This window comes from Genypterus blacodes, unplaced genomic scaffold (genome assembly GCF_046128005.1).
Source record: "Genypterus blacodes isolate CSIRO-AG114 ecotype Tasmania unplaced genomic scaffold, CSIRO-AGI_Gbla_v1 ptg000076l_1, whole genome shotgun sequence".
Taxonomy (NCBI): Eukaryota; Metazoa; Chordata; class Actinopteri; order Ophidiiformes; family Ophidiidae; genus Genypterus; species Genypterus blacodes.
Genome location: NW_027466885.1, coordinates 1,137,590 through 1,381,830, shown reverse-complemented (window position 1 = coordinate 1,381,830; position 244,241 = coordinate 1,137,590). Strand labels below are relative to the sequence as shown.

Sequence of the window (244,241 nt, the reverse complement as noted above, 5' to 3'; positions counted from 1 at the left end):
CAACACCAAGAAAACCAAGGAGATCATCGTGGACTTCAGGCGGGCCGGGAGCCATGCACACACCCCCATCTCCATCAACGGAGCTGTAGTGGAGCCTGTGCCCAGCTTCAAGTTCCTTGGCATCCACATCTCCGATGATCTCACCTGGTCCATAAACTCCTCCACCCTGGTTAAAAAGGCGCAACAGCGCCTCTACTTTCTTTGGAGCCATAAGAAAGCTCACCTTTGTCCCAGGATCCTGGTGAACTTCTACCGCTGTACCATTGAGAGCATTCTCACTAACTGTATCACAGTATGGTATGGCAACTGCTCCCGCATCAGACCTGAAAGCACTCCAACGGGTGGTGAAAACCGCCCAAAGGATCACCGGTACACAACTGGACAGCATTGAACAGATCTACCGTCGACGCTGTCTGGTGCAAAACCAGGAACATTATAAAAGACTCATCCCACCCCAACAATAAACTTTTCACCCTCCTCCCATCCGGCAGGCGTTACAGAAGCCTCCGCTCTCGCACCAGCAGGCTCAGGAAGAGTTTCTTCTACGAGGCGGTGACCCTGCTGAACTCTACTCCATTCCCCCACTCAACTCCATCCTCCCTCTAGCATCATCTTGCACTCCACTGCAATTTGCACAACTTTCTGTTTGCACTGATCATTTCCATTTCACTTCCGTTTTGCACTAAGACTCCTTGCACTATTTATTTACATATTTATTAATTTATATTTATAGTTAGTATATATAATGTATATAGTTTATTCTGTATATATTCTGTATATATTCTGTATTCTGTATATATAATAGTACACTTTTGCACTTTCTGGTTGGATGCTACTGCATTTCATTGGCTTGTACCTGTACTTGCTCACTGACAATAAAGTTGAATCTTATCTAATCTAATCTAATAAGCACGCAAAACAGTCAGCCCTCTCGTTCCCCGGGGTAAACTCCAACACCGCGGTGCCTTGCCTTGACTTTACTGAGGTTGTAAAGAGAAGATCACAGATGAAGACACAAATCTACTTTTAGACAGTTTTTATCAATTTATTTCTTGTTTAATTATCACATCACTAATTAACAAGTCATCACAATGAACACTTTTTTCAAACCAAAAAATCAGGTTAAAATGAACATAAAACAAACAAAATCAACAATTGAAGAGGATGTGCAATGGGAATAATAAATCTCACACATGCCACTGTTGTTCGTCAGCATGCTCTGCAGGTACAGCAGGTGTTTGTTAACTAGCGTTACTCTGGCATGTCAGGTATGTTTGCATTAGTGATAGATGAAGCTCTACAATGCTCCAGGGACATACACAAGACAAACTGTACAGCCACAGTCTTCTGGATGTTACATGCAGATGTGTGAGGCTCTTGATGCCCCGTCAGTGCTCAAGGCAGTTATGAATTTATTGCGTTTGTTTCAGTCATGGTCTTGCATGATATTACAATATGAACCAGCAGAGTTCACTGAATCCTCAAATGTTTAGAATGAGACATTTTCAATGTACATCACATTATTTTCACTCTTAAGACTGGGGTTTTAGAGCATCCTTTAACATGAGTATTGCTGTGTGTACTACAATTTGAAAAAAAAAAATCGTGAATTAATTAAGTCATCTTAGTCGGCATTGCCTGTTCAGTGCCTCTAAATAAACTTTGCTGCACATGAAAACACAAACTCCAGGACTCATTTTGTCCAACTGGTTGAATGGCACTAACTGCTTCGAATATAAAAAGTCAAAGTCAAAGTTTTCCATACCAGATAGCAAAATCAGCACAAGGCTTCAGGAACACAAAGATAAATACATATACAGAAATGTTGCTTCTTTAGTACAATACGTATCAAAACACACATTCTTTCACTTCAGTGGCCTCTTTCTCATGAAAAAGTCAGACCTGTTCAACCATAATAACTTCATAATACTAATTATCAGAATAATAGTCATAATCAAATGTATTCTCCCCTTAAACTCTTAAAACATACATGGACATAAAAGCTGCTTTTTGAACCCTGCCAACCCTTCACACTGTTGTTGCTGTTGTAATTTATGTTTTCTTGTTTATATGGAGGCAAAGAGAGCATCATCAACAAAATATCATCATACATCCACATGCAATCTCTTCCGGGTGCTAGTGAGAAGGAGAAAAAAAGGGTAAAAGCAAAGTTAAAACAGGCACAAGGTACATATCGTTCAGGCCTCAGCTATGGGACAAGCAAAGCAAATCCACTATTTAGCGATACAAACCTGCAAGGACATGAACCACATCTGCATATCAAACATTTGAATACATTATTTGACCTGCTATTGTTATTTCTGCTCTACTGGTTAATCGGCACATTTAAAGGGGTATCACTCTAGTATAAAATCAAATTGATTGGTCTTGGATGCTTCAAACGTATCACTCTCATTCCGGTGATTGCTCTGTTCACACTGATTTACAGTAAAAAAACATTTGGGAGCGCTGGTTGTTTGAGGGGAATTTCATTTGGTTATTTACCAAAGCACCAACTTCATCACCCTTCTTCTCTTCTTTGTTTGACGATTTAAAACAACAATATGTAAGTTTTGTGCCAAAGCCTCTACATTAACAATCAAAACCAAAGGAACCATTTGAAAAGAAGAACATTTATAATGTCATGCCATCTGTATCGGGCTGTGATTAAATAAAGTCTAATTCATATTTTATTACTCTGATAAGGAACTTTGGAATCAGATCACGCATGACGCAACTGAATCAAAGCTTTTATTTAGAATATCATCCCGTGAACAGTTAATCTCAGTAAAGGCTCCTGCGGACTGTGCCTTTTTCAGCTGTGTGAAGTATGAGAAACAGTGGATTTGGTGCTCTTGTGCCCATAGAGACTGCAATAAGATTCTGACAGTTTGATGTATTCAGGTCAAAAATCTCAGTGTGACTTCTGCTAAGAATGCCAATATACCAACCAATAGGTATACAACATACAAATACAGAATATGTTGCTTATGTAAAAATATTGTCATATGTCTGACTCTCCATGTGTGTGTGTGTGTGTGTGTGGTTTGGAGGTGGGGGTGTTGAGTGACACCTAGAAAGAGAAAATAGAGTGCAAACTGGAAACATTCAGTTTCATAGCCTCCTGCCCACATGCTTTTTTCATTCGTGACATGGCGCTATCGTTCATCAGACGTTCCTCTCACAGTCTAACTTGATATTGTACAGTCTGACACACACAGCTATCTAGCACTGAACTTATAAGCCTACTGTAATCACAGTCTGTAGGAGCCTTTGGTTTGAGTTACTTGACATATAGTTTTGACTCTAGCTTTGCAAAATTAAATTGTGATGTGAAAACCACCACAATGCAGAAAACATTAAAGTTCAGATCATTTGAGCAACAGGGAATATACTGTATTATCTGCCCATGTATTATAAAGGTAATTAGAGGCTATAGCTGAATACATTGCTACAGGACAAGAGGGTAAGCCACATTGTGCTTTACTTTTCATAACAAGAAAAGTAATGCATTATCATAAGTGTCTTTATACTTAGCTAAAGATTGTGTTTGTCAACGGCTAAAGAACACGCTGCCATAACCCTCCACACACACCCGAAACAGGACAACAATATGAAAGAAAACTTGCAGACAGTTCCTTACAACAGCACTGCCCAGTTTCTTCTACTGTTTTCCCCCTATTTTGTGAACCTTCGCCCAGTCTCGTTCACAGAAACTCTGCCGTGTTGTGTTTATACTCCACAGTAACTCCACATAGCCGTATGCAAGATGGCTGCCACACAGTGTGTGTTCTGTGTGTGTTTTCCAAAACATTTCCACACCTGGAAAACACATTTTAACCTATACTGAATCTGCATCAACCAAGTTTCTGTAGTTGTCAGGTAAGAACAACATTAGGCCCATACAACACACACTTCAACCTAAGACACGTTTTCATCCATACGGTTTAGGAATACTTCACGTCACCCTCAGTAAAAGCTTCTCTACATGACAGAACTGCTTTTCTGTGACATCTCAAACATGTTGGATATAGGACAGGATATAACACGTCTTACGCTCATTAAGGTACAACATTTTATTTCGTCCATCGTCCTCCTCACTCACATTCTTCATCCTTCATCACATCCTTTCTCTCTCTTCACTGTGTGCCTCCAGTTAGATAAAACAGTGTTTCTAAGTGCTATCAGGAAAACAAATATCTGCTATGTTGCTTATAAAGGAATGAACCTACAATAAATAAATAAAACCTTCTTCATTAACACAAATGGGCTAGAGAAAGTTGAGAGAAAAACAAAATGAAACCAGAGTCGAACACCAAAGCTCATTTTTCACTATGTTCACGCAGACACATCACCACAAACACAGAAATAAGTTGCGTTAAAGAGCCTTAAACAGCCAACAAACACTCAAGCTTTTTTTTTATGGTAACTGATTACGATAGATACTGAAGAGAGATGAAACTGCAATTCCAGGCAATCAGGAAGTAAATGGGGTGAATAACGAACACCTACAGTTTGTGAAGCAAATAGTCAATGGCTACTTAGGACCAACAATGCCGTCACCATTGAAAGAGAAGCTACACATTGATTTGACTTATATAGAAGGCAGTGGTGAGTCTAAGATGGTTTCCCAGAACACAGGGAAGGTCAGCTGTTGACGGTGTGGAGGAGAGATGACACAGGGTCCAACTGAAAACAACAATTCCAGGTCAAGTGGTTTGGAGAAGATTCCCACTCAAGCCCAAGTTCTGTCCATGTAAATTTGGGTCAGCCCAATACCAAAGGTGTAGGTGTAGGTAATGGAGGTAATGCATGCTGATGAAGTGAAGAAGTTAGATATTGGGATCATTGTGAAAGAGTGGGTGCCACAAATTTGACAGATGATGGTATGACTTGTTAAGATTTCATTAAAGAGCTACTGATGTCCCCCTGGTGGAGGGAAATGGCAGAGGGGGATGACACTGCCTGCAGCGGCCATGTATTCATTCAGGGAGACACTGCGAGAAGCTGCTAGATGATAGTTGTGAGGGCGCATAGAGGAACGATGAAGATGGGTTCTGTCATCCTGGAGGGCTGGCCTGGTGATGATGTCGGTGCCGTGGTCCGTGCGAGAGCGAGTGTTCTCACAGAAACTGAGCTTGCAAGACTCAATCTGCAGCAGAAATGTTGGAGAAAAAAAGAGAAGAGGGGAGAAGAGGAGGGGGCATGGGTGAAAGGCAGAAAAACAGGAAGACGAGGGGCACAAAGTTGGGTAAGGGAGAAAATGATGGGGTGAGATGAGGGGATAGAGGGATAGCAGAATTAGATGCCTGAAAAATAAGAAGTCAAAAGGTGATGGTTTTATCAGCACAGACAGATTTACACCATGCAGTCGCAGTCAAGATTCAATTCAATCATTCAATGACTTCACAAGACGCACCAGCATGGCAAAAATATCATGTGCCTAAAATACCCATCCTTTTTCAAAAGAAGGATCACATGATCACATTCTCCATGAAATGAAAAGGGGAACAGATACTCTGCCGTCCAGCTTCAGCTTTGTTATGTCACTCTCAAACTTACTTGTTTCAGGGATGCTTGAGTCCAGACCCTGGGGCTCTCGGGGCCCCTCACTATCACATGGAGTCCCTTCCTTCAGCTCATGGGCAGGGCTCCCTGCCTGCTCTGGCTCGCAGCCTAGGGTTGGGGCCAGGGTGCCATTCAGAGGAGTCCCACTCCCGTCTGTTGTCTCCTGGGCCACCTCAGCCTAGAAACACATAGTAGGGTGTGTTAGTCAGTGAAGATGAGGATGAAACATGCCACACCTACAGCGAGTCGCTTTGGTGAGGGACCTAGTATAGTTGATGATTCCTTGCAATCATACAATATCTGCAAAAAGCAAGCATTATGCAGAAATTAAGGTTTTGAAGATGATGAAGTAATTTTATCTTGAAGGCGTGAAATAAGAAAATAACCACAAAACAGTTTAACTTTAATTTTTGGTGCAATATTCCTGAACGACAGTGTAACCGTGGACCAAATTGCTTGTTTTTGTAAAAAGGCCATATCTTGGTGAACTTAAAAGCTAGAGCTCTAAAATTTCAAACATAGTATCTACATGAGATAAGTATCATATTTAGTAAGTTTGGGGCAAATTAAATATTTGGCTTAATTTCCTAAAACAACAGTGTATACATAGACCAAATTGATGTTTTTCTAAATCGCCCATATCTTGGGGAATTTAAGATTAATTGCTCTAAAATTTAAGAAGACAGCATCTACAGGACACGAGGATCATTTTCTGTAAGTTTGGGGCAAATTAAATCTTTGGTCCAATTTCCCAAAACGACAGTGTATACATAGACCAAATTGTTTGTTTTTCTAAAAAGCCCACATCTTGGGGAATTTAAGATTTAGAGCTCTAAAATTTAAAAAGACAGCATCTACAGGACACCAGGATTATTTTCTGTAAGTTTGGGGCAAATTAAATTTTTGGTCCAATTTCCCAAAACGACAGTGTATACATGGACCAAATTGCTTGTTTTTCTAAAAAGCCCATATCTTGGGGAATTTAAGATTTAGAGCTCTAAAACTTAAAAAAAACAGCATCTACAGGACACGAGGATCATTTTCTGTAAGTTTGGGGCAAATTAAATTGTTGGTCCAATTTCCCAAAACGACAGTGTATACATGGACCAAATTGCTTGTTTTTCTAAGAAGCCCATATCTTGGGGAAGTTAAGATTTAGAGCTCTAAAATTTAAAAAGACAGCATCTACAGGACACGAGGATCATTTTCTATAACTTTGGGGCAAATTAAATTGTTGGTCCAATTTCCCAAGAAGACAGTGTATACATGGATCAAATTGTTTTCTTTTGTGAGTAGAACTTTATTTATTCAGAGGGCGATTGTAAGGAATATGTCCTTTGAGGTGGAGTTGAACCGGTGACCTAAGGATACCTGTTTTTTTGCCACTACAGTCCCCTGCTCTACCAACTGAGCCATCATGGCACAAATTTTCCACACATGGCAGTGTAAACATGAACCAAATTGTTCATTTTGTGAAAAGCCTATATCTTGGTCAACTTTAAGAGCTGGAGCCTTAGAATTTCAAACACAGCATCTATATGGCACTGTGATCTACTGGGGAAGAATTGGGGCAAATTAAATTTTTGGTCCAATTTCCCAAAACGACAGTGTATACATGGACCAAATTGTTTGTTTTTCAAAAAAGCCCACATCTTGGGGAATTTAAGATTTAGAGCTCTAAAATTTAATAAGACAGCATCTACAGGACACGAGGATCATTTTCTGTGAGTTTGGGGCAAATTAAATTTTTGGTCCAATTTCCCAAAACGACAGTGTATACATAACCCAAATTGTTTGTTTTTCTAAAAAGCCCACATCTTGGGGAATTTAAGATTTAGAGCTCTAAAATTTAAAAAGACAGCATCTACAGGACACGAGGATCATTTTCTGTAAGTTTGGGGCAAATTAAATTTTTGGTCCAATTTCCCAGAACGACAGTGTATACATAACCCAAATTGTTTGTTTTTCTAAAAAGCCCACATCTTGGGGAATTTAAGATTTAGAGCTCCAAAATTTAAAAAGACAGCATCTACAGGACACGAGGATCATTTTCTGTAAGTTTGGGGCAAATTAAATTTTTGGTCCAATTTCCCAAAACGACAGTGTATACATGGACCAAATTGTTTGTTTTCTCTAAAAAGCCCATATCTTGGGGAAGTTAAGATTTAGAGCTCTAAAATTTAAAAAGACAGCATCTACAGGACACGAGGATCATTTTCTATAACTGTCGGGCAAATTTAATTTTTGGTCCAATTTCCCAAAACGACAGTGTATACATGGACCAAATTGTTTGTTTTTCTAAAAAGCCCACATCTTGGGGAATTTAAGATTTAGCGCTCTAAAATTTAAAAAGACAGCATCTACAGGACACGAGGATCATTTTCTGTGAGTTTGGGGCAAATTAAATTTTTGGTCCAATTTCCCAAAACGACAGTGTATACATAACCCAAATTGTTTGTTTTTCTAAAAAGCCCACATCTTGGGGAATTTAAGATTTAGAGCTCTAAAATTTAAAAAGACAGCATCTACAGGACACGAGGATCATTTTCTGTAAGTTTGGGGCAAATTAAATTTTTGGTCCAATTTCCCAGAACGACAGTGTATACATAACCCAAATTGTTTGTTTTTCTAAAAAGCCCACATCTTGGGGAATTTAAGATTTAGAGCTCCAAAATTTAAAAAGACAGCATCTACAGGACACGAGGATCATTTTCTGTAAGTTTGGGGCAAATTAAATTTTTGGTCCAATTTCCCAAAACGACAGTGTATACATGGACCAAATTGTTTGTTTTCTCTAAAAAGCCCATATCTTGGGGAAGTTAAGATTTAGAGCTCTAAAATTTAAAAAGACAGCATCTACAGGACACGAGGATCATTTTCTATAACTGTCGGGCAAATTTAATTTTTGGTCCAATTTCCCAAAACGACAGTGTATACATGGACCAAATTGTTTGTTTTTCTAAAAAGCCCACATCTTGGGGAATTTAAGATTTAGCGCTCTAAAATTTAAAAAGACAGCATCTACAGGACACGAGGATCATTTTCTGTAAGTTTGGGGCAAATAAAATTTTTGGTCCAATTTCCAACAACGACAGTGTATACATGGACCAAATTGTTTGTTTTTCGAAATAGCCCACATCTTGGGGAATTTAAGATTTAGAGCTCCAAAATTTAAAAAGACAGCATCTACAGGACACGAGGATCATTTTCTGTAAGTTTGGGGCAAATTAAATTTTTGGTCCAATTTCCCAAAACGACAGTGTATACATAACCCAAATTGTTTGTTTTTCTAAAAAGCCCATATCTTGGGGAATTTAAGATTTAGAGCTCTAAAATTTAAAACCACAGCATCTACAGGACACGAGGATCATTTTCTATAACTGTCGGGCAAATTTAATTTTTGGTCCAATTTCCCAAAACGACAGTGTATACATGGACCAAATTGTTTGTTTTTCTAAAAAGCCCACATCTTGGGGAATTTAAGATTTAGCGCTCTAAAATTTAAAAAGACAGCATCTACAGGACACGAGGATCATTTTCTGTAAGTTTGGGGCAAATTACATTTTTGGTCCAATTTCCAACAACGACAGTGTATACATGGACCAAATTGTTTGTTTTTCTAAAAAGCCCACATCTTGGGGAATTTAAGATTTGGCGCTCTAAAATTTAAAAAGACAGCATCTACAGGACACGAGGGTCATTTTCTATAACTTTGGGGCAAATTAAATTTTTGGTCCAATTTCCCAAAACGACAGTGTATACATGGACCAAATTGTTTGTTTTTCGAAATAGCCCACATCTTGGGGAATTTAAGATTTAGAGCTCTAAAATTTAAAAAGACAGCATCTACAGGACACGAGGATCATTTTCTGTAAGTTTGGGGCAAATTAAATTTTTGGTCCAATTTCCCAAAACGACAGTGTATACATGGACCAAATTGTTTGTTTTTCTAAAAAGCCCACATCTTGGGGAATTGAAGATTTAGAGCTCTAAAATTTAAAAAGACAGCATCTACAGGACACCAGGATAATTTTCTGTAAGTTTGGGGCAAATTAAATTTTTGGTCCAATTTCCCAAAACGACAGTGTATACATGGACCAAATTGCTTGTTTTTCTAAAAAGCCCATATCTTGGGGAATTTAAGATTTGGAGCTCTAAAATTAAAAAAAAACAGCATCTACAGGACACGAGGATAATTTTCTATAACTTTGGGGCAAATTAAATTGTTGGTCCAATTTCCCAAAAAGACAGTGTATACATGGATCAAATTGTTTTCTTTTGTGAGTAGAACTTTATTTATTCAGAGGGCAATTGTAAGGAATATGTCCTTTGAGGTAGAGTTGAACCGCTGACCTAAGGATACCTGTTTTTTTGCCACTACAGTCCCCTGCTCTACCAACTGAGCCATCATGGCTCAAATTTTCCACATATGGCAGTGTAAACATGAACCAAATTGTTCATTTTGTGAAAAGCCTATATCTTGGTCAACTTTAAGAGCTAGAGCCTTAGAATTTCAAACACAGCATCTATATGGCACTGTGATCTATTGGGGAAGAATTGGGGCAAATTAAATTTTTGGTCCAATTTCCCAAAACGACAGTGTATACATGGACCAAATTGTTTGTTTTTCTAAAAAGCCCATATCTTGGGGAATTTAAGATTTAGAGCTCTAAAATTTAAAAAGACAGCATCTACAGGATTATTTTCTGTAAGTTTGGGGCAAATTAAATTTTTGGTCCAATTTCCCAAAACGACAGTGTATACATGGACCAAATTGTTTGTTTTTCTAAAAAGCCCATATCTTGGGGAATTTAAGATTTAGAGCTCTAAAATTTAAAAAGACAGCATCTACAGGACACGAGGATCATTTTCTATAACTGTCGGGCAAGTTTAATTTTTGGTCCAATTTCCCAAAACGACAGTGTATACATGGACCAAATTGTTTGTTTTTCTAAAAAGCCCACATCTTGGGGAATTTAAGATTTAGCGCTCTAAAATTTAAAAAGACAGCATCTACAGGACACGAGGATCATTTTCTGTAAGTTTGGGGCAAATTACATTTTTGGTCCAATTTCCAACAACGACAGTGTATACATGGACCAAATTGTTTGTTTTTCTAAAAAGCCCCTATCTTGGGGAATTTAAGATTTAGAGCTCTAAAATTTAAAAAGACAGCATCTACAGGACACGAGGATCATTTTCTGTAAGTTTGGGGCAAATTAAATTTTTGGTCCAATTTCCCAAAACGACAGTGTATACATGGACCAAATTGTTTGTTTTTCGAAATAGCCCACATCTTGGGGAATTTAAGATTTAGAGCTCCAAAATTTAAAAAGACAGCATCTACAGGACACGAGGATCATTTTCTGTAAGTTTGGGGCAAATTAAATTTTTGGTCCAATTTCCCAAAACGACAGTGTATACATAACCCAAATTGTTTGTTTTTCTAAAAAGCCCATATCTTGGGGAATTTAAGATTTAGAGCTCTCAAATTTAAAACCACAGCATCTACAGGACACGAGGATCATTTTCTATAACTGTCGGGCAAATTTAATTTTTGGTCCAATTTCCCAAAACGACAGTGTATACATGGACCAAATTGTTTGTTTTTCTAAAAAGCCCACATCTTGGGGAATTTAAGATTTAGCGCTCTAAAATTTAAAAAGACAGCATCTACAGGACACGAGGATCATTTTCTGTAAGTTTGGGGCAAATTACATTTTTGGTCCAATTTCCAACAACGACAGTGTATACATGGACCAAATTGTTTGTTTTTCTAAAAAGCCCACATCTTGGGGAATTTAAGATTTGGCGCTCTAAAATTTAAAAAGACAGCATCTACAGGACACGAGGGTCATTTTCTATAACTTTGGGGCAAATTAAATTTTTGGTCCAATTTCCCAAAACGACAGTGTATACATGGACCAAATTGTTTGTTTTTCGAAATAGCCCACATCTTGGGGAATTTAAGATTTAGAGCTCTAAAATTTAAAAAGACAGCATCTACAGGACACCAGGATAATTTTCTGTAAGTTTGGGGCAAATTAAATTTTTGGTCCAATTTCCCAAAACGACAGTGTATACATGGACCAAATTGCTTGTTTTTCTAAAAAGCCCATATCTTGGGGAATTTAAGATTTGGAGCTCTAAAATTAAAAAAAAACAGCATCTACAGGACACGAGGATAATTTTCTATAACTTTGGGGCAAATTAAATTGTTGGTCCAATTTCCCAAAAAGACAGTGTATACATGGATCAAATTGTTTTCTTTTGTGAGTAGAACTTTATTTATTCAGAGGGCAATTGTAAGGAATATGTCCTTTGAGGTAGAGTTGAACCGCTGACCTAAGGATACCTGTTTTTTTGCCACTACAGTCCCCTGCTCTACCAACTGAGCCATCATGGCTCAAATTTTCCACATATGGCAGTGTAAACATGAACCAAATTGTTCATTTTGTGAAAAGCCTATATCTTGGTCAACTTTAAGAGCTAGAGCCTTAGAATTTCAAACACAGCATCTATATGGCACTGTGATCTATTGGGGAAGAATTGGGGCAAATTAAATTTTTGGTCCAATTTCCCAAAACGACAGTGTATACATGGACCACATTGTGTGTTTTTCCAAAAAGCCCATATCTTGGGGAATTTAAGATTTAGAGCTCTAAAATTTAAAAAGACAGCATCTACAGGATTATTTTCTGTGAGTTTGGGGCAAATACAATTTTTGGTCCAATTTCCCAAAACAACAGTGTATACATTGACCAAATTGTTTGATTTTCTTGAAAGGCCATATCTTGGCGAATTTCAGATTTAGAGCTCTAAAATTTAAAAAGACAGCATCTACAGGACACCAGGATTATTTTCTGTAAATTTGTGGCAAATTTAATATTTGGTACAACTTTCCAGAACGACAGTGTAACCATGGACCAAATCGTTGTTTTTTAAAAAGCCCATATCTTGGTCAATTTAAGAGCTAGAGCTCTAAAATTTTCAAAGGCAGCTTCTACAGGACACAATGACACAAAACACAAAACTCAACTTTTTATGACCGCTCTTTGAACTTATTCAAATGTGGAAAGTGGGGTAGATCATCAGACTTTAGTATGACTTGACTTGTCCATTAGATTTTAAATTTGTTGTCCAATTTCCCAAAATGACAGTGTATCCATGGACCAAATAGTTCATTTGTGTGAAAAGCCCATATCTTCTCAGTTAATATCAGTGTGAGAAATGCCTACATATCAGCTCAAATAGCTCAGTTGGGAGATTGTAGACTGAAGATCTAAAGGCCCCTGGTTCAACCCTGAGTTAGGCAGAAGTCACGACTGTAACAACAATATTGCCCTAACCATGCACCAAATCATTTGTTTTATAAAAAGCCCATATCTTGGTCAATTTAAGAGTTAAAGCTCTTAAATTCTCAAACGCAGCATCTTCAGGACAAGAGGATCAGTTTCTGTAAGCTTGGGGCAACTTTAATTTTTGGTCCAATTTTCCTGAATGACAGTGTAACCATGGACCAAAATCGTTTTGTTTTTTTAAAAAGCCCATATCTTGGTCAATTTTAGAGCTAGAGCTCTAAAATTTTCAAAGGCAGCTTCTACAGGACACGATGACACAAAACTCAACTTTTTATGACCGCTCTTTGAACTTATTCAAATGTGGAAACTGGGGTACATCATCAGACTTTAGTATGACTTGACTTGTGACATACTTGACTTATGGCAGGGACTGACTTGACCTACTTGAGACTTGAAGGTAAACACCCGAGTTCACCTTATCTCTTCAAAAAAAGACAGGAAGTCATAAGTAATCACCCAACCTTGTTGTTTCCTCCACCAGGTGTTTGGCCCACATTTTCCATGGAGTCCACTTTGGATTGAGCCTTTTCCTTAACGCTCATTTTGCGGGACTCAATCTTCACATCACCACCACCTGTGGTACAGACATGGAAACAGTCTAATGATGAAACAAATGCACATAGACATAGACACTGGCCCATTCTATAAATATAAATATAAAAATATTTAAAAAACGTGAAGAAAGAAAGGAAAATGTGAAGGAGTTGCAGGGCTACACGTTATTTTATTCTTTTCTTTAAACTGTTTTCCTCATGCCAAATTATGGCACTGATTATTTTTACAAAGTATGAATTGTAAAGCAGCATTATAGGATAAAAACAATGGTCATCACAAAGTACAACATAAACAATATGTGAGGTAATAGAGTAGGGTCAGAACAATTCCCAGCTCACCAGGCTTGTGCTTAATGTTGTCCTTGGAGCCACACTTTGAGGTCACCTTACTCAAATCCACCTTCTTGTTGAGAATCTGCACCTGCCAGATGTTATACAAACCTAATTCATCATCAGTGTTAAAGAAGCAACAATGAAAAAGTGCATTTCCATGTCTATTCCATGGTATCATACGACAACTAAAATGTTTTTGTAGTGTGGACTGAACTGTAAGTGTGAACGTGCTACATGAAGAATCACAAAATGAGAGGATCAATACACGTCCTGTGTCTTTTTCTTATAGCCATATTTAAGCTGAGAACCAGGTACTATTAAAACAACATTTGCATGGCATTTTGACAATGGCTTGAGCGAGTCACTGCCAACCAGCTGCAGTACAGAATCAGGAGAAAATGCATAGCAACCATTACTGGCGGGTTTCCTGAGATGATACGAGAGCAGATTTCCAGCTAAGAAATATCTTCACTGTCATCGCTTCTAAAGATTGAGGACATTATTACAAATTCTCATGACTTTGCCAAATTTGATCTTTTCCCATATTTTTCATTGTTATGTTAACCGAGCGCTATTATCATCCAGTTAAATTGTGTTATTAAGAAAACTGTCTTATGTACCAAATGGTAAAGACAAACAATATGAAGTCAAATTGAGACTTCAGAGCTTGTGCTTCTTCCATTACAGGTCAACAGAGCATTCTGGTGGTGTTTTGATGTGTCATAGCAAAGGTGAAATTAATTAACTTCCTGATGATACCTGAGTTGACTCCAACCAATATAGTACACAAGTTGGAATGTCCACGATAAGAAAGATCGATTGGCATTGAGAGTTTAGATATGTTGCTTCCAGCTTTCCACTTCGGAGCAAATGGTCTTAAAATGCAGATAAATAGAATGCAATAAGATGCACACTAAATCCTAAATCCTAGACAGGAACATAAATACTATAAATGTGCAGTGAAGATGAGAGGGCAACCCTGAGAAAAAAATGTGACAGACCCAAAGAGGTAGCTTGTAGGAGGACAGTGTCATTTCAGGAGAAATGAATTTCTAATTTTACTTTATTGAGATTATAACTTTCTGTGATAGAACGCGTGAAATCAGAATATATCATGGCAATTCCTTTTCCAGTATTAAACAGGCCTTTCAATCATGGGCTAAATTATGTTAAAGACACAACAGATGAGATCCCCGCACAATCGATTTTACATTTTCATTACTTTGCTTGAATTTTGTTTGGTATGTCATTTCAATAAGAATATGAAGACTTTTTCTATCTACTGAAAGTAAATTGAACTATAGACAAGCTTTCCGATTTAACATTTACTCTAGTTCTAACTCTTTGTCTCATCCTCAAAGAACCAGAATGCTGCTGTGGGGATAGAGCCAATAGTGCTTCACTGATTGACATATTTTTAGTAAGTTAGTAACAGAGCAGGGTGACACAGGAAAAGATAATGGAAGCAGGGACTCTGAAGCAGGTCCTGAGGAAGGGCTGGGAATGTCAAGCTTGCAGGCATGCGGTCAAACTGAGGACTGAGGATACACATTGATCATAGTGTTTGATCAGAGGACAGACAATGTTTCATCTCTATACCACCTGAGGTGATACAAATGTCACCACGCTCTACGGCCTAAGTACTTGTCATTGCAGTGGAGTTGAGATGTACAACTGAGAGGTTATTTCCAGCAAAAAAGACTGAAGGGACTGTGATGGTGTTTTTCTGTCTATTCTGTCACTGCTCATTTCACATTTTCACCTGATCATCCTGTTAGTGATCAAATTAATGGATTGCTATAGCTTTCCACAACCCCACATTGGATTTTGGGGGCTGTGTGGAGTGTGTCTGCCCAGCAGACAACAAAATGTAGAATACATATACATATAACTGATCAGTGTCCATGGTCTGTGGACAGGAGGAGAGGATATAAGCTTGAGCTAGCCTTGATAGCAAGATAGCATTACATTTAAAATCAAAATTTTCTTTCCCATCAATCTAATGAATACATGCTTACTGTAGATTTGTATCGAAGGGTGTTGCATTATCAACCACTACCTACCACTATGCTTCAGCTGTGTTCGGATCTCAGTCAAGTTGCAACTTCTGACAAATTTGTCAGTGCATAAGTGCTCCGGTCGTGGACCAGGCTGTACTTACATTCCCTCCACCAGGAGCATGCTTCATATTGTCCTTGGAGCCCAAGCGTGAGGTGACATGGCTGAAGTCCAGCTTTTTGGAGACTATCTGAACCTACATGGATACAGCATAGCAGCAAAAGGGGGGATGGAAGACAAAGGAGGGAAGAGGAAGGGTGAGGCGACCAAGTGGCAAGAGAAGAAATGAAAAGAGAGATTGCAGAACCAGAAGACCAAAGAGGAGAAGAGAGAAGAAGAAGAAGAAAGGAGAGAATAGGAGTCACCACCACAATTTGGGTTAGAGAGGAAGGGACAGCGGGGTGAAAGCAAGGTTCTATCGCCCAGGTAAACCCAAGTATGGCTCAGTATTTTAGATGATAGATTTTATGACTTCAGTTGCTTGTGTTGCCATTTGAGTAGACAGAACAAGCCTCAGGTAAAGGAGAGAAATTATTACCAAGTTAGTAACTCTATGTTTCACTGCTCTTCATGCTTTATTGTACCTTTGTTTTATCCCACTGGAAGTTCCTATTGCACACACTTCGCCTCTCCTGAGGTTTCTTCCTTTTTTGCTTTACATTAAGTATTTTCTCGTACTCCTAGAGAGCCTGGGGCGGGGTCGGGGAATTTTCCTGATGTTGTGGGCCTGTGAAGCCCTTTCAGACATTGTATGGGAGATTGGACTATCTCAAGTTGACTTGACTTCCTATGTTTCAAAGAAATTGTACTTGTATTGTCTTCAAAACATTTCACCACTCAAGTGAGCCTGTTTTGTCCTATTTTAGCTTTTTCAATATATCACGTTACAATAGACAGGGTATGATTGTCTTCCCCTGTATTACAATGGCTTTCTCTTATCAGGATTATTTCATAGCAAAAGCATATAATACATTACAATTAAATACCTATCAACCCATCAATACATTCAGCATGACAGCTTGTTTAAATCAACATCATCTTTGAAATTGGTAAGCAGGAAGAATTGAGTATAATTCATGTATATAAACCTCCAGAGGCAAGTGTGAATTTCTATTTGGAGCCAGACAAAGTACAGTATCATGGGTGTGAGAGAGGCAGGGTGGCACCTGCATCCTCAGAGCGATGGACTGGTCAAATCAAATCAAATGATGTGTATTATGTATAGCCCAATATCACATACAATGTCGCGAAGGGCATTAGAGGCTCACAACAGCACACAGTTCCTGGCATAGCCCAGAGATCTCTAGGAAGACAAGTCCCGAAAATGAAATCTGTGGTCATAGTCTTCAGCCCGAGCTCTTGCTTTTGACAATTCAATGCATGAATAAAATGAAAAAACATGAGGCAATAAAAAGGATATAGCAAAAAAATCAGAGCGTGAGAGTGTAGTAGTGTAGTGGTAAAACAGTGTGAAGGTGTTGTTGGGGTAGATAGAGGGGGGACTCACTTTGCTCTGGCTTGTTTCTTTGGATGCAATACCCCTGTTCTGTGAAGTAGAAGAAACCTGGGAAGACAAAGCCCTTTCTGGGTCAGCAACACAACTCAATAAAACAAAGGCTAAAGGAGAAACAACTTTTCAAGAGGGTCGGGGGTCAGTTTGAAAAGACGTGATCGGGAATAAGAGAAAAGGGCAGAAGAAAAGAAGGAGGTAAAGGAGACAGACGAACAGGAGGTGGAGTCAATAACCTACTAAGAAAGATAGGAAGTATTGTACTAGAAGACTGAAAGGGGTAGAAGAGACAAATGCCGAAACCGAGGAACAACTTGATGGAAGAGAGAAGGAGCAGTGGGAAAAAAATCTTCCTATGCATTTTCCCCCACAGGTTTGCTTCTACTAAATATTAGCATCCAATGCAGTCAAAAGTCATTTCTAGTTGAGTCAGAAAGCTGCAAATGTATAGTTTGATGGCGCTAAACCAGGAGAAAGGGACAAATGGTAGTGAATGAGGAGGATTGTGGAATGAGAGCTAATGGTCATTTAATGCTAAACGACCGTAATGTAATGTAATGTAATGAGAGGTTTGCAAGAAAAGTTGAAATGGCTAACAGATTGAAACTAGAACTTAAAACCGAGCAAAAACAGCAATGACAGAATCTTTCAATCTGGTACAATCTTGTACTTGTACAATAACAAAGCCTTTCTTTCTATTCTATTAGATGCCGGAATGTATCATGTATATTCTAATGTAGCTGGTTAGATATGCTTTAATTACATTTTCGCTGACAGCTGAGTATAAAGTGTATAAAGTTTATTCAACATAATACCTCAAGAAAAGAGGTGAAGAAGAAGTAAACCAAGGGAACATGTGTCATATGCAGGGCTGCACATGAGCAGTACAAATGGAAACTGCGTGACTGTTTGTTTCTATTAACTCATAATTGCATACCAAGGAGCAGTGAGAGAGGAAAGAAATGGGTCAGATGGTCTATTTCTCTCTTCATTTTCTCTCTTTGTCACTCTCACCTGTGTTCAATTCTGATCAAATCAATTGAATTTGTTGTCAAATTGAATGGGTATTGAGCACATTTACCCGTCCTGTGTACATCAACCTGAGCAAGAGACAACTGAATCTAGAATATATTTAACTACAGCCCCGTTATCTGGATAATTAGATGACATGTTAATGCAAGGTATAAAGGCGCCTCCATTAACATGCATTAATCTAACTGTCTTTCTAAACTGGATATAGATACTTACATATATATATATATATATATACATTTTAATACAGTGTGAATGACGCTACACGCATTAGTTTGAAGCCTTTAATACACGGTATGGCCTACCTTCCCTCCTCCAGGCTGGTGCTTCATGTTGTCTGTAGAGCCAATCTTAGAGCGGGCATTGCGGACGTCGGGGCCCGGTGCTGTGCTGGGGCGAGATGTGGTCCTTAAGCTGGTGGTCCTTGAGCTGGTGGTCAGGGTGGTAGCTGTTGTGGAGGAAGTGGCTCGCGGGGCACGGGACAGCAGGGGCTTCTTTTCTGGCGCGATACCGGTGGTGCAGGGTAGAGTGGTGCCAGGTTTGGTCAGTGCAGATCGAGGGCGAGAAGCAGCAGTGGTGCCAGTCAACGCAGAGCTGCGGCTAGTGCTGGTCTTGGGTTTCATAGAGTCTGCTGGAGACAGAAGAGTATACATGTAGTAGTTTTAAAGCATAACTACCCACCTGAATACTTAAACCACCTGAGTCCACTTGTTGAGTATTCTTTTAAACATGGATCTAAGTATAAATCATTGCTATAAACGAACAGACATAACCTGAAGGGGACTTCCAGATTCCCTTTCACTTTCAGTCTCAGTTATTACCTGATAAACCAAGATTTACTAAATAATCTTCACTGTGAGTATTCAAGATTTATTACTGTGGGTCTCCTGAAAAAAAAAGGATGTATAACATGCGATGCTAACTGTCAGAATGAGCTTGGTTTGCACAAAATAAGTATCCTTTCCTTTCAACTGGATAAACCCATCAATTCACGTGTCAGCTCTTTCTTTAGATACTGACACATCCTAACATCAACCCTCCCTGAAAGATTCACAGACTGCACATCTCCAGTCCATTAAGACTCGTTTAATTGAGAATATCCTCTTATTGCCTCCATCATTTAAAGAATGATTTTACTTGGCATAGCAGCCCTGGCAAAAGCTGAGGCTGTATCCACAGGAGTTGCAGGCTCATATGCGAGTGGTGAGAGGACAGTAATCCAAGGCCTTCGCCCTGTCAGCATTAAAGCCTCTCTGAGCCGATCAGCGCTGCAATGGTTGGACAATGTGACTTTGCAGGTCGCAGTCATGCTAAAGAGCTCTGCTGCTGACAAAAAGTCATCTAATCTCCTGACGGGAGGAACGCAACTCAAACTGTGGTAGGGGAAAAGGAGAAAAAGGCAAACCAGAGGATTAAAGACAAGACAGGAGAAGAGGAAAGCTATACACAGAGAACAAAAACACAGAGGGAATGGAGCGGAATGGAGAATTTATAACTGTTCTTACTTTGCTTTGGTCTCAATCCAAGAGGAAATTGTTACAGCATTCATTTCACACAGGAAAAATCCAAGAAACCCAAAGTATATTGCAAAAAATGATATGATAAACACATTTTCATATTCAACAATTTTCCCAAGATCTGTCATGACTATAGAAAGCCTCCACATTATATTGGATTTGGCTTGGTTTCTAACCGACAGTCTAGTTGAAGGAAAATCTCTGTGGTACCTGCTGTCGTCTTCAGAGTGCTGCTCTTCTTCTCCTCTCCTGGTTTACTGTCTGGCTTAGAGGCTGAAACCGATTGTAAGAGTGCTAGATTTGGTAAAACGTGTGAAGTAATTCACAAGTGACCAGACAAAAATGTTGCCGTCAAGTGTATTTCAATGAACTTAATACAAAATAAATGTTAATAAAAGTCTTCTACCTGGTTTGTGTGTGCTTGTTGTACCCAAGGGCTTTTTTGCAGTAGCAGTAGTCGCGGTCAAGGAGCGGGTAGATGCCGCTGTGCGTACCGGTGTAGTGGTTCTACTGGTTGCCGTGGTAGCAGTTCCATTTTTGGTGATGACGGAGCTTGTTTTATCTGAGGTGGCAGTGCTGGCCTTTGGCACAAGGGGGCGTTTCTCTATGGTTGTCTGTGAAGAGACATCAAGAAGATCGAGAAATGTCAGATTAACATAGAAACTAAGGACATAATGAGCTAATGTGAAGGCACACAGCATTAGCAAACAAAAATATAAAACAATTTACAACATGGACTGTTGTATTAACAGCATTAAAACAAAGCCTGGGAGTCATGAGTTGTCATCAGAACACAATTTGTGTACTGCTTGGTTGGTGTTCAGCACAGTAAAATGATCATTCATGTCCTGTCTATGTCTATTGACAAAATTGGACATTTCAAGTCCGGTGGCCCTGCACTTACCCTGGGTTTGATGTCACGTGTGGTGGTGGTGGTGGTGGTGGTGGTTGTGGAGGAAGGCCGGTTAGTGAGGGGCCTCTTAGGACCAACAGTGGAGGTGGATGGAGCCTTGGTTATGGGTGTTTTTTTGCTGTCTGAGGTGAAGGTGGTAGAGGTTGTGGGGCGTTTAGTGGGGGCCATGGTTAAAGCACCACTGGCAGTGGTGGAACTTGGCCGCGTTTTGGCAGCAGCACTTAATTTGGTCACCCCGGCAGCAGGCTACGATGTGAGCAACAGATATACAGGATGGATGAAGGGGCAAATTTAGGAAAGCAAAGGAGAAAAAAAAAAGAAAAACATGAAAAAAAAGTATGATAACGGCAGCAGAGCAGGCAGAATAATAATAATCCATCATACAATCAAAACAAAGCAAAAGGTGCAAAATAATAATAACAATGAGCAATGGGTCTGTTTGAAATAAAACAGTGTGAGCTGTAACCTATGATTGTTTTATAATCAAAATATTACTTTCATACTACTTTCCATTAATAACTGTAAAGTGATTATTACTATGGAGATGTGACAAAAGACTACATTTCTTTACATTATTCTTGTTATGAAAACTCATAATGGGGCTGGTGCTGGAGAACAAATTGAGAACCACTGAGTGTTTCCACCACAACATCATTAGGGGGGACGGGGGCCTGAAACAATGGTTCTCATCCTGCCTTTCTGGGCAGTAATAACATCCCGGTTTGGCAAAAGGAACTTTTACACTTAACTTACATTAACCACCATTATGCAGCAACCACCAGTGACGAGCGACAGAACAAGGTTGTGATTATTATATGACTTTTCCAAAGCATCCGAGATACTCCATCGTTTTCCAAAACATTGCCAGGCCTCAAGTACTCAAGGATGAGAATATGTGCTGTTTTTAGTATTTCAATATTCAGCCATCTTAACTGTTTCTGCTGTTTGAAATAAATGATCTAAGATGTTTATAGTAACAATGTGTTTGTTGATGTTAAAGAGGCTTGTGTAGTATAGTTCATCTATATTAACCAATACATTAACTGATGCTAAATGTATTACTTCTACATGCTTCTAGGTTCATTACAGTACATAATAGTACTTTGTCCAAACTATATGGTGCTGTTGTTTCTGAGCTCTGTTTGTGTTCAAATCTCTACAATGATCCATAAGTTTGTTGGTGTGACAGGTGACACCTACTGTCTTTCCTACCTTGGTCTTCTTGTCTGCACTTGGCAGGTCTTTGCTCACAGAAGCTTTTTTGGCTTTTTCTCCAGCTCCGTCCGTCTTTGCAGTCTTGTCCTTCTTGTCATCCTTTTTCTCCAAGAGCTTTTTTGGGCTATTCTTCCCCTGTGTTTTCTTCTCAGGTGGTTTCTCCAATTTGTCATCCTCAGTCTTTCTGTCTGCGGCAGCTTTTTCATTTTCCTTTGTTTCTTCAATATCAGCTTTGTGTTTTGTTTCCGAGTCAGCCTTCTTCTCAGGCTTGTCCAAAGCAGTGTCGAGCATGACAGATGTGGGCTCTTTCTCTGGCGCTGTTTCCACTGTGTTGAGGTTCTGCTCTTTACTATCTCTCATCTCTGTTTCGTCATGCTTTTCAACTGTTTTATTCTCTTCTATCTTGCCTGCTTTGGGACTTTCATTTTTATCCATCTTTCCCACTGTTCCCATCGTCTGGGCTGTGTGCTCTCCTTGTATCTGTTCCATCCTGTCTGCTGATACCTCCACCTTCTTCAGGGTATCTTCTTTTTCTGGCTTCTGCACTGATTCCACGTTCTCTGTCACCTTCACTTTTCCCTCTTCTTTTTCTGTCCCTTTCTCCTTTTCTTTCTCTTTTGGGTTCTCTTCCTCCACCATGTTCTCCATCTTGGCTGGAGTGTCACTACCTATGTTTTCCATCTTCTCAACCTTCTTCTCATCTTTATCCAAAGGGGCGAACAGGTCCTCCTTCTTAATGCTGTCTTCCTTCTTCCCCTCCTGCTTCTCTGTTTCATCAATTATGTCGGATTTTACTGGAAAGAAAGAAAGAGATTGAACCTGTTAAACACACCATCACACCATAACATCACAGAAGTCTGATTTTACTATAGACAGAAGAATGTAAATGGAAAGGCTTTAACGACAGTATATTCAAGGAAATTAAAAAGGAGTAAAGGGGGGTGTCATTTGTATTTCACAGCTCTGTGGAAATGCATTTCTTGTGTTCTTACATGACTCAGTTCAGCACTACATGTCCTCCTTGGGAGAAAGAAAATGTAAGTGTGCAAACTCATTTCTGTGACTTAAGAACCAGTAGAGATGCAAGATTGAACTACATTTTTTTGGACTTAAAGGGAAACACAGGGACAAACTGGAGTTCACCAACATACTGTAGTATCTCCCCCAAGACCCATCAACCCTCTAGCCTTTACCAGCAAGTCCAAGACTCCACATCAACTTAGAACAAAAACAAGATGGGAAAGAGAAATTCAAAGGGAACCTGGCTTACTGCCCCTTTCCTGTCACTGCTGAGACTTCAGATGGCAGAAAATAAACAGCAGTTATGCACATGCAGTAGACTGCAGAGAGTGAAAACGAGAGACAAAGCCACGTATCCATTGCAGATTAGCATTGGGTTGCACTTTGCAGTCGTAATCCTATTCAGCTGGAAGGTAGTCATCATTGAAAGTCCCCGAGAACCACTTTGGTTGTGACTGCATGAATAAGCACAGCATTCACTCAAAATGAGATACAAGAGGTAGACGTGGAAAAAAGAAAAAAGGAAGACTAAAAATAAATAAAACAAGCCTGTTTCTTTTGGTCTCAGTGATAATGAGCTGTGTGTGGTGACCCGAATGTCCACATGTCTGCAGAGCCAGACACTGTCCAACATGCTGCAAGATAGTCGCACTGCATCGCATATTTACAGGCACATGAACACACAGGCTCCACTGCACACAAAAATCCACATGACACACTAAACCATTCCATTTACACACACACACACACCACACATATTTAATTACATTAATAACAATCAACCAACTAATCAACTTTCCCTTTTCTCCTATATTCCTTTGTCTCCTCCTCACCTCCTGACACGCCCCCTTTCTGACTACCCCTTCAGCCATTACCTCGACAAGACAATTGCATGACAAACCTGAAAACAACATCTGGTTTAGAACTGACAGGAGTCAATTACTGAGATGTTAAAACTAGACAAATGAACTGAACACACCCCCACTCGCTGCACCCCACACTGACCTAAAACCTCTCTGTTTACATGTGAAGCATTTCGCTTTGACAGCTTTGAAAGCAAGTACTGTATAAGAAGAAGGCTGCACACATGTGGCTGCACCACCTACCATTGACTGTGATGAAAGGGTTAGTGCTGGAGTTCAAGGCAAGCTTGACGTCGTCAGCAATGGCAAGGTTAGCATCAAGACCGCCTTGCAACATTGATTTGAAATCAGGTCCAAAGTCAACAACTCCACCGGTTTTGAGTTTTGTATCACCTTCATTGCCGTCAATTTCGGCATCCTTAGTCAGGTCAGATTTGGTGGGAGCTTCTGGGGGGGGCACTGTAACCACGATGCCACCTGGCTCCGTCCCTGCCCTGAGACCTTCCACAATGTGGTGGAGAGGAGAGCTGTTTTCGAGGTTGACTGGGGGTTCAGGTAGGTCGCGTCGCAGGTCAATATGTGTGGCACCTGCAGCTGACCGCGAGGGTAACGGGGTGGGTGGCTGATCCACGGCGACGGTCAGTGATCGCTGCATCACAGGGTGGGGTGAGCGACGTGAACCACCTACAGGGGATTCCAAATGATCAAATCCTTCTTTCTCTCCACTTGGATATTTATCAGGCAGTTCTAGACTGGTGGGTACAGACAGATGGGAACACTCAGACATTGCGCGGCGCATGGCCTTCCTCTGCTGTTGCGCGTGCCCCATTAAACATGGCTCCAAGTGCTCTGCTTCTTCTCCGGTCTCTTCTTCCTCACTGTCATCTGCCGAGGAGCCCTCGGCTACTTGTCTCAGTCCAAGATTTGCCCTGGCCCTTGCCACAACCTCATGATCCCTGTCCGTGTGATTGTCGCCGACCCCTGTGATGCAGTAGTTAGGGGCCACCTGGGGCATTGCGACTTTTGGGCTGGATTCAACCAAACTGGAGCTGTTCAATGCTTCAGATGAAGAGTATCCTTCTTTTGGAGATGCCCCAAGTAAGGAGAATCCCATGGAAGAATATGGTGGTGTTGGACTTGTGAGTGATGACAGCTCAGCTTGCTTGGCAGGGAATCCAAGAACAGGAGAAGGGGAGAAAGTGCTGGTGCCCTCACATCTCAAGGCAGAGGGCAGTCTGCCTGGTGAAGCTGGTGAGGGGAAGGGGGATGAAGACGGAGGACTGTTTGGGCTCTCCCCTGCACTGCCCAGGGAGACATTACCCAGCAAGTAGCTTCCAGAGATGCCCACGACCCTGCCGGGCATCTTCAGGTCTGCATCTGCACTGCCCCCACCTGGTTGCTCGCAGAAGCATAACTTATCCTCATCTGTGAGTCCAGTCGCTTCCAAAGGCCCACCATCTACCACCAGTCCCCTTGTGGTGCCCAAGTCCATGCCCGAGGTATGTTCCCAATCCCAGCTCTGAGTTGGCACGCTGGGTGACACTACCTTGCACAGCTCACTGTACTCAGAAAAAGGAGAGCCAGGCCGATGATTGGAGAGAGACGACATGCTGTCTCCCTTTTCTCACTTTCTTTGATTTGTCCGTCTTTGTCTTACTCTTAGTTGTCTCTGGGCTATCCTCACCACTTATCTTCCCTTCTCTCCTTCTTTCCTTTTTGTTGTGTTGCTGCTTGTTTTCCTTTAGTGACTCAGGTGTGCTCTGTGTTAGTATGGGTGGATTCTGTGGTGGTGTGCCTCTCTGCTCAAAGAAATTCTGAGGGTGAACAGGCTGTGTCTGTCCCTAATTCCCTCCCTCCTTCTCTCTCTCCTTCCCTCACTGATCACTGAAGTTGTCACGTGACTCTGCTTTGACTGTTTAATGGCTGCTGCTGCTTCCCTGATCCCGCCCTCAGTGGTGGAGTGAGTAAGCCCCCACCCCTCTAGATTTCTCTTTCACTCCACGTTTTTCTTCCTTCCTCTTCCTTTTTCTCGCCAAGGAAAGTAACAGCATGTATATTTGTATACCTCTGTCTTAACCTGGGACATACAAGGAAGTGCAAATGTGGATGCTTTGTTGGAAGCTGGTCCTGAATTCCAGAGCTTTCCAACTGTACACACACAGTTATACATAATACAGTGAATTCTCAAAGCGAAGCATTTCATCACAAAGTGCCCAATACAGGAGGAGGAGACATTTCTAGAAGCAAAGAAGCAAAGCTTCCAGTAAAGAGGACTTCCTGTCTGTCAGGCTTAATCTCATCACAATATATTATCCCTCACTTTCCTCCACAAACACACACACACAGTCATGACCAAAGCCATACATTGTAAATCCCCAAAATGTTCTTTGCAAGCAATTATTTAACAATTTTTCAATGTTTCCTGTTGACAAAACAACTCAACGTTCAATCAATAGGTTTTAATTTGGTCAACATCAAGGTAAACACCAGAAAGGAAGGTAAGGGCAAAGACGTGTGAGTGTTAAGGATAAAAGATGACTGGAACAATGAATATTTGGTCCCGGCAAATGTCATCTGACAGTGTCACAGAACAGGACAGGATGAGAAACAAGGCTCCTGCTTCCATTCAGTGTTGCTTTTGGGCTAGACGAATGAAAAGTTTTTTGTCTGCCTCATTTGCATGCTTGGGGCTGTGGAGCACTTGTAGTGAATATAAATTAAGTACTTCAAGTGGTAGACAGATGTACACCTATACAAAACCACGCTGATGTATGCTGCAGGTTCACAACTCAAACTGGTTAATCTTAAGGACATGTCAGCAAGAATGTGATCATTTCTGTGCTTAATTGTCCCCTCACCTTGTCACCTTGTGGCTTTTACGAAAACAAACACAGAAAGTCACATGACAACTCCATTTAATGTTTCTATTTTGTTACATACTTGTTTCTCCTCTGAAACTACTACGATATTAGTGCAATTTCTCAGCCTGAATCAGTACAAAATGTACAACAAGGCCAATGTGTGAAATTAGCAGGTTAATCGTGTGGTGTGGGACTGCCAGGCAGCTTTAACACTTTGGGCAAAGCAGCAGAAAGAAATCTGAAATTGAGCAATTCTTGAGTTATGGTCTGAATACAGAGGAGGCTTATCTGTATGCTAATTTACCTCTGACAAACAAGGATAGAAAGAAGTGATGATCACAGGTGTGGAAGGAGAAGGATGATCTCAGCAGGGGACTTTAGAAACATGGATGGATGGGGAGGGAGACAGACAATCTTCGGTGACATCTATTTATAGCTCAATCACATCCCTCACTGCCCGCCACAACACACTCATCCGCACTAAACTTCTATTGTTTCCTTGGTAGCCTGTCTTTTAATAAGTCGACAAAGCAACTGGCTCCTGTTGCTATGGCAACTGGCTTCCTGAGTCGGCAGCAGCCATGTGGGGGGTTGGAGAATGATTTGGATGTTTTGACACTGGTGGAGGTGGTGAGGGTGGTGGGGTGGGGGCCATCTGGTGATTTGTGATATATATAAATAATACTGTGTATATACTGTGTACACATGTATACTGAAAAGTTGGTAGTTTGAAGCTTTAATATTAGGATTTTTTAAATACAGAAAATTAATTTATGCATAGACCAAAAAAGGAGAGCTGGTGTGAAGTGATGGCTTCTTAATTGCTTAAAATTCTGATTATTTGTCTCGAATGCAATACAAGCAAAAATGCAAGTAACACACACACACACACACACACACACACACACACAGAAAGCACTGCAGTAATATGATTCAATAGTTCATTGATGAAGCGATGAATGTACATAATGTACAGGATTAAAATTGCACATCTACATCTGCATCTACTGTATGTTTGTCATTCAGGGTGATTTCAGCAAATGCCAGCTGCATGATAATGTATACCATATATTTATTGTATATTTATTGCCTTAATTGCAGTATAATCAAAGTTTTAGCATGCAAGAAAAGTAAGTAGTGGTCAGAGCAGCCTAGATGTTCCTACACGTCTGAACAGATTTGGAAGATATCACCCCCGTAAAGCAGTGGTTCCGGAACTTTTTTCTGCATGGCCCCCTATTTGTAGATAAGAAAATCTTTGCGACCAGCGTTTAATGGAATTAGGGTTTCTGAAGTGGAGTGGATGTCTGCATGTCTGCCTGCACAGTATAATCTTACAATCGATTTTCTTATCGTATTTACTCTCGGCCTGTCTCTGCATCCATCACTTTGTTTATCTGTTGACCTCTTTGTGTCAGGGGTTTTTTTTCCAGACAGCTCTCACCTCAAATCTGTTTCATGTTCATCCATCTGTCCCTTCTTTTAAATGTGTGTTCTGGACAGGCTGTCATAAGTTTGTCTGTTTGCTTTTGTCCAAACATCTATTTATATTTTCTTATATAGATGTAGTTGAGACCTAAGTGCACAGCTTGTTGTATGACATCTGAGGGTCTGAATGATTCTGAGGAGCAGCCTCAAAGTACCAGTAGTCCACATTTCTTCATTTTCAATAGATTTATGGACTGCACTGTTACATACACACGCAGAAACATGACAGTTTACTTCATATACAACAGTTTACGTCATATACAACAGTATATCAGCTCGACTGCAGCTTCCAGACAACTGCCTATATGTATGTTCATCCTTAGTGCTGACTGAGAGGAGCTCCCTTATTTCTGCATCGGCCGAATTTGAACAATTTGTAGACATACTTGAAAAAAAAAAAATAACAACAGCAACAACTCCAAACAACAACATCTCCACATCTTGTGCCAAATTGAGGCGAACGATCACCGGCACACTTGCTCCGCTCATTCACAACAGACCCATGCCAGGATAATCCCGGCATTATGCTGGCATATAGTGCATGTGTGGACATGTTGTTCTGAACAATTTCCCTTGAAAGCTATCATTATACAACATAAACTTAACTGGCTGACTAGTGTGGCGCCAAATTATTGACATGTAGGCGCTGTATGAAGTTTCAGCACCACGGATAGAGGTCAATTGGACAACACACCTGTTCAGCACTATGGACAGCTCCATTATGCTCTGCTGCAAACTGAGTGCCCTTAGTCCGATGATTACATCCTAATGTTCATTTAAGCTGGTTGATGTACACACACACACACACACACACACACGTCAGATCTTACAGTCAAAATATCACGATTGGTGACAAATCCTCCCCTGCCCTTGATTATACATTGGAAAGGCTTAGCTGTCTCTTGCTCTTGCTCTCATATGTACGGACACATACACAGACGTTCAGTATACACACACACACACACACACACAAAAATGCAGCCCAAATAATTTAGTGACACCCTATTTCATCCGTACAGCTCTAATGTTTATAACTTGGGGTTTGCAGACACATTAATTCAAGCCTTTCTCTCCTTGTGGCAGGATGGGGGGCATTGATCAAACCCACCTAATTGCTGGGTTCACCACTCCACAGTTCTTCTGCTGAGCTGAAGGCTGGCTAAGCTCTCGTTATAGCCTCCAATTGGAGGCAGAGACAGGAAGTGTTAAACAGTAAGATGAGGCAAAGAATCCTCTGGAGCTCTGCATCTCCATAAAACGCAGCGACAAACAAACTGGCCAAACAACAAAAGTAGCAGAGCTGGATAGACATCTTTCAAATACAATCAAGAGTGAACAAACATGTCCACAAGCAATGAATATGCCTCACATACTTGCATGTATACTTAAATGATACATGTCCATATGCAAAGACACACGCCTCTGTCAAATGTTCCCTTTCCATTAAAACAAGAGAACACCTGCAAGCCTGCACAATTAATCTACAATCTCACAAAACCCACAGCATTTGAAGCACCAGACTTCCTCACAACTTACTGTAGTTACTCCAATACACTGTGGGCACGCAACCACTCCCATCATTTGGAGAGCTCCTCACAATACAATATCCAACACATTGCAACATTGCAGCTTCTTATGATTTGGTAATTGCATGTGGCCAAAATAATGATTTCAATGTGAATTTGATCAATTGACAGACTTTTGTAATGCTCAAAAAATGCAATGTCAATGTTGGTTTCCAAGGCATCACGTGCAGAACACAAAGGAATGACAAAAGGACTTACCTATGTTTAAAAGCAGCGGAGGCAGTAGTCATCACAGAACATGTAAAAGTAAAAGAAGACATCATTACCATTTGACATTTTGTGGAAACATATCTTCTTATGAGAGTTAAGTTTACTGCACATCGGTTGTGAGATTACATGACTCCAAGATCTTCCTTCAACATATTTCTCTGGCAGAAATGTGAAAGAAACAGCTAGTGAGAAAAACAATATTAATTGGACGGAGAAGAGGAAACACAGAGTTACCCTTCGCCCCTGGATGCAAGGGGAAATAAGCATGACAACAGAGTGTTTATACATAAGGAAGGAAATTTGGTGAGGGTGACATAGCTTCACGGTGCTAAGGAGAAAGACTGTGAGAGGTTAGTAGCACAGTCTTTAACGCAACTGGAATGAATTATAAGGGACGAAGAAGATTAAAGTCAGACCAATCCACAACCCAAAGTGATCAACACGTTGGGTTCAGCCCAGGTGTTAGTCATTCACAAACAGTCCAAATCAGACAAGCCAGTAAGCCCCAGTCAAGTCTTTAAACAAATGTGTCATGGAAGACACAGAACCAAATGGATGAGATGTCCCATGTTGCCCCAAATGGCTCGAACTCACCCAAGCAATTAGTCCAAAACAATTGCATTCCAAAGCAGTTTGAAATATTGTATCTACTCAAGCAGCACTTTGATAGAACCATCATGCACAGCAAAAGCTCGAAAACTCCTGACATTACAGAACATTCTACATCTATTTTGTCCAGGGCTGACTGCAACCAACCTTCAATAACAGGGGCCGATGTAGAGACCGCAGCTGGTTCATCGGGGGAATCAGCAAAGCTGGGAAAGAAGGGCTTAGCAGAAGGGTTAAGACCAGAGCCTGGAACTCCCAGAGGGTTGGAGGATGGAGGGGAAGAGGGGCTGACGTCTTCGGATGCCTGTGGAGGGCTCTTAACAGAGTCAGACGCTGAAGATGGCGAATGCATCTTCTTGGCTTGTTTCTGGGCTGATTTGCTATTTTTGGGCTCTTTGGACTGGAATTCTTGTGCTGTGGTTTTAGGGGAGCGGAGGGGGGCTGGACTAGGGGTGTCAAAATCAAGACCTAAAGGCAGGCAATGACCCGGAGTGCTGAAGTCAAATGGCTCGCTGTTGCTGCTCAAGTGGGAGTTGTTTTGGAGCCATGAGGCATCTGAAGGTGATAGGGGTGGGGCTGAGGCTACTACCTCACCCTGACTGCCTTTTGTGGATACACCAGGGCTTGGCTGAGAGGCAGGGCTGAACTCTGAGGTGTTTTCATTGTGAACACTTAGCAGACCAGACTCCGAGAGGGAATCCTTGTGTTCTGACACCCCGCTGTCATCATTGCCACCCACATTCCTCAAAGAGAATGATGGAGTAAAAGCCTCAGTAGTGTTGCCCAGATTGGCATTTTCACTGTCCATCAGAAGGTCTTGGCAACTGGTGGCAAATGGATCATCAGGGCAAGGAGCCATGGGGAAGGAGCCAAGCATTGTGTTGTTTGTGGGGGAGGGCATGGTAAATGGAGTTGCAGTGGCTTTCAGATCACTGTTCAGGACCAGTGGGCTGACGTTGGCAGCTGTAGCCGAGAACAAGTCCTGGGAGAGTGGAAGTGGGATCAGGCTTTCTTCTGAGTAACACTCCTTGCTCCAAGGGCTGATATCAATGCCAGCAAAGGAGGTGTCCATGTGGGCTTGAGATGAGGTCCCCAGCTCTACCATGACCTCCTCTTGGATTTGAGTGGTTGGTGTGGAGGAGGGGATGAATGGATCCCCCATCACTCCCCATTCCTCTGGAAGCTTCTTCCTGCTCTTTCCCCTCTTTCCCCGACCCCCACTCTTCCCAAGCTGCTCCTCCCAGCCTCCCTCTCCTCCTTGATCCCGCCGTGGGCCAATCCTGTGGAAAAACTCCTCAGTGGGAGGGGTGTCCTTGCCCTGGTCTTGAAAATTAGGGTGCTCATAAGTTCCTTCATCTTTTTGTCTCCTTTTCTTCTTCTTCTTCTGTTTCCGCTCTGATCCATCTCCTTCCCTCTCATCACTGCCAGCATAGGCAACGCTTTCTCGGTTATGCCAACTGTCAGGCGGGTCATCGGGGCTGATTGCCAGATCGCCGGCATGGCGACTGATCACCGTGGAGACACTTGGAGTGAAAGGCAGATCTGTTGTCAGGCAGCCAGTCTGCGCTGGCCAGCAGTCACCTAAAGGACCTTGTTGTGGGTGGAGAGGGTAGAATTAAGAGATGGGGGACATGAGTATGTGTGAATGTTTGAGGCATCGACAATTAAAGAATGAAAAGTAAATTAACAAAATAATAATAATGAATAATCCCATGGAAAGTCCAATCAACTATGGAACTATGAAACATGAGGAAGAAGAAGGCTAACTAAAAGCCACTGAGACAGGGCCAGTGTATGACTTTGGCCCAGTTTACATACACACACACAACGGACGCATGCACGCTGACAACATAAGTGGAGCAGCTGTCAGGCCCCATATAGCAGCGCGGCTCTCTGCAATACCTCAAATGAACAACAACATGGCAGCACTCTGCTCCGTATGTCTGAGTTAATTGGGAAAGACAAAGAAACTGCATCAGACAAATGGATCGCAATGATTCACATGTTGTGTCATACAACTTCACCTGGCAAAAATTCCAATGTGGAGCAGCCATGACAGTTTGGTCGGACTTTAGAGTAGGACTTTTGCTCACTTATTGCACTGGTGTTTTCTATGATAGATTGCTATGTAGAAAACTTGTTCTTAGAAAATATTCTTGTACACAATTGCTTTAATTTTTCCCTGCTCTTATTCTGTATAGTCACATAGGATTTCTGTGCTCTGCAGGATCACGGGTACATTCAACTTGACATGAGACCCCATGTAGTTAGTGTGGGAAACATTGAAACCTTCTCCAAATACATACACACAGTTGGACGCTGACACAAAAGCACTGAACAATTGTTGTTCATGACATATGTGCATGCTGAGTCACTGACCTGGCTAATTGGCACAGCTATATAGAGTGGATCATTATTAACGTTATTAGTATCAGTTACACATGTGTGTCCATCATGCATTGAGCTTACTGAGCTAATGTGTCAATGGAATTCCTGCATGGAACAAATGAAGCAGCACAGGACAGTGTTGTTTACATGAGACATTGCATTACGCAACACACATTCTACACAGGAAACAAGGCACACACATGACAATTAAAAACGTTTGTGGTTGATATAAATAATGATGCACCATTACATAATGGTGTAAGATTTTGGGTCATATTATGTTGAGTACCTGTTAGGATTATATATAAAAAGGGTTTGACAATTACTACTTTGAACATACACACACTTTTACTCAAGATTTTTCTGGTGGGGTGAAACAAAAGTTGTGTTTTAGGAATGAAACATTTTAGGAATGAAGCATTGTTGCACTCTCCATGTAAAGAACTTAAGAGGAGAGAAAGTCTGTTCAAGATTGAAATTTGGGTAAAAGTGTAATTATTTTCAGTTATTAGTATAAAAATCAGTCTATGAAGACAAAGCAAGACATAATCTGTTTCAGATTGTGATTGCAATACTCATTTTAACGAGATGCGCCTTTCGGTGTGTGCATTGACCTGCATGTTTCTCACCTGCAGGTAGGTCCAGTGGGCTGCGTGGGGCCTGAGGTTCAGGCAGCATGGGGCTTTGCTCTTTAGGGGCGTCTGAGCCCAGCATGGCTGTGGGCTGCTGGGGCTCTGCTATACTTGAAGGTCTCTCTCCTGGAAGCGGTGCCGCGCCCACCTCTACATTCCCCCCTATATCCCCAGGCTGGGAGAAGTCTAAGACAGAAAATATATAACAACTGGGTAAAATGTGAGGGTGGATTCACTTCTCATTGTTGCCACTGTTGTTAAAATTGATTGAACTAATTTAAGAATTGGGTTTCTCCCAAATTAATCAATCAGATACCACCACTTGTCCAGGCACAGGCTATGGAGGCAACATGCTAAGCAAAGCAGCCAAGATGTTACTCTACATGGCCATCCTCCAGCTCTTCGCATGGTATCCCAAGACAAGACCAGATGCAACATGTAAACCCTTCAGCATATTCTGGGTATGCCAAGTGGCCTCTTTTGCATTGGATATGCCTGGAATACCATCTCTCATGAACCCAGGTCAAAGTTGGAAACCAGATTGAAATGTAAGTGTGTTTACAATACATCACAGTAGCTGTTGCACTGCTCTGCTTATCAACTCCATCCTACCTTCAGTCATGAACAACACCTGTACATCTGCATAGCATCTTACCTGTTATGTCTACCAAAAAAGCTCCCGCTAAGCCAGAGTCCATCACTTGTGCAGGGCCCATCCTGGAGCCCAGAGGATCACAATGATCTGCCATGGAAGCTGGAAGGAGAGGTAAGGATTTGTATTTGAAACATTATTTAAATCTTATCTAAGGGTAGACAAAGGTAGAGCCAGAGTGACAGTTTTGTTCCCTGCACGTATGAGTTCAAAATACAGCATTAACAACCATCAACCATGTGGTGGATCAAGGACTACAGTTTCGTTCATTTTTGAAAGATGGTTGAACAATGTAATTATTATCATTATAACAGGAATAATTAAGGGGACTACCAAGACTGTCCACTGAGATAGTTACTGTAATTACCCAAATGAAGTCTGTACCTGCGGGCATGAGAGCCATAACGGCCTGGCTGTGGTTGCTCAATAAGGTCTTTACTGGAGATAGAGCTTCACAGCTCACATGAGCAGAGAGGAAGTACAGTACACAAAAATGGAGGTCTGGTCTACTCTAAAAAATGTTTGTGACAAACAGTGATTGTGTGTAAAAAATATTGTACATCTCCTGTTTACATTTAGAGGTTCTTAATATGGCTCATTACCTAAAACAACAACATAACGAGCTGCACAGTCATGCAAGTATTTAAAAAAAAATCTTTTCAGTTTGGACTTCACTTTCATACCTGATAAGAAATCTGCAGCCAAGGCCTGCTGGTCAGCTGAGAAAGGCCGAACCTCTCCCTGTGGCTCTGGACGCGTTGCTGATGTCTGGCCTCCTGCAATCAGCTTACCACCTGTGGTTATGACAACACAGAAGACTGAACATCGATCTCACCTCACGCAACACTTTGGAAATCACACACACACACACACATCGACACAAATGCAGAGATGCACACACTTACACACCCGTTCTCACCTGCCAGAGTTTAGGGTAAAAGCAGATATCCCAGACCCAAACAACTCAACATTCAGTGCTCTTTGCTATGTGCTGCTGTCTCTTTCTGTCCCCAGTGCAGCCTCAGCTGCCTCTGAGCTGCTGTGAACTCCCAGTATGACACACAGACACGCACGCGCATTCACGTACAAGCACACAAAGATGGACACACACATAGACAGACGTACAAAATAACACAATCCCAGTTGGGGAGTCTGGGTTGCTGTGACGTTTCACTGCCTGTCTGGTTCAGGTCCCAGGCCCTCCCCTTCTTGCCCTCTGCCTCTCTCTTTACTTCTATCGTCACCCTTTGACCCATGATCTATCCTTAAAACACAGGTCCTGACTAGACTGTAAACACCAGACCCATGACAATCTCATTTACTGAGGCTGTTGGGATTAGACTGCGTCGGAGGGAGGGAGGACAGATGAAGTGAAGAAACAGAGAACGGTAAATCGGAAGAAAGTCCGAAAGTAGACTGTGATTGTAAGAGGATGTTTAAGAATACATTTAAAAGTTTATAGAATGATTAAAGGAATTTACAGAAATATGGAGGATAACATTGGGAGTATAAGAGAAAAACAGATAAATAGGTGGGAGGAGAGACAGCAGGAATGGAGGATGGAAGAGAAGCAAAAGAGGGGGGGAGCAACCAGAGAAGCCTTCTCCCAGCAGCATCTACAGAGGGTGACAGTAAGGAGAGTAGACAGAATGCCACCCAAAGTCAACGGCTCTCTCGTTCTCTCTCTCCCTCTCTTTGCTATTGCAAGTTTTCTGAAACAAGGGGGAGACAAACAAGACAAAGGTGGCCAAAAAGCACCCACATGCATTCAGTGTTTTGTGTTATTTTTTGTCGATTTGTACAGGTAACACATCAGAAATATTGTGTTTAATATCATTTGGCCAGATGAAAATTGTGTCACTCTATTTTGGCCATTCTACCTAATGCATCCTGCAAACTGTACACAGTCCATGGCCGATATGAGTCAGTCATGTGTTCGAAAACAGAGACAGAATATGGTGGTTTATTGTGTATCAACAAAGTATTAGTGTTAAATTGTCAAGCTGCTACGAGCTCCTGCAACTGCTTGGGGGTCGTCTTCCTGAGTATGAGGACAACATACAGTGAGACAGACACAGTTTGACATTAAAATTTGTTGTCTCAGCACCATGTGAGGACAGACACAGCTACTCTGCTGGGGGTGCACTAATGTGGATGGACTCAGAGAAACCAGCAGGCAAGCACACATGTACACACTAGTGCATGTATCCAAACATACTTAAGAGAACACATACTGAGGGAATCACACTCTCACACACACACACACACACACACAATTAACTGACAAAATGATGGCAGACATCCAGGCAAAGAAGCAACCCACCCACCCACACCCATTTGGTGGACATTTGGCTGACTTGCTATGATAAAATGGATGAATATAACCACATTCATGCACACAGACACAAACACAGGCAAGACATCCAATTTTGCAAGTCAGATCTTGTTCACCTAGCCCTTAGTTTTTATGTGTAACTCTAAAAATTAAATGAACATAATCTGTGTTTGTGTATGTCCTGCATTTTTCCTTCTGCTGAATGGCTAACATAAATATGTGTAACCTGTAGCCTCAGTGGATGATCTGTCACTCATCCACATCCTGTCAAACCTAGTGCTGATGAGTCAGCACAGTACTGAGTAGAAGTGCACATACAGCATACTCAGATTTTTCTACTCCACAATAGTGTACATCCCAGTCATCTGAAGCCGGAACAGGAACAGATGTTGTTGCAAATCCACACTCTAACACTAACACAGTGTTTAAGGAGCTGCTGTGATCTATTGTTCAGCCAGTTCGAGTGACCCTGTGCCAGGCCGAGGCTAGGACAATGGGCTCATCAACACAATAAACACATCAGACGATCACAGTGAAGCAAAAAGATTCAGTAGAGAAAACAACGGTTAAGAATAAGACTAGACTAACAATATCAATCAAGATGTAATGGAGGGAATGAATGGCATTGACACAAATTCAACCCCTCGAGCAGATTAATTTAATGTCAGTCATTCCTCTACACTCTGTCAGTTGCCTCCATTTCTGGACTCTGGTATGTCTGTGGCTGCATGCTGTATATTAATCTGATCACGGTTCAGCAGAAGGGCCGTATCTGCAGGGTAGTCCAGCTGTGAGAGATGGAATAGACTGGCTGGGTCAGGGCCGCCACGTGCCCAGGAGAAAACAAGGTTCACCAAAAGGACACGTTGGTAGTTCGCTGGCAAACAAGTGCAGTAAAGCTAATAAGATTGGACATTGTTGTTTTAACCATACAGCAAGACCAACACACAGACCAAGAGCCAAAAAATACAATCTCACTTTAGGCAGTCCAGCGGCTACGGATAAGTTCTGTTTATTATCAATACTAATTACAGTAATAAAAATAATAACTACTGATTATGATTATGATTGTGTCATAGTTATAGTGGATCTTGATCAAATTGCACCTGCTGATCATGTGATGAATGTACTTTTATTCGTTGATATTGCTGTATTACTCGACAACAAAGAAAGAACAAAAAAGCCCAGAGGATTCAAGATCCCTGCCAATTCATTTTGGCAATTGATGGGTCTGGGTTTTACAGGCATCCGTGACTTTGTTCACCAAAACTGTCTAATCTGAATAATCTGGCAGAGTGCACCGAGCCCTGCAGCTGTCCTCCAGACGACCTTAGCCTCTGCCTCTGCCTCAGTCTCCGCTCCTCCAGCTGGGACAGACACAGTGCACAGCCGGGTCAGGGCCACAGGCTCTCCAAAAGGCCAGTGTTACTCTGCGGTGAGTGTGAACATCCAGGAGGAGATCAAAGCGCAGGGGAAGAACAGGCTAACACAGTGACAGTTCTAATGCATAGAAGTTTGAGGAGCTTTTCCCCCCCATGTTCTTGGATGTGTTTACTAGCCTGTTCTTTCATTGTTCAATCTTGTCTCGTGAACTCCCACCAAAAGGGTGAAGCAAGAAATCTGCACCTTCAGTCAAACAAAAATACGCACACCTGATACACAGGGACACGTGCGCATCCAAAACACATGCATACACACATGAAATGAATGTGAATGCAGATGAAAAGCTTTCTGCTGACAGAGAAGACATCAACCAAAGGGGAATTATGCTTATTTTTCTCCAACCAGCTCAGGGATTAAACTTGCACCATGAATATAAAATATGCTTTATGCAACATTTCTACCATGGCAGGACAATGATGTTCTAAAAAAAGGTACGGTTAAGATATTTTAATCAAATCCTTACAGAGCTGAAAGTTTGATTCACAGTGGTTTGGATTTTCTTCCTTCAACACCGCTTTCACACCTTTATACATTTATAAAATATAAAACATACTGCAGGCTTGGCAGGAGTACAAGGTTGCCAGACTGTTCTTTACTGTATATAGGTGGAGGTACAGCACATATAAATGTAGGGTTATGCATCATGATGTACTTTGTCTTGGGTCAAATGATAATGTGGGGTAGCTGTTTGGGCTGAGGGTCTTTGGGGTTGGGATGTGTGTATATCTGTGCCGCACAGTCAGAAAGGTACAGGATGTGCTGTCCCTCTGTTTTCCCTGCAAAATAAAATCTGCTAAGTCTGCACCTACCTCATTCACTCACTCCAAAACTCTAAGTCTAAGTAGGACAGGCTGCCCCGAATCCTCGGTCTCTCTCTTTCTCTCTCCCTCTCATGGTGTAACAATAACTGCAGATAGAGCTTAATGGAATAAATGATCAAAAAACAAGTAACTGACAAATCAAAAACTAAGCTTCCAACCAAACATTTTGTCAATGCTCAACACAAACTCCTATCTTAAAATAACAAAAAGTAGAATGTTTCCTTAAATGCATGTTAGAATCAAACATAAGCAAGTGAGTCAATCTGAATGAAATTATTGAAATAGATTGTTATGTTCTCTTTTCCATAAAAGTTTTACAAAATGGTAAATAAAGTACTGATTCACTTTCTAAAAACTTTAGGGCAATGAGGAAAATGTTTTGTAACAAAAGAGCACATCCTTCAGAAACATAAAAAGTCCTTTTCCTGTCACACACACTAATCCATAAGCTTTAGGCTGCACTGAACCCAGCGCCTTCAAAGGCAGGATGACTGTGTCTCTATCTGTTAGAAAGAATTCATGCTGTGAGAGACAGAAATAGAAAACATCTTCAAGAAGAAAAAAGAAGAAGCCATTGCACATCAGACAAGAGGTTTAGTTTAGATGAAGTAGAAAAAGAAGGAAAAACCCCAAGCCAGGTGAGTGTGTGTCATATTTATTTGTTTATTAACACACAGTGCACACAGAAGCCAGTCTATAAAAAAAATAAAGAAAAATACAATTTGGAACAATCAGACAAAGGAGGCTAGATTTAACCCTTTGTGGCACATATCTGATCTTTTCATGAGAAAATCCACAATAGGGGAGAACAACAAAGCAGGCCTAAAGAGATCAGATGTTACCACAGAAGAGTTCAAGTTAATGAGAACACAACACAACACAATCCTATTAGATATTAGATTGTCATTCTTTATGGTTAATGACTTGTTAGACTGTGAAAGAGAAATGTTTTTTTTGGCATCAACTCACAAGGCCTTATTCACCGAACAATTCTTAAATTATTATTATGTTCAGCTGCTTAAATGTATACCTCACCTGACCTTATCTGGTGATCAGGTGAGGAAGTGAATTCATTTGACCGAAACCTGTAGTGTACATACTTGCAACACACAGAGATGTGGAGTGCATCAAGGCACAAATTCATGGAAGAAAGTGCGAAAAAAAAAAAAAAAAACGAAATTTGTTTTGAATTGATAAAAGTCTTGTTTTGTAAATGAGGCCCTGCAATAGTGGTTTTAACACCAGTGTAGTTGTTCCACGTGACCTTTGTGAATCCTAAACAGAAACTTTCAGTGACTTGGAATGATTGAATTTATTGGATATGCAATGGCAAGACACACCAGGCAAACAAACACACTGCAGTGATGACAGGGGACAGCCTTTTCACACATTCAATTCAGTTCCTGGTATTAGGGAGCTCTATTCAGCAGGTGGCTTTTGTAACTGAAAAGGATGATCTCAATCTAAAAAAAAAAAAGATAAGTACAAATGTGGAAAAAACATTCACACGGTGAATAAAGCTCCCTCTGAATACTAAACTGAATTTTATTGTGTGAAATCCCTGATAACATAGATATCAATCCATAAAGACACAGGCAAAGTTAAACTGAAGTGTTGAGAGACATCTATAGAAGCATTTGTTGTGCATAGAAGGTTTCTACAGCAGTTAGTGCCCTCTTCCTTTGATTAGTGAAGAAACATTTCACAGACACATTGGTTTGAAGATTTTAAGCTGAATGTAATATGTGAAAATGAATGAATATGTGTGAGTTTGTGTGTGTGTGTATGTGCGTGTGTACTGGCAGCTGGGTGTTGAAGGATCAGGCTGGCATTGCTGGCAACTTAGTTTGAACAGTTTGCAGACAGGCCAGACAATGACAACGGGACACAGGCAGGCTGTTGTATTATTATCATTATCACTATTATTATTATTGGGCACTGTGGGAATATATTGCTAAATCCTAAATTCCATGAAACAATGAAAAATAAGTTCTACGTAATAATGTGGCAGACAAAAATCACCTGAGGCAAAGAATCAAATGAGACGTCTGTCATTTTTCAATCGTGAGTAATTCCTCCCTTTCAGCTGTGTTGCATTATGGGAAAATAGTGTCCATCATGACCGTCAAACACTCAAAAACAGACTGAATATAAGGAAACTACATAGTGCAATAGACTACCACGCAATATAGCATTTGGTAAAAAGTGTATGAATTTTGTGCTGGGCATCTGAAGTCTGTATGCCCCGGCTGTGTGTGTGTGTGTGTGTGTGTGTGTGTGTGTGTGTGTGTGTGTGTGTGTGTGTGTTTGTGTGATTGCCTGTGTGTGCATTGTGCATAGAGAGGGAACAGGTGCACAGAAGCAGAAGCACAGCTGATTGACAGTCGGCAGGCGATGGAGGCGGGTTCTAATCCTCTGAAGCGTGGAGATTGGGGAAGGAAAGGAGGTGGAGAAAGAAATATGGAGAAGCAAGGAGAAGAACGGAGGGTGATGTAGAGAAAAATAATGATGATGAGCGCGGTTGAAAATAAGAGGTTGAGATAGGAGAAACAAATGTCAAAGAGGGTCAAAAAATCAAAAGATGGAGAAAAAATAGGAGATGGTGTGGTAACATTTGTCAAACAGAGAAAAAGTCAAAGGAGAAAAAGAAAGGTGAGTGTAGAATCGTAGGGTCAGAAAGGATCAACAGGGTGGGAAGAGGGGATAAGGGAAGAAAAGGAAGAGAGCAGTTTAGTCAAGCTGTTTTAAAACCACTGCAACCCACGCATCATACTCAAACACCTGACCGACACCAGCAGCTCTCCATGTGTCCCACCGTGCAGGACATTAAATCGTGTAGGTGCACGGTGAGACAGAACAGGCACAGCTTGGTCTGGTCAAATATTTAGGGCATTATCATCTTATATTATACTTTGGGGAAATAGTAAATGCTTAACATGCCATGCAGTAGCATCACACATTGGAGGTGTTGAGTAATTCTTCAACACACGCACACACACACACACACACACACATGCACACACACACACACAGTATTTGTTGTTTCAGTATTCAGCTTACGCTCTCAATTCTCTGACCCAGTTACTACTTATACCTCCTGTGTCCTCTCCCAGGGGTCCACTGGGACACAATGATGAATGGATCCAACACACCTAGACGAGGCCAAATGCTCCATACTTAAAAGCAGATCCACTCCTCACAAAAGTATTTATCAGAGCAACATACTTTGTGTAATTTAGTGGTTTGAAGACTAAGTGCTCCTGATGTGCAGGTTGGCACCTTGCATGGTGTGAACCTGCCATCAGTGTATGAATGTTTCAATGTGGCCTCATTGTAAAGTGATTTGGAAAAAAAATTGCCCATGAAGAAGTCAGTCGCTCCAAAATGCAGTGAAGAAGATCGCGAAGAAGATCGTGAAGAAGATCGTGAAGAAGATTGTGAAGAAGATCGCGAAGAAGACCGCGAAGAAGATTGTGACGAAAATCGTGAAGTCACATGCCTGCCAAACGTACGCCGGTAGAGTTTGTTGTACATTAGATCTATCTGGTCCTTTAGATCACTGTTGTAATGTTTTCATCTTAGCTCAGCCAAGCTGGTACAAGCAACATTTAACAACATTGTATAGGTTGGTTTCGTCAGTTTGGTAATCCATCATCACAGTTAAGGACCATAATGAAAGGGCAGTCCTGAACATACGTGACCTATATTTTTGTATGAAAATCTACATATATACATTTAGAAATAGTTAAATAAGCAATATGAGTTGCAATGATCCCAAATCCTCCTAGTAAAACACACACACACACACACACACACACACACACACACACACACACACACACACACACACACACACACACACACACACACACACACACACACACACACACACACACACACACACACACACACACACACACACACACACACACACACACACACACACACACACACAGCTGTGTAGCTATGGTAACGAGCTAATCATGCCATGCAAACAGCCGGACAGCGGCACAGTGAGCATACCAATGCAGGCGACTGATTTCCACCCTGTGCAGACCTCCCACTGTTCCCCACAATCCAACAGGGCTTCCTATCATCCCAGACACTGTACTGCACAAAAAGATGGCAGCCAGCAGATTTGATCACAACGTCCCCTCCACAATGCAGATGCCAGTTCCATTACTTAGTTAGTAGTGAATATTACCAGAACAACTCCCTGTAACATAGCAGAAGTTGACATTTGTGATGTCATGAGGGTTAAAAGGTAGTGGCAGTGAATCCATGGATAGAGAGTAGTTTTCAGGCTTCTGCATAGTGTGTATATCAGCATTTAGCTGGGCCTGTACATATAAGTTCTACTTTCAAATCTGTCCTGTTGCCATTCTCTGAGTTGTCATTTGATGACATTCAAACCTGCTGTGCAGACACTGTCATGGTAACACAATCAGCCTTCAGCCTTTGCATGCACATATGTCAGCAGTTGGTAATTTCATTCTAAAGGCGTCATACTTGGCTGATATGTAAAGCTGGGAGTTGTGTGTTGTCAGTGGAGTGCAGTGTCTTTGCACACTAATGACTCACTCCATGCAAAGTCTTCTCATGGCTATGACATGCACAGTATCCAAGCTTTGCATGGAAAAAGGTGAACAAACAGAAAAGTAAACCGAGAAACTGGAGAACCATGTGAAAAGATACAGATGAATGAATGAATGAAAAAATGTACCAGAACCACCCCTCACACACACACACACAGACAGAACTGTCACCCCTGGATTGTATAATAATAATGGACCCTGAGCAGACGTAGACTCATGTTTCATTGCCCCCTATATTATTATGTGTAGAGTATTTATTACATATTCTAAAGTCTACAGGTATGAATGTGTATGTATATATTCATCTTATTTTTCTGTGTGATGACAATGAAAATCCATCTATCAGAAGAACTGAAATGTTAAGTGGACCACACACACAATAATATAATGGAGGTACCTCAACTATACAGAGCTGCATCTCTTCTCCGCAAACAATTAACTCCACTATGATGAAACATTAGCACACTGGGACAAAATCAAAAGAGGAAGAGTTTTGCTCCATTCTCCCCCGTGACTCAGGAGCCTTGCACCATAATAAGATGTTTGAGAACAATAAGAACAAGGTACGCAAACACGCACATGCTCACAATCAAACAAATAAACAGAACTGAGGTTGAGGACATCGAGTAAGTAAAGAAGTCTGAAACACTCAATGTAAAAATAAAAGCAAAGACAATGATTGACAGATGAAAATGACCAGCAGATGATGGCTACACAGACAGCAGAGGGAGTAATGGGGAATTTCTTACCAGGCTTTTGCACCCCTTTAACTTCCTGATCTCCATTCTCCAATGCAGTACTCTCGTCTGTGCACACACACACACACACACACACACACACACAAACACACACACACAAACATAACATTATAATACATGAATGCCTTGGTGGGATAGAATAATTGGTTTGTGAATAGCAGCGAATACAAGAATTCCTGAAATAAAATGGAATTCATTGACCCAGTATTTGTGAGTGTGTGTGGGTGTGTGTGTGTGTGTTGGTGCAAGTGTTTATGTGCACTCTGTATTATTCTGCTCCATTCCAGTTTATTGACGAGGAACGCCGCGATCAAAGTAACACAAACACACAGACAGACATACACATATTACTCCTATATTATACACACACACACACACACACACACACACACACACACACACACACGATATGCATCACAACACACATACATATCTCAATAAAAGTTCTTCCCAGTACACTGTGTATTGGCTTGTCAGTGGTGTTCAGCACTCAGTCGGCATGGCTACAGCGTGCCACAACTGATCACTGGCAACACCACTCACAGCCCATCCTGCAGCCAGAAAGCCCACACACAGTCCCACTGTCTGGCCAAAGTGTCTGGCTTCCAAAAATGGCTGAGGGCTGAGTCATTTGCGGTTAGCTGTCACTTCAGTCTATCGACTTCTTCATGCAGCTGTTCATCTTCCGTGTGTCCGTCAGTCTTATCTTATATCAGCTTATCTCTGGGCTGAATCCAGTGAAAATACAGCGTTCCCAAATGGATTAGAGAGAGAGCGCATGTATGGATATCAGAGCTGAGGATTAGCTAGCATCTCATATACCATTAGTCCATCGAAAGTTACTGTCATGGTGAATTTCCCATGATCCTCTAGGGGCCCCGAGAGATTCTCACCTGCCCTGGGGTCGTCGTTGTCCAGTAGGGGGGTGTAGTCTGTCTTGCCCACTGTCTCCCCAATCTGGTCGTCGAAGGACTCGGACTCCAGCTGAGCCACAAAGTCCCTCTCCACCAGGCTTTCAGGGCCCGTCTGGGGAATGGCGTCCGTCAGTGCATCGCTCAGACTCAGGTCTAAGTCTGCCATGGCTGTAAACACACACACACACATGCACACACACAAGAAGAATAAGAGACCAGTTGTTTATTAACACAAAAATATAATAATAGTGTAATATTTCTGCTGATTGCTTTCATTTGATAAATGATATGCAATGCCACTTTATACCACAGGGAGGTAGAGCTTCACTTGTTATCCAGTTCTTTCACATCATGTTCTTTCTCACACACACACACACACACACACACACACACACACTCACACACACACACACACACACACACACACACACACACACACACACACACACACACACACACACACACACACACACGGTCATTCACGCGTCTCTGAATTTATCTGACCAATGGCCATCAGGGAAACTTGCAGAGTCATATTGTGTCGTCATACAAGTGTAATAGCAGATTGTGTTGAGGGGGGAGCAGCAAGTGTTTCTGCTGCGTACACACTGTATGTCACAGCTCATGGAAAATAAGATGTGACATATAAAATATAAGATAAATCTCCCTTTCCTTTCCTTAGTGAAACCTGTTTGTTTGATGCTCTTATCCAGACCGCTTCACTCAGAAAGCAAAGAAAAGGAGAGAAATCATTGATGATTGATTCCAGGAATTGTGAAGATGACAAGGAATGCAGGATCTCACTCAAAGATGACTGAAGAGAAAATACTGTTCATGTTTAACTTTCTACCAGCCAACCACATTTAGCTCAATAGCCCCACCTGTTGGCTTACACTTGTTATGATCAGGTTGAATGGTACAGCACGTAGGTTGAAATGAGTCCTCTCAACCATCTAGCCAGTTAACAAACTGAACAGCATCCCAGCATTTTTGTAATAATAAAATGTTTGATTGTAGATTATGAAAAACCTAATTCTGAACCAGACAAGCGAGTTGCGACTGACTTCCTCCACTCTGACCTGACTCTACATGAGACTGCTTCAGCCAATCCAAAAGCAGATATCCTATTGGACTGTAAGTCACCTGACCAGGCAGCCACACAGTCGGTCAATCAGACAGTAAGTCACTTAGACATTCACACAGTCGGCAAATCAAGCACATTGTGAGCAACGGTGTAACTTCCGTGAACGTTGTGAAGTATCAAACACACTTACATGGCCTTTGACTTACATAAACTGGAAGAAGGCTCTCCGGGGGTTTCTACACTTTTAAGTCATTTGCCAAGAAAATTCCAAAACATTCCCATGACTATTCCGCGGTGTAAAAAGTACGGCAACCTTGGCGACTAGTGTTACGCAAGTGTAGGTAAGCGCTGTGCGTGAAGTCCAACCTGAAGAATCATAAAGATCAAAAAACACCCGGCATGTCCACTGTCACATTTTTAGCCATCATTAATAGGTGCTTTGAAAACAACCGCCCTTTCACTGTTACCATGACTCCTGCCACTCAATCATGTCCTTCACTGTATTGGAACTTACCGCCGTTCATACATTATTTTGTACCCCAAACTGTTAATGTTATTTGCCCTATATTCCCTATTCTCTATAATGGTGACCCTGGAGATGTATGATTAAGCAACATTGTGAAGCTCATGTTGATATTTATGTAGCCATGCCGTTTTGGTAGGTCAGCATTAGGTTACTTCTCAGCTATTCTCAACTCATTGCTCCTCTGACCTGACTTATGTATCTGTTCATGAGCGTGAGAAACAGAAACAGAACAACAGCCAGACATGCTCAACCGCCACTGTCGGCTTGTGCGACAGCCCCAGCGTGAATTATGTGACTAGGTGACCTCAAAACAATGAGCCAGCACCTACACATGTATCCACCCTGGAGAGAGCATTTAAAAACGGCTTAAGCGTAGAAGGAAGACCTAAGCTAATCTAGGTTTCAGATAAACCCTGGCGTTTTGTAAAGTATGCACGGTAGCTATCAAATCTGGAAGCATGAACAATCTATTCCACCTCCTCGAACGGGAGCCATGTGGTACAGAGAATGCGTGGAACCGTGTCAGTTATCATCGGTTAACATGGAAATATATATTGAATATTGCCAAGGGATTGGAAAAACACTGTGGTGAGTGTTTTCTGCCCGTATGGCTCAGCCGTGTAGAGGCTGTGCACAATGGCAACAAAGCTGAAGCTATTCTAATCTAATCGAGTCATCGCAAGCGAGCTCCAGTCAAGCAAATTTTGGAGGAAAATCAGTAATCCGCTCAAATAGGGAATTATAAAACAATGTCTCACAGCATCCTTCACTAAGTACTGTCCTTAAAACCATGTAAGTAGATTTTCCAGCTATTTCCATTTTCCATTAAATATGTTCTGTAACATTTCCAGGCTTCTAAAACACATATTAATGACTTTTTCAGGATTTTCAGGTCTGCAGGAATCCCGTCTTTGTCACTCCACGCCTAACTGCCAGCCTATGGCAAATATAGATTGCACTGCAGTATGAATAAGACCCCGGTCTAGAGAGCAGAGGGTGTGTCCCGGGTAGACGACGGGCCTACTGCCTCTACCACACAAGCCATGATGGTCAGACACTGCCCTACTCTCCGTGTGTGTGTGCGTGTGTGTGTGTGTGTGTGTGTGCTGGATGACATCTGGGCCAACTGCAGCTTTAGAAAAGCTTGATGCCAGAGTTTACCAGCTGGGTTTCATCTCACACAGGTCAAGTCATGGAACACCTATCACACTTGAACATTTGAAGAGATAGTTTTTACTACAGTTAGATCTTTTCTCTACAGTTGGTACCCACATGACCACAAAAGTAGCCGCACCTTTTCATTAGCTCCTATATTGGGATGGATTTTATTCTATTTGGGTCCTGGGTGAAGTCATATGTCAAGGTTTCTGCTGCCCTGATCAGAGCTCGACTTCTGTTATTTGCAGCTCTACTATGGCGACTGGGGAGCAACCTTGATTCAACAATGGAAGGAAACCGATGGAAAAGGCTGCTGCTATTGTGTGTTCAGTGTTTAGCTTAGTGAAGGGTTCAATAGGCATGTGTGCGGGCGATATGTGTCGATGTGTGCAGTTAGGGGATTGTGACAAAAAAAAAAGGTGCGGTGAGGGTTAAGCCTGCTTCCACACGCCGCTATTGTATGTAAACAACAATGTACCATGACGTGCGCGCACACGGATGATGAGGCACCAAAAAGCTCAGACTAACAAGATCCAAATCCCAGGAAAAACTGTTCTGATCAGGGACGAAAGGACTGAGAACAAACTGCACTGCTTCAGACTACAGGAAGGTTTTTTTTTCATGGCCTTCACCCGGAAACAATGACTCATAAGTGAAATATCTCGTACACCTTGTTTAGTTTTTTTCAAACTGTCAGCTATTAAACAATCAAAGCTGATAGAAAGTTAACTTTAGAATGATTGGGAAAGTTATTTCTCCTCACTGGACAGATGAATTTATGATTGCAGTGTAATATGTATCAAAGCTGATGTCCTGTCAAAATGACCTGGAGAGACCTGGGCGGTTGACCTGCATGGGAAGCTGACGGTCATGACGCCGTGTGTGAGAGAGAGAGAGAGAGAGAGAGAGAGAGAGAGAGAGAGAGAGAGAGACGTAGTGATCTCTGACATGCTGCTGTTGAATCATCTTACTGGTGTTCTACATACTGAGACGGCTTATGAGATTTTTTGGTGTGTAATGAAGGTGCAGCTCAATAATGTCTTTGAGTCAGACTGAAAGAACTCGATGAAGAAGCCCAGCTTTGTCCTGACCTGCCCTTCGGACTCTGTGGAGGCGGAGCGGGACAGGGGGATGAGGGCCAAGCTGTCATCTTTGTTGGACAACTTGCCCGATCCCTTACAGGAGTTTCTAACAGCCCTGTGCAGCTCGTTCAGCGACAGGCTGCTTCCCCCGCGGTGTCTCACAGAGAGATACCGCAGGTCTTTCCTTCCTGGAGCAGTCTCTTCAATCAGCACCGCTCCCAGTAAACTGAGAGATCACACGGTGCAATATTCCTGATGTGCAATACGTAACTTATTCATCAATTGGCAATTTTTATACTTGGTTGTATTGTTGTACTTTTGTTAGGCTCTTATTTTATTGTAATGCCCTTTATTGTTTTGCACTTTCCACTTTGATGCTGTAACAATGTGAATTTCCCTGTAGTGGGACGAATAAAGGATTATCTCATCTTATCTTATCTTAAACTCAATCTGTTGCTGGCTTCACACACTGGGGAATTTGAGAGCCACCATGCCTGCAAGCTACATCTAGTCGATCAACAACACATGATCCAGCTGCATAAACAGCTTTAAATATGATACATCTCTCTTTAATTAGATTATAGATTTTTCAATTGTGCAACCAATCTTATCTCATTAATCTAGATTCGTTTCAGAATCATACACTGGTGACAGGGGTACACCATGGCAACAGCCAACCGGGTGCATCAGGAGCAGTTAGGGGTTCAGTGTCTTGCTCAACAACACTCTGACAGGCTGCCTAGGAGAAGCCCGGGATCAGATCAGGTCCCCTTCCAGTCCCTAGATCCCATGCCATGTAACTCATTTGGTTGTCATTCATCTTCACAGTTCAACCTACCTTAAAATAATACACTATGTTATGATGCAGAGTCTAATTCTAAATCTGACCAGCTGGTTGGTGATGGGAGGGGTTGGGGGGGTAGCTTGGCAAATGACACTCTCACTTTCTGAAGGTTTAGTGACTCACACAGTTCAGTGGCTGTCATTTTGCTGGGGACTTCCTGGCTTCCTCTTATGTACCACGGCTGGGTAGCGCTGGTCTAATATGTCCCAGAATAGCTCTGAGTAGCTTAGCATAACGCAGCAGAACCACCTCACTTATCGTTGTTTAGCCAATCTTAGAATAGCGCGGCATGGATTTCTCTGCTGGTTTCAGTTACAGAGCGCCGCCTCACGCCCTGACTCACTAATCAATATATAAAAACCCTGGATCTACTTCAGAAGGATTGTGTGTGCGTGTGTACCTTCACATGCTTTCCAAACACACACACACACACACACACACACACACACACACACACACACACACACACACACACACACACACACACACACACACACACACACACACACACACACACACACACACACACACACACACACACACACACACACACACACACACCCTAAACCTCGCTCCGTCAGCCTGCAGGAGAACAGGGGTGTGTTTAATCATAATTAATCAGTGTGATGATCAATAACATACCGGTTGTAATACATGTAAGGGTGAGTGTGAGTGTGTGTGTGTGTGTGTGTGTGTGTGTGTGTGCAAAACTGGCTACTGAAACAGCTGTGACTCTCAAACACAAAGCAAACATGTTAGTGATCACACACTTTCATATCACTCTAACACTGCCGCTCACTTGTCTCTGCAGTAACACTGACATGTTGGAAACAGGACACGATTGGATGGAATCCCGAGGTGATTGATATGTGTGCCAGCCTATCACAGGCCAGAGTTCATTAGCCCTCTGGGTCTGAATCACTAAGTGTAACCCTCCAACACACCATGGAAAAGGCTTAGCATACCGAAAAACTGAATTTTTATCAGTCTGTAAGTTTTATGTGATCACTCGTCTGGAAAACCAGTAAAGCACTATCAATAGAAGTTGCAAAATTCCACGTGATTCTTAAAATAGAAACGTAATATTTCCTTAAGCATTCCTCCTCTTCTGTCCCTCTGTGCTGTGCTGTCACACTTGAGCAAATACCAAAGTCACAGCTCCTTCTTACATATTTCACTCTTTACAAAAGCCAAAATACCTGCAAGAACAAATGCGTGCTGCTTTCAACATGCCAGACACATGACAAACAGTTTCACCACGTCAAAACCTCATCCAAACTGTGACACACACTCCTGTATTCATATAAGAATGTGTAGCACGCAAGTACACAACTGTATTTATAGAATGACTGACTGGAAAACGCGTAAATTCATTGACACACTCACTCAATCATAGTGTGGTGCCTACAGACAGACAGACAGACACTATGGATAGACAGAATTATCCCGTGTGAATCATCATCATCATCATCAAAGCTCACAATGCCGGTACAGGCTCCCTTTTCTGATGTCACCACTCAACTTTTTGTCTGTCAACACAGGTAATCGCAAATACCACAAACTCACTCTTACACAGTAGCTGGTGGCATGTCCACCGTCAGGCTCAGCGACTACAGTACAAGCTCTGACTGATTCAGCGCTGATAACCAGTCAGACAAAGAGACAAGCACAAAGCCCAGAAGGCTTTTTGTTTGTTATTCTGAGCAAAGAAGAACTCTAAGGAATACAGAGGGAGTTGTCTCAGGCCTAAAAGAGGTGTGTGTGTGTGTGTGTCTGAGCTGAGTAATCCTCCCCCACTCAAGGACAAGTCACTGCTGTTAATGTTCAACAGAGCTGATAATCTAAAATAATGTGTCTGTCTCTCAACCTTTACAGCAGAGAAGCCCTGAGTGACAGCTTCACCTCCGGGCCTCGTGGTGTGATGGCACCTAGCTATTGATTTCATAGACAAAGAGTGTGACGTGCAAACGAAAGCCAATTATTTGCTTTACGTATTTTCTAGTGTTCATAGCAGCGTTGCGAGCAAAGATGACACTCAGGCTCCTTCCTACAACATCTCACCGACTTCATCTCGTTGGTTACATCACAAAGACTGTATTTTAACAAGATTTAAATCCGACCCCGGCCCAAATTGGACGGCTTGTACACAAACTCAACTGCCACAGTGCATGCATTCATGAACTGACGGGGCAAACATAGAGCCCATAAACCTGAGCAGGATCGCCTTCAACCGAAAAGGAATGTTTGTCCATCGTTTGTCCAGTGCGGCTTCAGTAAAGGCAACGCCAAACAAAAAGAAGTCAAATGTAAACACTGCAGAGAAACGATTTCGCTGAACCAAAGTAACACCGCAAATTTGTTGGAAAAAAAGGCTTATTGTGTAAATAATTGTTTCATTCATTGAAATCGAGGTAAACATTTGAAATAATGGTGAAATTGATTTGAACATCATCAGCCCACTACACACTAACTCTACTGCAGTAGACTACAGAATGCTGAGGCAAACAATGAGGGTTTTCTGTGTAAGAGGCAAACGCACTGGCCATGCTTATCTGCAAGAGGAGAAGATGAAAGAAATGCCAAAGATGGGGTCTATTAGTCCTTTGACGGGGAAAGAAGAGAGAATGTGAGGGAGCAGAGAGGGATGTTCAGCAATTTCCTGCGGGATTATAAAGTTTAGTCTTATCTTTTCTCAATGAATGATGCCATCATGTCAAGAAGATCAAGATCCACAGACAACATCACAAAGAGAGAAAGAGGAGTATAGATTCACTTCTCCTCTGCTGCCACTGCTCACTGTGACGAGTGAGCTGCTATCCCAGCCTGAATGTGGGACTGTGAGTGTGAGTGTGTGTGTACATGTGTGCGTGGTAGAGAAGATGATCATGTATGATGAGAAAACCGAAATAGAACGGCTACAACATGCCTGTTTAGTTCAACAACATGTTTAATTCCATTCACAAAAGCATCACTTTAGATAATCTTCAGAAGTGTGTGTATGTGTGTCACGTTAGCACAGTGTCTTGACAGAACTCAGAGCGGGCCTGTGTGGGGACTGAGTGAAAGGGCTAGTGCGTGAGTGTGTGCGGTCTTGTTGACCTGCGTCCCGCCCTAGTAGAATTACAGAGGGCATGACTGTATAATTCATCCCTTACTGCGGCCCATTAGGCTGAGATGAGAAACAGCCAGGGGGAAGGAGGGAGGGAGGGAGGGAGGGAGAGCTAGACAGAAAAACAGACTAGACAGACAGGTACTGACCTCCACACAATTTCTCCCCCCTCCTTACAGAGAGGACAGCAACCTACCAACCGACCGGCAACCTAATGACTTGGACTTTGGTCTTACCTACACAGTTATGACAATTTAAAACAATTTCTAACCTTCAGCTGAAGCATCTTATCAATCAGTAATCGATTCACCATTACTACCACTAGGAGGCAACAGTCACGATTTTTTAGCGATAGGCTAAAGTAAACACAAATGCATTAGTTTTCCTTTACTGAAAACTTAATTGTTGTGACACAACATGGTTAAGGTGATACTCAGTGGCCAGTCTTACTTCTGCTTAAGCACTAATATTATAGTTGGTATATAGTTTACCAAATCAAGCAGCTCTATCCTGGGACCTTTGCTCCCAGGATAGAGCTGCTTGATTTGGTAAACTATATACCTATATATATATATATATATATATATATATATAGAAATATATCAAATACTTTACCCGCCAAGTATTTTGGCATTGACGGTTCAACACAAAGCTGTAATTACAACTTTTGGGTTCTCTATGCAGCTTTCTGTGAGTCTAAGCTGCCCCGCCCCCCTTGCTCTGCTGCTCATACATACTTGAGAAAACACCTCAAACAGCTTAATACAGATGAGATACATGTGAGAAAACATGCCTCAGTTTAATTCAAATGTACTTCAACCAATCCAAGGCAAAATCTGCCAACTAAGCAAGTTGGCAGCTCACTTCCCTTGTGTCAGCCCTGGGAGTGTCTGCTGGGAGACGAGCTGGAGACACAGACGGTGTGGAAAATAACTATTTCTAACTAAATAATTTCTAACTATTAATGTAATTCTAACTAAGAATTACATTACATCTCTCGTAACAGTTCAATTCTTAACAGTAAATAAGATAACTAGTTAAATCGTCCACACTGCACATACATGTACACACACACACACACACACTTTGTTTGGGAACTGTGCCCTATTGTTGCAGAGCAAGGCTGAACACATCACATAGGAATGCAAAGCAGCACAGACGTGCACACACACACTGAGAGAGAGATGGAGAAAGGTCAAATTCTAATCCTAAAACAAACGTCACACAGGCACTGGACACTGGCTGTGTGACGTGTCAGAGTATTCACTGGTGATATGGTCAGATGCCGTAATACAAAAGTAGTTCAGAGATACTTCCGTTCTATCATCTTTTACCCAAAGCATGCACTGCTACAAGCATCTCTGTTATGTGTAGGGGAAGTGAATCCAATAGAAGTTCTTACACTACATGCCATCACTTTTTACATCAAAACCAGGAAAGCAGGAAGCAGGGCCAGTGCCAAAGCTGGAAACACTGCAAGTCTGAGAACAGAGAGGCCAGATCATTGGTTCCAGGTCTGTGACTTCCTGGCCTCTCTATCCCCCCCATCCTTTTCATTCATTCAATGTCTGATTGAGATCATTGAGAGGAGAAACAAGCATGTCTAATTTGGAGGTAGAGCAGATAATCAATGATTATAGCAGCTGTTCCGTCCCAACACCACAGACTGAACACCAGCATACCTGCAAAGCAACCAGTCCAAACAAGGTACTACACACTACCAGTCGATGAGGCTGGAGTTTTGTTGAGGACTTTGTATCTGTGTGCATACAGTCAGATTACACTCTGTCCTTTTCAAGCCTTGCCTACAGACAGATTTGCCTCACACACACAGCTTAGTTCAGCAAGCAGAACCTTCTTAGTTTTGTTTGACTACTATATTTGTCTTCATGCGTGCTTTCATTTGATTAGACACACTTTTTCATAATGAGAAAAAAAGGAAAAAGCAGAAAATGAATCAGAATGATGAACAAGTGTTACGACTTGCAAAGTCTTCCTTAGGCCAAACCCTACCCCTGAGCCCATGACCCCTGTGACCCCATTTTAGCCAGATGAAGAACTTGCTGGTCATACTAGCTCGATAAATAATCTGGGAGAAACCAACTCAAAGTTACCACTTTCAATCGCAGTACAAAGCAGCAAAATGTCACCGCATGTCTCAACACATCCCACATGACGTCTCCGATCTCTCAGACATCTGTGATGCATTAGCACATTTCTCAGATTGCACCTTTCGACAGCAGACGGTACAGCATGTCGGATGAAGGAGTGCCGGGTGAATACAAGGGATACCACAACCAAATTTTCATTCATCTGTGCTGGTTTAGAGACACGTCTCATTTGGTCCCTTTCAGCAGGTTCCTTGCTCCCATTGACCATTGAATTTTCTTGGATGATAAGGACTAATGAGAAATACAGCCTTGCCTCTGTGGTTGAGCCTCTGAGTGTTTCGCAAAGACCTCAGATTCACCCGTTCATACACTGATGGCAGAAGCAAACCATGGAAGGAGCCAACCTGCACATCCGGAGCAGTTAGAGATTCAGTGTCTTCCTCAACGATAGCCCGGAATCAAACCAGGAACCTTCCAATTGCTAGGTGACTACCATACCATCCCACACTCCATACACCCCCCCAAATACTACCAACGTGTCCTTAAGCAAGGGAGGTGAAACTCAAATGTTCCAGTAAAGCAGATCTTCTGCTATTCACTGTGGGTATGCAGGGATCCTTAGGAAATGTTTCCCTTTAAAAAGTAATCTATGGTTTGCCAGTATCTGACACAGTGTGTGTTCTCATACAGCCGTGGTCGCACTGTATGCTGGGAGCAGAAAGCCTTTTTGGCAACAACCAGGGAAATGGGTGATGGATTCTCGCTGCTTCCTGGTTCCTAGACAGGCGTTGCGATGAAGCAGCCTGTTAACCTTGAAATGAAAATATGTGCTCCTCTCCAGTAAGACTAATGTAGACTGAAGCTGGAAATAAGATCTTCTACTTTTAAACATAAATTAGAAGTCAAGACTGATTGTTATACGTAATAAAAAGTATCTCCAAACCAGCAGATCAAACCACAACACTTGAATGGCGTGTTCATAAGTAGTCCAGTTATGATCCTGTTTACATTCAGCCCCTGACATGCTCATATAGCTCCATATGTTTTCTTCACATTTCATCTAAATATTTCATGGTTTCTTCCAAGATCTCTGAGGTTTCCTCCTCCGTACCAAAGTGCAGCATCTTTGATTTGACTCATGACCAAGACGTTAGGCTGCTGCTACAGCTTTGGCAAACTGCTAGCTACTACATATCATATATAAATGTATGGAAGCAGAAAGTGCCATACATAAATACAACACACACAAACGCAGCAATTGTGAGTAATAGTGCAATTTTATACATTGAGTAGCCCAATAGCCTAACATCAACCTGGACCTCCTGTTTCATTCAGACTAAGATCTTCAGACAATGTTTACCTGATCATATCTTCACTGGAATAACAGTTTTAGTCAAATTAATAATGGACCAATGCTGTGCATTTAAGCTAACACTTTCATTGTTACAAAGTGTTGCTATGGTCATACTCAAATTGTACTTACAGCGATCCTAACTAAAGCATGCAATCAGTAACTCTGGAAATCTAAATATGTTGGGTAGTTCAGGCCTTCAGTCCACACACACACACACACACACACAGTGGAAATGAATGGACAGACGGTGGAACTTGCTTGCATAACTTGTCTACTGCTTTGCTGTGCAACTTCACCGTGTGCACAAATGCGGCATTAACTGCTCTAGGAAATATCGGAATTGCCCATGATCATTGCCCTTGAACGACGCAACACTGTAGCAAATATGGTCAAATGTACTAAGTGTTGAGAAAATGTGATTGACAGTCAGCTGTGGCCATGTGACATACAGCGGGAGTCGGGCAAGTAGCAATACTTGGAATTGACTTAAAAGTGGAAAAGAATACCATGCTATTAATTATTCAGATGGTAATATTAATACCGCGCGATGGGTGCCAGTATAGCAAAGCCAGTTACTTAGTTCACCGTGGGCACTGGAACAAATGCCCAACTATGTGTTATGAATGTTAACTTTCAAATACGAATCTACGAGGAGTACTTGAACGCAGCCTTCTCCCACAGCAGTACACCGTCGCTGTGCTGCACTCATCCCAAATCACCGTCACTTCACTGCTGCACGGTATCCAGCAGCCCGCCCGAGAACACTGCGTTCACTGCGGGCAGCCTGCATCTCCACACAGCGCGGAACAAACACAGCGTCCATATTTCAAGCTGACTCACCGCTAGTTGTCTGTTTTTTGACACTTTTGTCCGGAGTCTCCCAGCGTCACTGTCACCACTATGATCCGCCCTCCCGACAGCGCACTGCAGGCCACAGACTAACCTGCTCCTCCCCTCAGGACCTTTGCTCCAATTGCGGCTCAATGGTAGCCGGGCCCGCTCGGTTTGTCCAATGGAAACGACTCTTTACTCTGAGTGACAAGGTTCTTATCCAACCATAGCCTTCAAATGCTACGACGACCTTTCGTCGTCAAATTCACATTTGACAGACACCTGGTCCATACAATGGAGAAGTTTGACTCCTTTTACGGGACGGTGCCAGTCCAATCGCCGGGGGGAACGGGCGCTAGATGCGGCCACGGCCCAGCAACACTCCCCTCCACCACCCAAAGCACTGGAATGTCAGTGTGAGTGTTGAAAACACAAGGCCGCTACGAGAAAAATACAAAACATAAAGTAAATACACGTTGGTTAGAAAGTATACATTAGTTTTACATCCTCATAGTTTTCATAATTTAACTGAATGTTGTTATTCTTTGCACAAACATTACAAGGCATATCCAAATTCACTTCATGTCAAATGAGAATGAGAGAATAAAATATATCAAAATGATAAATAATCTTAAACCTTACAGCAGACACGTTGAGATTGAGAGGCTTTTGGACTGCTATATTAAACACACTCCTCTGACAAATTCCCCTGCTATATCTGGGGGAGGAAGAGGGCCTCCTTGTGTTAGTGACCATTTAAATGTGGATGCAGGTAGATGTCAGTGACTAGAAACTGAATCTAAACATGAAGGGTGTTTAAGAAGTTGTAACCACTCAGTATTACATCCTGTTACTGGACAGACCACTTCTCTGACCTATGGGCTCCACACCCTTCACTGCGGGGTCCACAGGTCAGCTATTTTCCAGCTCTGTGGCTCCTGAACTATATCAACGGTAGACAGCTTCTCACCCAGCGGGGAACCGGGTGTGTCCACCTTCACCGCTCTGTCCATCCCTCTGCAATCTGCTTCCCTACCTCACATTCACATTCACCAAATTCCACCAGTGTACAAGTACTTTGTGTGAAGTATTCAAAATTAATATACACAACATATGTTTTAGATAAGTGTTAATGTGGAAGAGTTTTTGAATTAACTGAAGAGCCATACACTTTTTTGAGAAATATCTAAACGTAAACTAACGAGGTTTCATAGAGGAAGGATTATTGTGGATCAGTGGAGTTTGCTGCCCTGTAGTGACCCCTAGTGGCCGTGGTATAAACCATAGAAAAATCTTGTATGGATTTTACTTTTTTTCTTTGTGGCAGTTTTTTAGTGATTAATATCTTTATCAACTCAATGGATATTTTCAATAACTGCAGATTTCTCATGAATGGATGAAAATGAATGGATGATCATGATCAGTTGATGACACTGATCATGAAGAATGGATGATAAATCCCTGATATTAAAACTTAGTATCTAGATGTGTGATTATCAAAGAAAACTTCATCATAAATCACCTCATAATGTAAAATCTGTTTGACATCCAGAGTATCCATTACTGTCAGTCTGTAATGTTAAATATGCGTGAAGTAAACACATGACTCATGCAGACGACATCATAATCCGCTCCAAAAATCTTTCTCCACCCTCACTGACTCAGTGGGTTTCTCCCAACATGTCCAGGAGTCAACTCACAGAGGCGGTCACACACTTGACTTAGTAATGGTGCGCGTCTAGGCGTGACCAGTGTGAAAATATTTCCGCACTGATCTTAGGACCAAAGAAGCAGAGATTGAAACTCCTATGCAAGCTATGTAGAATTGGACTGAAAAGATTTCCAGTGCTTCAGAAGTATAAATATGTCTTTCACATTGTTATCCACTTACAATGAAGCTTTAGGCCTTCGCTTGAGTCCATTTGCCTCTGCTGTAACATGTGAGCCGTGTCCACTTCAGTATGTTCTATGACCTCTCTCTTCCGTCTCTTGCCAGCCCAGATGGTCATGTCAGCTGTGGTGGGAACATTTCTCCAACATACCTCTCTGGGGTTCAACCTGACAAACTCCTTCTTTGTGAAACAACTTCAGAAAAAACTCTGAACTGGGTCCCTGTTCTACAATCTCAGGAGGAGCAGCGATGGTGGTTGGCCTGAGGATTAGGAGGGTGAGCAGTCAAGCCATCTAATGAGGAGAATGAGGTAATGCCACAATGTAGTCCTGAAGTTTGAAATGCCATCAAATAAGTACACTCATCTCTGTACAAGAATCAGACCAGACATGATTTTGCTTTCAAAGAGATTTATTGAAAGAAACATTTTGAAATTTTATAAAGTTCAATCATTATTAATGCTATCACACAATCAGAACCCAGAGTGTCACCATTACCCTTCCAATATGAATAATGTCTCAACTGGCCAGTCCAGAAGCCTATCATAGTTCTATAGTTACCTCAATATTCAAGATTCTGTGCCTTCTCCCTGTTGGGACTGAATATTTATATACTATTATCAACACACTGCTGAGTGTATTTTCTCACTGAAACACATCACTTGTGTTCCAAAACTACACTCATGATCTGACAATAGTATTGATTCATTTTTGGACAATGTAGCCCAACAATGGAAAAGAAAGATCTGTCATATTCCAGGTGTTCTTGAATTAACCTCCCAGGAAAACAAAAGATCCGGCAGAGAATTCATTGCCCTGATCGGCTAAATCAAAGTTTTCCTGTCCCAAACTGCCACACATGTATATATATCTCTGTTACAATGGTTTGTAACCAGACATGTAAATATACACTATCATCTAGGATCTCTATATTTGCAGCTATTCAATATCCCCCTCACTTCCATGACCTGGAAGTAGTATGTATATATACTGTAGATATATATATTTATATATTTATGAATTAATAAATATGACTCTCCCGTAACCCGGAAGAATTCAGTGTTTCACTCTACACACAGTTTGCAAGCATACAGCAAAAATCAGCTGCTTTGCTCATCAAACCCACTCATTGCCGGATGATTTTCAGTGCAGCATGCAAGTAAAAATGTGCACAATATTAAAAGTCTTTTGCTTCAATCATCATCATAATCATCTGTCTCCTCACTAAGTCCATAAGTTCGAATGGACAATTGTATCGACATCTTTTTTTTTCTCCATTAATGTGATTATTTAAGAAATTAGAGCAGACTTTATATATTTCATATGATTTCCTCTACTGTATTCTGCATTTCAAAGCATGCCAAAGAAATGTTTCAGTTTCTGCATAGTGCTGGCTATATGAGTGCCAAAGAGTTTGATCCCTTTACTAGTAGAAGGTGGTATGTACAGGCAAGGAGTGACAGAGCAGATCCAGTGTTGTGTAAACGGTACCAAACCTCCCAAGTGCTTAAAATATCTACAAATATGGAACAAACACCAGCCGTAGCTCACCGACAGTTAAATGCAGCTGAAAAAAGCTCAGCAGTATGGAAGAACCATTTAGAGTTGTGTATATAGGCGCGTGTGTGTGGGCCTGTTTGTGTGTGTGTGTGTGTGTGTGTGTGTGTGTGTGTGTGTGTGTGTGTGTGTGTGTGTGTGTCCAAAAGGGACAAAACTTCAGTCTAACTTTTTTAAGCATCCCCATCCACTCACACACACACTCGCTCCTAACCCAGAGACAGATCCCAATGGATACAAATCCATTTTTGTTCACACTCCTCTGTTCTAATATGCAGTATGCATTACACATATGTATAAATGTATCTAGCGTTGAATATTACACTAAGAACTACAATCACATACAAGGTCAAAGATTAGGTGTCAACAAGCACATTCTAGATTTGAGGTCATAGTTCTGAATGTGAAGATAGAGTTCAGGCCACTAGGTGACGGTTGAACATTTACAAAACACTCGCTACAGTACATTGGATGGCGAGCAGAGCCCACTCCTGAAATTCCAAACATCAGAGGGCTGCAGTGAGCACTGACTGGTGTTAACTGGACGTTTGAACTTGAGAGAAGAGAGTTCGGAGTAATTTCTCACACAGCACAGCTTCGTTATTTAGTATAGGAAACAACCAAAAATGCTTTATACTGGTTTGCCGTGAGGGATCTGTGGACTAAGGTCAGGCTGCCAGGGGTGAGTGCCTGGTGAACTACAGGCAGGGGCTGCTGGTGGAAACAACTGATGGATATTTCAACACAAGCGGACATGAGCATCAACCAAACAAAGCACATCAAGAAGCATAAATGTTTCAGTCAGTAGTAAGAAAACTAGTAGATTTGCTCCATATCAGCTTAACATCCACAGCTTATCACTTCATGTGGTCATACACAATTAATTCACTCATATTCACAACAAAAACAATGGTGAAAAAAGTGATTCTAGCAATAGTGTTTCTTAGTGTAAATTTATTTGTGAATAACTTTCTTCAGTGATGGAATTAGCTATTAATTTGAACCACAGTTTGAGAACCACTGTTCTATTTACTATACAAACACAGCATTTAAAGTGGTAGAGGATATTTATTATTCAGAGCTGGGTTAAGTTCTGAAGCAATCGTCAAGAATCACCGCTAGAATCACGTTTTCCAAAGCAGAAACCAGCTTCACATTTAGAATAATTCTTTGACCACAACCTACACCGTGTATCTCATTTGTTAGAGCTCACAATACACTTGCTTTGGTTCAGTAATAAAGTGCACCTTCAGCCGTCTGCATGAAGCTAGGCAGCCCAATTTACAGGCAAACTCACTGACCGGAATGGGGAAAAATGTAACATTAAGTCTGAGCCTCCCTCCTTCTGTGTCTGCATTTGGGCTTTAAATCTTATGCAAGGTGATTAAAAAACAGTGTAATAATTAGAACAACAACAACAAGAACAATAAGAACAATAATAATGATAATGAACACACATTTCATCAAAATTAAATAAAGGAACACGTAAACACAGGGAGAGAAATGTTTAAACTGGAAGTCTCAACTCATTCACAGGCAAAGAAAAGGTGATAAATTGTATAAGAAAAGTCTTCGACAAAAAAAAAAACCCATCATACAGAAATCTACGATCAAATAAATAAATTAAATAGCTTAGATCAGCAAGCAGCAAATTACAATCTTCAGAATTCTGCATTAACTGGGAATTTCACCGGATGTTATTCTGCAAATGTCCTGAGATTTATTCTGCTGCTATTTGATTGATTGGTTTTTAAAAGCAATGAGACAAAGGAAATTTGAAACCTGTGACATCAGTGGCATATTCCTGAGTTTTTACTGAACATAACACGTACTGTTTAAAAATAATAAAGTGCTAAATGCCAAAGGTTGTGGTTATGCTGCTACACGTCTTGTCTGTTTATGGACATATTGCACTGAGGCCTTCCCTCCTCTTCTGTCCCCTCACTCCTGTATGATGTAATAAGTACAGCAAAGGGCCTGTATGTGTGATTTCATGTCAGGGGAAGACAATTAAAAAGATGCCCAAGGTGTATTTGTTTTCCTTCATATTTAAAAGTCAAAGTGTCCACATTTGCAGAGCAACAACAGATAATTTAGTGAATTTCCCTTTTAACTGGGGAATCATTGCACCTGTTCATTAATCGTCTGTACCTCTTCACCTGGGCCACACAGCAAACAGAACAGTGGCACCACAACGTTGGGTTTACTTCCATCATTACCTACAGAAATTCACCATGCATCAGTCTCAAATATTTATGGAATACATAGATATAACCTTCATTATTCCATCATGGCTAGGGGTTAAGAGGGAGTGTGTGACTGTGGATTATGTCAAGTCTTGTATTCTTCAAAAAAACATGCTTGTATCTTTTGAAAATTGTTCTTAATCCTAACAAGGAAAAGTAAAGAGAATGGATGACTGTTTTGAACATTGCAGGTAATATGAATCAAACTGAAGTTGGGTGTAAATATAAAATAAATAAAAGAAAACATAAGACAATAAATTATCTGCATACTTGATCCAGTGATTATAAGCAACAAAGAGAGATTAAGTCAGGCCTGATTGCCTACAGATATTACTGTGTGTATGTGTGTGTGTGTGTGCGTGTGTGTGTGTGCTGGAATTGCAGTCTTCAAAAATTTCTGGATGACCTGATCTCACACCTGTTTCTAAAAGCTAGATGGCGATTCGTCTCTGTACTTGCCGTCTTGACTCACACAACAAACAGACATTTGTCACAATCCCACTGTCATTTTCCTGTTTAAACAAATGATCACTGTCATACAAGGGGAAAATCAAACAGTTTTGTCCTGAAAGTCATGAACCATTGACCCTCAACGCTGTCAAGGGGAAGTGAAAGAAATATCCATGCGCTAGAAACTGAAACTAAGACAAACACACACACACACAAAGCTTAGGACCTGAACTTATATCACACACATATAAGACTAAAGCACACTCACTTATCTCTTCTTGCCAGTGTTTGCATATTGTACTGTACATTGAATAATGGCGCATTCGGCTGATCATTCTAAACTGGCAAACTTGTTTATATCTGGGATTGTAAAAGGTGAAAAGGATTCTGGGTGTTTGTTAAGGTGAAAGAAAGTAAGGACCAATGAAATCTGAGGTAGCAAATTCAACTAAAATATAATAATAATAATAATAATAATAACACAACCCTTTTCCAATGATGCACAAGCCTCGATAGCACTTCAAATCAAAAGGTTCAAAAAGGTTTCTGGGGTTTTTACGCCATAAAGTGGGTAAATTCACTCACATCTCCTCATTCCTGAATCTGTGTGTGATCAGCTCGTTTGTGATTTGCTGCTTGTTTCAATACTCGGTCCCATGCTTTTTGGTGGAACTCCTTGTGTTTAAGACACGGCCTGACGCATGCCACATGTTATGCATTTACTAGCAAACCTGTACAATATTTGTGTTCGGGCAGCTGATATGTTCTTTTGAGGAATTCATGGCTTTTAACGCTCCAGTTCCCACATCTGAAGTGCAAGACCAGCCAATCCAGTGTGCTCTTAGGTGGTGGGGGTATTAACTCCACCTCTTGGGGGGGCAAGGACATCAGGGGGGAAGGGTGCAATGACAGACAGGGGTAGCAGGTTTTCTGTTAGGCCAGCTAACACTAATTTACCAACCAGTTTGTGAGTTTCTTTATCGGAAGCACAACGGACACATAGAATAATCATTTTATCAATAGGATTTTTCAGTGCAAGACGTAAATGGCTACTTGTTTTTTCGTTATTCTGTCCGCAGTTGCTTGTTCTCCTCAGTCGTCCAACACTGGATACAGCAGTAAAGGGATTTGTCTACAGGATAGAAGTCATTTATGTGTGTGTAGTGTCATTGACTGGACCACATCAGGTGAGACTATGCTGACCTGCATTGAGTTCATTAAGAGGCAGAGACCCTCTCTGATCTGGTTGGTGGTTTTGGTTAAACATGTCATGTGGAGATCGCAAAGCTCCAGATGATTTGAGGGTGGAGGGGAAGCCAGAAAAGGCCTTAAAGGGTTAAGGTTGGTAAAGAATGCCTCTTATGCTCGTCCAATGCTCATCTCCAAAGGACTGAAATGGGAGGTACTGCATGAGTCAGCATAAACCAGACTCTCTTTCATTCTCTCTCTGTATCTATCATTTCCTCTATCCCACTGATCCCTCCAACCTCTACCATTCCTTAACTCCCCCCAGGGTCAGAGCTGTGTCTCTGTGGCGTCCTTGAGTCCAGTGGTTCCATCTGTGGTTCCTGGAGGGACAGCCTCCTTTGGGCTTCAGGATCCAGAGATGATGCCACAGCCGCTGCCCCGGCCCCCATACATGCACCTGATCCAAACTCTAACCCTGTCCCTAAACTTAACCCCACCCTTGAATGTGACTCCACCGTTGGCCTAGTTCCTAAATCTAACCCAAAGGCTGAACTGACCACAGGTCCTGCACCTGAACTGACACCTGCCCCAGTTCCCAGTCCCAGCTCTAGCTCAAGATGCTGCCCCAGGCTGTCCAGTCCAGAAGGGTCTAGCTGGCCCTGGCTGGGGCTGATCAGAGTTGAGTCCTGGCGGTGCAAAGCGTCAAGTGGATTGGGTTGGAATTCCTCAAAGCCCTGGGAATCCAAGATCTGCAGGTAAAAACATGGGATGGTGGGTTTGTTCATATTGAATGATGAATCGTCCATACGCAAGAAAGTTAGACACAGCGTTCCTCAAGGTTCAGTGCTTGGACCAATACTATTTACTCAATATCTACTTCCTTAAGGTAAAATTATTCAGAAACACTCCATAGTTCACAAGCTCCAAGTTTCACTGCTACCCATTTAGTACACTGTTGCCCTTAAAGTTGCAATAAATGATGATTCCAATTTAATGGGCAACAGTGTATTAATATCAGTCATATTTTCACTCAATCGTTGTTTTTGCTGTGCCTCTCTGTGTGTGTCTCTCTTCCTTTCTCTAACTCCCTCTCTCTTTCTCTCTAAACTCTACCGGTCAAGGAAGAAAGCTTACCTTGAGATAACATTTGTGGAAATTTGGTGCTATATAAATAAAATTGAATTGAATTGTTTTCGACTATTCTAGGACAGACAAAATAAATACGAATCAAACTGTCATTTATGACATTCATGAAATGTGCTCTACCTGTGATAAGGAGGCCATTGTGTCTGACTCCAGTGGTGTCACAGGCTCAACCAGCGTCCCTTCAGGGCCTGGTCCAGGGCTGGGGCCAGGATAAGGTGAAGCCTGAGGGGGAAACAACATCCATTTCACTACACAGTGGGGGTCGGTATAACAATGGAGCATTTATTGGAGAGTCAGTGTCTTTGTATGTGATTGTCTCAGTTGTCTCCCTTTTACACTTTGCATTAACACTGCATTAACATCATTTTACATTATCTGGATATGCTGTTTGCATTGCAATCAGATCTCAGTCTTATGTTACTCTATGCTGTTTATGGCCAATAGACGATCATCATAAATGTATCAAATAAGTGATACCATTTATGTTTGAACTCTCTCTTTCTGCATTCCAGTGCCAGGCCCTGTAAATGTGTCGTTCCACAGGGTTCTGTATTCGGCCCATTACTCTTCTCCATTTATATGCTCCACTTGGAAATATAATTATTCAGTTTGGCATAGATTTTTTTATGTGGCGGATACTCAATAATATGTTTCCATACATCCCAACGATCACTTTGGGATCCTGGAGTCCTGCCTTCTAGCTATTAAATGCTGGATGACAAAAAGAAATGTGCTGCTTCCGAAGGTCAATAAAACTACGACTGCTCCAGGAGAGAGACTCTCACAAATAGGACTGCACTGAATTGTGATTATATCATTCTCTCTGTTTCTTGGTTTCTCTGTCTCTATCTCTCTCTGGCTCTCTCCCTTGTCTCTGTTGTACATGTTTGATTGATGTATGTATCCCCACTGTGTTTTCACCTGGCTTCTGAGACTAATATGAGCCTACATCATTCTCACATTCTGATGGAATAATGATTCGATCACAATGAGCTCTGTAAGCATTTTATACCTTGCATTAACACATGACCTCATTATGTGGATGATCTATTCTAATAATGGGAATTATAATGGAAGGTATAAAGGAGACAAGTGTGTATTCTGTTACCTGAGGTGGTGATGAGACAGTGCTGTATGCAGGGGGAACCAGCGCCATCTGTCTCTGCAACAGTTGCATGATCGCACTGATGTCTGTCGACATGCGGCTCTCTAACCTACACACAGTAAAGAGTAAACAGTGTTTGTTAATGATTTGATGATGGTTACTTGATGGGGGAGAACTGCTGTTTCACATAACCAAGTAACAGCTACACTGAGCTGACGCCCGCCCCCATAAATTCGTCACGAACAGGACTCGAACCTGTGCGGGGAAACCCCATTGGATTTCGAGTCCAACGCCTTAACCTCTCGGCCACCGTGACCACATATTAGGGCCGGGAGCATGCCTATGTTCGCTCAGCCCTATGTTCCCTCAGCCCTATGTTCCCTCATTTCTAAGATTTCTTTCAAAATTACATAGGGCCTAATTTTGAAAGAAATCTTAGAAATGAGGGAACATAGGGCTGAGGGAACATAGGGCCTAATTTTGAAAAAAAATTGTAGAAATGAGGGAACATAGGGCTGTGGGACCATTGGGCTGAGGGAACATAGGGTTGACCCCTTAGGGCCAGTAGAGACTAGAGTTCTGGTAATTAATAGTTGCCCGATACAGGCAGAATGAATTCTGGACTAATTGAAGTTTACAAAGACACTTGAGGGCAAGACCAAGAAGGGAAATATACTGAAAGTGCTGCAGTATTTGTTTTAGTTTTGTACACATTTTTTAATGGAACATCTGATAGTAACAACAACACTACAGCGGCAGGAAAACCAGAGTGACTTCAACAGACACTCACACCCTGATATGCAGCCTGTCATACCTGTTGAGCTGTTTCTGCAGCATGTCCAGGCGTGTGTCCAGCTGGCTGCGTTGCTGGCGGCTCAGGCTGTGCAGGGGTGTGTTGAAGGGTGGGGGTGAGGCCAGACTGCAGCTGGGAACCTCCTGGTACTGGGCACCCCCCCGACTCTCCCCCCAGAAACTAAAGATGTTGGACACGCCCGAGAATGCACCTGCGTGTAGAAGAAGTTAATGTGTATGTGTTCAACTAGTTCAACAAACTTCTGTTATATTTAATTGAACTGTATATATTTAGCAAAAATATTTCCTGTAGCTTACCTGACAGGGCATTGCATGTGTTTCCAGTTTTGGGGTCTCTCTCACCCTCAGTGTTCTCGTTAAAGTTTAGGGGTGCGGCCTCAGGCTGTGGCGTCTCCAGCAAAGCCGACGGAGGGGCGGGGCATGTCACAACAGACCCCTCCCCCTTGAGCAGAGTCACACAAGAATCCATGTGAACAAAAATAATATTTGTTGTACTGAGGGTTAGTTGGCTTTGGTGTAAGCGTAGAAATTAAATATCATGCAGTATGACTGACCTTTAGAAATGAAGAATATCAACAGTTGCTATTTATTTTATGTTTTACACTTCATTTTGTAATATTTAGTAACTGCAATTTCTGTACAGAGAGGAACAATGTGTGGTTTTGTCTTCTGAAAGTTTGTTCCATATACAGTGTATATGGAACAAACTTATGTGCAATGCTCACACAACACAAGTGCCCATTTTAGGATTTGTCCCAACTCACCTCATCACAGCTGGAGTTGGAGGCCGCTGAATTTCGCCGCCCCTCCCACTGTCGCTTAGGCCCCGCCTCCTGTTTTTGGTTGTTGGCTGCTTCCCTCTGCCTTCGTCGCACAGGTTTACGGGACTTTTTAACCTCCCCAGCATCTGCATCATCTGGACAGATGTGTGTAAAGGAAGAAAAAAGGGGGTCATTGCAACTGGAACAGGACTAACATTTGAAAGAATTTTAGATGCTGGAGCTTCATCAAGTGATAATAAATTGACTCCTCTACATGAGAGATGAGCTATGGAGGAGGGGTCACCTTTTTCAGTACGCCGTCGGAATGATAACTTGCGTCTACGTAATTTGTTGAACCCCCCACAGTCGGAGTCTCCACTGCCTGGAGATCCTGGGATCATGTTGGTCTGGAATGAGAAATGAACATGTCTCTATTACAAGAAACACACAGAGGATGTAAATCTGGAATATGAACGAGGGAAAGGAGTATCTATCTATCTATCTATCTATCTATCTATCTATCTATCTATCTATCTATCTATCTATCTATCTATCCATCTATCTATCCATCTATCCATCCATCTATCTATCAGAACCATGCTGTAAACTCACATCTCGGAGGTTGAAGGTGATTTCCAGGTTGCTCCAGAAGTTTTCGGAGAACTCTGGGTACATATCCAATACTTCCAGAACATCTTCTCTGTGGATTTTATGGAGGTCGCAGTAGGTCAGGGCTCTCACGTCAGCGTTGGATTTACCTGGTCGAGAGTAAAGGTTGATGGGCTCGCCAAAGATGTCATTCTTGCCTGGTAAGAGTCAGAACATGAAAGCAGGGTTAATGGCGTGCTTTAAAAAGTTCTTATCAATAGAACTGTAAGTTTTCACATCAAACTTAACTGGACCACTTAAAACTGGAATTTGTGTTCCCATCTACCTGATTCCCAAATCCAAGGCTGACGACAACATTGAAACAAGCATTTTATTGCCTGGTCCTCGAAAATAGGCGCATGTTTTGTAAGACGTTATAGACACCAGTAGATGGCAGTAACAGCTACTGGATATCTAACGCTCTAAGAAGTAAATGTGAAACTTAAATGCCTGAATTGCCTGACATAATAAATGACATAATGTAATTTGAAATGCAGCAGAATGTGTTGGGATAATGTGCCATTAAGCAAGAGGACAAGTGGGCGAGCAGCAGATGTGAGGTTCAAAACTGTAACTTCTGCCTTGGTGATGAATGCAATCCTGAACGACGCGAAATAAATTAATGTGATTGACATTGAAATTTGACTCTCTTACATGTGGGCTTGTTTATTCTTTCTATCCTTGTGAAGGCGTCCTCTTTTCCAGTTTTGTCATAGTTCACAGATATATGAGTTTATAGATTCACCAGGGACTTTCTGGTTTCATCTGTGTCCGTCTGTCAGCATGATATCTCATATGAAAAGCTTCAATAGGAGGTATGAGCTTTTTTGTGTGTAAATCGTACATTGTATTTTTGTACATTGGCCACTATTTCTGCCCTGAGGACTTAAACACACACAGCATGCTGGAAACATTCTTTACCCAAGATGGCAACCACCACGTCTCCTCTTAGTATCTCAATGGATCCCCTGGATATGAAGTAGATTGCGGTGAGGACATCGCCAGCATGGACCAAAGTATCACCCGGGGGTGCGTGGGTGGTCTTGAACTTCATGGCTAAGGCCCTGAGGCAGCCCTTGGTGGAACCTTTAAAAGCTTTACAGTTCTGCAGTAAAGTCCGGTTCAAATGGAGACAGATGTCTGCCTGGAGACACTCTGGGAAACCTTTCAGCACCTGGAGAGAGAGAGGAACGAGGGAGGAAGGAGGAGGAAAAAAAGAGGAAATTTAAGTGACAGGTAAAACAAAGTAGAAGAGAGAAGGAATGGAGTCGAGAAGTCCGGAGGAAGAAAAAACAGCAGGAACGAAGAGAAGAGGAGAATGAGAGATCAGAAGGAACAAGATGAATATAGAGGTGAAAGAAGAAGGAAAGGCAGGAGAGAGGAAGTTGATGAATTGATAGAGAAAGACGCCATTACCACTGATATATGACATTAGCATTGATTGACATCTATAGATCCAAGTACACTGCTCATGTCAGACAAAAAATGCATTAAACAAATCATCAAAAATGAAACATAAGCATAATTGGACCAAACATCCACCAGCTACGTGTGTTTTGGTTCATTTATGTTGCACTACACAGAGGAGATACAAAGCCTCAACTCAGATTCCGTACTAGACTAAGACCAATATCATCCAAATGTCCATTCAGTGACTTTTTAATGATATTCAAAGCACTTAGGGAACCTTTTAAAGAACCAATGCTACAACACAATATGATAAAGCTCTTTAGACTGTGCTGCACTTTAATTGCATTATATTTTCTGAAATTATTGCAAAAAAAATGTCTCTTTCTATCAAGCATCTCATTTGTTATAACCAAATTTCTTTATAAGTAGAAAATAATATATCACTGTAAAGGTTCAACAAAAAAGCCTTTGAAATCACGCACACAAGGAATAACAATAAAAATGCAACACTCAAACATTTCAAAGCTTTTATTAGAAATACATTTGAGTTCAAGTAAGTCATGAACTTTTTTTGAATATCTTAAAACTTTCATCAACTTTCTGAGCATTTTCCGCTATCTTATGAAACTTAAGACACTATTCCGAATAGAAACCTAATTGTCACGTGTCTGTATCGCCACATGTTGATCAAATCTGGTGGACTTCAATGTATTACTACTGTGCAATCAATAAGACTAAAAACATGCTGCTATACCATCAATGTGTAGATAAGAGGATGGTGAGTCAGCAGGTAACACACACATCTGGTTTCTAGGTCGTGACAGAAAGTTTGGATTCATAGACAAGAGGCACAATCTCTGTCTGCCAGAGAAATCACACTGTCTGGTCTGCACGTTAACATTTCTAAGGCTTTTTAAGGTTGCACTGAAAATATATTTAAAAGTATATGTTTGTATCAAAGCAGGTGCATTGAGTGTAATTAATATGAATAATTACAGCAGTTGTAATGAGGCTGTTGTAGTAATCCTAAACGCTTTAAAGCAGCAGGCTGTGGCTTCCTCTTCTAACTCTCAAGCTCACTGCACACAACAATGCATTAACTCCAACACCCACACTGCCTTCCTCTCACTTTCATCTGCCTCATGCTGCTCTCTTCATTTCAGCCTTCACTGGCTCCTCTCTCAGCTCTCCTTTGCTCTCTCATTTCTTCATTTGTCTCCAGCCTCCTTTTCTACTTTCCATGTCAGACTGAAATGCATTTTCTTATTGATTGTATTCTCCACCCCATTACTTTCATGCTCTGACTGTGTTTATTCCATATCATCATCACCCCATCAGATATCTTATTTAGTTTTTGTTTTTGTTTAGTTTTAGTTTACTGACTTTTATCTGTGTGTGCCTCAGTACCTCAGTGATGGCTATCATCTTTTCATCTACCCACTTCTTTTACTCACTTGTTTAATTAAGGTCCGATTTATAAATAACACCCAAACACACGACACAAAAACAAAATAATAATAAAATACTAGTCCTTTGTTGGATTCTGCAAGTAATTCCTCCTCTCCTGCTCTAGCACAGACATCAGGGACTTTCCCTCTATGTTCTTGTATCCACTGTGTTATATGTCTGCAGCCGATCAGGAGCTTAATGATTGCAAACAGTCTGAAAGCTCGTATTCTGAACTGTATACAAAGAACATTATGTAGAGGTGCTGATCAGTGACATGTTCTGCAGATACCAAATGACCCGACTATAACCAAAAGACGGTTAAATCTACTCTGGTGGATCCATAAGGTTGACTCCTGTATACAGCACATCTAATATGACACAGAAGCCCAACATTTACATGGATAGGTGACAGGATCTACCAGTCCTGTAACAACAAACCGATGGGACCTCAGCTCCCAGAGTGCATTGTGGTTTTGCTTTATCTCTCCTCTCCTAAATTCAGTTCATTCAGCACGTCAGGTCAGGTCAACACACAAAGCTAAATCCAGCTAAAAACTGCTTAATATCCTCTCACACAGAGAAAGATGAACAAGCTGAAGATACAGTATGACTAAGACTGGTTGTGTGTGTGCGTGTGTGTATGTAATTTCTGTTTATTCAAGCTGTGCTGTCCTATAAACTCACAAGTTCAGGACTCACAAACCAGCTGAAAGTGTAAAACAAGCATGTTGACAGCACTCTTTCAATTGGTGTGTGTAACCCACAATGTTTCTCTGTTCACACATATGACTGACTGACCGTGTATGTGTGTGTGTGTGGGTGCATATTATTTGTAATACTCACATCACTCCTATTTTCACTGTTGGTGTAGGACCGTGCATGTTGATACAAAGTCTTCGATTCATCCTATTAACGTACAAGTACGCAGGCTCAATTTACACATATACACGAAAATAATAGCCTTCGTGTATATGTGGCTACATGTGTGTGTAGTCTGTCCATAGAAACTCATTCATCAACAACGAGCATTTGAGTGCAAGTGTATATGATGTAAACACAGGATTGGGGTTCAAAATACAGAATACTCACAGCGTTCATGTCGATGCCGTTGGTGTAGGACCAAGCGTGTTGAAAGTACTCCTCCAGTCTCTGCCTGAGCGGGTTGGGGATCTGGTGGAAGCGGATGAACTCTCTGACTCTCAGCATCTGGGTGTGGTAGCGGGCCGTCCCCGAGTAGAGCCGCTGGATGATGGCGGACACGTTCCCAAATATACTGGCATACATCAGAGCTGGAGGAGAGACGAGGGGAGGGAAATGAGGCCCGGATTTGGAAGTGTGAGGAGGTCGCATCAAGGAATTACAAGATAGGAAGGAAAGCAGGTTGAGAGGCAGTAGTCGAGTGGGTAGAGCTTCCGCTTAGGAACCGGAGGGTTGCCGGTTCGAGTCCCTGCCGAGGTGCCCCTGAGCAAGGCACCGAACCCTCAATTGCTCCCCCCTCTGCGAAGGGTGGTAATATAATGTAAGTCGCTTTGGATAAAAGCGTCTGCCAAATGATCGTAATGTAATGTAATGTAATGAGAGGAAGTCAAGCTGATAGACGAGTCCACACTGAAAGGTATGTCGCATTTCCTTACAAATAACAGACTTGATGTATGGCGGTCAGTACTTACATCCTATGAGCATGACACAGATGGAGAAGATCTTCTCGGAGTTGGTGTTTGGAGATACATTCCCAAAGCCCACACTTGTCAGACTGCTGAAGGTGAAGTAAAGGGCTGTGACGTATTTGTCTTTGATGGAGGGTCCTGAGCCTGTGTGTGGAGGATTCAAACAGGTTATACAAATACTTAAAGAAGGCTCCATGTATGATTGATGATGTCTTTTGATAACAAGAGGAAATGAAACCTGTTGATAGAAAGGGAGAGCACTGATGACACCAAGGTTAGGTGAGTCAAATAAACAATACAAAAGCATACTATTGTCTCTCACACTTGTGCTCTCAGTACCTGGAACAGAGTCATTGAAGTGTTTTCCCAACTGGTCCCCCAGCGTATGCAGCCAACCAATGGATCCATTCCTCTCTACACTACCAATGGCATACCTGCACAAGATACAAACACTTACAATATCACCGTATACACTCACACACATACACACAACATATTATGCTAATTGTTGTGCTACTGTACCAAATGCAGGCGAGCCAGTGAGCGATGAGGGCGAAGGTACACATAAGGAGGAAGAGCACAGCTGCACCATACTCCGAGTAGCGGTCGAGCTTCCTAGCCACACGGACCAGTCGCAGGAGACGAGCCGTTTTCAACAGACCAATCAGAGTGGTGGTCTGAATGGAGGGACAGAGAGAGGGAGAGAGGGAGAGAGGGAGAGAGAGAGAGAGAGAGAGAGAGAGAGAGAGGGGTGGGGAGTATTGCTCATAAAATTCCCTTTGCATGGAAATCTCTTACACACTACCTGGTATCATCTCTCACTCACCCCCTCACACACTCACACACACACACACACACACACACACGGGCCTGGCCTTGTCCTGATATGATTCAGGGTTGTGAAGCTGGTAAACCTTGACTTCCTCTATGGGCTGTGTGCTCTACCTTTTCCATGCTTGAACTCAGCTTGTCTCACTGTGTCCATGTAGGTTATAAATAACAGGCCCATTGTGGGTGGGTGTGTGTGTGTCTGTGTCCTTACAGTCAATAATAGTTGTGTGTGATATTGGGCTGTACAAATAAAATTGACATGACTTATTAACCAGCTGCTGTTGTCAAATTTCTTGTTTAATATAGGTAAGTAAGTAAGAATCTCCCTCATGCCCCCATGTCTCTCTGTCGGTAATTTGAAAGTGGTGGCTTTAGCGCGGCAAATCACATATATGATCATGATGTACCTCCTCTCCATTGCGGTAGATGAGCAGGTCAAAAGGAATGGCAGCCACCATGTCGATGAGGAACCAACCTTTGAAGTAGTGGACGGCAATACGCAGCGGGTGGCTCACCACCTCATCATTAGTGTTTACATAAGTAGTCCTGAAAGGAAGAGTGGTATTTTGATATTATTTTTATTGTTCTTTCATTTTCCGCGTAGTTGTATGTATGTATGTTTAAAAACAAGTTACATGTCTTTGTGTTTAGTGTGTATTAAAGTTGTAAACAAATCTAAACACTATCAATCCATCATGAGTGTTGTCTCGAGTCAGACCTGAAGTTGATGAGGATGTCAATAATAAACATGATGTCCACCATGAGGTCCACCACATTGAGAGGAGAGCAGGAATAGCCACAGCTCTGCATGGCTACCTCTTCCTGAGAGAGAGGAGAGGAGAGGAGAGGAGAGAAGAGAAGAGAAGAGAAGAGAAGAGAAGAGAAGAGAAGAGAAGAGAAGAGAAGAGAAGAGAAGAGAAGAGAAGAGAAGAGAAGAGAAGAGAAGAGAAAAGATGGGAGGAGAGGAGAGGAGAGGAGAGGAGAGGAGAGGAGGGAATTGGTTAAAAGTTAAAGACAAAAATAAAACATCTTGTGTACATTTGACCTCTCTCCATTTGCAAATATAATAAACTTTCATTACTCCCACAAACTTTGACCAGTGATACTTTCCGTTCCAGTGTCTGTTCATTAGGTGATGGATAATTTTACCGCTAGGCCCTTTTTCTTTGAAATGGTGTGGAGCCCCACCTGGTCATTGAGGAGGAAGGCAGCGGAGTAGGGCGTCAGGATGGCCGTGTAGATGACCAGCAGCAGGATGAGCCAGTCCCACACTGCCTTGAAGGGGCTGTAGTGCAACACCGTCCACTTGTGGATGCGAGGAGCCTGGAGCTTGTACTCTGGCAATACGTCAGCACCCAGGGACAGCACCTGGGAAAAAACAGGGAGATCGCCTCCATTACATGTGTGTTGTGCCTTAAGGCAGACTCCAACAGTTTGCAATTATCGCGATAAAGTCAGAGTCCGGTGAATATGATGAGAACTGCTCTGAAGGCACATATGAGGTAATCTTCACAGGCAGCATCTCTCTCTCTCTCTCTCGCTCTTTCTCCCTCTCACACACACACACATACAAAACGTACAGGGTATACAAACATCTCTTTCTGATAATCTGTAAACACACATGGAGTATACCAACAGATAGATCCTTGTGTCCATCTTCACTCTCACACACCGGAAACACACACAGTAAATCAAATCTTGGGTGATATGGTGCAGTTGTAAGAAGCTTTATTTCCACTTAATGTATTCCAGCACACGAGGCCTAGAAGAGTGTGGGAATAAATCAGTATAAAGAGGCATCAGCAGAGTGACAATGAGAATATTGACTCTATCTGAACTCAGCTGCTGTGCCCAAACAAGGACAGAACAAATACTGAGCTTTATAAATGAAGGGACAAACCTTATCCCCTTTTACAGTTTTCATTTTTTCTTCCTCTCCCTATCTCTTGCTTCCATTCAGCTCTACTCCATCTTCCCGCCTCCCGCTGTTCTTCTACACAGCCGGCAGGCACTCCTCATTCATTCTGCACACCTATTTATTATTCATCCTCCATCCTCCTTCACCTTCATTTATTTTCCAGCTTGAATGGACTCTGTTTCATTCCCTCACCCGACCTTCCTTTCCCTTTTCCCCCCCATTCACCCGTCAGGTTCCTCTTGTTGAATCACAGTTCCTCGCTCTTGCTTTGAGTCTTCCCTTGCTCTCTCACATCATTATAATTCTTTCTCCCTTCCACATTCTGCCTTTCCCTTACCTGTCTGGGCCCAGGAACATTCAAACATCATCTTCATTGCACTTGCTGAAAACCTTTCTGTGGCACTGACGGCACAGTGGATGAAAACAAATTGCACAACATGAGCTTGGCAGACACCATCCATCTGATTTGTAGGGGTGTTGATGGATTTGGGAAGCTTCCAATTTTTTACATTGCATTAGATTCATTTGGCAGAGATCCTTGACTGGATGACGTAAAACTCAAAAAACAATTACGGTCTAAGCAAGCAGACGAATGGGAAAAGAACATCCCTCTGTGTGCTGTTATTGTGATATTTTTAGCAGTCTTTGTTCCATTTTAGTGTGAAGGAGTCGGACTGAGGAAACTGTTAATCAAACGAATTCCAAGCATGATGGGGGTTTGTCAGTTGAAAGGGCCAGTTTCAGATGTTCACTATGGAAGCATGTTGTTGGATTCTGTGTCGCCGGGTTAGCACTGAGTGTATAAACTAATAAAGTAAACCTTTTTATGGGAGCCCCACATTGTTGATTCGCAGCATTGTAATGACGATTATCCCTGCTTGCTGGCATTTAGACTTTGTCAAGCCAGCTAATGCAAACACAAAGCGGAGGTCTGTTAATCTTCCTCTGTAGCGCAGGCCCCAGATTTTTCCCCAGCTGCGATGCCTCAGCAAACATTATCAATATTTCATGACAGCAGAGCATGAGCCAATATTTCATTCATGTCCCTGCTCAATATTAGATGGAGCGTGTCTCAGCAAGCAGAACATAAGAAAGGGATGAACATCAACATTTCAGGGGCTTGAGTAAACAGAGCATCAGGTAGAGGAGCCTGTGGACCGTCTGCTAAAGACACAGCTTGTTGTTATTTTGGGAGCAACTGCCTACTTGATACCAGTTTAATAATTCAACATCAAATCATGTTCTTATATTCATTATCTAATGGGATACAGATGTATACTAATATGTTCATCTTTTCAGGGGACTGCATAGCTTCTCTTACTGTTAAACAGAATTGACTATGACCAGATCTCAGTCGGTGTGATTTACATGACTCTGTAAAATGAGGCAGGGCATTGAGGTCCAGACCTTGGTAATTATTTCAGAAAAAAAACAAAAATTGCATATTAGACTTTAAATTAGGGGTCGGAACATTTTCCTCTGAGTGTGTCTGTCTGGCAGCTGTGTGTGGGCTGTGTTTGTAGGTGTAATTTTGGGTAAGGGTTAGTGATGCAGTGAGTAACCTTGAATTTCTGAACACCCACCTGCAATCCAGATGCAGGAAATTTATAACTCCCATGTCAAATAACTTTATCAATAAGGGCAAGCAGTGAGACGAGGTAGCGTGACGTTTTCAACTTGTGGGTGGTTTTTAATCCCTCAAATGTTTCCCAGCTGTACAGACTACATTAACACCTGGCTTATTGGGAGTTTCAGGTCAACCTGTATTCTACACACAATTTATACAATTAGTCTTTCTTGTCAAATATCTGAAATAGTTGCACAAAAAATTCACCAACAACTTAACTACTAGCAATTCTAGATTAAGCACCATTATAATATTACAGAATTAGTACTAGTATAAGAACAACAAACATTATACAGCTACAACTACTTCAATTCTACTTGCACTAAATCCTCTTGACCTGAGACTTAATTAATATATTCATCTAAATAGATTTTGAAATAAGCACAAGTATGTACAGTTTGTATCGCTGCTTGACATTCCTTATGAATATATAGTGTGTATCTGTTTCTGCATGTGTGCATGTGTTAGTGTGTGCACTCAAGCGTCTCGACACTTGTCTTTTTGCATGTGCATCTATGTTTGTGAGTGTGGATACGTGTGCGTGTGCGTGTGTGTGTGTGTGTGTGTGTGTGTGTGTGTGTGTGCGTGTATGTGTGTGTGTGTGTGTGTTTGTGACCTGCCTGCTGCCACAATTGGCTTTCTGGCTGACCTTTTCCTCTCCAGCTCTGACAGTACCCATTAAGATATAACAAAGGAGCATATTCCCGTACCCCTGATCTCCCTCCTTCATCTCTCTCCTCCTGCTCTTCCTCCTCCCTCCACCTTCTCCTCCAATATTCATCAGAACAGCTAAGGGAGGTCGGTCCCTCTCTCTCTCTGTGGATATTTTACTCTGCATCTATCTCAGTCTTTTTCACCCTCTCTCCCACCCTCTCATCTCTCTCCGTCTCTGTTGCTCATTTCACTCTATTTCTTTGGAGCTCTCTGCTTCCTTTCTTCCTCTCTGCAGAGAAGACTTAAAATATCCCTCGCTCTCCTCCACTGTTCTCTACAAATCAAACCTCACACTTCACTGTCTGTGCACATCAGGCAGAACTTCCTACACTGTTTCCAATGTTATGCAATATTGATGGGATTTATTGCAGAGCTGTAGCTGCTGTTCCCAAGCTTTAAGAGGGCAGCATGTGATCACAGGATGCCATCATACATTACAATCAAACTATGGAATCAGGCCACATGAATTAAAAATGTGTGTGTGTGGAGCCAAAGAGGGACACACATACAGCGTGGTATACATGGTGGAAGATTCATATTGTTCTCCATGTGCATGAACACACACTTATCAAAAACAATCGTGTAATGTGCTGTCCTATTTCTGGGTTTGCCAAACTCTTGCATAACCTTTAACACTGGCAGCAGGTACATTTAAAACTAGGGGTTCTCTCATGTGTCAAGCATGGGCCCTCTGAAAGCTGTGTGGGAGGAGGAGACTGAGAGAGGAAGAGAGAAAGAATGAGCCAACATTGGATATCTGACTGCCGGTCTATCGTGACTACATACTTTCAGAGAAGGTGAAAATGTGCTCACTTCTGCAGCATTGATTCAAAACAATCATGGATTTGAGGAACGTAAGGCAAAGAGATCAAACTTTGTATTTCTGTGTAAAGCCTGAGCTTCGGTTGTTCCTTTGATTGTCTTTACTGTTGACTCACCACTTACATGTGGTGGTAAGCTTTATCTCCATTTACACCTTGCATTAAAGACTCACATCAGATCAGATCTCAGGTGTTTCATTTTGCAGTAGTTGGGTTGGACTGTTTGCTAGCATTTTTGGGGGAGCAAAACTAAAATGACAAATGACTATGACAGCTCACCTCACCTCCTAACTCGCACTGAATTTCCAACCTCACCACAGTGCTGAAACAGCTCTCATAAAAGTGTCTGAATGACTGATTCAGGTAATATATCAGTTCTGGGTTTACTGGATCTCAGTGCTGCAGTTACTTTGTCACCATTGGTTATTGTTATTGATGGCTATGACATTGGGAATCCCCCAGGGATCGGTTCTTGGACCTCTTCTGTTTAATTACATGCTGTCTTTGCTCCAAATTCTACAGAATAACAACACTGATTACCATAGTTATGCATATGATAGAGAGGAGAGAGGGGAATGAGCATTAGCAAACAGCTCAACCCTTGGGCTCTGAAAACCAGAGGCTCTATATCAAACTCTTGCAGTTCTAATAGACTCAAACGTCACTTTCACCAGCCATATCAAAGTAAGCACAAAAACAGCCTTCTAGCATTTTAAAAAAATAGCCAGAATCAAGGGTCTGGTGTCCCAAGATAATCAAAAGAAGCTTTTATGTCCAGTCTGATGGACTACAGTAATGGTCTTTAAATTGGTCCTCCCAAGCGATCCATCCTGTTTAACCTTCCATTAGACAGCTAATTCAGAATTGTGCTGCTCGTGTTTTATCCAGGACATTACGCTGGCTCTAAAATATTTACTTTGGCCCAGAATACATCTCGGATATGCTTAAGGAATTAAAACGGAGTAGGGCTCTTCATGTCAGCTAGGACAGGCCAGAGTTCAAACTAAACATGGTGAAGCAGCATTTTGTTGTTGTTGTTGCTGTAAAAATGGAACAAACTGCCAAATCTTAGTTCTTAGCCCTAAATGAAGCGATTTTTAAATCCATGTTAAAAACATTTGTCATTTATGTGCCAATGATTAAACTCTAAAACATGCACTGTATTGCTAAGTACTTTAATTCCAGGAGCAGACCTCTAGTCTAGACCTAGACCTCTAGACCTTGTTCTCATTGGTGTTTCTTTAGTTTTTCTCATTAATTTTATTTTCTCCCGATCTGTGTATAGAAAAATCCCAACTGTCCCATAACTGCATGCTCTTGGTCATGTCAAGGCTCAATAAAAAAAAAAATAGAAATGAAAATAAAAGACTATCGTATGTATTTTGTACTTTCTTTTAATCCTATTTCTATATATGAGTGTTCCACCTTGCTTCTATTTAGAAAAGCACACTGAATTGCTTTATAAATACACTTGCTATTACAATTATTATCATCATTTAAATCACAAAGTAATTTCATTTTACTTGGCTTTTCAGTGGTTGCCCTTTAGAACCCAAAACCAGGCGTAAAAGGGACGATCAGTGTAAAGGTTGCTAGTAAACGTAAACACAACAGATGTAGGACAGTGGCTTCAGTTTGTATTTGGTCCTTGATGTCCTGCTGGTTTAAAGCTGACATGATTCAAAGTGATGCTTAGTTTAGCCTCAAGACACTGCAGGCAGAACAAAGCGACAACACAGAGGGGCCTGACATTAACAATATTCTACTGTCAAATGTCCCTATTACACTCTTTTGTGAATGGAAAATACTACTCAAACGTTATAATATGCCCTTCTGAAGTTTACTTAGATGGGCTTTCTCTGTGATATACCATCATATAGATGTAAACATGTACTGTAAAAGGTCATGGCAGCCGTTTACAGCCTTGTTTCTAGTGATGGATACAATCAGGGCCGACCCTGGGTGATTTGGAGCCCCGGGCGAAAGTGTAGATTGGAGCCCCCCCGCCCCCTCATTCAAACCAGCAATGACACACAAATAAATATTTTTTCCTTTTTTGTATTTATATTAATAACACGTCACACAACCTATAAAAACTTAACAAAGAATGATAAATAGATAAATAAATAAATAACAGTGCAAAGTAGAGTGCAGTGCAATTGTTTTGTGCAAACTGAAATTATGTCAAATTATGTAGAGTCATGTATGATATCAAAAATTGAAAAACAAAACTAATACAAATCTAGATTTCTTGTAAACTCTGGTGGTCAGTAACATTATTCACACATAACACAAACAGTGTGCAAAAAAGAAAGTCCCTTAACTAACAAAATAACTTTACCATAACAACAAATACTTAAAACTGTACACGCCTGGACTTCCTTGCAGCAAAGGCATCAATAGTCGCATCAAACGACAGCTGCCTGGACACTTCTTGATTAATACTTATAAGTGCAAGTCCATTTAGGCGCTCTTGAGATATTGTGGACCTTAAATAGTTTCTCTCAGCTAAGCCAAGCATTGGCATTATGATAAAGTAAGTAGTAAATAATTATAACTGTTCATATTAAATGCACCATGCATGCACTTACATTCTTCAGTAGGTGAAGAAGACACTGGAGGATTGTCTGCTGCAGCTTCTGCAGGTGCCTGTTGTGGCTGCAGATACTTTCTCAGTGCATCTATACAAAAAAGTAGGTTTACATATATTTTTATACGCTACACCAGCCCACAATTCTAATCTTGCATAAATTAATGTGGTTATGTGACACTAAGGATTTATGCAAATGTATTTGTAGGTATCTGAAGTGAGTACTTATTTTAAAATCATAGTTTGTAGCTTTACCCCGCTCTGTTGCATAGTAGCTTCATGGATGTAGTGGGGGAGTCAACAAGTTACAAGCAAGCTAAGAAGCTAACGCTATGTTCATGTTAAATTGTTATTAAAGACAATGACTGACATACCTCTACCCTGGGCCCGTTTTTCCTCCTCCTCCTTTCGTCGCTTTCTAAGAGCAGCACCCGAGGGCTTTGACCTTTTCATTATGAAAGTTTTTTTTATGTCTTATTGACAACAACACAAGCAAGCAGGCAACTTCATACTCAGTACTTAGCACTCAAGCTTAATTGTTTATCGTTTTGTTATACTCATCATAGGTTTCTTGTTTTTGTCGAATATTGCATTAAAGGAAGAAGCACCGAGCTGTGCCGGGTTTGACCCCAACCACAGTGTAGCCCTGACTGCTCAGGGCTACGAAAGCTTTCATTCATATTTATGGACTTATAATCAGCTGTTTATGATGCAACGCCTTTAAGGACGTCTGTACATCCGTGATCAGCAAGTTAAAACGTAATAATGTTCACACCACACACACACCAGCACAACACCATCTTGTCATAGTGATCAGACAGTAACCAAAGACAAATCCAGTTAGCACGATATGATTTGCAATGAAGCAGATAATCGCTTCCATACTTCATGTTCCCCCGCCACAGAATCAGACTCTGCAAATTTCAGAAAACAATCACATCGTGGAGAGAAAAGCACACCAAAAATTACACTCAGACACAGTGTTGTAGCTGTCAAATCCTCTGCTATGATCAAGGGGAAGTGTTCATGTTACCATAGTTACAGTTGCACACAAACCCACAGTCACAGGCTCCCCTTGCAGGAACAAAACCTACAAAGCTTTTCACTTCCTGCATTTTGGCTCGGGATGCTTTCAAGCTTGAATTGAAGGGAATGGAACTGAATCTGTGTATGTTCTGTACCATCAAGCATCAACACCTTTTAATAGGTCTCTGTATGGGTGACTAGGTGCCCACATGTGTCTGGGGTTTGGGTTCACACATGTCAAAACAAATCAGACTTTCAGGTGAAACGCACCAGAGTTCAACTAAAATGACACAATCTCTACATTCTCCCTTTATACAGACTAGCTTTCTTCAGTCCCCTTAGTTGCCCCTCCACTCCACCTCTTTCTCTCTCTGTCTCCCCTCTCACCTCTCTCCCATCAGTGGACGGACGGCGCGAGTGCTGTCTTGCCTCCCACCCACGGCGGCAAGAGAGCGGTAGGCCGGGTGGGCGCGGCATGAGAACAACCGGACAGCAGGGAGGGCAGAGGCGGTGATCGGTGGCAGCTTTGGTGACGGTCGACTGGCCTAGGAAGATGTTGAGGAGCTTAAGCAGCAACAGCAGGACCATGGTCCTCAGCAGCAGCTCACGGCGGCGGGGTCAGGGTAGCCCCCTTCGGTGTCCGTGACTGACTGCTGCACAAACCACTGCCGAGGAATCACTATGTGGCGTTGCAACGTGGCAAAGTCTCATGCCTGAAGATGCTGTCAGATGAGAGAGCGATGATCGTTCCGTTCCCCTGCTTCCTGCTCAGCGCTCATCCTCGTAGACCTCTCCATCACGTTCACATTTGGTGGATGTTACTGTTGTTCGTCATCCTGTTAAACATCAAACTTCTTCTGCTTCTGTCTTCCCCCTGCATGGCTCAGCTCGGTCCTCAGCTGGTCATCACTTCCCCCGAGGACTTCATCCGTTTCAGTGTGCTCCTCCCTTGTGTGTCCAGACTGATTGCTACCTAACTGCTAACTCTTGGATTGAATAAATCAACGTGCAACAGGGGAGGAGAAAAAAAATTGATGGCTAATCGCAACAGCAGAGTTGGTTGTAGATGGAGCAGAGATGCTGTTCAACCGCGCTCATATGAGTACTACTTACTTCCAAAGGGGAGGGAGAATTAGAGAGGTAGAGAGAGAAAGACAGACAGAGAGAGAGGGAGAGTGAGAGAGAAAGCAAGAGAGAGAGAGAGAGAGAGAGAGGATAGATAAAAACGCCTCCACGGACATGAGATGAGATGTTCTGTTGAGGATTACCGGAGGAGAAAGAATCTTGTGAGCGGTGTGGAGAGAGAGAGAGAGAGAGAGAGAGAGAGAGAGAGAGAGAGAGAGAGAGAGAGAGAGAGGGGGGTTGAATGTGAAAGGAAGAGAAGTATGAGAAAACTCTGTTAATCTATAGTTCAGAGGTGTGAGTTTATCAGAGACAGGCAGAAGGACAGTGGGGAATGAAGAATGTTGACAATAATCTTTAATATTCCTAATATTTAGGGCCAGTATAAACAGTTTGTTAAACACTAGTGCAAGCATACGGACAGATAGTGAGCGATCCAGCCAGAGAAAGCAAGAAGGATGCCCACTGCCAGACTGGGCTGCTTATTGGGGCAGAAAGGCAGCCTGTATTTATGCATTATTCCCCAGCTCAGTGGCTCTGCCTTGACAATCAGGGTGTACAATACCACCCCTGATGACATAGCCAGCTAGCAGAGCACAAGCACACGCTTATGCACACACATACGCACAGACCACCTAATACAATAGCAGAGCTCCTACAGTGTGGAAGTATTATGCAAGAATTCCTCGATGCTATGATAGATGCTGTAACACTCTCATATTCTCTCTTTGTACGTGTATGTGTGTGTGTGAATGTGTGTTGCGAGTGCGGTGTTGCTTCTAGGAAATTTCTCGACCACATGAAATTGCTGTGACAGTTACCCATAGTGCCCTCCGTACATGTGTGACACTGTATGTGTGCGTGTGTGTGTGTGTGTGTGTGTATGGGTTTGTACTCAACATACTGTATAGTACAGTACTGAATTTCAGCCTGACTTATTGGAATATTGTTGTTACATCTCTGCTACATATCCAATCTCACAGGACCGATCAATAAACAGTGTGGCTTCCTCCGAAAAACAAAGAAATAAAAATAGAGAAATATGAAATAAAGGTCTATCCCTACTAAATAATCTGGCTCAAATAAGTGCCTGCTTATCGTTTCAGTTCAGAGACATGAAATCCTAGCCAGCTGTTTTAGAATTTACAGTAGTACAGCTATGGATGTGAAATAGCTCCCTAGACCCTCCAAGTGGTCAATCTGAGAAGTGTCACTCCAGTGATTAGACTAATGGAACAGCACTTAAGATGGATTCCTCTGAGGGAGGGAGCGAGCTGATGGGCGACTGATGAGGGCTTGTTAAAATGACTAATGAGACAGACACAATCATGACAGAGGGGCTGGATCCTCTCCCAGCATGCATTAGGTGGCTGGCTGGGAGACACTGTGGGACACGCCAACAATTCATCACGAAACCAGAGCAAACATATTTGATTAGCTTACAGATGCTCGATATTTCAGAACCAATAATCCCCCAGTGGCTTCAGAATATGTCACAACCCAGAGCAATCCACCATTTTCACCTGGGTCATGATTTTGCCTGGCACTACTACTATGGTAGGGTTAAGATTGCCTTTATCCTCTCCTAACCTAGGGTTAAGATTAGGGTTAGGGTTAGGGTAGATCACTATGTTGAGTCTGTAGTTGCTATGGCATTTACAACTTAACTTACCTTACACAGTAGCAGTGGTTCTGCTATGGTAAATTAATTATGTAGCCTGTTTCCGGTGCTGGGAGATGGCTTCATTAAGATGCATGAGTTCTGCAAGTCTTTCATTTCTTTTTAGAATTACTTAAAGATTCTCTGAGCATAAGCTGTAAACTTTGTTGCGTTACAAAAGGAGACACAACCTAGCGAAAATAAGAAGAGTAATTCAATGTTCCTGAACAGTCTGGAGCAATTATGAATAAATAAAACTTAAAACAATCATCATGGTCTATCTTTACTTAGAACAGACTAATGTGGAGCTGATGGATGTTACTGTACTTGATGTGATTGAACAGACAGCTGGCAGGAAACCAAGGGACGACACAATGATCTCCAGAGTCTGCAGGAGTATTAATGATGCCCTGCCTGAGCATTTTTGATGGCCCTGATGTAATTTTTAGCTCATGTGGAGAATACACTAACTAGTTGGCCACCCGGTGCTCATGTAACCATGGTATTAGGCGGAGGAGAAGTGTGTTAACTCTGTGTGATGTGAGGTGTTTAGTCAATGAGCGTAACACAGCAAACACTCAGATATACCCAGCATGGATGTGACCCGATGATAGTTTACACTTGTGACACAGAGAAGGACTGAGCCACGCAGACAAATAGATACAAACTCTAACTTTTCATGGTGATGCCTTGCCTGGTCCCTGACAACAGCCAAACCACAACAAATTCACTCGCCCTCTCTTTCAACGACACCTCACATGAGTATACCTGCATCCAATGTGCTGCCATTGGCCAACCCAAATCTTTCTCACAGGAAAGGTTGCCCTACGTTACTCCTTCATGTAAGTGAAATTTTCGGACAGAATCAGTGGAAATAGATCCACGTCTGTTCTTTCCAACACTCAACCTCTGACCCTTGTGTAAATTTAGCCAGTCCCTCTTGGAGTGAACGGTTGTTTTGTTCTGGAAACGACCATTCTCTAACTTGGGAGTCATCACAAATGTCAATTAGAGGCTTCAAACTGAGGCAGGGTCTAAAAATAAAGAGAGCAGAGAGGCAGCATCTGGAGCTCACAAAAGTTTGCCTCAACAGTGTCCAAAGTCATCAGTGTAACACTCACACACACACACATCAATACAAATATTTATACATTCCTACACAGGCAGTTGCACACTCTACATACTGTATATTCCAGTTTACAGACTCGAGGCTCACAGGCATGTAAACACCCCTAAAAAGCAGCAATGAACACACCATCTGCTACATTTGTCATTCTGCACTTCTCCATGTGTTTTCAAATTCTCTAAATATGTTGACAAGAGGTATGTGAGTACAACCAATTGGCTTCATTGACATTGGGAACATGGGCAAATTGTCGTCCCTTGTAGTGCGTTGAATATCCTCCTTGGATGTGGGGAACTTGATTTCTTTGTTGGTGTGTGTGTGTGTTACAGTGAATTCAGCACCATGGACAGCGTGCGACGAACTTTTCTGGTCTGTTCTTCGGAAACCGAGAAATTTCCCTCAGAACTGATCCCCGCTAATCTTGTGACATTTGACACATGACACGCATGTTGACTGAGTTTGGCTAAAACAAAGGGGAAAAAATAAAAGAGGGCAAACACACAATACTTTATACCAGTGGTTCCCAAACTTTTTCTTTCGCGCCCCCCCATACGTCTGTTCTCCGGTAGATTCTTAGGACCACATCCAAGGTATGGGATATTAAATACTTGATTCAACTCAGTTTATTGTTTAACATTTCCAGATTTCTGTGGCCTGATTACCACTTATGATACCAAATAAGCCTCGAGGAAAAAATACTACGCATACACTATCCACATATTTCTTGTTCAACAGAGCTCATTCTTGCAGTCAGCACTGCATATAATACATCCTTTTTTTGGGGGACACCAGCAGTGTTAATATAATAGTAACGCGGGAACATTATTCAATACATTGAAGTTTTAGCAGGGGGAAGCCGTGACTATCTCACCTCCTACTCCATCCTTTGCCCTCTGCCACAGTGCCACTCAGTGGACAGTTTTGTTTATTGTCTTTATTTTGGGCGAGTTGAAAGACCCTTTTATCATCCAGTTTACTGTTGTTTTCTGTTTAAAGTAGTAATTTAAAGTTTTTACCAACCAAAAAAATTATTCTAAAACTGGTTACTGGGTCAATGCAGGCTTAATCCATTTGTAGTATGGGGGGGACATTAAGATCAGATTTGAATTCTCAGTGACAGAATCCAGTTGACAGATGTTTGAGGACATTGGGTCTATGGCAGATTCAGATCTCTCTGTCGCTTTTCATTCCCATGTCAATTTTACAGTGGTGTATTATGATAAATGGCTTTCTTGGGGTGTTTAAGTAAAGGGTAATGTACAGTGATTAGAGGCCTGTTGCCTGTTAATTCCACATTAATCATCCACTGACAACACATTAGCTCTATTTATCTATCACTAGTCTATTGTGGCTCATAGTAGAGTTGCAGTAAATTGGTGCTACATGTTCTAACCTTAATAATGCAAGCTAATTCTTTGTTTATTTGTCTGGGCCTTGTTCCATGTATTTGCTCTCAAACCAACTGTCAACATCCTGTCCTTAGCATAAATAATGATAAATCCATGGCAACACGACAGTAATATTGGCTTGAGAGTAACAACCCTGATTCATTGCAAATATCTAACACAGAGCTTGACCAACCCTGATTGTCATACTGGTGCCTCACTGTGATAGATAGCCCCACCCCCATTTGAGCTATGTGTTGCTTTGATAAATGGGTTATGGGACAACTGGCAGCCTCAACAGCAGATCAGAGACCTGTTGACAGAGGTGATGAAATGCTGCAGCGGTGAAACTCTTTTAGCATCAAGACACTTTGGCCAAAAAGCTCCCCAGGGGAACAGAAACTCTCAATCAGAAGTGTGTAAGACAGAACCCCCAAGCTGATCTAAGAGTCAATGTGTCAGGGGAGACACCTCCCTGCAGACATGTCAACAAAAAGAGGGAAACAAATTGGACGAAATACATCTTATCATACTATCACACAATAGCTTTGACTTGGTTAACAACAGAACTTTCATCTGCAAAACCCTTACAAAGTGCCAAATTGCGAAAAATGTTTGGCGGGCCGCATTGAAAAGCGCAGCGGGCAGGATGTGGCCCGCAGGCCGTAGTTTGCCTACCTGTTATATATATGTTGTTTTTTTTAGCTGTATCAATTTAAAATAGTTTAAAAGACAATTTCACTGACTTTCTTTTTTTTCCACTTGTAAGAGACTGGTGTCAAGCTAATTGTTAGAATTTAGAGGTGGAAGAGAAAACACTCATTGCCTGTGCGTAGTGTTCCTTTGGGGTCTGTTTGGACTATGTATGTGCGGTGTGTGTGTGTAGAAGAATATAGATAATGGGCCAAAGGAGTGAGACATTCACATTCCTGAACAGAAGTGAAATACACTCTCTCTGTTAACTGCTCTGCCACAGTGTGCTGCTGCTTAACTCATTGATTGATCACAATTGAGTGAGTGGGAATGAATGAGACTGCAGAGCAAAAGCAGAGGAGGAAGCAGTTCATTTTTCTCCCTTTATCCTCTCCTTGTCACAATTGCAAAGATGGAGAGATGTGGAGAGAGAAGACTGCTGTCCCCACAAAAGAATAAAGTCAGTTGGGCTGACAGAGAGAGAGAGAAAGAAGTAGGGAAGGAACAAAAGAACCATAGGACATGAACCAGGACTGGGTTGACCATCCGTACAGTGTTAGATACCCATTATGTTCTTTGTTATAAAAACATTTGTCCCAAAAAGCTAATGGGCTGTCTGTTGGGGTGATTTCGGTATAATTTGAGCTTGTCTGTAAAAATGTGCAAGTATAGAAGGGAAGTTATTTTCATGAATGTGTAAATGTGTAATCATAATCATCATTTGCTATTCCCAGTTTGTAGTTGTTGGATTCAACTGGACAAATAGGTAAGATGTAAGAACCAATTCCTCCTTGTAACTAGGTGTGTGTGACATTGTTTTGTGTGTGTGTGTGAGAGAGAGAGAGCGAGAGAGAGAGAGAGAGAGAGAGAGAGAGAGAGAGAGAGAGTGAGAGAGAGAGAGAGAGAGAGAGAGAGAGAGAGAAAGAGATTTGCCAAGGACAAGTTGTCATCATCAATGCAATGTGGGAGGCAGCCAGACTGAGTAAACTGTGATGAGAGAGAGAGAGAGAGAGAGAGAGAGAGAGAGAGAGAGAGAGAGAGAGAGAGAGAGAGAGAGAGAGAGAGAGAGAGAGAGAGACTTTATGAGGGTGAGATTTGTGTGTGTGGGTTTAAAGGAGTGAGAAACGAATACAATCAAAGCAGGAGGTATAAAGAACAGTAAATAGTAACCTGTCTGTGTATAGACGTAGTGTTTGGGCAGCAAGAGCAGCATGTGATGGAGAGGACATGGAGATAAAGATGCATATGAAGTGTTGGTGGCTTTGGTCGAGTGTGTGTATGTATATATATATATATATATGTATGTGTGTGAATCCACTGCAGTGCACCCTGTCATCATTTACCAGAGATGCACTGGCTTGTCCACAGGTCTCATCCAGATTTTCATTTATCACAGATAATGATCGGGCTGCATGAATGTAGTGATTTGTGTGACATTATATTCCACTGGCCTAAAAAAATAAAGTTAAAGAAATAAAATAACTTTAAAACAATATAATGTCCCATGGCCCTTAACACACCAATGGCACACAACGCCAGATCCTATTCTGAGGACCTCACCCACTTTGTCTGTCTGGCTGTCTTTCTCTCTAATTACTGGTCATGTTTTATAACATTAAAATGTAAGAGGGTCATTTATGGGTAAAAGATGTGATTGTGGCATGAACCGAATTTTCCTGCTGCTCTCAATCTTTCTTACAGGGCAATAGCCAATGAGCGTAAGAGGAGACACAAGTATTAAACATTGAATAACTTCTCAACATTCTGACTTTGTGCCTCTTAAGGATAGGCTCAGCATCTCCAGGCAAAGCAGAAAAAGGAAAGATTGTTCAGTAATTGGAGTAGTGTCGCCTATAATGATTCAAACTATTGCAATGCCAGTTATTACAGTAAACCCTAAACAATCTACTGTATTGCACAGCACAAATTCCATCGGCATGCTGGGTAATTGACATGATTAACGATATCCACTAGGGCTGCACAGAGAAAGAGAAGAGCAGCACCTACAGAAGAAAAGGATTCGGTTCGTCCACAGCAAATGACGTTAAAAAGTGGAGCTCACACTGTGTGATAGATGTGATCTCTGGGAAATGTAGCGCAAAAACCACCAAGAACAATTGAATTGAAAAGACACAATAACAAGTGGGGAGAGCTGCAATGCAAAGGACAACAGATTTGCATTTGGAATTAAAAGGACACATTTATAGTAAAGACTCCAACAAAGGCCGTGGAGTGAGTGTCCTTATCTGCCCTTAGGTCTCAGACTGCCTGTCTTCCAGCTTCTCCATTACCCAAAATCCCTTGTGCACGCTAGACCAATGGCCATCAGAGAATACACCACCAATCCCCTTCCAGTGATAAAATAAGAGAGGGGGAGAGAAGCACAGGCATTTACAGGGAGAGAGAGAGGAAGATAAAGGGCACAAGGCCGAAAATGCAGCCCCCTGGGGTGAGCTTAAAAAGCTGCTGCCCTTAAGGGACGTCACTCACAAGCTCACACACACACTGACACACATGCAACACACACAATCACACCGCAAATGACAAGGAAATAGAGCAAAACAATGGGGAGGAGGATGACGGATAGATTCCTATTACTCATGAGGAAAAATGCAATATAAGGGACTGTGAGTGCATGAGTGTATGCGTGTGTGTATGTGTGTGTGTGGGTCTGTTTGAATGAACAAATGAACAGGACAGAAAGACAAAGACACGTGGAAAGAAAGAGAAAGCACGGGAGTCATTCATTCATTCCAGAGATGAGTGATTGTAGGGCAAAAGGAAGTAGCTCATGGTGTATTTGTCCAGAGCTACTGATTGCTGCTTTCAAGGACACTGTTGGTAAAAGTGATGGATGGGGTCTCTCTCCCTCTCTCTCTCTCCCTCCCTCTCCCTCTTTACCTCCTTCCCTCTCTCTCTCTCTCTCTTACTCTATCTCCTGAAGACCACAATAACTTTTCCAGCGGGCATGAAAAAGGACGGTTTTTACCTTGAACCTGATTTATCCTGATTCTCATTGATTTACACGACAAAGGGAACTGAAAAGCCATTTCGAACACCAACAAGTGACACTGTGGCAAGGGAGCTCACTGTGATATGCAGTGTACGTATATCAGCAGTTGTCACAATAGTACTGTACAAGTCTGATCAGTAAAAAATCATCAGTGTGGTGGATGTCCTGGGCTTGAAGCCAACTCTCCGTGCCTGTGTGGGTTTCCTCCAGGTGTCCGGCTTCCTCCCACCTCCTCACACATGCAGATTAGGGAAATTGGAAACTCTTGCCTGTAGGTGTCAATGGATGTGCGAATGAGTGTGTCTGTGTTCGCCCCTATGATAGACTGGCAGCCTTGTTCCTACATGCACACTGCCTCTCACACTGAGCAATGGGAGAATCTCCACACCGGGGGCGGACCTCTGAGGGGGCAGGGATTATTAAAATGTCATGTCACACACGCACGCACAACACAGTTCTCTGGTAAAAGAAAGAAAGTCGGTGGTGGGATTTGCAGTCTGGTGTGAGACACGGTTGTGTATGTGGTGGAATATTGTGCAGTTCAAACATGCAGGTGAGTTCATGTACCCCAAACCCCGACCCCCCTACACACACACACACATACACACAAAACACTGTGAAAGTAAGATGTGTGAAAAGTTAACCCCGCCCCCACAAAATAGCTTCTGCAGGAGTGTATGAGCCGCCACTAGCACAAATACATCTGCACACTCTTGCTACTTGAACAAAGTATTGTCTGCTTGTTCGGTCAGGCTGAAGCAAGTAAACACAACACATAGTCTTTTCCAGCTAATTGACTGTCTATTGGACAGTTAATCCTGTGTAGAAGAAGACAAAGCTGGTTATTACCTCAGTTTATTTAGCAGAGCCATTTCCCCTTGTATTCCTTCTCTTTGTCCGTCCTGTTTGTCTATTAGGAAATGTCACTACAGATAGATGAAGACTACAGCTGTGTTTGTCTGTATGCTTTGGAAGACGAGAGGTTAAACCAAAGCCTTTTATTTGACATATGTTCTTGGATTCAGCTGTTTGAATAGATCATAAGGTGAGCTGAGAAGAGGAATAGACCAGGGGGGGAGGACATGGGTTCTGTGCTCTTTTAGACCCAATCTGCCTGCCCAGATGCTACAGGGCAGATGCCACGGGGCTCTCTCTCTCTCTCTGGCACCCACGCACCCACACACCCACACACGCACACACGCACACACACACACACACACATTTCCAATTGACCTAACCTGCATGTGTTTGGAGGACTTAATGTAACATAGTTTATACAAAGGTGTGAGTTTAATGATGTTGTGTTGTCAGTGTGTAATAGTGTGTCATTAAATTAGAGATGATAAATTCGGCCACCAGTTTAAAATTACATTTATTGCAGTTTCCATATATTTCTCTTGCATAAATGTGGCATGAATGAGCGTAAATAGAGATGAATCATTCTCCAAACAGAATCATCTCCTGTATTAATTCTTTGTATGCAAATTTTTCACACAAATAAGGAGTAGGTAGTGAGGTAAGAAATGAGTTTATGTTGTGGAGCTGCACTTCTGATTTATGTCCTTGTATAAACCTGTTATACAAGAACTGTATAATTAGAAAAGTTTGGGTTCAGCTGAGAGCATGTTTGTCCATAGAGGCTGCTAGAGACTAGAGTCAACCACTGAAGCCTGAGTGGACACAGCATCAGGTTTTTAATTTGTTTTTCGATGGGTCTAAAATATACATTATGGCAAAAACTGTAAAAATAAAATAAAATCAAAAATCAAAAATCAAAAAAAAAATCAAAAATCTTAAACAGATGATGAAGGGGAAATCCAGGTTCCTTGAATTAAAGCCCATATGCCAGACCGTATGCGTGGTGCTGTAGGACTCGCCAATTGGAGGAGAGGAATTCCCTCCCCTGTATGCATGAGAGATGAAATAAAGCTCCACAGCCCACATGTAACGGAGAGGAAGAGTAGGAACCAGGGCCACGCTCTGAGTATCTCAGGACAAAGGCATTTCAAAGGATTCTTTAAGATGTGAAACACTTTAACAACGGATATCGTTGACTCTGAATAATGAAAATACAAAAACCTTCCAATCGATTGTTGACCCCTCATTATGATCTGAGATTTGATACCCTTCCTCATTTCAATCAGAAGGAATCCTAGCCAATGTTCTTATTCCAGCCCACTAACACTGACTGCACTGCAAACATCTTTGGTTGAACAAAGATCAATAATTACAGGCAATCAGCAGTGATCAGGTAAAGGATCAGATGAAGCAATGATCAGACAACTGGTGAAAGCAGAAATGTACAAACTTTGAAGATACACAGCACGTCTATTCCCCTGATTGCACATCGTGTTACACATAAACACACACTCATCTCCCAGTTGTCCACTTGTCACACACTTTATGCTGTCACACATTCATTCTCTGATCATGTAATCTGTAACGTTCCATCAAACACACAGCTCACTAACTCACCTCCTGAGCCACGAGGGAGGAGATGCGGACGGCCCTTCTGACTCGGGCGTTCCTCCCCCCCTCCTGGGAGAGGCTGTCTCGCCCGCTCAGCGACATTTCGCTCACCTGGTCCGCCCAGGAGCCCCGGCCCATGGGCACGGGCACGTCCCACCGCTCGTCCCCTGTCCCTGCCCCTCCTCCCCAGCTGCCCCCCCGCACCCGCCCGCCATCCAAGCTGTCCCGACCTGCCACTCCGTCGGCCGTTCTCCCTCCTCCGCTCTCCCCCAGAGACGGAAAGGGGGAAGGCAGGACCGCAGTTGGCACAGTTGGCACCGTCACCGTGCCCTGAAGACCTTGAGCCTTCACCTCCTTGTCCTCCTCTTCCTTTCTCCTGCACACCTCGCTCCTCCTCCCCCCTGACTTTGTACCTGATCACCCCCCAATGCTCCAGTAACAACAGAGAGTTTGGTTCCGGGGGTTCGTCCCTCTTTCTTCTTCGTTTCAGTGTTCTTCTCCTACTCTAGTGTCAGTCTGTCTTTTTCTTCCTCTGTTTCTTTTTGGCTTCTGATGGTCCATCTTTCAGTTTGACAGTCCTGTCTGTCTGTCTGTCTGTCTGTGTCTCTTGGAGTTGGCAGAGAAACAGGGAGCTTGTATCAAATCCACAGCTGTAGTCTGACTGAGCGCACAGCCAAACCGCTGCTGTTGAGACTTCCCTCCGCTCCGCTCTCTCTCTCTCCCTTTCCCTCTCTCTCATTACTCCTCACCCTTCCTCAACTGAGCATCTCTCTCTCTGCTTCCTCCCTTACAACAAAGCTCCTAACACAGGGTTTCCTTTTTGGCTGGCAGTGGATCTCTTGGTCTTTCTCTTCTCTCTTTCTCATATCAGGATGTCTCTGTTACGCTTTCTTTTCCCTTCCCTCTCCTTCCCTCTCTCTATTGTGTTCATACAGTTGTTCAACATCTGGTTTCTTCCCTGTATCTTCCCCATCTCTTTTGCCAGTATCAGTATCTCTCCATCTGGCTGACTATTATTGATAATGAGTAGGATCTTTATTATTATTATGACCTTTTCTCCTTTTTACTTTCCTTTTCCAGGTCCTCTCTCCTCTGCATCACCCCGAGCCTGCACATATTCACCTGACCCTAATCGCCTCCTTCTCCTAATGAAATAAAACATATTTCAATGTATGAATAAATGCCTCATCTTGTTTATTATCTATAACTGGGTCATCACCGTTTCCTTAAAGTGATCAGGTGAAGAGAGAGTTTTACCCTTCAGGCTTTATAAACTCATATTAGATAATGATTTCTTGAATTATTAAATACCACAAAGTCTTTGGTGGAGTCTAAGCTCCATAGTCCCAGAGGGCTCAGCAGACTGAGTCTGATTTGTTTACACTGTTAATAATTCCATGTGAAGATTTTGCCACACAACTCAACACAACACAACTCAACCACTTTGGCAGCATTTTATAACAAAACAGTGAAGGTTTTTTGTTTTTAAGGCAAAAGCTCTAAATTGCCGACGCCACCATCAGACCAGTACCAACGTCTAATGGTGGTCCCTCCCCCGTCCCGTCCCGTCAGACCGACCAGCCGTTCCTTATTGTTTTACATTGCAGTGGCCTGGATTTATCCCTTGATAAATTACGTTGGTCTGAGGTTGGACTGCTTTATGAATCTCATTACCAGTAAAAGTAAAATTGTCTTAGGCAGAGCACTATATGTGTGTGTGTGTGTGTGTGTGTGTGTGTGTGTGTGTGTGTGTGTGTGTGTGTGCGTGCGTGCGTGTGCGTGCGTAAACATGCATGTGTGCAAGTGACAGACTGACAAGTCTTGGTAATTATCTGTACTGAGAAGCACACACTGCTGCAATCAAGGACCACCACAAACACACACACACACACACACAGACAGAATGTGATCTTAACACACACACAGTGATATACAGTATGCATGCACTCCAGATTTGAAAATGGGCCACTGCAGACTGAAGAGTTAAATAATACAGAAAATAGGATAGAAATTCTGCCATTCTATAACTAAATAAAGACAAATTCAACTTCAAAACTTTAGAATCTCTTTGAGGAAGATCCGTTGGTCCTCTTGTTAAGGGTGAAGTCTGATGTGTGCTGCAGTGCACGGTAAAATCTCTCTGCTTCCATCTCCCATGTTTGTTTGTTTGTGTCTCTGGCTCCTTCACAGGAACTACTTGACATGCACATGCAATCAAGCCTGACTGTGGCTGTGCAAAGGGACAAATGAATAATTGTAGAGATATGCACTTCAAAATATTCAAATCACTACTCCATCCAAGTGTTTTTCTCCTGTACGAGCTGCTTGGATCCGTCCAGCTTCACCTTCACAACTATTATCTTCCACCTTTACAGCACTACATTGATGTGAATTGGCAAATCTCACTACTCCAGATACACAAACAACTATTGTTCTCCTTCAATGCTTCATTAGGATAGAATAGTATCACTTCATACATGCTTCATAGAGTCTTTGCAGTTTATTAAATATTGTGTGTGTTGTGTGTCCTTTCCCCAAAGTCTTCCTCACTGCCTCTCCTGATCCTGCTAGTCCATCAGGATGACAGCTCATCCTTCCCTCAATCCGAATGGATATTTATGGCTCTTTCACCTGGAGGACTTCATAAATAATAAACACAGCAGCATTGCAGACCTATATACCAACACTGGGTGGCTGCTTGATGGATGAAGGCAGGTTGACCCTTATTTGCCTTTGTATGTATGAGTTATAACACTGTAATACAGCAACAACCTTGACTGAAGTTTATTTCCTCAAAACACTTTTGTGGTGTCAGATTTGATCCCTGGTTTTTGAGAGAGGCATGTTTCCCTATTTGCTTCCCAGATTCCCTTCTGGTTATCTCGTAAACAAAGCCATATTTAGATCCTAAAATGAAGCTTGTTACTCATGAGGCGATCCATCTCCAAAGTCACACAGGGAAAAGCAACTGCTGGTGCGATCAGCCACCTGTTCTGAGGGAAGCCATGTTTACCTTATAGACAAGAGTCAAAGACGGGAGACATTACCTCGAATAAAAGAGTTTCATTCCATAAAAGGCAATGTAAACCAACTTGCCGTCCATTTTAGGCAAGATTCAAGGAAAGCCAGATTGTTTGCCAGAGAAATTTATAAATTTTTTAAAATAAAATAAGATACTACAGCAATAAACAAAACAAAAATAGCATGCAGTGTGATATTATCTGGAATGCACAATAAAAAGTGTGTGTGTGTGTGTGTGTGTGTGTGTGTGTGTGTGTGTGTGTGTGTGTGTGTGTGTGTGTGCGCCTGTGTGTGACACAAGGAGCAGAGAGATAGGCGATCCAATAGAATGCGTGAGGAATCAGATCAAAGCATTCCAATGAAATAAACTGACTAATCAACTGAATGACTTAGATTCGTGTGAACCAAATAGAGTTTAAAACATCATCAAGCTTCCATGCAACTGAAATTTATAGTCGGATTGAGACAGAGCTTACGTTTTAGCTGACAGGTCACAGTTTAATGTTTTGTGGATAACTTTCCCAACATGTCAATGAGGAAATACCTGCCTGTGAGATCTGCTGAATGTTGGTGTGTGTGAATGAAGTGTTCCATCTGGCACTCCACTATATCAATTTCAAGTCTTAGCACCTCCAAGCTTTTAAATTAAATACAATTACCTTGGCCTTACAGCAAATTTGTATAAAAGGTTGTGACTGAAATAAATTATTACCTCTGTATTTCTGTTATGTACTTTCATTCAAATTGGTTTTTAAAAGGCAATGGAGAGGGATTTGACTGAAATCTGGTGACTAAGAGGGACTTGGGACACGGAACGGTGGGAATCCTCATGATAAACCAACACCACCGTCATCCAATTATGTGAAGAACGACATTCCGTAGTTCCTATGCAGGTTCACCCTGGCAAAAACGTGCCTTGCTCCAGTTTGTGTCACAAAGAACAATGCCCTCCTGCCCCCCCCCCCCCCCCCCCTTCCCCCCAGTCACAACTGGCTGCCAGACCATTTATCATCTGAAATATACATTTTTTTTTCCCTTTCACCTTCCCTCATTCCATCTCCTTCCCCTTCCTCTCCACCCATCCCCCATTTGTTCTAATACCAGGTTTGCGGAGCGATCTAAATTCATCTTTAATCACAAAGATTGTTGCGACTCCCAACCTGTACATTTCCATTACAATGACCGGAGCCTCTACCGTCATCACTCATCCACTTATTATTAGGTATCATCACGATGTCATCAAGACAGAATTAGAATAAAGTGACTGAAATAGAGCCACAGCAGAAAGGATTGAAATAAGCAATATATCTACATATACCAGGGGTGGGAAAACTTCTCCAACACCACCTCTGTTCACTCCAGAGTCTCTCGCCCTCTCTCTCTCCCTCTCTCTCTCTCTCTCTCTATCATCAGTTGCCGTTACCACTCTGCTTCCAGTCCCCCCACACACAATGGACCAGGCAGCCATTTTTAATTAGCTCTGGGGTTGACTTACAACGAACACAATGGAGCCATCAGTTACTGCCTGGTTGGCTTGTCATCGCACCCCTGGGTGGAGACTATGGAGGAGCTCGTGACAAATGACGTGTGAATACTACTGCAATGACAGCCGTCAGAGGTATACGTGTGTGTCCATGTGTATGTGTGTGTGGGGGGGCCAAGTGTGTATCCATGTGTGTCATATCATTATCTTATGGTGTGTATTATGGTAACGTGAGCACACATGTCAGGGGACAGAAATGACAGGTGTGCGTGTTTTTTTGAGCAGGTGGAGCAACACCTGGTGCACAGTGTGTCATGTGGTGTGACCTGCACCGTGTGAGTGCGGTCACAGTGTAACTAAAGCCAATGGGAGAGGCGTGTGTTCCATACATACACTCCACTCTACACACACACACTCGTAAGCCAAGCTGACCTGTGTGCCATCAATGTGTACTGCTATGTTGTTAATGTATATCCGTTCAATAGCACAGACACTTAATGAAAGGAAAACAATAAAAAGGAGACATTTGAGAATTAAGTAGAACATTTTTGAAATATTTTGAATATAAAACAACATAAAGTCTAACTTAATAAGAGAATAAAAAGGTAATATTTAGAGATGAAGTGGAAATGTAAGAATAAAGTAAAGTAAAAATCAAAATATTAGAAAAAAAAAGTTTTCAGATTTTGAGAAAAGAAGCTAATATGTGAGATGGAAGTGGAGATGTTGAAAGAAAACATGGGTATAGTACAAGTATAATAAAAAATAATAATAAATAATGAGGTGATGTTAATAAAAAAAAAAAAGGGGGACATATTACAAGATTAATGTAATAATTGTAGGTATCTTATTCTCAAATTCTTTCTTTTGAATTGGCCAAAGTGTACAAAACTACAGTGTAGCTCTCTTAGAGATCTCAAAGACTTTTGGCTAAAAGATACACATTGATTTTGACAATTCAATTTGATTCAAATGTGCTTTCCTTGGCTTCTTCTTTCCTGCCAAACATCCAGTAAACTCCGCTAATTATCCCTGCGATTGGACTTTGAAATGAATGTCTTGGAAGGACCTTGTGAGGTTAAACCTGATGGAGGGGGGAGGGGCGGGGCTCTATGGACTAATTGAGTGTATAAAAATGACCCGGAGCTGAATTTATTACAGAATGTCATCCCAGCTTTATGGCACAATCTCCTTTATGGTAACAGAAGGCACAATTTGTATCGATTCAAATGAAAATCGTGTCCTCAAGTAACTTCAGAGTTCCTTAAATTAGATTCCATCAATAAGAGAAGAAGGACTTAGGACAGTCGGTGCAATGAATGGATTTCTTGCTGGCACTCTTTATGAGACTTTCATATATTAGTACGGGGCATTAGTCAGTTGGCTGCGACAGGATCAGAGCTAAGGCATAAACAGAAGAAGCAGCATGGAGCCTTGATGGTTACACACAGAGGAAGATCTCCAAATCCATCACCTGTGTGTGGAAGAGGAAATACTAAGAACACAAAAAATACTATGTTACTCGTAAATGTCCGTTCAAAATGCCGCACTACTGATTCAAACTAAATAAGCAGTAAATCACCCACAGCATATTGCTGATTAAAGATTAAGACCTCTCTTTCTAATCAGTCAAACTATGAAACATTTAGCAGGAAGTGAAGAAACAGCCACGGTGCCAGGGGAGAGGGAGCAGAACAGCGTCTCGTTCCTCCTCGCCTCTCTTTCTCAATGATCTCCGATAATAAATGACACCATTACTTCTCCTCTCCAAGGCTGCCGGTGCCCCACTTAATGTTTGCGTAGTGCTGAGGTCGGCAGCCCCCACCACACACACACACACACACACACCCACCCCTCACTGCCTCCTCCCCCCTCAGCAGGGCGGCAGGTACACACTCCTGCATGCATCTTCCAAGGCATCCCGCAGAAGTGACATCCCCCAGTTATTGCCTTTCGTGTGCTAGTTTTGCGTATTAGATGTGTGTGTGCGTGTATGTTGTGTAGGTTGTGTGTCTGCAGAGGCCCCCCGACTGTGGGCCAGGTGCTCCTAAAGCTCAGTGTGACGTAAGGCGTTATGACATCACTGCTATATATGGCCAAGTTACATGTCCTTGTCCTGTGACCGCATTCATGCAATCTGTGTGTGTCTGTGTGTGTGTGTTAACAGATTTATAACAACATTGAGCACAAGCTGGGGCCAGAGGTGACGGCTCAGGTTGGCTTTCCTCGCTCTCGGCAGTAAATTAAAAGAAACCGATGTCGTGCCGCGGACCGACCCTCCGCACGACATCTGTCTTTTCACACACTTTGTATTCTGCAGTGTGTTCCGGTGCTTCCGTCAGCCTTGGGAAACATCCAACCGCTGCAAATTGTCCTACATCACTCACGGCTGCGGCAAAGATAAGTTGATAAATAAATAGATGAGTAGTCCTTCAGCGCCTTTGATGGCTCAGATCAGCTGTCAGGTGGAAGGGTAATTCTATGTACACACACATAACACACTGCTCAGCCAAGGACGAGCAAATGACGATTCCCGAACACTCTTGCTAATGATGCCCGGGGTGAAAGGAGGAAGATACAAGGAGAAAGTGATAACGAACGGATCCCAGGGTGAAGGATAATGGCTGTCTCTGGGGAGGAGGGAGGACAGGGATTGGGAAAGCGGAGCTGAGGTGAAATGGAGGAGAGGGATTGGGAAAGACGAAGAGCTGGATGTCTGGGTGAGAGCAGAAAGCTCCAGAGATGCAGAGTCGAGGTGAAACGGAGGACAGGGACGGAGTACACGGCCAAAGGAATGGACAGGCAAACGGAGATAGTTGTGTGTGTGTGTGTGTGTGTGTAGAAAAGGTTTGAGGCAAAGTGATAGTTTGAAAATAGATGAGAGTTTGGGTCGATGCAGAATGGCAGCTTGGCAATATGGAAAAATGATGTTGTGAGTTATTCTGGTTTGATTCTCTGCAATCTGTGTGTGTGTGTGTGTGTGTGTGTGTGTGTGTGTGTGTGTGTGTGTGTGTGTGTAAAAGCTTGCCCTCCATTTTATACTTGTGTACGTCCCAGAATACCTTTTGCATTTGTTGCCATTGACCCATTCTGCAAGCTGATGTCAGATGTTCCCTCTTGATGACCCTTGTAGAAGAATCCATTAACCATGGCATTGGGAATTGTGGCAACAGGTTCAATGACTAAAACGTGAGGGTTGTGGAGTTTATTTGTACAAGGTAAAGTACTTGTAGCTGTACAGGTGTGAAGCAGGGAGAGGCAGGGGGAAGCCAGTGTTCTCAGCTCTTCCCCCTCACTGATGAAAGAAACATTCACACATGCAGCAATGATTTATGAGCCAGAAATGGAGAACGTGCTGATGGTGACAAAACCATAAAAACTGTGCCACCAAGCCAGAAAGAACAGGAAATACTGTTTTACTTCATATCATAACTAATTCATCATAAATGTGATACTTGCTTTTATCACTACATTTACTTTTATATTTTTTTTTATGTAATGCCACACACACACACACACACACACACACACACACACACACACACAGATAGGACTTGACAGTTCACTTTGCCTGTCACACCAGGTAGGAATGACCTTTTTAAGATGGCAAGCAAACAGGAAGAATGAAGAGAGAAAGAATAAAGCCAGACTCCCGCAAAGAGACGGCGAGCCTGTGAGGGATTTGCTAGTTTAAACAGTGAATTGGTGTTCTTTTAGAAAATAACACAGAGCCGCTCTGAGTCAATTTACCAGAACATTCTCTGCCACGACTTTGTTTACGCTGCTTTCAACTCAATTTGACTTCAGCCTTCACTAAAATTAAGACAAAATACTCAATCTTACTCGAACAGGTCGCTGCTGGTGGCTGCTGGATCCAAGCTCATCTTAATCATATAGAGGTGGAACAGTGCAATGTTGTTAGCAATATTGTTCCACAGCCAGAAGGTCTTTATTCATGCTAGATGTTTAAATGGTTTATATGTATGTATTTATGTCATAATGGCCTTTTAATGTCCCAGCTGACTGAGCTGAGAAAGCGTTGACACAGAGCCCATTCTTAACACAGCTAAGCAGAGCTGTGACTAAAGAGTGAGACAGGTGAGTCACAGTCTGTTTCTCTCCATGGGCAATTGACTGCAGAGTGCGCAAGACATTACATTTTAATATGCAATACATAATAACTAACCTGACATGAAATGAGAACAGGACAATGATAATGGAGCAGAGATGATGAGGAGAGCGACAGGTGTATGAATGGAACACACAGTCAGTTTGTAAGGACAATAACAGGGACGTAGAGAGACGAAACGGGATTTCTTCTAAAACCTATTAACCCAGTTATTCCCACTGGACATGGAGGTAGAGGAGGTAGTGGAATTCCTCAGACAAAGACGCCAGGAAGGACTGACAGCTCCAATAAGCCTGTGACAAGCAAGTGACAAGAGCGCCCCAAGGATTGCGCACACATACACACACTTGTACGTGTACATGTTCCCAAATATTGTTTCTTCTACCTTCAGTCTTTCATAAAAAACGCAAAAACAAACACATGGCAGCTGCTTAATTAATATTGCAAGGTGTCTTAGCTGTTGATGGAACTAATGAGATAGGACGGGGCTAACAGAAGCTGGACAGCCGTTAAACGTGACCGATAAGTTAGAACAAATACTGTGGTGATCACAACTCCATTTGGCTAGTGGTGTGGGCTTTTCAAAACAAACAATTACAGTGTCGTTGTCCTGATATCACCCTGGAGACATGTGCTCTGGTTGAACTGTTGAACTCTCTGCCCCTTGTGGCTGTGTTCCATTCTGAACCTCATGTTTGCTTTTTGTGTCCATGGCTTTGTTGCCTTCCAAAGCCACTTCCCCTCACTATGCTCCCTGCAGTCCTTGTAAAATGGCTTTTATCCTCCTCCTTTATGTCTGGTCTGTGGGGTGAGGGGGAGAGAGAGAGAGAGAGAGGGAGGGGGGGGGGGGGGGGAGAGAGAGAGAGAGAGAGAGAGAGAGAGAGAGAGAGAGAGAGAGAGAGAGAGAGAGAGAGATGGAAAGAGCGATAGAGAGATAGATCGATAGGGGACAGCAGAGAGTCTCCAGCAATGTTTAACTTTTGGAAAATGACTCAGTCCAAGCAGGTGTGCTGATGCAATTGTCTGGATAGCGTTCTGGCTCCCATGATGCTTTGCTGCAGGCCTCAACAGGATGGCCACGACTTCAGATGCTGTTATAAAACTAAGTCACTGCACTGAGGCGGTGACCAACCTGCTGCTTTTATTAGGACACGTGTTTCCTGTTCGACTAACTATGAGGCCCAGGTGGTGCTACTACAGTGTCTGTCTGACACACACACACACACACACACACACACACACACACACACACACACACACACACACACACACACTGACTACTCCTGCATTGGATTGGTCCGTTTCCCACTTTGTGAAGTTGTGTGCTCAGCAGTTTTCGGCACAGGAAATGAACAAACTATAAATAAATGGAATAGGAGGTGATTTCTCACTGTGCCACGCGACACCAGGGAGGCCGGGATTTGTGTGTGTGTACACAAGTAGGTGATGAAGAAAAAGGAAATGAGAACGCATGGCATGAGTGTGTGTGTACATGTATGTGTATATAACTCAACTGTTTAACGAAATGAATACCTGCGGTGTATATTCATTAAAACAGTTAAGGTAGTATTGTGTGTGTGTGTGTGTGTGTGTGTGTGTGTGTGTGTGATGAACCTTGAGTGCACCAGTACCTCCCTGCAAGCTGCACATACAGATGGTCCAGCCACACACACACACACACACACACACACACACACACACACACACACACACACACACACACACACACACACACACACACACACACACACACACCTGCCCCCCAACAAATGAACAATCGTTGTTTGTCATCACTATATCATCATATACAGGACGTTGTCATAATGGCTTTGAGGCTAACTGATGAAACAAGGTGCCAAATGTAATGTGCTAGTGAGGGGGAATACACATCTGGAACTGTCCACTCCTTCATAGTAGTTCCTCATTTACATGTGGTGTGAGCTATTCATAAATCACACACACATTAACATCAGTTCCAGTCTGAATGTAGATTTGAATGGGATGAACTGATGCTCACTGCTTGTACACATGTGCTGAGGTGATACAGATCCAGTTATTGTACTTGGACATCATCAAAATACCAAATCTGCTGATCCATTACGCTGCATTGCTTCATGTAGGGCTGCAGTAACTATTCAACTGTGACAGGCACAGCAGCTTCACACAGCATCTGGCCACATGTGCTCGGGGTCTGAAGTTTACATGAGGCCAGAGTTTCTCTCTCAAGCTCTTTGTTTTAACTGGAGGACTTTGACTGTAGTGACTGAGCTCCGTGGAGAGAAGAGAAACTGTGCTGCATTCATTTATATCCCCTGTTATAATTGTGTGGGGAGTAACAAGACACAGACACAGAGGCAGAGTGACACAGAGGCACAGAGACACCGAGACACAGAGACACAGAGGCAGAGTGACACAGAGGCACAGAGACACAGAGGCACAGACACAGAGACACACAGACACAGAGGCACAGACACAGAGACACACAGACACAGAGGCACAGACACAGAGACACACAGACACAGAGGCACAGACACAGAGACACACAGACACAGAGGCACAGACACAGAGACACACAGACACAGTGAGACACAGACACAGAGACACAGTGAGACACAGACACAGAGACAGAGGCACAGAGACACAGAGACACAGAGACACACAGACACAGAGGCACAGACACAGAGACACACAGACACAGAGGCACAGACACAGAGACACACAGACACAGTGAGACACAGACACAGAGACACAGTGAGACACAGACACAGAGACAGAGGCACAGAGACACAGAGACACAGAGACACAGAGACACAGAGACACAGAGACACAGGGACAGGGACACAGAGAAACAGAGACACAGGGACACAGGGACAGGGACACAGAGACACAGAGACACAGTGGCAGAGAGACACAGACAGACGCAGAGACACAGAGGCACAGAGGCACAGGGACAGAGACACAGAGACACAGAGGCACAGAGACACAGGCACAGAGGCAGAGAGGCACAGGGACAGGGACAGAGACACAGAGACACAGAGACACAGTGGCAGAGAGACACAGACAGACGCAGAGAAACAGGGACAGGGACACAGAGCAACAGAGACACAGACAGACACAGAGACACAGAGGCACAGGGACAGAGACACAGAGACACAGAAATGTCCTGATGTTGTGAGCCTGTAAAGCCCTTTGAGACATTATATGTGATATAAGCCCATAGAAATGAAGTTGATTTAATATGGTATTACCTACTAAACTGTACGAGTGTATGTTCATCTGTGGTTTCTTACGTGCACATACATTATACATGTGTGTGTGTGTGGCCGCAGCATTGTCTGTATAAATGGATGTTGGGTGTCCTGGGTGTATTACAGAAAAAGCTGCATATCCAGGTGCTGTGGAGTTGAAAGTGCGTGGTGTCTGCTTGCAGCACTGCTCGTTGTTCCGCAGGGGCCCACAGTGTGGACCAGGGTCATGGATAATGACTGGGTTTAAATGGCAGCCTCCGCTTCCATTCCCAGGTGAGCATCTAGGAGCCAGAACGATGATAATCCCTAGACAGGTTTGCTACGTCTCCAGAGGTAATGGTGAGTAGTGTGTGTGTGTGTGTGTGTGTGTGTGCCTGCGTGCGTGCATGCGCGTGTGTGTGTGTTTGAGAGAGCGGGAGAGAGAGAGCGCACAAATGTTTGTTGTGTCAGTGTGGGGATTCTATCATTTATCTGTTATAGTTGTGTGTTTTATTATCCACTGATTAAACAAGAAAGTTCTCCTGGTGTTCATACTTCTGCACATGGACTACAAGACATCATGAATCGACCTGTCTTGCTTTCTCTCTCTGGACGATGTCCCACAAGTGCCTTTATGTCTCAAAAACCAGAGCCAAGGCCACAGCAAGCTGAGAAGCAACAACATCAGTGACTGAGAGCAGAGTTTGTAGTGTTGAGGGGTCATGACGCAATAAATCAATAGCTTTAAAAACAGCCATAACTAACTCACTAACTACCTAACTAACATCAGGTGGCCATTTTGTGCGGTCATTATCCTGTGATGCATTCTCCCATTATGCTGCAGCATTGCTCAATCTCCATTTAAAGCCAGACTGTATATCCACCATAACTAACCATACGCCTGCATGCGTCACAGCCGGGTCTTACGTAAGCAGGCTGAGTGACAGACCAATCAATGGCTGCTGATTGTCGGGACCTTGAGCCCTTTTCTGATTCAATTACCTGGCTATGATGATGAAGGGCAGCCAGGCAGGGAGGCGGGGAGGGCAGGCTAGGCCCACAACACTGTGATTAATGGGGGCCAGGGCCAAGGAAATGGGTCATATATAGAGACAGGCAAAGAGGAAGGAGAAAGGAGGGAAAGCAAGAGAGAGAAGGCAGCGAGACAGGAAACTGGGAGTCAAGAGGAGCAGAAAGATACAAACAATGTGAAGATGATGAGGAGCTGATGGGGGAAAAGGAGAGAACACAGATGACGCACAGAAAGGTGAGATAAGGGAGACAAGTCGTAACAGGAAAAGGGAGAAGATACAGGATACAGAAAAGAGGAGTGAGACGCAGGAGAGAAATGAAACCATAGAGGTGAGACATGATGAGAGGATGGGAAAACAAATAGGGGGATAGTGAGAGAGGTAGAGAGTAAAGGTCAGGGCTCAGCAACCTTTATCATCACGAGAGCTATTTTCAGCCATATTGGCAAAAAGAGATCTTTCTGGAGTCACAAAACATATCTCTTAAATAGATCTGAACAGGATTGGCTGGATTCATTAGATCATTGGTATAGAAATCTCTATGATACAATAAATTACTTAACGTATCCTGTTAAGGCAAATTCTTTCTAAAGTGGGATCAGGACTGCTTTGGCTTTTAGCAGACACCCCGGTTGCTTCAAGACACCGACAGCGTGCTTTCCGTCTTCGTGGGTCGTTGAACTCGCATGGAAGAAGCACTCAATTAATTTGAGGAATCGAGGCAGAGCCGCTGAGCAGGCAGCTAAATTACAGTCCTGCAGGTTGAGTGCGTCACATTGCTCGCCATCTCCATACTCCATTCCAGCCCATTTAACAGAAGGGGCCACTGGGACTCCAGCATATGTGCATTTCTCACCAAAATATTATCTTGTCTCACCAAAAATTGCTTCACAAAGGGGTGATACGCAACACAAACGACGAGGGGATAAGGAAGTCACTTTGAAAGCAAATTTAGACTATTAGGGTAGACGATGTAAAGAGGAAATGCTCATATTAACTGTGGATTATGTTTTTTTTGTATGATAGATCCAGTTTAGCAAAATGAGGTACCCTAGGTGGGTTATGGGCCACATTATGCTGCACCGTGGAATGAAAGACCCAAGGTTGGATGAGGTTACTCTCCTCCAGGTACGCTGTATCCTATGATGAAGAATTTACGAGACCATAAAACCTCTCATTCCTGCTAATTCCAGTCCTTTTTAATGGACACACCGCCAAGCTCTGGGACCTTGCCAGAGGTGCGTCTCACACCAAAACAACACTGTCACATACGGAAGAGCCCCTTGGCACGTTCCCAGAAAAAGATGTGGCACTGCTAAAAATACCTGCGTTTGAATCATTCACATCATACACTATTTAGAGAGCTCAAGCATGATGGGTGGCTATGTGGAAATGTGTATCAGACTTTGGGCTATGACGGAATTCTAGTTCCTGGAATAACAAGGCTGAAACCAGAGCAGTTTGCCTATTTGCCTCAACAGATATGAATATGCAGTGGCATGCTGAGAAGATGACCTCAATGACTGTTTGTGTTCTATTAACGATCCCTCCAGTGTTTCATTATTCTACGATTGCAGAATTTTTACAGCATTATTTTCACCCTGCTGTTGTTCCAGTTGTTGAATTCCATTATCATTCTGTTCTGGAATGTTTAACGCTGACTGGCTTTTGTAAATATTGGTCTATCAATACATCTAGCTTCATTCTTTTCAGTTAAAATTCCTAAAGTTAATGTGCTGATGCTGATTGGAATGTTGATGTGTTGTGTTGTACCCAGAAAATAAAGAAACGATGGCATAGTTGCTGTCGTTTGGAAATTCCCTCAGCCCAAAGCCAAGACAGTCACTGCCCCCTGGTGGTGAAATGCGTGTAAAGCCTTGAGTGGAGGAAGATACAGAAAGGAAGAGCCGTAAACAGAGGTGGGGGTTTGCTTTGCAGGCTGCTGAAACTACTAGAACTTCAACAATAAATGATATGAAAGCACAAAACACCTATTGGAAACATTTAGTGGTGACACATTTGGCTGAAACAATATAGTTTTGTTTGTGTCTGTATTTAGAAAGCCACAGGGGTGGTTGGTGCTCAAAGAGACATTTACATTAAGGAACAGCATTATTCAAACATGAGCGGAGATGGGTTTGTTGTACAGAAGCACTTGCACATGCTTTTATGGAAGAGTTAAATTATTAAACCTTGTTTAGCATCTTCTTCTCTGCTCTACTGAGGGTTTGCCGTCACCTGCCACAATACTAACCTATGTGCTGCTGACATCTTTGTGCTTTGGTAAATAATACAGATGCTCCCTTTCATCTCATTTTGTTGTTTAAAGTGGAGCAAGTGCAAGTGTGTTTGAAAGCAAAACTCTTCACATAAAGTATGTGTGGATGTGATGTTCTGATGATCATCTTTCAGAACACAAAATGATTAAATACAATTAATCCTCTACCTGCACCATACTGAAATGCCCAAATGCACCATGGGTTAATGTACACATATATCACACACTCACACAGAAGGTACAAAAACTATTTTGCCCTTGCCAACTGCAGCTCATGTGCAGTGGCTGTATTAAGTTGATGTTGTGTTGCGTCATCACTTTTGCATTATATCTGTTGATGTTCCCACTCTGAGAGAACCAAAGAGGTCATATTGTTTGAAACACACAATATGAAAAAAGAGATCATGCATATCATTAATCCATGTAGGCTGCAGGCCTGAAACAGAGAGATTAAATTCATCTCATCCACTCTTTTTTTTATCTGTTGGCTCCATTTATTTATCTTGCGCCATAGACTCAGTGAGGTGAGAAAGCTGAGCTTTAGGTTGGGGGGTTTTAACAGGCTTGAAATTATTATTTAAATCGTGTTTGTTTAACGACATAATAACTTTAGAGCACATCCGCTGCATCAGAATGTCTTCATATCCATCCATGCTGGACAAAGCAGTTCTTTGTGTAATTCTGGTCAGGTAACTCCCCCAAAACAAAGCAATTCCAAGAAAGTCCAAGGTTAAAACCAAAAGAAAACTACTCTTTCCACAGTACAGGGATACCAACTGGATGAAAATGAAAATGCTTTTTCGTGAAGCAACATCTAAAGTTTAAAACAAAGATCTTCCTCCTTCTCTCTAGCCACATCCTGCAACTCTTCCTGAGGGAGCAACACATTGGTCCCACCTGCTACAATGTAGACCCACTACCAACAAGGCGAGACATAGGGATCGGACCCATTGGGATTTGGGTGGCAGGGGAAAGCGAGTGACTAGTCAGATCAACCCCTGGACAAGGAATTCTTAAAGATCAGAGAGACGACGTCTGAACAGAGGATAATATGCACTGATAGCAGCTATCTGACTCCAAACAACAACTACAACAAAGCCTGTAGATCTAGATAGGTATAATAATGACAGAGGTTGATGTGAGATTGCAAGATGCTAAAGGACAAGCTTGTACTCTGCAAGGGAAAGTGGGAAGGATTCTGATGATTTGAATTAGGAAGGTAATGGGGAGGGAGGAGAGCACAAGCTTGTGACCAAACACAGTGGCAAGCTTCACAGCCCCACAAGCTCATTACACATCATACTAATGCAATTGTGTCACTCTCTATTATCAGCCGAAGACCAATCAATCTCATTCTCACTCAGTTGAGCTGATGCTACGGCCATTATCCCAACAGGAATCATGTCAGATTACAGCGAACAGAAGCAGCTGGTAGGAGCTAAGTGAATTACACGGTGTGTGTCTGGCTGACAGCTCGTACGTACACACACAACGATGGAACACGCCTATCATAAACTGGCATAGACAGGCAGTTCACGCACTTACATTGATTATGACGCATTCAAGTGCTTTATGGGTTTAGTTTCAGCACCAAACAGGGAATGCAACGAATCAAGTGCAGAGAAGAGAAGTATCACCAGCCCCAAGACACAAACAGAGGCAGGAAACCCCACACACTTCACACGTGAATGCCAGGCTTACCTGTGTGACTTTCTCTGTCACGTGGTGCGTCCGGTCGATGAGTTTGCAGGGAGCTATGATGTCCATCTCTCCGGCGGGCAGGGCGATGAGCGGATCGGGTTTGAAGTCCACAAAGTTGAGGGTGATCTGCGGGATCTTGGAGATGGTGCGGTAACGCATGAGGTCCGAGTCCGAGGTGGAGTTCAGTATGTTGGACTTACTGTTCACTGCACCTGCAAAATCACACACAAGGAAGCGTTTCAGTAAGAATGCATTAAACTTAACACATCCTTTGTGTACCGCTAGATTGTTGAGCTAACAAACCTGGATGCTGGATATGAACAAAGGTGGATAAAGTTTAAAAGACCCATATTTTCTCGCCCTTGTGCACAGATATGGGTCATTCTGGGCGGTAACAACCAGGACAACGTGTAACCAAATCTGTACTTGCTAATATAGAGCAAAATATGTGTCCGTTTATCTTTCATCTCCCATCCTTTTCTCTATCCTGCTGCCTGCTCCCTTACCTGGCCGGACGCTCGCTCTCCGGTTCTTTCTGTCCCAGTCGGGCCTCATGGCCTCGATCTCGTCCACGGAAGAAGCCCGACGCATGCTGTGAAAGCTCTCCCGTGAGCGGCTGTTAGACAGGGTGCAGTTGGAGCCTGAGGCGTCCGGATTGAGACTGAGGCGGTGCGGTGCTACGCAGGGGGAAGATTGGGTGAGGGGCCCTGCTAATGGCGGAGGATGAGGATGCGGCGCAGGAGGCTTAGAGCTCAGTAAGGTGCGATTGTCCTCCTGGCGATCTTCTGGCCACCCCTGTAGAGCCAACCTAAGGAACAGAAAAGAATAGTTGACAGCATTCTAAAACTTTCTTAACAACAATGAATACACAACTATTTCAACACAGTATGAAAGGGCAAGCTCTTGGTCGTGTGCCATCCCTGAAATGAGATTCAGCAGTACTTCTGTCTTAAGCTGTGCTGCAGTCGATCCGTATTAGCAGCACTTGATTGCAATGGATTACAAATTAGACCTCGGCTTTATAATTAGCCCCCTGAATTCCTCCTGCTTCCAAGAAAAGGTGGCACTGAACTTTGATCTCTCAGCTGAAAGAGAGGATTCCCCTTGGAGATGCATTTTAAAAACTGGTAACTAGTTTCTGCATCTCTATCAAAAGTAATACTCGGGCCTACCTGCTCCCACAGATCTGCTCTTTGTGGTCGGGTGCTATGGCGGGCAGAGGCAGCAGTTCCCCCAGGGACTCGCGACTGTGGTGGTGTTCCCGGTGCAGCGGCAGGGGCGTGGCAGTTGGGATGTGACCCGCCTCGGCGTCGTCCAGAGACACTTTGCTGTTGGAGAGGGAGCGCAGCAGGGGGAGACGTAACTTAAAGCCACGCGGACGCCCTAGTGGAGAAGATGGGGAATGAAATATAGAAGAGGCAGGTCAGTTAACGTACACGCAATTTCATTTTTAAGCATTTATTGGGATTTGTAATAGAACTAGCTTCCTTCTTTCTGCTGTATTATTTGGTTAAATTCTTCATATTTATAAAAGCTGACTTGTGGATTGTGTTGTGTTGAATTATTTAGTAGTTTGTGGTGTGTGTGTAGTTTGTCTTCCCCTTTGTGTGTAAATGTCCTGCTCATGCATTGTGTATATAAACCCAGGTGTGTGTACTTTTTATTATTATGTCTACCAGCTCATTATCTCACATCAGCAAATACCAAAACAACACCAGGTGAGGTTAGTGTGCAGTTTGTGTGTTAGTGTGCAGGTACCAGTGACAAGCCAGGTGGGCAGGCGGTGGTTGAGCTCTTCTTTGTGGTCTCCTAGTCTCTCGTCTGTCATGACCTCAAAGTTGAGGATGAACATGATCACCATGCCATCTTCGTTCTTCACTGGCACCACATCCACCATACACACGAAGCACTGACCTGGAGAGAGAGAAACTCGGTGAGATCAATGGTAAGAACACACACACACTTGAAATGAGCTTCTATCGAGAGAGAGAGAGAGAGAGAGAGAGAGAGAGAGAGAGAGAGAGGGGGAGAGAGAGAGAGAGGGAGAGAGAGAGAGAGAGAGAGAGAGAGCGAGAGAAGCCAAGCACATTCACTTAATCTGCCTCGAGTACTAAAACAGCTAAGAGCCCAAAACTTTAGACCCATGAACTTTACTCATCTTCCTCTTACTCAACAACTGCAACACAATATTACTTTATTTACAATATAGTAACCCAACAAACCTACTACATACATAGGGATATATATCTATAATATGCAAATAAAGATGTTATATATTCAATCAGCAACTACAGGTAGTATTAGGTGCTATTTGAAAATAAAATAAAATAAATCAAATATCACAAATCTATTCAATCTACACAATCTAGATCTACACAATCTACACTCTCATCATTTAGAACAGCATTATTTCTGTCCTCCCGACCCCTTAACAGTCGTCAATGTGATTCATTCAGTTTGCAAATCCAAATAAATTCTTCTTAAAATGGATCTTTAGATATAAGGAACCTGCAAAACAAAAGAGTATAAAGCCAGACTGCAGGCTGACAGCTATGATCCCTCCTGCTATAGCATCATCTTTCCCATCATACCTTTCACCTTTTTTCCGTCCCCTTTCTTCTCTAGACAGTGACAGCAGAGCGGTTTTTGCAGTGTGAAGCTCTTACATCCAACACAGCATGGTGTATGAACTGATGTACACTTTATCTACTGCCTGGCTGATCCACTCACACACCCGCCTATCATTCATCTCACATCATCAGTGGAGAGTGGGCTAAAATCCGATTGGACTACGGCATAATCCCAACACCGTAGGAGGAGGAAAAAAATATAAAACACAGGGAAAACTGAAGGATTACACCATCTGGCCAGGCTCAACTGTGTATGTGTGCGCAGGTGTGTTAGTGTGTGTAAAGAATGGAGAGTTGTATGCTCAAAGTGTGTCTCACGTGTAGGTTGATGTTGAGTTTCACATTCATTCATGTTTGTTATCGTCATCAGCTGGGACTGAAGTTTTAACCGTTGATTTGTGAGACGGTACCTACATGTCATCAGAGTATGTAACTAAGTTCATTTAAATAATGGATAATTCAAGTGTTGTCATTGTAAAGGAGTTGGGATGGAGTAATCTGCATTAAGATCTTTGTTTTTAAATTTAAGATGTTGCTTCAAGCAGAAAAGCATTTTCACAAAACTCACAAAACTATGAATTCAGAGCGCGGACACCGTTTGCGTCCCCATTACAGGATTGTATCATCTTTGTTTTTTTACGGATGACAGATGTGTCACACACACACATGCAGACGTGAATGCACAAGCTTACACTACAATACACACACATAAATGCATGGGATTAAATGTAAACAAAAGAGGATTCAACTTCAATTCATCATGATTTTTAATCCACCCCATTTATAAAGAATGATATGTTATTAGACAGAATCACTACTTTACTTGTACAATTATCAATGTTTAATTCTGAGGGGGCTACATTACTGTGTACATGTTTAAGGACATGTGGGTTTATTTTGTGCGTTCAGGGTTTGGCTACAAACAACATCCACGCAACATTTGTTCTCCTCTACTCTCTGGTTACTGTATCAGAGTCGCTGAAAGTCTCCAGAGGGTTTCTTCATTTCTTTCATGATCTATAACTCGGTTATCATTTTGTACAGTTTTCAAATGCCCGAAGATTTTGGTGTCTTTGCAACATGACATCTAACCTCTACCATTTAGAATCTAAAAGGATTTTCTGGTTCGAGAAAGCAGAAACCCGATTGTCTTCTTTCACATCCTCAATGCGTCCTGAAAGGATTAGAAGTTATGTAGCTCATAATCTCTGCTATAGAACAAGTGGATTACAGGAAATCAGATTAAGACTTTAATCAGTCAGATCCTCACTTCTGCATTTAAGAGGAAGGATTAGTTGGTACGCTTAAAGAGAGAGAAACAAAGAATTGTATAATGTTATTTTCATATTGCAATAGACCACAGAGAGCAGTCGATGAATCATCCCTTGTGCGATTGTTAAGTTTTTTGTAATAACCAAGAAATCTCTTCTTTTTGTTTTAATTTCCTTGCAGAGTTTGAGCCCAATGATATTTGGTCACCATTTTAAAAATCAGGAGTGGGAGTGGAGTCCCCAGCATCCTCAGCTGCCAACAATCAGGTAGTCTCTCTACAGCCCTTTAAATCAACCTCCACCATCACCAGCATGACTGATTACCGCCCAGCTGCTTTCACTGCAGTGATTATGGAGAGACAGGTACTGTCCCACATGAAAGCACGCATCCCTCCTGACCTCGCTCAGTCTCCCCCCTCAGGCCGACTCAGAACGCCCAGCACCCACACAAACAGCCTGAGGACAGCATTTCCCCCCAGCGCTGAGGATGAAATCACATCCATAACATAATGTCTAAAGAAGGAATCACAGCTGATGTCAGACCACAAAGTATCACCATCACGTAGTTTTCTCACTGCTGTCAGAGAGGCGTGTTGGTTACATAAGTCAGCAAACAGCAACGGTTGTAATTCCCTATCTTTGTTTCCATAAGAACTCTGGTACGCTAATGAGAAACCATGACGGCAGGCAAAAAGGGAGAATGCATGAGGCACACAGGGTGAAAAAGGGATATGGAAGATGTGGAGAATCATTCACAGACACTCTCTGTTCAATCCCTCTGTCAGAGAGAGAAACTACAGACGTTCATTAACATGGATCCACTGAGGCAGCACTAAATATCACTATAGACGGCCTGGCTGCAAGCCAGCTGGCAAAGCTCCTTCTATTCTTACACATTTAGAGCAAAAGGGCCGGCTGTTAAATCCAAAACAGTCAGGCTAATATGACAACAATTATAAGTGGCCGAAGATGCAATTCATCAAGCCAAAGCAAAATATCTTTCAATTCATTTAGTGAAGAATAAAGATGGATGTGCATCATATTATTGTGGCTTCCCTTGGCTTAACGTCTGCTGGGTGATGATGAATAATCTACTTTCATTAGTCATATTAACAAGTTAAAAAGAAATGTCCCATTGGGATTTCATTAAATCCCTGCTTTCACCTCAGCAGCTGCTCTATTACATTGATAACTGGTGTAGAAATCAGCCCATTGAGAGCTGAATACACTGTGTAGAGGCACAAGCTACAAGTACTAGCACAAGTGTTACTGTACATCTTGTGCTGATGGACAAATAATATTCACAGAGTTTACCTTATTTATGTTAGTTTGTTCAAAATGACACCGGCCCTGCGTGGTTATGAGTTTGACATTCTTTTAGGCAAATTCCCTCTATTAACAAAAGGTGAACATGGTATCAATTGTCAGAGGATTGGTCCATAGGAGCTTTGCATGACAATCATTACCAAAGCATTTTGTCTATGGACCAAAAAAACCTAACTGCACAAATGTACCCTTGTTCCTAAACCACTAGGTGGCAGGGCAAAGCTATTCTTTCCTTGCCATCCGTTGATGGCGATGTCCTGGTAAAACTCCAGCCACCAGCAGCAATATGACTCAACACGGAGCTGGAGCAAACAAACTGAGGGAAACCAGTGTGTGTGTTTGTGTGTGTGTGTGTGTGTGTGTGAATGTCAGATTTTTAATATTGCTCTAAAACCTTCTCATCCTCTGAATGTGGCTCACTGCTGTTCACTGATAAGCAATGTAACATTGCACCATCTCTCAACATTTACACCCCCCCCTAACACAAACACGCACAAGCACACACGCACGCACACACAGCACACAGATGCTATGCGATTGACCTATGCACTTTTTCAGATTGTTACAGAGTGAGGAAGGACAAACTAGTCCAGACGTTCATTCATCAGCCTCCCTTACCTGTAATAGAGACAAATAGCCAACAGGATGAGCCGGGAGTTTACGCTGGCTGCAGCTACATAATAGATTGTTCTCATGTGTGACTTGTGTGTGTGGGGGTGTGTGTGTGGGGGATGTTTGTATGTGTCTTTTCATTCACTAGTTATCCGTATTATACATCAGCTGACCTGTCTCGCCCCCTACTGGTGGGAAATGAGAAGTAAAGGCGACGGCAAGGTGATTGATACCCTGGAGCTAATGGGAGCGAAGTGGCTGGGAAGTTGACAAACCTCCAGACTGACAGGGAGATCCATTACATCGGCTACCTGTCCCAAAGGACAACTGCCCTGGAAAAGAATGAGGTAGTGGAGAGCAGAGCGGGGCCTTTTGGTTGCTTTGTGGACTGTTGACTGGGTAGGAACAATGTTGGATGACTGGATTTGTACAATTTGCATGTGATGCATTAACGCAGTGGTTCCCAAACTTTTTCCCAAACCACCCCCTTTTATAGATCAGAATATTTTCGCGCTGGTTCTTGCCAGGGCAATTAATTGTGGAGTGTGTTTTCATCCAAGTTTAGTTTTGTGTGTGTCTCTTGTGCTTAGTTTCAGTTACACCCCCAGTTTTCAGTCAGATGCAAGGTTCCCCGACAAGTTTAGTTTAGCTTGTTTTTTTTCACAACAAAACAAAGGAAAATCATCTTGTTGTGTTAATAGGTGTGTATTATCTTGTCAAGCAACCACAAACTCTGGTACAGGTATAAGGGTTCGGGTTCGGGTCCTTGAGTCCGCTTTAAATGACGATGACTATAGTGTGACTTTGTTATTTGTCTCTGGAAGAACTAAATAGGACAAAATGCAAAAAGTGTTTGCGATTCTGACTCACAACAGAATAACTGCAGGATTAAATCAATCAATCTATTCCGTCCGTGTCCGTGTTCCCTCCCTAACATTTCCCATGAATTCGAAAATAATCAAAAAATGCTTGTTCAACTCAAGGGCATATTTTACCTCAGACATCATTAGGTCATCTTGTATTGATAGGATGGAGACATTGGAGAATGTTACAGTGAAGGCAGGAGGATCGATCTCACAGTGAGGGTTTATGGTATGTGTCGGGCTCGATCAACACACATTAGTCAGTGTGCTTGTTGCCCTTCAGCACAGAGGTGTAACGATTGGGTCAAAGGGGCTGTAGTACCCATCTCTACACACACACACACACAGACAGAAAATTGTACCCTTTCAATATATACAGTCTGTGTGCTAGAATATGATACAGCACACTGACTGAAACATAGTGTATGGATATGTCTTGTACGCAAGGATAAGATGGTTACCCAATACTGCACGAGTATGACAGGAAATAATTCACTCTGACTCCACAGCAGACACTGAAGGAGTGTCGGTCCCTTTAGGTTCATGTGTTGTACCGTATGTGACAGTATGATTAGCCACCTGTGAAAGATCAATGGCCGACCTGTCTAAATGTCTCCGCCAATAACACGGTGTCAGGCTGCGGTGTCAGGCAACACAGCAAAGTCAGTCAGATGTGTCGTGTAGCCCACACTGCTCACGTCACACGGCCTGCTATTAACAGATTACCTGTCAGTGTAGGAGCACAGGCGCACCCACACGCACAAATACAGTTTGGCGTCACTTAGAAGTGAAAAACAACACACAAAGCCTACACTACCCTGATACCCATGCAAGTTGACGTGCGTGTCTCACACACGGCAGGATCTACTTGTAGAGTTTGCACACTGGCAGACGTATCTACAGATTACTTGTCAGGATGGTTTTGAACGACCGGCGGGTCCCTGCTGTGTCCAATACAAGGACCCAGAGGTGGAGAAAGCACCTGGGATCTGGACATACATCTTCACAGACATCTTGATCTGCAGAACATCAAGAGTACGGTCATCACTCTCTTAAACCACTAACTAATATATAGTGATTACTGACCCTTGCTGTTTTTTTCCATTATGCATTTTCCAAAAATCTATATGCTATACTGTCTGCTGCATACTTGCATTGTGGATCTCATAAACCTTGTAAAGACCTCACTAGAGCCTCACTGTGACTCTTCTGCTGCATTCTTAATATGGATCCACAATGATCTCAAATATACAGTCAAGTCCACTGGTAGCCTATAAACCAATGTCAAATTACTTTCTTTTAATGAAAACAATGCGCATGTGTATCTTATAATTTCAAGAATAGTCCCAATACACAATTTAACAGACATTTAACAGTTGTCAGATTAATTAAAGGCCCACACAGCGCTATCAGCTTTTAAAAATGGGAATTCGATGAGGATGTGCTCATTAGGAGAGAGTTACTTGATGTTCGCATTCTCCGGCAGAACCTCTTCAATTAGAAAGACCCTGGAGATGAAATAAAGCGGTTTCACAAGAACTGTCTGCAATTTATTCCCCTTTATTCCCCCTGATATTCTTTCATGTTTCATTTTGTGAGCAGCTGTGAGCATGCCCACGTCTGCATGGAAATGGAAATTTTGAGAGCTCGACATCTCTAAAGCATTAATTAGGAAACATCCTCTCGTAAAAAGTTGAGATGTTAGATTCATGGTCTGTTGTGAGTCTGCTGCAAGTTTTCATGCAAGTGGCTACAACTCATTCAACATTCACTTAAATTGAGGTCCCTGTATGCTGCAGGGAAGCTTAGCAATAGTAACTTTAATTGCCTCTCTCCTTCACCAATTTAACAAGATAACTTACAACAAACTTCACAGCTACTGAAGCGTTCACACAATGGGGGTTGTGCAAGACAGACCACAGGCATGAGATGACACTGTGCGACTGTGTGAGCGTTCACTTAATGCCTCCCTGCAAGCAAGGTGGTAACAGTGACCTGATAAGTTCATTGCACAGTCACAGTGTGTGAGATGGTATAATAAGATCTGCTCCTAATCTCTGTCAGACTGTATCAGGTTTGCTACATGTCAGGCTGAGAAATGAATTCATTGCGGCAATGCATAAAAAAACATTCAGGCAAATTCACTGCTTATCACACGTTTACAAAAGTTTAGATGTGGGTTGTAGATTTCGTAGATTGGGTTACGAGAAGAGGAACATGTCACATAATGCAATCAAGGAATACGAGACAGGACACTCTACCCCGCTAATGTTAAAACTGACCGGCATCTCAACATTTACAGTGATTTACAGTGGAAATGAAGCCAGCTCCACCCTAATAAATAAATTACCAAAACTTATTAAACTCACTATGTGGTATAATCATTCAGTCTATAATGTTCGGTTGCCTGGGTTTGATTCCAGGGCCCTTGATCCTTTCTGTAAGGACTTTGCAGGTTCTCTCAAACCCTCATATGTACGTATATACACATATATGCACACATATTCAAAGCTACATCCTGACGTGAACCCCGTCTGCCGGACATTGCTGCTGTCTCACTATTTACACAAAGACAGAAACACACCCTTGAGCTGGAGAGGTGTGTACATTCAAATCTGAAGTGTTCAGTCTCAGAGTCAGGTGCATAGGAGTGTAAGAGTGTCGGTATCTGACCAAAAGATCTCTGTCTCTCTGCATACACAATACTCACTATTCAAAAATCAGAGAAACAAGCAGCACTATCCAAACAGACGGACACACAACAACCTCAATCGAATGGGTTTTTACACAAGTGTGTGTGCGTGCGTGCGTGCGTGCGTGCGTGCGTGCGTGCGTGCGTGCGTGCGTGCGTGCGTGTGTGCGTGCGTGCGTGCGTGCGTGCCTGAGAGAGAGGGAGAAACCTGGAATAGGGCCCCGGTGGTTGACACCGAGCCATCTGGAGTTATTTGAATTTATATTACTTAGGGTATTTGAATAAGGAGAATATTTGAATGGAAAATTCAGCAGTTTAATTTTCCTGCTAGATGACAAAGGCTTAAACACACGCCGGGTGTGAACTCAGGGTTACATTCAAATCAGATTCAAAACAAAAACAGGAGTGTGTATGGCTAAGTGGATTCATGTGTGCTGTATGTTGCTATTACATGCTTTAGACACAGAGCATGTGAATGACAACTTCTACCATACAGACTCTAAATCTTAGATAAGCTTGAAAAGATTTATTGGAATTTGTGAATGAAAGGAAAGAGTGTCTTTGGCTTAGGCCTCATTCTGTTGAACACCGTTTGCAAACACTTCCGCAGATACTGCTGGATGGAGACGGCGGAGCTAAGGGGCCGACCCCTGGATAGGGACCAAACTGGTGGCTGTGGGGAGGAGGAGGGCTGAACATGAGTCAGTCGACACACTGAGAGCAGCAGAGATGAACGTTTGAATGTCGTTTAAACAGCTGCGCCTTCACAAGATAAGACAGGCCGCCCAATGAACGCTAACGCGGCTAAGCTAGGTAGGTTAACTAAGCTAGTTAACTAAGCTAGTATACCAGCGGATCCTAACCTGAAAAAAATGTATGAAACAAAACTACCAATGAAACAGCAACTTCCATAAAAACTCAGTGTGGCTAAGTCAGATGTAGCAGTAAGTGCTATATATGACACAAAGCTATTCTGAGACGCTGACCAGAACAGTCTGGTGCTGTTGGGATGAGACTCTGCCAGTAATTTGTTTATTTTGTGTGGTGAAAATGTCAGAGTCATGACTTACAACAATTTCCATAATCTAAATTGTGGCAGGAATGTGAACAAGGAACTGAATTGTGCACGTAGTTCAAAGGAAGGATGAGAAACAGAAGAACAGCAACAAGGAGTGTGAGCAAGGGATTTAAAGGATATAAATGAGGGGAGCGTTGACACAAAATACAAGAGAGGCAAGAGCATTTATGATGAGGTAAATGGGCAGAATTTGGAAGGGGGTTATAAATCAGCTGCAGTAACAGAGTGACATGTCAGGGTTTAAATAGCTGGTGAAAACAGAGGAGGGGTTGGGCAGCAGCCATGATGTCATTTTCTTTTTTATTTAATTTGAAGGGAGGAATGCTACGGCCGACCACCCAGCTGATTAAATCAAGCCCCTGCTCCCTAATTTAAAGGGAGAGTTCCACAAGCTGTGAGGACTTGTTGTCCTGGTTAAATGACCGGAAAAGACGAAAGAGAGATATTAGGGAGGAACTATTCTCAAAGAACGAGGAGCGAACACTCGGCTCACCATGTCTGTGAGCAAGTTGCTGCATTACATTACATTACATTACATTACGATCATTTGGCCGACGCTTTTATCCAAAGCGACTTACACTACATTACCACCCTTCGCAGAGGGGGGAGCAATTGAGGGTTCGGTGCCTTGCTCAGGGGCACCTCGGCAGGGGCTCAACCGGCGACCCTCCGGTTCCCAAGCGGAAGCTCTACCCACTGAGCCACTGGCTACCCTCATTACTGGACTGTCACCACTCAATATAAGTTTATAAGCTGTGTGATAGAAACCAGACCAACCATCAGAGCCTCAAGCTCATCTGACAAACACACATACACACCATCCCAATGACACATAAAGGCACATACCTACAGAACACACACAACATCTCCATCTCTTTTTTCATTTCCTGCAGTCTTGCTTCTTTGCTTCGTTCCCTTTCCCCTCTTTTTTGGCCTGAGTGATGCTAGCCTCCAGCCGGCAGTGTGTATGCATGTGCACACACAACCCATGACAAGACGTAGTGTGTGTCCCAGCACAGGGAGCAGGGGAACTATAATTTGGTTGGAGGGCATGGTTCTGTTGAGGAGGCCATATATCAGAGCTAGCCAGGTAGAATGACAGCCAAGCAGGGCTTATATGTTTATTTATTATATATAGACATGGTACTGTAATCTGCCCATACTGCTCCTTCTCTACCTCTGAACATGGCTTGAAAGTCTGTTTTTACTTGTGTTTAATCCACAGCATATCTCAAAAACAAATAATATCTTCCTTCAGACAGTTGACTATGAGAATGGAGCTCACAAAAAGCGTATAACACGTGCTCACCTTTAACATACTGTCTGAAGATGTGTCAAATAAGATCAATATAACTAATCCAGGCCCTCTTTGATTCTAGATCAATCTGTCCATCCTTGAATACACAATGTAATTGCTATCATACTGTATATGTAGGCCGTGCAATGTGCAAACAATCCATTACTGCCACTGATGATCCTCAAGCAACATTTATACTGTGTACAACACCACTTCTGTGTTGTCATGTCCCCGTACGCCACATTAATTTGATGAATATGATCATTATGCCAATCAATAACTAACTAAGTGAAAAAACCAACCAAGCACAGAACCACCCAACCAAAGGACAAAGCTACTCTTCAAGAATGGCTACAGAACACAGGGAGGAAGTTACCATAACAAACATACAGCACTTAAAATACCTTCCTAATACAAAATTAAAACTACATTAATAGAATATTGTTGTCCATATCTCCCACCTTCCATTGAGGTCTGCCATGGTCACAAGCACATGGACTCAACCAACAATGCAACAATGTAACTGTACTTGGGATCCATAGATTTCAACACAAAAAAGTTCTAGTTAGGTATATCAAGTTTCTGAGTCATTTTTGTGTAAATCAAGCCTTTCCTATTAAAGCCACGGTACTTTTGCAACCACGGTGATTCAAACATGCTCTGAAAAAGGGGTGTGCGATCACACTCTGTGAAACAAAGCCGTAATTATGGAGTAACTCCCCCACGAGGAGTGAGTGAGTCTAGGCTCTGCTGCCAATCGTGACCTACAGTAATGGACTTGGTGAAAAGCCACTACTTTTACTGAACATACAAGGCAGTTTTTGGACATTTTCATGAGTAGTAGGCCACGCTGCTAATCAGGGTCGGCATGTGAGGCAGCTGGAAATTCATCACTGTTCTACTGGGTCAATCCACGACACACAACCACAAAACTAGAACTAGAACTCACTATGTCTCAAGCAGGGACTGCATATGTATAAAGGGAAACAAGCAGCAGGTGTTGATAGACCCTAGAGTGAATGTAGGTATCTATTGTCCTCTTAAAATTCCTTCATTGGCTCTAAGGTCTCAAGCTTTGAGACTGTGGTTCCAGTTATTTTCTATTCTAAGCACCTCTAAAGCAGCCTGCTGCTGAGGTAGATCACAGCTAAGCATGTGTGTGATATAACATGAGTTTCTGAGAGCTTAACTAGCAGACAGAAGAGGCCTCATGAGTGTGTGTGTGTGTGTGTGTGTGTGTGTGTGTGTGTGTGTGTGTGGCATGAGGGAGGAAAGAAAGTCTAAGTAAGTTACTGAGTTGTGGAAGAGTGATTGATTGCCTGTGAGTGTGTATGAGTGACTGAGAGGCCATGGTAATGAATGGAATGGGATGATGTGTGTGCGTGTGTGTCTGTGTGTGTCTGTGTGTGCACAAGCGTGTCTGCGAGAGCAGACGTGAGCGAAAGAGAGTGACAACAAGAGAGAGAAAGAGGAGGCGAGTCAGGTATTGATTGAGCGTGACGGAGTGAAGTCTGTAAGTGTGTGTGTGAATGTGAGTGTGTGAGAGAGAGGCACATAAACAAAGAAAGAGAAAGATAGAGAGAGAGCTCACCTACTGTACATCACACAAGCCTGGCACACGCATGAACGCCTGTTAGTAAGGACTTCCACATTTACAGCATTTTATCAGTTTGCGCTGTCATACTCATGATCAACCATCGACCTACTCATCTTGTGTACGCAGGGTGCCCATACCCCACACTCGCTTCAATACAACAGGACCGTATATACCAGCACACAGTTCTATTTGTGAATTCACAAGATACATTTCTAATTTTTATTGCGGTGTTGATTACTTCATTCTTTACATTGTTGCAGTAATAAGCACAAGGTTCCAGGCCTGCAGACCCACTAAGTGAATGCCAAGTGTCTCCAGAGTGATGCAACTTCCACATAAACAGTTAGTGAGCTACTTCGGACATATTTTGCATGAAAACCATAACATTTTGTGATATCATATCATTAAATGTAGCACATCACCTGGAGAGAGAGCTAATGAGTCATTCTCTATCCAACTCCCACGCAGAAAGTGTAATAGCTTTATATTGTCAAGTGAAGAGCAACAGAAAACGTGTACGTGCTGATTGTGTGTCAAGGAATTCCTCGATGTTGTAAAGCTTTTTTAGTGTGAAATCTGCACAATAATGGTGTCCGAGCAGAGAGGGGCGTTCTGTCTTAACAAGGACAGTTGGCTAGCAGGAGTGCAGGAGTGCAGGAGTAAGGGATTAGGACAGGGCAGGGCAGAGCCAGAGTGCTATTTCTGGCTTTTACAGAAAAAAACAACGGTACTATTTTTGAGCTGTGACCTTCAGTCTTCAAACATGACTTTGACACAAAGTTACACTACTCTCTGAAAAAGAGGTCAAAGAAAATACTAACGCCTATGTAGACTCAAAGTAAGATGCAGACAGTAGAATGATACTCATTTGATGGTTAATAATACATTGTACAGTGAAAAATCATCATCATCCTCATCATCAGTGAGGCCTTTCAATCATTTCTCAGAGAATACGGAATCGGACGGTTTAAGTCCCCTGTGGAGCGAGCATGGACTGGCAGCTTAAGAACCTGGAGACAAACTGCCTTGCCCTTGAGCAAGGAACCAAACCCCAACTTGTTCCACGGGCACTGGCTGCTGGCTGCTTCTCAAGGCTGAGATCAAATAAAGGGTTGTTCTTCTTATACAGCACAAACACAGTACATAGAGAACTACCCCAGGATAGTGTAACAAGTATCTATAGAATCTATGAATTTTATTTTACTTTAATTACTCTACTGATCCCCTGAGGGAAATTATCATTCTGCATATTAACTGTGAGAAGCAGTAGGCAGCCTCGGTCTGGCGCCTGGGGATCAACTCCAGATTGATATTCTAGTGCTTTCTGTTAAGGGCACTGCAAGAGGAGAAACCTAACAATAATGTTTTTAAGGTTGGAGGAAACTGGAGCTTCCGGTAAGGAATCCAGGGAGAACATGCAAACTACACAGAGGAAGATCCCGCTCCCCAGCCGGGAATGGAACCCACAAAGGCAGTGGCAAAGTCAGTCTTTGTAGAGTGAAGTATATTGTGCAACATTAATGATGATATGACTGATTGACTGGTTTGCCTCTGCCATCAGTGTACGATCGTTCTACTTCATTTAAGGTTATTGTAAAGTGCGTTGGATAAAAACGCTTTATGAATACAGTTTTTTTACAGAGATTAAAGAATGTTGTGCATCATCTATAAACCCTGCAGCATGGAAAGGCAGGTGGATGTGAACAAACTACAGGTGTTTAAATTAACAAAAAGTAGCAGTCAGTGATGCATGCTTGTGGCAGGGAGCCATACTACAGAGGCAACATGATTAGAGGAGAGGAATAAGCACTGTTCCCCTTTTTTGTCTTCCCTTCTCCAACCCATTCTGCTCCTTTCTCATCAAGCAAGAGTTATAGTGTCTCGTTAGTGCTAACGAGCCAATGGCTGGCTGGTTTCAGTTGCTTAATGATGATAAGGGTGCAGCAGAGTGACCTGACCCTGACCTCTTCAGTCTGCTCCATTCTCCACTGTACTGAGCCCAAACAGCCACTAAACATCCACTGACTCTACTTCGTTTGTCTTTTGTGTCAAAGGAGCTGTTTCCCTTCACCCGTAGCTCATATAAAATTAGCACTTTTGACATTGAAACACTGCCCTGACCCCGGTGGAAACACCTTCGGTGCTCAAAACGAGTACAGCATACTGAGCTTAATGGGGGCCAATCATTTACTACAGAGAAGGAAATGATGATTCCAAAAGGAGCATTTTAATCTTACTGTTATGAAGCTTGCTCCTTTACAAAAGAGGAGGCCATGGGGAGGTGAATGGCTTGATGTCTTCATCAACCTCAGGCTCACAGCAATTAAATAGTTATTACAATGTCAGTGATTGTGCTACAGGCTATCACCCCTCTCACTGTCCCCAGATATATGCAGACGCAGCAATTTGATCTGAGCAATTAGACGCTGATTGCATTGCTAAGATGGAGTGTGCGCCCACTCCAGCTCTTCCCATTTATATTCCACTCCCTTCCCGTTTATATTCCACTCAGTCCGGGCTCTCTCAAGAGCCCAACCATCAGTTCGGCTCCTTATTTTCTCATTTGTATTTTTCCTCTGATTACTGTTTGTGGGGAATCGATTGCAAGTGATTGGACAGGATTCACATTTAGCAACAGAGTGTAGAGTGTGTTTGTATGTAAATGTAAAATGCAAGTGGAATACTGTAATAAGCAGCATTACAGTAAGTATACAGTATAACAGTATTGTGCACATTGTTAGATTACAGACCTGTTCCGTCTACAAGACTTTTGAAAGATTGAGGACACGGTTGTTCTCGAAACATTGGGCTGCACCCTTTGACCAGGGTGAGAATATTCAACAGAGAACCAACATAATACATTTTACAGTTCCTGATGCTTGACCTGGTCTGGCTCTGATCTGTAAGACCTCAGTAACTCAATTAAAAACATGTGAGCTCATCAGCCCTGTCTGTCCTGCCTGGTCCCATTCAGTCGTCTTGCCTCTTATCTGAAACCTGATATGTGGTGGTAGATAGGGTGACAACTTTTCTACAACATTTGACAACATTTGTTTTTCATGTTCCTCCCCATCGCTTCTATATTCCAAATCAGTATGTTCTTCCTCTGGATCCTTCGCTTTGTTTCTTCTTGCTTTGTTTTTTGAAATAACAATAAGACATTCGAAGTGCAGAACTGAAATGTTACTTTGCCATTTAAAATAGACCTTCTTTCCGAAAACCAAATAACTTGCATGTCAAATAAAGCCTTTCTTATAGGTTTGACTTAGATTTGTTCAAACAATCCAGGGGACAAGTGGAGAGATGTTCTAATACCAATGTCTTGTGCTTTCTTTTGAGTCTGTATGAGGGGTTAGTCTAGTGCTGTATGTAGGCCAGGAAAGATCATAGGTCAGTCTGCCAACGTGAAAATGGCCCTGATAATGTTTCAAAGCAGCAACTTGACCCTCTTGTCTATGCTTGATGAGTCAGGGTACTTTTAAGACGATCTCATCTCCTGTCCTACACTCCTCATTGAGTGACAGTCTTGGAAGGATGTGCATGCAGCATGTGTGTGTGTGTGTCTGTGTGTGTGTGTGTGTATGTGTGTCAGCATTAGTCGAGTGAGCGATCTCTCCGTCGTCAACCCTCAGAGCAGTAAGTGAGCTGGCACTACCGACTTGGTACCCGCTTGATGAAGTCTACCATTGGCACCTGTCAGTCAGTGGGCCGCCAAGTGCGGCGCCCTCCATTAGCCTGGCTGACAGCCGTGGACCTGGGGCATCACTCACTCACTCCCTCCCTCGCTTCAACGGCTTCAGGCCACCATGCCAGCTCTCACTCACTCAAGCCCTTTCACTGTGCATGAGCAGATGCATGCAGACACGCACACACATACACACGCATAGATACACATACTGTATCTCGCCTTATAGGAGCCCTTCACCTTGGACTCTGCCAGAAAGTATTGACCTGGACTGCTCCCTCTTGTCACTCTGACCTTCTCTTTGTTTGTTCTCTTTCTTCCGTCCATCCTACTTTTTTCCTGGACGTGTCTTTACTTCATTCCTCTTTGCATCCCGCTCTCTTTTCTTTCTCCTACTCCTTCCCAGGCCCACGGTTAATTCATGCAGTACTTGGCTTTGGGACTGATAGCTGTAGCTCGTGTGTGCGTGTCCTCTCACTGTTTCAGCTTGGCCAAGCCTCAAGGTTGAATAAAGAATGTGTTTATCTTATAGATGCTCACAACTTGCCACAGACCCCTCTCTCTCTTTGTTTTTCACAGCATCTCCCACTCTTTCTTACTCCCTAAAATCATTTTGAACACACAGTCTTAATTGTTTGGATTTAAAGCTGGAAAAAAGATAAAACAGTGTAGCAAGGGTGGGGAACCTCTGCCCCCCCCGGTGAGGCCTTTTGATCCAGCCCGGCGAGACACCCCAACCGCTGTGAGGAGTTCTTTTCCAAACTGACTCTTGCAAAGACTTGGCTCCGCTCAAGACTAACTGACCCAAAACCAACAGGAACAATTTCTTAAAAATGGAGAACATTAAAACAATAAGAAACAATAACATGGATACATTTAAAATTGGCTAAAAACATTTGAAAAATTAATGGACATGATCCTGATTTTTCAATGAAGTAAAAAAGACCATAAAAGTGAACGCCGTGTCTTAAACATTTCAACAGAAGCGTTGTGTTTAATAATTTAGTATGGCCACTGAGGTAGGATGTAAAAATCGAAATGGCCCTTGATAGGAAAAAGGTTCCCCATCCCTGTCTTAGAGCAAACCCTCTTGTGTGTAGTTAGCTGCTCAAATCCACAGGGGCACATTTAGATCAATACAAGCCTTCTCAAAATTCACAGCTCCACTACACAGAGCCTGAATACCTGCCAAGTCCAATACCACTTCTCTCTGAAAATCAATGCATTTCGTCACCCAGTAAATACCTTTTGACAGCCATGTGGGATCTCACAATGCATGTTGAGGTTCCCTGTCTCATTCAGATGGCCATGATTGTGTCAGTTCGCTAAAACCACCACAGATCAATGAAGCAACCTTAAGGATTGAGTTATGTGGAATTAAGTGGTATTGATGTAAATCTGAAAGGATTCAAGCCAAGGTGTCGCACCAGTTGAACTTCTTGCTGATTACTAATCGCTGTTTACACCAATGATCGGAGATGGATGAATGAGAAGGCATTGGGCAATGTACACACTCCCTCAGACTTTCTAATCTCCAACCTGGTGTACACAGGAGACAGTCTGTTCTTGTGTTCTCAGCGGGGAGAACAGCTGACCCACATTCCTGACTTGGCAAGTCACCAGCCCCTTCCTGTGCTTTAGAGTCAACTCTAATTCAAATTTCAAATAGTTCTCACACTTATTCAATAGACAAGACAAATCTCCCTTAAAAAACAGCTACACTGCAATTTCTATACTGCACATAAATGCCAACTATGGGGATTCAATATTACTGTATTTATCGTAATGACAAGAGTTCACTCAGCGTTTGAGTGTGTGTCCTGTCCTCCTGCCTGATCAATGGGAACATGTGTTAATGAGTGTTTACTTCACAGCTGACTGGACCATCAGGGCCCTGTGCTAACCTCTACTGTCTGCTACAATTACTGATGCAATGCATACTGCCTGCTACACACACACAAGCATTCACTCTATCGTTCTTTATCCCATCCTCCATCTCAACAAACACACATTCTAGCATACACTAGATGAACGGACAGAGCATGACACAATTGTTGCTGTTACTAATCATTACACACTACACACACACACACACACACACACAAAAACAAACACATCAAGAAAACTTAATGTTATAAGATAAAAGGCCTTCAAAATAAAAGGTGACACATTCACCCACCACACTATTTCCGTGTTGGAAATAGCATCTAAACTCTCTTTAGAATAAGTAAACACAACATTCTGCTTCACCCAGTGCACCCAAAAATGCCTGAAATGCCAAAAATGGGCCACGCACAAATACCTAAAGCAACTTGACTCATATATCTAACACTGCCAGTGACAGTGGGTGCCAGAGATACTTTACGTTTGCCCTAACCTCCCCGCCCAGTTACTTACGGTTACCAAAAGCACTGAGCAGGGGACCGTGACAGTGACACCGGTTGTGGTTTAGATTCTTTGCTCTAAGCTAGCTTTATAGTCTGACCAAACCAAATGGACTAAAATGTCAAAACAAAAACAAAAAGATCTGTTACAGGTAGAGACACTGGCATTCAGGCCTTTGAACGCGTTTCATCAAAGAAGGGAAAGGACAACATTGTAGGACAGTAATGGTGCCATTGCTATTCTCGGTGATGTGTTCGAACTTGCCCTGCTCTCTGGGTCCCTGCAGGAGAGTAACAGCTCTTTCATTGAAGTGCACTGTCTCACTGGGTGCAAAAAAGAGAAGATGCACAATCGATATTTGGGAGGAGTGGTCGTTGGAGTTGAAGTATCAGCACAGGCACTGATTAAAAGAAGTGATATCGAACCGCAGGTACCAATCTGTTTGAAGAAAGTGTTTGCAACTATCTAGAAGCAAGATTCCCAAAGTCAGAATTGGAGGACTGGAGGCATTTGAACCCTAATGCGTTTGGAATCGGGGATGTCAGAAAACTTGAAACGAGGTACTGATGGTGAATCCAAACACAGAGCCCCATCTTGCAGAGGTATGCCAAATTTATACTGTATATATCTATTCATAAAGTAAAACTGAAGCTTGGCCTACTAAGCACACACGCTGATATGATAGCCCTCATGCTGAAAATGGAATTGAACTGAAGTTCTTGCTCCACTGATTTATATATACAGGATATTTCAGGCATCCAGCATAGACTATGAATGAGTAATATTGAAATTTAAGAAGAGCCACTTAAGAGAATACTGGGTTGCATTGATTATCTTGTTAGAGCTGATTGCTGGAACCTATTCTTCTATATTCTGTGTGGGACCTGTGGTTGCCTGTTGCCATTTGCCTGATGGTTTTTTCCACTTCTTTGGGTTTACCAGCTCTCTGTCTAAAAGGTTATCAGTGGTCATTGTTATTCAGCCCTGCTAAGGGCCATCAATACCCACCAGCACAGTGTAAATGTCAAAATATGGACGGTTCAGTGGGTGTTTCAGCCATAAAAACAATGAGCAGACAGAATGAACGGGATAGTCTGATGGGGAACCATCCCAATTCCCTTATTTAATCTCTCCTTGCTCCAATATGAAGCGGAAATCAATCCGTTCCTGTGTCATTGAGGATGCTTCAATTTCCTTAATTTTGCCTGGAGTAGACCTTAGGGAGGACTTGTCTGCGCTGATTTAAGGCACTTTCTGTGTTTAGTCTACATAGTTGTTGAGGCATTTATGGCTTGCTTACTCTTCATTAATTGTGGCTCTGGTTAGGGCTGCTCAATTATAGCCAAAATGGTAAATCATGATTATTCTGCCATTTCACAAGCTATTGCACACTCAGATCAAGATCAGGAGCGGCACCTTGGCACAACTGGCAGTGGTTTCACTCAATCAATATGGCACAAATTGAACATCTTAATATAGAAATGTGTTTTATCATGAAAAATCCCAAATAAGAGAAAGTATGAAGGGTTGCAAGCATCCTAACGCAATTGAGAAGCCATGGTGAGGGGAATGACATTGTGATCACCTAACAATTACAATGTGACAAAACCTAAACCTAAAATCTAAAATCTCAGAATAAATAATCTCATTCAAAAGCACGCTGTCATAGGTTATTCCCCGACATGTCGGAGTTTTGACCGGGTTAACTGTATAAGCGTCCTTATATATGAGGAACAACATCATCAGGGACCACAGAGGAAATGAGAAGAGAGCTGTGAGTGCAGAGGCAGCCATCTTTACATACTCAAATGCATCCATTACCAGGGAAAAACAAGGCATTGGCCTTCTAATCAAAGCAAGAGGCCGGGACTTTGAAAGTAGAAATTTCCCAAGAGAAATCGCACTAGTCAAATCCAATTTCCCTCTAGATTAACCGACCGTTCACGCAAATTATAATTCAAGGAGACAGTGATTTGATTAGAAAGAGCTTATCCTCTCTTTCATATAGCAGTTTAACCAAGACAATCAACATTAAGTCAAAACAGAAGTGCCTTGTCAGAAGTGTCATATTTCAACTGGCTACAGCATGTTACCTCCGAAAACAAGAATCAACTTAATAACAGTGTGGTAAAAGTCGACGTACCTATTATTACAAGTACGGCATAGAATAATAAAAGAGGAGTGATACAAATATTCACTTATTTCCTCATATACAATAAATCAACATAACATACATCAGCTATTAAAACATGGTTTTAAACTGGACAGGAATACACCATTTTCACCAAATTATGGCAACTGATATTGTTGCTCCAATGCTATAAATGCTTTCCAAAAGAAGTACCACTCCACCTAGGTCACAGGGTTTCAATTTTGTCTCACATACTCCTTCTTCCTAGTCGGGCATTTAGGAGCCTTAGTTCTGAATCACCTATGTGAGACAGCAACAACTAGCATCATACAAGAAGAGATAAGATGCGAGTCCCCCGAGCGCCAGAACAAAATATCACATGATCTCTAATGTGACATGGAAATGGTCCATAGTAATGAGATTGAAATTGGATCTCACAGGTGGAAAGAGAAAAACAATGTATAATGGTATCACTAAATCTGGCCACACAGTCTCTGTACCAACCTCAACAAAACTCCAGATTTACAGCAAGGGTGTTATATTGGACTGTATCTACTAGAGTGGCCATTGAGTGCATATTCCTTGAGGGACAATTAAACCTGCCCAGGTTTAGACTTTCAAATAGTTTCGGATCAGCTGGTTCAAAATTGTTCTTGATTACACTGAACATTTCCCATATGGTCTAGCGGTTAGGATTCCTGGTTTTCACCCAGGTGGCCCGGGTTTGACTCCCGGTATGGGAAATATGTCTTTTGGGGCGGCAGTAGCTTGGACTCAGCTTGGGACTGGCAGCTGGAGAGTTTCCAGTTTGCCTACAGGGCACTGACATGTTGTAGTTATTACACTGATCATGGGGCTTCAGAGGAAAATTTAAATACAAGCAGATATTTTTCTGCTGTTGAGACCCTCTCCAGCACGTTCTCTGAAAAATCCACTCGACAAACATAAACAGTGGCTCTGTGTGAACCAGATGATATATGCGTATATCCAGTACAGTGGACCTCATGTTTTAACGTAGTCAATACACTGACAATGGGCGACTTCACTTCATTCTCTGCTGACTCTACTTACAGCAAATTGGGGTTGTTTATCTTGTTACTATGGGACGAGTCAGGGATGACGGATCAATGTATTTCATTCAACCTGATTGGCCACATTTGAATAAGATGGTGTGTGAATGATGATTGTTGTCATTGTTGTGGCTAGTGTCTCCATTGTTATGGTAACCATTCCGCCGCCAACCGCATTATGAATGCACAGCAGCACTGCTTAGTTTACCTTGATAATGTATAATTAATATTGCTATTAATTCATTTATGTTTCCCAGTTGTTGTGACAAATAAGTGTTGCATCTTTTGAATGTTATTGAGGGTGAGAGCAACTTGAGTGCAACTGGGGGCGGCAGTTTCTATCTGTATTCTCTCAATCACTGCCCTCCTTCTGCTGACTTCTTCATTCTCTCACTTTTCTCACTATCTCCACCTATAACTAATTGCTATTATTTCTAACCTGCCCCTTTCAGACTGTGACCTCCCCCCCCCCCCCCTCCCCCCCCCATGCTGCCTTTGTCTCAGCCTCCATCTCTTGCACTCTCTCGATCTACTTCTCACTTTTCAATTCAGTGGAAGTCAAGGTAGACGAGTCAAAGAGCAATAGTGCTGAAACAGTCGGATGAATTATCTGTCCGTCTCTCCCTCTCTCTGTCTCTCCATCTTCTAGGTAAAGGGGTGAACTCTGGTGAATGGGTGAAATATGCTGAGCTCAGAGGAAGCTGAAGGTGAAAGCCAGTCATCCTGAACTGTACAATTAAATCAGAGAGTGGCAGGGTGAATGGGCTGTTCCTCTGGAGGGCGGCATATAAAAGAGGGTGGCCGGTCCGCTTGTAGAAAAGGCTTTATGGTTTATCGAGGTTCTACAGAGAGTAGAAAGTCCTGCTGCCTGACAAGCCCACTCTCCCCTCACCTTTAGCACTGCCGCTGTTCTTTTATCTGTCACACACAAAGACATTTTCCCGAACAAATTCCACCAAGAAAAGGCCCTTTATCGCTTTCCAAGTTTAAACCATCTGATTGGTTGCGACCAGAAGGAGATGCACTCACTTTTTTTCCATTCTTTCATCTGATTTTCTCACATTTTCCTCTTTCTTATACTTACTTTCAGTTGAACCCTCTGCCACTCTCTTCCATTCCCTCTCCATCACCATCTCTCTTACCTTCTCTATCGGTCCTACTCTCTTACTCTGTCCTTGCTTGACAGGAACCCACAACATCCACTTTGGTCTCGGTGGATGGAGTGATGGAGTCAAATCCATCCAATTCAAATGGCTGTGAAATTGGGTTGGAAATGAGCTGGTGTGTTGAACCGGGGGAAAGTAAAACCTGATGCAGTGTTGAGCAGGGTGTTCGATAGGCTAAACGACAGGCTGCTCTTATGGAACCAAGCAATTAGGGCCGAGTTACCTAAGTAAATGTGAGACTTACAACTATGGATACAAGGGGTTAAAGGCTCATTATGTAAATGTTACACATTATAAAGTATACTTGACGTAAATCTTTACCAGGGCTGGGCAAGTTAACGTGAGTAGGTCTCACCAGTACTAACCTCTTTGATTGGAACATATGACCAGAAATTATTTCTTGTAAAAAAAAATTGTAGTTTTGTCATCTGTGTTCATGTCCTGTGTGTAACAGCGTTTCGACATTCTGCTCATTCCCAGGACACACTTAAAGGTTTCCATTACCCCATTAAGCCTTGTTGGGGAGATAAGGTAGCGAGCTCTCCTAAACTCCCAAACAAACACACACACACACAAATTGCAAGCTGCAAGATCTCCCTTGGCAGGCCTCACAAAAACATAAACACACACACACACTATGCAGTGTGTGTGTGTGTGTGTGTGTGTGTGTGTGTGTGTGTGTGTGTGTGTGTGTGTGTGTGCCATCCTGTGTGGTCTCTCTAATGCCTGAGCTGTTATTTATCCTCTCTATCTCTCTCTCTCAGTTATTTTTAGATAATTTGGATTTTTTGTTGGATCCTCTAGTAATAAAGCTAATGAAATACCAAACCCGTCATGAGAGACTTGTAGGTGATACCATGGACAATGCAGTGAAGTAATCAAGCAAATTTTTAAGTTAAATTTTCCACTTGGGTGTGAAACAAAATAACCACTCCAAAATCTCAAACTGGTGTGGTTATTTATTTTAAAGTTACTTTAAGGAGGTCAGCTTGAGGAGGGTCTTGGTCTATGTCTAGTTCCAAACAACTCTTTGTGCTGTCAACATAATTTGCACTGGACCTGATCCAACTGCAGTTTTCATTTTCTTCAGGCAGTGGTGTGTGCAATGCAGGCAAAACAAGACATAAAGCACACCTACAAACATAAAGCGGGGATGACAACAACGACAGTGCCACACCAAGGGAGGGATGAGAGGGATCTGGGGGTGATAAATGTGTTTATGTATTTCTGTGCGTGTGTGTGTGTAGGGTTGTGGAAGCTTCATTGTCTGGAAATCAAGAAAGAAGAATGGATGAAAAACTGAGGCAGAAAGGAGAGACTATTTTTAGGTTACTATGGTAGTAAATGTTCTGCATGCTGCCTTAACATATGGAGTGATAACATTAAGTATTGTTTGGTAATATCATCAATGTCCCTGCAATGATTTTCATTGCATGTCCCTCATTTTAACTGAACTAAACAGGTCTTAAAAACAGCTTAAATAGGCATCATGCAAGCATTTCTACAAAGCAATTATTCTTCCAGTGTGGATTCTGATGTTTAAAAGAAATACTTTAAACATATCCAAGACTTGAAGACGCATTGTTTTAAATCAGCAGATATCCGATTTGAAAAGATAGAGAGTGCTGCCTTAGTTAGTGGGAGAGTGCCATTGGTCAGATTCATTGTTTAATATATCCTTCAGTCTGGCTGCTGAGTGGATCTCCAGGGAGTCTGTGCAGGCAGGCTGTGCAGGGGAGAGGCACACATATTGAAGATTATTATACTGGTTATAGAGGCTATAAAACACTAGCTTCAGGAGAACAGTGTGGCCTGAAATGACTGGAGAGAGCTCAGATATGACTTATCTCTCATGGAGAGTGGTCAACAGTCAAGATTAAAGTTCCTCAATCATCCCTTTTTGTTTTTTTATCGCTGTTCATAGCATTAATTTATATGAAACTGAGCGCAAGTCTGAAAAGTCAATCCGATCGTAAATCCTGTGTATGTGTGTGTGTGTGTGTGTGTGTGTGTGTGTGTGTGTGTGTCTGTTTCCCATAGGAATGAGTGAGCTCTGAGGAATGAACAGGAAGACAGTCTCATAGATGGGAGGAGTCGGGATTGTGCTAAACAGCTAAATTAAATTATGGTCACACACACAGAGATCGATGGTGGTAATTGCTGCTGTGCAGGGGATGAGGGACATTAACAAGAGGAAGGCCTTTCCAATAGGCTTTGAGCTTATGTGAGTGAAGAGTTTTGGAAAGAACAGAGATAAAATAGCAAAAAAGGGTGGTGGGAGATTTGAGAAGTTAAAGCGCGAAACCACCAAAAGTTTCTTTAAATGAATTTGAGAATGAGAGAAAAACAATTTCCTTCCTCAGCCATGAAGATGAAAACTTAAAGGAGTGATATAGAGGAGGGGAACTCAGAGGGAAGAGCGCAAGTGGTAGCCCAGGGCTTTGGTAGTGGAAGGTTCCGTGATAAGCTGATGTGAGGTCCCCAAAGGAGCCAATATACGGCAACTCAAGCAATACCAAACTGATTCAATTATAGGCCGCCATTACTGGGACAAGTCAGGCTTGAGGAGGGCAACGTAAATTTCACATGAAGCCAGAGCTCAAAGTGAGTGGCGAAGGGACTGAAGGTGCCCCCGAGGATGGCGGCTTAAATATACAGCAGTGGCTGAGAAGTGAACTTTAAAGTTGGTTGAAGTAATATACTGTCCCATTGAACACGTTTCCTTGGCTTGTCTGCATTGTGTGTCCCTGTGAAAATCATCTGTGCACAGTACCACTGCGGCCAACGCTGCGAGTTCAACCCCAGGAAGGAAAAAACATATTTTATATATTGGACAAATGTATATTTAATCATTTTCTCAGCAAAGAAATTGCATATAACTCAATCAATATGCATAATTAGGCAATTCCAGAGCGGGCTCTTTGCCAGCAGCTCTCCAGATTAAAAATCAATATGTCTGAATCGATGTTTCACCCTTAGAGCTCCCTAACCAATGCATCCTTGCATCCTTTTGTGATAAAACATAATGAGACTTCTCAGCAGAACGCAGATTAGCAGGATAAACAAAAGCATGAATGAATAATGACTACAGTTTGGTTTTCTTATTGTGGAAGACCAAGATCAGCTTTCCAACGTCTAGCAGATCTATCTTTATGTCCTTAAATATGTCTGTTTTTCTCACCAACTGGCCCGTAGATCAAATGCTAGCTTCACGTTGACATGAAGTTACTGTATACTGAGGTGATTTCACCAAATGTAATATCTGGGGGTAAATTACAGCCAAACAAGGTTGTAGTGCTGATATTTTCCGGAATAGGCCCAGAGTCTGTGGAATGGATTCGCGTAGAACCATAAAACATGCTTGGCACATGTAGAGAAGGTTCTAAAAGCCGCTCTACATTAAGGTATAAGTTAGAAAGAACTGGTTTAGAAATGATTGATTGTTCTATTTCATACATAGACAGATTTACAAACATGCAAGGCTCAAGAACGAAGTGTGAACACCGATATATTTCCAACCTGTTCCTAAGATGTTGAAAAAGCAAGACAGGAATAGAAAACATGCCACTTGGATTGAGTACAGAATGCAGAATCCTCTTTGAAATGGTTGTGCAGCTTGTTTCTGTGATTGTGGTTGGCTAACCTGACCAGGAACGACCATGATGGATGACTGAGGCAATGGAGCTGACTGATACAGAGGTAAACCAGCCACCATATTGCTAGCAACCTGTTAATAGTACATTTCCTTATTGTGCCACTTGCTGCCAGCTTGCAAACAACACAGGTACTTGTCAAAGCAGCACAATGACCTGCTGACCTGTGAAATAGGAAAACACAGCTGCGCACAATGGATGAATGCTTAGTAGTGGTTTCAGCACTGGTATTGTCCCAAGTTGGATTTATTTATGTGAACTTTGAAGGCCGTCTGAAAGTTCAGCTGGGATCAGAACTGTGCAGAATAAAGCACTAAGTGAACAGCTTAAGGACAAAATGTTACTGAACAAATCTGTAAAGCAGCAAGGTGAGCTCATACACCGGTAGGATTTAGCCTTTCACCTCAGAAGGGTTCTATGTGTGGTTGTACACACTCTCTCTGTACCGCCTTTTAGCTGCAGCCCACGACCTTGTCCTGGAAACATAGCTGATGCTGCTGCAAAGGACAGGGCAAAGACACAAGTAGCAACCTTGCAATCCTTCTCCTGTGGGGGTTCTGGCCACTTGAAGTGAATATGGCCACCTCAAGATGACAGGACCCCACTTCAATTCCCACTTGAGACCAGACACAGCTAGTCAAACACTTCTTAAGCTGTATATTATGCATGAACTTGTAAAGAACTTTCAGGATGTTTTATTGTATCTATCTGATATGTGTGGTGATCAAGAGTCCATTAACCACAGCTAGTGTGACAGCTAGAGTAGCATTTTGATAGCGGTTGTTCACCTTGACTGTACTGTACTTTGTATTCCCACAGGAGCTGCAGTGCTGAATCCACACAGTAAAATTCTGTAACTCTGCTTTGTCTGCTAAAATGACCTATCATTTATTCCCAGTGGTTGCTTGCTGCTTACCACTACAGATTTAACGTTGAGAGCAACAAGGTTACAAGTTGAAACTCACATTTTAATTAAAGCGTGTCTGAGCCATTCTTTAGAGTTGCACCGCTAAGCAGAAACAAATCTGTCTCTTTGTTAAGTGAGGGGAGGACAATAGTACGATGTATAAACAGCAACGTACAACCAGCCAAGCTTGAAGACTAGGTCCAAAAGCAGGGAGGTGAAGAAAGAGGACAATAGAGTCATGAAGGGCAAAGTACCAATTACCTAATCACACAATATTTACCTGCATGGGAAGATGTACGTATAAATCAATGATAAATCAGTGACAAATTGCCGAATTTCCCTGATTCCATGTTAATGAAATCCCTGAAAAACAGAGATAAGGAGGTAATTCATTCAGTACATGATGTAGTCACACACTCGTATTCTCATGCAAATGAGGTCTGAAGAAAAGGGAAAGAGAAAGAACTGATTCACAGACAGACAGAAGACAAATGTTAGTCATATTATAACATGGAAACAGCAAAGCGTTCATGCTCCCACCAGACACAAACGAATGCCTCTTGCGTGATAGGAGTCATCTTATATGTTCTCTGTGTGAGATGTGTACAAGATTCAGACAAGTTATCAAGTTAAATCTGTGTCATATTGAGTCATACCGCTATGACAAGCTGGGGGAAAAAAACAACTGCATGGCAAAGATGCGTCATCAACCTCTCATCCATCTGCACTGGTTTATAGTTTGTGGTTTGGAACTCTGCAGTTAATTTGTCAACAGATCATTGGGAGACTTTAATGCACTATTTGCCTCAACACTCACACTAACTTTACTTTAGTCTGACACTTTGTGGCTGAGTTGCTGTGTTTCCCAAACATTTCAACTCATAATAATACCAATTACAGTTGACGGTGGATCGTTGAACCAGAAATATAGGAATAGGGTGAACATTTCATTTATTGCATCTGGGCATAAGAAGTTTAATGGTTTTCACTGTAATTTGTATCAATGTTTTATTTGTTTGCACAGATGGAAACAGTCTAATTTGCGTTTTAATTTTTGTAATTTCTAAAATATTCACTCAAATTTGAAACTTGGAAATGGAAAATGGAGAGAGAACCCTAATCCTCCCCGGATCACCTGGACGACAATTAATACAAGTAACAAATGAAACTAGACATAATTAGATTTCTACAATTACAATTCATCCACTTTACGCCTAAAGCTGTAGAAGGCACGTCTCTAAACAAGAACCCCTAGACAAAATACAGGATTCTTGCTGCATTGGCTGCCAGAAAGCAAAACACATGACATGAGCAAACAAGCCTGTCTGTGAGCCTGTCAACCCTCCAAACCTGTGTTGTCTCAAAGGAGGTTGGGACAGCAGAAAAAATTGAACTGAGAGGAGACTTTGGCAGGAAAGGGGAATAAAACCACAGCGTATAGAGAAGTATGCATGTGTATGCAAACCCAAGCATGTACTGTGTGTATTGTTGTGCAATAGAATGGTGCTTGTGTGAGAATTAAAGACAAAGGCAAAGCGAAAGTAATGATCCTATTCTGAGTTGGGGAAGGAGACAGCTAGGAGTGTGTGACTCTTTGGACTCGTTAATTAACTGTCAAGACACCAAATATACAAAATTTCATTATGTGTGTTTTGGGCTAGACTCATTAAATGAAGGAGAAGCAAAGCTCTGTCCACCAGACCACACAGGCTGGACAGAAACAAGGGACATGTCATTAGTGTGAGGAGCTTCACTGGGAGCTGACAGTGCTTGGGACTCTCATTATTTTTAGTATGTGAAACTCCAGTTATTATGCTTTATCAGCAATAATGGGCTGACTGTGCTTGGAGGGCTGTAACCTAGAAACAGCCACTCAAATACAACTATAGCCCATTTCACTCCAAGAAACCAGGAACCATTGTATTCAATATATATTTTAGTTTCTACTACAGTGAAGGTACTCTCTAAAGTTCGGAAGTAGGTGGAGATCACAAGACTGATTGGTCTGATTGGTCCCAATAATCAAACGGGCTTGGACAAACGTGGCATTTTGTGTTACGACAAACCGAATGACATTCTTGGACACTGACCAGCATGCTGTGATACTGTGGGTGTGAGAGATGTGGCGATGTCTTTGTTGGAGACTTTCCACAACTGCACTAAAGGAGAGGAACTGTCACCAGATGGTAAGTTATGTGCTACTGCTGCTGCTGTTATTATCACTTTACTACTTCTCCAGATAGATAGATAGATAGATAGATAGATAGATAGATAGATAGATAGATAGATAGATAGATAGATAGATAGATAGATAGATAGATAGATAGGTAGATAGGTAGATAGATAGATCTCCGTAGACCACAGTATAAACAACAACAGCAATACGTTCAATGGCTAAGTCAAAGCAATTCACAGATCTCTAAACAGCTATAAACAGGGCTGAGAGCTGTAAACAAGCTGACAAGATAATTTGCCGATATGAAATAAACAATTTAGATGCAGGATAAGCAAACAGCAGTGCGCAAGTTCAATAAACACTTGTGCAATAATGGAAATGTCCAGTTCACAGTCGATTTACCAGGCAGGAATGATTTCCTGTAGCATTCTTTGCTACAGTTTAGCTGTATGAAAATGAGCTCTACTGTTTGTCCAGTGTGTCCTGGAGCAGACGGGTTGGGTTTCAATGATAGACAGCAGTTTGTTCAGTGACCTCTCCCTCACTGGATTTGCTAACATAACATATATTAGCTAATGTTTTATATTATATTTGCCACAGGATGTGTGTCCATTAGAAATGAAAGAGCTCAGAGATTATGAATTGCTCCCAGAATCCCACAGAATTAAAGGTTAGTGGGTTAAGCCACAAAGGTAGTTCCTGCACTTTCTCTCACCTACCGCTCTCTCATTTGTTGAGTGGCTCTCTGACTGACTCCATAATATCCCTCTTTACCGGGACCCTAATCTATGACATGAAATGAGTCTGTAGGAGCCTGCTCATGTCAGCTTAGCTATGGAAGAGGGAGACTAGAGTCAGAAAACCTTAGCAAAATCCTTGTCGGGTCAATTTTTCTTTTTTTTCTGACAGGAAAACAACCTTCGCAAGGCTCAGCAGAACAGACAGACACCCCCTGCCAACAACCATCAGCACCTCCTGCCCTGTTTATTTGCTGAGAGGAGAGGAGAAAAATCACAGAACCCAAGAACACCATCATCACCGCTGCAGGGGGGAGGAAGGGCAATGATGGAGAAAAGGGGAAGATGGAAGAGAGAAGGAGATGAGAGTGAGAGGTGGGGGTTCGAGATGGTAGGCATGGGAGTGTGTGTGTGGGGGGGGAGTGGGTTGAAAGAGAGTGCATCCAAGAGACAAAATGTGAAGACAGGCTTTTTCCCAGTGGGGAATGAGGGCTATCAAAATGTGTTAATAAGTGTGTGTGCATACGCAAACAGTATGTGTGAATAGTGTGTAAGTATCCTCATTGACAAGGTTTGCACCACACAAAAACTCCACACATCTAAGAATGTGATTGTATTCCCGTACAGATGGTGGATGTCCCACCGTGTCATACTTGGACTCTAATTCTATTTTGATGTTCCCTGGTTAAAGGAAGCTGTTTCAATTTCCTGAACCATTTAAAGTGTTGATACTCTGTAGATCAGCACAGATCAGATACAAGTCGTAAACCAATTTCACACGTGACTTGTATGAAGCAGAATGCAAGAAATGTCCTGAGACTTGCTCGGCACAGCACCCTGTGTCAAACATCTTCAGTGAGTATTGGCTCTAGTTTAGAGAATACACTGTATGAGCTTGTACAAAGTGTGTCTGGTTGAGTTTTCCAGTGCGTGAAACATGCTAAACTTGTCTGAGGGAGGAGACATAGGAGAAAGATCCTTGGCATTTTCTGCTGCACAGAGGAAGTAGGAGGAAAGTGCTAACTGTGCCTACACTCTCCAGAACCTGATTTACACACATACACACACTTCTCTGGGGCATGACTAGTGGATGGCTGTGAATCTTGACGATGGCAGGTGTCTGTTGGCCAAAGCCACTCGCCAACCCAAACTGTGGCCATGTGTGTGTGCTGTTCATCAGGTCTGTTGGATTACAGACTTGTTCCTGTGCTTTGCTTTCATCTCGCCGTTGTATCCACAACAACACCACAGGCACTTGTCACTGAAAAGTACCAGCTGCTGCAAACACACATTACAAGGAGACATTTACGATGTCCCTGAAAAGTATTATACCTCCAGTCACCAACTGCATTCATTTACGAATTGGGCAGCCATTTAAAATGATAATTTTAAGTAAAATTTCCTAGATGAAGAGTCGTCCACTAATTATGTTTCTCTCCTTCACACGTTACGTTTTTCACGTAATATTCTTTGCCAAGCTAAGCACCTTACTTTTAAATCTGTTCACATGTAGCAACTTGAAGTTAAGTTTAATTCGGCCGGTGAAATAATTTTGGGTTATTCAAAGGGTGCTTCAAACAGCTGAATCTGAAAATATACAAAACGTTGCATAGAAGTTGGCAATGTACATTTTTAATCTAACATTGCTTTTAAGCTATTGCGTTCAGTGCCAAGGGGTTCTTCAAATGGCATTTATTTATAATTGATATTCAACAAACAATTTTTTATAAAAAATATAATTCAATAGGCACATTCCGAAATACAAATTAAATCTCTGGTGACACTCTTCATATTGGTTCTTGTTTAAGTGTTTGCTAAGTGGCGGCTAATTGAAGAATCGGGTTAGCCTCTCCATTCTCTGCAGTCGGCTGTACTGAGGCAGCTGTTTGCCTTCAACCTTCAGGGCTCCACAGTCACGCCCTGAGCACTCTCATCAAGTGCCAAACCTGCCATTTGCCAAGCTGCCAAGAAAACCGCCGGAGGCCTGCCATCATCGCCTGCCCTTGGGTCAGGGAGTGAGGAGAGAACTCAAGCCCTTGAGAGATATCCTGTTACTGGGGTGAGTTCAGAAGGATAATGGGGCACCGGGCCCATTTCTAGTGCACCAATTCAGGAATGCTTTTGGGCCATCAGCATCATGTAGACAGCCAATTTTCTCTCACCCACATACATCTTAATCACACTCACAAACTTAAAATAACACACACACACTCACACATATACTGTATACACAATCGTGTCTGCTTCAGATCCATCTTACACTGACAGGGGGTGAAAGAGAATGAAAGGGGAGGACATCAATGATGCGATGACATTATGATGAAAGCGGAGAGAGTTAGACCAAAGAGTGACAGCTGCATGTCTTTCATGGATAATCTGAATATCTGAAAAAGTTCCAAAGGTAGGAAATCGCACTGTCCTCTTTGCATTGAGCATTGATTCTATTCATATTACTCAAAAATCTGCCTACTGAAATGAGCAGCTCAGAGCATTTACTATTTGTTGCCTAGCAACATGTGTAGGAGAAGTGAGAGTCAGACGCTTCAGTAACCCAAAACTTTTAGATGGTGAGCCCTGGTAAAAGTGTCAAGGAACAAAATTAACTACAAAGGAAATTAAAGTCAACAACTTCCAGGCTGCAGCATTTTTCATTAATCCATGCTGTTATTCACTTATTTGTCAGAAGCACAATGGCTTTTGTTTACTTTCTTAATGATGGCCATAATAGTAATTCAGTACTCTGTTGATAATATCCAATCCCAGAGTATTGTGCTGAAACACCAAACCAATTCAGGAAACACATTTTATATTGAACTAAAAGCATTTGAAGATATTAAGGCTGTTGAAGTATGTGCGGTTTTTTTCTAAGTGAGCAGTCAATACTGTCTGCTAATGTCTTTATTAGAGTGAAATACTGCTCAAATTAGTGTTTTTTTTCAGTTTTTCTTTTCAGTCTCAGTTTTTTTTCCTATTGAACAATCTCTACTCTGGTTGCTGCACATTTGTGTCTGTGGTGGTGGTTTTCCCAAATCACCAAGGAGTTCCTTGACATTTTGAATATATTGAATTATTCATCTTCAAACAGTGGGCATAGGTTCATTCATGTTTGACTTTTCAGGTTTGTTTGCCCTCTCGGAATTTAACATGAGCAAGATCAGACTCAAAATTGAAAATGTAAACCCATATGAGAGTTTTTAATCTTTTTATTTCAAATGATGAATTTGAAGGGACCAGACCTTCACAGAAAAGAGGCTGCACACCGAAGCATATTCACACAGACACACACGTTGCCTTCTCCCTACTCCCTCTCCCCCCCTTCCAATTTAGAACAAGCCAGCTAATGACACAGGGTAAAAACGAAAGCACTTTGAAACAGTAGACTGCTGTGCAATATGAATGATAATAGTCTTCTCACCCTCTTCTCACACACATAAACGTATACACCCTGAGGATAGGAAATATGTGGAGTTGCTTGTATGTGCTTGAATTGGTTTCATGTAATGTCTGCACATAATGAGAGCTGCTAATACTGCTTCATGTGTAAAACGCATGATTAACACACAAGTGATTGATTCTGCTGTTAGCCAGCTGCTAAATAACAATTGTGTGCCTCAATGAGATCTACAACATATGAGCCCACAGTTCATTAAGTTAGTTTTCCCTGTCAAAACACACTTGTAATAGTTGTGTTAGCTGTGATTTATTTGCTTGGGTGATACAAATTGACATTAACTAGATTACTTGCATAAGAGATTTGCAATAGTCTACAACAATAACGACACCCATGTTGGCAGATGTGCAAATTCTAGGCCAACAAAGGAATGCATTTCGGCTGAAAACTCTATTTGTTTAGCCCAAATCCCTCAGTATTCTTAATTGAACCTGGATTAACGGGGTAGTAGAGGCTAATTATAATCACATGTGAATGAAAGGCTTATTAGAATATACAGCATCAACCCTGCATGAGGTACACAAAGGAACAGGTGTATTATGTAAGAGCAGAGAGTGAATAAGCTATATTTCCATCTCCCGCTTAATCAGAACATAAATGAGCAGTTGACACATTTTATACCTCAGAAAGCATAGATTTCCTATAAAAATACAGAGAGACAAACACTCTCATCATTGCTCTTCATTTCCTACTCCCTATAGAGGATGGGGAATACCTCCTACACTGATCAGCTAAAAACACTAGTCTAAATTAGCCGGTGACTCAGCCAGCCTCTGCCATCCGTCTGTGTGTTTGATGGCAGTCTGTAGCCACTGGCAATGAGACAGGTCTCATTATCTGGAAAATCACGCCGCCAGCCGGCCCGATGTCAAGCCAGGCAATAAGGGAGTAGTGTCATCTTTCAATGCAACGTCCGCAAGACAAATGGAAAACAAAAGTAGCACCTCTGAGATCATGACCCAAAGTGGACAGCTGACGTTTCAAAGTCTGTATCAAATTCTCAGCGAAGTTTCAATGTTTCGACAAGTGTCCATCAAAACACACACACACACACACACACACACACACACACACACACACACACACACACACACACACACACACACACACACACACACACGCACACGCACAAGCCTGCCTTCTTGTAAACAAACATTCATTAACCCTAACGCACACATAAATACTTCATTTTAAAACACACTTATGGGGAATAAATGGAAAATGTTTAGTAGTTCAAAAAGAGCAAACTTTATCCCTCCACTTTGGTCAGACGATAACTGGCTTTACTTCAAATAGAGGGAAGTGCTGCCTCAAGTGGTGCATAAATCAAACTGCATCCTAACCATGATCAGAATGCAAAAACCAACAGGAGAGCCACAGGAGACTAAATGATTCATCAGCTGTGAAATATTAAGTAGCTGTAAATCAGGAAGGAGAGGGCTGGGGGGGAGCAGACCTGTAACTTTAACTGAGTTAACGAGCCTCCAGCTAATTAAGATCAGAGGCAGAGCGAGGGGAGGGAGAGGGAGAGGGATAGAGAGAGAGACAGGGGTATACGGAGTCTTGGGGTGAGACAAAATCTGAGGAGGAGACAGCAAAGAAGAATGGGGCTGACATTTAAGAGAAAGATGAGGTGCACAGCAGAATGACACTGAGTTAGAAAAACAAAAACAATGATCCCCATATATTCCTGTCATACACGCCACACGCATGCAAACTGTACAAGAGAGACAAGAGAACATGTAGTTGTTTTGGCAACGCACCGTGCGTGTTCCTGCCATCACAATCTAATGTTTCTGTTTATGACTGACCTCAATGTAATTTCTAACAAAGTCAATTATATTTGTCACAGTATTCTCTAAATACATGATGACAGTGTTTCATGTTTTTGCCGCATTCTGCTTCTTGAAGACAACATATCAAACAAACAGTGTTGCTATCTTTTCCTGTGCTTACTGTGACCACCCATTCACAACTGCCTCCTCACATCACTGTTTGCGTCCCAGGGGAAGTATCCACTTAGTGCCAGAACCTTTGTTTAATCATGTCAAATCAACATAGACTTTGGATGCAAAGAGCAACAGGACTATGGCAGTGTTAAGGATCTGCTTTCATGGAGGTCACACCCACAGTTTGCGTTTAATATGAAACACTGACAATGAGCCGACAGCGTTTTGCAACCAGCCAAGCCCCCAAGGAGCTCTGCTAAATCCATGTCGAGATCACCGGCCAAGATACAGGGGAGAAGAACCAGCTGCTCCGCTGCTAATGGGGTGTGACACAAGGGCCATCAAATCAGCAAAGGGCCGGGAACTGAGAGGGAGGATACCACATTCTCTGCTCATCTTTGGTGATTACTCACAGAAACACACGCTACAATACAAACACACAGAAGGAGAGAAGAGGAGAGGAGAATGCTGATGAGGAAATAAAAAAAGAACAGACCCGAGCCTCCTGGTCAAACCATTCTCACCATCGATCGGTTCTTCTCATCACATGTATCTGTATTGAGTACCCACAGTGGGAAACAGGCCTTTTAGCACCGTGTGGGAAGTGACACATCACACTCTGTCCTGGCCCTCCAATCCCTTAAAGTAGTCCTTTGCACAGGAATATCACTTGAGGTTGTGTGGTTTGATGTATAGTCTCTAGGTACAATTTCTACTCAGGAGACAATGCTATAATTCACATCTAAATGGAATCAATATTATAAGCGAAAACCAGTAAACTTGCCAAACTATCAATCAATTCAAGCTATCAAACAGAACTTCTTTATTGATGTAGCTAGTGTGACATTTAATAGCTTTAGTCAGACACATTCAGGGTTTCTCTGTGTGCATCGATGAATAAGGACCACATACACACAAGCATTTAAACTTCTCAAGCAACCATCACATTAAGTGGCTGACTGTCATAAAATGGATAAATTCAACGAGCCGCTGAGTAACTTCGGGAGCGCTGACTCTCACAAACAATGAATCACACTTTCTCACAATGAAACTTATTTTCTCTCTCCAGCTTTAAAATATATTTGTTGGTCTACATGTCTCAATTTGTGAAGGGCCTATTTAATCTTTGCTGGGAGAACATTGTGTCGCAGTCCAAAGATGCTCTCATGCTCCAGCAAGACTTTAAGCTTTTAAAAGTGACTGGTTTCTTCTCACGTGGACCTTGTTCAGCAATGGCTTCTTACCCCATGAGGTCCACTGTTACTATCCTAATGGCCAATTTAGAGGGTTTGGGTTGACAGGCAGAACTGATTTGACTGCATTGCTTTTCAAAGAAAAAGAGATAAGAGATGGAGGGTGGGCTACAAGGACACAATGGGGCCACAAATGCAATATCAACCAACGCACGCTCACACGTCACAGAAATGACACATACATACTGACATACAAATAAACATCATACAAAATCATTTAAAGTATTGTTAAGTTAATTTATCATATTTTGTTCGGTGTCACCTGAATAACCAAGTATTTAACATTGCATCGTTATTCTACTGTCTGATTTGCTTCCTTTGTTTCAGGACTTATTCTTAATCCCTCTGGACCTTATTAAAGTTATGCAACAGTTCAGTGAACTTCAGAACAGCTGGAGATAAATAACACACAAGCTCAAAACACATCCTATGTTCTAACATGTTCATCTGAAGCTTCCTTTTTATTCAATTAATGATGCGCACTGTCATGTTGAATGGTTGCTTCAATAAAAATATAAAACACTTAATGATAACCACATGCAGTGGTTTTGGTCCGCAACCAAGTGCAAATGCTGTGTTCAGACTTCGTAATGAACCATACCAACCATACTCTCGCATTTAGAATCTACAAAATTCCCTCTGGCCCAACAGTTAACAACCGCAATCCGCAAGAATCCGTTAGCAGGCAGAACACACTCCTGTGTTATCTCCTGCTGATAAAGTTTGACAGGACTGAGCAGCAGCAGGGATTTCTAACTAGGCTGCTGCACTTCTCACAAAAGAAGAAAAAGAGCTAATACTCTTAGGAACTGTCCAGAAGGGAACAGGTCTGGAAGGGAACAGGTCTAGAGGGGAATAGGACAAGAAGGGAACGGGTATAGAAGAGAATAGGTCGAGAAGGGAACAGGTCGAGAAGGGAATAGGTCGAGAAGGGAACAGGTCGAGAAGGGAATAGGTCTAGAAGGAAATAGGTCGAGAAGGGAACAGGTCGAGAAGGGAACAAGTCGAGAAGGGAATAGGTCTAGAAGGAAATAGGTCGAGAAGGGAACAGGTCGAGAAGGGAACAAGTAGACAAGGGAACAGGTCTAGAAGGGAACAAGTCGAGAAGGTAAAAGGGCCAAGAAGGGAACAGGTCGAGAAGGGAACAGGTCTAGAAGGATAGCTGTTAAATAAGCAAGCTAACAAAAGCTGTGTCAAGTGCATCACTCCTTATGCATGCAGGCAAACATCACCTGATACCTTACACATGGGTCTGCTGTGGGCGGCTGCCGATTGATGTTGTGTGTGTGTGGATTAAATGTGGCCAGATATAGAAGTGGCTATGGTATCAGTTTGTGGTAATTACAAAGGCATGACCACGGCAACAGGCTGACAGACAGACAGAAAGACAGAAAGACAGAAAGACAGGCAGAAAGACAGAAAGACAAAGAGCTTGAATGAATGTCAGACTGACTGGCATTGTGTGTGTTTGTTGAACTCTCTCAAGCTCTCTTTCCTTCTTTTCTCAACCCCTAGAAATGTATAAACTTTGAGTATTTGTAGGATTTCTTCACCGTATGTACCAAGACCCCTCAGCCATTCACAGAGTACTGGTTGGTATTGTGGTTGGTAATGTGGTTTGTGCCTCATGGATATTCATCACCTTGCCCTGCCATTAATCTGGATTCCTGTATACATCCTTGTTTATAATTGTGTAAAGATAACACAAATAAAACCGCAACAGAATTCCTGTTAACGAAACCCCCTGTTTCTCCGAAAGGAAGACACAGTAACAAACGCAAAAAACTGATGAGAAATTAAAACAAACAAGAGACAGTAAAGATGACCCAAGTGTCCATGTCAAAGAAGTCAAGATGCATGTTGTCGAGTGAATGTTGTCCGGTTTGGCTGATGTATGACCCCCTGGCGCACAAAGCCCACTCTCAGGGCCGCACTGTAGAGCCATTATAATGAGATCTATTGGAAAGCTGACATTGAGAATAAATGGACTGCCTCTGCTCCCTATTAATTAGGCAGGTAGTCTATTGAGCAGCCATATTAAAAGCTGATTTAATGTCACTAATAAGAAAGTCCATTTCACATGCATGTGCACAACAATACACACAATATACTGGCATAGTCATACCCGGGAATACAAAGGCATGCATACTGACATGTCTTTATATATTTCAGTTCCAGCCTGCACAGTCAAACCTAAATTAAATCATGCCTCAATCAGCTCAAGGTTCAAGAGTGTAAACAAGTGGTTTGAGATGAGTATTCACTTGAAGAGCTCATTTGCAATAACAAATATCTCCATTTTTTATAAAGTGGGAAAAACATTAATCAAACTGATATTAGTCTAAACCAGTGGCTCCCAAAGTGGGGGGCGCAGAGCTATTGCAGGGGGGGGGAAATACATTTTCGCTTTTGTATTTGTATCTTCTGTTATCTGGTCTGTCTGTCTGTTCTTACGGCAACTCTTCGGCCTGGTTGTTGTTTTATATCGTCTAGGGCTGCACTTAATGATTATTTTTTTAACGGTTAATCTACAGATTATTTTTTCAATTAGTCGATTAATCTGTAGATTATTTTATTACGCAATATAGCAATTATTTTCCCCAAAATAAATATACAAATTTATCTCATTAATATTTCAATATTTTCTTCAATCATCTTCTCTTCCAAACAAACAAAAGTAACAAAGATTTTGCAATGCATTATTCCACAAATAGCCACCTTTTGACTGGCAATCTACGATTTACAATCCAATAAACTAAAATTGAAATACAAAACTACATTGAAATACACTTAAACAAAAAACATGGTTAGTTTGTTTGATATGACCTGGAGTTATTTGTTTTTGCAAATAAGCTCTTCACTTCTGCAAATACTACATGTGAGCTGTTGTTTTTAAAGGTGTAATCCACCAGTTTTACACATTTGAGTCAGTTTACTGGTCATAGTAAAGAAACACTGTCTCCCAACAGCTGGTTTGGCAGGGTGAATGGTGGTCAACATAAGTCATAAACAGAATTCGATGGACTTAAAATAGCTCAGCAGACATGTGTGACCAGTGCCTGCAGATATAAAAACCAGCTCACTGACTCAGGGGAAGCATCAAGCTGATATCCAGGATCAGCTACACATTATCAGGATCTGACCACACAGAAAGGGCTTAAAGTGTAAACACACCTCCCTCCTAAAGCAGTTAAAGCCATATTGAGTCAGAGCAACTGTTGGGCCTGTTCCAAGCCCATCCAAGCCAGACCGGGCCCCCGCCAGAGGCTTCTGATTAAGCCAGTGAGATTAAAACCATCTGAATGGGCCCTTATCTTGCTGTCCACAATGTAATCTCATTTCCTCTGTTCCAGGATACATCAGATAACATCATTAATATTGCTGTTAATGTAAATTCAAAACTGCCGCAATTACTACTTCACAATGCAGGTCGCTCAGTGTGGTGACAATGAGTGAATTATCCACCGATTTCACTAATTGTCTTGTTTCTGTCGAACAGGACCTCTGTGAGTGACCTTTCTGCCATGCGAGGACATCTGATGCAGCACTTTGGCAGATTTACGTTATCTGCCTTTGTGTTTAGTAGCAGTCTTTCCTCATGTTTAACAGCTTGTTTAGATTCATTGATGAATTGTGATCTGCATCTACATGATCTAGTCTTGAGCTTGATGATGCACAATAGTTAAGGAATAACATAACAGATTAATTAATCAATTAAGAATTAATTACCACCAAGTGAGCGGTGGGCAGGGGTGTAAAAAAAAAAAAAGAAGTGAGATGTAATGACATACAGTATTGGGCTGTAAATGAAGAGGAGGGTAATTCAGAAGAAGCTCACAGTGAGAGAGAGACAGAGAGGGAGGGGGAGAGAGAGAGAGCGAGAGAGTGAGTGAGAGGGAGGGAGAGATAGAGGGAGGGAGAGAGGGGGTAAATAGATAACCTCTTGCCAGCAGCAGACGTGTACAATAAAATGTAGCCCATCAGCTGCTTGTTGCTTCATTTACAACATCACTGCATCCATTATCATCATTAAACTGGTGGCCTGAATGGACGGGGACACACACGCACACACACACGCAGCATTCAATCAACCAATTAATCATTCCAAATTAGAAACAGTCAGGGATTCGCTTTAGTAGACAGCGACTAAAGGAACCGGCAGGCAGAGGGGGGGATGTGTAAGAAAGAGAGCGAGAGCTGAAGAATAAGGAGGGGGGCATTAAAACGGAAACATGAGAGAGAAAGACGGAAGAGAAGTTGAGAGCGAGAGAGAGAGAGAGAGAGAGAAGCATGAGCAAGTGGGAAGGAGGCTTTTAAGAGGTCCCCCCCCCCCCATTGAGTTGATCATCAGTGAGAATGAATGAGCCACCCACTCAGAGACCACTGAACCCGGGAGACCCAGAGGCCCAGACAGCACGCAGTAGCAGATGGAGGGCTTTCTTTTCATTTGAACCTGTGTGTACGTATTTGAGAGTGACACATAACGCCGCCTGCTCTCTCACCGCCAGCTTTTTATATTCCAGCATCACACATTCACATCTGCTGGCTGTCGCTGAGCAGCTCCACTGGAGGAGATTTGTCTCAAAAAACATGCAGAGGAGGAAGAGGGTTGTGTAAGAAAGATTGGAAGAGTCGGGGAGAGAAGACTGAGGCGGGAGAGAGGACGAGTGGGAGAGGAGCACAGAGGCATAAATTCAAATCAATTGAATAATGAGGGAGTGTTAATGGCCTTTCTAATTATAACCAGGCCTGTCATTAGCAGATGCGAGCTGACGATCTACCACAGCTGGATACGTGCTGCTGGCTCTGTAAAGCTACAGGAGGACGGACATTACCTTCACACACAAACACATTGCACTGCATGTCTACGGTCGTCTGCCCGTTTCAGGAACAGACATCAACAAACATCATTTATTCAATTCTCAATACAAAACAATGCCAAAGTTTTCAATATCTGGATTCCCTCTTTGTTCTGAGCTGTCATATCATCTCTCACTGTCCTGATCAGAGCGATGCTGGAGCACACATGGCGACGCCCGTAACCATCGTTACTGAAGTCACCGGCTCTGAAAGTCTCTCTCTCTCTCTCTCGCTGTGATTAGGGGTGGGTGGGTAGCACACAACACATGAGATATAGAAGAACAGACTTGTTTCCTGTGTGTGTGTGTGTGTGTGTGTGTGTGTGTGTGTGTGTGTGTGTGTGTGTGTGTGTGTGTGTGTGTGTGTGTGTGTGTGTGTTCTTTTGGATATGAGCTAATGGATGTGTCTGTGCAGCATAACACTATCCAACACCAGGGACAGTGTGTTTAAATGTTTGACTTTGATATACTGAATACACCAATTTGCACCTGCTGAGTCATGTCATGCAGACTTGACCCCACTAATTTCCTGACACTTAAGCAAATTTAACAGGCTACGCAATTAACTACACTAATATATCCCTGCCTATTATTTCTGCGATCCTCCCTTAAACACTAAGTATGAATAAAAGAGAATAACGCACCTTTGTGATGAGTCATGGAGCTGATATGTGCCTGGTTGAGACACAACATAAAGGGTTCTTTGACACTAGAATGCATTTAATCTCCGTATGGTCCAGCAAATTTGTTTTGATAGTACAGCAGAAATATTTGATCGGCCCTTGAAGCAGGTGAGCAACGTCTCTCCCCAGAGCTTGTGGTGCAGCAAACTACTTTATTATTTATTATACTATTTTAGAGTCACTCGGTTGCAGCCTAACTACAAATTTACGAGTAGCTTGTTGCTTTCACGGGAGCCTCTGCGCAAAGAGTTAGTGTTTGTTTGTGATTACGGACTGTATTTCCGAACGGCCGACTCCTTCCAGTCCCCAGGAGGCACGGGGCCTCAGGTGCCCTGCTCCTAATGCCATTACCACCATGTCAACATGGTGCCTCCTTATTACGCAGCTTAACCAGTCCACACCAGGCCAAGCCAAGGTCAGCACTCAACCAATTAACACACTGCAAACGTGTGTGCGAGTGTGTGTGTGTTCCGATTCCGCTTCTGTATTCGCTTTGTCTGCAAAACTCTGTGTACGCTCTTCACCTTCTATTTCACTTGTTAGGATAGCACCTTGAAACCAAGATGGATTGTGGGTAGGTTTCTACCGGGACGTCACACAGCAGAGGCTCTGATGGTCACATTAACCTTCGGTCCTCCGCTGAGAAACATCAAGGTGTCCTGTTTGTGTCTGCAGTTTTCTCTACCTTCCCAAACTCCTATTTTTGGAAGACTAGACAATTACGAGGGGAAAATGTGTTCAATGGGATTTGAAAAGGCACATTCATGGTTGTGACAGGTAACAAAGACAGCTCCAGTAGAAACAAAGGAGAATTTTAGAAACATCATTCCTCAAATGGGTGTTGATGTACTGCTTCACATGGATTCATCTCTAAGTATTTTGTGTTCCTTAAAAGTGTGTGTGTGTGTGCATGTTACCGTCACCTTGAGGTGTGACATGGCTGACCTCGCTCGTGGTTGAACGAGCAGGGGGAATCAATAGTGTTTCGCCTCTGCTCCCTGAGAGCCAGCTGCTAGTCAAGCGGGACCATGAGAGCAGGATTAACACACAGCTCGAGATGCTCTCATCAGCTGGAAACTCCGAAATCTTATGTACAAATACACACACTGGCACGTACAGTGTCAGTGTCACAAGGTTCATGAGCATCCATTAGAGAAGGGGAAGTTCGTGTTCTGCCACCGAAAAATCTAAATAATAGTATGGGAGGAAAATTGGAAGAACAGCGGTTTAGCCTTATGAATATCTGCTGAATATTATCTTAACTCATTAGAGAGTCTTAAAGGACAAATGTGAGCTTTAATGTTAAATGCCGGCCTTAAAAACAAACCGATTACAACTGTGACTTGACAAATATGATCCAATCTCAGTGAACTGCTTTCCTTTTCTTTATCTATGTTGGTACCTGCAGAAAGAAGGAATCTATTACATTCCCTATTCAGACGACTGTAATCGTTTTACTCTGCGTGTGTTTTCCCTTCTATTCTAACAATAAACTGCTGGTTGACAGAAGAGATAAATATATCTAAAATATTTGTTCTATTTTTTCCCCCATCGTACTAAAACAAAATGATAGTTCCCAGTTTTATCCTCTTCACTTATGCTGCTTCAGTATTGAACAACTCAGCATATTCAGCATAACGGGAGCATTGTTGCCTCTGTCAGATGGCGTTTATAGCGAGCTCCTGCAGCTTCTGTGACTGGCAAAGAAGGGCAGACACATACAGATTATATTGGCCTGCAAACTCTTTTTTTTAGTGCAGCAGTTAACTTAACACTCCTTCCATGGCTCGTCAAGATCTGCTTCAGTGGGAATGAGTTGGTCACCAGATGCAGACTACCTTCCTCAAACCTTTAGCTGCTATGGATTTTATGACAATTGCCTGTACGATAGATTCATTAAAGGCACTTTTAAATGAGACTGGCTCGTACCGTTTAAGTGTGTCAAAATTGATTGGGCTTCCGAGTTAATAAGCAGAAAAGGAAACCATCTGGATGGAGCTGCTTGCTATAGGCCTTGAATTGTGATTTATGGTATTTGACTGGCACTATGGAACAGATAGTGGTTCTGGGTCCATTCATCATCTGAAGGGGCCTGACACAGTTCTTAGTGGGCGAGATAGGGGAGTCGGTGCAGGTTGTGTTCAAAACGTGGCTCAACTTTACAGTGCATCAGGGAGAGTGTGATTCTAATCAATATTCGATTTATCACACCGGTGTTACAAAACGCCAGCAGCTCATTTGCCATCCCAACGGAAATAAACATCTTCAGACTCATAAATGTCACATTCACAATCTAAGTCTTACTGTCCCTTGTGCTGCATGCCACAGTAATCATCTCAGTTTAATGATCGCTAGCCTCCACACTCATAAGTCAAAACACCTCCACTGCTCTTATTTTGAAGGAGATGCTGATCCTGATGCTGGTGTTGCCACTGTGGCTAAGTTGTTTTCACTTCTGCAGCATCAGCTGACCAGGGGTGGGGTCCATCAGGTTTTGCAGCACAACAGTGAAAGAAAATCAAACAATAATCAAAGAGATTTACATTTTACTCATGTTCTTAGATTCACCATTTACATGTAGATTTACATTTTAATCAATCACATCATTTGGAATATGATTTCTCAGTGGAAAATCCATGATTTCCATGGACAAGGCTCAACCTCATATTTTCTGAAGGATGGCTTAATGAATTTTGGGGGGAACTGTGTAACTTCAACATTTTAGCATAGCAACTTTTGACTCTCTATTAGTATCACAACGTTTAGGTTCACTATACTGGAACAAGCAGTTCAGACACAGAACAGGCAGTACATGACTCTGTGAGAAATATGTGGTATTGAACTTTGAAACAAACTCTGGGAAACTTTAGTAGCAATATTGCCAATATTACATCTTTGTACAGATATAACTCCATGTCCCAGAAGGCTCTGTTTATTAGTTTTGTAACCAATCAGTGGCCAGGAAGCCTGATTAATAGCTACTGTAGTTAGACTCATGGTGTGGAAGCTGATTTAGAGGACCTGTCTCCGGGGCGACCATTATCTCCATCCCCCAGACTGGTGAGGTTGTCACGGTGACAGAAGTGCCCTTCCATTATGCTATGAGTGAGCAGAGGCACCTCTCCCTCTCCCTCTCTCTCTCTCTCACAAGTTTTGAGTCTTGCTTACTAACTCAAGTTATCCTGAGCAATTTCCACCTGTGAAATTTATTATTGTTAGTCTCCTGAAAAAAATTATGTATTTCTGACTGCAAGAATGAGATCAACATGAAATATGTGTGCAGTATGAAATTATTCTTTCTCTGTCTGAGCTTGGTTGCAGCTACATAAGTGTGTTTCATAAAAGCACTTACACAGCATGCAAATGCAGAAAATATGAGAGTAACAGCGCTTTCCATGCAAACTCTAGATCACAGTAAAAGACGTTTATGGATGAGGGAGCTTGTTTGAGTGATGCTAATTGCCCTTTACTGAAATATATGCCACATCAAAACTCCCAATACTTCTGTTTACTTCATCACAAGTTCTACACTCGTATAATAACCATGTCCTCATGCTTCCCTGGAGGAGTAATGGCTTAAAGGAAAACCCAGCCATTGCTGTTACACTTTATTTATCTCATAGAAATGGACTGGATATCAAGTTTCAACACAGATCAAGATTCCCCGGGTCAACTTAGCATGTTGTCGAGGCCGCATGTCGAGCGTGAAATGGACGACAGAGAGCAAAGAGGCTTTTCCTTCGCTTTTACCCCTGATTTTCCTCTGTGAAAACTAATTATCCTCTCAGCCAGGCAGGGCCAATATGATTAACCATGGGGAGGGAGGCGAGAAGGGGAGGGGCGCACAGGAGGAGCGACAAAGAGGACAGATAAGAAGGAGAGCATGAGAGTAGACTGAGGGTTGGGGAGGTAAAATGACAGGAATGGGAGGAGAGGAAAAGTGGGGAGGATTAAAAATGGATGGGGGAAGTCAGCCTTGAGTAAATGTGAGATGCAGTGCAGTAGGGCAAGGGGAGTGGTATAGACCAATTATGAGAAACCATAGCCATTACCTTCATTAGGCTGCTAGGAAGTGTGTGTGTGTGGGGGGGGGGTGGGGGGGTTGAAGGTCTAGGGTCTGGAATAGAGTTTCATTCTGAGCAGTGTGTCTACCACAGACAGTATCATATGATTTCTGAAGGTCAAAGGTCCCCGGATTTGTTTCCTCTCTTGCTCTCATTGTCATTACCACAGATCATCTCCTCCCAGTTCACCCAGAAACACCAACAAACGTATCTTTAACAAGTTTGTTCTTCGGTGCTCAAAGCTTAACAACGGGGAAATTCTTGGCACATGTCAAGAAGAAGTAGGCATATGTACAATCAGTATTTCTAAAAGTACAAAAGATACAGATCAGTGCAAAAATGGTAAAAAAAAAAAAAGAGTAACAAAGAAACAAAGAAATGACAGAAGATATGGCAAGGATAAGAAAGTACGGCAAAAAATAAAAACATGATTTTCTTACTGGTAGTAAACAATGCCACAAACACAATTCAAAGTAAGTGTAAGCTTAGTGTGAAGGTGGGGAAAGGCACAGAGGCAATTAAGAAGAGGGTGTTATTTGAGACAACCTTGACGTATGCTATAGTGCTAAGCCGGGTAACAATGACAGAATTATGCATGGGACAGAGGCACCAATATGTCACCTATAGCCACTTTAACAGAGCTCTGGAGTGACATCGCTGCTGCACTGTGCTGTTATCCTAGCAGAGGTAAACCTGCATCACAATGTCACATGACACTACTACCACCTTCAATGTGTTCAAGCTGTAGTTCCATATGGCAATCAAGTTCAATTCTATTGATCTCAGAGGGGAAATGAATCCTCTCAATTGACGCAGTGAAGTTAAAAGTGGAAGAACTGGCTTGATAACTTCTTGTATTCATTTGCTCTTATGGAGCCTAGCAGGGGTCATACAATTTATTATCTCATTCCCTCATTTTCTTTATATAGCCTAAATAAAACATTCCCTCAGTCTATTGGACTATTCTGCAAGCCTCCATGCTAGCTAGTGCCACTTGTTTCCTGTAGGCCTCTGCCCAGCAGTGCGCCGTAGGTTCTAATGCGGTGAAAGTGTCTCACATTCTCCTTCTCATTGGACATATCAGAGATTTAGTTCTGAACTATTACACGGCAGTTTCAAATAACCTTATACGAGGGAACAACTGACATGGTTTTAGGGACACAAGACATTAGAATAAGAATTACAACAAGGCAGACGCTGAAACCCTCGTTCATGCGTTTGTTACTTCCCGACAGGACTACTCTAGTGTCCTGTTGTCTGGCTTGACCTCCTTTGCTCTGAAGAAAGCTTGAAGGCAGCTTGTTCAAAACACTGCAGCAAGACTCCTGACTAAAACGTGTAGATTTCAGCACATCAGGGTAGTTCTCGCATCGCTTCACTGACTTCTTGTCAGTGCCAGGGCTGATTTTAAGGTCTTACTTCTTAGACTCTTGCGCGGCCTGATGTCATATCTTCGGCAAAGAGATGTTGTTGGCAATGTCCTGACTATACCGAGCAGTGATTGTGGCTGTGTTGCTAAGCAAATAGTTTGATTGATTAGTTGATTAGATTGATGAATTGTGTGTGTGTGTGTGTGTGTGGCTGTGTCGATCGGCTTCTGGACGCCTGCTGCTGGATAGGGATGTTGTTTCACGCACAATTACAATGAGGAGAGAATTCACCTTTGCTTCTCTAGTCATGCTCCATGAAGCAAAAGGATACACACATATTTTGAATATGCGAACACGCAAAGTCACACATACACACATGTAAAAACACTGTCACACGCTCACAGACACAACAACACTAAATATAAGTCCTATAACAATATGTAGTTGAAGTGGATAAAGTACCTCACATCCGCCTTTAAAACCCAAAATAGCTTAGCATTAGGGTTAGCATTAAGAAACCTATTTGTTACAAGTACATATTGCCCGATAAATAATACCTGAAGTACAAATATAAACGTAGCACACTTCACTTATTAATAATTCATTTCATAATAAATCCTGTAAACAATTTAAATTATGAAGATAAATTCTGAATGACCTCATCTAACGGTTCATGAGATTGTGTTCCCTTGAGAGTAAACAGCAGCGTCTGCTTTCTGCAACTTATCACTGTGTAGCTTGTATCCATAGTTACATATAGACTGCAAGAAGTTTAAGGTGGAAATGTGGTGAAACTGAAGCACATTAGGTACAAAAATAACAAATTTTGCTTAATACCAGAATCCTTTATCTAATCTCTGAACTATGACTATTGACTGACTATTTTGCCTTTCATATTCCCTGTTAACCGAGACTTATATCCCCCAGACTCTTTCAATGTGTCTCTGTAGTATTCTCAGTCTTCCCTACAGTCTCAATAAAGTAGAAATATTAAGCACTATTCACAGCCTACTGTCCCTGAAAAAAAACGAGACCTCAGGGCGACACAGAGTGGGAGACCCTCTGTAGCTTTTGTGTAATAAGAGCCATAAGTTTTAGGGCGGCACAGCAGGCGTAGCCACACTCAGCTGTCTTTGGTGAATAATGGATGTGGATGGGGCCCCGGGTTATCCACAGATTTCATGTGTGGTCACTATACTGGGGTTCAGAGGCTTAGGTGAGCAGCACTTAGGGTTTCATCTGGCATCACAGGGTTATCTGTTGATCTGAATTCAGGAGGTGAGCTAACCCACCGCTTGGATTTCACCTGGCGCCGCAAGGGGGCGGGGGGGTTTATCTCACTGACACAGAGTCGGATTCAAACGTGGCAGTTAGGATTGAGGATAAGTGGTTTTGGATGCAGCCTGAATTCCCTCAGAAAATCAATATAGGGAGAAGTGCCAATAAAGCACGAAGGGAAAGAAACTTTACCAGAAGAATTTTATAATTAAGGCAATGTTTTTTCGCACATGTAAACATCATAATTTCAATGTCATCCAAGTATAAGACCTGGATGTCAATAAATGCATTCAGGCATGTAAATATCTTCGTGGGAGGAGGACAGGGTTCCTCAATTGCTGGATTCTCCTCATGCAATGTGCCATGTATGCACATATATGTTTATTTTTGCCTTCATAGCACTATAGACAGCATGCATGTGAACCTACTTTGCGCTGATGGAGTTGCAGTTATTGGAGATGACAACTAACATGTAACACTGATAATAGAGATCGTGTAATCACACCAGTAATGTTCTCAATAATGGCCCTGGTAATGGAAATGCCAATGGAAATGATGGCGGCTGTAATGACAAGATTTAAAAGGGTTCAGCTCAATAGTAACATGATAAATGGGTTCTTAATGAGGTTTTTAAGACTTTCAATATTTCTGTAGTCATTGAAGGTTGTCCTCATTAGTCTGTCATTCCTACACATCCATCCATTATCTATCGCCGCTTATGCACTAGTGGGTCGCGGGGTTGCTGGAGCCAATCCCTGGACAGGTCACCAGTCCATCACAGGGCAGGCAAACAACACAAACAACTCTCACATTAAGACCTACGAACAATTCGGGGTCACCAAATTAACCTGTACGTCTTTGGACTGTGGGAGGAAGCCGGAACTCCACACAGAAAGGCCCCGGTCTTGTACTCACAATGTTCTTGCTGTGACCATTGCACCACCGTGCCGCCTCCTTACCACATGTATACAGTTATGTATATATTCAGTGATTTAAAACTGAAAACTATATGTATAACAAAAGCTATATTGTAGCTGCTTTTATCACCAATATTCTGTAGGCATGCCTTTTCTCTTATTTTATTTTTTTATCACACTTCTCCATTCATCAACCACTCTTTCCATCCCCCCCTGCCTCCCTCCCTCCCTCCCTCCCCCCTCTGAATAGCGCTACATTAAGTCCTAATAGCACTGGAAAAGACAGACAACCCAATAAGTTGGGACTGGGCAAGTGCCATTTATCTGGCGCCTGACTCTTAAGTGCTCAAATAAATACCAGCGCGACAACATTAAATGTGATTGGCTTGGTATTCAAAGCCTAAGCATGGGTGGAAGAAGTAGTCCCCAGTTCATCATTGTCGCCGACAGTTGTTTTTGTCGCAGTTCTGTACATTCAGAGTATCTTCCTATTCTAATGTTTGAGTCGAGCACATTGACCAAGTAAACAGCTGAGTATGGTAACACACTTACACATAGGTACAAACACATACACGTATACAAAATGGAGCTTGCTGAACATAATAATAATAATGTACGTGTTCAACACCATTAGTTGTGATGGGTTATTCAAATCTCCCCCTAACACACTTGCATGATAATACGTCAACATCCTCCATCAGTTCTGCAAATATAACACTATGGCTCTCAGTGGGATTCAGAGCCACAACAGCAAGTCGACAATTAAGGAATTTGTTTCTGCAGGCTTGGTTAAAGCCTCCAGATTTAGAAAAGAATGCAATTGTAACAGAAAAAACATCATCTGTGTATAATGAATCAGAGTTTGTTATGGAAGAACCTCATCAGCTGCACACACATCCAGTACACTGAGGGTCTATGAGAACAACCTATGACAAATAATGCAGACATTTAATGCAGGCAAAATCTTATCCAAAATCCTTGACCTTCAATCTCATCTTAATGCCTGTTATTATAACAAATCCAGTTAATGCAATGGTTGGTACTAACGTTTTCAGCGGTTCATCTGCCTCCTCCTCTCTCTCTCTGAACTTCTGCAATTGTACAATCCTTCTCACTCTTCTTCTTGACTCTACTCAGTTATTTCTTCTCGACTCCAAACCATGGGTTCTAGAGCTTTGATCTGCAGTGCTCCTAGGCTATAAAGCTCCCTCCCTGAACATATCTGTCAGCTGGAATTAATTTCCACCCGCAAATCACACATCAAAACCTGTTCCTTCTGCCTTAGAGGCTTTTATGTTTTAACACTCATTCCCCTTAAAAGGCAAGACAGCACTGCTACACTCTTCGGCGTATGTATATGTGGATCAATATGACATACCATCCAGCCTTTTTTACAGCTTTGGCATCCCACAGTAATCCACGTAGAGGGAATGATCGTTTATGACTCATTTATCCCAACAGAACGATAGTCGTAGGAAGACAACACGCCATAAATGCCATTGCCATAAATGTCATTGCCAACTATTGAACGTAACATTAAAGCCTACCCTGGTAGTGGTGTCGAGTGACATTGTGACGCAGGTGAAAATGGCAGATAAAGCTATATTGTATCTGTACCCTCATGCACTACGTGGGAAGATGTACTGTGAACAAGTGAGTGAGGGGGTGGGAGAGCCTGTAAGTGACACAGTCGGTAAGTGGATGTAGGGTTCTATGGTGATAAGGCACGGCCGAACAAAATGGAATGAGTGACAATGTCGCGCTAATGTTTTTTCCTTAGACTGCATCACTGGAAAATGAAGGAGTGTGGTAATTCTAATAACTAATACGCCAGAAGATAAACCAGGCCCGCAATGGTAATGGACATGCAGTAACAAACAACATTAGTGCTCCCCAGGACTGAAACAACGCAGAAAGAAAATGTTTATTGCATTGCTGTCTCTCAATGAAGAGTAATGGCGAAGGAAGCAATGAGGCCGATGAATTTTGTTTTCGAAGAGTGCCTTCGATTTTACACTTAGGGTGAAAGGCAGAAATAGACAGGTAGGTTATTCAAGCCCACACACTGCTGTACTAGATTTATTCTGTGGTGATGAGCATTTTCAAAGCACTACCAGAGGTGTGTCCTGATCAATTGCCTCTAAAATTGAAATACCTTAAGTCATCTGTCATAATCTGAGGTGTACTAGTTTGTGTTGATTTTATTTTGAAAGTCTTACTGACCTTTTCCTGTCTCCCTGAAGATCATCACCCTCACCACTCACCCGCCTGCCAATTACCCCAGCTGCACCTCGTTTCCTGATTACCTTCTGTGTATTTAAGTGCTGCTAGTCCAGTTCATTTTTGGACTATTTATACTTAGTATTTATGATCTACCAGACAGTTTTGCAGTTTTTGCTTGTTGCTGCGACTCACCCTTGTTGTTTAGCTGCTTTCAACTCAGATCTCTGTCAATACTGCTCTTTTTGTTGTAAGTCAGCCAGTTCAGTACGTGTTTTTATTCTCTTTTGTGAAAAGCTTATCTTAACCGTACGCACCACAGTGACAGTCATTATTGTCTTTGCATTCGTTTGCTTAGGCTTTTTTTAATACACCCAACAGAGCCAATGGAGGGATTGCTGATTTTCTGAGAGCATCACCTGAGGACAGTGTACAGTAAACAGTCAAGACAGAAATACAGTTTGGTGCCTTGGTTACATGCTCCTGAAAGTTCAGAGAAACTGTTTTGTTTAATTGCATAAAAAAAACACCCCCCTTCATAGTGATTAATATGCTGCTTTACAACTTTGCATTGGTTATAACTGTCAGTGATGTTATCCACTTTTCTGAATTCATTTCATTGACAGGACCAAGGACCATTACCCTGCTCTACTTTATGAAGGCTTGAAGATTTAAGCGAAGAGTAAAGAGTAAAGGGAGGAATAGTTGCCCTTCATCATCTGAATGACAAACACATTAATCATTTAAAACATAGAGATTTTATCCTCTCCTTTAGTCAAAGTGAAGGCTGGTGAAAGCTGGTCTGACTACAGACAGACATTCATTTACATCTGCTGCCCTGAACAGTCTCTCCACGGAGGGACAGAAAGATAGAGGACGCTGAGGGGGAACATCCCTCTGAACCCAGGTCACTGCTTTCCATCAGACACACACACACACACTTGTGGGGACAAGCATTTGTCTAGCCACTCGTACACAAAGAAGTCATTTCCTCAGTCAGCAGGACACCACAGAACGCTGCCATCATCAGAAAAATGGACTCATCTAGTTATAATGTGTATAGCTTCATATCCACATCAGAGCACACACATATACAGCTAAGGGCCATTTTGACATACAACCTCATTCATACAACCCCATCCAGGCAGGCCAGGATGGGGTTGTATGAATGAATTTGGGGTTGGGTTGGGTCTTTGGGTGGGATTTCTTATTTTTACATAGTTTGGTTTTTTGTCTTTCTCTTCTCTTCACCACAGCCTATGATGAGATCTGTTGTAGCCTAAATATCTATACACCTTATTTGAAAGTACACTTTTGTTTTAAATATAACGAGGTAGCTCTATTTACCATTCTTATTTTGGCCATTTCCTCTCCGTGTTAAGCATGGTGAAAGAATGATCGCAACAGAGAAGGCTCGGCTAGATGAGCGTTTGCACCCCCGGGGGGAATGAAACACATCTGACTGATGTTATGACTCCCACGCCACGGCAGAGGTTGATTGACAGGCCATGATGGAGCGCCACGCAGGCAAATGCGGTAATAACTCCGTAAGAATGGACCTGCTATTCACCCAATTACTGTCTGTAACACAGCTCTGTGTGTTTATCATGCCTGATGAAATGAGTGGAGTGTTATGTGAGTCCCAACGGTGCCATGGCAGGACCCATAAGTCAGCTTTTATGGCAGAGTTGCTAAATCATTGTAAGGCCTAAGGTGCGAGATGCTGTTCTACTGGAGGACTAGTGTATAAATTCTCCTTTCAAACAACAAATGAGTGTTTTTTTCACCAGTGATGGGTTCAGTTCATCACTTCGTGTATCTGTCCTGAAATTTTAGCCAACAGCAGTACTAATGTGTCTTCTAACAAACTTCCATCCATAAATGTGAATTCTTGTAAAAACGTGTGTGGCACCAGTATTGCCAGAGCATTTGAACATGCCACATCCTCAGCTTAGATTAAATGGTTAATACTTAATTAAATGTCGGAAGCTTAGCCTCTGATTAATAGACTGAGGGGGCACTCTATGTACTTTGCATGGATAATAGCTATTACTTCACATTTAAATAAGCAGACGCACATACACGCAGAGCTTTACATTACAAACAGAGTGTGTTATTGTAGATGCCCACATTGATTTGAAGCCCTTTGAGTGCAAGCATGCGCAGCACCCTGGTACAGCACATTGGGTGACTAATGAGGCGGACACACGATGCAGTGCTACCACACTCCAACATGTCAAGATTCATCATGTGTGTGTCATTAAAAAAACAGAGGGGAACACACACGAACACACACACACACACACACACACACACACACACACACACACACACCCAAACAAACAATTTCTTATACACTCACAGGCTAGCATTGGGGTTATCTGTCGTTTTTTGAATGATGTTCCTTTATTTACTGTTTTTACAGCCTTTCAAATAATATATGTCCCAGCCTCTTTGGAACCCATGAGGCTTGATATTACATTTTTACATTCTCGTTTGTGTCCTTAAAATATTAATGTCCAACTCTCCTCTCCTGTCGTCTCTCCTGTCCTTTTTTTCCAACCAAATTCTCGTAAAATACTGTGCAGCAAGTTAATGTGATCTTGTTTATTATTGGTGATCGAAAACTGCTTTTCTGTTTGGAAAATGGATGCTTCTCCTTACTGTGCATCGTGTTATTGTGTGGGGGCGGAAAGCAGACAGCATTATTTCTTTTGTACGTATTTTGCGCTGTTAGTTGGAGGTGGGATTATCCGTGGCAGTCATTGGTGCAGAGTGGTACCCTCTCCTGAGAGCCTCTGAGGTCTCTAAGTGCTTTGCTTAGCTACAGCTGCTAGGCAATCAAGAGTCGCCGAGTCGCATAGGACACCCTGCTCCTCTGGGCCCCCTGCATTATCGCAGCACAATGCTGTTAGGTCGCACAAATTGTTTGATAGGCAGCTGCTCGTCCGCAACCCACTACTTTCATCCTGTCAGGGGTGTTATCTGTTCATAGCAATACAAGGTTTGTATTATACAGTTTAGAGGCCAAAAAGTGCTATTAGGTTTTGATTTTAGTTTAGTTTAGCTTTTTTAATTAGTTTTTTACTGTGCTTTCAGTCTTATGTCTATTCAATAGGCCTGCTGGAGACCAGACTGTACAGAATAGAAGTCAGGCTTGAATGAATATTTATGACAACTCCCAACTATACAATACCCTCCTGAAAGTAGTGTGCATGATTCAGCCAATATTTATACATCTAACAGTTTAACCAAGTTGTTTAGCATTTTTCTCTAAAGTTGGCAAACCTATACGTATTGAACAGCCCTGCAATCAGTTTTACATTTGTTTAATGAACATATGGTAGCCAAAACCTCAAGAACTATTAATCTAACTGTGATCTGAACGCCATGTGAATTAAAACATTGACAGAAATAATTGGAAACTGAATCTCGCTTTCTCAGACAACTGTACCAATCATCACAAGTGGGTGGATCAAGGTCCTGTTTTTCAGTCTGTGTAAGAGACAGGTGCTGTGGGCATTGAGAACCTCTGTGGCAGATGGCTGGTACCCATAGTAAATAAGCAGGGTGTTCATATAGCATCTGGTTAAGCCAGTTTAAAAAAGCTGTTCAACTATTCATTAATGTGCGTAGGACCTGATTTGATGCTTTTGATGAGCTGTACAGTTTTCCGCTGCTAAGACTGCTCTGTTTACTCTGCTACACCCAGCCTTGGCTCCTTCATACTTCTCTAGCCTCCTGTTTCATTGTGCTCCTGCCTGCCTGTGCCTGCCACGGACTCCATCTCCATATCTCCACATCCACATGGATTGTCACGCAGCTTTTCAGCTTTCCTCCCAAATTTCGAGTGATTGTAATAAATGCCCTTTTTTTGAACTGTGTCTGCTTTTTGAGTTTTTCCAGACAGTTAGAGTCTGGTATACTTGTCTTAATGAGCCAGGGTGGGTTGTGTCAACGTTTGGCAGACTTAATTCCTTGGTTTTTGTGTTATCGTCTTATTTTGTGTTAGTTTCTGGCTGCATTTAAGACGGCCATGTATAGGTGGAAAATGAGAAAAATATTCTTCCCACAACAACGGTTCCTTGTAACCACTTCATGGTTTCTCTTCATGGGCACTCTGAAATCAATGGCGTTACGAAGTTGATGGAAACCTCAGGAGACCCAGCCACTGTGAACCATAGAGCAATATTCCATGTCATTCCCTTCATCCTCCCCACACTTGTCTCCCTCTACTGTGCTGACAAATATACTGTATCCTACCATGTGACCTTTAAACCATATAGTTTCTGTCTCCCTTATTGTCAATGCTATAATTCAGACGTTCACACACACCCCTTGGAGCAGCCAATCAACCACCTCTCAAAAAGGACTAAGGGCTTCTTCAGAAACGCACACTGACAATGACCTTACAATGACCTTACAATGACACTGTCTCCCATAGCCTATTGACGAGTCTTAATGAAACGCACACTGTCAGATCCTGTATGAGTTGAGTGTAAGAAATGTTCTGACCTCCCCTGTGGTGAGGCTGAAGGTTGGAGCAGTAGAGCAAGACTGAACGGCAATGATCATGAGCAACCGAAAGAGACGCAGAGGATGTCAATAAAGAAGAGGGAGGCAAAGCGACGGTTAGAGAAAGAAGGGCATTGGGTAAGAGAGACGTCGAGCCTCTTGTACGCCTTGCATTAAAATACAATCTCCGTTTCCAATTATGTTATCTACATAATCACATCTGATTGCAGGACTTGCGTTTACACCTTCCATCAACATGTATGCTTGTGATCTGGTTACTCCCTGCATTGTGATTGGAACTAAACACAAGGAAACACGGAAAAATTCTGATCTATTAAAGGGGGGCGCCAAAGAAAAAGTTTGGGAACCACAGACCTATAGACACGGGTTTCAAAGCCATGTATTTAACTTCCAACTGTTGAATTTACTCTGTACCAAAAACAGCCTGCATGTTCTATGTATGTGTGCTTGCGTGTGCGCATGAGAATGATTGATTAAACTAGCGAGCAATCGGAGTCGGACAATTGAGCGTGAGAGTGAGAGGGGAGATCGATCATTGTGAAGGCTCATGCCTGAGCTTGGCATTAGATAAATGGGCTCACAAGAAGCCCTGTGTGTGCATACATGTAAGTGTGCGTTACGGCTGCACAGTCCCACCACGTAAAAAACACACATCCATGCTCGCTTCATGCTGACATGGCTTTTCAACATTTTCATTCCCTTCTTTGCTTCTCAGGAGAAGGTAGGAAAGGAAGGAGGAGAGGGCATCAAGACGAAGGTGGCATAGTGTTTCCTCTGTGCATTATGGATGAAGCGTGTCCATGGTGATACCTAACCTCTGGTTGTGTCTTTATTTGCTTTACTGTGTGAATCTCTAGGGTTATGCTTGCCCACACACACTCACAGATCAACAGCCACAACACAATATTCATTTTTTAACTGTACCTCACTGTCTACAAATCAATTATACATCTTTATGTAGGATAAAGAAAACTAAGAAGATGCAAAAGAAGATATTTATTGAGTGAATTGAACGAAATAAATCTTAATTTACCCAGATACACAAGACAAAGGTATAATCCCAGAAGGGGAATAGAAGTATGGTCAAGGTATGAGGAGGGATCACCAGAACGGACCTTTGGTTACTGTGACGGGAGATTCTTTACAAACTCAATGCAAACACTGCTCCCCATTCAGAAAGTGGGATATTACTTCACAGATCTACAGGCGGTACCAGACTAATGACTGGATCTTGAACACTAAATAATAGAACCCTCGTAAATGGGTTTCTTTACCGCCGGCGGACCAGAATTGAGGTGTGTGAATACCCCTTTTTGTTTTTTTCTCTCCCTGTGTCTCCCCCTTTCTTCTCTCATCACAGCCCATGATGTGTTTTTGCAGTTGCCTGTACAGTGTATGATGTCATCCTGCAATACCCTGCACCTACGAGATAATTGAACACGCAACAATGATGTTATCGGAAACTCTGCTGTGAATTCATCTCCAAAAATGCCATAACGACATGCTCATTGTGTCAAATGCTTTCTTCAATAAAAATATTCAACAAAAAAAGAAAAAGAGTGGGATATGCCTGGTGTGTGTGGGTGCAGTGTCATACACTCATCAGAGCATCAGATGAGCTCTGTCACACTGCCACAGTACGTATAAGAGCTTTTAACACCCTGCAATGCTCTCAGCACAAACCATTATAACAAGCTGTTGACCATTCAGCGGCAAAAGCCCACATATTGTCCTCATAACATTCAGTAGCCTGTAAGCTAGACTGCTACTAGAGAAATGCTAAATACAGATACTGAAAGAGTTAAAGATACTCTATATCTAGTATCTACATCTATTTTTCTTCTGCGTATGCCAGCAGAAGATTAACAGCTGCCAGCTTGTACTGGTGGGGAAGCTTTGCAGGCATTAAACGTTGTCGCTGCCAAAGCCTTTAACTGTGTGTTGTAAGCAAGGTGGACTCTCGTTAACATAGCCAGCAAGACAGAAATGATGACAACACCTCTGTGGTTCTATATACAAGGTTGTAGCTTTTTACAAGGGACTTGTTGTATCCATAGCCGGTCAGTGGTGTGTGCGTATGTGTGTGTGTCTGCGTGTGTGTGTCCAAGCTCCAGTATAAACAGTGGAAAGTGAAAAGTGTAGAGGGGAGGGATGATCTGGCAGAGCACACGCAGACATAAACCCATAAGGAGACAGCAGACAGCTGGAGCCCTGTGTTCTCCCGCTCACTTCCACTTTCTTTCACCATAACAACGCTTTCGTATGATGTGACAGAACACAATTTCTGACCATCACTGTTTCTCTCACCCTCTTTGTATCATCAAGTTCTCTCTCTCTTTCTTTCTCATTCTCTCACTTTGTTTCTCACTTCTTTCACCTCCCCGGTTTCTCGTCACTTTGTCAGAGCTTTTCTCCTCCATTTTTTTAACCAATTTTCTCCTCCTTCTGTTTCTTCCATCTGTCTCCTTGCCTCTCTCTCTCTCCCTTTCCTTCTTTCCTCCGCCTGTGGTTCTGTTATACGTCTGTCATGTGGAAAATGTCCAGCAGATGCTATGGCCCCAGCCCAGGGAGTTGCTGATTTTATTACCATGGCAGCCCTTCATCGCCATGGAAGCCATCTATCTTCTCTGCAGCGTTCTACACTGTTCAAAATGAAGGTAACACTTAATCATCACAGTACAAGATCAAGTCCAGGGATATCAATCTGTCAATTTAGGAAGCACAAGTGTTTGTGAATCAATGTCACCTGCTTTGGTTCAAATGAAAGTAAGAATGTATGTTTATCACTGATATTCTTTTAACTGTATCTTGTATCACGGACAATTTCACAGACAACTTGGTAGCCTATTCGTAAAATGTCCTTGTTACACACATTCTATGAATCCTACCTAGAGTACAAGCTTTGGGGGGACAAGCCTTTCTTCAGCCATAGTGGTATCTGTTGTCATCATGAAGTGAGCATGGTTTAGTCAGCCATTGCAGTACTTTGGAGGCAGATACACACACACACACAAAATATTGCTGAAATAGAAACAGTGAGCGATTTGCACTGAATGAGTTGTCGGCCGCAACCAGTCAGGATGACACCACATCACTCAGTCGTACACACTGCAGCATGTGTGAAACCGGAGTTAGAGGTCTACTCACCAAATTGCCACAGTATCAATAGTGAGTAATAGTTAGAGAGGTGCATTCTTAAAGATGTGATATATGTTGTGTTAATACACTTGGACACCAAAGGTAGAATGAATGGATATGTTTCACTCATACTTCAACACAATGTTTGTGTCGGCTAGCTTTGAACTCCAACCTCGACCACAAGCCTGCTACTGAGTTATGACTATGAGACAATAATGTGTCACTCATAAGTGGTCCAGGTCAGGTTGTAAAGAACCAAACCATGATTTAATCCGATCCAAGTGCTTAAATATACTATGACTAAGGATTGGTTATATTGGTGAAAATTAGTCCGAAACTCACAGACATCCCCGGCCTCCTTGGGTTAAAGAGGAACTGATCCTCCATTCATCTAAATCACAATCCCTTTTCATCATCTCCACATTCCTATGGACACATCAATCTCCATATCACTACCATCACTTCACATTAACATTTACACACTCACTCCCAAATATGCCCACTCCCTCATTTTCCTCTACCATTCTCACTTCAAAGGGTTATCTCAAAATTCACTGACAGGATAAGAAGAGCTGCATATATCTTCTACACACACACACAAACACACACCTCAGAAATATAGAGAGTTGGTTCCTACCATCTTTCCGGTACAGGTTGATCTCCACTTTCCTCTCCTCTGCGCCCAGCAGGGCCTGCGCCATCTGGGCAATGGCCAGTCGCTTTGTGCTGGGTCCATACAGGAAGTTACACGTGCAGGGCTTCTGCATGATCTCAGCACGAGAGTAACCGCACATGTGGCAGAAGCTGTCGTTGCAGAAGATGATTGCGCAGTTTTCCACTCGTGCATTTGCGATGACAAATTTGCGACCTGTGGATGAAGTGAAAAGAGAGTTTATTAAACAAAAAGTTTAAATTAAACTGCAGCTTGGTCGTTGCTACTCCCACAAAGCCCTGAACTCTTTGTCATTCACATGCAAGTGCTTACATACGCTCTCTCATTCTTCCTCTGTCTCTCTGCCTGTCTAAACCACTTACTGCAGAAGGAGCCATTTAACTCCATGGTTTCTGCTTAATGTCAAAGGATGGTCTAAACACTCGTGCACACACACATGCAGACACACACACGCATACACTTTATTTGCAGTGCAATGTGAATAGGTAACACGTCCTGTACTCCATTTGTTTGTGGTAAGCCTTATTTGTGTCTTCAGGAAACATGCAAACAGGTCAGGCTGATTGATGATACCCACTAAAGATCTATACGATTCAGAAAGGCCCAAGTGCTCTCCGTTCATTTACTTTGTAATCAGGATTCATCAATGGGCAAATGGTTGGAGGGATGGAGGGAGGAGTCTGGGGCAAAGTAAGGGAATGAAAAAGGAATGGATGAGGATGAAACAACAGAGGGGTAGAAGAACTGAAGAAGGCTGTCCAAATTAAATGCTGGTAGTGGAAGAAGTTGAAGTTCCAAAAACAAACCAAACGAACAATAACCAAATGTAAGTATATAGAGATCAACACCACAATTAAATAATTTCAGTGAACCGTGCAACCATCCCAGTGACGAAGCATCGTGGTGTACTGTCATTAATTAGTGGGACCATTCAGGCCATTTAGTCTCTCATGTCTCTCTATCTAACCCAGTATGAAGACTCTGAAGGGTTGATAAACCTCTATTTGCCTAATTGTGGTGGGTTACGAGACACTGATGGGACACAGACATTGCCAGCACACTGTGTCTTTTACTGCCCTTTATTGCCTTTGACTAATATACAACTCAGCATTTAACCTGACCTATCCTTACTACAAGGAGCAGTAGGCAGCCACAGTGGCCATGGACAGCTGACCTACAGCCTGGAGCCCTAGCTAAAGGAGGGCAGGAGTAATTAGACTAATGCAAATGTTTTTGACGGAAGGGGAAACCGGAGTACCCAGAGTAGACACCAGGAGAACATGCAAACTCCACACAGAAAGGACCTGGGCTGGCCTGGGATTAGACCCAGGTTGTTAAGTGCTATGAGGCATTTAGTACAGTCAGGTACTAAACTAAGCTACACCAAAAAAAAAAGATCTGTTTCAGTCTGACAGTAAATTGGATCAGTATGAAATATGGGTGAGGTTTGAAACAGTATTAAGTGTGTGTCAGTGATCGAGAAATGTAGTATTTCAATCCGTTCAGTCAATGATTCTGTTTATTTAATTTGAAAGTTTAAATCTGATCTCTCTCTCACACACATATTAAATAACTATTGACGTGGTTCACAACTCACACTGTGGAAAGCAAGGCCAAAAACAACAGCATCAATAACATTGCATTGAGGTTTGAACAGTATTTGTGTAGCATGTTGCAGCATGATGAATGTTCTGGCTCACAGCAGTGACCCCTCTAGTGTGAAAGACAGCAGCAGTCACGGAGCTGCACCAATTTAGAGTGTAAAACCACCAACATACAAATGCGGCAGGACTGGCAGAGACTATGAAACTGGAAATGTACATATCTGCATTTATAGTAAACTATCACTCAAAAGCACATACACTATCTCTTCAGCATCTAATTCAAGTTGCCATTCGGAATTTGAGATGCCTTTGCCTTTTACATCAGAGTAAGCTAACAAACCTAAATAAATAAAGTGCAGGCACGTGGCCATACACACGGGCGTTGTGAGAAGACAATAGCTCAATCACTATCGACATTGACTTAATTAAGAAGCATTTGCTGTGATGTCAGTCAAACTGGGAAACAGCCACATAAATGAGAGAATGACAGTAATACACGGATTTCAAATAGAGTGTTGAAAATGAATTAATTATAGCCCTGATATAGAATAGTGACCTATTCAGGGTGTTCCTGGGCTGAGGTATGACACTGAGCAGTGAGGCTGTTCACAGTCTTACAGCCTGGGGACAAAAACTGTCCCTTAGCCTGCAGGTGCATCATGGAGGTGGTAAATGTCCTCCAGGGTATGGAGTGCTGTACAGTGAACCTGCCCGGGTATACTGTTCTGTCCTGAAGCCCTGTTTGGGTTAATCTTCTGTATGGCTTTGCACACCTCAGTATAAGAGACAGATAGTGGTGTTTGATGTGCGTTGGGGGTGGTAGTGAGCTTCCTGGGTGGCTCAACAACACTCATGGTCTCTGAACTGAATAAAAGGTGTTAAGGTCATCCGGAAAGGGAGCTTTTGATGTTTGTTGCTGCTTCACTAGAGCCTTTGTAGTTTGCAATGTAATGTATTCTTTGCCACGTGGGTCTGGAGTCTACAGCTGTGTAGGATCGCTCCAATTCATGCCTGTATTGTCTCCTTGCTCTCTGATGCTTCTCCTATCTTGCTGTTCTGTATTCATCTTCATCCTCCTGATTTGAATGCAGCAGAACAGGCTATGAGCATGTGACAGACCTTGCAGGTTTTTGGTTAGGATATTTTATCTGATTGGTGGGCACTTTGCTCTCAACACAGATGCTGTCGTAACCAGTCACATACTCTGCATTTACAGAGTGGTCATCCCATGTGGTTGCAGTTTTGAACACCTCCCAGTCTGCGCATTCACAACAGCTTATCAGGACCTCAGCAGTATCAGCAGATCAAACGTTTACAGCTATACAGAAAGGAGCAGCATGCTTTAGGCATTGTCTGTATGTTGGGTAGAAAAACACAGAGATGTGGCCCTAGAGTCCAAAGTTGGGGCAGGGCCAGTTCTATGTTCAATGGATATGTCTGGTACATTTTCTGAAAGCTAGATCTCTGTGAAAGTTACAACAGCAGTCCCTGGTCTTTGGTTGCAATGTAATTCTTGCTCGCAGCTCATCCAGCTTGTTTTTGAGTGAGTGCACATTGGCTAGCAGCATGCTTGGTAGAGTGCCAGTTAGTTCTAGCCTTTAGCCTAGCATGAAGCCTTTCCTACTTGACACAACTTTCCTCCAGTTGAGATCTGGACTGTGGAGCTGTGTAGGCCCTTATGGGTGTCGCCTGGGGCTATGCATACAATGCAAGAGTCCAATTCAGGTAATATAAACTTTGTATCTCTAGTGCTGGGCCCAACCACTATTCAGCAATGTCACTCTGTCGTAGGATAATAAATTCATAGCAGGTCTGAGAAGTAACAACTATACATAACACTATGTAAACAATACAATTCTGCAAGACTACAAAACAGCCTCTGAAAACATATTGGTCCTTAACAAGAAAGAATGAAAATGCCTCACAATAAAATATTCCCCTCAATGATTTATTCTTTATGTTAGAATGGCTGGAAGATATACAGTACATCAGATATATATAAGCCACCTACAAATCAGCCAGTTTGCCATGCTGAGACATTTTGACACGCTTCATATCATCCCTATTCCAGAAATATTCAAGACTTCGGTGTTTGACTTCAAGTTTTAGTGGAACTGTACAGCCAATGCATTTATTACTATGCTCAAGTGAGTTTTGAGGCTGCAGATAAATCATTTATGAGTGTTGGAAAGATTTGTTAACAGTATTGGTTGTTTTGGGGGTTTTTTATTGTATATTTTTTTATTGAAGCAAGCATTTGACATGACAGTGTGCATACAGTAACAGGACATTTTGGAGATCGTTTTTTTTATAGAGAAAAGGAAAAGGAGGGAGAGCGTAGAACGTATTGGTTGTTGAGCCATAATTTGAATTGTGATCGCGCATTTGTGCATGTGAGTGAGTGAGTGAGTGAGTGAGTGAGTGAAAATATTCTGATCTATAAAAGGGGGGCCCTGCAGAAAAAGTTTGGGAACCACTGGGCTAACCGTATTGCTAATGTATTGCTAATACTATGGTGCTGATTTTGGTCATTTTGTGTCAGGGTATACATGGACGGAGCTGCTGCCATGACTGAATGGCTTTTTGGTTTCACTTCTCTGGTTAAGGAGGTTGTGCCTGATTGTGAGTCTAGGCACTGTGAACTCTGCAAACTTTTTGGATTAAAATCAAAGCAATATATCTTGAGACTGCCACAAAAGTACTGAAAACCCTGATTGCATTTCCAACATCCTATCTTTGTGAAGTAGGGTTTTTCTGAAGTGACAGCAACCAAAATGAAATTACGCGGTAGACTGAAAGACCGGACATAAGGAACACATAGCAGGTGTCATCGTCTCCCATCACCCCTAGATGGGACTATCTTGTTGCAGGGAAACAAGCTCAGTGATTCTTGGTTATGGTGAGTTGTAATTATTGTTTGTTTTTATGTTGAATCTATATTCCGGTAATTTTTTCCCATTTCTTCAAAAACGATAATTGTTTTCCTCCTTCTACCTCAATGCAGTTCTCTAGAATAGAACCGCTTGTGCCTATTTATTCCAGCGTTAAGCACACAATTATCACAGCCTTTGCCTCCTTCCTTCATAAAACGAGACATTTCATCCATCAAAGCTGCACGTCCTGGTCTAAATGGGCTATTCCCTTGGGAGACATAAAGTCAAAGGCCTGTTCAGATATTCATGGAAACACTGGTGCTCTGTTGTGTATGTGGATGCATAGTTTGATCGCCCACCACCATGAATTAGCGGCGGTCCTGAGAGGCTCATAAACTTTGATGGGTTTGTCTGGCTGCAATAAGCCCTAGATAATGTAAAAAGTAAGAAAGTGTGTTCCTGTGTTTGTGTGTTATGCATTTTGCTTTGCCTAAGTTGCTTACAGTGATGGCTCATAATAGTGAAAAATACCAAGAAGTTTAGATTTTTTTTCAAGCTCATTCAATCGGTAAAAGCTTGTGAGTCTTTTAGAACTTATAGAAGGGATGGGGAACCTTTCCTCATCTCTCAGCGTATTCAGATGTCACAGCTGGCTTTTGTTCTTGTAGAGTAGGAAAGTGCAGTGATTCCTTTTTCCAGTTGCACTTGCCACAGGTTTAGCATAGCTTCACAATATCTCACATTTGAGGAGAGTGAACTGAGAAGCTGGTTAGGACCTTGGAGCTTTACATTCACCTCTGACAGGTACTTGGTTACAGTATATCCACCATGAAAGCTAAATCACACAGCCACTTGCTGTCACTTAGTTCAACAACAATGAAGTTTATGGTGGAAAGAACTATTTTCATCACAGAATTAAGCTTCAAGGAGTGTGCACACAAGCTATCTTGGTGTGTGTGTGATACAGGGGCATACAAATAACTGACTTAGACCTGAGACGACTCATTTCTTTTCTGCCCAATGCAGTCAATCCCTTTTAGGCACCAACCATTGCTGGGGCTCCGTCTATCACCCGGCCGCTCAGCTTGGTAAACTGAAGGTCAAATTTGTTCATACCCAAAACAACTTGCTCAAACAAATCCTCACCTTTAGTTGTGCCATGCATGTCTTGCAAAGTGAGCATTTCCTCTAAGATGTCAAAGTCAGCTGTGATGCCTCGCACAAAAATGGCTAGTTGAGCTGTGTTTGTTATGTCCGTTGTATAATCACAGACCAAAAAGAGAAAAACTGGAAATCTATTGCGGTGTGACCTTCAATGACTTCTCGATGTCTCGTGCCATGTCAGTAATCCGATCTGAGACGGTTCTCCGGGAAAAACTGACACTTTGGAAAAGTTTTTCGGGCGCGAGAAGCTCCGTAGCGGCAACGAGGCACTCTTTTGCTGCCATTTACTTCCACAAAAAAGTATTCATTTGTCCATTTCTTTAGGGAAAAACGACATTCCGACTTTTCGTTGTTTTGTCGCCATGTTCCGCTACCTGCTGACAGTTACGCTATGTTGTGTTCAATGACTCTGACCTTGGCCCGGAAAGACAGACGTTCGCTCGTTTTATCACAAAGCGAATTAATTGCTATCTGAAAATGATTTATGTCTAAGTATTTCATTTATTTATCTACTTTTTTGTGTTCATGTATTGTCTGGAGGTTCCCTATCCCTGCTCTAGTGGGACCTGTACTCACAGCCCAGCACCATGCAACTCAATTGGCATTCTTCAGAGAACACCAGAATTGGCAAGTCTGCCATTGATGCCCAGTTCTCTTCACAGATTCAATTTAATTCAACAATTTATCTAGGGCCAAATCACAACAAACGTTATCTCAAGGAACTTTACAGAGCATTTAAAGAAGACCAACATTCCCCCATAAGCAAGCACTAGAGAGAGAGAGAGAGATGGGTGATTAGTAGGAGATGGTAGTTGTAGTAGTCCAGTTTGTTGGCAAATGTTTGTTGAAATCCTTCACAATGTTAGTGACTGGGTTAAACACTATAGGCGTGATATGAAATACTTATTACATAAACGTGATGGGAGCTCGTTGCCTGCCTTGTGCCGATCCTGACTGTGATCAAAACACGAAGAGGACAGTTTGTCAAACAAGAAGAGTTAAAAGAGTAATTAGGATTACCAGAGTCATTGATCGAACTCACCCGGTGTCAGACACCAAAGGACTTGTAGGCTTTGAGTGTCAGAGCCGTGTTCTGGGATAGGAATTGTTGTAACCTGATCTGTTGGTAACCTGGTGTCTGGTGGTAACCTCTTGTCCTGCGTGCTTCTTGGAGTTCTGTTCTATCTGGTGTCTGTATCTTGGGGCTGGGCCCCCTGAGACACGTGTTTTGCCCTGGTTGCTGGAGTTCGAGGCATCCGCCCAGGACAAATGTTATGTCTTGTCTCTGGGGTTCAGGGTGGCGACTCAAAATGTCCTCCACTCTACATCGCACTCTGCCTCACTGGATTCCTATTACTAACCTCACCTGTCATCTGCCATGATCAGACACACTGAGACACATGATTAGCGACAACTGTGGATGCACCCCTGCAGATCATTAGAACACCAACCTTATATAAACATGGACATTTTGCTGATCCCCTGCGAAACTCATCACAAATATTGCACATTCATGTTCATTTCCATCAATCGATCAGTGACATTTCTTTATGTATGTATGTATCACAAACACAATTGTCGTCACCATAAAGGTTTCTGGTGGCATGACCACACTCTACCACAAAGATTTCCCTATGATGTCTTAGAACTGAGCAGGGAGCTGATGGATAGACTGCTAAACATGAGCTGCTGGTTGGCTGTTCACTGGGGAGGAAAACATCATTTCATATTCTTACTGACACACACGCACACAAATTCATGAGACATGCACACGCTCCCACACAGGCACACAAGTGCGCGTACACACACACACATATAAGACACCAACGCAGAATGAATTATTCACCAAGACCAGACCTTGGAGATTCCGCAGTCTGCCAGTTTGTGTGTTAGCAGACTGCGTGTGTACTTTTCTGTGCATGTGTGTGTGTTTATGTGTGAATGTGCTTGGAATTTCCCTGAGTGTACTGCGTAGGCGGATAAGGAGGGAAGCCCATGTGTTATAAGCAAGTCAACACACATCTCTGCCTTCTTTCTAAAGAGCCAGAGCAAGAGAGAGCGAGAGAGAGAGAGAGAGCGATCAAAATAGAAAGAAAAACAGAGAGAACAAAGTCAAGGACAAACAAGAGAGAGAGAGAAACAAACATGGAAATAATATTACATCAGAAGAGGAGACCACACAGATATATTACGAGAATGAGACCATTAAAGGGAAACAAAAATGGCTGTAACTTGTAAATGTCTTTTTCAGTGCTTCTACCCAGTTCTGACTGCAATTACCATGGAAACTGAATATTTGACACACTATAAATTCTTGAACACAGAGCTGACATTATGTGTATATTGAGATTAAAGATTTGTAATATATCTTATTTCTGTTCGCTCATTTGTGTCTGAGAATATATTGCTCACTCTGCAATAAGCATTAATCCACGCTGTAATATTTGACTGCGACACCAAAAAATAATTAGGTACTCGTATCTAAAGGAATCTATGGACAGAGTTTGCAACTTTTCCAACACCTTTATTATTATCATTAGCACCTAGTTCCATCATTCATCTAGCTGGTTCTGCAATAAGGTATATTCTGTATATCCAAGAGACAAGCATGGTTGGTTTTGACATAGATCATGGTCACCAGAAGTAATAAACAGTCAGTCAATTGCGTCAGTTCAACAGTTTAGTCCTGCTGAAACAACAACCAACTACTACTACACTACTACTGTGCTTGACCCGGCTGAATTTGTAAAGCTACAATCTGTAATTTAAAGAGCCACCCCCCCTCTAAGAATCTACTGAGATCACTAAGATGACATCACAGGAAGATACACACTTTCAGTTCAAATGAATACTGCATTATCACATAACCAAAGAGGAATTCTGGAGTTCAGGAAAGAAAGCCACTGCTCAGTGAACCATCAGGGTTTCCTTCTTAATTTCAAGGTACCCGGAAGTCCCCTTATCACCCTTTTTATTTTTTAAATATTTATATATTAGATACATCAAAAAAAGTAATTTGATTGCCTAAATGTATTTTCCAAATGTACTTTATGTGCTATAAAGACAGTAATGCCTTGTACAATAATTTTTTACTTATATCTCTGCCACATTCTCTTGGCTATTGCACATTATTCACTGTCTGCGTGTGTTAGCTCTGTGACAGACTAGCAGCCTATCCAGCATGTACCCTGCCCTGGGATTGGCTACAGCAGCCCAGCTCCAATGGAGAATTCTTGAATGAAGGAAATAAATAGAAATACATGAACTAAATAGAAATACATTAAAACTACACTTCAGGGTAAAATGTCACAGGAAACCACTTTCTGGGAACGTGTCCATATTTGAAAATAAACGTGCAGTAGCTATAATTGTCCTGCAGACTACAGCACTGCTACGGACTTGAAAAAGTCAATATATTGCCAAAAATACTCCAATTTATGAAACAAAATAATGTCCGTGACCAAGCTGATCTAATTTCCCAGAACATCATTAGATTTTGTTGAAAACGCCAGCATATCAACTTTCTGTGGTTTAAGCATATACCATAGCACTGTATCGTCACGTTCTGTCTTTCACTTAGACACAATCCCTTTCCGAGTCAAGGTCTTTGTGATTATCCAGTCAAACTCATCTCAGCTCCCTCAAGACCAGACAAATAATTACATGTAACCTTGGCCTGGTTTGTTTGGCATTGCAAAAGTACCAGAGTGCCAGACATGACTCGAACTTTCTCCTCTTAAGAGCTGCTGTCTGTTGGTAAGACGGAACTCTGCTGCCTGAGAAGTGCTGAGGTCTTCAGTATGAGACAGCTGACAACAGTGTTTTTGTTTTCTTTTTTGGGTGGGGGGGGGGGGGGGGGGGGGGGGGGGGGGGGGGGGGTCTGTCATGTTCATGTATTTCTGAATTTTGAAACAGTAATGTCATCACTTTCCAAAATATTCCTATTCAGTCAACAAAAGCCATTCTTTCTAAAGTAAGGTTAAGGAAGCATAGAACCTTTTCAAAGGAGACAAGACTAAAGAAGAGACAACACTTAATAAAATCCGGAACAAAGCCAAAACAAACAAAGCCCACAGGTTAACCAACTCTTCCACACATGCTGGGGTTCAGTCACAGGATGTGGTACTTCTCAAAGTACACACTGATGCAGTCCCCCATCAGTGGTTAAGAGTGATAATCCCATAATCACTGCATTCCTTAACGGCCTGTTTCCCCAGCTACAGTGTGAATAGCTTCTCCTTCTACTTTAACAAGGTTATGCAGATTTATTCAAATGAGCTCTAATCCCCAGGATGCCAGAGACTCTGGGGTCTTTAAATTGGTTCGCAGGCCCTTTTTCTGTGTCATTGCTCTCAGGGTGGCAGAGGAGAAGGAGTGAATGAGAGTGAGTCCAAGCAAGCAAGCGGCGACAGAAAGAGACAAAGAGACTGCACGAGAGAGGTTTGATGAAGTTTGAGAAGAAACCAGAAGAGGGAGAATTGATGAATGGGAGGACAAAGGTGGAAGGGCAGCTGTCAGCAGATAAAGCAGGGATAAATAGAGTTACCACACTGAGAGGAGAAGGACAGAGGAAAAACACCTGAGAGGTGTCCGTGGCCATGTTTTCCTTTATACACTGGTTGTCAAATGATATGCGGTGAAAAATAAGCACTGTCCCACTTTTTAATGGATTTCGGTCATAAAATCCAGGGAGTCATTGTGCAAGCAGGCTTATGTTGTAATACACAAAGAAAGGTCACAGATCACAAGCATCACAAATGTGACCTACAGCACCTGTGTAACTGTTTACTAGACTAAAACAAAACTACGTAGAAATGAATCACAAGGTTGTGCTTGACTCATATTTTGGACGGTTATAAATACATTTTCGTTTTCTTTTCTTTTGTTGATGGAATACAGAAAACACCAAAACTGCATTATCAGGTGAAGTTGATCACGATGATGAAATTACAGTGCAATCCAACAAAGCCTTCCAAATGAAAAAAAACAAACATTTTCCATCAACAAATAATTTCATTTGACATGGTCTTCAATCTGATCTTCAACAAATATGCTGCAATATATCGACCCCAAAATTACAACTTACAAGAACCTGCCTGTCCAATATACTTCAGACAAGGAAAATCCATAACTGGAGCAGATGGCATGCAGCTGCCCAGATACAAGCCACAGAAGAGAAACTTTACAGTCCTTTGAGAGTCAGTCCAGTCTTTAGCCTTTGTGCCAACCCGCTTATTTTACATTCCTTGTGCGTTAAGAATCATTGTGTATGTGCAGATACCTTTCAAATGTAACCATAGAAATGTCATGGACATTTTTTAAATTTAGGAAACAACAGAAATCTCAAAACTCATTCCATTATTATAATATTGAAAAAATAATTGACATGGCAAACATTTTATTTTGTTAAATTACAAATAAGTTGTTAAGAAAAGCTGTTGCATTGTCAGACACGATTCCCTAACATGTAAGTGTTTAGCAAGGACACAGAGCTCCTTCCTCTCTGAAGAGATCACCATGTTAACAATCTATTCACAAGTTCCATCCCTACAAAACTGCTCATCCATGTTAAAGTGTCCTTGACAATAAAGTAATCCTGCACATTGCCTGTAGCTGAAGTGAAGTCTCCATCTCCAGCAGAATGAATCATCACAGGTGTTGGACTAGATGTTCTCTCTTGGATATCGATGAACAAGTAAAGCAACAGTCAATCATTGCACCATGTTCAGGTGTGAGTTTGTCAGCAAAAGGGATATTAGATCCAAACTATCATCTAACACCCAACTGCTCTATTAAAAGGACCGTAGCTGTGGATGTGTGGTGGAATATGAATGCACAGAAGGATGTATGTGATTCAGAGGAATACATATATAGATCTATATTCCTAAACATCCTACTGTGGCTCAACACTTTCTACTAGGTACACAAGCCTTGTATCCGTCTGAGACAGTAGGAAAGGTGTGCGTAGGCAATGTGCTTGGCTCAGGAATAAAAGCACCACACGCACACGCACACATACACAAACAAACAACCTTCTCCGGGAACCAGCAGGGGCCTTGTTGCCTGGTTGGATACATGCCTATTTGAGATCAGAGGACAGTTGGGCACGGCAGCACAGCGGGCATCTGCCGGGCACCAGAGAGAGAGAGAGAGAGAGAAAGAAAGAACACAAGAGGGGAGGGAGAGATGGAGGGAAAGCAGGTTGTCAAGTAAGACACAGAGCAGGAATTGGAAAGGAACGAGGTGGAGAGAGGAGGGCAAGCAGGAGAGCTGTGTGTTTGAGTTTACAAGTATGTGTGAACTCACGTCTGCGAGCGTGTGTGTAATCTTTCTTGCTCGATAACATTTGTAGGTGTGTGTATGAGAAGGAGGAAAAAAGAAGGCTAGGATACGAGACAAAAAGGGAGAGTGTGTGTGTCAGTGAGAGACGAGTGGTTTCACACCAGTAGTGTAATCTCAAAGCATTGACTCACTCCAGTGTAGCAGTGTTGCTGTGTTTATAACCTCCGAGCCAAACAGATGCTGCCAAGAAATAAAAACCAAGCAGTGCATTTATCTGCATTAGCGCCGTATAACAAGAATAAAGGACCTCCAATCCTATATTATTCCACATTCATCTTTTATTTAATAATCTGGCGACAAACAAAAGATGAAATGTTGCTTGTTGGCAGAGAACAGTTATATATTTGTGCTCTATCACTGGCACAGCATGAGTGATATTAAAGAAATGCATCAAGCTTTTCCTATGCCGTTAGAAGCCTCACACACACTCAACAGCCTGATCCGTGTGCCTGCCATGTGCATTAGCATCTCGGCACTGCAGCCATTACACAGAGGCATCACAGAAACACTGAGCTTGGAAATGACACTCAAATATGTTGCTAACAACGCAGGTGTAGGTGTGGATGGCAATACTTTGCTCCAGCTAGCAAACATCGGCTCCTCACCGGTGATGCAAGCAGAAACATTTGATTTGGTCCAATTACAGCCAGAGGAAGGGATCGGAAAAGACAAAGGACAACACCAAAGATCAATCATTATCAATGTCTTGCTAGGCTACACTTGGGCCTTTATCTGGGAAAACCTGGGAAAAGATTGGGACTCCTCTTTCCTCATTAGTATCTAATGAGTCCGCAATTCAGTACTGAGGCAGGACCTGTTGAATAAAGTTAAATAAAGCAAAACAAAGTGCGTCTCTCCCCTAAGGCCTAAGAATGTGGCACCTGGTTGCTGTTTAGTTATTAGAAAACAAATGCTCTGCTATTGAAGATTGGGTTGAAGATGTTTTAGTCACCTCTGTTGTTTTGGGGGGAATGTTTCCACTTGCATTTTCAAAAAGACTTGATTGCTTAAACTTGGATCATGATGTGTGTGTCTCTGTGTGTGTATGCTTGAAGGTGGGTATGTGGGAAGTCGAATCAGGGGGCAGTTGCCATTGTGATGAAGTGTTTGTACTTTAGCTGAAGAATAGTAGCATCGTCCCTAGAGGAGGACAGTGTCTTGGAGGAGGCCTGTAATTGGCCAATGTTTTCTCTACGGTGCTCCCAACACTCAGCAACACCAACCCACCAAGGCTGATGGGAAATACAGAGATGTATCCCAGTGGCCTTACAACTCAGGGTCAAACGGCTGCTTGTTGCTTGAGAGAACACAATCTGCCTGTCCTCATGCGCCGGTATCTCTCGTTTGGATAAGGTGAGGCAGGATATCAAGCACAGAGGATGTCGGTACAGTAAACCGAGAGGGTTACAGACTTAATGGATCACGGATCGGTGCAATATGCAGTAAACAGAGGAGGTTTGAGGTCAGGGGGAGAACAGGCTGCTGTGCTGGTTGCATCTTTTCATCAACTTTGATAGATTTGAGGTTACATCTTCACGGACACAGAGGGGAAATTTAGTGTGTGGCTAATTTCAACTCTGACCACCAATGACTACTCCTATCACACACTCAGATGGTAATCAATGGAATTCTGAATATGCCCTAGTGCCTAAATGATCCAGATGAGACCCTGAAGTCGATCTGAGCTCTGGTATCTGAGATATTTTGGGGGGCAACACACACACAGGCACTGAGGCTCTGTATGTGAACTCCACTACACTAATTCTTCCACAAAGCTTACATTCTCCAGCACAGGATTCATTCTCTCAACAACGGAGGGCAGAGTCACTCTTGATTATTGTTTAGATGTAATAAAGGTCACCAAACCCTCACTACTATAATTGAATACCAAAGGAGCTGATGAAGCTACAGTGTGTGTGAGTGTGTGTGTGTGTACCATACAAACACTGACACTGGCTTACTGAAACATTAGTGTACTCAGCTATGGATAACATGAGAGGAGGAGAGTCAGGTTTCCAGCAGAGTCAAGGTTCGGACTGAAAGGGAGGGAGCCCTGAAAACATGGCTGTCAGAATTTTAGACTTCAGTCAACGGTAGAGACGTATGAAAGCATCAATCAGGCTAAAGCAGCTTTTCTTTCCCTTTTGTCATCAAGTAAACAGGGAAGCTTCCATGCTGTCAGAATGCCAATACATCTAAAGTCTAAACTGTTTCAGTTAGCAGAGGATCTTCGTCTCATCTTTGCGGAGCTATACACACACACACACACTCATCTGGGTGGAAAAATAAGAACGAACTGTGGAATTCACTTTAATTACCCCGGACTGCAGCGTCAATTATTCAACTGGACTGCACTTCGGCGGAGTCACTTTTCAGCATCTCTTTGCGTTAGTTAACGTCGGGGTAGGAAAGGGTGTTTGTGTACTAAAAGTCGACTCAGGTGACACCTTGAAGCTCTGACCCCCGTGCTGCTGCTGCTGTGACTGTGAGCGGTGTTACAGTACAAACACAGCAGGAGACAACTGACCTTTTGCGTTTCACTTTACAACTCACCCTAACCCTCAATATCCCCACAGTTGTCGCCATCAGGATCTTGCATCCGTGTGTGTATGCTGCTCACACATTCACAGGAGGGAAATGAATGAACGGCGTGGAGCTAATGGCTGCTGGGGACACCGGGGCATGTGTGTGTGTGTGTTTTGAAATATAAGGGGCGCTGCAGTTCTCTAACCCTCTGGCTGTATATGAAACATTTAGTAGCTGAGATATATTGTTTTTGGAGGTTCCCCCCCTTGTCTTCATTGCTAATTCATTGATTGATTGAAATATGTAAAATATGAGAGAGGCTTATTCAGAATAGGTTTAAATAATAGAATAGTAGAAAAGGATTGAATAGATGCTTCAAATGCATCATATGACACTTTTTGTGGATTGTAGGAGGACAAGATCAGGAGAAATCTGAATGATTAAGCTCCAAGATCCTTCAGTGGCTGATCCAACCTAAGCAGAACATCTGGACAAATCTGAACCGGCTTGTTACTGTAGTAACGGCAGGTAGAGGAAGCCTGACTAAAGTCCCGTTTTGGAAGTGAATCATTTTGACAGAGGTATAATGGCGCAGTGCCGAGTTCGTTTGTTTGTTTACGTTTTTCAAATCAAATCAAATACATGTTTATGATGATTGATGATGATTATTCCGGCTTTTCCGAGCCTGATGTTTACCTGCACGACTGATCAATACCTCGGCAAACACCTTTAATTAGGCTAATTAGGCTAATTAGGGAGGAAATCAAATCTGGATTGAACGTCTACGTCATTATGATACGTCGTTTTCAGTCAGTTTACAGTCAAGAAAGGAATTCCTAAAGGTCTCCTTGGAGAAATAAATATATTCTCTTACTTTGACTGTCGAATTTCCTGATGATGGTGTCCAGGAAGGTGTTCTGCGGGGCCACGTGGCCCCTCCGGACCGGCATCGTCGCTGAGGTGACCCCGTCTGGATTTGGAAGAGGACTTTGGAGGACTTTGAACTCTTATCACAGGGGAGAGGCTGAGGGTCCAGCGCACGATGTCATGGAGACCGAACACTGGACTGGATCAGGGACAAGTCTGTGTGTCTCCCCAAGATGCGGGACTGAAGTTTGTCCAAGTTGGTCACAGAGACGCTCCCTAGGAAAGGGAGAAGAGAGGAGAGGAGAGAGGAGAGGAGGACGCACCGCACAGTAGATAGGAGCCGTCTGTATGTCTCCAGTTTCCACGGTGTGTGTGTTTGTGTCCCCGGAGGGAGGGAGGGGGGGCGGTCTGTCAGGTGGGACTCCTGAGTCTCTGAGGTCTCACCACCACATCGCCACACTCACCGCCACAGCTCGCTCCCGTCAGGCGGACTGAGCAGCTGGGAGGCGGTGACGCTTCTCTCTGGAGCCATAGTTTGGGGAGCCGAGCTGCGCGCCTTTATCTCGCTCTCCTCCTTCCACCTCCTCCGAGTCCCTGTGAACCTCCCGGTATCTCTCACCGGGAAGGGAAAAAGACAAAAGAACGGTTCAGATGAGAGGGGCAGATCCAGCAGCAGTGTGTTTTCGGAGGTGCTCACCGCGTCTCTCCTCCTCCTCCTCCTCCCCTCTGTGCGCTTTCAGATGGCTTCAGCTCCACCGGCTCCTGGCTGCGCCTCTTTTTAACCCTTTGCTCATCGGGAAAGGAGCCGCACACACCTATGGATGCACACACCCACACAGGTCTCACTCCACATTTACACAGTTATCACAAAAGTGCACATTCATTTAACTGGATGTTCCTTTAATGACACGATTGGTGTTATATAGAGGATAGAGTCAATCAAATGGCATCGGTGTGACGTAAGGTTCCTCTGGTGTGAGGTGCAATACTTGGCCGTGTTTAATGTTCACGTTGGTTACAGACAGGCGAGGAAGATGCAGCTGAACCTTTAACTCCGGACTACCGGTCTGGTGATAACAGGTGAGTGGTACCAGGCTCCCTTTGTAGGAGGGACCGCACTCAGCCGACACGCCCACAGCTCCGCTACCCGCTACCGCTTCTCTGCTCCTCCGCTTATCAAAATGACCACTTTAGCGCTTTATCGCCATATTATCCTGCTGGAGTGAATCTTTCTCTGTGACACTCTAAATTGGACTCTAAACGGGAGGAAACGCGGCTGTGATGCTCCGTGACTGGATTGATTTTGAGGCTCGGGACGGGATTCACCACTCCGTCTGCTTAGTGACGTCACAGCAAAGGGGTTCCCCGTTCCGTCATGCTGGAGATGCTGCCTTCACGGACTCGTCGGACTTTGCAGGGTTCAGCTCAGTGCACGAGGACTCGAGGATTGACGGAAGTGTATCAAATGAGACTTTTGAAGTTATTGTAATAGCTGGTTAATGCTTCAGTGTGTTCATTTAGTACATGTATGATGTAAACCTTTGTGCGTGAACATTAAATTGCCATTACCATTTATTTATTTTATTTTATTATTTTTTAAGTGTCTATTAAACCTGCATTGAACTAGAGGGGTACCCATTTGCATTCATACCTCTGCCAAGGCCAAACCAGCCAAAATATGTTCTTGCTCTTTCTTATTTGATGCAAAACAGTATGCTACAGTATGTAGCACAGTCAAAGGCTGACAAAGAGCACAAATGAATCAAATATCAAATACTAAGTGTAGTAAAGGCCTTTTAAATGAATCAACATTCATCCCGCCCCCCCCCCCCCTCCCATCCTAGATATAATGAGCTCTGTGTGTCTTTAAAATTTGATTACACGTCTCTGCAAACATGCACAACAGTTGTAATGGTGTTATTTCCCACAGTAATTGAAAGCAACATCACAAACACTCTCTCTAATTTCATAGGAGATGTTGATAGGTCTAAAAAGTGCTAGAGCCCCATGAGCTTCACGTTTAGTTTGGTCTGAGTTTGACTCCAGCTTTTTGACTGCCGTTTGTTGATAAATGAACCTGTACAGCACCATTATTTGTTAACGATCAACATTTTAATGATGGCTTTGACGTGATGAATTGTAGTTGTGCAGCTGGATGAGGCTGGAGGAGCTATCCATCAAAATCTGACATTTTAGCATGAATTAAAGATGCATTGCTTCCTTATTGCGTTCAGCACGATATACTACAGCCGAGAGAGCCGGAGGGGGCGGGGCCAAGTCAGCCTTCCCTTATTTAGTCAGGAAAAGAGAGGAGGGAGGCAAGGAGAGAGGAGGGAAGGGAGAAAAGGGGAAGCACATACTGCCCTGTCACAGAAGAGGCCTTTCTATGAGAAAGCCACACACACACACACGAGAGAGAAGGCAACATCGCCTAAATATAAAAGTCTGGACAAACTTTTCACTTTGACAGATTCATTAAATGGTACAATACACATTCAATACTCTGTCTTGATTTGTTTTCCATTTTAATAGAGTTGTGCAGCAACAGGCAGCAAATTTGTATCGAGCTGAAATGCTTGGAAGGTGAGATCAGAAGCAGAGGAGATGTTCCACGTAAAAATGCTCCAAGATCCTCTAAACATTGATGTCATCATAAAAGCTGATGGACAACAGACAACGTGCTGCATGTGTACACAATATTTATTGTAAATGTTTTGTAGTTGGGAAGATGGAACAAGTTTGACAAGATGACTCAAGGTATACAAGCATTTTATTTAAAAAACACAAAAACAAACACAAAAGCTTCATTCAATGAGTCAAATCTATGATATTATGTATTATTATTATTTCAAAGATGAAGTCCTGTGTGATTTCTTTCAAAAATCTGAGATAAAAAAGCTCTACAGATTGAAGAATAAACATTGAATCAGAGTGGAAGCTATAGCAAGTAGTAACCACAAGTCATATGATGACTAAGGACTACAGAACAAAGTATACATCCATCCATCTGCCCAGCAACCATCACCATGGAGCTCTCACTCAGCTGGACTCTCACACTCACTGTCCTGTTCTCAATCTTCAGTGCAGATTCACAATAACTTTTTACACAAAAACGCACCCACACACCCACACCCACACACACACACACTCTTAGCGTCTGGACAGGTCACCACCTGTGAAAAAAAAGAGAAAGCCAAACACAGAGTGAGGCTGATTGGAGTTATAACTTCACTCTAAAATGCAACACATCGAAACTCTATTATTACAAGAATAATGAATCTCGTTGAAATATAGTTTGAATAATGCAAGTCTTTATGAACATATATATATTCAAAATGTATTAGCAAATATCCCAGGAGCAGCTTGCAAATGTCTCCGCATTTCTCACAGTAATGTTTGTTATGTACTATACGAGTTAAAGGTGGAAAAAAAGAGCCTGCATGTGTCGGTTAAGGTGTAAATAATGTCTAAGCACAGTTCATTTGTGAGTGAATGCGACCACACACTGCGGGAGATTGATCTGTGTAGAGACCAAATCCGTCAGACGTGAGGTCTGCTGGAGTGCAGAACAGGGAGGGGAATGTGGGGGGGATGTTCTGTGTCATGTGTGGCTACATCCAATTAACTAACGCAATCAGCCATGTTGATGAATGGATTAGCAAATAATTGCTTCAGAGGTGGGATCCCTGATTGAATTATTCATGGCGGGTAAAAGAAAACCAACATTTCAGTGAGATTGGTGTGTGTGTGTGTGTGTGTGTGTGTGTGTGTGTGTGTGTGTGTGTGTGTGTGTGTGTGTGTGTGTGTGTGTGTGTGGGTGTGGAGGCATGTGTCTAAATGTGTTTCTGCATGTCAGCCTGGTGATAATGGAAAGTGAAAAATGGAAAGAAGTAGGGACAGAAACAATGACAGGCAGAACTATGGATGACTCAGAGAGCATGTGTGTGTGTGTGTGTGTGTGTGTGTGTGTGTGTGCGTACAGTGAGATGCTGGGACTTAATTGTCATCAAATAAACTACATAAACCTGATGTATAAACGTAATTGATCACTATCAAAGATTGATGGGACTTCCGGGTTCCCTGACATAAAGACCCTAATCCAATCAGTTCCGGGTTTAACTGGTTGAATAATTGTATTGCGAGGGGGAGGAAATCTCTGCTGTGCTGCGTTGATGACAAAAACTTTCAAAGATGTTGGATAGCTGACCGCTAACCAATCACAGCAGCTGGTTTCCATCAGCTGCCACGGGCAAAACGCCTGCTGCCTGAGCTCAGATGTAAGGACTTACTCCTCAGCTGATGGAATGAAGCTTGAAAGGATTTCTTTGAAAATGATGAAAATAAAGCTTGAAGCAATAAAAAGTATGAAAACATGATTAACTGCTCTAAAGGCGCTTGGTAAAATCTTTCATCAGTCACTCCAACAAACAGAGAAGCAACTTTCTACCGATCAGCTGCTCAGCACTAACGTGACCAAGCGCAACGTATGTGAGCTGTGTGACCTTTCATTGTGTGTGTGTGTGTGTGTGTGTGTGTGTGTGGTGCCGAGATGATTTGGCATTTTATACTCAGGAGTTAGATTCTACAACAGACTTTGGAAAACCATGAACTGTTACAAGTATTGCTCTTTTTTTTGTAAAACCTCCAGTCTCCAGTTCTTTCCCTTGTGATCCCCCCCCCGCCCCCCCCTTCACCTTGCCTGCCCACCTGCCTCCCACCAACCAATCCTCTGAGCTCTCCATTGTTTTGTTGCCTTGCCTAAATTCCTGTGTTCAGTCCTACTTTTTCTCTTTGACCTCCAGCTTCTGCCTTGGCCTTTTGTACTTTTGCTCGATGCTCTGACTTGCCGGCTTTTGATCTCTGCCTGACTTGACTGTGTGAGTTTTTTGCTGTGCCTGCATGATCTTTGTTGTTTGTGTATGACCCCAACGTGTCTACGGTTTTGGTTTAAAGCCAGTTTCTTCTACACAACCGCTTGTTGTTTGAGTCTCCCCTTTACTGACTGAAACACAGCCATGACATTCCATGACTTCTATTAACAACTGACTTTCAACTACACACTGCATAGAAGTTCCTTGACATTTTTTATCATCAAACGTGCTCTGTGTGAACAATTTGACATGGATTTGAAAATCTTATCCATCACATCTATCTGTGACATTTGAAAAGCCCACGTTCATGCAAACCTGCACCGCCCACATCGACTCCTCACCTTGACAGCTTGTGCACTCGCAGCTGTGTATGACAGGCAGCACGACGGGCTCGCTCTCCCCGCTGTCACACTGCAGGCTGAGGAAGCGCACCGGGGTCTCGGGGTCCAAACGGTAACTACAGCAGTCGCACACTGACTGAAGGTAGGGCTCCTGGATAGAGGGGAGGGAGGGAGGGAGGGTGATCAATTGATGTCAAGTGAGGGAGAGGAGAGGAGGTGAGAACAAAGATAGGCAGTGTAATTGAGGAGTGGTGAGAGGAACCAGTGCAGGAGATTGTGATATTATGAGGACAGGATAAGAAGGAGAGAGGAGGAAGAGAATGGAGGACAAGTGGAAGGAAGAATGTGGTGAATGTCAGCAGAGAGGGAGGAACAAAGTTAGAGGAAGCGGGAGGAGAAACTGAAACCTCTTATCAGAACATAATAAACACGTGATGGTGAAATAACATGAAATTTAAGTAATTTGATGACAAAAGACCTACAAAATCAGAGCATCTAAGAAGCGTCAAAGAAGCTGTGTGTGCCTGTGTCCGATTGTGAAGACGGAGAACCGAGAGGGAAAAGAATGAGAGCAGAAAACAAAAGGATAATAGAAAGAGTAATGAGAGCAGGAAGTGGAGTCTAGATCGAAACTATAAAGAGTTTTTTACCTGTGAAAATACAGTTCATTAGGATTTCACACACTTGAAGAACTCAGTGGTGTGTGTGTTTGTGTGTGTGTGTGTGTGCGAGTGAAATAGGAGAGGCGTAACAGTCGATGCGTCCTCGCTTCCTCCACTCATGCCGATAGATGACAAGGAAAACTCTCCGGCCTAGTCACCAGTTACCTTCCCAGCTGTTGCCACGGTAACAAGAGGTAACGACACATCGGGCCAAGCTGATGTTTATTTTTACTAATCTCCCAGCCTGACTGACTCTATTTTTACAGTTAAGTTATACAGATGCCGAGACGTAAGAAAGTCGCCATGGTGATAAGGAGATGAGCTTGTTGTCTTATGAGACGTACACTACCAATCACACTGAAGGGCAACATCCTCCTTTCACCTTAACTATGCTCAGTGAGGTCATCGTCACAGAGTTAGGGTTTCATCAGATGTGACACAGGGACATTTGTGTGCTTGGCATGTGTGTGTGTGTGTATGTGTCTGTCCGTACCTCCAGGATAACGTCCGTCCTGGACAGACATCGTCCCCTGCAGAAGCTGACCTCCACATTGTCCAGCCGACAGTCTCGCTTTGTGATGTTCCTGATCTGTACGTAGCGGTGGCACTCCGGCGAGGGTTTATCTGACAAGTGTGGTGAAGAGGAAGGGAGGCGGGAAAGGGAGAAAGATACAGAGAACAGTGGACGTGCGCGAGGAAGAGGACAGCGTTAGAGACTGGGTTTATACAAGACATGTTACATTATAGTCCATGTCTTTTCAAAAGTGTAAGAAGTAAATCAAACTTTTCAACGAGAGAGAGAGATCGAGAGAGAGAGATAGATAGATAGAGAGATAGATAGATAGATGTGTACTTACCAGGAACCTGTTTCCTACAGACTGGACAGCAGCTGCCTGCTTCTTCCACCTTGACCTCCCCCTGACAGAGACAGGAGACACTTTGTATGTTCATTTGTTCGACTTTTCTTACATTTTATCTGCTTTCTTACCTTTGTATAAAACAGGTCCCAACTGTGTATGTATGCTCTGTCAACGCAAATATGTAATAACATGCAACATAAACAAAGTAAATTAATGACAGACAGGGAGGAGGAGAACAGCAGGACACAGAGAGGACCAGACTGAAGAAGCAGAGAGAAATAAGACCCAAGACCTAAATAGAGAGAAAGGGAAACGGTGATATAAGGACACAAAGGATATTCAGAGAGAGAGAGAGAGAGATAGAGAGAGAGCACAGAGACAGAGTGAGATGCAGGGTGCCCTGTGCTGTCTGTTGGTGTGTCTCTGAAAATAGCTGCTGTTAGCATACCGAGTCACACTCTGTGTCTAGCAAAGACACACACACACACACACACTGACTCACACACACACACGCACGCACGCACACCCACACACACTCTCGGGAGTTATCCTGCCACTCTGCACTGCCTCCAGCATTCCCTCAGCGATGCAGGGAGACCACTCATTTAAAGGGTGGGGAGGTCATGAGGACCACATGTAGAGGACCATTTTAAGCCTTTTAAGAGGGTGTGTGTGTGTGTGTGTCTGTGTGTGTGCTTGGTTATTAAAAAAGAAAAGGACACTTGACATTTAAAATAAAGGGTAGTGAAATTTTTTGTCTTCTACAGACTGTGAGATGAAAATGAGAGACTATTAAAGTGTCTGCTACAAACAGAAATAAGATGCTGGGATTTAGAGCCGTCACCGTTTGAACAGAATACAACCTGATAACATTCATCACCAGATAAGATACCTTTTCTTATATTAGCCTCTTTTGCTTTACCTTTAAAGGGGGCTCCCTGAATCTCTGCAGCACAGGCTTGCTATTATATTTTTAATTTAAAAATGCTACCTGCTTAACTGTAAGCCGAGTCGTAAATAACAAATTACACCGACAGTAACCAATTCTCAGCCTGTCAAGAGGGAACACGGTGTATTGAATGACCTTTTCATATTGATCAGGATAAGGAGTGCTATTACTGAGGCATAACATAGTGAAGCTGGGTGTGGTGAGGAATGTTAATACAAAAAGATACAAAACTGTGCGCCACAGCATGTTCACTCAGTCCGGCTACTTTGTAACTTTGATATGTGCAATCAGCCTCACCTTCAAATTCCGTATATCAGCACAATTTATTTTTAACTTTGGCCTTTAGACAGCAGAGTTGAGCTAAATACATAAATTTAGCTCGCTGAGACTATTTGTTTCTCTTAGGAATACACAGAATAGAGGGGTAGCAAAGAATCAAGGAGGATAGATTCTTTATACACTAATTGCAATTAAATTCACAAGACCTGCAAGCAAGTTTGAAAGGGGTCCAAGCCCCCTGTCATGAGGTGTAAGTCAAAAATCCAGCGACTAATTCGAACAAGGACCTGTTTTTGCAAATTTGTCTATTCACAAAAACCAAAATAATAAATTTAATATTACTTTAACATGCTGCATATGGCAAAGTTACAAACTCCCCCAGCCAGTCAGTGTGGTTATAAAATTAAACAAAACAAGATGATTTTGGAAGAGGAGGTGTTTCTTCTTATCGCCATAAAACCATTTCCTTATGCTTAATGAGGAACGATGGAAGCTGCAGTGGCAGGTATAGGAAAGAGTGGACAGATGTGGGTGGATCGGCCAGTCAGGTATTGATTTAGGTTGCACCCGGGGGAGTCCAGTTCTTTCTTCAGCAGTAGAGATATTTGTGACCAGAAGTGTCCCTGTGTGAACTGTTAAGTCTGTGCAGGGGAACAATCAATTTTTGGGGAAATGGATCTTGCCTCTCTATTTACTTGCGTTTGGTTGAAATGAGGGCATTCATTCTTGAACCGGGGAAGTAAACCGGTCCCTAAAGGTGGCTTCATTTTCAGCAGCATATATAGTACTTGAATGCTTATGTTGATACTTCCTCCCTAAAAGAGGAGTATATGCAGGTATCTGAGATTACCCCTTCCTCTTGAGATGAGAGCTGTATTAACTCCTGTACTACTGCCTGATACGGATCAGGAAATCCTGTGCCTGAAGTCCTTGCCACCATGCACAAGAACAACAGGGAAACTCTTACAATTGTATTCTGAAGGGCTGGGCACAATGGACTGAAAAGGTTAATCACACCTGTCACCCCTGTCCAATGAATAAAAAAGACATAACTATTGAAATAAGTAAATTACGAGAAATGTTCATGAGGAATCCACGACATGAATACGGATTCAAATACGCAGGCGTGTTCCCATCACATATCTGCCCTCCACACCTCTATAAAACATCAACATGTCAACAAAACCTGAATAGGTTAAGGTTCACGGAAGAAGAATGTATTGTAGAGCTTTTGCAATTATTTAAAGTACATGTTTACCCAATAAAAATAAAAGCTTTTCAGTTTACAAGTCAGGAGGATAGAGATGGAGCTGTTCAATGAAATAACATCTTGAAAAATAAAGGTTTCAAAACACACAGAACATTAAAGTAGCGCTTTGTTTGTGAGGTTCCCTGTCAATAAAAGTGGAGACCACCGTCTGTGGAAGGAAATGAAAAGAATACAATTAAGTGTGAGCCTCACCTCATTACATTGCAGCGGCGGGCACCTAGAACGGCACAGCTTCCTCCCGTTTACACAGCGACACGACAGGCAGCCCTCGTCCCACTCTGATCCTGCCTGGCTCACACAAACACACACACAGAGAAAATCATGCAATCAAAGAATCACACTTTGACACTCACAAATTTGTTTACAGGCACACTGGCATTGGTCGCATCCAGCTGCACAACATGTGGTGCTACTGTTGAGCAATACAGCATATTAAAGAGACCCTGTGAACTTCCCTCAGTTATGCTGTAATTCCAACAGTACAAAATAGACTTAGGGTACAATTAAATGTGTTGTGTGAGCTATGGGAGTCAAACCCAGGGCTCAACTTTAATCCACACAACAGCGCCTACCGGGGACTGCCTCTGTAGCTCCCACTGAGCCATTTTGCTAATGGTTATGAGGTGGTTGATTATAAAGTAATGGAGGGTCTTTATATAGACATTAGTCATAACAAGCTGACAGAAAATTGTGTGTGTGTGGCGTGTGGTGTGTGTGTGTGTGTGTGTGTGTGTGTGTGTGTGTGTGTGTGTGTGTGTGTGAGGCAGAGAGAGAGAGACGGATGGGAGACAGAGGGAGAGATCGTTTGGTAGAAAATGGAAAAGGAGCGAGAACAAGAAAGTAAAAAAGAACAGAGGGGGGATAAAGAAACCCAAATTGGAAAGAATCGAGAGTAAGAAACAGAAAGATTGGGGGGCACCCTCTTGTCAGCGTGTGATTAATTCTTATAATCCTATAATATCCCTGCTTCATAAATTATTCCTGGCAGGCTTGCCCACTTGCGGCCTGAGTACGGGACTTCCTGCATAATTGATGAGGCGGAGGGCTGCGGAGGCATTGTGGTGTAATGTGGCCTACAGGGCATGTCACTCATCTTCTAATGGGCCCTTCTTTACAAGTAAATAACACAATGGATGTGAATGGTAGGGCTCATATACACACAACACACTGCTAAGGTCAAGTCACAACGAGGCTTGCACAATGGGACGGCCGAGCTCGATGGGCAGTAGCTGTCAGGTTACATTGGATGGAAGACAGTGTGTATGTGTGTGTGTGTGTGTGTGTGTGTCTGTGTGTTTGTACCTCGTGCAGTATGCCCTGGTCATGGCAGGGGCAGAGGGCGGGGATGACACAACCGCCGTCCGTGTTTCGGTAAAGCCCCTCCTCGCACACGCAGCCCTCGGTGGTGCCGCTACAGTTGACAGGGGAGGAGGAGTAGATGTGGTGGCAGCTCCTCTCACACAGCGGGACGTCCTGTGACACGCTCCGCTTCCACTGCTCCCCGTCAGGACACTCTAAGGAGGAGGAGGAGGAGAGGCAAGGAGAGACGACAAGTGAAACAAGGTGTCAAAGGGGGGAAATGGAGAGAGGGCGAACAGGAAGAGGTGGAGAGTAGGAGGGAGAGACAGGAACAGAGAGACAGGAACAGAGGTAACTTAAAGACACATTAATGGTGGAAAAGACAAAAGGGGACGCAGACACACAATCAGAAAGCAAAGGTATGAATCACCTCCCAAATGCTACACTCTCTCTCTCTCTCTCTGTCATACTTTAAAGCAATAAAATCAATATAAAGGATTCTGTAATGTACTGAATGAAATTGAACTAAAATAGATGAATCAATTAAACTGAACCAACTTTTGCTGCTTTGAATATTGTGAAGAATTGTGAAGAACATGCAGAAAGTAAGGAGTGGAATAAACCTTAGATTTCTATTACACATCTTAAAGATATTTTGCATTGTTCTCCTCACTAACCACAATCAGGGGCCGTGCAGGTAGTAGCGCGGTGGTCAGGGCCCTCACACGGGGCTCCTCCGTACTGGCTGGGCTGGAAGAAGCTTCTGTTGGAGCTCCGTATTCCTGTACCACAGCTCACTGAGCACGGGCTCCACTGGGACCAGCTGGACCACTCACAGTCAACTGGAGCAGCAGGGGAGAGGGGAAGGAAACAAAAGATCCAGCTTAGTGTCACTTCAACTTCATTTCCTGCAGCAGCAAAGCAATCTTTTGCCAAAGAAAATGTAACTTCCTGATGGTGAGATTTGACATTAAATGAGGTCACATCACTATGGTATCCACGTATTCATATGTTGTCGTGTTTACAAAGTGAACCCCCTGCAATGGCCATCTTTGTGTGATTGCTACTGGTGTCACTCAGTTATTTGTAGCAGCTGTTGAGAACTATAGATAGGTTTGACCTATTTATCATTGTCTTGACAGTTTAATCAAAGCCGACTCTTGCTGGTGACTTGAGGAGAGAAGTGCTGTACAGTATTTACACTTGTGTCACAGCAGCTTTGTTTGCATCCGACTCTTCTTATGTGAGTTTGGACATATTGAATAGAACTGAACCGGATCTAATTTAAGTCCAAAGTCAAAATAGAAGGAAAAAAAAAGAACTCTCTTGTTGCATCTCTGTTTTATGACATTAAGTGGTATCGTGGTTTGTACGCCGACAAATACTGTGTTTGTATTTTATGACAATGGTGAGTTTTATTTACTGGTACATAACTGTAGGAGAGTCCAATCTAATCAGGGTTAGAGTTTGCTATATTGCTTGAGTTTTAATCAAATGCTGACTTCTTGTGTTGATATGGAATGCCATAATGGTAAACAAAAAGGGATGGGAGGGGCCATATTATGGATCCAGGAGTGGATACTTCAGAGTGTACCAGAGCAGTTGTGCTTTGTAATGGAATGAGAATAACAATGAGCTCGGAAGCAACTTGCGTAAATCAATGGCTCACCTACTAGTGTGACATGACCGGTGATGTAATGTGCTCTGATAGGTCTATAAAGCAGAAGAAACGCTGTGTCACTCACCGTCACAGACCTCGGAGGTACAGTGGAACACTCCTCCTTGGCAGACGCTGCAGAGAATTAGAGGAATCACACGAGCGAGATCATATGAAGAGTAAGGGTTGAAGACTTTATAGGATTGAATATTAGGCACCAACGTGATCACCATGCCTAATCAGAGGACTGTCAGAAAGATGGAATGACTTAGCGCATGACTGCATCTATTGAGTTGATATAATAGCATTTGACCAGTGGACATTACTCTCGTCACATAAGGTAATTTGAGACATTGTGTGTGATATTGGGCTATAGAAATAAACTTGACTTGACATATATACGTTATTGTAGTAACAACACAATCTTGCGTTGTAAAATGATGCTGCAGAAGGGCTGCATTGTGAACAGAAGGCACTCTAATAATATACTGAATTCGGGAGAGAAAGCTGCTCTGTAAGCAAGGCCATGTATCAAAGCATACAACTAAGAAATTATTCATAAGGTAAATTATTTTCTATTTAACACATGGACACACCATCTACAATGTAGTTTCTGTAACAGACTCAAGTGACAGAAAGGAGGATTTATAGACGAATCAATGATGCAAATATAGATGAACATAGAGTTCATAGCTTAAAAACTTGGAGCAGATGGGATTTAAATGTGGTTTTCATTCAATACAGGCAAAAAGGAATGCAAATTTCTGCTGCACTCTACGTGTGTGTGTGCCATCAATCTGTTTGAAATAGTCTTACTTATAGACTTACTAAGGAACAGACTAATTACTGGTATGCAATAAGTAACTGCCTTCCAGGGAAGTGAAGGAAAGATGGAGGGAGGAGCAGAGGAAGTGAAACTAACACACTGTTTAACCGTCTGAAACTCCGAGCAAACAGTGATGCAATGATGAACCACTGAAGTCTAAATGTGTGATCAAAAGCGCATAATTGCCACGGTCCATTAGCAGCTCGCTAAAAGCCCTGTTTTCGACTCAAGTTTAATGAATACTCAGCCGCAACTACACATTTAAAATGGCGCCTCTCTCTCTTTCTTGGAACAAGTTGCTTTCTGTGTCTGAAACGATCAATACATCAGATATTAAATGACATGAACGGTAGTAAATTAGGCCACTTCCCATTCCCATTCATTCCTTTTTAAAACGTTCTCCTTTCGATGTATAAAGCAGAGAGCGGCACCTTGCTGATTACTTGCCAGGTGTTTCCTCAGATGACAACTAAATTACTTTTTCATGCTTCACGAAACATTGGAGTCTGAAACTAGAAGCCAAATATGTCCGAGCTGAATTGCTTGTAAGTCGTACACTCTGTTTTATCTAAAGAGGAGAAAAGGAAAGTCTCTTAACACGGTTCTAGATTTCCCTCAGACATCTCATACCTCCACCAAGCCACAAAACCTCCTTGCTGACTGTGGTACTTTCATAGATTACCATGTGTTGCAGAGGTGCTGAATTGCTGCTCCGGGAGGCAACACGTGTTTTGTGTCAACGCTCTGGTTGTGGTTATCAAACGGCAGGGAGAGAGACGAACAGGGACAGTCGTCGACGGACACACACGAGCCACCGTAGAAAACCTGTAGGGACATTGAGAGAAGTTGAACACGCTACATCGAAAGCATGACAGCGATCAAAGCACACAAACTCACACACAAACAAACACAGACCTGTCCAGGGGGGCAGGTGCATCCAGGGGTACAGGGTGCAGGTAAACATTCTGTCTGTGACCACAAGTCCTCACAGGTGTATGGACAGGAACCTGAACAGTTACTGAATACTTGGCCAGCAGGACATTCTGTACAAATGAGAACAAACAACAACAAAACTCAGAACCTAGATGATAGTTTGGACATGTCAGTAAAGTCAGCTATGATTGGGTGTTACCAGGCAGGCAGCTGTTGGTGTTACAGACAGTGTGTTGCTCCAGTGGTCCGGCACAGGCCATCCCACCAGGCTCGGGCTCCCTCAGGACCGTCTTGTTCCTTACAGACACACCGCCGCCACATGATGTGCTGCACTCGCTCCAGGATGACCACTCACTTAACAAGCATCCCACTGAGACAGGATGGAAGGGGACACGTGAGACAGAGACACAAGATAGACAACATAGACAACATGTGGGAGTGCCTGAAAGGTTTTATTAGATAGAGAGATAAACTTTTATTAGCCCCACACACGGAAATTTCGGGTGTTACAGCAGCAAGGGGTGGCAAAAAGAGGCATCAATAAAGAATAGATAATAACTCTAATCTCTCTGACCTGGACAGTCTGGCAGATCACAGCTTTCCGTCTGTTCAGTGTCTGAACAGGAAGGACCGCCCTCTTTTTCCTGGCAGGAGCGTGACCTCGTCTTTTGTCCATGTCCACAGGAAACTGAGCAGGTGCTCCATGTGCTCCATGGCTCATAAACTGGACAACCAAGGTTGGTGCACAAGAGAGTGCCATTCTCACACACGCTGCAGATAAAGTTTAATAGTTTAAGAAGCAGTACAGGAATTTGTATTACAATATCATGACTAACTCCAGGTTTTCCAAAAGATCATTTTCCAGCCTAGAGCAAATTTACAAGTTAAATTTTTTAATTTGAAGTCTTAAAGTCAACTCCTCACCAGGTGTTACACTCCATGGTAATGTTCTCTTGAGGGCTGAACTCCTGTGTTCCATTGCCTGATGGGATACCACAGCGACAATGTGTCAACGGCACACAATGACCATCCTGCAACAACTGTCCCTCAGGACACCGGCAACCTGAGAAACAAATAAAGTGACAAAATCAGAGAAAAGAAGTGGGGGAAGGAATGTGTTGATTAACACGGTCTCTAAAAAGTCCCATTGAGGTGTAATGTCATTTAGGAAAGGTTTGTCAGCACTTGAACATTACCTGGGTGACAGGTTCCTTGGAGACACTGTACATGCTCCCATAAGTCAGTGCAGCTGCGTGGACACTGATTGGCACAATCCTGATGATATGTACGACCCCTGTCTTCACAGCGCTCACCTAGGATACAAGAAAATGAATCCTCCTTTCCTGTCTTCAAACATTGAATCATTCTAAAGCTCGAACTCAATTTAGCCTAAAAGGATGATTTCCATCAATCCGTCATCAAAACCCACCTCTAATGAATGTTGGGATGGACAGACGAACAAAATCATGGCACAAGAACAGGAAAGTTTAGGGTTTGCATTTCGCCTAGTCTGCAAAATCTATGGACTACGGCAGGAAAGTGGAGAACTCAGAAAAGTGGTCACTAAGCGATACTGTAGGTGAAGTGGGTTTTGCAAATGTACCTGGGCAGAGCGCTGTGTTGCAGCTCTGGCTCTGTGTCTGCTGGCTCCTGCAGTGAGGTCCTGGAGGAGAAGCCAGGGGCAGCCTGTGGCGTTGTCTGACTCCACCGCTGCACGGCTCCGCACAGGCAGTCCAAGCAGTCCATGCACTCCACTGGCACATACCTGAAAGGGTTAAACTATTAATATGTTCCCACTGAGCAATAGCTCCTCAGACACCTCTGAATGATGACGCACAACTTCTCAAATATTTGGCATGCAGATCAAATGTAAGGGTGCTGATTCAGAGCCATGTCCATTCATATCGAGAGGGGAGGGAGCAGAGGAGACGATAGAGCTGCACGGATCATAAAGGATGCAGGATGAATCATTCTTTGCACACCCCAAATCCAATCATGCCCCTGTCTCCCCACAGACATAAACACATATAAACTAAGCCTTCCTTCATATCCTTTTTCCATTTTTACTGCAAGGGTAAATAATAACAATTGGGCAGTTGGGAGTCACCATGCCAATGTTTCACTGTGAATACTGATTGGAAGCTGGCAACAGTTCATCTAAACCAGTGGTTCTCAACTGTTTTGGCGCCCCCCTTTTATAGATCAGAAGTTTTTCGCCCCCCCCTCCAACCGAGCGACCGACAGATGGAAACACTTGCCGGTGCCGATGCCGGTAAGATCACGGACAACACGTTTTTGCTTTTAGATTCTTTTCGGCCACCGGTGCCACCGGTGTTTCAGGAGCCCCCTGTAACCCCATGAAACCGGTAGGTACAGGGGGCGCCGGCGCGTGAAAGCGGGAACCGGGAACGTCCGTTGCCGGCCGAAATCACCGCCGTGCCGTTCCCGGCGCCCGTGCAAAACTGGTTCCGGGTCTAATATGGTCCCCCCTGTAACCCCTCTGTAACCAGAGGTTTCAGGGGGAGTTACAGGGGGGGCCAGACCCTCTGGTGGTGTCTGACAGGGGTCCCGGTGGCCGGAAATAATCTAAAAGCAAAAACGTGTTGTCCCTGTTCCCGGCGCCCGCAAAAAAAAAAAACAAAACAAACTGTGCCGGTTTTAATTTTGTTTGACTCGTTCACTGCTTTGCCTGCATCACATCATTTGATAGAAGTCGAGTGTCAGAAGGGGAAAACAATTCCATTCACTGCTCTCCTTCGTTTTGGAGTTGAAGGAGGAACTGGAGCTTGACAGACAGGCAGAGTGAGGCATTTGTGGGACTGAACCATTACCTCTACACATGTTAGCATCTGGACAGAGCCTCTCCTCCATCAGCGGTCCTGGACATTGACTCTCCTCGTCTCCTCTAGGGACTGGAAGACCAGAGTCCAGATCCAAACAGGCACGGTAACGCTTCTGGACAGAGACCATGTTGCTGCTGTTATTAACCCCTACTGTGGAAAGGCTGTATTCCAGGGAGGAAGTCGGCATGCAAGGAGAACAGGGAGTCCACTCCGACCACTCACTGAGGATGACTGAAATGGGAGGAAAGGGGGAGATGACAACCGGCAGAAACAACCATGAATGGCAGAAGAAGAGATAATGTCATATGAAAGGGAAAAGATAAGGAGAGGAGTGTAAAGATGACAGTGTATGGTCCTCGGTAATGGATGCAATAAAATTTGGAATAACAGGGTGAAGAGATTATTCAAGGGAAGAGTTCAAATCATCCCTCTTCTGTGTTGCTTTCTGCTGTCTTACCTTCACACTCTCTCATGTCACACTCCAAGGTGCCATTGTGACAGAGGCTGCATGCAAAAGGAGACACAGTCAACAACAACAACAGTAACATTCTCATTGATCCCAAATAGTCCAATTAAAGCAACAGCATGCAACCACAGAGATGGATGTAGTCAAAGATTATGATGCAGAAACAATCAGTTGTTGTCATGGCACAGTTCTACAAATTACATTTTACCTTTATTGATGCAGCACTGAGCAACTCAATCAATGCATTTGAAACATTAAAACAAACATGTACTCAATTGTATTTGCAACTAGAACATTATTTCTGCCTTGTAAAAACTAGAATTATATCAATTCTTAGTCGAACAGAATGGACACAGAAAAGTAGCTGAGAGAGAACACATGTCCGTTTGTTGGGAGGAGTCTGACCAGGTTCTGCAGCCCATGGTTACCGTGCCCCCCTGAGGGACAGTAACAGGTGTGGGTGGTTGTCCTGAAGCCTGTTGCTGCAGATAGACACAGCCACACTCCTCTGGACGGACACAGGTACCATTCTGCTGCAGCAGGTTCTAACAGGGAAACGGCATCACAAAATAAATTCAGAGCGCTCGGGTTAGTTAGATTAAACAAAAGCTTTTGTCTCTTCTATTTACTGGGGGATGCTCACTGCACAGTACATAAAGCCCTCTTTCCCTGTTCACTTCATGCTGATGACTGCAAACACAAGGCATTCGAACTCAATTCTACAACTTTTACAGAATCTCTTATATGTTGAACTTTTAAAAGTGCAAATGAATCAAATGAATCATAACTCCCTGTGCTCTTTCACATATTTCCTCATCATCCCCACTGCTTCAGGGATGTATCATCAAGTCCCTCAGTAAAGGATTTTTCAGGTTATTATAAAAATGAAAGCTGGGAGCTCTACCAACTTTTACAATTGCTATCACCACTCATCTCTAAATGATATATTGTGTATTGTACTTATTGGTTAGACATCCAGCGCAGCATATTTCAGTTTCATACTAGTGTATATTTCCTCAAGCCTACAACAGCTAAAATAGCCTGAAAGATTTATTAATAGTAGAATTATCAAGTTCAGAGTTTTAGTTATAGAGTCAAAAGGAAGTTATGTTCAAAACGTTAGGTGCTTCGAATGACGTTTAAATCTCGTTTTGATGAACAAAAAGCAGATCACAATGAATCAAATGTTACCTGTGGGCAGTAACAGCCGGGCGTACACTCCCTGGCACCTAAGCACTGATCCCCACGGCCCTGCAGAGCACACTGCTTCTCACAGGGAGCACCACAGGCCGAGTACACAAACGGTGCTTTGCAGTCTACAAACAGGAGAAGGAGCTCATGAAGTAAAAGAGCCTGAACTGTGTTAACACGAACAAACACACACACACACAAATAATCTCGGTCGTAAATCATCATCACTTGAAAGGTGCTCGCTACCATCGCAATGACTGAGGTTGCAGGCCCTGCTTTGTGTTTCCACAGGAGTGCATTGTTGCCCCCTGGTGGGAGGGGAGAGAGCTGCTCTGTGTCGCTGCTGCCTCTGAACCTCACAGGAGCACTGGGACCAAATGCTCCACTCAGACATGGGACAAACTGCAAGACAACAAAGGTTCTTTAACAGGTACACACAATGCAAACGCAGATTTCTGACCAATCTGTGTCAAGCTGGTGAATTCGAAAAACAAAACTTTGGGAGAATGCTGCCCGTCATGTACCTGGACAGGGCCGTTTGTAGCACAGCTGTGTCTCCAGTTTGTTCCTCTCCACTTCGAGCTCAGAGGGACACACTCCGTCGCCTTCCTCTTCACACACACATACCCTCCGTCGTGACACAGACCCCGCGCCGCAGCTCCGGGAGCACGGTGTCCACGGAGACCAGGGGCAAAGTTCATCTAGAGACAGGAGAATCAACATGATATGAAATTTAACATTTACATAAACAAGACATATGTGTTTCAAAATTAAGTCTTCAAATGCAAAATGTGTGTTCCCCCTGGTGAGCCTGCAGAACACTAAACGGATGCGTTATGAATTCCAAGTAGTGAGACTATACAAACCCAGGCAGGGAGCGGTGAGGCAGTCCTGTGTTTCTCTCTCTGGCCCGATGCACTGAGATCCATTGTTCCGTGGAGGGGGATTGATGCAGGCGTGTGTTCGAACCTGTGTCCCGGTTCCACAGGTCACTGAGCAGTCAGACCATACCGACCACGGGGTCCAACCACCATCCACTGGCAACGGCATATAGAAGCGAGCCATTTGGCATTAAGCACATGGCAGTATAACATTAGAAGAATAGATGCAGAACAAAAACAGAATAATGTAACAGTCATGGATGTGAGAGGCTCCATGGATTCTTTTTGTCCATGATATTCCCTGCATCTAGGCCTCCTTACTCCTAGTCATTAAAATCAATGCACTGACCCACCTCTGCAGTCAATATCTTGGCAGTAATCTCCCTCTGGGGTGCATGTGCTGGCAGGGAAGACAACAGAGAATGATTGAAACACAAAGTGGAATTCTCATTTATAAGTCCCGGATCCTTCACCAGCCAACCCTTGTTTTCATCTGTGTGTGTGTGTGTGTGTGTGTGTGTGTGTGTGTGTGTGTGTGTGTGTGTGTGTGTGTGTGTGTGTGTGTGTCCATTGTACCACTGTTTGCACTCTCCCTGCAGCCAGGTGTCTCCCACACTGAGCTCCTGGTCGTCGTGGAGACAGAGCGGTGGGCAGGGTCCTGGGTCACAGGGTTTGTGCTGCACTTCCTCAAACTGGCAGTCTGCGCCGTCACTCTCAGGTATCAAGGACCTAACACACAACAAAGGCAGATAAGGTTTTAGATTTGGTTTGTAGCCTTATATAATTGTTTTAGAAACAGTATCATAACTACAAACAGATATTTGTGAGTCTGTTCACACCTGTATCTTGTTCTCTGGCCCTGACCGCATGAAGTGCTGCACGACGCCCAACTGGACCAGGAGCTCCAGCTGCAGACCCCCTGGCAGCTGTGATTGGTGCACTCGAGCTGTCCGTCAGAGCAGGTGCAGTTGTTACAGTCCACGCGATGCGAACTGCCGGCCGCCCAAATCTTTCCCAGCGAGTCGACACAGTCACACTGCCACAGCTGCACACAGACCTCGTCTTGCTGTAAATGCCCTGAACACACACACACATTGATGAGTCAGCAAAAAAGAAACAAGAGCTGTTTCCGTAACAAAACATATCTCAAGGCACTACAACGCTTCCTCGTTGAACTGACCATTTCAACATTGCCCTACTTTTATAGGAAAACGCAACTTCAAAGTGCTTAAATCATTATTGATTCCAACAAAGCAGTCTCTTTACCTTCAGGGCAGCGGCAGCCAGGCTGGCATTCGGTGTTGCCCTGACACTCTATGCCCTGCTGCAGGTCTGAGCAACGCTGGGGACACTGGTTGGCACAGGAGACGAACTGTTGACCAGGCGGGCACCCTGTCTCATCTGGTAATACACAAACAGAGGAGTTCTCGGCTTATACCACAATGCTGCAGGGCATCTTAAAACATGCCTTTCCATGGATGCTGATAACACTCTGGTGTGAGAACCAAGAAATAATGTCATACAATGATTCAATGCACATTCTGCTCTGTGTTGCACCTGCTACTTGAGCTTTATAGAGAGTAGCACAGAGTAAGAGAGTAACCATCCAAAATCAATATGTTGTGCAGGAATGTACCGTCTGTCTCACCGCAAGGCTTCGTGTTGCAGGGTTTGACCTGATTTTTCTCTCCTTCACACTTCTTCCCACCGTTCTTAGGTGGAGGGCTGGAGCAGGAGCGAGTACGTACCGAGCGCCCACCGCCGCAGCGCTTATCACAGCGGGACCAGGGACTCCATCGAGACCAGCCTCCATCCACTACATCATACAGGCACACACAGCATGAGGTAATGTTTGCTTGAAATGCATTTTTTTACACTTTGCAGCTTGTTGTTGTTGCTAAAGTTTGGTTATTGTTATGTGGCGGTGCAAAGGTATGTGCAGTACTGGATTATAAAAAAAAAAATGCAACTTGAAATGACAACAATAATGATGACTAACACAATGATCTCACACACACACACACACACACACACACACACACACACACACACACACACACCATTTAGATTTTATATATATTGTGAGCCATATTGTGTTAATCTAAGCCATGCATACTATACTATACGGTGTGTGTGTGTGTGTGTGTGTGTGTGTGTGTGTGTGTGTGTGTGTGTGTGTGTGTGTAAAAAAGCCACTTGTGGGACTACAGTATTCCTTCCTGACCTCTGCAGGGCTTGATGTTACAGAAGCGATGCTCCAAGTTTCCTCCCAGTATGTCCTCGCACCACGAGCCGTTCATACCGGGACTCAGGAAAGTTCGGATCCGTTGCTGCTGACCCACTCCGCATGAGCGTGAGCAGGATCCCCAGTCCCCCCACGCTGTCCATGTGCAGTTCCTTCGCTCACAGTCGTCCCCCCTACACACGTCGTCCTCACCATCTGCTACACAAACAAAAAGCAAACGGTATGATGTCAAACCATGTTTTTCTAAATGCCAGTGTAGTTTGAATAAAACATATTTGTTAGACACAAAACTGTGGACAAAACATTTGCAAATGGACTCGCTAAAAGAAAAACAGCTTGGCACACAGCGCTGGCTCTTGATGCCTGTGCAGATCAGAAATAAAAGTCCACAACCCAATCTGTTCTCTCGTCTCAGAGACACACAGCAAACATTACATAACACAACACAGACAAGGCCAAATCCAGTCTGTGAAAGCGGATCATTAGTGTGTCCTCAGCTGACGCCACAGGCTGTTTTCTCATTTTAGTCTCTTTTTATGTTGTTCGTTTTATTTTTACGGTACAATTTCTGCTGACAGAAGATTTTACTGACCCAAACAGTTTCTAAAGATAATGTATGTGCATATGAAGCATTTAATATGAATGTTGTGAAAATGACTATGACGTTAGGACCACTCTGAAGAACCTTTCAGACAAGTTTGACACATATTGGCCCAGATCAGAGCTGTGTGTGGTGGGCGACTGTACCTGAACACTGCGGCAGGTTGCAGGCCTTCACTTGGCGAGAACCCCCCGAGCACGGAGATGTCATACACTGTCGATAACGGGACTTCGTAGCCGGGTTGCGTGCGTCGCTGCAGGTCTTGGTGCAGGGACTCCATGACGACCAGGGAGAGAAGCCAGCATCTTCATCTAGGGTGGAAAAGGACAAAAAAACAACAACAAACCAGCGAGCAATGATAAGTTAAAAGGACGAATACAGAAGGTGAGAAATCAAGAGTGAAAGGATGAAAGGATATTTTACCTGGTATGGTTGGTTCTTCTGTAGGACCAACAGCTGGCAACAACATATGAGAAGAAATGAGTCCAATAGAGCCATTTAGAAATATGCACAACCAAAGATTTGGAAATTTACTGTATGTAACTATTCATGAGGGAGATGATTAAATGTTTCACATGGTCAGGGCTGGAATGAGCTGCTCTCTGGATCTATTCCCTCTGTCCCCATTCACGCACCATAGCACTGACTACATCCTGCGTTAGGACAACAGTCTGACACCTTGTACCTGGGCAGTCAGGGGCCTGGCAGTATGTCGATTCTTGGCGTGGACCCTGGCAGTCGGTCCCTCCATATGCTGGTGCAGGCTGGGTACAACTCCTGGAACGAGTCTTCAGTCCAAGGCCTCCACAGGACAGTGAGCACTGGCTCCAGGCGCCCCAAGCTGACAGGCCGCCGTTGACTGGGCAATGCTCCAGCGAGCAGATCCAGCGGCCATGTTGACACCAGCTAGAGTGAAGGTGTGAAGGAGGGTAGAAGCAGGATTGAAACAAATATTTTTTGCTTAAACATCTTTGGACCCACCCTCATCATGAACTCTGTTATCTACGGGTTCCCAAAGGTGTGAATCTATGTATGAACATGTATGTAGTGGCAAAGCTTCTCCCCTCACCATGAGCTGCAGTCATGGACCAGATTGTCTCCAGATTGGAGCTCCACGCCCTCAGAGACATTATGGAGGAGCAGTGATGAGACGGGCGTGGTGGAAACATTCTGAAGAGAAGACAGGAGCTCTCTGTCCACCAGACACGGACACTCCTGAAACACATTCATGCTACATGAGGATATTTCACATTATCTTAAACATGAAACCACAATGTTAATGACTTAAATGCAAGAAAGGGTTTCTGTGCTTATTTGCTTATCACTTTTCCAAGCCTTTTCTGTGGTGTAATAAGAAATACAACCTTAAAAACTATGGTGGCATTGTGCACACATTTCAAATAATAATGAAAATAAGATAAGAGACAAGATAATAAAACTTAACTTATCCTGAGGGAAATTGCTGAAATTAAGTAACTCAGTCTCAATAACCTTTAACAAACTGTAACGGCATTACAGCTTAAAAGCTTTCAGCTCTTGGGCTCTTCCTTTACTTATGATTATTATTGCAAATGACTGAATGAGTCAGAAAGATTTGAGGTAGTGTCGGCAGGGAACTGACTGGCATGCAGAGTCCACGGTGTTGGTAGGTTTGCAGGGGGCAGTGGCAGCCTTCCTCACAGCCGTCAGAGTAGCAGCCCTCTCTGCCGCTGACTTGAGCACAGCTGAAGGGACAGCCCTCCCCTCGCTCACACTCCCTGTACAGCCTGCCAGGAGGGCAGCCCACCTCTGCACAATCACATGCAAACAACAGGCAAAGAAAAATAAACACAAGCAGGAAATAAAAAACGTGTCGACTGAGTGAAAGCAGCTTTGATACTCACCGAGGCAGACCTGGGTGTTACAGGTCTTGCTCTGCCGGCTCAGGCCACTGCAGGGTGGAGAGTTACAGAGGCGAGAGCGAGACTGCTGGCCCCCGCCACAGCTGACCGAACACACAGACCACTGAGTCCAGGGCAGCCACGGGCCCACTGAGTCTGAGGGCAAAGAAGACACAGCTCAGTAAACATAATGTGGATCCATCACCTATTCATTTGGTATCTATTACCTCTGCAAAGGAGGCTATGTTTTTGTGTGTGTTGCTGCAACGTGAAAACTTAGGCAAGGAGTAGTTCCCCAGTCAGCTTTAAGTAGTTTATAAATAGTATGTTACTGTCTGTTTCCTCTTTTGACACCTCATTTTGTCCACCTCATTCAGCATCAGAGACAAAATGTGTTTAACCCTCAATTGAGCTCAGACAAGATTACCTGTGCAAAGATGAGTGTTGCACTGTGTCTGCTGCTCTGCCGCACCAAGGCAGCCCCTCCCGCCGCTCTGAGGAGACGGGTTATCACACTCGCGTCTCCTAGACTTGTTTCCGCCTCCGCAAGGAGAGGAGCACTCAGTCCAGGCTCCCCACTGACTCCATCCCCCATCGACATGGCAACCGGGAACTGACTGACAATGCAGAACCCCTGCATCACATGAACTGTAGAAAGTAAGGAAAAATGAATAACCCCTTATACAGATGTTATAAATATTCATTAATGGTCAAATTTCTTAAGCTTAGGCTTCATGTGTTTAGTTTCTTTTTAAGTTTAATATTGTTATTTTTCAGATACATTTTTCAACGTGTGCTGTACCAGTTTTTGCAGTCACTGACGATACTATCTCCTGGATTTGCAAACTCCCAATCAGATCTGCCCGGCCATGCCCATGATGAATTCATGGAATCCAGATCCCCTGCAGTGGAAAAAGGAACACAGAATTATGGGAAAGCAAGACAGAATAAATCTATTCCAAGCTGAATATCACCAAACACACACACAAAAAAGTAAATCAGGAGGATCTAACCAGTAGCAGAAGTGTTGTGGTATTTGCAGCGACACTCCTCTCTGGCCACACACACTCCGTCCTGGAGGACCATGTCACCTGGACAACCACAGGTCCGACTGCATCCGGGAGAGTCCATACATACTGTGTCACCATGGAGATCTGAACAGGAGCGTGGACAGGGCTTCCCACAAGGCCACTCCTCCTGCCCTCCACCACAGTCTGCACAACACATGAGGAGGTCCATTTGTTTGTGTCGGTCTTGGAATAAAAGTACTCAACCTCCACCACAAAGTACTACAAAAAACATGCTGACTCTTCATTTCCTTATTTCATGCTCATTCCATCCTATAACCTTCCATTCTGTCAACCAATGATTAGTATACAGTTTTATATTAAGATGACCTGAGCAGATGGTGACGTTATCATGGCAACCACGGGTCTGTCTGCTCTCTCCATGACAGGGCAGGCCGCCGAACCTGGCAGGAGGACTGTTACACTGCCTGGAACGATTGGAAAATCCAGCACACCCATCACAGTCTGACCATTCTGACCAGGGACTCCACGAACCATGAACTAGACATGGACACAGATAGCATAGGACACAAAAAGTAATGAGTAAGGAATGAGTAATGAATAGCTGTCTGCCTCTGACTGACGGTGCTCTACCTGGACAAAATGCGACAATGGGGCAAGTTTGCCTCTGAATCTGAACTCCGACCCCTTGGTGTATTTCCTGTTCTCCAGAGCAGATTGCCCCTCCGGCCTTGGGCTCGGGACAACCACAGTTCCTGTAGCGGGACACTGACTCTGCCCCACATGTCCTGGAGCATGGGGTCCACTCTGACCACTCACACCAGCCACCGGAGACTGGAAACACACCGGGAGAAGAGAATCCATAATTGTAGCCATTGACCTGTTAGCCAGGCTCAGTACTGACTCATTAAACATTATTTCATCATTTACACAGCACATATAAATGCTGATCTTACCCGGGCAAGGCTCATTGGTGCAGTTTAGCCTTCCACCCTCACAGGTGCTAAAAAACAATGAAAATAAAACAGTTCTGATATGAAATGAGATCCAAAATTCACAGCAAATCATATTGTAGTGGCCGGGAGAGCCTGTCGATGGGTGATAGACACTTATATGTAGAGTTACATTTGTCCCTTCCAGACTACGTGTGTGTATAAGTTCTAACCAGTTGTTACATCCGTCATGACTTGCTGTGGACTCTCCTGGCTCCAGCCGCTGTCCAGTGCTGAGGTCCAGACAGGAACAGTCCTCTTTCGCCACACAGATTGTCCCGTTAGCAGACAGGACCTTTCCCTCTGTGCAGTAGCAACCTGGCTCACAATGCCACTCACAGTGCTGCATGATGGCAAAAAGCATTCAAATACAAATTACTTAGACCAGTAGTTATGGGTAGCAACAGAGTTTGTGAGTTGTGTTTGGTGCGATACTCACAACCAGGTCATCACAGGAGCGAGGACAGGATGGACCACAGCTACTGAACACTGTTCCTGGGACCTGGTTGCACGGAGCCACTGAAAAACACACAGACACACACAGCTTTCTGACCTTATTGACACTTAAGTTCCCGCTACAACTTCTCAGCAGGCTACACAATATATTATATATATTGGGCTATACAAATACAGTTGACTTGACTGAGAATTTAGAGTTCATTCAGGCTGAAAAATACACTGCCTCTTGACCAATCACCTCTCTTGGAAAATTCTCCAAGACACTCTCTAACTGTACCTGGGCAGTGGTCAATGCTACAGGCGATGACTTCAGTTCCCAACCCCTCACAGTAATTCCCCTTCCCCTCCGGGCTGGGACTGTCGCAATCTCTCCTCCGGCTCCGAACGCCCCCGCCACACGACTTGCTACATTTGGTCCAGTTACTCCACTGTCCCCAGCCGCCGTCACCTGGAAGGAACCAACAGACCGTGAAATTGAAAGCAACCAACAGCTTGTTACCAGTTTATAAGCTACGAATGCTGAAAAAGTGTAGATAAAGATAAAGATTTGTGGACCAAAGGATCATTTAAACAAGCGGGTAGCTCTGGTTGTACAGATGTTGAAGATATCAGAGGAGAAAACATGAGCCACAAACGTATCTATTTATTTCCTTGTTGTGGCGCCATTGCAAAATGGAGCTTGACATTGTATCGTATGGAACACTACTCTCTACTTTTTGGTGTAGAAACAACTAATGTAGGTGCAGTGCAGTCAAATCACAAATACAGGAAGACATTGCAAGTGTAAAATGAAATGAAGGAGAGGAATCATAGTGAGAGACTTACGGTCACATGGGCTTGAAACACACACTTGATCCTCGCGGTGAGGTCCCAGACATGGCTGGCTGCTGTTGAAACGCTGAGGGCTGGGACAGAAACGGTATCGAGACTGGAGACCAGCTCCACACGTCACCGAGCACTGACCCCATGGAGTCCACATTGACCACTGGCCGTCAACTGTGTTCATCAGAGGAGCAAGACAAGGAAGAGACAGGAAAAGGAAGAAAGACAGCAATAAAATAATCTAGTTAGTTATTACAGTTTTAATCAAAGTAATTCACCAGACTTAAAATGTGAGGCTTTCAAAAGAAATACTTCAGAAAAGATTTGGATTTAAATCAAACCATAGCAACAGTTCATTCATACTAATTCAATAATGTATTAAGAAATGGTTCTACATACCACCACAGCTGAACTGAGTGCAGTTAATTAGCCTCCCTGCTTCACAAGTACTGAAAATGTAAAAAAAACATGTTAGGTCATCATTTCTTCATATGCTCTAATCCTTTCTATCCATTTTTAAATATTTATCCATCAAGGGTTCTGTCTCGGACTCATTTGCATCTATTGACTTCAGAAACTACACATTTGGTTTGTACAAGCTGTAGTTTCGCTGTAATATGGTTTAACACATATTGTATGTATACAAATTGTGGACACCAATGTACAAAAAGATACAAAGTGTGTTAATTTGTGCGTAGTGTAACTTATACCAGTTGTTACAGTCAGAGGGGACGATGTCTCCTTGCTTGTACTGCACTCCACCCACATCGCAACGACAGTCAGACTCAGGCACACACACACCATCCTGAGAATATTGGAGGATGATTAACACTGAGGGGTAATAATGTTTCTGTTTGTTTGTGTGTGTGTGTGTGTGTGTGTGTGTGTGTGTGTGTGTGTGTGTGTGTGTGTGTGTATGTGTGTGTGTGTGTGTGTGTGTGTGTGTGTGTGTATCTACATATCCTTATTTACTATATAAACCTCATCCACCTGCAGTACAGCCCCGTTTGGACACTGGCAGCCTGGTGTGCAGTTCCTGCTGAGGTCCATGGTGAGGTCTGTGCACGTCACTGCTCCCCTCACACACTGATGCCACTCCTGGCCTGTCAGACACACCTTGTCACCACCTGACAAAGCAACATTGAGATCAGGCGCGTCAGATTTGGTCGTGAAATCAGACAGTCTTCCATCTGTCTTCCTTGCTCATGGACAATTATTCATTCATTCATTACAACAAATAATACTTTTTTTGCACCGTCACTGTCTGTGTTCAAGGTGCAGGTACTCTTATGTTAAGGTTGCAACTTCCAGTCAAATAACTTTAGCAGCCATTCATCACAATGCAAACCTCCATCAGGGCCAAACTGTTCAAAGAAACAGAAAAACATTCCTGGCTCCAGAACATATCCCGTTACTGAATACATCTACTATATTCTGCTCCTATATGTTGCAGGGGAATTCGTTAAAGTCTTTAGTCACATTAAACAAAATATAACTGGGTAAGACACTGTAAGCATGTTGTACCACAAGCCTGAAGGTTGCAGGCGCTGAATTGCTGAGCGGTGCCATGGACTCGGATAGGCCCTCGGGTTCGGGTCCTGTAACCTCCTCCACATGTCACTGAGCACTCTGACCATGTACCCCATGGCTCCTTCACACCTAAAACACATCATATATGTTGTTTAATGAGTTGAATTTAAATGAATCCCATCTGCTTTCACTCATTATTGAAACAGCAGCACTAAATCCTCACCAAAGCACGGCTCGACGCTGCAGGTATCGATACCAACTCTCTCTCCTTTACAGGGGCGACCACTGAATGCTGGAGGAGGATTGGTTCCCGAGCGATACCGCCTTCTCACACCGACATCACACGTTCGACTGCAGGTGCTCCATTGGGTCCAGCTGCTCCAACCGCAGTCCACTGAGAAGCATAAAAAACACACGACACCCATAGGACACAGACAGATAAAGAAAGACAAGAGTGATAGAGTGATGAGGGGTTTGAGAGAGAAAGACAACAGAGAAGAGAATGAGATAAGCAAGATAAACATTATACGATCAAAAACATGCAGTCATAAAGTCACTCACCAGGACAGGGAGCAATTCCACACTCCATTTCTCCATCTGTGCAGGTACTTTAACAAAATGCGAAAAAAAAAGTTACATTTATTTGAGACAGTCAAAACCATTATAGATTTTTTTTTACAATTGCAAATTTGAGATGGTTTTGAACAGAAAGCCGTAAAGACAACGCTACTAAAATAAAATGGTTTGTTGCTGTTGCCAAGTGCTTGCTCATGGGGGAATGTTGGGCTCCTTTAAATGCTCAGTATGCAAAGTGCCTTCCGATAACGTTTGTTGTGATTTGTCTTCAGTTATTTCCCTTGTGCTACTCTTTCCACTGTGTCTCCTGACTTTGGCAGCTTGTGTCCAAATACAGAGATGAGCTTGGATTTAAACCCCTAGAAGATAAAAACATTTTAAAGAACAATTTCACACTAGTTATGTACCAGTTATTGCAGTCATCAACAGGCAGGATGGCACCAGCCGCATACTGCTCCCCCTGGTAGTAACATGGACACTGTGCCAATGGTACGCAGCTTCCGTTAAGCAGGTAGAAGCCATGGGCGCAGTAGCAGCCGTCATAACACGCTGTAGCACACTCGACCTCTGCTGGGGTCATGTCCAAACACACCCGAGGACAGGCACCACCTTGAGCCTCACACTCAGCCACCATCATGTACACCATGCCCTCTGGACACACGCCTGACAGGAGAGGAAAGAAGAAGAATTTCACATACAATACAAGAAAGCACCAAGGCCAATCATTTCTCTCATTTTGCCATAGCACACAAAACATGAACAAAGTATTTCTGTGTTAATTTAACTTTTATATAATCACACTGCTTGGTTTGAAGGCTGGTTGTACCATCCTGATCTCTACTACCATCTATTAGTATCTTAGTGCTAATAAAGGTTTGGTGACATTTCATCTCTCATCCCAAAGGCTTCTTCAGTTCAGGAATGAGGAAACAGAACACACACAGAAAACACTTGTGTTCATCACACTACCTGTGCAGGGATGTGAATTGCAGTCTCTTGTCTGCATGTGTGGCCCAGAGCAGCTACTGCCCCCATGCTGTGGGGAAGGGAAATTGCAGAGTCGTTCTCTTGTTTGGACACCAGAGTCGCACTCAGATGAGCACTGGGACCATGATGACCATGCAGACCAGCCGCCATTCACTGCAAGTGTAGAACTCAAATCAGTTTTGTATTTTCTGATTTCTATCCTTTGACATTTTATCACTGTTCACTGTCATACCTGGACATTGAACAGTGTTGCAAGGCTCTTGCTCCTCACTGTCTCCATCACAGGGTGTCTGTGTTTGGTTGCAGCTGCGGAATCGTTGTCTGAGTCCCACGTCATTAACGTGGTGGAAACAGGTCTTACTGCACTCAGCCCAGCTGGTCCATTTGCTCCATGTTCCATCAGGGAGTCCTGCACAACATGGCAAACAAAAACGGATCACATTACCATCTGGCGGTGGGTGTAAAACTTTCAGGTTATGGCTCCACATCATAAAATATACATGTTGTGGAAATATTTACCATTAATAACAACAACCCCCTTGCTATTTCACCTTTTTACCTTCACATAACCTCCATCAGACACCCAGACATTTCTACACACTCAGTACCTTAATCCCTCGTCATACACATGCAGAAACCCTCACCTAACAAATATCTTTTTGCTGTATTCTTGTGTTTTTGCACTATTATTGTATTTACCAACTGTGGTTTCTATTGCACACCTGCAACCTGCACCTATTCATGGAGAGGCAATCTTTCTTTGAATTGCATCTAAGAAGGTTTCTTCCTTTTCCTTATACATTATGGAGGAGGGGGGAACTTACACCTCCCTTTTTCTCTCATATGTAATGTTACTTTCTAGTTGTTGTTGTCTCCTCACCACAATAAATGTCATTTCTGTCTCTCCACTAAATACATTCAAAATAAATTAAAGATAATTAAACGTTTGAACAAAGACAAGGATATTGATTTGTTTCTTCGATTTGTGAGCTGGGTTACCAGGGAGACAAGGGCTGGAACAGCGGCGAGCCTCAGTGGACTCTCCTGGACACGGCTGAACTCTGACTACTCCTGAAGGGTTCACTGGGGACCTGGGGAGACAGACGAGGCAACAAGACTGAGATTTCATTGCATCCTAAATTTAATCTGCCAGTATATACAAACATGTACAAGGCTACAGAAGGCAGAGATATATTCAAATGAGGCCAGATTACTACTAGATGCTACAATCACATTCTTGCTGTTTCACCTGTAGCGTTGTTGAAGGCCAACACCACAGGTCACATCACATGGTGCCCACGACGTCCAGGCTGACCAATGACAGCTCAGCACACAGATTGACGCATCACAGGTGACTCGACCATCTCTGCACACACTGGTGGGAAAAACAGATTATATCAAATTATTCATTAATACATTCCAACCTGTAAAACAAGTGATGCGACACACATGGCTGAATGGAATTAGTGAACAACTTTATAATATTGAGGTTGGTTCCTTTGTCTCACCATGTGGTGCACTCGTCCTTCTTGACTGTCTGTCCTGGCTGCAGTATTAAGCCATCAAAGTGACAGACACACTGGCTGTCATTCACACACTGCCCCTCCTGAAGGTACAAACCAGCAGGACAGCGACACCCTGCAGGAAAACACAACATAGAGTTTGTCTTAAAGGGGACATATTCCCACTGGCTCCAGCACCAATCTGCACTTTGAAGGAGAGTTGGAACACATACATATATCACAACATCAATGGAGCTCATAAACAGAATAACTAACACTCCCTTTATTGACATGATATTATATAGGACAGTGACATTGTAGGCTCTTTCTTTCGTACCCGTCACACACGTTGTGGTGCAGTTGTTGGGTTGTGAGCAGGTAGGAGGACAGGGCTCGACTCTCCCAGCCAGGCAATCTGCTTCAGTCACCAGCACCATGCTGTTGATACAGCCTGAACAAATGTTTACGCAGTCAGTTAGAACAATGACAGATTTCAAGGACACAATTCAGCTCATTTACTAGGTTCATCATGATGTAAAGTGCTCATCATGGAAGGAAACAATGCCAGGTTAAAAGTTTTTGGAACTTCTACGTTCAGGTCAGTCATTGTTTTCCCAAAAGTCAAGTCAACTTTATTTGGAAGGAAAAAGGAAGAAACCTCGGGAGGGGCAATTCCAAGAGAGCTTCCCTCTCTTTTAACAGCTAGGTGTTTGGAGAATAACATGAAAGACAGAGAGAGAGAGAGAGAGAGAGAGAGAGCGAGAGAGAGAGACAGACAGACAGAGAGAGAGGGACAGAGAGAGAGGGACAGAGAGAGAGACAGAGAGAATGATATAAGCACAAAATAATACAATGTAATCCTATTAGCGCGAATATCTGGAGCAGTCTAGGTAAGTAGGTAAGCTGATGATGTTGGGGGGGGGGGCAGTTTTGAAATCCTGTCTAAAGTGACGAGTGTAGAAAATGTATTCCAGAGAAAAGGAGCGTGGTACGGAAATTTTCTCTTTCCAAACGTCTTTGTCTTGACCTTTGGGATAACAAGTAGGCCTGTCTGTAAGTGGCAATAAGGTCATAAAGATACACTGGAGCCAGGCCATGTAGCATCTCATAGGTTAGAAGTAAGACCTTAAAACAGAAGAAAGGGAAGAAGAAGAAGAAGGAGGAAATGAGGGGATAACTATAGAAAAAAGAAAAAGCACAAAAAGAGGGAAGATTAGAGCTTTCCAATAGTTAGGCAGTGAGTGATGACGACGTCAGACTCACCTGTCTGTGTGCCCGTGTCTGTGCTGCAGGGCTGACTGTTACAGCTCTGGGTCTGCAGGGTCATGCCTGAACAGTCTCGGCCACCATTCTTCGGAGGAGGAGCAGAGCAGGTCCGATTCCTCTGCCTGAGCCCCCCCCCACACTGGGCATCACAGTCCGACCACTCTGTCCACTGAGACCAGTGGCCATCAGCTACAAGACACATACAGCAGAGATAGTGAGTAAAGATTTAGTGGACATTAAACAATAAGGTTCGAAAGAAGGAATATGTTCGACCTGGACATGCTTGAGGGAAACAGGCTCGGCTGTCAAACTGGGCTCCACCACAGGCCCCTCCAGGCAGAGCCACCCTCAGTATGTCCCTCTGACGAAACAAGGAGCCCAGGCCGCAGGACACGCTGCACTGACTCCACGGCGTCCATGGAGACATGATACAGTCCACTACAGGAAAGGAGAAAATAACGTGCAACAGACGTATTGGTAATCCATAGTTTGGTCTCACCATTAGGTTTTGAGGATATATATCATACCACAATCTTTCTCATCCGACCCATCAATGCAGTCTTTGTGCAGGTCACACCTGCGGTCCAGGTGGACACACTCCCCACTGTCACAGGAGAACTGCTTGGGAGAGCAGGGACTGGGCACTAGGGGTCGCGGTGGAGTCACCACTGGCCTGGCTGTGGTAACCAAGGGAACAAAGAACATACAGAGAGATTCATTACATTTTGTCCTGCGCCATTGTATGTGATATTGGGCTATACAATGAAATTTGATTTGATTTGGGTGAGATGACAATTACTTTTATTATTATCATCACTAATTATTATTATTCTAATAAGGTTGTATTGAAAAATTAAAGCAATAGAGCTGTAAGAGCAAAAACAACAATGACATGTTATAATCCAGTACTCTAAATGACTGAAATGAGTTTTGATGCATACCACAGTGTTCTTCATCTGACCCGTCCAAACAGTCCTGCCTGCCGTCACACACCTGTGCAGCGTCCACACAGCCAAATAACCGGCATGCAAATTGGCCTTCCACACAAAGCTTTCGAGGAACGCTGCCATCATGGTGGGTTGTGGTGATCCATGGTGCTGAAAATGAATAAATAATTCAGGTTACAATTCATATCCATTCAGTATTGCCAAGTGTCTTGATTCTTTCTGTTGATGGTAGAATATTTAGCAAAGCCATAGGGTTCTGAGTCCCTCTCACCTCGTGTGGTGTACACACCAGGGCCTCCAGCGTGGAGAGTTGAGAGATGCAGTCCAGGCTGACCTGTAGTGCCCTGCCCACGAGAGCCAATGACCCCTGTCACATGTGATCAATCCGGGGAAATAAAACCAAATGATTAAGAGTGCACTGCACATCTGTTGGGTTTACCTCTCTCTTATAAAAATGTCAGAATCTGACATGAAGGAGGAACTGACAGTCAACAAAGAGTATAATACAATACAATTACAAGGGAAAATTAACAGCAATAATAATGAATAATAATGATAATAATATGAAGATGTTAGGTTCATCTGTGACCCCTGAGCTACCTGATGACGTAAATTCAGCCACACCAGGATGGCTGCCATGGGGCCTTGTGGTATAGAGGCCCGGGGAACCTGTTGTGCCGTCTTGGAAACCTGGTCTTCCTGTTGGGCTGGTCTGGTTCTGCAGTCCAGGGGGGCCCCTGGTTGGAACTGTTCCTGAAAAGGAGGAAATTAAATAACTGTGAATATCAGCAAGCAAGGGGCTTTTTATAAAAAGGTGCTATTTATCAATCTGTTCATTGTATCTGTTGACCATTTACTTATTCATGGCTTAGTGCGTTCTGCAAAGTCAGAGTTTGGTGAATTGTTCAGTCTGTTCCTGTCAGTATTGATTGACTTATGAGAATATAAAAAAAACAAAACATATTAAAGAAGATATCTTTGGCCTCTCACCACAGTTGATCTCATCAGAATGGTCTTTGCAGTCTGGTCGGCCATCACAACGCACAGACAGAGAGACACACTCTTCACTGTGCTGGCAGGGAAACTGGTCTGGTTTACAACGCTGCACTGTCACCTTCCCAGCATCAGGAGGCGCTGCAGTCACACTGCTGGGGGTCACCAGCTCATCTACAACAGCAGGAGTATTCCATTAGTGCAGAATGTAGACACAAGTCACCATTCTATTCTTCTCTCTCTACCATATGTACCCTCTGTATTAGATTATTTAATTTCATTCATTCCTCACCTCCTCTGCAGCCTAGAATCTCCACACGGAGATAGAAAGGGTGTCTGAACTCCACAGGGATGATGCGAAGGTATCTCAGTCTGACCAGCCGACCCAGCCAGCGGGTCACTGGGGTCCTGCCCACCATCCGCACCTCAAACACCTACACCACCAAACAAAAAGACAATGGCTGCAGGAATATTGTATTTATATTCTTTTTTTCCATGAACTTACAGAGAGAAATCTAGTGAAAGGTGTCTTCATATCCACATAAGAAGCAATACCTTAGCGGGGCCACCAGGCTTTCCGCTCTCAGTATATTCTATGAAGTGGTTGCTTTGCAAGGCGAAGGCAAGGCGGTACTTGGTGAGGTAACCCCACATGCGTTCGCTGCCCTGGGCCACCACCCCTGACACCCAGGTGGGCTCCAGAAAATCCACCTGAAAATATGGCTGTGGATCGGTGGGTAAAGGGCTCCAACCAGGTTCCATAACCTGACTGCAAATGCAACCAAAAATGGCATGTTTATGTATGTGATGAATGTTCCTCTATCATCTCATCAACCACATCAACGAACCACACAAAGAATTGGTCACTCACACGTTAGGGACGATGTTGAGTCGTCCAGCATCAGCAGGACTGTTCTCGCCATGTGATGAAGAAGTCAGCTGACCATAATGAACCCTCCCATCCTCCAGTCCAAGGGCAGAGGAGCAGATACCTGGAGATACCATTACATAAAATAAATTGGTATGAAGCAAAACTAGAATTCCTCATTAGAACTGAACTAATTTGCTTCACTCACCACGATAGCCGGGGCCACCAGTCTGAAAGTGGATAAAAAAATAACATGTCAATAAAAGAAACAGCACTGATGCAGAAATGCAGAAGATGGGAAAACGATAATTAAATGCTTCACCGTAGGTGTTCCTGCAGGATGAGTGACAGCAGACATGGATGGAGTCCTAAGAGGGCTAGGGGTGGGCGAGTATGGTCTGTAACAAAGGTGAGCAGGAGATTCTTTTAAAAGTCAAACTAAGTTGACAGCTTTACAGACCATCAAAAGCTAAGAATGATACACTTATCATTGATAATATTAAAAAATAATTGGAAAAACATTTGGAGAGACTGTGCCTGTGCCACCACAATGATAGCATAATACACATTTAAGAAATGTAAAAGGTTTCAAAGGTTATTGACTAAACAAAACAAACAAGCACTAACACACAGTGTGAGTGTAATAATGTCCCATCAACCTGTCTGATTGGCTGGTGACACTGATGCGGGGCTGACAGCCAGTTTCATCTTCTCCTCCAGGACAGTGGGGGATCCCATCACAACGCAGCCATGCCTTAATGCAGCCCCCTGGTGGATAACAGGGGAACTGTCCAGCAGGGCAACGGTGTGGGCTGGTAGGTGGAGATGAAGGCTGAATACCTGGATGTGGGGAAAGGTAAGATTCCTTAACATACTGTATATGGTTGTAGGCTCTGTGACTTAAAAATACTGGGGAAAATAAGCAATTACAAATTTCCATTAAAATTATTAAGTTATTTCTCACAATAATAATGATGGCAGCTCACCACAGTTCTTCTCATCAGAGCCATCCTGACAGTCATTGACTCCATTACAGACGACCCCCAGTGGACCTGCTGGCACACAGTGACCGTTTTCACACAAGAACTCATGCTCTCTGCAGCTACTTACTGGGGTGACAGAGGAGGAAGGCGTAGGAGTGGTCAGCCAGCGATAACCTGGAACATAGGAGAGGAGAGGGTTGAATAACCATATTTTTGTACAAAAACATAACACAGTAGTAGCTGTGTTTACCAACCATCTCCACAGCCCATGATCTCCAGCCGCAGGTAGATGCCGTTCTCAAAGTCATGTGGCAGCAGACGAACAAACTGAGCTGACACCATCCTGTCCAGTCTGCTCTCAGCCACCCCTCGATCGTCATGGTTACCGCGGAAAACCTGGGGGTTTAAAAAAAACAAACTGAAATTTTAAGAATAGAAAAGAAATGCCAAATGAAGTTAAGAGTAACTCTAGGAAAGTTGTGTGGACATGGTGTGATATCTGACCTTGGCTCGGGGCCTGATATCAGTGACAAGCTCTTTGTAAGTATACCACTGTCTGCCATCCTGGCTGAACTGTAGGTAGAAGCTAGATATGTAAGTGCCAAACGCACCACCACCCTGTGTTAGCACACCTAAATGATGGAGACACAGAAGGAAAGGGAGAGAGATAAATAATATAATAATACTAACCAACAGTGAACACAATTGTATCTAACTAAAGAGTAAGTTCAGAGTTTAGTGGCTTTTTCCCATTTTTGTTCTATGTTTTGTATTCTGTGGTTCTATGCGAGTCCCAATGTTCCAACTTGTCCTGTGACCTAGTTTGGATGTTATTGTAAATTTGCCGAAGTATCACCCATTTAATATAGCAATTGTCCTAATTGGTGTTGATAAGACAGTTGACAAAGAAATAGTTTAGCTTTACTTGCCAGAAGGTAACCAAAAGTTTCTCAGGATGCTGAATGAGAACATCATGACAGCACTTTACACTGTACTTGTTTTGTACTTGTTAGAGTGGCATGTATTGGGGTTTACCAGTGATGTTGTACGCCTTTAGCAGATCTATCTGTAGGAATGGGCTTGTCATGATGCCACTGTATCCCTCGGGACTTCGCTGTGGCAGGTCCTTATATTCTTCTGGTTCTGGACTCCAGCCCTGAGGACAAATGTTGCTCATTATAACTCACATCACACAGGGTAGAAATATGTCAACAAAGAATCCAGTAGAGAGACATCTTGGTGTACCTGAAGGTCTCTGTGGGGGTCCCAGACATGCAGGCGAGCTGCCTCAGGTGGGTGACCTGTCTGCTGTGATGAGGCACTGAAAGTGGATGATGGTAGGGACTGAACACCCAGAGGAGACCAACACTCATCTGTAGGACAGATGGAGAATAGAAATAAACAGAAGTAATGAATACATTTCATTTCAGTCTCATTGTTACACATACATTACATCCTTAATCACAAACCGGTCATATCAGAGTGACACTAACCACCAGGAGGAAGTGGGTATGTAGGAACCAAAGGTGTAGTGCCCTCTGCTGGTTGGGAGGTGACAGCGGCAGGGCTGATTGTCCCTGGAATGGTGGCATTGTCTGCAGATGTCAGGTACAGGAGAACATGGGCATGGTTACAAAACAAACAACCCCAAATACCACCATCATTCACTGGACACCAAGTTACCACCGTGGCCATGTCAGCAGAGGTCATCATGCATATCAATTCAAACAGAAAGAGGGTTAATGATTCTAAATAATACAACAGAAGCTCAGACTTTACCTTGACAGTAACAACATTTGTCTCCCTCGCCAGAAACCAAGCTTTGACCCTGTACAAAAGAACACTCACATTACAGTCACATTCCATATATAGTACAGTTGCTATGAGACACGCCTACGAATAGGAAAAGCAAAGGGTGGTGAGGAAGCAGATGTGAGGGACAGTGTGCCCTAGATTGTTTACTGGAGATAAGATTGTATAACTGATGCATTGAAGAACACACAGCTGCATAGAAACACAACACTTGTGAAAATGGAAAGATTCGCACAAACACTCTGCCATACCTGTGGGCATCCAGTGACAGCGTATGGGCAGTAGGGGGAACACTGCACTGTGAGGTTGGGGAGGCAGTGACAAAGATGGCATGCGCCCGTCTTCCATCTGTCTCCCACTGCATGGGACTGACCCTGGTACTCACACTCCTCACAGGTGTCTGTCTGACAACTGCACACATGTATACGTTCATGTGGAAAGAGGAAACACACACTTGAAACACCATTCTTATCTCACCACTCAAAAAGAACTAAACAAAAAGAGGTATTGCTGAAAAGTTATTGGGCAAATGTAGAAATTACACCTAAAATGCTGAGGTTTGCATATACAACATAATAGCCATATTGAATAGGACTACATGGAGGAGTAGAAGCAGTGTTTACAGTTCCACTTCATGGACTCAACATACCGACGAGCTTTACGGTAGATCCCTCTGCACGTTCTCCCATCCCCGTACTTGGTGGGATTGATTGGGCTGCGGAAAGACCACTGGACACTCTGGACACCACAGGGACCCAAACACTCGCCCCACTCAGACCATGAGGACCAGCTACAGTGCACTACAGAAAGATACATTGGATTGTTACATTTCAAAGAGAGATTTCAACAGAGATTTCAGCTGGGGGATGATGGGAAGAGAGCATATGCTACCCGGCTTAAAATATCCTTTCAGTTTGACCTTTACTTGGACTGTGTGAGTCTCACCTGCACATTCTGGGTTGGGCTGACATCGCTGAGGCTTTCCTCTCTCACACACACAGATCTCGCAATCCACCTTCATCTGCTGACCCGGCCAATAACGAACACCAGCAACCTCACACACACACTCCTCCGGTAACACACACTCTTGCGTGTGGCTCATCACCTGGCCCTCTGGACACCAGCAACCTGAAGTTGGAGACAGAGTTCAGAGTTTTAAAATGTATTTATGATTGAATTTTTCCAGCATTACATATTCCAGTTTGCATGATTTGGGAATTGAAAAGTAACTGAAGAAGGAGAAGATGAAGGACTGGGCCTTATAATGAAGGTATCTGGGATATACATGCGTCTACTTGGATAAATGTGACAGAGCCATACCTTCTATACCAAAGGGAATGCTTTGCTTCACAGCAACTGACCTGAGAAACACGGTGCAGTGGAATCACATGTAGTGTTACTGCTGACATGTGCACAGGATTCTGGGCAAGGGGCACAGCTGTGTCGCACCAAGCCAGATGGACAGCTGCTGTTGGCGCATCCATCATCAGGACAAGGCTCTGGATCAGAACAGGAAGGAAGGAAGGTTAGAACAATAACTTGATTTGTATAAATGGGGATCCAACATATGCCACCTGTGCCAGACAGCGTGCATTCACTGTTGACTCTCACTCTCCCACTCTGTTCTGTTGACTTGTACCAATTTCTCTTGTCTTCTGACTTTAGGGAGCAAATGGCTGATAAGATGTGTCTGCTTTTATGTCTCACCTGATCAGAGTGGACTAGATGCTATAAAAGCTGACACATTTCAGTTTCAACATCAGTTTCATTTCCTTACTGATTTCCAAGGCTAGGTTGGACGACCCAGCGAGATGTGAACACTCTCTTCCTCCATAGCGAGGAGGAATGCAGCCTCTGTGTCTGACCATCACACCGCCACAGCCACTGGAGCAGTTTGACCAGGTCACCCATGGCATCCACTTGCCATCCACTAAGTGATGAAGAAGAAAAGACATCATATTTTACCAATAAATAATGACTTTACTTCAACAATGTGACTTTTCTCTGTGTGCACCTCTTTACCAGGGCAGGTGGTGTTGAAGCACTGCTGTCTCTGGACATCCTGGCCCCGGCAACTGCGCAATGCGTCGTCCCCTGGTGGGCAGTATCTCCTCCGGTTCATTGAGCCTGTGCCACAGGAAGTGCTGCAGGGGCTCCAGGGACCCCAAGGACTCCAACTCCTACAGCCCTGCTCATCAGTAGGGCCCCCGAGAGTGGAGACTGGGCAGTCTGCCATACCATTGCATACCTAGGAAATGGGGTGTGGGAAGTGACAAGGACTGGTCTCATGATGAAGTTGTTGAGTGGGGTTACATAAATCAATCAAATCAATGAAATGACCATTTTCAAGAAGAAATGTGAAATGACAAAAGTCATGTCCAATTCGCAACAGAAATGCAAAATACATACACAAAGGACAAGGAACATACATAGATATCATAACAATAGAACCTCCACCTACCATGTTGAAGGTGACACAGGACCCATCCATACAGGTGAATTCAGGACAGATGACAGAAGTGTTTCTGCTGTCAGGAGGGAGGGGAGTGATGGTGTGATCTGCAGATGGAACAACAAGAACAAGAAGGCAGACTCAGTGGGTTAAAATACAACTCTTACAGGTTAACAAAACACTTTTCACTCTATTTTTCTCCAAATATCCATAGCTTAACTTAATCGCGTCTTAGTCGTTAACTTAGTCGTGACATTATTGCATGTGTGTGTGTGTGCGCGCTATTAATGGCTCAGTCCGCACCCTTCCTCTGTCTTAGTCATTAACTTAGTCGGGAAATTATTGCGTGTGTGTGTGTGTGTGTGTGTGTGTGTGTGTGTGTGTGTGTGTGTGTGTGTGTGTGTGTGTGTGTGTGTGTGTGTGTGTGTGTGTGTGTGTGTGTGTGTGTGTGTGTGTGTGTGTGTGTGTGTGGGGGCTATTAATGGCTGAGTCCGCACCCTTCGAGTCCACACCCTTCATCTTTCTATTCCTCTCCTGTACTCTGCATATCTCGTGAGAACTCACCACACACCAGCTCGTCATCCCCCCGGGGACAGTCCGGAACACCGTTGCACACTTGTGACGTGTTCACGCAGGTACGATTGTCACATGGGAAGCTGCCGGGGCAGGGAGGGATCTGGGTAGAGCCTAGCAGACAGAACATAACTGGATTATTACATTGAAATATATGGAATTGTTGATTGTTTTTGTTTTGTTAGACCAGATACTTTTTCAGGTATCCAGCAATAACCTTGAATACGTAAGTTTGCGTTTCTCAGCAAAGCGATTTACCGCAGTTGTCTATGGTCTCGTCCGAAGCGTCCCTGCAGTGCGCTGTGCCATCACAGAGCTGCTGGTAGTCCACACACTGGTCCCCGCTGGCGCAGGGCATCTGGCCAGGACCACAGGAGGCAGGACATTGCTGCTCATCACTACCATCCATACAGTCTGTCTCCCCATCACAATGCCAGGCCTGAGGCACACACTGATCACCGGTGGCACAGCCGTACTCGTAGGGCCTACAGGCTGGAGAGGGAGACCAGGGTTCAAATCTTCAACAACAATAGGGGTTAAAATCTAGGTATGTGCCAATGCAATGTGACAACATTACCTAAGGAGGGCACAGTTAGGATGACGGGTGGGGGCGATGGTGTCACAACAACAATGTAGCAGTTTGTCCTGTTCTCGTCCTCTCCACCGGAACAGTCTGTTGTTCCATCACACAGTTTAGCTTTGCTTACACACGTTCCATCACTACAGGCAAACTGGTCAGGAGCACAGGTCACTGCAGGAAGACAGGAACATTTGTTACACACTAGTCTACAACACAATATATTGGGAATTGCCTGAGTTACTATTATATAAACATGCATAACATTGAAAAGATTTAACTGCCATCCCCAATATTCTGTGAATGTTCCAGATATATTACTTAACTTATGTTACGCAATAACAACTGCTCCATTATTTGTACCTTTGCTTGGACAAACGGCCTCGTCTGTTCCAGATGGACAGTCTCTGTGTCCGTCACACACTCTGTCTGCAGGGACACACTGGTCTCCAGGGCACTGAAATTCCCCTGGTGCACACACACATCTAGAGACCAAGCACGATTAGATTAGAATGCTCATAGGGAAAACCAGACATTTAATCTCTGCAAGGCCAAAAGCATTAATTTAACCACATACAAACAACAATTTTTGGAAGAGTAAAGCAGAGCTCACACACCCCCTCTCATCACTTTGGTCGCCACAGTCATCATGTCCATCGCAGCGGTGAAGGTAGAGAATACAGCGGCCTCCAACACACAGGAACTCCCCTTCTTCACACACCACACCACATTCTTGGGTGATGAAAGTGTAGAGTCACATATAAGAGATGATTAAATGTTAGCACAATGGGTAGATGCTATCAAAACATCCTAGTAGAGCACCTTGGGCAGTACAGTAGTACCTTGGGTGACACACTTTTCTTAAGGACATGCTTTGCGGAGCAGAAACCCCTGGTAGAGTTTCAAAGGTCATGCATTGTAACTCAAGTACTATGAGCACACTTTGACCGTGACGGTGCGACTGATTACCTTGCTCATCAGACACATCAGCAAAGCCACAGTCCAACCGTCCGTCACACACACGGCTAGCTGGCAGGCACTTCCCATTGGCACACTGGAATTCCCCTGGTGGGCACAGAGGCATGGGTGTGGCAGGTCCGCAGAACTCCTCATCCGATTGGTCAGCGCAGTCTGGGTGGCCGTCACAGCGCAGAGCCAGGCTCAGACACGGCCCACTGCAGAATTGCGTGAATGATATTAGCCATTGAAAGCCAAGAAATTATCATTGTGCGTTTTTGCATGCGATGCTGGTGGATTCACCTTGGTCTGCTTGTACAGCGGAACTGATCTGGAGAGCAGGTGGCTGGACAGATCTCATCGGAGCCATCGCCGCAGTCATCTTCGTTGTCACACACCCAGTGAGACGGGATGCAGCGACCCCCTGCACAGGGAAACTCTGACTCCTGACAGGAAACGGAGGGAGGAGGGCAAGCCACACCCTTACACTGCCACACACCATCCTCACAGGAACTGGATAAACAAACAAATACAAACCCACTGTGGTAGAAAAACAACAATACCTTGCTCCAGATTGCAGTACCTTCCTTAATAATTGGTCTTGCACACATTTACACATGCACAGACTTTCTCAGATTGTTGTTGTACAGCAGGCTACTCTTACTTTAAGAGGCAGTTTCATGGCAAGTGTTGAACAAAAATTACTTTCAGAATCATCGAAATTGTCTTACCAGTTCTGGCAGTGTTGACTGATGCTGGTTCCAGGTGGAAATATGGAGCCCTCCCACTCACATGGACACTGAGTTGGAACTACACAGCTATCACCTGGAGATCAGAGTGGAAGATGTTAGACTTCATCCAGACACAATTGCACAACTGGACTGTACAGCCACAGTAAAACAAGTCTAAAGTGTTCACAATGTACGCAGCTCCTAGAGATCAAAACTAGGCTTTACATTGGTCAATATATAGTGGCCTCCAGTCAATGAGGAGGACGTTTGAGACGTTTACTAGTGTGTTCAATCAGTCTTACCGTGTCGGACAGTACCGGCAGGGCAAAAGCAGCCCTCCACACAGGAGAGGACATCGCACTGGAAGTGTGGACTCTGCTGGACATTGGGACAGGACAGAGAGCAAGCTGGACCACAGGGATCATACACCAGCCCGTTATCACACTGCAGAGCTGTATAGAATGAATGAACAAGAGGTTACCATGGATTCTGTTCTTGATGTGCATCCTTCAAAACATTAAAGGTCACTGCTGAGATCCACTTCATTTTGAAGCAGCACACTTGATCCAGCCAATACAAGTATAAAGTATTAGCTGCCAAAAATCACTTTAACATGCATTATTAACAATACAACGAGCCCAAAGTGTGTGTGAGTGTGAGAGAGTGAGAGTGAGAGTGAGAGTGAGAGTGAGAGACATACGGCATAGCTCCTGGGACCTCCAGCGGATATAGACACCTCTGCGATTACACTCCTCAGCATAGGCAGCAATGGCTGTACAGAGACACTCACAGTCTCCACCTGAGTCACAGCTACACAACACACACACACACACACACACACACACACACACACACACACACACACACACACACACACACACACACACACACACACACACACACACACACACACACACACACACACACACACACACACACACACACACAGGAAAGAAGGAGTTATTCAGTTGTCAACTGCACTCACAATATACAGTGATACACAGAAAACGCCATTTATATTGAACATTGCAGTGACTACACTGAAAATGAAAACAATACTAAAATAGCCCAAAATAAGTAATTTAAAAATCATTCATCAATCTCATTAAACCTTTACACCACATGCAAAGTTTGCATGACTCAACACTATGCCTGAAAACATTTCCTTGCCACTAAGGCTACAAATGAACTCTTCAATTTAAATGACATTTGCTTTACCTGAAGAACGATTATTGCAGTCACTTACCCACAGGCATCAAAGACACACCAATCATAATACTGCTGGAAGGGCACCTCAGGGTGACACCCAGAAAACAGTCCCTGAGTCAAGATGGCACACTTTTTCCTGGCCCACGTCACTCTGTGGGCATTCAGCTGAGGAATGCAGAGAGAAGGTGGTTGGAAGTGAGAACGTGTGGGTGGGACATGTGAACATGCGCATGTGTGTACACAAACTGTATATTTAACTCACAGCGCACGGATCTCTGAGGTCCTGGTCTGTCACGTCAGGGCAGGAAGGGCTGAGCTTCCAGGAGTTCCCAAACAGCTCAGGCGTTGACTCCACAATGCCCTGTCTTGTAGTGAAATCATTCTCTGTGTCCCCATCAAAGTTACCACAAAGCCCTCCCACCCGACCCTGCAGGTGGGCTGCCAAACGCACATACACTCGCATACCTGGAAATGACAGAGAGGAGGTGGAATAATAACAGGGCTGCCTCCTCAACATAGTATGTAATATATATAATGTTAAAAGGTTTGATGGGAATTGTGTGTGACTTACCTCCGTCCCAGAGCAGAGTGACCCCCAGTCCAGAGGAAAGGGAGACAAACAAGCCAACCCTTTCTAAATGCAGACCGCTGCCACTGTAGGTCTTGGGAAGAGTCACTGGCATCCCGTTTACTGTTACGGCTTTACCTTAAAGACAGAGACACAAGACAGTTTACCTCAGGCAGCCATCCCTCCAACTGCTTCTAACGATTCTCATACAAAGGTTAGATACACTGCAAACTGAATAGTTCATGTCATGCATCTTGTGTTCCCTCCATCTTTCCCCTCCTCTCCTACTTACCTCTCAGAAGGTGTATGACAGTATTCCCCAGGCTGAGAGTGACAGACTTGGTGCAGGTAACCCCGGTGCTCCCACAGGGCACATTCTCGGCCGTGACGCTGAACAAACCACCGGTCTCCCTTGCCAGAACATACTGGCAGTCGCCCAGGAAAGAGTAGCTGCGACCATCAAACGTGACATAGTGCGGGTCGCCGGTTGCCACGCACACGCCGGCGCACGAAGACTGGCTGCAGTGCCAATGACGTCCCTTACACACACTTCATGGGGGGGAATAATAAAAGACAGCATAAGCAGAGGGGTGCGGGGAGAAAAGGGAGTTGGAGAAAGACCCAGAACACAACAAAAGCAATGAATGGAATGACTTAACAGCTAGATTCATTAACGCTTAAACCAGCAAAGCCAGAACACAATAAATCAGAGTCAAAATGAAGTTTTAACATGCATGTACACCAAACATTACCATGTGTTGCAATCTTTAGTGATGGTATCATTGTTGTAGTAAAGTTGACCATTGTGGTGACATGGGCACTCCTCTGGCAGAACACAACGGTCACCCTGGAAAGACAACATGAAGCAGTAAAACATGAAAATATAATTTTTTCCACTCAAACATTGTTCCTCAGTCCTTGTGTCTTTTCCTTGCAACTAAAAGGACCCACATATTAACCCTCTACATTTGCTTCGTAGTATAATTTGGAACCATTGGTGTGTAGAGATTATGAATATTGTTGACAAAACAATTGACACACACACAAAGCATTCATTTTCCAGTACAAGCTATTTTGGCAGGTAGATGTCATGTTGTTAAATCGTGGCTAACTGTCAGTGCTCTCACGAAATTCTTTGCATACCATTTTCCATATTTCGATGCAAATTAAGCATGGCGCGGGACGAAGTGACGCGCCATGCTTACATTACGTAACATTTTTCAAATATACCTGCTCTCTCCACAAAGGCAAAGTCCTCTGTCCAAGCGGCCTGGAACGTACGCGAATCCTTTTCTAGTTTTTATTTTCAACATATTTTTCGTGTCAAGGGTTCGAAGCAGGTAAAGCTAGCTAGTTACCTGACGAAAAGGCGGAGTTTGTTTCCTGACGTCACAGGGACCCCTGCGTTGGATAATGCGGCATTGGATAATGCGGCACCCATTAGCCAATCAAAATGGAGTAATGGTTCGACGGTTTAAAATTAAATTAAGAATATTTTATTTTCGGAATTTTATATTCAAAACACATTTCTGTTAAATGTTTGACTTTAAAATGACACAGTATAATTATTTATTACTTGTTAATCGTGTTAAACAATTTCAGCTGAGGACTGTCTGCGGGCCGTATGCCGTCATCGAAACAGACAGTCAGAGAGTTGAGTGACCATGTTCTGAACATTCACTCACTCATAAAAGCATTGTATTATTTCATTTATACTGAATAAATGTTAAAAAAAAAAAAAAAAAAAAAAAAAAATGTTCTTGTGTCCCTTGTGTTCTGTTTCTGGTGACATGATATGAGATCTTTAAGTGCGTTGGACTACGATGTGGGGAAAACATGAGAGTGAGGGAATCCTGGAGATGATAGTTTGTGTGGTCCAATATCCTACATAAATGTATAAAGCTAATGAGAGCTTTCACCCACAAGCAGCACAGTGCCCTGAGGACAAATGCAGCCAGACAGGGGCTCTTGGCAGCTAGACTGAGGGACTGTGGGCCCCTGCTGATGACTGGGAGGGTCCAAGCTGGAGCAGGTAAGGAGGCAGGAACGTGGAGAGTATATGAGGGATCCTGGACACCGGTTCACCTCCTCACATTGTTCTTTAGTGCAGTTAAACTGCCCCCGATCACACACACTGTAGAAAAGAGCAGGACAGTTAGAACCATTAAGGAGGTTAATACAAATATGGAGTCAAATTGTTCCATTGGAAAGGGTTGTAATGGAAAAGAATAATAAATTGTGAGGGAATGACATCAGAAAACAAAGTGGGGTAATGTAGGACAAGGACAAAGGGAATAAAGGGTCATGATAAGAAGGGGAGATAATAAAATTGTTTATCTGTAAAGCTCGGCTCAGAGCCAGCAAGGCACAGATTCTTCGAGCAAATCAATGATAAAAAATGAAATACAAACGCTTGACCATTTTTTCAATATAAAAAACCTAAATTAAGCTTTATGCTGCAATATTACTCAAGAATATTACATACAAATAATTTGTAAGGGCTCTAAATAATCTTATTTTATCAAAACAAAATCCAAATTTTTGATTTCCACACAGATACTAATCAGGTCAATAGTCAGTGCGGTAAAGATCTGAGCAGATAAAACACTGAGGGATTGAAACGTACACAAGGACACCCACACAGTTGCATGAATAAAAGCACTTGATGCCGCGAGGGCTTGATGTCTGCAGTCATGTGGTAAAAAGATGCAATGAAATCAACCTATCCTGTACCAGAAAACAGGAACATAGAGTGATTTCATCAGAGCTCTTACACCACCAACAATCCCCTGGAGAGAAATAATTGTCATTTACTTTGCTACATAAGACTCAATGCAGCAAGAAATAATTAGCACAAAACAATTATTAGCGGCTGGAGGTTCCCCACTCTTGTTTCAGAGATCGAACGGTTTGTCTTTCTGTCTGGCTCTGTGTGGTAAACCAGTTGGACCAACATGGCGGTGAGCTGTGATCAGACAACTTGCTTAATCATTGAGATAGTTTATCACGATTTCAACATGCTGAATGCAGGCCAAAGCCATAAAAGAAAGGGACATTTTTATAATGTGCTGTAAAAATGTCACCGACACCAATGCTTGGATGGTTGTAGTACCTTGATGTAGTAAACTATTGACAGATTGAAGCATGTCTGATGTCCTTAACTAACTTTGCACTATGACTTTACATCATTGTGAGCCACCTGAAGCTTTAGGAACCTAACCACTTAGAATATTATGTGAAAACAGCACTAATAAGGTTTCAGTGACGTCTCTTAACACAGTAACATACCAGGTATTGCAGTTATTCTGAACAACGGCCCCAGGTTGATACGTCTTGTCTCCTTCCACACAGGGGCACATGTGGATTGGCACACACTGGCCCTGGTGGTCGTGCATTAGTCCTGGTGGGCACTGGCAACCTGGAACACAACTAATGCCCATTTCTCCACTACCATTGTCACCGCAGCTCCAGTCCTGCCGCAGGCTTGAACAAGAGCTCCCACATGCACGACCACACTCTTGGTAGACCTGACCCCCAGAACACTGGACATCTGGGGAGAAGGGGACAAGACAGTGGGTTGATGGGTTGAGGAGGAATAACTACTTATCTACTTATTGACTCCATGTTTCCATAATACATAACAAACTACTGGCCTCCTCACTTACGGCAGAAAGTTTGGTTGCGCCAGAGGACAGTCACGCCCTCCTGTGCACAGTGTCGGGCATATGCTGTAAGGACGGTGCAATGGCAGCTCTTCTGTGGAGCACATCCACAAACCTCAGAAAGACACAGACGTACATACGGGTCCCTGTCCACCACATCGTGACATTTCTAGAAGAGATAAGAGGGAGGAGAGGAGAGGAGGATGTGAGTACACTGGTGTATGTGAGAGCATGTAATAAGTACCTAGACTGCCACTGTATTGATAGGCAGGCAGGTAGGTATCAGGTGTGCCCCACCTTCCACACCAACCTGGAACATGGGGCTATGAATGACAGCGCAGACTGTCTCGGCGTAGTCTCTCCTCTGTGTATATGTGGTGCAGGGGTCGAGGGGGGCTCCTTTAGGCAGAGCACAGTATCCTGTAGTGAATTTTCGAGCAAAGGACGGCACGCTATTCTCCACATCTCCATCTGGGGTAGTGAAGTCATCATGCTGGTTCCATGTCAGCGTACCACACAAGCCACGCACCTGCAATACAAGATGTAAGGGCATGAAACACACACACAATTACACCTTTGCTTTTTTTTAACCAATCATAGGCCTGTAGCACACGTAGGACTAAAATGTATTGTGTATGTACAAGACAATACCACTCTGGATCACTCATTAGCCTTGTTTCATTGTCTATTTGGCTGCATGTTTACATGTATATGAGCTGGAGAGGGAAGGGGCACAACGAGAAGTCATTCCTATTCTACTTTTACATTACTTAAACGTCTTCATTCTTGAATTATGATTGTCACCTTGTTCGTGAAGCCAGGTTGCAATGTGATGAGGGCCAAGGGTCCGTCTAGGTGCCAGAGTAGCTGGGCACCGAAGGTTTGTACGAGGAGGAAGGTGGAGGAGGCCCTCCGTACAACCAGATCTCCTGTCACCACAGGCAACACCTCCCTCTGGCCATTCAACATCACCGTGCCTGGGAGCGACAATACCAACAACACAACTTTAACTTTGGCTTATAGGTCTTAGTGGTGAACAAAAACATGTATTCCTGATGTCCTTTCTTAATGGCTGTGATTACACTAGGTCATTTCATGCGACTTCAGAATCGGATATTGAAAAGTAGCAGTCAACTATCTAATTGTATGACTCACCAGTGTCTGTGATGGTGACTGTGGTGCGGAATGCTGTGACAGACATCTCCCTTAGACAACCAAGCCCACCTCCACCACCATTAATACACTCTCCACAGCGTGCAGTTACCACCAACTTCCTGTCAACAAAGTCCTGAAAACATACAGCATGTAAACAGAGGTGTTACAAACCAGCTAAAGCAAACACTTAACCTCACAAAAAAGATGCGTGGGTGCATTTTCAAATCTCACCTCCACAGCAGTAAAGAGACAATCTCCTCCCTGGAGTGAATACCTCTTTTTGTCAAAGGTGGTAACCTGTAGTGTTCCCATCAGGGTACACTGGGCAGCACACTTCTCCCCTGTACATTGCCACTGGCCTGCTATGCACACACTGGGGGGTTTGGGAGGAAAAAGTAAAAGGAGGATAGGGAGAGTCAAAGAGAGCAGAAAGGAAATGGAAGAAAATGTTTTCTTCATAATCTGACTTATATTTGAACTAATCTTTGCCTTTAATGTTGGCAAATTAGATATTGTGCACATCAACATATTGCAAGTGTAGCTCCAAAAACTTTATAAACACACTCACCAGGTGTTGCATCTCTGCTGTATTTTGTCTCCAGGCTGGTAGGTGCGCCTGCGATGGAAACAGGGACAGTCATCTCTTTTCAGACAGACTCCCTGGTGAAGGTAGAGGCCTGGGGGACATTCACATCCCCCCACACACTCCTCCCTGCACTGGGCCTGTGCTGTGGTAGGGGGAAGCGCAGATGCACAGCTGGGGGGACAGGAGGACACACAGTCCGAAAATACTTGACCTCTGGGGCACACACGACCTGGGTAGTGATACAATGGAGGGGAAAAGCAGGACAAGAATTTAGCACAAGGAAGGTAGGAAGGGGGAGACTTTGACAGGAATCTGAAGGCTTTGCTTAGTATAAAACTACAACAATGTTCCATAAAGCTAAGCACGGTCCTTTAAGGAAGGGAGACAAGGGGATCATGAGCCACCAACATGCCCACAGTGATGACTTCTTTACCACAGAGGGTGGCTGTCCTCCACGTTATGATGACATGCTGCTGTGCACACTCTCGAGCATAGCTGGCTAGAGTGTCACACACTGCCCCCTCCCTCTCCTTGCCATCAAGGCTGCAATACAGGTACAGACAGGTGTCTATGTAGGCTGCTGGGTCCAACTGAAAGACAAAGTTAGATGGTATAATCATTTATCTGTTTAATGAATTGACTCACACCTTCAGGCCACAATAAATGTCACGGTCACAGCTGTTTTACGTGTCCAGTGTCTTGTTGATAACAAACTAGCGAACAAACTCTTAATGTACATCAGATTGTTTACACTGATTTGTTTAAGATTCCCCTTGGGATAAATAAAGTCTTATATTTAAGTGACGTGTGTATATGGGGGGTATTAGGGGAGAGTCTGACCCGTAGGTGGCAGTTTGTGAAGGGGTCCTCCAGTAGCTGGTGACACACAGACTCTGCCTGCCTGCGAAGGCCAGCATCCACTGACACATCACAGCTGTGACCAAGTTCAGCCGCATCGCTGCAGCCCTGAGGGAGACACAGGACACAGGAAGTTTCAATTACCCAGAGTGCCTCGTATGACAGTGTGAATGCAAAAATGAAAGAATAAAGGTATAAAACATTGGTAACACAAAGCATAATAAAACATATGAGATTTTAAAAGAAGAATAAAATGCTCATTCTTTCTACTCAGCACAGTACTTCATTCTGCTGATCAGGAACTTTCCAGGAATTCCCAAAACTGGCAGCAAACTGCGACACAGTTCCACTCAATGTGGTGAAATCATCTATGAAGAAACAAAGTTGTTATGGCTGCATTGAAAGGTGTGTAAATTCATCAGCACAGTACAGGTAGCTGGCTTATTCACACATGTATCATATTTTTCAAAGAGGATAGACCACAAATACTTTTTTTGAAATCTGAGGTTACTTGATAACCTCACCATTGGCGTTATTGTTGTAGACTCCACAGAGCCCCCTAGTGGCTGCCAGGTGTTCAGCGGTCACTGTCAGGTACACCGTGTTAGCCAGGTCAAACTTCACCCTGACCCCCAGGCCACTTTCCACAAACACAAAGTCCCCCAGCCAATGGATGCTTACACCTAGAGAGAAATGACCCGACAGATGATGGCTGTCTTTAGCACACTAGTATTCCAACCTATTCCTAATTGTTCTATCACTATCTAAACTCTATCTATTATCTTTAGTAATAACAGATAATAAGTTACCATTTCGGAAGACTGGTTCCCCATTTGGGACAGCAAGGTTGTTCAATGTTAAGTTCCTATTGTGAATAGAAACAAGATCTAGACCTAGCATCATCCTCAGAGCCTGAAAAAGAAAGTTACACTGTTGATGAAATAGACTCCACTCTGTCGTTATTGTATCCATGTGCAGGGGACAAGAGTAGTGGAGATTATTTTCATCTAAATGTATTATAATTCTAATTACATCTGAAAGTATAAACATATGCCACAGATTATATACCATGATATGAAAACAGATACCATTTTCTCAAAACCCATCAGTGGTGGAATCTGCAGTTTGTCCCACCTTACTGCAGTCTCCTCTTCCATTACAGACTGTGCTGATGTAGACTGCCCAGGTCCCATCAGTAGATGAGGCAAATACATATGTGCAGCTGCCCTGGAAATGGAAGTGCTTCCTGTCAAAAGAGCGGTAGTGTGTCCCGCCCCAGGACATGCAAGTGGCCGAGCCCTGGGGGACCCTGGTGCTACCTAGCAGACCACCTCGCACCAGGGGTACTGACTGAGAGTCTGGAGACAAGAAAGAGAGGAGTGTCATTCAACCTTCACGAGTTCTTCCACTATGGGGAAATGATCCTTAATGATATTTTCTGGTCTTTGTTAATCTGTGCATGTATATTTTCTGACCAGGAAGGAGTGTGTAGGTACAAGACAGACAGGTCTGGTCAGAGGCATTTCTCCAGCTTATTCCCCAAAGACTGCCACAGCACTCCTCCATGGACATCAGGGAGGAGTTGTGTACTCCGGGGAATTCCTCACAACTCCACGTGGAGTAACATTGGCCGCGCACACTCACACCTGAGGGACAAGAAGTAGTCTGAAGTCTTAAGACAATCAACATAATCCAGAAACTGGTTTTACAGTTTTTTACCAGTGAAAAAAGTGAGTTGAGCCACAGATTTGTTTGTTTCTTGTAGTTACCTTCAGAGCAGTGATGTCCGCCCCAGCCCTCACAGCAAGCCCTCACTGTCTTGTTCATCTTTTGGATCTCCATCTCTGGAGGCCTGAGGATGAAGACATTATTCCATGGTGGTCATGGGGAACACTGATCTATACTATAGTTGTTACACTAACCTGTATTTAAATAACATTATATGTAGTCACTAAAGTTATGTGGCTGTCATTAGTAGGACAATACGGCTATAACTGTTAATCAGTTTCACTCTTAATGTTCCCTTACTTGTACAAGAAGCAGGTAGCCGTGTGACCCTGTTGTTTGTAGTACAATGCAATACCGTCATCCCCCCCGTGCTTGACACGCATCCTGTCCACATCCAGTCTCCAGCCTTGGGTGTTATATTGGTACACCTCAGAGCAGCTCACTTCAAGCTGCAAACGTGGGGACAGGACTCGCTCCAATCTCTCCTCCGTTGTGTGTTCACACCAGTGTCTGAAGCATTCCAACAAGTTTATGCTCCATTAGTTTAAATTCTTGTTTAATTTAGTCAACATCTTCATGAAATATATGGCGCTATGGCATATACATACATATATAGTATATAAACATATGTGTACACACGCATACATACTGTTAATAGTACAACAGCAACTAAAGATAAAACAAAACATTAATAGTTATTTCGCCACAATATGTCTGCAATATCTAAATATATATAATATATAAAAGCATTGTACATTTTTTTTTTTTTTAAACGAAGAACTTTGAAGCAGATTTTGTGGCTATCATAATTCACAGTGTGTTCATGCAGCCCCAACGCTACCAAAATATATTATTTTTCTTGGTGGGAACAATGTACTGTATATCTGCAGGGAAAGGAATGATCAAAAAACACGCTGTCTTGTGAGACCAAATTAATAGTAATTAAATAATCTAAATAAACATAGAAATAAGAATTCATTAATGCTTTAAACTGGGACAATAGCAGTGCACATCGTGACACATAATAAATATAATCAAATAATGGCACACACCCTGTTGCCATCACTGTGTGCAGTCCCAGCAGAGCCAGCAATAGTGTCTCCATGGTTCCTTCTTGAGTGTTCATTATTACGATTCCTATCAAAACAAAGATAATTAATAAAACAATTGGATCTACAATGTCTGTATAATTAATTTAACAGAACAATTTAAAAACCTAATAGTGAATGTAAATGTGTCAGACTTAGTCAAAAGGACTTAGATGCTAGATGTTGTAGAGACACCCTAAACTGTTCATATAAATTAATCAGTGTCATACATATATTTCAAATAATCTAAATGTCAATCTAATTGTAAACACTGATAAAAAATATATCAAGTAGGTTTACAGCATAATCAGAATATTGAATTGTAGTATGAGTGATGTTTTCTGAATTCTCTTTCGCCCCATTTTACCACTGCAATTAAAAAAATGTCCACTTACCTTTTTTGCGACCTATGTGAATCTGTTACTTCAGGCTGTTGTGGCTTTATTGTCCTTTTTCTGTGTATGATAGAGTCCTCAGTGATGCGTTCCGTTATTGGGGGACGGCCGGCCCTGGTGCAGGGTTTTAAATGTGGGGGGAAACTCATTGGGTGTACAGTATCATCTGAGGCCACTGCCATTGGATACAAGGGCCAGGGTCACAGCTGTGTGGGCAAGCATTGGCCACCTTACCTGTGATGGACAACGTGCCCTGATGCCGCTCCATCAAACAGTACAGGACACTGTAGGTGACGAGACCTATGAATGG

At 42.9% G+C, this 244,241-nt stretch overlaps 3 protein-coding genes and 2 non-coding genes across 7 annotated transcripts; 1 reads left to right on the top strand and 4 right to left on the bottom strand.

Moving 5' to 3' along the window:
- Window positions 1-1,115: 1,115 nt before the first annotated feature.
- LOC143007003 (uncharacterized) lies at window positions 1,116-57,435 on the bottom strand. 3 transcript variants are annotated; one of them, XM_076158387.1, is made up of 17 exons: window positions 57,345-57,435; window positions 45,216-45,404; window positions 44,314-44,370; window positions 35,054-35,164; window positions 34,374-34,472; window positions 33,716-33,904; window positions 30,846-32,288; window positions 22,059-22,855; window positions 20,838-21,092; window positions 20,340-20,547; window positions 20,144-20,206; window positions 18,722-19,047; window positions 17,382-17,438; window positions 13,823-13,904; window positions 13,391-13,503; window positions 5,563-5,746; window positions 1,116-5,309 (listed from the first exon to the last, which is right to left on the bottom strand). In XM_076158387.1, exons 2-17 carry the CDS (start codon window positions 45,400-45,402, stop codon window positions 5,302-5,304), a joined length of 4,179 nt encoding a protein of 1,392 aa, XP_076014502.1. In that variant the 5' UTR covers window positions 45,403-45,404; window positions 57,345-57,435; the 3' UTR covers window positions 1,116-5,301. The 3 variants fall into 3 exon arrangements, with proteins under 3 accessions (XP_076014502.1, XP_076014503.1, XP_076014504.1); XM_076158388.1 differs by having other exon boundaries at window positions 1,116-5,152; XM_076158389.1 differs by having other exon boundaries at window positions 18,722-19,044.
- A 6,335-nt stretch (window positions 57,436-63,770) lies between these two features.
- On the bottom strand, window positions 63,771-188,656 carry kcnh2b (potassium voltage-gated channel, subfamily H (eag-related), member 2b). Its single transcript, XM_076158386.1, has 23 exons — window positions 188,581-188,656; window positions 173,162-173,392; window positions 113,289-113,444; window positions 112,703-112,913; window positions 112,025-112,338; window positions 111,531-111,736; window positions 75,685-75,864; window positions 75,215-75,318; window positions 74,904-75,042; window positions 74,188-74,342; window positions 74,005-74,099; window positions 73,669-73,809; window positions 73,088-73,287; window positions 72,842-72,904; window positions 70,061-70,313; window positions 69,104-69,297; window positions 68,796-68,898; window positions 68,495-68,646; window positions 68,028-68,172; window positions 67,732-67,921; window positions 66,921-67,026; window positions 65,933-66,034; window positions 63,771-65,415 (listed from the first exon to the last, which is right to left on the bottom strand). The coding sequence occupies exons 1-23, from the start codon at window positions 188,654-188,656 to the stop codon at window positions 64,978-64,980; spliced, it is 3,954 nt and encodes a 1,317-aa protein (XP_076014501.1). The 3' UTR covers window positions 63,771-64,977.
- trnas-cga (transfer RNA serine (anticodon CGA)) lies at window positions 67,152-67,233 on the bottom strand. Its single transcript has one exon. It is a non-coding gene; the product is annotated as a tRNA-Ser (tRNA).
- On the top strand, window positions 133,769-133,840 carry trnae-uuc (transfer RNA glutamic acid (anticodon UUC)). Its single transcript has one exon. It is a non-coding gene; the product is annotated as a tRNA-Glu (tRNA).
- Window positions 188,657-191,723: 3,067 nt separating the features above from the next.
- sspo (SCO-spondin) lies at window positions 191,724-243,553 on the bottom strand. Its single transcript, XM_076158236.1, has 117 exons — window positions 243,501-243,553; window positions 242,749-242,958; window positions 242,490-242,572; window positions 242,196-242,366; window positions 241,855-242,078; window positions 241,530-241,632; window positions 241,245-241,403; window positions 241,003-241,088; window positions 240,703-240,828; window positions 240,296-240,452; window positions 239,845-240,091; window positions 239,508-239,649; window positions 239,277-239,409; window positions 238,926-239,098; window positions 238,432-238,650; window positions 238,125-238,290; window positions 237,748-238,009; window positions 236,383-236,593; window positions 235,212-235,306; window positions 234,752-235,008; window positions 234,463-234,597; window positions 234,154-234,356; window positions 233,929-234,056; window positions 233,383-233,492; window positions 232,985-233,134; window positions 232,683-232,776; window positions 232,255-232,464; window positions 231,964-232,169; window positions 231,612-231,726; window positions 231,358-231,479; window positions 230,995-231,168; window positions 230,676-230,909; window positions 230,409-230,531; window positions 229,854-229,951; window positions 229,415-229,640; window positions 229,170-229,322; window positions 228,754-228,891; window positions 228,338-228,520; window positions 228,042-228,192; window positions 227,644-227,803; window positions 227,360-227,408; window positions 227,074-227,175; window positions 226,826-226,953; window positions 226,616-226,736; window positions 226,085-226,212; window positions 225,840-225,976; window positions 225,584-225,720; window positions 225,257-225,437; window positions 224,920-224,995; window positions 224,806-224,827; window positions 224,601-224,721; window positions 224,285-224,498; window positions 224,022-224,163; window positions 223,727-223,903; window positions 223,326-223,489; window positions 223,008-223,080; window positions 222,730-222,886; window positions 222,317-222,474; window positions 222,063-222,227; window positions 221,787-221,978; window positions 220,861-220,974; window positions 220,530-220,659; window positions 220,271-220,396; window positions 220,021-220,112; window positions 219,254-219,430; window positions 219,004-219,174; window positions 218,442-218,697; window positions 218,020-218,066; window positions 217,682-217,852; window positions 217,453-217,587; window positions 216,919-217,055; window positions 216,639-216,733; window positions 216,328-216,377; window positions 215,932-216,102; window positions 215,384-215,554; window positions 215,087-215,166; window positions 214,821-214,990; window positions 214,612-214,658; window positions 214,289-214,489; window positions 214,025-214,195; window positions 213,641-213,841; window positions 213,430-213,541; window positions 213,055-213,275; window positions 212,631-212,783; window positions 212,369-212,535; window positions 211,817-211,962; window positions 211,433-211,653; window positions 211,171-211,203; window positions 210,894-211,058; window positions 210,126-210,341; window positions 209,550-209,717; window positions 209,168-209,302; window positions 208,741-208,978; window positions 208,478-208,630; window positions 208,255-208,301; window positions 207,887-208,057; window positions 207,545-207,721; window positions 207,267-207,422; window positions 207,021-207,145; window positions 206,235-206,374; window positions 205,821-205,867; window positions 205,352-205,594; window positions 204,124-204,285; window positions 203,717-203,833; window positions 203,445-203,583; window positions 203,095-203,291; window positions 202,720-202,890; window positions 202,503-202,630; window positions 202,270-202,412; window positions 200,850-200,896; window positions 199,782-199,946; window positions 199,108-199,319; window positions 197,998-198,093; window positions 195,305-195,365; window positions 194,941-195,071; window positions 193,786-193,936; window positions 191,724-191,746 (listed from the first exon to the last, which is right to left on the bottom strand). The coding sequence occupies exons 1-117, from the start codon at window positions 243,551-243,553 to the stop codon at window positions 191,724-191,726; spliced, it is 17,124 nt and encodes a 5,707-aa protein (XP_076014351.1).
- Between the last annotated feature and the right edge of the window lie 688 nt (window positions 243,554-244,241).

Bases quoted from the DNA above. Each gene is read 5' to 3' on its own strand.
- LOC143007003 (XM_076158387.1), bottom strand. From the start codon at position 45,402: ATGGCAGACTTAGACCTGAGTCTGAGCGATGCACTGACGGACGCCATT. The intron at 20,207-20,339 runs GTAGAAGACTTT...AATCGGTTTCAG, and splicing joins AACAAGCACACACAAACCAG to CCTCTAAGCCAGACAGTAAA. The intron at 17,439-18,721 runs GTAGGCCATACC...TTGTCTTCCCAG, and splicing joins ACCAGCCTGGAGGAGGGAAG to GTTTCTTCTACTTCACAGAA.
- kcnh2b (XM_076158386.1), bottom strand. From the start codon at position 188,656: ATGCCGGTCCGGAGGGGCCACGTGGCCCCGCAGAACACCTTCCTGGAC. The intron at 70,314-72,841 runs GTGAGTATTACA...CTCTCTCTCCAG, and splicing joins ACAGTGAAAATAGGAGTGAT to GTGCTGAAAGGTTTCCCAGA. The intron at 67,922-68,027 runs GTAAGCTACAGG...TTCTACACGCAG, and splicing joins CACATGCAATGCCCTGTCAG to GTGCATTCTCGGGCGTGTCC.
- sspo (XM_076158236.1), bottom strand. From the start codon at position 243,553: ATGGAGACACTATTGCTGGCTCTGCTGGGACTGCACACAGTGATGGCA. The intron at 235,009-235,211 runs GTAATGTTTGGT...CCCCCCATGAAG, and splicing joins ACTAAAGATTGCAACACATG to TGTGTGTAAGGGACGTCATT. The intron at 218,067-218,441 runs GTACATAACTAG...ATTTTGTTAAAG, and splicing joins GTTGATGACTGCAATAACTG to TACCTGCACAGATGGAGAAA.